The sequence below is a fragment of the Onychomys torridus genome, chromosome 6, assembly GCF_903995425.1.
Source record: "Onychomys torridus chromosome 6, mOncTor1.1, whole genome shotgun sequence".
Taxonomy (NCBI): Eukaryota; Metazoa; Chordata; class Mammalia; order Rodentia; family Cricetidae; genus Onychomys; species Onychomys torridus.
The window spans coordinates 91,763,438-92,012,290 of NC_050448.1; the positions used below are offsets into that span (position 1 = coordinate 91,763,438).

General features: G+C 43.6%; 2 protein-coding genes and 1 non-coding gene across 6 annotated transcripts; all 3 read right to left on the reverse strand.

The window, feature by feature from the left end:
• Positions 1 to 13,708: 13,708 nt before the first annotated feature.
• Positions 13,709 to 17,584, reverse strand: Gpr88 (G protein-coupled receptor 88). The gene is made up of 2 exons (XM_036190487.1): positions 17,134 to 17,584; positions 13,709 to 16,769 (listed from the first exon to the last, which is right to left on the reverse strand). Exon 2 carries the CDS (start codon positions 16,695 to 16,697, stop codon positions 15,543 to 15,545), a length of 1,155 nt encoding a protein of 384 aa, XP_036046380.1. The 5' UTR covers positions 16,698 to 16,769; positions 17,134 to 17,584; the 3' UTR covers positions 13,709 to 15,542.
• Positions 17,585 to 37,138: 19,554 nt separating this feature from the next.
• On the reverse strand, positions 37,139 to 199,605 carry Cdc14a (cell division cycle 14A). Of its 4 annotated transcripts, XM_036191051.1 has the most exons (16): positions 198,928 to 199,605; positions 198,062 to 198,152; positions 179,771 to 179,846; positions 166,865 to 166,957; positions 135,866 to 135,945; positions 118,039 to 118,105; positions 114,307 to 114,369; positions 101,438 to 101,525; positions 94,721 to 94,951; positions 88,290 to 88,428; positions 71,117 to 71,276; positions 60,766 to 60,878; positions 59,502 to 59,549; positions 57,140 to 57,262; positions 56,118 to 56,472; positions 37,139 to 37,999 (listed from the first exon to the last, which is right to left on the reverse strand). In XM_036191051.1, exons 1-16 carry the CDS (start codon positions 198,974 to 198,976, stop codon positions 37,970 to 37,972), a joined length of 1,806 nt encoding a protein of 601 aa, XP_036046944.1. In that variant the 5' UTR covers positions 198,977 to 199,605; the 3' UTR covers positions 37,139 to 37,969. The 4 variants fall into 4 exon arrangements, with proteins under 4 accessions (XP_036046944.1, XP_036046943.1, XP_036046945.1 ...); XM_036191050.1 differs by lacking the exon at positions 37,139 to 37,999 and having other exon boundaries at positions 56,001 to 56,472; XM_036191052.1 differs by lacking the exons at positions 37,139 to 37,999; positions 135,866 to 135,945; positions 166,865 to 166,957; positions 179,771 to 179,846 and having other exon boundaries at positions 56,001 to 56,472; positions 198,928 to 199,500.
• Positions 199,606 to 223,166: 23,561 nt separating this feature from the next.
• On the reverse strand, positions 223,167 to 223,323 carry LOC118586483. Its single transcript, XR_004945364.1, has one exon. It is a non-coding gene; the product is annotated as a U1 spliceosomal RNA (small nuclear RNA).
• Positions 223,324 to 248,853: the final 25,530 nt, after the last annotated feature.

Below are 248,853 nucleotides of genomic sequence, written 5' to 3' on the forward strand. Positions count from 1 at the left end.
AACAACACCGCCCAAATCATCCTAAGCCCATAGCTAAAAGGCAACTTAGTGAATTGTCTGGGCTTGCAGGTCCCCACTTCTGAAGTTCTATTTATTGTTGTCTCTATTCTAAGATCTGACATGAAATAGCACCAGCAGCCTCTTCCTAGAGACATGAACAGCCTCTACTAACATCAGTGGTCTTTACAAAGTCCTTCCTCAGTAAAACTTTCAAATTTCTCTAAACCCTTCATTCCATTTGCCTGTGAATGGAACAACCAGGCTTCATATGCCTTTACTCAAGAACATGAGGACCGGAGGGATCATCAGTGAGCGTGTGCTTCCCTGAGCAGGTGGTACCTGAAGGAAGACAGAGGGGAGGGGGCAGGAGGCAAAAGAGAGAAGGGAAGGGACAGAAAGACATGGAGGGAAAACAAAAATAGACGGCAGTTGGACCAATGGTCAGAGCTTGTCCAAATAATCTAAACGCAGTAGCTGCAGCCACTGGGACTGTAGGAGTCTCTCAAGAGCCCATTCAAGAAATTATTTATGTCTGCAAGTTTGTTCTGCTGTAAGAAATTTATTAGAAAATATATTGGACATTTTTCAACTGACAGACTAATGTCCTACCAGATTATCCTGTCTCCTTCAAACCTATACACTGCCTGACATATTTCTGGATTCTTCTACCTTGTTATCTTTGCTAACAGTTCTGTCAGACTGGCTTCCTGAAATGTTACTCCTAGATGAGATTTAAATTTAGCATTGTAATCCAATCATCAATTTAGCATCAATTAACCTTGAATTAGGGTTGGCATTCTATGTTGATGGCCTCTAGGCTAAGGACTGCAACCCAGCATAAATTATTTGCATTTCCTTGATTTCAGCTCAGCCTGCAATGATTTGCCCACACAGAAATCTGTGAATACAAGTGCATATTCTGATAGCAGCCATGCTTTGGGAGCAGTCCGTAATTTTGAATTGCCTTCCAAAACTGAAATTCAAATTGCTTCCAAAAACAGTTTAATATAATGGCTTTCCGCTGATCCCCTGACATCTGGTGATGCCCATTGTGGAAGGTAATCATTCTAAAGGTTGAGCAGTGTTTACATTTTTGCTCTAGATCTTACATTTTACTGTCTGTAACTACCTGCACCTGAATTTCCAACCAGTTTTTATTTGAGGTCTCTTGGGTCATAATCTTTGATTTCTTGTATCATCAAATTTTTCAGTTTTCCTAACTATTTGGATTTTGACACTCAGGCTTTTCTGGCATTTTAATTTTGTTATCCCTTTTCGATATCTTCATAACAGTCCACACCTCCTGCTATTGTTGAATCCAGTTTTAATGAATTATTTGTTCAACATTTCCCCTACTTGATCTCAGTCTGCAGGAGGCACAGGCTGAGGCAACACTTCACACAGGTGTGTGCTAGGCTCATGTAAATCACCAGAACCGAACTGTGGTAGGTCTGCCGCCTCCTGGCTGTGTGGAAGTGACTAATGTCTAGTGGAGACGGCTAAAATGTGTCCACCTTACAGAAAGTCCCCTAGCGCACTGCACCCACATCCTGACCGCAGGCTCACAGGCAGTATCTTTCTTACAGATGAAGCCTGGACATGCTGCATCAAGATGGGATGTATTTTTAGCTGTAGCAAATTACCATTCCTTTATGCTTTCAGATTTTCAGCTCTGCAGATGAGCTCTTCTGTTCTTGTGGTTTTTCCAGGATAGGGAGGGAGATTGATTTTTCTTAAATGTGGAAAGATAATTTTTAAGACAAGATGCATTTTTCCCTACGTCTCCATTCCAGCTCAGGGCCTCCAACAGCCTTTCCTGGGCTGTGTGTCGCTTCTCCTAATAATAGCAATGGACCGCAGCACTTTTGAAATGACATTGTAGACTCAAACCCCAGTAAGGGAAACTTATCCCAAAGGAAAAAAGACAAAATTTGGCCAAGACATTTGTCAATGACATAATGTTCTATAATAACACAATTGCTTAATAAGCTAACCTTGGGCTAGTGAGATAAAGACACTTGCCACCAAGCCTAATGACCCAAGTTTGGTCCCCAATCCCCACATGGTGAAAGAAGAGAACCAATGTCAGAAGATTATCTTCTGGCCTCCCTGAGCTCCCCTCTCCTCTCATTCTCTCTCTTGGTTCATGTGAGACACATACACAGAGGAAGAGACAGAAATGGACAGAGATGATAATTCTTTCCCCAGAATCCAAGCTCATGTAATTTTATGTGTTTACTGTTTGTCAACATGATCTCCTGGTCCAGCGTAACTTATCCACGATCCTGGGCTAAGGGAAAGAGTGGTTCAGTGACAAGGTAGGCAGCTTCAAGGGTCGACAGTGTCAGGGAAATTGTCATCTGAAATACAGTGGCAACACACATGGCATGCTTTGCAGAGACTCTTGTCACATGGGCACACAGGGAGAGGGACTAAAAAGGTGACAGAGGGCCTGGATGTCCCAGGGACAGACACACTGGGGCTCAGAAGGGAGCATATCTGAATACAATTTAATGGGTTTTTTTTAATTGCTTTGTGACAGAAACACTAAAAACCAAAACCTGGTTCTTGGTTAAAAGTAATATGGAGAAAAAATGGAGTATCACAAAAGAGAGCTAAAATTTCTTACATTTATTCAGAGAAGTTATTAAGCCTTTAAAGGCCAGTCATAAAATTGACCCCCAAAGTATGACGGTACAAGGAAAACATGCTTAGATCCATAACATTTTGCCTGTTGCCTCATTTTTCTGAACGTCTCCATGGCAGTCAAACACCAACATCCAGTTTGAGTTCCTTGTCTGTGGGAGGCAGAGCAGTCACACACTGAAAAAGTCATATCCCAAACCAGAGCACCTCTGAATATGCTCTGCTACATGACAGAAGGAACCTTGGGGCAAGATTAAACATCTTCGTCCATTTTGTGGTGCTATTACACAGTACCTGAAACAGAGTCATCTGTAAAGAAGAGAGGGTTCTTGAAGTTCTGGAGGCTGGGAGGCTCAAGGTTTAGGGGCTTGACTCTAAAGCTTTTTGACCTTGTTTATTTTAGGCCTTTGTTTGTTTACATATTTTGTATTTTGATATAAGGCTTCAAGTAGCCCAGGCTGACCTGGGATTCTTTATGTACTCCAGTAACCCAGGCTGGCCTCAACCTTGTGATCCTTCTGCCTCAGCCTCGAGATTCTGTGCTGGGCCATGGAGAAGATCTTCTTTTTGCTGGTTCTCATGGCCAAAGAGCAAAAAAACACACATGAGTGAGGAAAGGAATCCAATTTCATACCTGGAATTCAGGAACCCACTTTCATAATAACCAACCCACTCACAATCCAGTAAGGCAGAGCCCTGAAGGCCTAGCCACCTCTTAAAGGTCCCACTTCTCAACACTGTCCTATTGGGTTTTAGCTGCCCAATGCATGATCTTTAAAGCTGATTTCACCTTGTGATTTAACTAGGCCAATATGCATTAGCTAATATAACAGAAGCTGGACTCTGTCATGCCATCGTGTGAATGAGTCTGGGCTAGCTCAGCCACTCAAGTGCAAATCCAGCCAAAGCTAGCCAAATTCCAGGAAAATGTGTGCTCCATGGGCTATCAGCTGACTGCAGGCTGATGAGTAGATTCATCTGGGAATAGCAGAGGTATTGCCCAGATAGCCCCATCCAAAAGTTAACCCATAGAACAACGAGCTGGTCAATACTTGTAATTGAAAGTCATGTTTGGGATACTTTGTTAAACAGAAAAACCAATTTACAAATAACAGCTCTGAACTGTTGGCAAACAATTGTTGATGATGGAGGGAACAATGATAAAGATGATAAAATCATGATAATTCACAGTAAAATAAGATCAGTGGCACCGTCTCTATATGCTAATACAGCGCTTCTGTTAGTTAACATTGGTTGCCAACTTGACTTAATCTAGAATCAATGAAAAGACTGCTAGGCACTTCTGTGAGAGATATTCTTGACCAACTTATCTAAATGAGAAGTCCAAGAGTCCAGCAGTTGTTCAGTCCATGAGGCTTGAAGTCTCATCTGTTCTTCAGTATATTCTAGAATCCCAAAGAAGTAGGTTCTAATGTCAGTGAAGGAGTAGACTTGCTAGCAAGGTGGAAGCAAGCAGACATGGAGCCAAAGCTTCCTTCTTCCATATTTGTATATAGGCTTCCATATCTGTAGATATGCCCCAGATTAGAGGCAGGTCTTCCCACCTCAAAAGATTCAGATCAGAAGTGGATATTGCCACTTCAAATTAAGCAAAAATCCCTCACAGGTGGTTCTGGTTAATTCCAGATATAGTCAAGTTGACAACCAAAAGCAGCCATCACAATAGGGTTTGGTTAAGATCTGTTTGAGACTATGTCACATGCTGAGAACAACATTCAGGAAAGGTAATGTTCCAAGAATGCTGTGGATATCGCTCTGTGTAAATAAAGTTCTGATTGGCCAGTGGCCAGGCAGGAAGTATAGGCAGGACAAGAGAAAAGAGAATTCTGGGAAGTAGAAGGCTGGGGAGACACCGCCAGCCGCCACCATGAGAAGCAACGTGTAAAGACACTGGTAAGCCACAAGCCATGTGGCAAAGTATAGACTAACAGAAATGGGTTAATTTAAGATAGAAAAGGTAGATAACAAGCAGCCTGCCACGGCCATACAGTTTGTAAGCAATATAAGTTTCTGTGGGCTTTCTTGGTTGGGTCTGAGAGACTGTGGGACTGGTGGGTGAGAGAGACTTGTCCTGACTGGGCCAGGCAGGAAAACTCTAACTACAAATGGCGCCCAACGTGTTGGCAAGAATTTCCACCTAAAACCTGAGAAAAAAGATTCTAAAACAGAGCTAAAAAGAACTTCCTAGTTGTCTCTCTCAAGTTAGCGGCAGCCTGCGGGTTTGAGCTACTGTGGCAGGTTTCTGGCATGTGCATCTGACCTGCAGTGCGGTGGGAATGAGGAGTCTACAAGCAGCACTTTACTCTGTTGTATGGTGGATTTAGCCTTTGCTAGTTAAAAAAAAAAAAAGATTTCTGGGCTATGCGCTGCTTTAATAGAACTGCTTCTGATAGTTGATGGTACACATGGCTCCAGACACAGAGCTGGTGATAAACTGAACCACCGCCATATTGGGAAGCTGAGGTGGGCGGAGCCAGCAGCCACAGAGGCGTTTCAATCTTACAAAGATGGATATTACACAGAGAATCTGGTTTGTCTTGTCTTTGGAATTTTTAACTACAGAAAAAGATTTGATTGTAAAGGCTCTTGAGTTAAACAAATATGTAAATTTTAAAGGTACTTTGTCTTCAAAATTTGGATATAAGGATATGTTGCTTTGGAAAGGAGTCTCTGCTTTTGTTTCCACAGAAAACCAGAGGCTGTGGATTTGTTCCAGATTAAGATACATCAGGTTTGATCAGCTGAGACCACCTGAAAGGTCTCCAATGACACAATGGCCCAGATGATCTGATATCCAGAATTGTTTCAAGGCAACTGGCTCAGAGGTTCACCCTGATGGACTACTCCATAATCCTAAAATTTTCTTTATGTCCCTATAAGATACAGCACCCCCCTCCAGCAGGAAGTAGTAAGAAAAACTATGCCCACATTCCCAAAATTATCAAGCTGGCTTTGGAGATGGAATTGGCTCACTCCTTCTCTAAACACAGACATATTGTTAAAAGTAAAGGTTAAGAGATTCTTGTGTCCCAAATCAGAAGAGCCCTCTGGTCTGGGGCAGAGAAAAACCAATATTTTTATTTAAATCAGGTTGATTATAAATGCGATCTCTTTCTAAAGAAGAAAAGGGGATAGGACATAGATATAATAGGACAAAAGGGTAGATTAAGGAATTTACTTCTGAAGAGCAACAACTTGTTTAAAATGTTTTACATTGGTTTAGATTTTAGTCTATTGATACAAACTTAGTTAATTTTGTTATATTGTGTGTATATTTCTACTCTTGTTTAAGGTATTATGTTCATATAGCTCATTTTAAATTGAAATAGATAATTAAAAATAGATTAATAATTAGTCATCTATGATAATCATACTCGTAGCCATGTTAGTTAAGTCTTCTAGATATACATAGACATATTTCAGATAGATAGGTAATCTTCAAATACTTCAAAGACCTACAGAATATGGCATTTAAAATACTTTTAAAATTTAGACTTTCTGGACAGTGAGACATGTCTGCTCCTGGCAGCACCGATTTGCTTCAGAGAGGAAGATGGGCATTAAAAACACTTCATATCTTATCTTCACCTTGGCTAAAATAGCCATTTGGGCTAGAAACTGTTCTTGCCTGGACTGCTTGATCGACTGGACATGCAGGACCCATAGAAAGGTGACCACTAAACTTTGCTTGACAAAATGGTCCTTCAGGTTCCTGCTTCGCAGAGGAAACGACCAGACATTCTACAGGACACTGAGAGAAGTGACCAAGAGACTCTAGCCCTGTGGGCTGAAGACAGATGCCCCAACTTTACAAAGGAACATTAGGTGACTGTCCAGGCTGCCAGCTGTCTCTATCTACTCTTGCAAGGCTCCTGAAAAATGCTTGCATCCTTCTCCCAGTTCTCAGGTAATATTATATCCTTCTGAGGTCTTTGATGTGGTTGAAGACTAGATAGTTATAATTTCCTCAGTTATGATACAAGATAAATTAGATATAAAACCTTAGACTCACAAATATAAGATAGATAGGATATCTTCTTTAATATTGTAACTGTAATTCTTGCTAGATAATTGTTTTGTTATATGTAATTGTACTATGTAAAAGTTAAAACCTTCCTTTAAAAAAAAGAAAAGGGGAAGTGCTGTGGATATCGCTCTGTGTAAATAAAGTTCTGATTGGCCAGTGGCCAGGCAGGAAGTATAGGTGGGACAAGAGAGAAGAGAATTCTGGGAAGTAGAAGGCTGGGGAGACACCGCCAGCTGCCACCATGAGAAGCAACGTGTAAAGACACTGGTAAGCCACAAGCCATGTGGCAAAGTATAGACTAACAGAAATGGGTTAATTTAAGATAGAAAAGGTAGATAACAAGCAGCCTGCCACAGCCATACAGTTTATAAACAATATAAGTTTCTGTGTGCTTTCTTGGTTGGGTCTGAGAGACTGTGGGACTGGTGGGTGAGAGAGATTTGTCCTGACTGGGCCAGGCAGGAAAACTCTAACTACACAAGAAAGCTGATCTTAGCTTATTTTTCATCTGAGTGGTTATCCTGAAATCTTTTCCATTCCTCCAACATAAATGTTGTCCTTATTAAAATTAAATGTGTATAGCTAATGCACTGTGTCTCCATTACTTAGCCTGAGAAAGTGTTAAGAGACACTTCTTCCAGCCTATATTCCACATCTAAAAAAAGTTGGGGCATTAGGTGGGACCAAAAAGGAGACTGACCAGAAGAAGTATGAGTTGGGCAAAGTGACAAAAAACGTGTCCTGTCGTGTCCCTGTGCCAAAAGAAGAATGGTGGCTGTCACTGCAGCTAGCTTCTCTTGGGTTGGTGAGGGTAAGATGTAGAGCAGGCACGCTCCTTGTGACTAATCAGCTGAAATATCACAGGTTCTGAACAAGGAAGCGTTTGTCACCTCCTCGCAGAAAAGCTATTATGTAATCACAGAAAGTAATCACAGAAACCAGCCTTTAAAGGCAACTCAGAGTTAACATGGGGAAGCTTCCCACCTGGCATAGACTCCCGTTAGCAATTTAATCTTCCACCTTACCTTGCATCCTTCAGGTGCTGGGAAAGTCATAATCTCCCGAGACAGCCCCAACTATTTTGAGCACTTATAATTTGAGATAAAGTTCTTTTTTCCTCCTATTAAGCTGAAATCTATCTCCCACCCACTGAACCAAATCTTGCTTCCAGCACTTGCTCTGGATTCTGCATTTGACAGGATGTTTATAAGCCCAGGCTTTGGCGTCAACGAGACTTGAGTTCAACAGTCACCAATCTCCTTTGCTAGTGACGTTGAGGACAGTGAGGAAGACCATCAGTCATCAAACAAACCGTAAGACCTGCCTTGTCTTATTTTGTCCTTTTGAGATAGGGCCTTACTATGTACCCTAGGCTGGCCATGAGCTAACAGTATTGCTCCTGCCTATGTCTACTGTGTTTTAGGGTTAAAGAATGTGCTACCTAGCTAATGCCTATCTTTTACTATTGTGGTGAAAGGAAGCATCATCATCACCATCATCATTATCAACAATCTTTCTGATATTTAAACATCATTTTTTCTGTTTACCCATTTTTCTCCAACTGATCATCCCTTTGATCATACTTAATAACATGATCTTTAAAAGTATCCTGGAGATCACACTTATTTACTGCTCTGCCTTGCCCTTAAAGTCATGATACCAAGTGCTTTATATAAGTGATGACCTGTGGTCAGAAAATGGAAGGTATTTCTTCTGCCTGGTAAAGCTGGATAGAAACACAGTGCCATGACTCGTCACGTGACTCTATCCTATGCCTGCCTATCCCTGGCTCCAAAACCGCAAACTGCATACTGAGAGAGAAGAACGTCATTTCCTCACTTGCCTGGCTCACAAGAGAAAAGACTTTTGTTGACACTGCTGACCTCCTTCCCTATTTTCAACCCACTCATGCAAGGCGAAGTGAGTGGCCTACTGCATGGGAAAACAGTTACCCACCCAAGTTTCTCCACGGAGCGGCTCTCTTTTAGCAAGGTCTTCTGTGAAGGGCACGTGGTCTCTGTCCTTTTCTCTCAGTCTGGACCCATGTGTGCTAAGCTTAGACTGGTAAGGAAGGGGTTAGTGAAGCTGTCTTGGCACGCTTATTAAGTCACATCCTCCAGTCTCAGCTTAGATCTCAGTGTATCTGTCTTGGTGGTAGGCATCTTCATCTGCTGAGCCATCATCCCACTGACTTAACTTCAACTTTATCAAAGACAGGGGTGATAGTTTGGTTTACCATTGTATACAGTCTATTCTCCAGGGAGTTATCCTCTGACCTTTAAAGGTCATAACACACATAAAGTTAAATAAAACCTTTTATTGGTGAAATTATTAAGGCCACTCCACGTAGTTAAAAGGGAGGTTTATTTTGTGGGGTAACTTACAAATGAAGGGGTAGGTTGCAGGGTCTGGCAAAGGTATAGCACAGTCCGGCGGTGTTCTCTGGAGAACTCTGCTCTGTCTACCTCCTGCGTCCAGTGTCCCCGAACCAAGAGAGCGACCTCCTCTTCCTCCTCGGTCTTCTGCTCCCTCCTCTGCCCCGCCTTGTGGGCGTGATCATTACTGAAGCCTCAATGGGGGTTGGAACTTCCAGGCCAATGCTGGGATGGCTATCCACTACAACCTTTTGAATGGATGTATATTACAGTGCTAAGACATATAAAACCATGCCATCATTTCATTGAACTGCCTTTCGGCTAAAAGCAGATTGTCTGTTCAGCCTCACTACACAAAAGATGCCGCACACTTTCCTATCTTTGAAAACACAAAACTGGAAACCAGGTCTAAATTATATGAGCAACAGTTTGAAAATTCAAGTAATTTCTCACTAATAAATATAGCAAAACCTCAGCCTGGGTGGTCCCCAGCACTTTCTCCTGGGCTGCCACCCTTTGACCTGCAGCGAAAAGGTAAAGACATCCCATACTCACTTCTCCCAGGTTCTGGCAACAGTGCCTGGTCACTGCTTAGCAATATAAAGCTTTCTCAAACCAAAACCCACAGCTTTCCTACGTAAGACCCGCAGAAATAACTGCACACCAAGAGCAGTTCGGTATTGAATTTAAAGTGGTAATTAGAACCAGAATATCTTAATGCTGATTTAGTCGTGTAGACAGTTTGGAGATGACGGGAGTGTTTCAGGATATTTGATCACACTGTGTGAAGATGTCTCTGCCCTTCCTCATTTGCCTAAGGCGCCTTCTGATTGGTTTAAAGAGCTGAATGGCCAATGGCTAGATAGGAGAGGATAGGCGGGACTTCCAGCCAGGGATAGGAACTCTGGGAAGAATCTGAGGCAGGGGATTCACCAGCAAGACTTGGAGGAAGTTGGGTGCACAATATAGAGGAGAGGTAATGAGTACATGACAGAACACAGATTAATATAAATGGGTTAATTTAAGTTATAAGAGCTAGTTGGGAATAAGCCTAAGCTAAGGCCAAGGTTTCATACTTAATAAAAGGTCTCTGTGTGATTATTTGAGCACTGGCAGTCCAAAGAAAGCTCAGCTGAACAGGAGGAGCAGTCTTCCAAGTTACTTTACACTTATCTCCCACTCCTGTATTTGATTACCCTGGAGAGCCTTTGGCAGGATATGAGTTTGGAACTAGAATTTATTCTTGGGCCTATTTCATTAAGAAAAATAAATAAATACTCAAGAGAACAAGCCAAATCTTTTTTCTTTAAAAACTGTCTTTCTCATGACACATAGGTATGAAGATGCCATGATAATTTCCACGCCTTTGCCTATGAACATAAGTTAATTTAAAAATAAAAATTACTGTTATCAATTACAAACATATATTAAATGCATAATGTACTTCAAGTGACTGGTTGTGAAAAAGTTCCTTTACAAAATAGATAAAAATAGGGCTGGAGAGATGGCTCAGAGGTTAAGAGCACTGACTACTCTTCCAGAGGTCCTGAGTTCAATTCCCAGCAACCACATGGTGGCTCACAACCATCTGTAATGAGATCTGGTGCCCTCTTCTGGCCTGCAGTCATACATGCTGGATACATAAATAAATTTTTAAAAAAAGATAAAAATAAATGAAAGAAAAATAACTTTCCTATCTAGTTTTGAAGATTCTCTCTCTCTCTCTCTCTCTCTCTCTCTCTCTCTCTCTCTCTCTCTCTCTCTCTCTCTTTCTCTCTCTCTCTCTCTCACACACACACACACACACACACACACACACACACACACAATTTGAAGAGCTTACGATAAGAAGGGTATATGTGAGACTGAGGCTGTACATGAATTCTGTGGAGAAGGAGCCCAAGGCTGGGGCAGAGAAGTCCCGATGAGGAGATAGACAGTGAATGAGTCTTCCCAAAGGGAAAAGCTAGAAAACCTAGTAAATCCCTTGATTGGTCTGAGGCTGACGTGGAGCTGGCCTGTGCTAAGAGCTGGTGTGCACGACAGCTGGGCTCTAATATCAGGTCGGAGTCAGAGAGACAGATTAGGGGGTGGTCACACCACGAAGAGGATTCCATGCTTCTTTCTACGTTCTGATTGTTAAATTCATTGTGCTAGCTACAGTCTCATGGTCTGGAGTCCGGGCAACCTTTCAGCCCAGTGTCTGCATTTGATGAACGCTGTGGGATCTCGGGCTTTGGCTCCTTTCCTATCTGTGTTCTTCCTCTTCCTTTTTTCTCTTTCTTTTTCTTTTGATTATTTATTTAGATTCGGCTACACTTTTAAAGGCATGTGTCCTTATGAAAATTCCTAAGGTACACAACTGTGCAGGGGATCCCAAGTACCCATCACCTCCTTCCAAGAGACAGACATATTCAGCTGCAGTCTTCCCCTTACCATCAACTCTGCATCAGGCCTTCTGAAGTATCTGGGAACATCAGTGTGGGGCTTCACTAAGGAGGCCCTAGAGGTGGGACAGGCTGGGCAAGGCTGCCTGGACAGGGCCTGTCAACAAGAGTGTCGACAGCATCATTGCACTCAGAGAAACTGGGACTCCAACCTAGGTCTCTCACTTTAAGGGAAGGGCCCTCCTCTGACTACCCATCCCACAAGGGCATATGCCAGCCTGGAGATGCAGGTTCCTGGAACCCAGGAGTACCCCACCCAGAGACCACTTCTAAGGGCTACTCTGACCCATGTATGTCTACCACTAGATGCCAGAGATGACAAGGCATCTGGCTGAGATAGGAATACCAGCAGAACTCAGGTCTGTGGGCTGAGCAACACACATTTACATGAGGTTCCTGGAGATATTAAAAGGGCAAATACCAGGGAAGAAATTGTCAGACCCAAAGCTCTATCTGAAGTACCACTCTTGTCCCACAAGCCAAAAACATTGAGGACAGGCCTTGAAAGAAAGGGAAATCATGATTTTTCTCAACATTCATGTGTGTGTGTGTGTGTGTGTGTGTGTGTGTGTGTGTGTGTGTGTGTGCAATAGCCATATGTGTATAAGTGTGTGTGTGTGTGTGTGTGTGTGTGTGTGTGTGCAATAGCCATATGTGTATAAGTGTGTGTGTGTGTGTGTGTGTGTGTGTGTGTGTGTGTGTGTTCATTTAGGCCAAACGTTGATGTCAAGTGTCTTCTTCAATTACTCCCTACTTTATTTTTTGAGGCAGATTCTCTCACTGAAATCTTGAACTAACACATCAGCCAAAGTGGCAAGCCAGCAAGGCCCAGGATGCACCTGTCTCTGCCTCCCCAGCACTGGCATCCCAGCCATGCTATGTGATGCTTGGCTTTTTAAGCGGATTTTAGGAATCCGAACTAAGGTCCTCATGTTTGTGCAGCAAACACTACTGACTGAGCTCTCTCCCCAACTCCTCCACGTTCTTCATGCAGAGTCATGCCATGGAGGTCCTTGTCAAGTCAGCCCCTGAGGCCTCTGTAGAGCTAAAGAAGCATCATATGGACCCTCTGGGCTATGCAATAAAGGCAACATGAAAAATGCAAGAGTCAGTTAATATGTCACCAGCAGAAGGACAAGGTTGTCCCCTACTGTGAGTTCAAAGCAGACCAACTTCCTGTTGGCAAGCAGATCTGTTCAGCAACTTCATCAGTGGTTTAAAGAAAGCCTCCTTGCCCTTCACCCTTCCTCTGCTGCATGCCATCCTCCACTGTGGAAATCTTTTTCTGTAATTCTGAGACAAAGAGAAATCTATCTGATTAGGAAAGACATTGGCGAATGTCCCTGCACAAGTGGAATTCTTGTGTATGAACAACCTTCATTTTGGAAGGAAGAAAGTACTGCAAATAAGGTCTGTTCAGTCCTAGAACTTGGCCCTTCAGCTGACTGCAGAAGGAAGGAAGCTGTTATACACGTTAGTAGGCATGCACAGGCAGTGGAAAAAAAGCACAAGAAAGCAAATTAGGGAAGCCTGGATAGCAGTTAGGACGTTTTTTAATTCCTGGGTGGATAATATGTAGTTTCGTTTAAAGAAGGACACAATCTCTATTAATTTAATTTGTCAAAGCAGTAACTCCAACACTCACAGGCAGAGCCTAGGAAGGCATTTTCAGATGCATCAGTGCTGCTTTAAAATTAAAAGTGAATCAGTCCTGTGGAGTTAATTACTAGTAAATTAATCGAAAGTAGGTCTCCCACGTGGCATGGTGCCAGCCAACAGTTCTGTGCTAGCCAGAAACATGGCAAGGTATCAGATCCTTGTTTGCAAATCTCTTTCTATGTGTGGCACGTTTTAGGGACAGAGAGGGAACTTTTTGGCATCACCCACAGTGAGAGAAACAAGGACAATGCTATCTAGAAGGCCTTCAAAAGTTGTCCCACTGCATCCCCAAATGGAAAATCTCCATCTCTCTGTGACCCCTTCCACAATGTTAACAGAAAGGAAACATATCTAGCTCTTTTCCTAGATCAGTGTAAGGATTTCACCTAACTAAATGAAGTAGGAAGCATTTTAGAACAATTAAAGGTCACTTTGTATCACTGGTGTTTGGGAACAGAATATCTTCTGGTACAGTATCATCAAGACAGAGACAGAGAGAAGATACCCAAAGAAAGAAGAAATAGACCCAGGAGAAGCATTATCTAAAGTTTAATTAAATATCTGAATCCAGGAAGCTGGGAACAGATGAAAAGTTCATGACAGAAATGGTTCATGCACAGAGTTTGGTTAACAACATGACTGCTGATGTATTGTTAGTGACAAACATATTTAGTTTATTTTGTTTTACTCCAAAAATGTCCATTACCTGCATCTCTCATAATTATTCAAATGTACAAGTGTTCTTACCGTTCTTGATCCAGGAGCGCAACACAGCCAGCCGCCTTTACTCCTGAATTACAAAGTTCATTGAGGCTGTTTGGTCCCAACTTGATGTGGCCAGCAGACTGCTCTCTGCCCCTTATTACTTTCTTCCCTGTTAAACTTCATGAAATGATTTCACATGGTTTTGCACATGGAAAATGTATCTAAAAACATTTAGGAAGTTAAAGATGAAGATGGCAGGCCTCAACTGGTACATTTGAGAACAGAGTCCCATTTGAAAGGCACCTCTGATGTACAACGGAGTGTACTATCCAGCCTTCAACAGACATGATACTAATATTAAAAGCCGTGGTAATATAGATGAACAACATAAAACAGTGATACTTCCTAGCACGAGGCTTGTTTAACCCCTAAAATTCACAAGTGGCTTTGCAGAGCCAATCTGTATTAACATATCATCTTGATCATTGGTTTCATTTAGGAGCTAACATCCCAAATGGGAGTTTTCTCACAAACCAGGTCAAGACAAGAGCTCTAGGCAGCCACAGGTGTATCTGTGTCTCTTTCCAAATGATGAAAGGCCATTCTTTCTGGTGTCTGGAAGAAGTAAAATGTCCTTGTCTAGTGGGTATTGCTTTGTGTACCACATGCCCAATACGTTCTAGCATCTAGGAGCATGCAATAGCAACTAACATTAGCTATGCAATTATGGTATTAGTGTTTGATTATATCGTGTGCATTGAGATATCTTAAAGAGAAAACAGGATTCATTCTCCTTAGCAACCATTATAGTACAGAATGTTCAAAGCTGCGATCACACTCAGAGGCGAAGAAATTGGTTACAAATGTGGGTAGCAAGAAGTGTGCATGCTTTAGAAAATGTGAAACTGGTACCTAAAATAGATAACCCCCTTTTTTTGTTGTTATTGTTTCCAGAATTCCATTTCTGGTTTCAGACCATCCATTAACAAACTTGAAATTTGTCAATCTAACACCCAATGCTAGCTTTCCACCTTAGAAGTGAGTAAAGAGGAGTGCAGAATAATCAATTTGGTTTGTTTCCTCACTGGCTGAGAGTCCATTCATTTCAAAGTTGACTCAATAATAACCCTTTTAAGAATAAAGGGCTTGAGGTCTCGATGGCAACTCACACCGGTGTACACACCTGTGGTGTCACTCTTCCAGGCCAATATACAAAGACTAAACTATAACAGAAGGAGGTGTGGTTAAAATGCTGTCTACACACACAGTTTCTTCCTCGGTAGTATTCCTTTTGACTCATGCACACTCATACATCCAAGGCGCTTCGTATATACGACGATGGAGGTTGGAAGGGTTGAATGTTACGAAAGCTCTGTTCCAAAAGCAAACTTGAAATAAATTAACTGGTTCTTTTAAAATGCCAGTTTGCAAGTCCTTGCAGTCTGGGTGTCTGGACATAAGGGTGTCTCTAAAACACAGAAACGAAGGGTATAAAGGTCGGGTGGCCTGCACAATTCCTTTGGGACTCCATTTAGGGGAAGACCTTGGTTCAGGTATTGCACTGGGAAGGAAGGCAAAATCTTCACCCTGGGGATGGCTCACAAGGGAGGAGGTGATGCAGTAGATGGCATAGGAAGCCCTCCCTCCCCGGGGCCAGGTGAGTTACCAGTGCTGGCCAGCCGCCCGGGTGCCCAGCTGCGCCTGGGACATGGCTGGCACCGCGGTGGCGGCCGCGGCGGCTGCAGCCGCGTCCCCGACGCCGGGCAGGACCGACCGCACGGACCTGCGGAACTCCTCGTTCCTCCACGTGTAGAGCAGAGGGTTGAGCGCCGACAGGGCGCAGCACAGGAGCCAGCTGGCCGCCTGCACGCCCCAGGGCACCGGCAGCGAGAAGCCGCTGGCCAGGCTCACCCACACCAGCGGCTGCGTGGCCAGCAAGAAGACGCAGCAGAGCAACAGCACCGACAGGCCGCTGAGACGTCGCTGCGCTCGACGCGGCTGCAGCGCGGCGGGCAGGGGCTGGGGCTGCGCGGGGTGCGCGGCGCCTCCGGGGCCCGGCGCGTGTGGGGCGGCGGGGAAGGCGGCGGCGGCGGCGGCACAGCCGGGCAGCTGGTGCAGCAGGTGGAAGTTGAGCACGCTGACCCGCTTGACGCTGACGCGCACGCGGCGCACGATGCCCAGGTAGCAGTGCAGCAGCAGCGCCGTCTGTGCCAGCAGGGCTCCCGCCGCCAGGAGCGCGGGGTAATGGACTTGCGGGGGTTCGGCTCCGGGCTTGGGCGCCCAGGGCGGGAGCAAGAGCACCAGACCCAAGGCGAGCGCCCAGGACAGGGCCAGCATGCCCGCCGTGTGGCGCCGCTGGTACAGCACCTGGTAGGTGGCAGGCGCCCTGGTGATGAGCAGGTAGCGGTTCAGCGCCACGAGGCAGTGAGACAGGAGGGACACGGTGAGCCCGAGGCCCAGCAGCCCGCCCCGGAGCAGGCGGTAGCTGCCCCCGCCACCGTCCCAGTCCCCCGGGGGCTCGGCGGAGCCGGCGGGCAGGAGCCCCAGCACGGCCTCCTGTGGCATCCAGAGGGCGCAGACGCTGAGATCCGCGGCGCAGCCGTTCACGATGAAGGCGTTGCTGGTGGTCTGCAGCTTTCGGAAGGACGACACGAGATAGATGACCATGCCGTTGGCCAGCGTGCCCCCGATGGCCAGCCCCGAATACAGGAGAGATACCGGGATCCGCCGGCCGGCCCACGACTCTTCTTCCTCGCAGAGCAGGAGCAGCGATCCCCCGGTGGTGGAGGAGGTGGACGTGGAGGAGGAGTTGGTCATTCTGGACAACTCTTCACACCTCGCGCCCTAGCGTTGGCTTCTTGGAGCGCGGCCCATCCTGACACTTGCCTGCTGGGAAGGCAAAGACATCCCTTCAGCCCTCTGCCACCGACACAAAGGCTGAAGCGGAATAATGTGTTGGGGGAGGGGGAGAGAGGGAGCTGAAAGAGAAACGGGGGTGGCAGATGACAGGTGCCTGCCTCAGAAATGTCTCCAGTGACAGAGAAGGTGCGCTTTACACTCAGCGAGCAGCAGGCAAGCCCTAAGGTCATACCAACACCAAGAACAATTTCCCCAAACACACACACACACACACACACACACACACACACACACGAGTTAAGAATGTTTGTTGCCAGCCGGAGGCCCTCGTTACCGGGAGAAAGTGGAGATATCCTGGCTAGGAAAAATGCCAAGGAGAGGGAGAAGAAGGTACCTTGATTTGCGGCCAGTCCTTAGCTGATGATAGCAGAGGGAGAGATGCCAGGAAATACCTCCTCAGCAGCAGCATCTGTGGTCCAGAAGTCAACAGGAGAAACTGAGCTGGGATCCGTGCCAGGAGCAAGTGCCTTGTTTCTCCCAAGCAGCATCCACACACATGGTCCCAGGCAGGAGCCAGCAGCTGTGGGGAGTCTCCTCAGCTGGCAGCAGAATTGGAGAAAGGAAAGTGGTCGGCTAGGAGCCCAGGCGGGTGGGCAGGCAGCAGCAGCCTCGAGGATGCCTGACTGGCTGCAAGAGAAACTGAGCTGGAGAGGAGCGCACCCTGTGCTCAGAAGCAAGAGTGCTGGCTGATGTGGCAAACCCACTCGGGAGTGCTCGCTTGCTCTCCTGCTCAGCTATCCATCACCCAGGGAAAAGACAGCCTTTCCATGCTGTCATGAATTATTCAGTAACTGCTAACTTGTAAAAGGGAAAGAAATACCTTGCTCAGAGAAGGTTAGTTAGCAAGTTTCTCTCCTCTCCTCTCCTCTCCTCCCCTCCCCTCCCTTCCCCTCCCCTCCCCTCTTCTTCTTCTTCTTCTTCTTCTTCTTCTTCTTCTTCTTCTTCTTCTTCTTCTTCTTCCTTCTCTCTCTCTCTCTCTCTCTCTCTCTCTCTCTCTCTCTCTCTCTCTCTCTCCTCCCTCTCCCTCTCTCCTTTCCTTTCCTCCCTCCCTCTCTTAATTTTCGCTGATTTTTCTTTCCTTCTTTTTTTCCTTCTCTTTTAAATGTTAGAGTAAAATTTCATCTCAGTCTGATTCATCCTGGAGGCAAGACTTTTTTCTCAGAGATAAATATACTCCAGTATATTTTCAGGGAGAATTACTTTACATTTGAATTGAAATTCACATCCCCCCATTCGGCAAAGTGGGACATGAGTAATTAGCTACAGAAAATATGTGAGCCTTAACTTAAATCATAAATTTCAGTTCTTCTCATTGCTAGACACCTCTCCCAAGTTTGGCTTGTGTTTTGATGAGATGAAAGGGATGTGGTGATACAATGGTCAGATGATACGAAGATGGTGTCCATAGTACATCTAGATAATGGAATGCCACTTAGCAATAAAGAGAAATTGTCTGTCAAAACATAAAACACATAAAGAAATTGAAAAGGCTTATTAGTAAGCAAAATGGGGCTCTGAAAAGTCTGTGTACTGCACAATCCCAATTGTATTACATACTGGAAAAAGTTAAACTCTGGAAACAGATCACCAGCTGTCAGGGGCTAGGGACAGGGAGATGGGAGGGCTAAGTAAGCATACAGGGCAGAGAAACTACTCTGTGTGATACTCCAGTGGCAAAACACTTCATTGTAAAGTTGTCCAAATCTACAAGACACTCAACACCCAGAGAACTCACAAGTAAGTTATGGACTCAGTGAAAATATGTCAGGGTGCTTCATCAGCTGTGACAACTGGACCTGTCTAGTGGAAGATATTGATGACTGGGAAACGGTGTGTGCAAGACAGGAATTGTGTGGGATCTCTCTCTCTCTCTCTCTCTCTCTCTCTCTCTCTCTCTCTCTCTGTCTCTCTCTGTCTCTGTGTGTGTGTGTGTGTGTGTGTGTGTGTGTGTGTGTGTGTGTGTGTGTGTGTGTGTGTGTGTGTGTGTGTGTGTAGGTCACTGGTACATAGACTGGAGGTTGAAGTTGAGTGTCTTCCTTAATCTCTCTCTACCGTATTTTTTAAGACAGGGTCTCTCACTGAACCTACATGGCTTGAGCTAGGCTGACTTGCCACTGAGCGCCAAGAGTCATCTGTTCCTACTTTCCCAGAGGTGGGATTACTGATATGTGCCTCAGTAACCGGCTTTTTATGTGAGTGCTTCTTCGATTCTGAACTCAGTCCTCACACTTGTTAGGCAAGCACTTCACTAACTGAGCCTTGTCCCCAGAACCCACTCTACCTTTTATTCAGTTTTGCTAGAAAGCTTACACTAAAGTTTAAAGACTAGTTTTGAAGAGTGTTGGCGAAAAGGAAGTTCCCTGAACACTCTATAGTGTGGACGGCAAGGATGTCTGAGCTTTTCATGGTATAGGATGTCATAGAGATTTGCATTCGTGTTCAAATATGCTTTGGTGATTTACCTGTGCACATGGGAACTTTTCCCCCCGAAGGGTATCCCAAATGCCCTTTCAACCACTGGCTCACCTATTTCTTTACAAATTTAACTCAATAGAGAATAGGTAATGCATACAATAGAGAAGTGTTACCTGGAGGAGTATCAGATGTCCTGGATTCTCAGTAGGACGTCCATCAGTCACCTTACAGCTTATTCCCACCTTGCCAGGACAGAAGTTTCCATCGGTGATGTCAGAGGCCCACGTCCTCCAAACTTTCTTTGAATCCCTATCCACACGTTTAACCTTTCTCCTTCCTCATTCTGCCACTTGGTACAGACCTCCTGTGTGTAACATGGAGTGCAGCCCTGGGTCTTATGTTAGGAACCTTTCCCAGTCTGTCCTTGAGCACTTCAGAAGGAAAATCAGACCATACCTCCCCTACATGTCCTTTTCAAACCCAATTAAAACCAGTCACGTTAATGACTGTGAAGCATTCTGGTAATGTTAACAAGCATGACCAAATGGGTATGACTGGATCCTGGGTTTCAATAGAAATAACAAAAGCTGAAGGAAAAGAAGCAGGAGCTTGGTCTCGCTGGAACGGAAGTTCAGATGTCCAGCCTATCGATCATATGGAGCGTCTGCCCTCATCTTCCTCGACCTTCATGCTTCTGTGTTAAAGCCTTGAGTCCATGGAACACAGCAGGGCCACAAGACTTCCTCTGTCGGTTTCATTTCAAACCTGCCATCCCAAAGTTGACATGTATCACCTTAGTCACAAAGGAATTCCTTGTTGGAATTCCAGGTTCTGGGCCTCCGTTCTTCCCTGTGACAAGTGGTAAGGACCAATCTGAGGACTCCATGTCATGAAGACATATGTACTTCTGCCAAAGGCATAACTCCTTCCCTTAGCCTAGGCCTGACAGGCCAGATTCTGGTCTGGTTTTTCATTTTGTTTTTGTTTTAGGTCACTGGACTTAAGTAATAGAGGGTAGGAGGGTTTTTTTTTCTTATTTGCAACACAAAATGGCATCGCACATGATGGATACCTTTATAAATACTTTTTGGGCTAATGAATGAGTGCCAACGTGATTTTACTTACCTTTCCTTGGTAAACCATGGGTATGATTTTATTATTACTATTATTATTACTATTATTATTATTATTATTAACACTTTCCTAGTGCCTGCAGAGAGCCTTGAGCCATCTATCTCCCTCTCTGGTGTATTCCCAGCCTCTCTCCTGCCCTGGTCGCACCCCTGTGGACTCACAAGCTGCGTGACTTCACCACAACCTCCCCGTCTCCCTGGACTTCCTTGCCTTCTCGAGGTGGCTCCGCACAGCTCACCTCCCTCTTGTAGAGGAAGAGCTTCTGCTTCCTGCTCTCCCATGGAACGTCCACCCACACTGCCTTCAGTTCTCACCACAGCTTCAGCTAAGGTCAACAGCGGCCTCTAATTAGTGAACTGGAGGAGTCCACCACCCAGAACACTCATCCCCCCAACCCTCCCACCCTAGGCCTCTCTTCATTCTCCTCTTGCTCCTAGGCTGCCTCGGACTGGCTCACAGCACTCAGGTGTCATGGGTCCCTGAATTGGCGGTGCTGGATGTTCCGTTCTTGGTTCTCTTCTCACCCTTTCCTCTCCCTGATTAGCCTGCTCTTCCTCCAGGCTCTCGCTTACCCACAAGCCACCCTGATTCTTCTCTACCAGCCTTCCTTCCACCCAGACCTTCTAGCTAAACTCTGTCTTCATTATGTGTTCTGCCCTATAGCCATCACTTTCAGAAATACCCTCAAGGTTTCTAAGAATCCACCACAAATAGGACCTTAGTTGTAATTTTCTGATACATTGCCTGAGAGTCAGGATCGGTCCAAGCCTACTGAGAGTTTTTATATGGACTGATGATTTTTCTCCTTTAAATGTTGATATAGTGGGTTACACTTACTATATTTTTATATTAAGTAGTTTATATATTCATATTGTTTTTCTTTTTTAGTATCAGGGTGATAATAAAGTCATAACTTAAGATGTGCCTTTTTTTCTTTTTCTGCAAAGTTTTTTACAGATTTTGTAAAGCTTATGTATAAACTGGTTTTTGGTTGGTTGGTTGGTTGGTTGGTTTTTTGTTTTTTCGAGACAAGAGTTTTGGTGCCTGTCCTGAATCCCACTCTGTAGACCATGCTGGCCTTGAACTCATGGAGATCCACCTGTCTCTGCCTCCTGAGTGCTGGGATTAAAGGCATGGGCCACTACTGCCCAGCTAAACTGTTAAACTGATCATTTTCTTTGATTTTTTTTTACTATAATTTTAATCACTCTCAAAGTTAGTCTATTTAAGTATCAACTTTTTCCTAGGAAAATTTTATTATGTACATTTTAAATAAAATAATGTCTACTTCTATTGTCATTTTACCATTATATTGTATACATTTTAAGTGTTAGCTGTGAGTGTGTGTACATTTGCATGTGCATGAGTGTGTGTGTGTGTGTGTGTGTGTGTGTGTGTGTGTGTGTGTGTTCATGTCTGTGGAGGTCAGAGGTTAATATCAGGTGTGTAGGGAAAAGTAACAGCTCAGGACCCCCAAGACCAAGTTCTCAGCACAGAGGAGATATATTTGCCCCAAAAGGACAGAGATCAAGGAGTAAGAGACAAAGACAGGAGATAGAGTAAGAGGGAGAAGGGGAAGGGAATAAGGAAGAGGGAAAGGGGTATTTGTCCTGGGAAGGGGGATGACAAAGGACTGTCTCTGGATAGAGAGGAGGCAGACATGGTACACAGGGAAATTGCAGTGTATAAAGATACAAGGGGAAACCTCTTGTTAGGATGAAGTATTTAATTTTAATTGGGCATGTTAATTAGGTGAGCTGAAGGGGGCTTTTGATTGCTGAACTTCAATGCTTCCATATCTGGACCTTGGTAATCAGTCTTAGGAGAAGGGATTGGCCAAATAAGGAAATGGACCTTGGGGGGCTAGCTTCAGAAATGAAATCTAATGGTTTTTAGCAAGGCAGATGGAATTGGGGAGAAGGGCAAGGCCTGCCAGAGCCATTTATGCTCCACATTACTTTCTGAGACAAGGTCTCTCCGTGAATATGGAGCCCATTTCATTTGGCGAGACTAGGTGGCTAGCGAGCAGTAGGGATCCTCTGTGCCTACCTCCCAGCACTAAGATCGTTGGCATGTGCTGCTGTGCTGACCTTTCACAGGGGTCCTAGAGACTGTACTCCAGTCCTCATGCTTGATTGACAAGTGTAGCAGGGTCCTGAGCTGTTCTTTTTAGAGAAGAGGGTGGGTAGGTGCATAATCAACAACACAGACTCTGGGAGGATGTCAAAACAACAAACTCAGTTTATTCAGGAAGAGGCAAGCCTTATATACCCTCCACCCCATCCAGGGGGAAGGTCTGATGAATATGCATCTGCTGGTGTGACATGGCTGTCTCTCATTGGTCCAGGTCATCTCAGATCATGTCTCAGCTGATGTTGCTGAGGCCCTTAGACAGACCCAGATTGGCTCTCAGAAAGTATGTTATTACTGGTTTGGGCCAGCTGGCCCTCAAGCCTGTTAGGGCTGAGTCATCCCATAGGTAAGCACTTTACCAACTAAGCCATAGCCCCAGCCAACTGCAGGCTTCTTGTGTTGTGAAAGGTAGCATGACAGTGAAGTGCATCTCTACCTATCTGTTCATCTCCTTATTTTCCCAATACATAAATGCACACACACACACACACACACACACACACACACACACACACACACACACAAATATATTGATCCCTGTTGTGTTCCAGGCAGTGAAAGTGTAAAGATAATTAAGATCCATTCCTGGCCCTCAGTCAAATCAGTCTACAGTGGTAGACATACAGATAAGGATAAACTATTGCAAGACAAAGTACTAAAGGTTATAATGAAACCATAAGTAACTGGGCATGGGACCAGCCACAGGAAAAAGAATCTCATTGTGTCTAAGGTCAGGAAATCCTTTGTATAGAAAAGATGAAGAAACTGAACTGAATTCTGAGGGTTGAGCACTTAGAACTCAAGGCTTGGCCACAGTTGCACTGACCCTGCAGTTAAGAGCTCTTCTAACATAAACAAAAACCCCTCTAGTTTTATTTTGTGAAGTGAATTCCTATGTCCCTGTGTCTCCCACAAAACCTCCCTATTTCTTGAGCCAAGAGATTCAGAGTCAGTCAGGAAAAGGTAAGCCTTTCCTTAACAGCCAGACAGAGAATCTCTCATACATAAAAATCATCCCCACTTGGATATTGTTATGGCTTGAATGTGAAATGCCCACCCCATGTCCTGGCCATGTGCTCATATGTCTGATCACATGATCCCTAGCTGATACCAGTATTTGAGGAAGGAGGAAAGAGTTTATTTCATCTTGTAGTGTATAGTCCATCATTGTGGGAAGCCAAGGCAAGAACTGGAAGCAGAAAGCAGAAAGGAATGCTGCTTACTGGCTTGCTTCCCCTGGCTTGCTCACCTACCTTTCTCATGCAGCCCAGGCCTGCCTTCCCAGGGGTGATACTGATCACAGAGAACTGGGCCTTCCCACATCAACCATCAGTCAAGAAGATGGCCATAGGCCGATCTGATGGAGACAGTTCCTCACCTGAGTTTTCCCTTTCCAGGTAACTCTAGTTTCTGTCAGGACTAGACTGGCCAATATAAGGAGGTTTTGGACACTTTGGTACCTGAGGCCTCTCTGAAGCACAGGTCTTGGAGTTTATGGCCTGCCCTCATTCTGGCCTTCTCTGTCTCCTAGTCCCTAAAATGTAATCAAGCATCTGTCACATGCTTCAGCCACTACCAGGTTGTCTACCTGTGTATTCCAAAGCACCCAGAGTGTCCCCACTGTGTTCCTGGGTACTAGGATTCCTTCTTTACATGGTAAGCTAGTTGAGGGTGAAGCTCCCCTTTCCATAGGAGTTCCTGACTAAAGATTCACTGCCTAGGGCCCTAAGGGGGTTGTCTATATAACCACAACTTCAACCTCAATTATCTTCCCAAGAAAGAAACTAGTATTAGGGTCACACAGAACAGTGTTGTTATTATTTTTCTAAAATACTTTAAGGTTTCATGTAACCACCTTCTGTGGCATATGCTGCTAGATTATTTTTAAGCAGAATTTTTGCTGGAAACATTCCCCATACAGAACCAGATGTTGACTTTCTGAAGGACCAGGGTGATTTCCCAATACTGAAGTTCATGGTCCTCCACAATACAAGGAAGCAGTGATGGTCTGGAGTACTTAGGAAAACAAAAGGGTTTATGGCAGCAGTAACAAACTATTCGTTTCCAATTCCTTTTCTTCCCTTCTTTAGCCAAGCCACCTACCAACCCCACTAAGTTCAACACTAAGACTTACTAAAAACGCATTGTCTTTCCTCAGATCTTGCTCTCTCAGATATTATGCCACCAAAAATCATATTGGCCTGGAACCTCTTTAGAAGATAGACTTTTCAATGGAACCAAGTCCTTTGTTGTTTTGGTTGCCTGTTTGGATAGGACTTAGCTGTCATTCATCTGCATATAAACTCTCACCTCCACAAGAAAGCCTGAGGTAAAGCTTTTAGGAGTTGGGAATTTATAGACTCCTGAGCTGGCCTGTTCTACTCTGAACTCTTTCAGATGGGGGCATATGAAAGCATGTCCTAAGGACCCTCCTTTCTCCTGTCCCATTTTGGAGGATTGTAATTGTCAATCAGCAACTTCAGCTTATAGGGTGCCGAAGTGAACCACAAAGCAATGCTTTTCAAATACAGCTCACCACCCCACAACTGATACGCACCAACCAGGCTACCTTTGCAAACTTCAGGAGAAATCTTCAGTTTGCAAAACTTGTGTTGAGGGGGTGCTATAGACATCCCATGAGTACAGGAGCAAGGGTGTGATAGACATCTCATAACCTACAAGACACCTCTCCCACAGTAAGGAATTATCCATCCCAAAATGTCGGCAGAACCAGGGTTAAGCTGTTTACTAGAGGTTAAGAGGTCAAAGCCAAATCCAGAGTCTGTTATTATCCAAGCAACTTTGAACAAGTTGTTTTACCTTTACAAAGGGAAATATAGACATCAGACATCACCTGGACCATACCTGGATGGGCCTGGTAGAGGAGTGGGGCTTAAAATGATTAGATTTATGCATACATTTGGGCAAAGGAGTCAGAATTTATCATCCGTGTATTTGCCATTGTTTGTAAATAGTTATACTATATTTAGATGTTATTGTGACATGGTTATTTTTTGGTTTGGAAATTAATCACGACTCACGACATAATTCTTTTTTTTTTTTTTTTTTTTGAGCTGAGGATCGAACCCAGGGCCTTGTGCTTGCTAGGCAAGCGCTCTACCGCTGAGCTAAATCCCCATTCCGATATAATTCTGTGTCAGGTGACAAGGGGTGGACTTGTGATGGCATTCTTGGTTGTCATCTTGACTACATTTGGAACTAAAACCCCAAATGCAGTTTTGGCTGAAGTCTGACTCACAGTAGGTCCCATGTGTCCCCAAACTCATCCTGTGGTTATTTCCTCAGTCCTAAAATGCATAATTGGGATAGATAGACTGAGAAGTTGGACTGAATGCATTTTTGCATTATTATATGGCCACAACCCTATGGGGCCATGGAATATGGTGCTTTTTAGGAAAATGGTCCCACTAGACTCATAGAGAGAGGCAGTATTTGAAAAGACTAGGACATGTGGCCTTGTTGGAGTTGGTGTGGACTTGGAGGAAATGTGTTACTGGGAGTGTACTTTGAAGTTTCAGATACTCAACCCATGCCCAGTCTCTCTCTCTCTCTCTCTCTCTCTCTCCCCCTGCTGCCTGCTGATCCACATGTAGAACTCTCAGCTACCTCTCCAGCACTGTGCCTACCTATTACTGCCATGCTTCCGGCCATGACAGTTGTGGTCTAAACCTCTGAATCTGTAAACCAGCCCCCAATTAAATGTTTTTAATATGTAAGAGTTGCTGTGGTCATCATGTCTCTTTAAAGCAATAGAAAACTGATTAAGACTGAAGCTAATGTAAGCATTTTAAAAGAATGATGACTGACCCTAAATTTATATACAGAAAATGTGCAGTTTTTCATTTTTCTAGAGAGAAGCTTACAGTTTTTTATTGGCCTCTCAAAAGAATTTACAAATTCAAGAAAAATGTTTAAGTGCCATCGATATTGTTCCCAAATGGCTGTGCTCCTCGGAAACTCAGGTGTTGAAATCCTAGCCCACGAGGTGATGGTGTTAGGAGGAGTGTCTGGGGAGATGTAATAGTACTTTCTCATTGAGACCACTTGCCCACAAATAATGACACAGAGATTTACTATTAATTATGAATAAATTATGTTTGTTCCTAACTAGTTCTAATAACTTCAATTAACCCACATTTTTAATCTACGTTCTTTTACGAGGCTCATTACCTCATCTCCATACTGCCCACCCTGCTTCCTCCGTGTCTGGCTGGTGACTCTGCTCTTCTTCCTCCCAGAGTTTTCTCTCTCTGCCCAGAAGTCCCACCTGTCCTCTCCTGCCTTACTATTGGCCATTCAGCTCTTTATTACACCAATCACAGCAATACATATTCACACTGTGTACAAATATCTCACAACAGGAAGATGATATAACATTAGAGGGCAGCGCCTCACAATTGTTTCAGTGCCCATACAGCAAGGGATCTCAGATAAAGAGAACTTGCATCATTAGGAACCAGGAAGTAGCTCCTCACCAGACACTGACTTTGCTGGGACCTTCTCGTCTTGAGCCGCTCAGCCTCCAGAGCTGTACAGAACAGATTTCTGTCATCTATATACTCCCACCACTATGGTATGTTGTTATAGCAGCCTCAATAGACTCATACCATCTGATTGCATCTTATTAAAAAGGAAGTGGAAACTTAAACACAATGTCCTTTGCCAAAGTCACAGGAAAGAGACTACGGTCAGAAGCTCGTTCTTCTGCAACTCCCTGTTACAATCTTATCAATTCAGGAATCTCTGCATTTGCCTGCTGTGAATTAATTCAGTGAGTTGTGGTTTCCAAATCTCTAGCACCAGGCCCACCTAGATCTGCTCCCAGTCCCCCGGCTAGGAGCCAGAGTCTGCATTCCAACCAGCTCTGGAATAAACAAGAACCAGACAGCTCTTCTCTGCTCAGCTGTTGGGGCACCGCTGAAGCAGAGGATAGTTCAACTGAGCTTGTTAGTTTTGAGTGGGGATTTGTAAGGAAGCCAAAGCATTTCTTTCCTGAACTACATCTTCAGCTTTTCCAGGAAAACCAACTTGAGTTAAAATTGCTTCGGCTGGGTTTTTGTCCAAAAGTGGACTTTGTTCCAGTAAAAGGTTGAATCTCAGTTTTTAAAAATCCACTTGAATTTTTTTATAATCTTATAGAGATAGGGGTTAGTTGGAGAAGGCATTTTCAAGCACTAGGAAATGTTTCAGGTGATTGAAGAGATCAAATTAGTTTGAAAGAAAGAGCTGTTTAATGTGTGTGTGTGCATGGTATATCTATGGTGTGTATGTGTGTGTGTGTGTGTGGTGTGTGCTTGTATGGTGTATGTGTGGTCTATGTGTATGGTGGGTGTAGTGTGTGTGGTGTATGTGTAGTGTGTGTGTGTGTGTGTGTGTGTGTGTGTGTGTGTGTGTGTTGTGTGCTATACGTGTATGATGTGGTCTATGTGTGTGTGGTGTGTGTATAGTGTGTGTGTGGTGTGGTGTATCTTACTGTGTATGGTGTACATGTGTGGTATGTATGTGTGGTGTGTGTACATGCATGTGTGGTGTGTGTGTGTGTGTGTGTGTGCATGCATGTGCATGTATGGTGTGTGTGGTGCGTGCATATATGGTGTGCATGTGTGGTGTGTATGTGTATGGCATGAGTGGTGTGTGTGTGTGCATGTGTGTGTTGTTCTCTGCCATATAATACAGGCAAACAGCTGTCAGATATACAAGCAGGGTGTACCATGGAGTTCACGAGTTACGGTCATTATCTCGTTTCTGCTTCTTACTTCACCCCTCTGGCTGCCACTTAAACCACACTGATCAAACTGAAGTCTTCTGCGCTCTCCGTCTGGTGGATGTAAAGTAACCCCGACTATGTCCCTTCACTCCATCCTATGCAGCCCACCCCTACAGTGCTGGCATTCAGACTCAGCTCTGAGCAGAAGTTGCTCCAAAGATTTACAGATTTGAGGATGGGGCATAAAACACTGCAGTATTTTATGCATTTATTTATCGCTTCTCTGCCACATGTGCTGTTGTCTGCAGCTGCCCGGCAGCACCTGTCCTGCTATATATTGTGTGGACACTCACGTCATCTACTAACAACTCTCTGTATGCATTTATTTTGGGAACTAAAATCTCTGTTGACCGGAAAGTATTTATCAATTGATTTCAAACAAGCCCCACTGTTCTGGGAGTCCACTTCTAGCCCACCAGCCCTACTATTGTACTCCAAGGATGGTTCCTAAGCCCAGGAGTGAATGTGAGCTGCTCTGGCTGAGAGTCAGGCCAGTCCCTTTCCGGGTAACTGAAAGTTGAATGGCAAATATGGCCTCTGTCAGCAGCTGTGTTTCCCTCTGGGGAGCTAATGAAGTGTTGCTGTGAGTATGGACCTTCTGGTTCTAGCCATGCCAGAGGGAAAGCCAGGCACTTACCAGCTGTTGCACGCAATAAGGCTTTTGTTGCCTAAAGCTAGATTTCTCTAATAAATTGGGGGCGGGAGGAAGATGAGGGCTGAAGAGGTGGCTCAGCAGTGAAGAGCATGTACTATACTCTTCCAGAGGAACTGAGTTCAAGTCTCAGAACCAACATCAAATGGCTCACAACCCACCTGTAACTCCCGCTCCAGGGGAATCTGATACCTCTGGCCTCTGTGGGTACTGTGCTCATATATAGAGACAAACTCATACACATAACTAAATACAATAACAATTTTTAAAAAGATGAGTAGATGACTTACCTAAGTAAAACCAAATGCAACTCCTCTAAAAGTAAAACAAAGTCGTAATAAAATGACTCCTAATGACCTTCTGCTATACTCATAGGCACCGGCCTTGCCCAGTCATGATTGGAGAAGCTTCCTGCTGCAGCAGGTGGGAACCAATACAGAGACCCACAGGCAGACATTATGCCGAGAGTGAGAGACCTTTGGATACTCAGCCACAGTGCGATGTCTCCATCAAGCCCCTCCCCTCGGGTCTCAGAGACTGAGGCTGCATGCGCCTGGTCTACCTCGGCGAATACATTATGGCTTCCAGCTTAGTGTTTTTTATGGGCCTCCTGAGTGTGTGAATGAGCGGGTCTCTGATTCTTAGGCCTTCTGTTACTTTGTTTTGCCCAATTCCAATGTGTTGTTGTTTTTCTTAATCTTACATTTTATTATTAAAAATATTTTATTATGTTAAAGGAAAGATTTGTAATGTAATCAGTCTTCACAGGCTCATATGTTTGAATACCAATCCCCCGCCGGCAGCCCTGGTCTGAGAGGTTCTAAAGTTTTTAGGACTTGAGGTCTAACTAGAGGAAACACATCCGAGAAGTACAGGCCATCAGGTCTCTGGCCCAGCACCTCTTCCTGTCCCATCTGTGATGTGAGCAAGCAGCCTTCTCCTTGTTGCCTCCGACCACTCCTGCCCCAGCCCCCATGCCCTCCCTTCATGATGAACCCCACCTGCAAACCATAAACAAAATCAACTCTTCTCTAAGTGGCTTTGTCAGACATTTGAGCACAGTGATGAAAAGGTGAAGCTAGGTGAAAATACAAAAAGAAATGGCTTCAAATGTAAAAACACTTTTTAAAGTCTTGGTTGAAACATTTTATTGAGCCTATAGAGATGGCTCAGCACTGGAGTACTTGTTGCGCTTCCAGAGGACCCAGGCATCATTCCCAGCACCCCCATGGTGACTCACAACCCTCTGTAACTCCAGTTCCAGGGGATCTGAGACCCTCTTCTGGCCTCAGTGGGTACCAGTCACACATGTGATGCATAGACAAATACATGCAGGCAAAAATGTTCATACACATGAAATAAAATAGAAATTAAAATATAAAAAATAAATTTTAAACATTTTTAAAAGTTTTAAGGCGGTGAGCAACTGGGATATCCATGCAAAAAGAAGTTGCAAATGCCACAGACCTTCCACTCTGCCTGCTCTCAGGTGGTCTCCTCTGCACTGGTCCTGTGAGTTGGAGTCCCAAGCAGAACAAGTCCTTGTATAATGACCCTGCCTCTGAGTGAGATGTCATCAGTTCCAGACTCCCCTGTTGGATGGCCATCCTGGCACTGTGGACTTGGCCAAGCAGAGAAGCCTGGGAGTACTTTTTTTTTTTAATGTATACAGTGTTCTACCTGCATGTATGTCTACATGTGAGAAGAGGGCACCAGAGCTCATTACAGATGGTTATGAGCCACCATGTGGTTGCTGGGAATTGAAGTCAGGACCTCTGGAAGAGCTGTCAGTGCTCTTAACCACTGAGCCATCTCTCCAGCCCTGGGAGAGCTTTTAACAATAGAATCACTGTGAGCCAGCCAGCACACACACACTCACTCAGTGCTATAGCTCTGCAACTAACCTACACACTCTTTTAACTTGGATTTTTATTATTTTAAGTATATCCTTTTAAAAAGTTCCATGTGGCCCGTTTTGGCAATCATTAGTTTTGCCTTTAATATTTTTTAATTATACTATTTTAAAGCTACATTAATTTTTTTTGGTTATTTAACAACTAAACGAAATAGATGTGAGCAAAATCTTCAGTACACACACACACACACACACATACACACACACACACACACACACACACACACACCTTTTCTCCCTCTATTTGCATGGACTGAATAACTATTGTTCCACTGAGCCACATCACCAAAGATAATTCTTAAAACCAAAGATTTGAATGAAATTTCCCTACACTATTTTGGCCTGAAATGAGTGGAATATGGAGATACTAGGCAGTAGTTTGTTGGGGGTTTTGTGTGTGTGTGTGTGTGTGTGTGTGTGTGTGTGTGTGTGTGTGTGTATGTGTGAACAACAGAAAGTGAAACCATTACCCCTTCAGATTTATGCATTTAAAAAATATAAACTCAAGTTCTAACACAGTGGTTCTCAACCTGTGGGTAGCTACCCCTCAAGGGTCATAATAACCCTTTCACAGAGATCACCTATCAGATATCCTACACATCAGGTATTTATGTTACAATTCATAACGGCAGCAAAATTGCAGTTGTGAAGTAGCAGTTGTACGGTTGGGGGTCACCACAACATGAGGAACTGTATTATAAGGTCACAGCATTAGGGAGGTCGAGAACCTCTGCTCTAACACATCTGGAGCACTAGAGTCAACAAAGCTGGGTCACAAGTCTTCATTGCCCTAAAGAAGTCTAGGACAGAGGATTGGCATCAACTTCCTGTGGAACTACACACTCATTTCAATATGCTTTAGTTCCTACCGATTTTCTAGGCTATGGTACAGGATGTGCATTCAAGTGTGAAAATAGCCATCCCTACAAAGACCTACTGACAAGGTTGGGCTGGGCTTCTGCATTCTAGCTTTTTACAAGAGCAGCTCGTCTCTGGAGTGGGGGAAGGGTGGGGAGGAGGGGGCGCTGAAAGATTTTAAGAGCCAGAATACTAGGAAGTCTGCTGTGAAAGTCTCTCCTAGCAACAGCTGCATAAGCAGAACACTGGCTACGGCAACATCGACAGATACGTTGATGTGGAAGGTGAAATGTTTGCAGGGTCCCGCCACTAGACTTAGAACTACAAGTAGCTAATGACTGCTTCTCAAAGAAGTAGCCTCTCCCAGGAATGAGCTTCCTTATTAGTTGCCCTGTGCAGAGTAATCAGCCTTGAAACCATATACACACCACCAACAAAAACAGACTCAGCGATTGTATTTATATATATTTGTGCACGTATATACATACATACCCATATATGTAACAATAATATTCAAGGAAAAACAGGCTATCAGCTTGAGAGTGGGGACATACATGAGAGGGGTTCCAGGGAAGGTAGCAGGGAGGAAAGGGAGGAAGCTGATAGAATTCAATTTTAATTAAAATATAAAAATTAAAAAAAAAACTCTCTGCAAGAGTAAAAGTGGTTTTCTGGGCCTGGACTATGCAAGTGACTGGACTTGAGTTCTTGCTCTCCTTCTAAGAGCCTGGAATCTTGCTGCTGCTGGGCAGGGTGAGCAGCATACAGCAGCCACGACATCCTTGGTTCCTTGGTCTCCGATGGGTTTCCTAGTCGGCAGCACTTGGCTCATTACCCGGGGATTGTATTCTAGACTATATTAGATGACTCCTTGAATCTGAGGCCCGAGATATCAGCTCAGGTCTTTTCCTTTTCTCCACTTATTCTGTATTCTTGGGTTTCCTGAATCATAGAAACTGGGGGGTCTTGGGGATCCTCAGTACACAGAGCTTTCCCTGGTCTAAGATCCTGACTTAGCAGTTGACTATTTTCTCCTGCAGACCATGTGGGTGAACTTTTCCTCTTTTGTTTTACCTTAAAATTAGCAATCCTAACAACCTGTCACTTAACCAGGAATCCTTAATTAAGAATGATTTTCCCAGCAGATTTGACTTTAAAATAGATCAAGCTATCCAGAAGTCTCCATTTGTCATCTGAGTTGACTAAGGTTGTGCTCAGCAGTTCCTGTTCTTGTCATGACACAACATTGTCCCTCATCTGGCCTTTGGAAAGAGACTCCCCTGCACCCCAAGAAGGATTCCTGGTGACACAAGGTTCTGAACCCCTGATTCTACCACCAATGTGTCTTCTAACAAGGCATGTCTGTTTCTTCAATGTTACTGTGCGACTCCATTCTGGCCATGGAAGGCACACAGTCTCAATGTGACATGAACTCCTAGCTAAACCAAAATTAGCATGAAAAGCCCAAGATTAGTTGCCCAAGACTGGTATGAAGGAAGAAAGAGGAAGAGAATTACATCTTTCCTTAGGTCAGGAAAGGGTAGGTCTGTCTAACCCAGCTGGCCACATAGACAATGTGCCTGTTACAGCTGCCTCAAAATTCAAGAGGCACAGGTCAACAGGATCATGGCTTCCAGAACTGAGGGAAAACTAGCATAGTTATAGAAAGTTACAGTGTATTAGAGGTCAAGTAGGTGGTAGACAGGTAAAGAGAAGACAAATAGATGATAGATGATAGATAGATAGATAGATAGATAGATAGATAGATAGATAGATAGATGATAGAAAGAAAGAGAGATGGAGGGAGGGAGGGAGGGAGGGAGGGAGGGAGGGAGGGAGGGAGGGAGGGAGGAGATAGTCATTATACTACAATGGTCTCTGGTTTTGATTTTTTTTTTCAATTTTTTATTCTATAATTATGTTGGGGATCTGGATGTTAAAATTGACCATCTAACTTAAGAAAAAAATTCTTAAATTTTTTTTTGAGCACAGTAAATCTCAGTAAGAGTTCTGGGGTGGAGCAAAGGTATGTTTTCAACTTGTTTAGACTAGGAAAGGATGACAGACGTCTTGCCATAGCTCACTCTTAAGTCCTAGTATCAGCTGCTTGGGAATTGGCGTCCAGCCCCAGCGTTCTCTCCTGCAGGGCACCTGCTGAAGGCCCACCCTAGAGCCTTTAGAAGAGTAGGAATACAAAGACAGTGTGCTCGCTGGATAGTCTCCATCCTCCGCAGTTCTGGAGGTTTGGCATACATGCTTCAAGCTGTACTTATTACTAGGTTTTACTTGCTTTGGGGTTTGTAGCCATTTTTACAGTTAATAGGTCTCTCTCCCCATCTAGGTAATTGCTAAAACATGTTTTGGGCAACTTGCTTAAAACTCAAGGAGAAACAGCTAATGGTAAAGTCACCTGCCTTGATATTAGTGACATGTGAGATGCAACAAGGCATGGATGTGAAAATGTCCATTTAAAACAAATTGCCCCTCCAAAAGATATATATTTTGCATTAAATACCATTCTTTCTACTTGCCCAAAGGAAAAAAGTTTAAAATTCTCTGGGAAAGCTATATTTCTCCTTCTTGATCTGATTATCATAATTCAATCCATAGAAGAGGACCCAGGTGGGAATACATTAACATTTCAATTCGGTTCAAAATAACTTAATACATTATTTTCTACTTTCCTTGGTATGTTGTGGTTGCTGCCCTCTATATTCAATCCCTTTATAAATAAAGTAGTGAAATTCTTTCTGTAATTATAATTACTTCTATTTAATCTTCAGGAAAGATACCCAGTAACCAAATTCTTGCTTTACTATGCACTAGGGAGCTGAGTCAGATTCATGAACAAATTGACTCATGGAGAAACATTTCATATAGAGATGGCTGAACATGTGACCAAAGAAAGCATACACAAAAGAACAGCCTTCAATGTATCATGTGCCGGGAGGTGGCAGCGCACACCTTTAGTCCCAGCACTCAGGAGGCAGAGGCAGACAGATCTCTGAGTCTGAGGCCAGCCTGGACTATAGAGTGAGTTCTAGAGCTATAAAGGATAGCCAGGGCTACATAAAGAAACCCTGTCTTGAAAAGAAAAAGGTGTGTGTGTGTGTGTGTGTGTGTGTGTGTGTGTGTGTGTGTGTGTACACATATATATATATATGTTCTTGGTAAATTTATATTCCTGCTGTATTTGAGTTATGGATTAAAAACATAAATAACGGGTCAGCCTTTCCATATGTGTTTTAAGACTGACAAATCATTCTGCATCCAAGGTTAACAATGCCACATAAATGCAATAACCAGTGGGTGAAGGGTTTGTTGAGGTGAACTAAGTCCATTCATTTAAATCTCCTTTTCCACAGTAATTCAAACTACTGTACTGATGATTTTTCTGTTCTTTGAAACAGGTCCATAGATTCATTTAAAAAAAAAAAAATCTGTATGAGACCATCCCCTGATAACCTTTAACCTCAGCTGTTTCATTTCCTGCGTAAGAATGAGCTAACTGTAAATTCCCAACTCTAGACAAGCTGGGGTTGTAGTGCAGTTAAAACAGTTTACCTAGCATAAAATCTGGGGCTTTATCTCCAGCACTGGGAAGAGGACAAAACAAAACAGACATGAAACCCCTTCCCATCCACAGGAAAGGGTTTCCCTGTGCTTTCTGGAAAGGGGCAGGATGGTATTACCATAATAACTCCTCTAATTTAGTTCTGTAAATTTTCCTTTAAGAAAAAATGTTCATTCTTCTTCAAAAGGAACTAACATCCAGTGTGATGGACAAGTATCATCTATAGATGCAAATGACATAGCAGGACCATAGCCTTGGGTCCTTAGTGATATTTTATCCACAGAAAGGAAACTCAGAGCCATAAAGAGAGAGAAGAGAAGCCCAGTATTCTCCGATGTTTGTGAGAGTCGAAGTGCAAAGTTGCTCTGAGCACGTGGCCTTGTGCACAAGGAGCAGCATGAGAAGGTCAATACAAGATCAACTGAAATCAAAACTTCTGAGCCCCAGGAAGCCAAAGCCAGCCAACCACATGGAGTCACCAACAACTCAAAATCCAAATAACAAATGTCCAGAAGTCAATGGCATAAACCTTTTATTTATTAGCAGTGTATTCTTCTACACTTCAAAATAGAACAAAGTATCTTCTGGAAGATAGACTATTCATAACAAAATACATGGCAAACAATTTTTATTATAAGTGGAGAATCTCTCTGCTATATAATCTCTATATTATATACATCCCCTTCTTGGTGTGCCTTATGCATGCACATGTGTATAAATAAGCTTAAGACATACACATGTAGATACATAGGACATACATACACACATAATTGTGGAAAATTTACAGTAGTCAACTTTACAATCATTTAAGTAGCTGCACTCATTAGTGTTCATAGAACAACTAAAAATGATAACACGGTTCTCTTCCACATCTCAAATGTTGCCTCAATTACTTTTCAATGATAATTTGAAAGAAATAGTATTCTTTTTCTATACAATGAACCAACTTTTTAGAATAACTCATAGTAAAATATTTTACTTTTCAACTTTAGAAACGATATACAATTTAATTCCTCTTTATGTTTTTTATTCTAAACACATATAATTCAACTTTCCGTCAGGTGAGTGCAATTATTTGGTACTGCAATTATGGGAAATTATGCTATCACACCTGAGTCAAACATTCATTACAATGCCTTTTCAAAAGTGTAAAACATGAACAAGGTGTCTTGCTGAAGCATATATACTAGTCTGAAGATACCACCTCCTAATAAATACATTATAAATAACTCAACAGTTGGAATGGAGCACTTTGCATGAATCAATTTAACTAGCCTTTGCCCATTCTCAAGCAGCCTGGAAGAGAATGAGTATCTAAGACTCTCTATTTCATATGGACAAGAAGCCAATAGGCTTCTGGAAACAATTACAGAATCACACTTACATGAAAGGGCTGAACGTACCCTTGAGGGCCCTTTCTCTCTGACATCAGTTCTAGACAGACCCGTGTGCACATCTGGGAGAGGTTTTCCATTAGAATATCTCCTTTAGTGTACAGATCTACTTAGCAGCATTTTCTTCGGCTTATTCCTTCATTGCTTTGAAAATGACATCAGACCATGCATGCTTATAAGGCAATGACCACCTCGTACCCAAAGCAGAATGTTCTGAGTTATTAACTCTTTTGAAGTGCTGGTTTGTTTTTTGCTTTTTGTTTTTTTGGTTTTGTTGTTGTTGTTGTTGTTTTGTTTTGTTTTTTGTTTTTTTGTTTTGGTCTTTAACAGCATTATTGTACATTTACTGAGAGTGTTCTTACAAACCGTCGACATGTTTCTTAAAATCCGTATCCTTCTTTTGCATATTTACAAGAAGGTATAAGCAAAATAAATGGTTTAAGGCATTTTTTTAAGCACTCATGAGAGGAGGAAAGAAATAAAAGCATTTGGAATGTTCTGTCCTTTCACAGAGGAAAAAAAAGTCATGCTTTCAGGAGAGACTCACAGCGATTTCTGGTATGAAAGAGATGCTAAAGTTTTTTCTTTTTTCTTTTTTTTTTTTTTTTAAGCCTCCTACTCAAAACTTTCAAGCAGAAAAACAAAGGGAAGGTTTTTTTCCTAAGTAAACCCTCTCAACATCGACACTCTTGGTCGAGATGAATTTGGATGAACTCCAGCTCAGGCAGACTTCAGCAGAGAATGCTCTGATCTACTGGACTCATGGGGGAGCATTAAAAATCACTTTTTAGATATGTGCTCCCTCACTTTCACTTAATAAGGAAGAGTTATTTAACTCTTTGTAGACAAAATCATACTAAAGCTAAACAAATTTAAAATACAAATTTTTGGTAGCAAACAGCAGGAAAGTCTAAATCAAAATATAGTCTAGCTTTTATATAATCTGATATACTTACAAAATTATCAAAATAGTCTTTTATAAAGTTCATGATCATATATAATGTAACACTGTACATGTAAATGCAATAACAAATGCATTACCAAAACACATTAAAAATAACCTTTTAAAATACCAAATTCAACATTAAAACTGTCTTTACAGGTGTGGCCACCTCCATAAACAGCAGTACAGTGCATTTGCAGTAGTCACTAGCCAGCGTTCTGGTCTCAAGTCCCTCAGTGGTGCTGTGTCTAACACTCTTTAAGGTAAGAAGAGAGAGACATCCTCCGGGTGAGCAGCCATTCCCTTCCACACTGCACGTCCTGATGGCTCAGAATGGAACCGCCTTCACTGGTGTGGCAAGGCCTTAGTAATGAACAAATTCAGACTGAAGGGACTGTATAAGGAGAGACAGAAGCTAGGTTAAATTCCATCGCACATAAAGCTGCTAAAACGTCATACAGCCTCCGCCTTCAACACAAGGCAGCTCAGGTCTGTTATATAAAAGACACATGAAATGAGCTAAGAAGGCAAAGAAGAGGGGAGAGAACGCTTTTACTAAGAAAGCAAGACACTGGGTTAGGTAAAGTGACTGTTAGAAAACCTTCTAATTTCAAAAGCCTTAATAATGTTTAATTGTGATTACAATCAAGTAATAATTGAAACTAAAGGTATGGCATCAATTTGATCCGTGAGCCTTAGAGTAGAAATATTGACTCCTACTCCAAAAAGTATTAAATGACATTTATCACTAATTGAGAGCTGTTGGAACAAACTTTGGATTTTTTTGTTTTTTAACTTAATACACATAAGTGGCATGTAAAGGTTTACCAAACAGAATTAGCGACCACTTAAATATAGCCCTTACGAATGCTTGAGTCTAATAAAACCTTATAAATACTTTCCATTATGGGGACAGACAGTGCAACTAGCCTTAGCCTCTGATCTGAGGACCCAAAGGCACGGAGAGCACAAGTGTCCTCTAAGGACGACTTCATAGCAGGTAAGCGCGGGTGACAATACACATCCTCGCACATTGACATGTGAGGGGCGTGTCCCAGTGCCAGGAAGGACACAAACCCCGGAAGGAGGGAGCGAAAGCAGCTGGAAGCTCAGCAAAGCTGGTTTTGAGCAGCACAGTGGTTAGCTACACAGAGGATCCAGACAATGCGAAGCTTCAACAGCCTTTTGTGTGGTTCCCAAATACCCACAATGACAAAGACTACTTGGTTCTCTACAAGACGCTCTCTTTCCTCACAATAATTTTTCAAAGCGACATGAAGCATTTTGTTAACAGGGTGTATTTCATCAATAGATCACACTGATTTCACACTGGTCCAGTTTGGTGATGACAAAGCTATTAGACACACACACACACACACACACACACACACACACACACACACACACACTTTCCAAAGAACTTAGAAAACACAAAACCAGCTATTCAGCTTCAAAGTCCCAGGAAACTTTACTCTGTATCAACAGCCATTTACTAAACATTTCTAACCCAAGTTAGCAGTTACGGTCTTTCTTCACCAAAGGCAAAACCTGCTGTCGTAACACAGGAAATAAAGGTGAAGATATTTACTTAGATAGCAATGTGCACAGTGTAAAACTGACATTGTGTACTACTAGCAAAGGACAGGAGGAAGAGAAGAAGGGGGCGGTTCTCTGGGCTAAAAGAGGCTCAATGGTCAAGAAAAGGGGAAAAGGGAAAAGGGGTTTTCTCAGGTTAACTTCCTTGATTTGGATATGGTTTATAACCAAGCTTCAAAAGAGCGGGGAGGTGATAAGAGTTACATGTGAGTAGAGGGAATGTCCTGTGGGGTGGGCTAATGCTATCAAACCCACGGGCCGGAAGCCCGTGGGACAACAGCTGCTGTATTAGTAATCACTGCCCTAGCTGCTTCCCCGGAGTCTCCTGAAGACTGGAAATGAGTCAGCGGCACAGCCAATGAAGTGTCTCCCAGGCAGCAAGGTCACCACACCTGCACCTTACAGACACTGTGCCTGCTCTGGAATGTTCAACGTGTGCTTTTGCTCCAATTAGAAAAGTTGCAAATGCTCTAACAGAAATTAGAAACTCCTTACACAGCATACAAATTCACAACACAGTTGTGTTTGCAAGCACCTCTTAGAGCCTCGGGGCTTCATCAATCACCAGTCCGTGCAGAATACAGCAAAGAGCAGTCAGGTGACTAAAACTTCCTTCAGACAGGAGTGTGTGCCGTGATCCTCGGTGTGTGTTCGTGGTTTTAATTTCCTAACTCCCTGATCTGGAAAACGGAAGTAGTTTGGAATCCCTTGGGTTTCTGTTGCTCCCACAAGGTGTGTATTTGCTGCCTTACAAAGTCCACAAACCCTGCGATTTGGTCCAGCTTCAAATACAGTCCGCACAGTCCCTCCCGCTTCGTGTTCTCCACCCCCAGCTTGCTCTCTCACAGTGCTGAAATGGCTCTGCAGACCTTTGCAAACCAACTTGGCTAAAGCAGGACCTTTTGTCTTGCCAGTTCATTAGTTTGACAAACAGTTATAGATACATCAGGCAGTGTGGGATGAAAATGCAAAACTAAGGTTCAAGGAACAAATCATACCCCATGGTTTCTTTCTTCATAGGGTACAAGGAAAGTTATAAAATAAAAAAGGATCAGTAAAAATGTGTTTAGCAAATTATTGCAACTTCAATATTTTGTAGGAAATTAACTTCCTTTTATTCTCCATGTAAAAATAAAGCTCTTGAATGAGAAAGACTAAGGGGGAAGAGAAACACCAGCATCTACAAGATCTGCTGACTTCAAGAAATCACAACTAACACTTTCAAGGCCTTTTATCTGGGGGAGGAACAGTGTAGGGTGACAGAAACAATAAATTCCAAAGCACTGTGTGCCTGCGGAATGAGATTAGGTTCATGGGCCTGTGCTCAGCCGGGAAGACCTTGAAGAAAAGCGTCATGTACGCTACATGTGGTATCTCAGCACAGATGATGCATGCCCAAGCCTCCTTAGCTGACAGGCTAACTGGATGCACACCATAAGGACTCATGACTTCAGGCTTCTTGCACAGACACCAACAGGACTCCTAACTGTACAGAATGTCTTCCAACTGTCTATATGTCACAGAAGTAGAACCCAAACTCCAAAAGGCTTCAAACTCTACAGACGAGCAGACAGAAGCAAAACACTGCACGGTGACCTTGTATGATGGGTACAGTCAACACACAGGCACAAAGAAACAAACAACAACAAAAGTGTAGACTACTACCTTCACACTATATCCATAGAATGTATAGCAAACATAATCTGGTTATATCCAGACCCCATTGTGTGTGTGTGTGTGTGTGTGTGTCTGTGTGTCTGTGTGTCTGTGTGTGTGTGTCTGTGTGTATGTATACATATGTATGTAAATAAAATTCAAAATCATTTTGGATGAATGGTGTTCAACCAGTACTAATATAACAAAGATAGCAACCAAGTTACTAGATTTTTAATTTTTATAATAAAAATGTGCTTTATATTTGAAAAACACTATCATTACTACCATTAACTTTATTAAACCAGATGAAATAGAAACTATTTGGAGTTCTTCATAAATGAGATACATTACTTGCAGGTCATCTATTCTGAGAGACTCGCTGATTACTTTTCTGGGTGTCAGACACAGTTTAGACACCTTTTATGTATCTACTCATTACATTCTCCCTACCACCCATTTCACAGAAATTGGGGCACATAGCAGTGAAGTTATTTGCCCCAGATCACTCACTAGTAAACAATGGAGTCGGAAGCCTGGAAGCCCAGCAAACATTTGTCCTGTAACCACTACTTATCCCCTGTAACAGACTCTTTCACCCCATGAGAACCAAGTTACATAAATTACTAAACAGATACTGTATGTGTTACACTAAAGGAGATAGTATAGTTTAAAATTATTTTTCCTCAGAACTGAATAAAAACAAATCATTCTAACAACATTCACATGGCCAGATGTGGTGGCACACACTACCTTTAATCTCAGCATTAGGGAGGCAGAGGCAGGAGAATCTCTGTGAATTAGAGGTCAGCCTGGTCTACGTAATGAGTTCCAGATCAGCCAGGGCTACACAGAGAAACCCTGTGTCAAAGGCAAATCTACACTATTCTGGGTAAATAATGTTTTAATTCTGCTTGGACAGCATTTTGTTTTCCCCACATATTTATGCCAGCATCTCTAAAATAAATAAAGACTATGATGAAAATAATGAAGATGATCATGAGACCTGAAAGGTAAAAATTATTTTATGTTTACAAGTACTCACATAACTGACATATTTAATCTGGAGCTCACTTGGCTCTCAGACTAGATCAAGTCTATTATGAATACACGGCAATTCACTGTTCTAGTATGGATACCATAAAACAATGCAGCAATATCAGACCGGGGAAACAAGGGTGAAATTAATTGCTTGACATTTTCAGCCTCAAATTGTTTTATGTCACAACACGGGCTTCCATCCAGAAGCCCCATTCCCCGAAACGTTTGATGTAGAATAAAGTGTTAGGTAAAGAGATCAAGACTGCTTGTTCTGGTCTGGAAACTCACTGCCAATCTGTTTTGGCAGATGTACGTATTAACTTTAAAGTTTTAGCTCTCCTGGGGGTGTCTCTTTCTTAAGCCGCCCAGCTACTCAGTCATGGCAGAAAATTGTTTCCTAATTATAGATACGCTTACAGTACAGACGGTTAGTAAATACAACCGTAAGCTGGCTGTCAAAAGCAACAAATAAGAAAAGATGACGGAAGATTACATCTTGACAGCAGATGGGTAAGGAGGTGTCTGCTGTTCCAATGATTTCTATAAAAGCTCTCAGGGTTAGCCCCTCAGGGTGTCAGAGCCCTTTCTGGAAACCCTGGGCAGCCTTTTGCTGCACTGAATTTCTATTTCTCTATTTTCCCAAATCTCTTAAGAAAGAAAAATGTGGTCTCTTTGTTATCCCCAGTGTGAATTCCAACTATAGAGGCAAAAATGAAACAAAAAAATAGTTTAACATTTTAGATAATTAAGAAAACTATGTATTTGGTGATAGGGGTTTTATTTACACTCCAGCATCCAAAGCATTGAAGAACAACTGAACACTAGGGAATCCTAATCTGCAGTTCCCCTTATGTTCCTCCCTATGTCCTTCTCATGTCTCTATAATCACTTGAGCCCTTTTTAACGGTTTAAGAATTAACACACAAAACATGCACATCGATACATATTTCCTCAAATGTGGTTTCTCAACACTTCAAAGAGCTCCTCTCCAGCGACGTAATGCAAACTTTCCAGGGATGGTGGATAAAGCACCGCTGGAGAAGGCTTTATGGTCACCATGTCAACACAAAAATCCTAAATGGCCGTGATAAAATCAGCCTTGAAAAGGGTATATACATTTTCCTTGTGTCCTTTATGTATTCCAAAAGCCCCACGATGTAACAAGACAATTCTGGTTAATTAAAACATGATGTGAAATATTCTTTTACCTTCCTACATGGCTTTTAATAGAGCCTTTTTCTGGGGGAATTTAATATAGGCTTTTCAACAATCACAAAGAGTTCATTGTCAGATGACAAGTTGTTGACACCCTGCTTGACTCCGTCAACCATGACACGAGTGTTTTCAGTTCATTCGAACCCCAAAATCACATTGACGCAAGCTCGTTTTAAATTTATTTTCTACTTTAGTAATGCCACATTCCTTCAAAACTCCGACAACTCCCAGGTTACTGTACACTAATGTTAAAACTGAAAACTTGCCTTTCTTTTGACGAGCATGTCACGCACGAGCAAGGCTAACAGGGGTGTGTGGCCTTCTGGGCTCGTGTGCTCTAACATGAGCACAGATACAGCATCATCCAACCTTTAGTTCAATGCTACTGATTAGGCGCTCTCCATACTGTGGAGCTTTGGGAAACAAGGATGCACTAAGCAGCTCAAAAGCCAGCAGAGGAGAGAAAATCATGGATATGTGACTGTGTGAATGACAGGTGTGTGACCTGCTGTATGGGACCTGGGAAGCAAAAAGGCTTTCTGCCTGGATGGGTCATACAGGTGTCATCGAAAGAACCTGTTTCAGCAGGCCAGGGAAACATAAAACCAGTCACAGAAAGGAAAAAAAAAAAAAAAAAAACGAGTGAATGCCATGTGCTCAGCTTCAGGCTCAAGCAGTGCATAGATATAAGGATGCCAAGACACCAAGCGCAGCTGCTGGAAAGGACGCAGAAAACAAGGCACAGGGCAGATGGGGAAGAGTCTGGAGTGGCGAGCCAAGAGATCAAACTTGTTCTTGTAGAGGAGCAGAACCCCTGAACAATGCTAAATGAATACAGCTTCAACTCTGTCTTAGAAATGAATATGGACAATGGCATGTGAGACATTAAAGGCAAGCAATGCCTGTGACAGGGGGAAAGTACAGAGGAGCTCTTTAATAGTCCGGAAAGACCAACTCTCACAGCAGAGGTAAAAATGGAAGGACTGTGAGAAGCAGACACTTCCTGAGGAGGCCTGAGGGACCTAGAGGCAGCTGTGGCAGACTCGAAGACTTCCCAAGTGACGTGCTATCTGTGCAAGGATGCACAGCCCGGGTGAATGCCTTCTGTATATGAGAGGGGGGCTGTAATCAAAATGGGCCTTATATACAGGAAAAGAGTCAAGGCATAGGGAGTGAGAGAGAATTTCGAAATTTTTGAAAGAAAGAAATGACCTACTCAATATGTAAAACTATAAAAACGTATCATAAATAAGCCTACAACAAACAGGTAACCATATCCCAAAGCTAAATATGAGATATCCAAAAGTTAGATGTCATGTTTCCTACCTGATATGCCTGTCTTGCCTCAATTTTACCAATCAATCCTACATCCATGATCTAGGTGTAGGGATGTAGGATGCAGGGAAGCAGCGCCCACAACCATGAGAAAAGTGATTCTTATCCTATACAAGAGAGGAGTGATGTGGACAAAATGATCAAAATAGGATGACTTCAGAAAAGGCCATGACTGCTATAGTCATGTGTGGCCAAGGAAAGCTGCACTGGAGCGTCTGGAAGGCTGAGGGGAGGAGGAAGGTTGAGTAGGTTGGGAATACAGCATGTAGGAAATGGCAGGTAGGTGGAGCCGGAGGTGCCCAAGGAGATGAGGAACTGCCTGACAGCATCGGGAGATTAATGCTCACAAGCAGAGCACAATGTTCTTTAAAAGTTGACTGGACAAATTCCAAAAAGCCCCAAAACGGGAAGCTGCAGACTTAATGTCAAGATGGACCAGCAAGCTCTGCTCCAAACAAACCCCTCCATGGACAAATTAAATATTTGTAAAATATAAAGAAGAAAGCAAAACCTCTACAGGGCGCAAAGCAAGATCAACATCTTTGTGACCTGGAAACAAACCAAGCCTCAGTGGTAAGCCACTGACTACAGAGCTGGAGACAAACAGAGGTGGCCAGCTGTTCCGGTCTCAAGGACACAGGGGCCAAAATCCCTAGGCGTGAAGCCAAGGCTGGCTCAGGCTCTCCCAGCTGTGAAAGAGGGCTGGGAGAACCCAGGGCCACTATCCACAGGCCAGGGCTTATTCAGAGCTACATCCATGCCTGAGAAGAAAGCCTGAGCCTACCTAGATCACCAAGGCAAGAGCCTGGGTCATTCAGACCAGTTTCTAGACTGAAAGACCCCAAGAATGAACAGAACTCACAAGAAAGGAAATGGTCAAGGCAGCAGATATGCTAATCACCCTGATATAATCACTGTACGCCAAAACATCACATTGGATGCCATAAATAGGCATGATTATATAAACTTTAAAAAATGAAATGAAAGTTAAAAAGGGGGGGGGGAGACTCATTAGATGAAGGAGAAGCAAAGGCGACAGGGAAAAAACAACAACAATAACAACAAAAAACCAAGCCAACCAATCAAACAAACAAACAAAACTCCTCCCATCTGAGGCCGGGAAGATGCCTCAATGAGCAATGTGTTTGTCACGCAAACATCAGATCTGAATTCAGATCCTCAGTACCCATACTAAAGCTGAGCACCATGGTACACACCAGGTTACCCAAGGACTGGGGAGACAGAGACAGGATGAGCCCTGGAGCTTACAGAACACTCGGTCTTGTCAATCAGGGAGGGCCTCAGTAAGAGGCCCTATCTCAAAAAATAAGGTGGAGAATGACAAAGACAGCAAACACCAACCTCTGGTGTACACACACACACACACACACACACACACACACACACACAGAGCCTCGAATTCAGTGTGAACCTGCCAACTGCCAACGTTTAAGACAATGTCTCCCAGGTAGAAATGCAAAGCATCAGGGAGAGCTTTGAGCATCTGAGACCCTAAAGGAACAGATCATAGACCAAGAAGCCATGCAACTCAAATGGAGCTCCAAATTCAAACAGGTGTCTGTAACCACCAAGGAATCAGAGATGCTAGGTAAGAAAGATGAGGCCAGCGGAATCATTACATGGTACTCTACAAATAGGCATACACACAAGAGCACATGCGGTAAAGACAACTAGCACCTGGAAAACAAAGGGGGGATTCAATCATAGATTCAGTTAGAGATCAGGATTAAAAATATAAAACAGGTCAGAAATATTGAGGACACCCTGACAGGCTCCAGCATGAATACCCTGAACTCACTTCCCTCCCGTGTTAGGGACTTTCAGCTGGTAGGCAGCTGCACACTGGATGGGGGGTTTTACCTTTTCCCTCCAAAGTTCAGGGAGGAAGTAAAGGGAAGACAGAAAAGTAGCATCTGAAAAATGAAGAGTTGAGAGTCTTCCACAACAGAACACAGAGACCAAACAGTAAAGACTGGCATGAGTCTATGCCTAGAGGTGTTATGGAGACTAACACATTTCGAGGCAAAAGAAAAGTCTTCTTGCAAATACAACCAATCCTACAGAACTCTGAAAGTGTCTTAAATTGGAAAGTGGGTATTTTAAGTCGGGGTTGGCAGTGGGAACTCCGTGAGAGGACTAGAAATGAGAGCTGAGGATGAATGGAGCCAGGAGAGGCCTGCACGGAACTATCATGTAAGGGCATCCTGGGCTACAGAGAAAGCTCAGACCAGCCCAGACAACTTAGTGAGACCGGCTGCCAAAAATATAGAGCAAAAAAGTGCTGAGAATATAACTAACTTGGTTATATAGATGAGGAATTTGCCTAGCATGTGACAGGTTCTAGAACAATCCTCAGTACCACAAGACAGAAAAAGAGAGAGAGAGAGAGAAAGAAGATGAAAATGAGTGAGTAAATTTAAGTTTAATAATAAAGGCAATTCAGATAATATAAACCACCTCAATGCCATACTTTTTGTTAAAATCAACTTTGCCACTTACTTTAAATTTTGTATTTGCAAAGTGCTTTCAAATGAAGAGACAAAAATAGCTGACAGGCTTTACACAGAAAGTCAATGTAAACCCATTGTTTAGCACTGGAGACTTAAATTACAGCGAGGTACATCTGCAAACACTACATAATTAGCTGTATGCAAATCTAAAGGCATCATATTGTTTTCAATAATATGTAAAATGCCCAGGTCTCTTGGGAGAGGACAAAAGAACAGCAGTGTTGAGCAAATGCCAAAGAGATGACTCAGTGCTGGGACGGAGTTCATGTCTTACTATTACTAGTGTCTCGCTCCACTGAAAGAAAATGCATCCAATCCAAAGCAAGGTCAGAACAAAGACGGAGGCTGAAAAAAATAACCACAGCCATTTAAAGACAATGGAAGTTCAGGAATCTAGAATCATCTCCACTATTAAATACACTAACACTCACTTAAACACATGTGAATTTAAAATGTTTAATAAATTTCACCTTTGGTTTGTCATTTATTTTTTTAGTAAACTATTTACAGTGATTCAATGACTAAATATCATATTTAAAGCAAGGATGGGGTCATTCTTTTCAAAACAGAGAATGGGCATCAAGCTGACATCAGGAAAACCCATTATACACCGCTGAAAGGGAGGAGTATTTCACTGGGAGCGGCCACTGAATCCATCAACAAATAGCTCATCATTGTCACCTAATGTTCCAAATTAACAATGACGCATGCTTTAATATATACTTGCCAATCGCTCAGTAGACTTTCATCAAACTGGCTGTATACAAGGCTGGAATTCATTGTTTCTATCTCATCCCAAGCCCGACATTAAGCACCAATTGTCTCTAGAACATATCTACAGTCTGCCTGTGGTAGAACACGAAGACGCAAGGATGCACTGGCTCCTCAGTTTGCTCCTCCAGAGTGCTCAAAGCAAAGGGATGCCCAACCCAGCTCAGTGTAAGAATGAGCCCCTGCCATGGGAACACAGGGCTGCACTCCACTCAAACCTGACTGTGGGATTTAAATGCCAGGATGAGACGGGCATGGTGGCAGAGCCTGCCATGGGGCCACTGCGAGACTAAGGCAGAAAAGTCGACAGTTTGAGGTTAGGCTGGCCTACATAGTAAGTAAGACCTGTGTCAAAATTAGGAGAGGAGGGGGAGGAGGAGGGGGAGGAGGGGGAGGGGGAGGGAGGAGGGGGAGGGGGAGGAGGGGGAGGAGGGGGAAGAGGAGAAGGAGGTGTGAGAAGAGGAAATGAAGGAGGCAGCAAGGGTAGTGTTTAAGGAAAAGTCAGAAGTATGTATTTCCTTTCAATTTTCCTTCCAACTTTAAATCAAGTAGGTTTTTCAACTTTTCATTACTTTGGTGTCTGAGCAACATGTTAAGAAACCATGAAATTCAAGAACCTCATGAAATGTCCATATAAAGGAAGTTTCAAACTAAGATAATTTGATATATATGAATAGTACATAAATACTGGTGCTCATGTATAGAATACCAATATTTTATGTCAATAAAAATAAAGTGTTAGGTAGTCACTGATAGACACACAAGCTAAAAAGGGAAGCCCTTGATTGAGTCTGTTGAGAAGAGGAGCCAGAGAGAGCAGACACCTTCAAGGAAGGAAAATGGGTGAAGAGAGCAGAGGGCATCAAGAAATACCTCCCTGAAGCCAAGAGTGGGTGAGAATACAATGCAGGAAGGATGCAAAAGACCACAGTGTTTGGGGATAACACAGGGTAAATGAAGATGCATGAATCCAACAGAGACTAAGCGACTCCTTACAGAAAGCATCTGCCAATTCTAAAATATGAATTCAAAGCAAAGGAAACCGAATTAAGATCATAAAAGATGCCAACACGACAAAGGGAGTGAGGAAACAGCAGAACCAGGAATTCTGGGAACATTCTAGAAAGAATGAGAGCCATTACTGATGGAACCCACAGCCTTCACCAGGGCAGTATTCCTGAGATACCTGACAATTGAGGTGTGCGTGAACAACAAAGCAGCACCATGCAGACTACAATTTTAGAAAAACCACCAGAAAAAATTTAGTAGGTGACGCCCAAAGCAGCTTCTGGAAGATCTTATTGTAGGAAAGGGCCTCATCAAACATAAGCGCCCAACAGCCGCTGTTTCAGTCTCTTGCTCTAAAAGGCTGTCCCCACAGGTGGCAATAATGTGAAATGCAAAACAGAAAAGAACAGTCTCTTGAAATCTTCCAACTGAACATGTACATTCCTTAAAATAACAACACACACTATTGTACAACACCTCATGTTTGAATATCATAAACATGCCTATGTAAGGACCCTAATTTTTTTCGAGGCAATTGAATTTTCATTTACAAAACTAAATATAGGGGTAGGAGAGATGGCTCGCCCTGTAGAGCACTTTCCATACAAGCCCGATGGCCTGAATTCTATCCCAGGAATACACAGAAAAGAGGAAAGAGAGACCCAAGTTGATAGAGTTCTCCTCTGAGTTCCACGTGCAAATGCTATGGCACACGTGTGCCCCCACACACATACCATACATACACAGGCGCCAAGCACAGCAGAGAGGGCTCCAACAGTTCTCCTTGCTTCTGGTACTCCACCAAGAGCTCCCTTCCACACAGATGCAGAAAGTATCTCCATCAAATCAGATCTTTCCACAGGCATAGTCAAGGACGTTCTGAAAAGAAGTTCAATAGCTCAGGGGGAAAAAAAGTAACAAACGGAACTGCATGAAATTAAAAAGCTTTGTGCTGAAAAAGAAACAGAACCCACAGAGGGGGAGAAAATCTTGGCCAGCTATGCATCTGACAGGGGCTTCATATCCAGAAATACGCAGAAAAAGAAAACCCTAAATCATCTGATCAGAAAAATGGACAAATGAACCACACAGGCATGTCTCAAACACAAGCGACAAAACATGCGTGAAAAGTCTAACACCCTCAGCCATCAAGCAAATGAGCATCAAGTACTAACTACCTTGAGTCCATCTCACGTCGGTCAGAATAGGTGTCATCAAGAAAACAAAAAGCAACAGAATTTGATGAGGCTACCAGGGACACCCTTTCCCACTGATGGTGGGCATGTCAATCTGACACCAACTTAAGTCATCTTGGAAGAGGAACCTTGTGGGGTGTTTTACCCACCAACCCCACAGCTCCCCACAGAGTTTTCTTGAGTGTGAGCAGCAGGAAATATTAGATAGAAGGATTTAGATTATAGAGATAAACAGACAGAAAATAATGGATAGCCTCAAGAGGGCCTGGAACCTTTTCCAATGGGCCCTGACTATCTCTGCCCCAGAGTATTTATAGAGCCGCCAAGGGGGTGGAGCAAAAGACCTCCTCCCCCAGCACAGCCAAGTGCAGACCATTTCAGACACGTGCACTCAGGCCCGTGGTCCTAATCATCCTCTATGCGGACCTGCTGGGTAATGCCATGAGGAACCCAAAAACGGGTTCCCACAGACCCTCCATTGAAAAAATGGCTCCACTGGATTGGCCTGTGGTGCATTGTCTTGATACTGATGTGGGAGGGCACAGCTCATTATGAGGGGTGGCAGCCTAGGGCTGGTTCTATAAGAAAGCATGCTGAGCAAGCCATGAGGAGCAAGCCAGGAAGCAGCACCCTCCATGGCCTCAGCATCAGCTCCTGCTTCCAGGATCCTGCCCTATTATCGGAGTTCCTGGAGTGACTTTCCTCAGTGATGGACTGTGATGTGGAAGTGTAAGCTGAAACAACCCTCCACTCCCCAGGTGGCTTCTGGTCATGTTTATCACAGCAACAGGAAGCAGACTGGAGTCACTCTGGATCTGGTGGAACTCTGACTCACTATAGCACTCCTAAGACTCTAAGTCAGCATGGCAAGGACATGCTCGCACACCCATGTTGACTGCCACATTATTCACAGTAGTTAAGATATGGAACCAAGCTACATGCCCACCAACCAGTGAGTGCATAAAGAAAATGCAATATGTATACACAATGCCGTTTTATTTAAATGTAAAGCATGAAAACATGTCATTTTCAGGAAAATGGATGCAACTGGAGATCATGTTGAGCTAGATCCATAAAGACGAAGGCCACATTTTGCCTCATACATAGAATCTAGGTTTTAGTATGTGCATAGCAACATACATGTATACATAAGTGACATGAAAGTGGAGGAAGGGGCTGCTGGGAAGGAGAAGGAAGGAACAAGAGAAGGTAAAGCAGGAAAAGGATAAGTCATGTTTTCAGTCTTACCCCACATACATGCACACATACACATACACTCATTTGTGCACATACACACATACACACTCACGCATGCACATACACACACACAGACACATACATGTGCACATGTGTGCATGTCCACACACACCATGAAAGCAGAGGAACTACTTGAAAGGAGGAAAGAAAGCAGAGGAGGGAGGAGGGAGGAAGGAGGAGGGAGGAGGGGAGTGGTGAGGGTGTGAAGATGATCAAAACACAACAATAGGCACACACCAAAGGTCACAGCGAAACCCGGTACCTGGTACACTAAAAAGTCAACCATTGACCTGGACATGGTGGCACACACATGCCATGCCATTAACCTCAGCACTCAGGAGTCAGACAGATGAGTTCCAGGCCAGCCTGGCCTACATAAAGAGTTCTAGGCCAGCCTGGTCTACATAAAGAATTCCAGGCCAGCCTGGGATACACAGTGAGACCCTTTCTCAAAAGAAAAAAATTATAATACTATTTTTAAAGCGTAATTGTGCAACTAAAACATCAGCTCTGCCTGTCCTTCTTGCTCTGAAGTCCCCTCTACTCTACTCCCTCCTAGCTTGGCTCAACCCCCAGCCTGGCCTTCAGCCGTGCCGGCCTTGGCCTTCAGCCGTCCTGAGAATGCTCACAGCTCTCCCTAGCAATACCAGCTGACACCCACTGAGCAATGCTGATGAGCTACTGCATGAAACTTCTCAGGGTTTTCCTCAACCAAACACTGTAACTGCTTTGCTACAATGGACATCGTGACCTGAGCTTCAACACTCTGTACATGACCAGTCCTCTTCAGAGCCACAGCCACCTATTTGTATGAAATTTACCCCAAAAATGTGTATATTCCTTGTCTTAAACAGTTCTGAAATATTACTCAAGCCTCACACAAACAAGAGAATTTGATTTGCCTCTGATTGTTATAATTACATTATTTCCCTGAGGCATAGAGAATAGTTTAAAAAGTTGCCAAGTACCTCCATTTTTTAAAAAAAGTGTCCGAAACAGAATTTGAGCCCAGGTAAACTTATTTTTAGAACCTAAGACCTCAACTACAGAAGTAAGGTGTAACTCACTGTTACTTTTCCCCATTGCAGAGCACAGCCGTTCCCCACCTTCCTGCCTTCACCAGGGTCCCTCACAGACTCCTCCTTAACCCCTAAACTCCAATGACTGAAACATTAGCCTTTCCTCAGTTTCCCTGTCTACTGGGGGGAAAAAATGAGATGTTGTTCATATATCTATCATTTACATCTCTATCTTTTTAACCCCTGTAATTGCCCATACACGGCATAAAGCCTTCAAAATACTGTATTTGGGGCATTTAAACTGCCCAAGGTTCAAATTATGGTTCTGTTGTCTGTTTGTAGGACAATCTTGGGCAGAAATTTAATCTCTCTGCCCCTTGAGATTTTTATACATAGAACAGAAGTAATCATTCTTACCGTCCTCATTCATTTAAACATCCATCCATCCTTTCATCCAATCAACATATACCTGCTGCGTGCCTACTATATCACAGGATCCAGGCATGTAACCATGGAAATCAAGGTACCATTTCTGCTCCCACAGTGCTTAGAGCCTCCGGGACAAATCCACAGTCCTGAGAAGTGCTACCACTAAGACCAAAGTAGGATATAGAACAGCTTATAGGGGGAACCATCATGCCGGAACTCAGGCCCGGGGGGTCAGGTGAGGACAGGGTGATGAGTAGCAGTTCAGTGAAAAGTGTCATTAAAAATATAACATAGCAAATCTTCAAGACAGATACCACAAGCAATTTCAACTTAATAAAACACTTCCACCCCACCCACACCCTCGTCACATGCCCCTCATTTCTCAAGCACTTGAAAACCTCTCAGTCAGGAAGAAAATTGCTTTCTACAGTAAGGAGGTTGCCAAACGTGAAACCTTGGGCTTTTGCACTGGACAGTGGAAACAAGACGAAGCCAAGGGGTCAAGATAAAGAAACGAAAACCTGACTCTCTCTCGGCACTCTGTCACAACTGCAAGGCTTCCTCAACATTTATTCCTGTTTTCCATCTTAAAGCCTTTAGTGACAGAACAAGGAAATCATTTTTACATTTTTCTGGGGGCTGAGCTGCAGCAAAAAGTGAGAGAGCAATTGCAGCTTTCAAAAGAGATGCTAATTGTAGCTTTTAAAATATTAGACTCCCTCTAAACACCCATCACCCCCACCCCCCAAGAGTTTCTGGGTCTTTCTTAAAGGTACAGGGAGGATATTACCATACAGACTCCATATTCTATTCTCACCTAAGAAGTTTAAAGTGGGCTGTGTGTGGGGTGGGGTGGGATGTACATGCCACGGTACACGTGTGGAGGTCAAGGGACAACTTCGGGTGCTGTCCTGACCTTCTACCTTGTTTTGGGACAGAGTCTCCGTCATATGTCACTGGGATGTGTAGGCCAGGCTAGCTAACCTGCAAGCTCCTGGATATTCTCCTGCTCCCATCTCTCCACAGGAACACTGTGGACCAGCTGTACATGGGTTCCAGGGATTTGAACTCAGGCCCTCATGTTTGCAAGGGCAAGGGCTTGACTTCCCTTAAAATGCTTCTGCTGAGTGAGCCGGTTCTACTTGCTCTTGGGTCCTGCATTGCTTTATCCTCAGTGGCACTGACTGGCAAAGGCCAGTCTCCCAGAAAAGCTGAGTGCACCACGAAGGAGGGCAGTTTCCGATCCCCTACTTATTTCCACATGAAGTGGGGACCTCCATGTTCATTTGGACTTCCTACCCACCAGTCAAGGGCAGAACTTAACTCCACATTACAGGGGGCCACAGAAGGCTGAAAAGCAATGGCAGAGGAAGGGAGCTCTGCACAGAGGAGCAGCATGAGAGGGAGGAAAGGGTAGACATCCTGGCAATTCTAGTCCTAAGTGCCTTTCTTTACAATGCAGTAACAGAAGAAAAAGCGGGGTAGTGGCAACCCAACTGCCCACATTTTATAATTAATTTCTGGAAACTCATCCCATCCCAGCCAGAAAAAGAGGGATGTGGAGGAGGAAGATGGGAAAAGAAGCAACGTGGAATGAGGCCAAAGTTCACTTATGTAAACATCATGGGGTGCGGGAAGGGTCTATACTGTGTAAAGAATCCTACCCCTTCCCCAGGCTCCGCGATCAGCAGAGGAGAATGAGTACCCACTTAGCAGAGGAGAATGAGTACCCACTTCTCCCTCCTAAGTAGGAATCCCAGAAGATAAGACTTTGTCAATTTACTAATGCTTCTGGCATCACACTTTAAGTGTGGATGGCACAAGCCTTGAGTAGTGTAATCTATGAGCTATTTGTATAATTATTTATATAACACTTTTCCTGGAAACATAAAGATCTGCAGTCAGTTCTGAAAAAGAGGCTGATCCACAAAACAGTGTATGAAAATATTGGCTGAACTCAACTGAGTCTGTGAAGTACAGGATGCATCCACATAGTTGTAAAAGTTTAACTACACTGTCCTTTCACATCTAGCGCTCACCCTGCAACCCCAACCTCCACTCTACCCTGGCCCGTGGATTTCCATATTTATGACACAAATCTCCTCAATGTAAATGAAGGGATTAGAATCAGATCAGATTCAGGTCAAAGAGTGGGCAGATGGCTAATTGGAATCCTGATCTAGAACAGAATCTAAAGTATTGATGAGATGCCCTCTTCTGGCCTCTGCTGGCACTACATGCACATGGTGCATACACATACTTACATACATACAGGCCTGTATACATTAAAATAAATGTAAAGGTTAAAAATTCTAAATAACACACACACACACACACACACACACACACACACACACACACACACACATTACACCACTGCATTCTCCTTTTAGGAAACATCCTCATATAGGCGAAGGAAACTGGGTCCCAACATGGCCTCACCATGGAGGCTGTGTTTTGCTGAGTGGGCCACAAGCACTCAGCTGCCCTTTTCTTCCTCTCTTCATTGACCCTGTAGAAAGCAGGCTTGCCCTAATGATATAGCAGAAAGAACCTTCCCAGGGAACCAGGCTTGCTCCTGCCCAGAGCGCAACCAAGATGCCCACCATCACACCTCCTTCATACGTGGGATATAGTTCTATTGTCCTCTTCCCGTCTCAAAACTAAATTCACATCCTATGGATATCAGTGCCTCTTGACACAATCAAAATTTTAAATTTGTAATACAGACTGGACCAATGTGGCTAGTAAAAAGGAGGCTGGTGACTAAAGATCTTTTTGGGGGAAAAAAAAAAATCATTTGCAGTTCTCGCTTGTCTCCAGAACAGGGGTGGCTAATTTTAAATGTCTTCCTAGAGACTACCTGCTCCTACCTTGGCAGGCCAGCTTCCTAGCCACCTCTCTCTTACAAACAACTTCATTTGCTCCTTCAAGAATAATGGGTCAGCTCCGTGCAGGAGGCCTGGTGCTCAGCCTTGGGAAGACACTGTTCCTGCAGGCCCCACATTTCTTTACCCCAAACCCTGACCTCGGGGAGTGGAGAAGCCATCGTTCCCATCACGCCCTCCCCCGACGCCCAAAGCAAAGCAAATGCTATGGATCGAGTGCCTTGCCTGGAACCAGATATTCAGAATGGTTCAGAAACGTAACCGAACAGTAACAAAGCCTACGGTGTCCACGAGCCATAGAATGAAAGCTCTCTCCCTTTTAAGGAAAAATCCACCTCACCAGGGAGAGGGAGAAAAAGAAGGAGGAAAACCCGGTTGAAACTCGGCATTTACTTGAAGAGGAGCCAGCAGGATGTAGCGCATGGATAGTTGCACAACACTGAGGGAAGGCGTCGGTCAGAAGGCTTCCTTAGCACTATTAAATTTCTTTGGTGGCAGCCTCGGCTGGGAAGGCAAGGCACAAAGGTTGCATTCAGGGTTCTGAGGACCAAGAGGTGGTGTCTGTGAACTTACAGGGATAGAACGGCTCAGGAATCTCGCTGAGGAGGAAGAGAGCCCCCCCTGGAAGGAGGGTCTAAGGACGGTGGTGTGTTCCTCAGGCTTGGCGCTCAGGGGACCTGGGGAGCAGCTGTTCAGGTTGCTCCCAAGACCGCTGCTGCCTCCGCCGTTGCTGCTTCTGGTGTACTGGTTGTTGTTGAGCTCAGGGTAAGTTCTGCCAGGTGGCTGGGAGCTGCCATTCAAGAAGCTGGTGAACGGGCTGGCTATGAACGCTGCCTTGGTGGGCGAGGCGGTCTTTTTGTTCTCGGGGTCATCCGTCACAGCGTTCAAGTTCCCAAGGGAACTGGCTAGCCGGGAGTTTACCGGGAAGCTAGGGGAGAAACACAATGTATACTCACATATGTAAACACAGCACCACGGGAATGCAATGAAGGTGTGATTCTGATCCACACAGATGATGAAATGGCTTCATCGCTCTTTATGACACTATCATTTGTGGCCTTATTCATACTTGCCAAGTTTCTTGGTCAAGAGGTTAATCAAGACCCAAAAAACTGGCTTAAACACTGACTGGTCTCTAAATAGAACATTTAGAATTGTATCTGCCAGAGGCAAAGAGTAAATATAAGGAGAGCCTGGAAGCTGAATTAAGTCCAAGATTTAACCCAGACATATTCTAGCATAGGATGACATCAAGCATCTCTACCCATCTGAGTTGGTTGCCACTGTCTGTACGCACAGGATGAGGAACAAGACTGTTGATCATTAGTAGGGCTGACTATATCTACATCACGTGAAGCAAAGTGGAGATGGACCAGAAGACTGTGATGGTTCACACTTACCCATCCCTTCTGAAGCCTCAGCCCCTGCCAGGAAGGAAGGACCAGAAACCCCAGAAAAATAGCAGACTCTTTGGGGTTTTTCCACTTCTTCCCAGCCCCTCCTCTCATAGACCTGCAGCCATATTCCTTGCCTGCAGAAAGGTCTTACCTTTCTTACCTCAGGCTAGAGCCCTGGAAGAGGTAGAGAAAAATTACCTTCTTGTATTTGCACCCGAAGATGAAGAACCTCTGTTTATCCTTTTGGCTGTCGCTGAAGGGGACAAACACACTTTGGGGGTCTTCACAGTAGACACAGATGGTTGTGGGGAAGAACTTAATCTTGGGAGGAGAAAAAATGGACAGAGCGTCACACCACAGTTGTGTTACCTAAAATATTCCACAATGAACTATAACGAGGTAAGTGAAGAAAGCTCAATGCCCTAAAAGTCCCCCTCCACCCACCTCTTCCTTTCCAGCTGGCAACCGCCCCATATGAGTACGAGGCCACCATGACACTTGTACCTTTCCTCTCATTTCTCAACAGTTCAGACCATAAATCCCCTCTGATGAAATCTAAAACATCTCATTCTGTTACTTCACTATTCAAACCTTGTAACCTCTCTTCCATGTCCACAAAGCCTGCTAACATCCTCGGCTTGGCTTGTGAAAACCTCTAAAATCCAGAGTTTGCTTCTCTGAGTGGGTCCCACAAGATTAAACCCACAGAGTCAAGGGCACAATAACCTCACTTTAGTTGGCTCTCACCTGTCTCTACACAACAGGTGAGGGGCAATACCGTTTATCACCTGTATGTGCAACTGCATCCAATGTCTCTGTCCCTTAAACAAACAGGAAAGTTGACCAGACATGCTCGTCTAGCTGTGGGTGTCCTGACCAGACTGTTCACCCCTTTGTAAAGTCTGTGTAGCCCCTGTCTCCTGCAGGGAATCCTCTTCTCTCCTTGCCTCTCCTCACCTCTGGTCCTCCACTCCCCCCGAACTCACTCTTATCACCTGCCCTTTAATGGTCCGTGTGGTTATTACCTCCCACGGCAGGGCTTTATCAACTTCTCAAGCAGGATCAGCAGCAGCCTGTTTCAACTGGCACCCTCACAGTAAGTCACGGCTCTTCTACTGTCCTTCATCATCTCCTTCTTGCCTATTTCCATCACTCAACAGAAGCTCCTTGAGAGCAAAGACTTGCTTGTCCCTCCTTCCCACTCCCAAGGGCTCAGCAGGTGCTCTATAACCAGGTGCCAGTGGGCACCCAGGGAAAACTGACTCCAGTGAAGAGAGCCAGAGCTCAGTCATGGCTTTCACACCAAATATCTTCTGTCCTAGATAAATCCCGCGATGAAAGTGGACTGTGCTTTCGTCTCTGCCTCACAAAGCCGTGTTCCCACGTTCCTTCACCACCCACCCTCCTGAGAACTGCCTTATGCCATAGTTTCCCCTCAAACAGAAGTGGGAAGTTACACCAGGAAGAGACTCAGGCTTTTGAAGAAGTCTGAGCCGAACAGAACTACCCGCTAAACAATATGGTTAGAATGAAATCCTCAAGGAGAAAATGGCAGCGCCTTTGTCTTGGTTTATCAACGATACTGGCCAACCATTTCTAGTGTTCTCGCCAGCTGCCATGATGGATCCTGGTAATACCAGGGTCTGGGTACAACTCCAGGATTTCAGAGAACTTTTTTCAAGAGAGAAGCACTAATATTCCCTCCTCTTAGGGGTGATAGATAAAGGAAAACTACACAGCAATGAGCAAATGCACACAAAAATAAAGAGAGCTAACAAATGGAAGGGGGCCAGAATCCATCTCTGGGTTGGAAAGAAAGTTACAGAGCACTTCGGAGTTCACTCAAGACCAGAAGGTGCTGGGAGCTCAAAGAATGCAAAGATCGCCACCAGCAGCACAGCCTGAGGGCAGGGCAAGAATTAAAAATGCTTATTTCAGAGCTGGAGAGAAGGCTCAGTGACTAAGAGCACTTGCTGCTCCTGCAGAGGACCCAGGTTTGGGTCTCAGCACCCGCATGGCAGATCACAACTGTCTGTAACTCCAGTTCCAGGGGATCCAATGCCTTCTTCTGGGGGCAGGCACCAAGCACACACACATGGTGCACATACATACATGCAGGCAAAACATTCTTACACATAAAATAAAAATAAACAAATCATTTTAAAATAGAGTTTAAGCCAGGCACATTTTTAATCCTGGCACTTAGGAGGCAGAGGCAGACTGATCTCTGTGAGTTCAAGGCCAGCCTGGTCTATGTAGTGAGTTCCAGCCAGAGCTATAGAGAGAGAACTGACCTCAAAACAAAACAAAACAGAGGGGAGGGGGTTGTTTTAAAATCAGGAAGAAATAGGATTTGAAAAGCTATAAGGTAGGCTAAGGATGTTGCTCAGTGATGGAGTGTGTGCAAGGCCTTAAGTTTTATTCCAACTGCCAAAATAAATAAATGGATAGAAAAAGTTGAGTAGTTATGTTTATTTTCACGGGGTCTGATGCTTGGAAAATATGTCTAAAAAGTCATCTATATTTACAGCAGCTAGAAATGTATATTTATTGTCAGTACCTGAAAGTCTGGGCCACTGCCCTTTGGGGTCCTTTCATATCGTCTGACCTGCAGAAATCAAAGACAGGTATCACCAGATCCCCACAGTTAAACAAAGATGGCATTTGAGTCAGAGACATAAAGATACTAAACCATCAAAGAGAAAACCCATGCCAGGAGATATCAGCATACACTTTACAAATGAATCGTAATGCAAGCAGATAATTCACATTTGTTATTTCACCAGGAAATACTTAAAGCATCTTGCTTTTTCACACAAAGGTGCCATTGTATCTGCTCAGGAGAAAAGTGTTTCCTGATGGTGCTGTGGTGTTATCGTGGAAACTGAAATCTACCCCCTGAGAAAATATCAGAGAACTCAAAAGAAAACTCACATCTAAACATGGCTTCTGAGATCTGAAACAGGATGGATTTGTCCTTATGCATAGATATTTGCTAAATTATACTTTCTTCCAATAAAGTGGTTCTCAATCTTCCTCATGCTGTGACCCTTCAATTACAGTCCCTCATATTGTGGTCACCCCTAACTAGAAAATTATTTCATTGCTACTTCTTAATTACAATTGTGCTACTATTAGGAATCATAATGTAAAATCTGATATGTGACCCCCCCATGAAAGAGTCATTCCACCCCCCCCCCCAGAGGTCACAACCCACAGGTTGAGTTGAGAACTGTTGTTCCAATTTAACCCTTCCTTCTCCTGGAAGATTTCTTTTGTTTTCAACCCAATCACAAGGTTTCAACCGTTCTGTGATTAGAAGCCAACTCCCAGTTCTGATTTTGCTGGCTAATTTCAAACTTCAAATTCAAGATGGCTCATAATTTTTCAGGCACATGGCGGAATCACTTACTTAAGTCTTAAAAAATCAAAGGCGAAGGCAAGTCATGGGATATACCAAAACTTGGTACAAGCTACTCTATTTCACACACTGGCTTCAAAACCTTGGCACACCAGGAAAGAGCTGCCACAGCACCAAAAACATGCCCGTGAATCTCCAAATAGAATTTGGAACAGAGAACCAGAAATAACTGCTCAGCAGTTCGAGGCAGAATTCCAGACACAGAGACGTAAGAACTGTTTTCATAAGCATTTAAATTTTAGCTACTGCCAACAGTGATAAAATAGACAACAGCTGGGCATGGGGGCAAAGGAGCAATACATTAGAAAACAGGTAAACTTGGCCTTTGTAGAATGATATTCTGAAGTGAAGACGAAATGCTTCCCACAAATGGAAGAGCACTGAGAACTGAAAGGTGGGCTACCTAAATGCACAGGATGGCGAGGAGCGGGGCTGCCTCTGGCTTTTTAAGGCACGTAGTTTGTCTCCCTGTGTTACGTTGTTTTTCATTTCCACATCTTCGTCTTCTAAATGACTCTGAAAAACAGACATGTCCCACAGAAAGGTCATTACAAACAGTTTAGCTTTATACTGACTTCCTAACAGAGTGCAGATCATCTGCAGTTCTAAATAACGGCATGGAAATGGTCTTGCTGTAGATGACATCATCTGAGTGTGTGATGAATTCAGCAGTAAGTACACGCTATGGAACACTCAGCATTTAAATATATGGGTCACCTTCCACATCAAAGGAACATGGGCTGGAGATAGGACTGTCTAAAACCTGTCTCTGGCAATGGATCAAAACCAAGACGACTCTCGTGTGGGCACATCAGGCTTTGGAAAACAGCCTGGCATAACCTCGATCTGTAAACACATCATAAATGTTTCCAGATATTACAGGGACCACCACTGCAAAGTCCATAACCTATTTATGAGCATGCATGATGAAATCACTGAGGACATCTACACAGTCTCTGTCTGCATCAGTTAGCCCTCCAGAAGCACTTGAGCCCTCTTGGGACTTAAAGGCCCACAGCATTCAATCAGGAAAGCATGTTTCCTGCTGAAGTTCCGTGGGCTGAAAAGTAGAAATGGCCGGCTAGAGTTTCCCCATGGTAACCCAAGAGGAAGGGCTTCCCAGGGTAACTCAAAAGGAGGGGTGCTATGGAGAGGTAGAAGAGCTATCTCCCATCTACCACAACCAGAAGGCGGAAGAAGAAAGGTCTTTCATTTTAAATTTTTAGAAAGTTATTTTTTTAAATACATTTTGGTATTTAGAAATTCAACAGTGAAACCAGCAGTATGGTCTGCTTAGAGGTTTGGGGGAAAGTGAAACAGGATTTTTTTTTCTAACATTCTATATTTTTAAACACGATTTAAGCCATGTTACATAATACCTGAAAATAAAATTAATTTTAAAAGACACTTGGTTAAATTAAATTAACAGGATATTTAAAATAATAATTACATATGGGCTTGGTTTTTCTTCACTAAGTGGCAAATTTTTTAAATGCCAGATATTTTTGTTTGTTTGTTCTTCTCTAGTTTTGCCTTTTGTTTTTTTGAGACAGAGTCTCACTAGTTCAGGTTCATGATACTCCAATATCATTACACAACGTGACGATCATGATCAGTAGGTTAAAGATTTTTAAATTATGACAGATTTCAAAATCATAAAATAATACTATAACAAACTGTCACACACCTAACTATCTATATTTAACGTATTGTTTTTCCTCCATTCCTTTAGCTTACTAAAGTCTCACTCTTAAAGAAGAAAGCAATACGTATGTAGTCCCAGCTCACACTCCCTGGAGAAGAAAACTGTCTTTTCTTAGAAGGAGGAGGAAGACTTTGCTGCAGTCAGCGAAGCTGGGAGGGTGGAACCCTCTAGGCCCTTTGACACTGGACACTGAGCTGCAGGATGTGGAGTTTGCTCTACAGGGTTTCAATCATGCTTTGGTCCAGTATTTCCTCACCATGTATATACAATATACCATTGTATATTCTGTGCCACAGTATGTTGGAAGTATAGAGTTTGCCTTTTGATTTTTATAAGGGCTTATAGTTAAGAGATGGTCTTGAGTCTCAGAAGAGACTTTGGACTTTCAAACAGTTTTAGAACTAAGAGACTACAGGGACTATGGAAGTTGGTCTAAATATAGTTTGTGTGATGATAAGGCTACAAGCCAATGGGACCAGGAAATGAAAGGGGGTCTGAATGAGAATGGCCCCATAGGTTCATATATTTGAATACTTGGTCCCCAGTGGGTGAAACTGTTTTGGAAGGACAAGGAGGTGTAGCCTTAATGGAGGAGGGGGTGGGTTTTGAAGTTTCAAAAGCCCACATGTTTCTGGATCATCTCTCTCTCTCTCTCTACTTTATGGTTGTTGTCTTAATGATGTAAGCGCTCAGCTACTGCTCCAGAGCTATGCTTGCCTGCTGCCTGCTGCCATGCCCCCCAACAAAATGGTCATAGACACATCCTCTGGAACTGTAAGCCTCAACAAACTCTTCCTTCTATAAGCTGCTTTGGTCTTGGCATTTTATCACAGCATAGAAAATTAACTAAGACAGACAGACAGACAGACAGATAGATAGATAGATAGATAGATAGATAGACACATACATACATACATACATACATACATACATACATACATACATGACAGATTGATAGATAGGATAGATGACAGACAGTAGAGTATATATAGTATATTTATCACAAATAAAATACAGCTAAGCCTGAAAAATCATCTACAGATTTACTATCAAAAGCAAAAAACAAAGAATCTTGGCACGGTTCTCCAGAATTCTTACTCTGCTAGGCACATTCTCCTCTCACCTGTCACCCTGACATTCTTCTGCCTTACAAAAACAGGCTGCATTACACATACAGCTCTGTAAGTTATTTCTTCATTAAAAATGCATATTTATTATGGTGTTCCAGGAGAAACGAAAAAAAGAACCTTGCACTGTCGTTTTATAGCTCAATAAAATTCTGTTGTCTAGACATACCAAATTGCTTCTTTAACAAATACTTTAGGTCAGGCTGTTCTCTGCCTTTTGGCACCATACACAGCTTTAACAAACATCATTCTAGATGCAAATGATTGTCTAACACTGCCTTAGTACTGTGAAAGAAAAGTTCATGAAGTGAAATTACTCAGCTCATTTTAAAGCTATCTTCTAAACATTAATATATTGCCCTCCAAAATATATACTCAAACTTCACCTAGCGAAGCTTGAGATATAAATAGCATCCTAATATGTAAATTTGCATTTCATTTCTAGGGATATAGACATGTTTTGTGTTTAGTAACCATGAGGTTTTCATAAATTTTATTTGTATACATCACATTCAGAATTCTGTATATGTTTAGAACTGGATTTTTGTATGCTGCAAACATTTCCTTCTAGCTGCCCCACGGCTGGAGGATGAATTGGGGAAGGAAAGGACCATGAGTGAGGCAGGCAGTTAAAAGGCTTCTATAATAGTCTGATGAGAGAAGATGGCTTAGACATCAGGACGGGAAGAAGGAGAAGGCAAAGTGAAGGATGGTTTGGATATGCAGGAAAGGTCTAAAGAAACCTAGCAAAGGTTAGACCATGTCATTATTTATGCACAGATTTTAGGGTATTTGAGGGTGTGGTGATATGTTGTGTACCCTAATAAAATTTGCCTGGAGATCAGAACAGAACAAGCCACTAGTTTAAACACAGAGGCCAGGCAGTGGTGGCACACACCTTTAGTCCTAGCACTCGGTAGGCAGAGGATCTGGATCTCTAAATCCAAAGCCACCCTGGACTACATGAGATTGACTCAGTCTAGGGGAGAAACAGAGCCAGGCAGTGGTGGCACACCTTTAATCCCAGTACTGGGAACCACACGCCTTTAACCCCAGGAAGTGATGGCTGGGCAGAGAAAGGTGTATAAGGCGTGAGGAGACAGGAGCTAAAGGCCTTTGGGCAGAAGCCTCCCTTTCAGCTAGAGACTCTTTCGGCTGAGGAAGCTCATTTGGCTCGAGGTCTATCAGCTGAAGCCTTTCCAGGCTGAGGAGTCCTAGAGGTGAGACGTGACAGTGGCTTGTTCCTTTGTCTCTCTGATCTTTCGGCATTTACCCTGATATCTGGCTCTGGGTTTTTATTAAAAGACAGATTTAAGATTCTAGCTACATGAGAGACTAAGAAGTATGGAGGTATAATCACAAAACCATCAGTAAACAAATTAACACATTTTTTGTTTGTTTGTGTTTGGTTTTGTTCTTTTGAGGCAGGGCTTCATGCAGTCTAGAATCACTATCTAGACAAAGCTGGCCTCAAGCTCCTGAGCCCCTTGCTCTCATGTCTTCACCTGCAAAGTGCTGGGCTCATAGGCATGTGCTACTGTGCTTCTCTGTGCTCTCAACTTCTTAATGAAAGTTATATAATGTTACTCAAAACAGGGTTACATTAAGGTGTACAATCTTCAAAACCACAAAACAAATAACAACTGTACAGAAACAGGTTCTTGTCTCCTGAGATACAGATTTAAATATATGGACATGACTATAACTGAGCCCTGTATTTATTAGGAAATCAATTCTATAATATAACTAGGTCTCAGAGGCCTATGGTGAGGGTTGAGAGTCGGGGGTGGAGGGAGGACTAACCAGAGAATTCAACTCCAGACACCGTGAGGCATAAATCAGTCTAGAGCATTGGCAGACAGGAGGTGGTTTGAAGACTTTGCTCATGAGGTGCCATTAGGGTTCTGCATCGGTTACTCCCATGTTAGTGTGATTAAAATACCCAACCGAATCAATTTAAAGGAAGAAAGGCTCATTTGGGCTCAGAGTTGCAGAGAAATTTCAATCTACCACAGTGGAGAAGGTGTGACATGGAGGTGGAAGCACATGACAAATGACAAGTGTAGAGATCCCAACCTTGAGCTTTTCTCACCCTGAGCTGACCCACAGGCTGTTGGAGATCAGTGACAAAGAAGCCTGACCCTGAGGGAGACCCTCACACTTTGGCCCCCTAAAGGCAACGGGCTTTATTTTATTCCACCAGTTCTATGCAGACAAGACAAAACATAACAGTAATAAAATGGTGCCCATAGCTTTTAGTTAGATAATTACTGGCCAACACGTGAAGAAATGGTAGCAGAATATGCCGCAAGGGAAGTTGTTGAATGTACCACTATGAAAAGAAGTTAAGATAAAACATAGCACTTTAGGGAATAAAGATGAGAGATTCTATTTAAAAATTAGCATAGGAGTTTGAAACAGAAGTAAGTAAAAAAATAAGTCAAAGGATTTGAAGACAAATATGAGAAGTGGACTGTCAGCAAATTTAAACAATTTGGGTAGGAAAGGTGGCTGGGTCCCTTAGGCCAATGTTCTTTTCAGTGTGCAGGCGTTGAACCTGTACAGTGTCAAAGTTAGGGGAACACACAGATACCTTCACAAGAAACTCCTGAGATCAGAAGGAAGATTAGGTTTCAGAAGTTGGAGGTGTAGCTCTGTGGCAGAGCTGGAGCACTTGGCTAGAATAGGCAAGGCTCTGGGTCTCATCTCAACACCACCCAATGGACAGAAGGGCAAGAGGAAGAGACAAAGGACAGAAGGCAACTTAGTTTGGGTTGGTTAGAGCTCACCAACTCTGTCCTCACTGCATTGGCCAGGACCTTTGAAAGCTGGACCACTTCCCCATCACCAGCTCCCTGCCCCTTTATTCCAGTCTTCTGTGGACCTCAGCAACACCCTCTAAACTAAAGCCAGAAGAGGCACCCCAAAGTTTCCATCGGGGTGCTACCACTGCCCTCCTGATAGCCTCTGGTGGCTCCTGGAGGCATTCAGATAGGAACAGACACACCTTCTCCATCCTTAAAGGGGAAGCAAGGTACCTGAAAGTAAAGTCTTAGAAATGTGCTTGACTTACAGAATTTTCTAAGAGGTACCCAATTCATGAGCACTTGATGGGCACAAAATGCAGTAGTTCAAAGATGTGACTCTCCAAGATGTAGCACTACTTTCTTGTGTGGTCAATCATGAATTCACATGATCAGACCTGCATCTAATGAACATCTCTAAGTCAAGAGCATCTCCTGGTTGGGAGATGGATGCTGGAAGACAACCCTAGAGCAGCTAAATGAAAGACGGAACTCATCGTGACTCTGAGAGAAGTTTCAGAGGAGGAGCTGGCAAAGATATGGTTCTAAGTCCTGTGTGGAATGTAGTAGAGCCACACTGGGGACTCACAGAGAAACACAGTCTGCAAACCAAGGCACCTACGTTCAAAGGACAACTCACCAGAGACTGTGTGTTACCTCGGGCAGGACCACCTTCCTCTACCTCTTTTCAGTCTTTCTCAAAGGGTCCTTGTTCTGGTGGCTGTGCTGTATGGTTACATGGTTAATCCATGTAAGGTGCTTAAAATGGTTCTTGGCACACAGTGGGTGCTACCTAGGTGGTTGTCACTCCAAACTCCTAGTTTAGCTCAAATATTTGTACTCTAAATAAAGCTCTTCGCATCCCCTTCCTCTGGCTACTTCCTTCTAGAATTCCAATCCACAATGGCTTCTTGTGCCCCTGAAAATCATAGAGAACCCTTACTTTTGGTATTGTTTTGTGTTTCACATGTGATGCCATTGGGCTGTTTGCATCCATATCAGTTCCATATGTCTGTGCTCTTTTATTCTCAGGACTGAAATGCTAAGCTTTCTGTGTTCGTTCAAGTAACAAGTCCTAAGACTGTGCAGCCCAGGAATCAAAATGTGATGGGAATCGGCTGAAAACCTCAGCATGGAAGAAAAGCTCGAAGCTCAGCAGGAGTAGAGGGCGGGCAGAAGCTGCCCCCGCATGGGTGGTGAAGGAAACAAGCTGAAGGCCTGCAACGGCACGCATTGCATGAGCGCCTAAGGGTTCCTAACAATTCTGAGTGTGCTGCAAAATTCACCAAAAAGCCCCAGCCTTTCCGGTTACTGTTATCTTTTACTCTGGCCCTCTCACTCAGCCATTCCAGTGCTTCTTAGTGACCAATCACAAGAAAACTGCTGTAGATCCATAAAACCAAACGTAATGGAGAGTCTCTGCTTTCCATCTTTTGTTTTTATAATGGCAATGTTTTTATAATGCCTTTTCTACTTTATATACAAAGTAAATAAATCCAGAACGACCATGGACGCCTCCTTTACACATCAGGACAGAATGTGAAACACACTAAAATCCTTACAGAGTTCTTATTTTTCCACTTGAAAATCACAAAACAATAAACACATCACCAACTCTGCTGAGTCCATTCACTCCCCGCCCCCTACTTGTGCACTGTTCTGTGGCTGGTCCTAGACAGACACATCTGGAAAAGCGTCCAGAAGTATTCATTGTGTAAGGTATCAACTCTGTATGACATGGCCCAAAAGCCACATGGAAGCCTTTATGGAAGACCATACCACCTGTTATAGTATGGATGTAACATAAAGGCTTTTGTGTCTGAAGACTTGGTCCCCAGCCAATGGTGCAGTTTTGGGAGGATGTGGAGCTCTCAGGAGGTGTGGCCTGGTTAGAAGAAATAGGATGTTGAGAGGGATGGGGGAAGGCAGGAGTTGAGCTTTAGAGCCTTGCCCAGCTTCCAGGCCTAAATTCTCTGTGACATGAAGAAACAGCTGCCATATGCTTTCGCTGCCATGGAAACACCCAACGCCATGCCTTCCCTGCAATGATGGACTCTGTCTCCTCAAACCACAAGCCAAAATAAACCCTTTCTCCCTAAGGTGTTTCTTGCCTGATACTTGGTCCCAGCAATGAAGGAAGTGGCTAATATCCCACTGTACTCTGGCACCTGAGGGAGTTTTGTTTGTTTTATTGTTCTTCATTTCCTTACTCTAACGGTAAGAACAGCAGCACTTCTGAATGGCTAAAATGAAAATAACTACTGATGGACACTACCCAAAATCACATTCTCTGTGTTTCCCCCAAGTTCATACGTTGAGGTTCTAACCCACCGTGATGGTAGTTAGAGGTGGGGTCTTTCAAGACTGGTTAGATCATGAGGCAATCCTCCCTGCATCCCATGAGGACAAGGAGAATGTACCATCTATGACCAGAAGATAGGCCTCCATTACACAGTGACTCTGCCAAGGCCTTGCTTGACCTTGGACCTCCCAGCCTCCAGAACGCCCTGAAATAAATTACTATTGTTTATAAGCCACTCAGTTTCTGGTATTTTGTTGTAGGAGCTTGAATGAACTAAGCTGGGGAAGAGACATCAATATATAGATGTATACTTCAAGCTGAGATATTTTAAATTTCAGTCATACTGCATCCTCAGATCTTCCCATGGTAAAGGATAATTAGTCCTGAATTAAACAAATGGAATGTAAAAATGGAGAATGAAATGATCTGCTAGATCAGTGGTTCTCAACCTGGGGGTTGCAATCCCCTCGGATGGTTAAATGACCCTCTCATAGGGATCTCCTGGGACCATCAGAAAACATATTTACATTACAACTCATAACAGTAGCAATATTACAGTTATGAAATAGCAACAAAAATAATCTTATGGTTGGGGGTCACAGCATCAGAAATGCTGAGAACCACTGGGGTAGATAGTAATTTAAAAGAGACTGTAATTTAGAAAGCATTTGTTGGTGAAAGGCAGCTGTGTTCTTCAGATAGAGAGATAAATGTTACACTCATCTTTTAGAAGTCACAACCTAGAACAAGGAAGAAAAGGTGTTCTTGTTCAGGACAATTAGCTCATTAAAATTTAGTTCAGACCCTTTCATTTGCTGCTTATAGTCCAGACTGCAACAGAGGCAAGAAAAAGTCCACAAAGGTCTGGACATCACGACCTTGGCTAGGATTTACACTTCGTCAGCACAGAGGACTCAAACAATAAACTCAGCCATATCATCTGTGACCGCCTGGGAGACAAGCTTTAAAACCAGCTCCTTCAGTGTGCCCTAGAATGAAGGTCCCCTCCCCTCCCCAAGCTCTGGATGTCTCTCAACCAAGAGAAGTCTTTGGGGGGGGGGGGTGCCAAGCATTGGTTTGAGACAGCTATGCACTCGTTCCAGGAGGGCTGTTTGGGTCTAAGCTTCCTCAGAGCCCTGGTCTGGTTCAATGGGCATCCAGCTGAGGGACTGTAAACTATACTTATCACCTAAATATTTCACCAGACTCTTTTATTTATGCATGTGTCTGTGAGACACTCAACATGTGTGTACATATACATGTCTGTCAATGTCCAAAGTTCCAAAGTTGACATCAGCTATCTTCCTCGATGACCCTCCACTTTACTTGCTGAGGCAGGGTCTCTTACTGAACCAAGTTTGCTGACTCTGCCTAGTGTATCTAGCCAGCTTGCCTCGGGCAGCCCCTGCCCTTGCCTCCCCAATTCTGAGAGTATAGGTGACTACCACACTTGTCCGGATTTTCTGTGGCTTCTGAGGATCTGAACTCCAGTTCTCACACCCACAAGGCAACAGCTTTATTGGCTGAGCCTTCTCCCTACCCATTCCCATTTCTTTTGCCTCTTTAGAAATATAAAAATACAACCCCAATTCTTAGCTTTACTTCAGGCACAATGTTACTCAAAGAGCTACTTTAGTCGGGTCAAGCATGAAGGCTTGTGCCTATAATCCCAGATTCAGGAGGCTGAGGCAGGTGAGTCACCCTGAGCTCCAGGTTAACCTAGGCTACAGACCCTTTCTTGGGAGATCTGGGGGAGAAAGAGCAAGCTAAACTACGCATTGAATACCAGGTTCTGAAAGTGATTCCACTATTCAATAATTCAAGACTCTTGGGCAAATCACATTTTTGGAACTCTCATTTCTTATCCACAGAAAAGAATTAGAACAAATGATACTAGTACAGTTATTTCCAACTCCAAATTCTTTGTAAGTCACTTCCTGCTGCCTCAGAGGTAGTTGGGAACAATAGAAAAAAAAAAAAATCATGAGTTTGGAATCAGACAGACACAGATCGAATCATGCCTTAAAACTGAAGTCAACACATCTCCGGAACACAATTTCCTTACTACAAAACAGATATTACCTAATTCACTGGGTGGAAATGCAGACTAGAGCAGCTGCTAGAGAATGACTGTTTAAAGGAGGTTGTTAGAGGGGAGACCGGATAAAACAAGTTGTCCTAACTCTGCTTTCCCTCTGCACACTTTAGAAATCAAAATGAATCAGAGGCTTTCAAAGTACCACTTGTGCTAGGTACATTTTCTGCAAAAGCAGCATCCAACGTTATCTTCTTGGTTATCTATTTTTGTTTTCAAATGGAATCTATGCTTTTCTGTTGGCTTTCTATAAATATTCCTTACATCAGAATCACTCTCCTTATAACTGTTCTCCTTAAATGATTATTTTATTTCTTCCTTTATAAAGACAACTGGTTTCTTTGTTCTGCTTTGTACTCTAGAGATCAGTGACTCCAAGCTTAGGAACTCAGCCCGCCCTCCCAGGAGCTCAGGGAATAGATAAGGTCTCCGGGCTGGTGATATGGCTTAGCAGACAAAGACACTCGCCACCGAGCCTGATGACAACCTCAACTTGATCCCCAGAACCCACGTGGTAAAGGTGAGAACCAATTCCCAAAAGTTGTCCTCTGAGCACCACATATGTGATGTAGCATGCACAGAAACACACACACACACATAAATATATAAATAAACAAATATTTAAAGAAGAAAGAAAAGATAGATCCATGTGACATGTGTTCAGTGGGGGAAACATGAAGAATACCGGTGTTAAGGAGATAGACTCCTGGGGAAAACTCACCTCTGCAAACCTTTCCGCACTTTGCAATTTAGATAAGTTTCCACCAATAGACATATCATCCAAGCTAGACATAATTTTATTAATACTTCCTTCACTGGAAGGTCTATTTTTCAGTTTGGATCGAAAAATGTCTCCTTGGACCCACAATGATGCTTGTTTTCTGTCAAAATGAGAGAAAATAAAATATTTAAACTATAATCACTGTCTCAATGTTACGATATCTAACAAGAAAGATATTAACAAAATATTTAACAATTAGACTAGAAAGGTGATGAAATCATAGACCATTATGTTTCTAAATAAATTAAATATTTTAAAACTTAGATGAGATTTTTTAAAATATGAACAATAGTTCAGAAATCTAGCCACACCAGTTTACTAAGGAATCAGGCGGTCTCTGTCTTCTATTGTGGTAGAAGTTGCTTTTGGAAACTGCTCCTCAAGTTGTATTTTCTAAGCCTAGGATATATAAACTGATGATGTTAGCACACCACTGAGTCACAGTTGATTTTCTATATCAGCTGTAAAAATACCATTTAAAACAACCTTCTTTCCTTTGTACAAATGTTTAGAAAAGTGTAGCCTGGCCTCTTATATTTTTACATCTTCAAAGCATCCTGCCTTTTGTCTACCCCCAGCCTCTACATCACAACAATATCTATCCTAGTCCTGATCGGATGTTTGACTCTTCTTATGGGCCTCAAATAGTAGTAAAAAAGCAGAATCCTGGACAGAGAAAGAACAGGTCAGAAGATGGATGATTAATTCATCCAGGAACATTCAAGAACTTATTGCAAGGGAGAGTCTGCTTTATCACAAATGTTGACAAGTTCAGATACATGAAGCATAGATAAAAAGGTGGAATTTAGATAAAAGACAGACTCCTTGACCCTCAAGATATTTCTTAAGATGGGGAAAGCAAACAATTGAAATCCAGCATAATGAGGCTCTGGCTTATACAAGACTCAAGGCAAAGGAGCCAAGCCCTATCTACAGGAATCAGACATCCCCTATGAGCCCAGAGGTAAAGTGTCTGTGTGCACATGCACCTGCATACACATATGCACGTACACACACCTCCCCTCCCCCCCCCCCCCCCCATAAAAAGGGAAGTCTACCATTAAGCACATTACAGTGCAGAAGTTGCATATCCCTCCTTTTAAAAACCATGTTGGTGATTGGCCAACCTATACCATCCAGGTTTGCAAAGTATATCAGCTGCCAGAATTGTGCCTAAGGGCACATTTCTCAGAATGCATCTCTGTCCTTAAGTGATGCATAACCCCATCTGGAAAGACAAGCAGGACTCACCCATCCAAGATTATCCTCCCCAAAAGCAAGCATGAGTGGAGGAAATGGCCTTGAAGAGAATGCAGGGCTGTTTAATTTGGCTGTAGCACAGGATGTGGAGAAGCATCCTTGCTCATGATGGGTCTCAGGTGTCACGCTAAGATGTTTAAATGCAATGCTCCAAATACAGAGGTTATGGTAGCATTTTCCAAGATGTAAAAGAACACAGTATGAAATGGGAACAGAGGCAGAAGGACCTTAAAGAAGGCTAAAGTGAAAAGAAACATCCAATTCAAACCTAAGTTACAAGATGAAAACTCAGATACAGCCCCAGGATGAAAATTGCAAAGTGACAACTTCCACTTGCTTAGTTTAAAGACTCAACCTGCCCTGTCTCTGGAAAGACTTGATCTGAACCTGAATATTAAAGATGAATAAGATGTCAGAGCTGAACCGAGTGTTGCTAAGCAATGATGTACGCAATTGCTTCTTGAGCAAAAGGAAGCGGTGTTCCACGCAGATCCCTTTCTTAGACGACGCACACTGCGCTAGCTTTTATAGTGGTGTCTGCCATCCCTTAAAAGCCTCCTCTCAAACAAAAGAAGTCAAACATGTATTGTAAAGTATTTAGCATTGAAAACTCAGTTCTTGTAAAGCTAACACATCTGCTGAAAGCCAACCTTCCAATACTGGAGCACATCTTCCCCAGAGCAAGAAATGACTGGCCCTTCGCTAGTAGATGTGCTTTGGAGCGACAGGAAGAGGTTTATATCTTGATTTGAATGCAGCCTTCTAGAAAGAGGTAGCCAAGGTTGGCGTAATTGATTTTGGCTGCATCCTGGCCCAAATTAGTCAGATTTGGGATAGACCAATGTGGAATATAAGAAAAGAACTAAATAACTTGGCTTCATAGGCGAGCGAGTATGTAATTGGTTTGGATGCCTCTTTGTAAATAGCTACTTTTAGTGCAACTTGGGTCGCGCTGTTCTAAATATTTCTGGGTTTGAGTACAGGACACGCAGAAGTCGCTGAGCAGCTGTTTCTATTTGGGGATAACATGTTCTCCCTCGTTGCCTTAAGGTAAGACAACACTATTAAATTATCCCAGCTCTTCGATGCTATCACTTCTTCTGCCACACTGCTGACCATGGTGGACCAACTTTGACCCCAGTGCCCATAAAAAGCCATGATTTGGTCATTTGATATAGAAACCTAAGCCATTTTATTTTGAGCTTGTATATGTATGTGGTGTGGTGAGTGTGGGTGTGTGTGTGTGTGTGTGTGTGTGTGTGTGTGTGTGTGTGTGTGTTTGTACATGTGTGCATGTGGAGGCCTGAAGATGTCTTCTTCAATCATCTTCTACTTTGTAGACTGAGGCAGAGTCTCTGAGTTGACCCAGAGCTCGAGGACAAGCTAGTCTAGCTAACCAGCCTGCCCCAGTGGGTCCCCTCTCTGCCTCCCAAATACACAGGTTACAGGCAGGCCATTGAGTCTATCTGGCCCTTCTGTGGGTTCTGAGGATCTGAACTCTGGTCCTCATGATTGTGTGGCAAGTGCTGAGCCATCTCCTCGGCTCCCTAACCCATTTTCTAGTTTGGTCTAGCATTGACCAGAGGACCAATCCACTCTGTGGATAGCCTCACGTCACAGAGCGATGACAGACACAGAGGTGATTCCTAACTTAGAGTATGCATTAGTGAAACAGCCTAACTAGATCAAAAAATGCTGGACAAGAAGCAACAAACAAGAGACACAGAGTGAGCCAGAGAAAAGCACTCAGAAAGTCACACGATGATGAAGTCCCAGTGGAAGACTGTAGAATCCTGATGGTAGAGGAGGAAGGCTTGTACTCCTGAAGCATACTAAATTACTAGAAGAGTAAAATGATTTGGGATAGACTTTAAAAGACTCAAGTAGATAAATCTACTTTTAGGGACAGAATTCCCATGATCAGCTGCTAGACCATCTGCATGTTCGACCAAGATGCAAACCTTTTCACAAAATCTACCATGTTCCTCTTTCAACTCCTATTTCTGACCATTTGGGACAAGGACACAGAGCATCATTTGGCTGCATGTGGAACCAGCATGCATTACTGATGGAGATGAGGTATGGAGCAGTTGCTGTGGAAAGCAGCTTGGCATGCCTCAAAAGGCTACACAAAGAATTACACATAGTCCAGTAAAAAACAACTGAGCACAGGTCCTCAAACAGATACTCACACACTGGTACTCAAACCAGCAACACTTACAATATTCCAAAGTTGGGAACAACTCAAATGCTCATTAACAAGTTAATGGGTACACAAAATATATGCATACAGTGGAATAGTATTCAGGCTTAAAATGGAAGGGAGGGGCTGTAAATATAGCCCAGTTATAAAGTGTTTGCCTTTCATCCCCATCAATGCAAAACAAAAAAAAAAAAAAAAAAGACAGCTGAAATGCAGATGCATGCTACAAAGAACATGCTACGATTGTGACATGTGTAATTAACTGCTATGAAGTGAGTGAACTATGAAAACATGCAAAATCAAATAAGCCACATAGTATATGAGGTACCTAGACTATGAAAATTAATACAGCAGGAAGGTAGAATGGAGATCACCGATAACTGGAAGAAGGGGTCAGTGGAGGTTTATCGTTTAATAGATACAAAGTTTTTGTCTCAAATGATTTAAAAAAGATTCCATAAATAGTGGGAATGGCATAAGAATACTGTGAATGTACTTAAAATCAATTAACTATACATCTAAAAGTGGTTAAATTTTTATGGTTAAAAGTAATATTTAATTTAATAACTTATTACAAAAAAAATTAATTATCCAAACTTTTATCTAGTGTAACTGGCATAAGTATTCAAGGTAACTTTCTTATGCCACAGCAGTTGAAACTTCTAGCAATTGGTGTCAACGTTTGAACCAATATTAAGATTTTTTTTTCTTCAGTAATTTTTAATGTCAACTGATGGCCATTAAACAAGTTGAAAAGTTCAAGAGTAAACATTAAAAATAAAATCAGCAGTTTATGTAACTAAAAATGTGACTTTTGACAAATAATGTAAACTAAAACTTAAGCAAAATGCTTACTATTTTGATACACAAACCACAGTATCTTCCACTCTTGAATTATAATTTTTATTTTATTTTATTTTTTATTTATTTGTTTGTTTGTTTGTTTATTTATTTGGTTTTTCGGGACAGGGTTTCTCTGTAGCTTTGGAGCCTGTCCTGGACTAGCTCTGTATACCAGGCTGGCCTCGAACTCACAGAGATCCACCTGCCTCTGCCTCCCGAGTGCTGGGATTGCAGGCGTGTGCCACCACCGCCCGGCATAATTTTTAATGATATTTAAGATTTCAAGTTTTTATATTTTAGGAAAGGCCAAATATTGAATGTTTAAATTTGCTATTAAAACGTTTAAGCTGCGCTCCTTGACCTACTACTAAATGTACCTTTAAAAAGGTCATAAAAAGAAATGACAGCAAACCCAGTAATTACCCGGGTGGCTGATGATAAACTTGAATTTCTGACCCTCCTGCCTCCATCTCCCCACTGCTGGGATTACAGGCCACATGTGCCACCACAGCCAACATACATAGTTCAATTGGGGTTCAAACCCAGGGCCTCATGCATGTTAGCAAGCACTCCAACGTAACTTTAATCCTCACCCCAAGCCATGGTTTTTGTGGTGGAATATAGTGCACATGGGTGGTGGACATGTGTATGTTCGTGTGTGTATGTGGAAGCCAGACAATCTCAGGTATTTTTTCCATCTCAATATACCTTACTTTTTGAGACAGAATTCATTATGGAGCTTGGAGCTAACAACTGTCTAGAGTATCAGGTTGGCAAGCCTTGGTGATCCTCCATCCTCGCCTCTCCGGCTCTGAAATTAAAGGGGCAAGCCAGAATACCTAGCTTTTTAAGTGGGTGTTGGGGAACAGACTTGGGTGCCCATGTATTGCTGCCTAGGTGACTAGCCTCCAGACAGGGCTTGAAAGGAATCCATGGTGTCGGCATAAACTATGTATGACTTTTTTATCTGAGTGGGTTAGGGAAAAAGACACTCACACACTCTCCTGATGGTTTCCTTCAGATCCTTTCTTTGTTCTTTTACATTCTCTGTCTTCATTTTCCTGGTTATTTACTTCTCTCATTCTTGCTATTTTCCTTCTAACTCTATCTTTATTCTTGATGTTTCCCTTCTAGTTCCTTCTAATTCTCTCATACTTGATGTTTTCCTTCTAACTCTCATTCTTGATATTTTCCTTCTAATCCATTTTAACTCTATCTTTATTCTTTCCCTTACAGCTCATATACCCCAGCAAAATCTTTCAGGCAATATAAAAATTACAATGTGGTTACATTCTGTTTTTCAAGTGAATGATTACAATGAATACAAAACAAACAGTAACAAAACAGCATGTTTTCCACGTCCCTTACATGATCAAACGTTTTATGTATTATAGGCAAAAAACAAATTATCCCAAGAACTCACATATACTCATATCCAAGCAATTTGTTATAGATTAACTGTGGAGGCAAGCAAGGTATTCTTCTCAGTCAGGTCTTTTACTGGCAGGCTGCATTTTGCAGTTACAAAGAAAGAGCCAATTACTTTATTAATTATCTTGAAAGATAACCTTATAAGGAATTTTAAAAGAATCACAAATTTAAACTTTTATATATGAAAAGGAATCAATCAGTCTACTTTAAATCTTTAGGGTACATACTCAATCATCATTAGATTTTTATGTCAGGAGATTGAGGGCAGAAATGGCTATAAGGAACTAATCATCACCTTTGGTCATCAATTCTAGCAAGAAAAGTATGTCAACTAATAATAATTGGGCTGCTTTGTTCTTGTCCCTGACCTTAAAGAGTTCCTCACTCAACTATGGGCCTTTCTAAAACTTTAGATTGTCTTCTTGGGTTTTTCACCTCAAAGCTATTTGACAAAAATATCTTAGTCTAACTTTAAGTTATTTTCAAAGCTGTGTTTCAGCTATTATGCACTCTGAAACCTGTAGACACATCTCCCAACATTAAAGTTAAAAGAATTTAAGCTAACTGGGCTAACTGGGACTCAACTGTTTTTCTTAATCATTAACCTAAGCCACAGTCTATACAGCTCCTCAATGGAAACTCATTATGTCCTAGCTGTGTGATACTTCCTTATATTTATTTTTTATTCATCAAAACTCTGTATAAACTAACTATTATTATCAATTAGACAGTACATCTTAGGACAAATCATCTTCATAATAACCTACAGGTAAAAATACCCAGGAAAACGGGATGTTTCCATGAGATAAACACACTACATTATAGGCAGTGGGGAACTCCCCACACCCATTCACACCATGCCAGATACCAGAGGAAGCTGGCAGGGGCAAACATGTAAAGGCACAGCAGAAGCAATAAACACTCTGGGGTCTGTGGTCTCGGGGCCTTGCCTAACCAAGACTGATCCATCAGGGAGTTTTCTCCTGGTGGGCTGACACCTTGAACTTCCATTGCCACCTGCTGCTCCTCTGACATGGCCACTGGCACTCATGTTAATGTGTCAAGCACTTAATCAACTGACCTCTCTCCCTGGCCCCAGTTTCCCATTTCCTACATAGTTTATCTTATTTTCAGTAACTTTGTAAAACAAAAAGTAGTGGTTAAACTATTAGTTTCTCATCTGACTCAACCCAATTGTGAAATTAAGTCACCAAGTTCTCTAAGCACCAGTGAAATGTGCAATGTGGTATAACTCGGCAACTTGTGGTCTGTGTTGGTTTGACTGAGAACGGCCCCATAGGCTCATTTATTTGCATGTCTGGTCATCAGGAAGTGGCACTATTGGAAAAGATTAGGAGATATGGCCCTGTTGGAGGAAGTGTGTCACTGGAGGTGGGCTTTAAGGTTTTCAAAATCCCAAGCCAGGCCCGGTGGCACTCTCTTCCTGTTGCCTGCAGATCCTGATGTAGAACTCTCAGCTACCTCTCCGGCACCATGTCTGCCTGCATGTGTCCATGTGTCCCACCATGATGATAAAGGGTAAGCAAGTGCCAGTTAAGTGCTTTCTCTTCTAAGATTTGCCTTGGTCATGGTATTTCTTCACAGCAATAAAATACTGACTAAAACATGGTAGAACAGAGTAAAAATGAGCTGAAGTCCCTTGTCAACTGAATATGGGGTGAGGACCAGCATCATGACACACAGGTGAATCATGTTAGAAATGCAGACTTTCAAGGTCCACCTCAGATCTGCTCAATCAGGACGAGTGTTTAACAAATGACTCTTAGGCACTCTGATGTCAGAGGGGCACTGAAGAGCAGGCTTGCAACTAACTGAAGATGTAGAAAAATAGCTAACTGATGACAGCTAACAATTAATAGCTATGCTAGCAGAGCAGGATGATGAACTTGTGAATCCATGGATTGAAAAGGATTGGAGTGGGGTAGGAGTGGGCTGGAAAGATGGCTCAGCAGTTAAGAGCACTGGCTGCTATTGGAGAGGACTCAGGTTCGGTTCCCAGCACCTACATCAGGTGGCTCACAACTACCTGCAACTCCAGTTCCAGGGGATCCAATGTCCTCTTCTGGTCTCCACAGGCACCTGCACTCACCTGGTGCACATATAGAAAAGCAGGCACACACATATACACAAAATAAACCTTTAAAAAACAAAGCTGAAAAGGTTTCAAACACAAAATTGCTACTTTGGAAAGATAATTCAAAACACAGCTCCCTGCGGTGTCTAGGTTTCCAGCCCCGTGCAGGTTCTCTGGGGGGAGTCTGAGTAGAGTGGGACATGGGCAAGAAATGGAGTCTAACAAACAGCCTGACTCCACATGTCTACAAGTTGTAGGCTCTTTGAGGAGCAGCGTTCAGGCAGACAAATGACAAGAGTGATATCTGTGTGTCATCCTAAAGATCTAGAGGGCATTTAATAGAAGAAACATGTCGTGATAATATTTATAGCTTAAGAATGGTATTTTTGGTTTTAGGTTTAGGAAAAACGCTTGATGTGTATTTTGAACAAACGTGGCTTTATTTATATCCTAGGGAAATCTTTAAATAGAGAACTATCAGACCATAACAAAGGAGAAGCTTGGAACTGCTGAGGTGTCTCAACTGAGCAACAATTTGCAGAAGTGCCGCCCTCGGACACCTCTCTCCCCACCAGTGACATACGAAGAGTGTGGATCTAGAACACATCCATCCACCTGGACATACACTTTTTTCTAATTTTCAGGGAAATTAGGGTATGACTAACCAGCTTTCCTATAGACACAGATTTAGAACTGATACAGCTCAAAAGGCCCTGATTGGCTTTTCAGTTCTGAAAGGGAAAAATGCAGTCCCTCATGCCTACTCCATCATTTGTGACAGACGGAGAAACTGAGCGGTTGTCTCCCATTTCTCTCCTAACGGCCCTCTTAATTATTCACGCTTTTGCGTCATCTCTGACTTCATACTCCCCATCCTTCACAGAATCGGTCTTCAGAGCCTATTTTTTCCCCCTTCAAATGTTCCTGGTACGTGTCTCTAACTCTTGAGCCTGTCTCCCTGACAGATTGCTGCAGTCTCCTTTTTAGCCTCTCTAATGCCGACCCCCATCTATCTGATTCATCGTGTGCAGGCGGCAGCTTGGTCCTCCTTGAGCAACGCTGGCACCACACGACTCCCCCATGTCAAATGCTCCAAATTAAAAAACAGGACAACAACAAGAAGTTCAGATGGGTCTCACCTGTCGCTGGAACCTGTGCATCTTTCTGTCAGAATCTCCTGACTATGCAAAGACGCACAAGCTTCTGCAGAGGGCCCCACACACAGCGGTTCAAAGGAACACAGAAGTTCACTTCCTTATTACTCTGCAGTTTGGACATCTAATCATAGTTTCAGAGAGCTAATGCCAAAATGTACGCAGGACTAGTTCCTTTTGGAAGCTCTGAGGAGAGAATCTGTTTCCTCATCTTTATCAGCTTCCAGTGACTGCCAAATTCCTTAACATGTTCCCTCCCTCCACCTTCATAGTGCGTAGATGTAGCCTCTGCATTATCGCCTTCTCTAAGCGAGTCCCTGATTCTTTTCAGAGACCTTAAGCTCCAAACAGGTGCACAGGGTAGTTCAGGATACTCTCACCAAAACCAAGATCCTTAATCAGTTCTGCAGAGTGCCTATTTCCTTATAGTTATACCACAGGAACAAGGAATTGTAATGTGCCCTGTCCTGTTGGGGACATCATGCAGCCTAGCATAGCAGACATCATGCCAAACACTATAGCCACACCGATTTTCTCAAAAGATAAGCCGCAGCACCACTTGAAGGAAGGTGAAGTACACATACTTTCCCTCATTCTTCCCACTAAACAAAATGTTTAGATCCCATATATGAAAAAAACCAATGAAGACTCAGGAAACAGATGAAGGTAAACTGCATAGGAACCATGAGACTCAAGAGACACCATAGCAATGAGGTCGCAGGGGTTTCTTTTTGCCATATAAATCCTGCATTTGCTTCTAAAGACGGGAACGATCCACAAATGATGATGGAATAGGGTTTTTCCCATCAATAAAACCTTGCTTTCTATAATCAAAGGACCAGAAAAGGGGACCCTAGGAAAACTGGAAAACTTTCCACAGTCCAGCCAAACACGGCAGTTCAAGAAGGAAAAACAAAAGCGGCCCTATTCTAGGCCACCAGCAAAGGCTGAGAGGAGATCTTAGAATCCCACCCTACCACATCAGCCTGGGCTACAAAGAAAGACTTTACTTCAAGAAAGTGAGAAACAGGGAGAAAAAAAAAACACTATTTAAAAACTAATGAAACCAAAAAAGCCAGTTGAGGAGGTATAAAAATAAACTTCTAACCAGCCTGACAGAAACAGAAGGGCACAAATGATAGCAGACCTGAGTCACAGATCCTGAGCTGCCCTGGGTCTACATCTTCAGATCAGGGATGCTGAGCTGATAAGCCATATACAAATATTGCCAAGTCTGAAAAACTTGGAAATCTAAAACATGAGAGACATTTAGGAAGAATTGAAATCATGAGTGCCATCTTTAGGCAGATATAGGTGGTACACGCCTGTAATCCCTGCACTCTGGGAGGATGGAAAGTTCAAGGACAGCCTGGGTAACAAAGCAAAACACTATCTCAAAAAGAGAGAATTAATATGGACTGTATATAATCTCTTCCTGTAATAGAAGAGCAAAAGCAAGACCCGGGGCTCCTTATGAACGAAGCTGGTATTAACCTCACACAAAAAAATAGAGCGCGCGCGCGCACACACACACACACACACACACACACACACACACACACACACACACACAGAGTGTATCATTACCACTTACAAATTCAGACATAAAAGTCCCCAGTATCAAAATGACAAGTGGGATTTACAGATATGCACAAAGGATTGCATACCATGACCACATGGGGCTTATTCTAGGAATTCCATATCCATATCCAAAACACAATCTCTGAAACCCACCACGCCAACAAGATAGAGAAGAAAACTGTAAGCCAGGTTAGTGTTGCACAGGTGATGCCCACTCTCAGGAGCTTGGGACACGTGAATCATAGATTTGAGTCCAGCCCAGGCTACACAGTGAATTCTAGAATGACTTGAGTGACAACTGTGGAGTCTTGTCTAAAAAAGGAGGGAGGAGAAGAGAAAAAAGAGGATGAAGAAGATAAGGATGAAGGGGGGAAGGGGAGCCTTGGTCATAGCAATGAGCAGAAAAAGCCTTGAAAAAATTGAAAATCAAGATTGATAGGAACTCAGAAAAACAGAAATATATGGAATATCCACAAATTAGTGAAGAATGTCTTCAGGAAACCTCCAACAATTCGCATCAACTTAATGATGAGTGCCTGGGTCCACATCCCCACTCCCCAAGGAGTGAGGATCCAGAGCTAGACAAGGGGGTCTGCTTTAATCCCACTCATCAAAACGCTGGAAGTTTTAGTCTATGCAGCAAGAGAAGAAACAGAAGGGTACAGACTAGAAAGCAAATCAAACTGTCCTGTTGGTGGACTGTACCACTATATACACAGAAGTCCCCTGCCCCATCACTAACATCCACATCCACATGCACATGGCATGGAGGCACCCCTCCTAATTTTTAGGATACAAAATACACATTTTTAAAAAATCAACTGTTTTCCTACTTACTCACAATGAGCATGGTGATATGGAAATAAAAATGTCATTTATAATCATCAAAACAAAACTTAAGCATAACGCAAACAAGACATGAATTCTGAACACAGCTGTGGTGGTATTGTGTTCCCCAAAATATTGTGCACCCTAGTAAATTTATCTGGGGTCAGAGAACAGAACAGCCACTAGATACTAGAAAATGGTGGCACTCACGCCTTTAATCCTAGCATTTCAGAGACAGAAATTCCTCTGTATCTCTGTTAGTTCAAGGCCACATTAGAAACAGCCAGGGAGTGATAGCAAAAACAGAAAGATATCTCTAAGGCATGAAGACTAGAAACTAGAAGCTTTTGGCTGGTTAAGCTTTCAGGCTTTGGAGCAGCAGTTCAGCTGAGATTCATTCTGGATGAGGACACAGAGTCTTCCAGTCTGAGGAAACAGGATCAGCTGAGGAAGTGGCAAGGTGAGGTAGCTGTGGCTTCTTCTGGTTCTCTGACCTTCCAGTATTCACCCCAATAACTGGCCTCAGGTTTGATTTTATTAATAAGACCTCTTAAGACTCCTGCTACACACAGCACACCACTGACGAAGCCAAAACAGACTGAAGTACACAGAGAGATACTTTTATGGCTCCGAAGTCTCATCGTTAGTCAAGATTCAACATTTAACATTCCAGTACCAAAATCCCAGCGAGACTGTTTGCAGATGCAGGTAAGAGTATTTTCAAACGCATGAGGAAAGAAGTCACATAAGTGATACTTAGCACAAAGAATTGAAAGTGTATGTTTACATCTTCACACAAAACAAAACAAAGGGAAATCCTGCCATGTGCAGCCAAGCAGAAGAACCTGGAGGACATTGTGTTAAGTGAAATAAGCCAAGAACAGAAAGGCAAATGCTGCAGTCTCTCACTGTACGAAGACTCTAAAAAGTCAAACTCACAAAAGCGGAGCGTGAAATGATGGCCACCAGAGCCTGGGTGTGGACGGGCTGGGAGATGTTGACCGAAGGATGCAGAATTTTAGTTAGGAGGCCTATGCTCAACAGGGCTGTGGTTCAGAAGGATGTCTAAAGTTAACAGCAAATGTACCGTCCACATGAAAATTCCTGAAGGAGTGGATTTTTAAGTGTTTGTGCCATATCAAATGGCAGTGTGTGAGGTGACATGTCTGTTAATTAGCTTCATTAGCCACTCAATAATGTGTACACACTTCGGACCACTGTGTATACCATTCAGGTATATGATGTTTACTTGTCAGATTAGAACTTAAACCAGAAGGAAGAAAATAAAATCAGAAAAAGGTTTCTGTGTGATTTGCCCATTCTAATGCAGGTCCCGAGCACTGTCTACTTAAAGCTGCCTTCTCCTCCACCCCCCCCCACCCCCCCCCCATTCTTCTTTCTGGGTTTATTCTTCTGCACAGCATCCCTCAGAGCAGCTGTATAATTGACACATTTGTCTGTTCGCACGTTTCTCCTCAACCCCGAAGTACGAGCTCCATGGGTCAGAAAGCAAGCCGTCACTTTTACTGCGAGTTCCCAGTTACCTGTGTGGTGGCTTTCAATAAACGTTGGCAAGAGGAACAAAGGAAAGAAAGAAGGGAAAGGAAGGTCCTGCCGTGTCTGAGATGATCTCAGAGGTAGACGAGAGCGATTTGGACAGGAAAATGAGAGATGACTGAGGAAAATCCAAAACCTAAAGACAAGTATAACAGCAACTGTCAAAAAGGCTAACTGTGGTGCTGAACGTTCCCCAAAGATCGATGTGGTTGGTCCCTAGCCCATGGGACAGCCGGGAAAGGAAGTACCCTTAAGAGGATGGGCACACAGGGAAGTGAAATCCTGGGGGAGGGGTGCTTTCCAGCCATAACCAGGGGCGGCCAGCTGCTTTGTCGTCCCCCCCCCCCCCCCCCCCCCCCCCCCGTCCCCCTCCCCCCCGTGCTCTCCCTGCTAGGATGCACTCACTACCCTGCAGCGTGTGTCACCCGAGGCAACAGGACCAAGCAATCATGGGTGACACCTCGGTGGCCATGAGTTAAAATAAATCTATCTTCTTGAGAGACTAATTCTTACCAGGTGTCTGTTATAACAGAGAAGTGAGGCAGAAAATAATTATCTCAAAGTCCTCTAATTAAGAACTTAGGGTGCATGTTCAAAGAAAAAGGAGACAAACTCACTTCTAAGTTGTTTACATTTAACAGAGAAAGCCTTTTGTCAGCTCTTAACAGCAACAAAGGAAAAGAAAAATTGCTGTTAACACAAAACCGCGTAGGAGAAACTTCCATGCGATGTTTAAAGTGGCGAGGAAAAAAAAGGCATTTGAAATAAAGTTTCTAAGCCTGATAACAGAAAGTATAAGGAGGAAAAGTAAGTAAACACGTTTATCCAGTACAGCCCTGCAGACTCCCATGCCCTCATCTTTACACAAAAGTGGGAGCCCCATATTGCCTCTCATTCTGCTCCCTACTCCATGCAAGCCCTGCTCCAGTGCAGACTTCTGCTCGTCCCTCAGCCGCCAGACCTGCAGAAACTGCTGGTTAATTCTCCTAAGGCCCAAGGCACACATACTCAACCGCTCTGTCACGGGTATACATCCAACAGACAGTGCAAGCAAAAGACACAAGCTAGCCAACACCGGGGACAAGCCAAACGCTCATCAAGAGAACAAAACATCACGTAGTCAAACATTCTAATGCTACAGAGCCATGCAAGTGAACAGGTGTTGTCTATCAACAGCACCAAAGAATGTGGGATTTACAAAGCTAGGTACACATACTGCTTGGTCGTGCTCAGACAGGGCTCAACAGCCCGCACAATCATCCACGGTGTGATGATTCAAAACAACAGTCACTTTGGCAGAAGAACTGGGGTTGAACAGTGAAGAACACAAGACCAGGAGTGGGGTGCCGCTGTTTTCTACTTCCTAGGTATGGAAAGGTTATACAGGGGGATTGCTTTGTTAACTCACTCCAATACCCACGTCCAGCTTCTTACAGTCCATGGTCGCTAGCTGTCACTCTATATTTTTTTTTTAATTTCACTTTGTTTTTTTGAGATAGTATCTCCCTCTATTTCCCAGGCTGGCCTATAACTCTAGGTCGCCCAGCAGGCCTTGAACTAGTGATCTTCCTGCCTCAGAACTCTGAGTTCTGGGGTTGCCATGCACCACGGTAGCACCTCGTTTATTTAGCCTTCACACTGAAACAGTGGCCTGCGTGGAACACATTAGGACGTGAACAGGACTTGCTCCTTCATGTCCTGGGAGCTCAACACTCATTAGTGAAGCTCTCCTTGACCTCCCCACACAGAGAGAGCTCCTCCTACCTATGACCCTCTCCACCTGTTCCTATCACGTCTTCACGGCACGTACCATCAAACGTCATCGCACATCCACCCATTGCATACCTCTCCCAGTGGAAAGGCAAGTACCATAAGAGCCTTGGCTGAGATGCACACAGCTATACCCTGGAAGCAAGAAGACTGCCTGGAATAAGCCTGCACACAATGCACCGCTGCTGGATGAGTGTGTGTCCCAGGTGCACCAAATGACATCTCCCAGGGGCTATGCCAATCACAGGCTAGGAAAAAGCCAAACAGAAAGGAAGGGCCAAGGAAGAGAGAACAAGAGAGTAAAAAGTTAAGTCTGATACTTGGCAGACTAGCCCTGGACCACAATACTGAAGGAGACTATCTAAGAAAGGCCTAGGAGAACCCATGAGCCACACAGGCATTATTCCACACAAGTCTAAAATGCCTCCCAACACATAAAAAGTAGAAAAGAAATCTGCTTTCTGAAGGTTCTGGTCCAAGCACTACAGCACTTAGCTATGGAAGTAGGTCATTCCCGCACTTCGGTTTGCATAGGCAGATACTTGGAAAACTGTAGTGTGACTCACATGGAAGGGTGGTACCAAAGTCTTACAGATGAAAAAGGCGATGCTTCAAGCCAGAGCACAGGTGCCTCGGGACCCTAATTTCTTCTGGTACCATTAGGAGAGAAGGCAGAGAAAAATGGGGTGGAGAGAGCATTGGGAGGTGGACACTAGCAGAAAGGGGGAGGAGGATGGATGGACCCTAACATCCTGAGGCAGGGGGGGATTGGGGAGGGGACAGGACCTGAAACAGTGGCGTCCTGGGTCCTGTAAGCTGTGCCTAGCAGAGAGCCTAGAGCAAATAACAGGTCTTTTGAAGGAGCAATCTTCCAATGGATCACTTTGAGACTAAGAAAATGCCTTAAGAAACTGGTTTTAGGAATATTTGGGTTTTGAGTTTTGAACCCAGAGGCCACTAATTCAACATTACCAAGCAATTCGTATAACAGGCATAAATCCCAAGCTGCAGATGCAGAAAACGCACAACAGAAAACTAGAGGAAGCCTGTGGCTGAGAGTCTAATTAAGAATAAAATCCTAACAACAGATTAATTACGTTTGTTCCCACGGGGGGAAACCCTAGACACTTCCGTCTTTTTAACAACCCTACTTATGCATAACTTTCTTTTAAAACTCATTACACTCCCGTCTCTCGCTCTCAAGAAGAGGTTTTCCTGCTCATTTCCTGATGCTCATTTTCTTAGCAGTTATTCCCTGTAGGATTAGTAAACCAATAATCCCTCGGGCTCAGAACGTCTTCATCAATTCAGATGTTAAAAGCTTACTCGGAACATCTTTCTTATTTAGGACGCCTCATCCAAACGAAGCCAATTTAAGTCAGAATGGACCACTCTGTGGGAAAGAATGCTAGTCAGCAGAGCCGTTCGACAGGGAAGCAAAGGATGAAAGTGTCTGCATTAAGATATGAGTGACTGACAGTACGTTAGAATTGGACTGAAGGTAACTAGTACCTTCAACTCCTCACCCTAGGAGGCTGGAAGTGTTGCTCGATGGTCAGTGTGCGCTTGCATTCAAAAGCTCTGGGTTCAATCCCCAACACCACGTCACACCTTGTCATCACAGCACCCAGAAGGTAGAAGCAGAGGCATCAAAGTCATCCTCGGCTACATACTGAGGTCAAGGCCAAACAGAGCTATTTGAGACGCTACCTCAAAACCAACAAAAAAAAAAAAAAAAAAAAAAAAAAAACCTCTCCTCCTTCTGTGGGTAAATTGACATAAGTGCTTAATATTTTAAGGGGAAAACAGCTGCTTCATAAAGAGCATTCTTACAAATTGTATCTTTCTACCCAGTGGCCTAGGGTTGGATGGCAAGGCATAAGTCTAAGTGAATGTACAAGGGATCTTCCGACAATTGAGCATGAAGCTGGCAGCGACCTGGGCCAGAATGGAAATCTAGTGACTCTTCCCTTTCCATTCCACTGCAGCTTCATTAGCAGCTTGGCTGTCTCACTAAACCAAGTGGCTGACCCCAGTGGTGAGGGTTTTTGTTTTTTGTAAGTCACTCTGCTTTTAGACACGCAAACAAAGGAAAGGAACGAACATCGAACAGTGCCAAGTGGGATGACAGGAGAAAATTGCACTGTAGCCACATCACAGAAAGTGACAGAAAAGGGGTAGGCAGGGATGGTGGTGTTCTTCTCTGTCACTTGATCTAAGAGATAGAAAGTACAAGATCAGAGCACCTGAGCTGTCAAGGAACAATAGTCTACCAAAGGCGCCACCTTCTCTAACAATGCAGTTATTTTATAATTGGGCCACAGCCAGGGAACAAGAGGTAGGAAGGATCAGGGACGAGACCGAAAGGCGGTCATAGGAAAGGGTACTCACTCTTCCAGGAAGTGCTGCTGGGGTCCGATGATGGAGCCTGGTCGGCAAATTCTGATCCAAGCAATGATTTCAGCATGTGTGAACCTGTAGTGTTTCATGACATAACAGGCTATCAATGTCCCTGTTCTTCCCAGACCGGCTGTAAGGAAGGGAAACAGAAGAAATGTGAAGTGTAGCAACTGTACCCCAAAGAACAGGGGAATGACCCTGTCCACAGACTGGATTCCGAGCACAATGACAGAGCAGTGGCTGATGAGCATTCCATTTCTCTCATGTAAAAACACACATTTTTTTTCCACCAGGCGGTGCTAGCACACCCCTTTAATCCCAGCACTGGGGAGGCAGAGGCAGGCGGATCTCTGTGAGTTCAAGGTCAGCCTGGTCTACAGAGTGAGTTCCAGGACAACCAGGGCTACACAGAGAAACCCTACCTTGAAAAATGAATGTGTGTGCATGAGTGCGTGCATTTTGTGTGTGTGTGTGTGTGTGTGTGTGTGTGTGTGTGTGTGTGTGTGTGTACCTTTTTCAGGCTGGAGATGTAGTTTAATGGCAAAGTATCTACCAAGCATGCACAACACCCCTGGTTCAATTCCCCATACCGAAGAAAAGGGAGAAAACAATACAAAACAAAACCACCTTCATTTTTCTTTATACAATGGAAAGTGCAAAATGAAGCTGCCCTACATTTTAGGGTAAGAAAATGACATGATAGAAACGAGTGGATCTGGCTGGGACGGAAAGGGAGAGGTGGGAAGAAGGAAAACTGGAAAGAGGCAGGGATGCAAAGATGGCAGAGAGGGGCTGGGATACAGCCATAAGGAACAAGGCATGGATGAGAAAGGCATGTTGGTTGGGTCACAGTGAATTTTCAAATGAATACAATTTCTAACTTTGAAGTTCATCCCTGAAAACATTTCATTAGAAAAGGAAATCGGAAAACACAGTGTGGCAGCACACGCTTGTAATCCCTGAATGGAGGAGGCAGAAGCAGGAAGATGGGGAGGGTTAAGGCCAACCTGGGATAAACAGTGAGAGGCGGTCAGAAAAGAAAGAGGCAGGAAGAAGCGGGGAGAAAGGAGGAGAAAGAGGGGTCCGGAATCTAGTTAACAGCTTTGTGTATGAAGAGTCTAGGGTTGTAATGTAGTTAGTGGTGGAGAGTTTGTTTCACATGAACGAGGTCCTAGGATCAATCCCCGGGGGCTGTGATAAATAAACAAAACTACTGATTTAAAAGGAAACAGAATATTGCATTTGCAAGGGCCCCTCTGTCAGCTTGGTCAAAAAACGAAGAGAACCTAATCTCTCAGTATTATGAAATGCACAGTATTTAATCAACATTAAACAGCCATAACAGCCCAATGGTGTAATATACACTGTTGCTTATCAAATTTTAAACCCAATGTAATCCAAGAAGTGTTAAAATGAATGTCTTTAAATCAGTTTTCTGCAGTTATCTTAATTAAGTTACATTTACTCATCTGTGGTGTGTGTGTGCATGTAGAGATCAGACAGCGGTTTTCAAGAGTCTGCTGTCTCCACCACCGGGTGGATCCCAGGAACCAAACTGGGGTGGACAGGCCGACCACGAGCACCTCTACCAGCTGAGCCATCCGGCCTTTCCTTATATTATTGCTTGCCAGAAGCATCTAGAGATATTTTATTTCTAATCACCCACCATGAAATTGCAGTGCTCTGGGTATCTATACCCTGCTTGTAAATCTGTACTTTATGCAGGAAAACAATACAAAGGATTTTACCCAACACCCACAGTTTACCCCCTGGATAGCAATACTGCCCAGACCGCACATCAAACACAAAAATGAAGAGACAAAGGACAGTCACGCCCGTGCCCTTAGCTGCCCGCTGCTGCCTTCCCGTTCCCCTTTCCGTTTTAAAAAGCATGCGTACACTGTTCTTAGATGAGGTGTGTGTATATGCCCTATTTACCTCAAGCACCCTTTTGTTCCAGATCAAACATCAACATCAATAAGAGGGTAAAATTAACCATAGTCCCACTGGACTCTCGATTTAGTGTGGAGAAACTGTTAGACCCGTTCTCTTGGAGAGCTGGCAAGCCTAGTCTAACTAACTGTGGAGGCAATGCAGCTGAGATGGTAGAGCAGGCACCAGAGGCAGCGGGTCTCCAGGGTTTCCAGTTCGGGTCCCTGTCTAGAGAGCAGGTGGGCTTCTTCGTGGAGACCCCCCTCACTGCTCCTCGTGCTGGGAGCTGCCTAGTACCCCAGGCAGGTGCCTAATCCTCCTCACACCCGAAAAGTGGTGCTGCAAATTTTCAAATTTCTCAGAAACTGAAGTTGCTTCCCCCCTTTAAAAAGGAGTCTATAATTTTAGGGCTATAAAAAGAACCTACTTAGCACTCAATAGTTGGGAGCTCTTACCACGGTGAACAGAATAGGAGTACTTCACCAAGTTTCTATTAAAACTTTAACAAAAATGTTAAAGCATCCTTAATTAAAGGGCTCCCTGGCACAACCTGACAAGGGTGCAAGGTGCTATTATTTATACCAAGTGCTATAGACTGGCAGTCCTTTTTCTGATTCCCAATGGGGCATCAATATGCGCACAACAGAAGAACAGCATTGTTGTATTTTGGATTAATATTCATGCTGGAAAATGTCTCGAATTCACAGCCGTTCCTTTAATGAACCTCGGTGTGGACTTCAGACACTGACTTGGGAGTTCCCTATCTTTTCAACAGGGCTGTGTCTAATGCCTCTGTGTAACACTGTCTGTTGACACATGACATTTCCATTCTCTCCAGTCCCCCATGAGAGTTCATTTAGCAAAGGATAGGAGTCTCACTTCCACCTCCTTTTGGTTCGATTAAAACACTGAGTGCTGCTTGAATTCCCAGAAAATTAAGCTGACTTAATCAGGGCAGATGTCAAAGTAATTAGCAAGCCTAGGTAGCTAAGTACGCCATTAAAAATAAAACATCTGCAATTAAACCAAAGGTGTGAGCCTTATAAAAGAATCCTACTTGTGTGAACAAGTCAGGAGAAAGGGAGAAGCCACCTCATATTAAAGGAACACCACGTGTGAATGTGACCTTCCTCTGTAAGAACTCACTTTAACACTTTATAAAAGTGATGTTGGAAATATGGGGGAAAAACACCTCTGTGATAGGAAACACATGTGTGTACATTTCTTAAGAGGTAAACATTCACAGGTAAGTGGTATACAGAGAAAGCCTGTAACGAGACTATTTAACTGCAGTTTTCTTTTCCCAGTATTTCTTAGACGTGACATATTATCAAGAGAGGCACTACATTTAAATGCAAGCTTTGTCTAGAAGACACTCTTTCCTTGGAATCCTCCACCACCTCTGGCTCTTAAAATCTTTCCACCTCCTCTTCCACTTAGATCCCTGAGCCTTGGTGTGTGTGTGTTGGGGTGTGTAGGGGGATTAGGACCGAGTGCTCCAAAGCATCTCACCCACTGCACATTATGCACTTGGGGAATCTCTATTAATCCCCATCTACTCCAAGAACAATAATGACGCACATGTGAGCTCCCAGAGGCTGGGCCAGCACTCACACAGAGGCTGGGCCAGCACTCACAAGCTCCTCACAGGTTCAAGCCAGAAAGGGTCCCAGAGCTGAGAGGTGGAAATGAACATGGGGGTCCCACCCCTAACCAAGAAGCTATTTGCAATTAATACCCCCCCACCCCGACAAAAGGAAAATCAGTGTCCCCCAGTGGATTCTCACTGTATATATTATCCATACCTCAGGGTAGATCCCATACCCAGAAGTAGTTGGTCATGGTTATGGGGTTAGGGAGCTTTGGTTTCATTGTATTTTGAGCATTGTTTTGTCTTATTAGATCTTTATTTGTTTTGATTTTCATTTTTTTACTTTCTTGTTGTTTTGAGAGAGAAATAGAACAGGAAAGTAGGTGGGTAGAGAGGTGGGAAGGATAGGGAAGGAGTCGGGGAGGGGAAAACATGATAAAAATATTGTATGAAAAGATTTTAAATTTTAAAAAAATGAAAGCTTTGTCTTTTTCTCCCTTGAATTTGTTGATCCAAAATATGGCTTATAAACACACAGATAAACACATGCCCTTGTAATAGTAAAACTAACTGCCTAGGGAAAAGGCCAAATTAAAATCTTATAGGAAAAAATGCTGATTTTTTTTTTTTATAGAAAAATGAACTTTGAAAGAGATGATAGGGGTATCTCCTACTAAACCTTCACAGCCACGATCCACAAGCCCTCAGGTGCTGCTGACACAAGAAGTCCAAGTCTGGCCTTGGCCTTGGCCTTGGCCTTGGCCTGTATCTGAGCAAGCTTTAACAATATGAGAACACTATGTTAACAGATATAGGGTGAAGCGCACACACACACACACACACACACACACACACACACACACACACACAGACCCTCCCTCCCTCCCTCCCTCCCTCCTGCTGGCATCAGGCTTCAGCCTCTTCCCTCCCCCAGCACGAAATTCCTGAGGAAAATTCGATTTCTTGGGGTCCTTTATCTCAACAGCCTGATAGCCAATGGCAGCTGGCACAAGATTCTATTTAGAGCATCTTCCTTCTTGCCAGGAGGGTTACAATAAAACAAACTTGGGGTGCCTGTGAAACACATTCAGAGCAAGGCAGCTCCCTGTCTGGGGAAGAGAGTCCAGAAGCAAGCGCGTGAGCACCTAACACTCCAAAGGGCTCTCCTGCAAGCCAGGGTCTGTCCCTCGTGAAGGAGGGGGAGGGAAGGGCTGCATCCTAGGTGGGTGCAGCCCCACTTCTGGAGCCATCCCTAAATCGGGGGCCACGTGTGTGCGGTTCGCTTCCCTCTCTTCCAGGCTGCTGGGGGAATGCAGCTTCGCATCGCTGCCAGGGCTCACATGTTCAGCAAAGTTCCTCCACCTACTCAGATCTTAAACATAGAAACAAGGGCCTACAAAATGGTATTTTAATTTCTGTCAGAACCAAAGCCACGCTGTCTGAATAAGGCAGTTACAGCATGAAAAGAGCTGGTACCATCCCCAACACCTACTGGCCGATTTGCATAAAATGCAACCCAAAAAAAAAAAAAAAAAAAAAAAAAAAAAAAAAAAAAAAAAACCTTGTGGACACAAAGCCATGTGAGCAGCGCCACCTAGTGGCAATGTGAAGAGCTGCGGGTGGCGAACTTGAGGCTCCGTTCCCAGGAGTGATTTGTTCTGCTGAAATCTTGAGACCACCAACCTGGAAAACCCACAGCGGCCTCTGAGCTGCTTTCGACGTTTACGTAACTCTCAAGTTGAACTGGGAATCCTGCATTTTGATTTGTTAAAACTGAGACCTACACTTGCTGTTCTCTGAACAACCCCTGCCTCAAAACGCCCATTCCAGAGGTCAGGTATTCACTTGCAAAGCTGTCTTCCAGATAATTCTGAGATATCCCCACATCAAGTAATGGGTGGGAAGACTCTCCATTTCACAAAGCGTAAGACTCAAGGCCGGGCAGTGGTGGCGCACACCTTTAATCCCAGCTCTCGGGAGGCAGAGGCAGGCGGATGTTTGTGAGATCGAGGCCAGCCTGAACTACAGAGTGAGTTCCAGAAAAGGTTCCAAACCTACACAGAGAAACCCTGTCTCGAAAAAACAAAAAACAAAAAAAAAAAAAAAAAGACTCAGGAGAGGGGCGGGGTGAGGGTAGAAGAGCGGGGAGAGACCATCAGAAGAAAGCCATGGAGAGGGGCTGGGACAACAGCAAAGTGCCTGCCAAGCAAGCACCGGGTCCTGGTATTAGAGCCCCAGCATCCACGGTAAAGTCAGGCACTGTAATGGCCACCTATAATCCTCAAGTGGGGAGGGTGGAGACAGGAGAATCCCTGCTGCTCACTGGCCAGTCCGTGTAGCCAAAAAGGCAGGCTCCTAGTTCAGTGAGAGACCCTGTCTCAAAAAGGAAAAAACTAAGTTGGGAGGTGACTGAGGAAGACACACCTGTGGTCAAACTCTGGCCAACACACACACACACACACACACACACACACACACACACACACACTCCAACATGTCAGATAGTGGGAGAGTATGGAGAAAAGATAATTCTGAAGGGAAAGGGGACGAGGGAACCCGCAACGTTTACCTCTCGACACAGTTCCCTGTGGAAAGATGGTCTTTCCAGCCTATGGACAACTCTGTTAGCCCGCCCCCGCTTATGATGCTCAGTCAATGAGCCTGGGCTTAGAAAAGTTAAAAGTACAAGCTCTGACTTGCTAAGAAAGCCAAACCACACCAGGGCGATTAATCCCTCCTTTGGGAAGGGATGATGGAAAAAAATAGGCTCATGTCCCAACTGTCTAATACAAAAGAGAAACATCCCACTGTTTTCCATCACCGGCAGGTCTCGCTCATCATCAGTGGGGTTCGGGCTCACCCTTCCCAAGCACAGCTGGCCCCTGAACCTGGAGCACACCTTTGCAGTGGACCGCGATGGCCCCTTCTGTGTTCTCACAGATGTTCAGGAACCTTCGCACGATGTTGTCGCTGGGGGTGCTGCCGTCTATGAAGAACAGGTCGTAGTGCTCAAAGCCGGCGTCTGTGAAGCGCTTCGCCTCGTAAATCTTTTTGTTCAATCTCACGATTGCAGTCACGTTATTCTTTTTGAAATAGGGAAAGTAGGCTTCGGGGGCGTGGAGAGGGTAACCTGTAGGCAAACAGGGTCAGTCAGCAGAAAGCGGCAGTCCATCTCACATACACAGGAGAGTATTCGCATCTCACTGTGCTTAGGAGGAAAGAGTGTTTCAGCAGAGCGTGCAAAGCCACAGAAGGGCCGTCAAAGCAGCGGCTGGCCTAACTATAAACACCAGAGACAGGAACAAGGCAAACAAAAACCCTTCCCTGGGTACTGGAAAGAGTTCACTGACTGTGGAGAATAGCAATCCATTAAAGAGCTCATCAAGGTTGAAAATACGAATCCTGGGAGCCCAGTCTTAGAGCCCCCCAACAAAGGCAGTTCTGAAGCATTCGAATGTGCAGCGCAGGGCTGGACTGACTTGGGGCAACAGTCCTCCTTGAACCCTATTCTTTACCTAACAAATGCACTTCATCTACCGCTGAAGCTTTTGTGAAGGTACAGTTTCCATCTTCAGCATAACTCCCTGAGAAACAGGGTTATGATTAATTATCATTTGCAATTGTCCCAGCCGCAGCATATACGATTTCTCAGAATTACCCCCTTGAGGTAACAACCGGGAACTGGGGAGATGGTGGCCAAAGGATTCCATTAGGCAAGAGAACTGTGACCAAGCACCCCAGTGTACCACATGTTGACTGTAGTTAAAAACTGTGTGTCGGACTGGATCCATGTGTTAAACTTGACACTGACTCCACAGTGTATACATCATTTTAATCAATCATATGTGTAGCATAAATATATACATGTACGATTGAAAATATTAGCATTTCAAAGGAAGAGAGTACCTTTTAGTAGACACTTCCTTTTTAGTGTGGGAGACAATCTCCAGATTGCCCTGGCATGTCCCCCACTAAGCGAGCATTCTTGGGAGCTTCAGAGGCAACAGGGTCACTGATCTACTCTTGGCGAATAATCCAAAGTGACCACTGGGAATTTGGGCCACTGTAAGCCTTGTAGCTCCAGGAGCTAAAAAGACTAATTTCCTAACACACCAATTACCACCTATCAATCACTCGGGATTCACCCATTCAGGGTTCACCAATTCCTGGCAGATTCTTGGCAGACTAGGCAAGTGAAATGACCTCACTTAGGAGTTCACTGCCATGATGAGCTTCAGAGAGTGAGCCAGACGTTTCCACACTGGGCTCCTGGCTCTGTGTCCTGCTCGTCCCATCCTGTCAATGTAATTTCTCTCAGCTCCAAGCCAGCCCTTCAATGCCATACGCCGTAATTCTAAGACTGTGTCCGAGTCGACCTGCAGACTACTTTTCTAGCATCCTTCCTGTATGCTCTCAAAGTAGGAGAGATGCCAGGAGGACTGAAGAAAGGCTGTCTTCTCACTACCTTCCCCACAACCCTCTGCCTTAGGGGGACTCACTACCTTTCAACAACCCGCTACATTCTTCGTTCTCCACTGTGACAAACTGTCGTACTAAATTCCCTGTGTATGGCTGACATCGAGAAATCTGACAACCAATGCTGCTGCAAATGTATGGACAGTGGAGCCCTTATTCACTGTGGGTGGGGTACAAACTAGTACAGCCGTTATGGAAATCTGCATGGAGATTATTCAAAAATTAAAACTAGATCGGCCATATGTCCCAGTGTACCACTCATGAACATATATCCCAAGGACCCCAATCCTACTTACCACAGAGATATGTACACATCCATATTTATAGCTGCCGTATTCACAATAGAAAGGATTTGGAACCAGCCTAGGTGCCCATTAACAGATGAGTGAATAATGAAAATGTGGTACCAATTTGCAATGGGATTTTACTCAGCTATAAAGAAAATGAAATTTGTAGGAAAAAATAAAGAGGGGTGGATCTAGAAAGTATAATATTAAGCAAGGTGACCCACTTTCAGAAAGACAAAAACCTCATGCTCTCTTTCATCCGTGCATCCTAGTTTGTAATATATATATATATATATATATATATATATATATATATATATATATATATATAGAGAGAGAGAGAGAGAGAGAGAGAGAGAGAAATGAGTGTAGACACAAATAAAGCTAGAAAAGAAAGAAGACCATGAGAAGGTGAAAAGGTGCTAAGGATAAGGAGCAGAGGAAAGAAGGTCAGCGGGGTTCACGGACATGAAAGTGAGAACAGAGACTAGGGGGATGTAATGAGAGAGGGCTGGGGTATCAGGATAGTAGCTCAGATGATGGAGGGCTGGGGTATCAGGACAGTAGGTGAGATGATGGAGGGCTGGGGTATCAGGACAGTAGGTGAGATGATGGAGGGCTGGGGTATCAGGACAGTAGGTGAGATGATGGAGGGCTGGGGTATCAGGACAGTAGGTGAGAGATGATGGAGGGCTGGGGTATCAGGGGTAGGTGAGATGATGGAGGGCTGGGGTATCAGGACAGTAGGTGAGAGATGATGGAGGGCTGGGGTATCAGGACAGTAGGTGAGATGATGGAGGGCTGGGGTATCAGGACAGTAGGTGAGATGATGGAGGGCTGGGGTATCAGGGGTAGGTGAGATGATGGAGGGCTGGGGTATCAGGACAGTAGGTGAGATGATGGAGGGCTGGGGTATCAGGACAGTAGCTGACGTGATGGAGGTCTGGGGTATCAGGGGTAGGTGAGATGATGGAGGGCTGGGGTATCAGGGGTAGGTGAGATGATGGAGGGCTGGGGTATCAGGACAGTAGCTCAGATGATGGAGGGCTGGGGTATCAGGACAGTAGGTGAGATGATGGAGGGCTGGGGTATCAGGACAGTAGGTGAGATGATGGAGGGCTGGGGTATCAGGGGTAGGTGAGATGATGGAGGGCTGGGGTATCAGGACAGTAGCTGAGATGATGGAGGGCTGGGGTATCAGGACAGTAGCTGAGATGATGGAGGGCTGGGGTATCAGGACAGTAGCTGAGATGATGGAGGGCTGGGGTATCAGGGGTAGGTGAGATGATGGAGGGCTGGGGTATCAGGGGTAGGTGAGATGATGGAGGGCTGGGGTATCAGGACAGTAGGTGAGATGATGGAGGGCTGGGGTATCAGGGGTAGGTGAGATGATGGAGGGCTGGGGTATCAGGACAGTAGGTGAGATGATGGAGGGCTGGGGTATCAGAGGTAGGTGAGATGATGGAGGGCTGGGGTATCAGAGGTAGGTGAGATGATGGAGGGCTGGGGTATCAGGACAGTAGCTGATGTGATGGAGGGCTGGGGTATCAGGACAGTAGGTGAGATGATGGAGGGCTGGGGTATCAGGGGTAGGTGAGATGATGGAGGGCTGGGGTATCAGGACAGTAGCTGACATGATAGAGGGCTGGAGTATCAGGGGTAGGTGAGATGATGGAGGGCTGGGGTATCAGGACAGCAGGTGAGAGATGATGGGTAGGAAACTCTATTCAAACACACTTCTTTCAGAAATACTATAATAATATCTAATGTCATGAATGCTAATTTTTAAACATTTTAAATGAGTAAATAAAAACCCTGGGCATGGTTCCCATGGCTCCCGTTCTCTGCAGATACACTCTGTCTTCTGGCTACAGCCCATTTTCTAGTTCTCTGCCTTCTCTTCCCATTTGTGAGCTACCGCACATAGACCAATAGATGTCATCTTAGTTCATCTGTCAGAATTGGTTCTACGGCCTACAAGGAGGGGCACTCGCTGGTGAGTTTGGCCATGGTCTACAGAAGACAGAGGCAGAACCAGAAGGCGGGATCTACTAATCCCTGCCTGGCTACATTGGCACAAACAGGTTACAGGAAGCTTACTTCTCACCACCTGTGTGGACATGGCAATTCATAAACAGAGGGAGGAAACACATGCTTTTCTATGTACAGAAATCAGGTTTGTTTTCCTGTGAGTTTCCTTGGTAACATAATTTCCCAACAACAGACTCAGGACGGAGGGGAAGTGACTGTGAGGGCCATAAGGAAGTAAAAGCTTTTGTACCATATGAGGAATGGCTCCCAAGTCCATAGGAAGCCCTGCTTGGCTGTGGCAACAATTGGGAGTCTCTGCATGGGTTCCTGGCATCCCTTATGATGGCCCCTGCCTAGTTTGATGCCTATCTCCTCCTCCTAACACCAAGGTGTGAGAATTTCTGCTTGTACTTGAATGCCCATAAGGAGTAGATGGAGGGTTGAGCTAATATACCTAAATTATAATAGAAGTGATGGGTATCTTCTGAGAAAGCACCTGGGGCATATTTGTAACCATATGGTATCGGGACATTGAGATAATATGACAGTAACAATACCTAATTTTATTGATCTCTTGCTGTGCCCCCAGGCACCATACAAAGTGCCCCATGTGGATTATCTCATTAAACCCCACAGGTACAGAATAACTCATGCCTGGATAGCTGACTGGTCCATGCACACATAGCTAGGCAGCATTTAAATCCAGCATAGGTGCCAGAGCTGATTTCAGGTAAGGTTTGTTAGGATTCCAAGAAAGAGAATAGGATGTTTTTAAAAAACAAAAACAAAAAAAAAAACTCTTAAAAATGACTGTGAGTTAATTAAAGCCAAGAAATAATTCACATATCCTATGACTTCTCAACAAGTGGGTGTCCATGTTATCATCATGTTCGGACACTTGTTATGTTAGCAATGTGGTTTCCTGGGAATCTACCAGTCTACCAAAGGCTGCTGGGTGGCTCACCCAACCCTTACTCCGCCTCACCACTAGACGGCGACGTGGCATCAGTGAGGCACAGGACCCAGAGGAGCTAAGAGCAGGCTAACTAAACACATGTTTAATTTCAAAGCTAAAAGAGACTTCACCTCATCTCTCCCCAGCACTTCGCTTTCAAGTTGGAAAGGTGAAGAAAAGCTGAGTTAAATGACCAGTCCATGTATGAGAATGTGTTGGTTAGCTCATCAGTGAAAAAACACAACTGTGTAGCTGCTAACCGACCTGACACCTTCAGGCCCTTCATCCGGTGTCTCTAATCCTCTCTAGATGCCTCAGATGTGCATCAGTTCCTCTCGCTGGGCTGTACAAAGGAGAAGTTAGGAAGCTCACTGCAGGTTCCACAACCAGTAAGGGGCAGGAGCCAGGCTTCAACCTGCCCACGAGACTTCCAATTTCTGGGATTCTCTGCCTCCAGCCCTCATGAGTGTGTGGTTTCTCTCTCTCTCTCTGTCTCTCTCTCTCTGTCTCTGTGTGTGTGTGTGTGTGTGTGTGTGTGTGTGTGTGTGTGTGTGTAGATTACCCATTAAAAGAATTGTTTTGAAATTGAAAATCCAAAATATGTGGTTCATTCTATAGTTACAATTCATTAATCAATTCAAATTTTATATAAAAAATTTTTAAAGAGAAGGCCTGCTCTTTCCCCACTGCGAAAACAACATGAATCAAGGTGGCTCAGCAGATGCCACCATTGCTCTCTGCTCACACAGACATGCCCTTAAGAGTCCCACAATGCCTTCTGCCTGGATCCCATGATTATAAGGCTTCCTTTTGCTTCCTCCTACCAACAGCGACTTGATCAATTGTGTTTAAAATCACAGCTTTTCCTCAGCTATCCACCATAGCTAGATCGCAAGGCCCTATTGCTGATGACCCAACATACTTTGGATGAGGGACAGAGACATTAAGCTGGAACTCCCCTGGACACTTCCTCCCTGCTGGCTAGCTTTCACAGCATCAACAGCTGCAGGCTACTGAGGAAGAAAAATTACCAGCGTCTTACCCAGCTGTGGCCCCTGCAGGCTCCAGTCCCAACCTGTCAGGCAAGATGAGTCCACCCACGTGTGCCCAATAGTGCCTGACTCCCTCTATGTGGGCAGCCAACAGCCTTCTGTTGGAATTTCAGGTCTGTTCCACGGGAGAGAATTCATGCATGGTACCGGAAACCAGGTCAAAAGCCTGTGACTGGAGAGGTCATTGCCCCCCCCCGGGGGGGGGGAAGTCTGCTGACATTTTGGTAACTGGACACCTGGCCAAACTGCCTTCCTTCTAAACCCATTAACTAGTACTGCTCTCAACATGGTCAGAGAAGCTGTGGGCAGAGACAATACAAGAATCATACATTGGTTAGAATGCTGAGAGTCAGCTAAGCGGCCAGCCCTAGATGGGACCTCTCTCTCTCTCTCTCTCTCTCTCTCTCTCTCTCTCTCGCACGCCCGCACATAAACACACACACATGCACACACACGCGCACACACATACATGCACACATGCTCACATATCATATAACTAAAAATAAAATAAATCTGCTTTAAAAAAAATAAAATAAGGGTTGGGGATTTAGCTCAGTGGGTTCAGTCCTCAGCTCTAAATAGATAGATAGATAGATAGATAGATAGATAGATAGATAGATAGATAGATAAAAACAGGGTTATCGCTCCACATACTAGAAGTTTAGCATTTTATATACCACTTAATTTTGAAAATTATGAATAAATATCCCTTAAAGAATATTGGCAAAGGAAAAGAACTGTACATGGAAATAGAGGAAGTAATGAATCTGAACTAAAATAATAATGTTTAGGTGGTAAAGGAGAAAACAACCTACCATTTTCAATTTTGCTTTTTGGATGCGGTCCACTAAACGCTAAAAATTTCCCTGGAACAATCCAGTTGAAGTCCCCATTTTCAACTCGCTGGCAGAATTTTGTGGAAAAAGAAAAGAAAAAGTTTATGTTTTTTATGCAATTTAGGAAGTCTTTACAAATAAAAGCACTTATCATGCTATCGGTACTAGATCAATGGGACTCACACAAAGAAAAACCAATAGAAGCTTCAAGATTTGCCTGATTTACAAAACGCTATTTGTAAATCCACTCCATTTAAGAAAAGTGTCTACTCAAATGATGAAAAATTTAGATTGTCTGAAAGAGTTATTTGGCTTAAAACAAACTAGTCTGCTGGTCTGCTATGAAGTAAGATGAAAATATTGTTTATTCTAGAAAAAAATAGGCTGAGGTAAAGAAAAATGGAAAACACAAGCACTTTCATGATCATGGTAATCAGGCTTTAGATAATGGAAAAAAATGGTTCACAATAAACACATTCCCTTTTTTTCCTGGTTGTCTTTGGTTGTTGTTGAGGGGACTGCTGATGCCTACTTTCCGTGCTGATTCAAAGACTGTCAAGAAGAGGGAATAAGGCACAGTGTACCTTAGAGCCGTGGTTCTCAACCTTCCTAATGCTTAGACCCCACGGTGTGGTGACAGTTCCTCACGGTGTGGTGACCCCCCCAACAATAAAACGATTTTCATTGCTATTTCATAACTGCAATTTTGCAACTGTTATGAACTGCATTGTAAATATCTGTGTTTTCCAATGATCTTAAGTGACCCCTGTGAAAGGGTCGTTTGACACCCCCACCCCCGAAAAGGTCACAACCTATTGAGAACCACTTGAGGTACACCATAAACCTTTCAGCCAAAGTCTCCCGCAAGGGGTACCAAACCCAAACAAAGGCTGGCAATAAGACCACTGTTTCTAGCTCTGTCTAACTGGTCACCCTGGGAAGCTGACTTTCTGGGTCTAACCTTCCAACTAGATTTTCCAGTGAAATCATTTCTTTGAAATGTTGGCTATCTTTTGATGAGTTTTTAAATCCTATGAAACCAAACGAAATGTCTCTGCAGGCTGACTGATAATTGTTAGCCTTTGGTCCGCATACTCAAAGTGATCATTAGAAAAGGCTGAAAGACCAAGAAAATGGGTCACTTTGCCTGGTTCCAGTACCTCCTCCTTTCCTTGTGCTATTAACCCATCAGGACTGGAACAGGGATTGGGTTACACCCAAGGCTTTGCAGGTAACTGGGAGACTTCTGTGTAATGTAATACAAATATTCACACAGCCACACACCCAACTCCAACCCAGACCCAAGTCTCCAACTTCATCAGGGAAGCAACATGATTCCATGTAAAGAACTCTTCCTTTGGCATTTGGTGAGGGCCAACATGGTAGGCATCTGAGCCAAAGAGCTTGTACTCTTCAGTAAGTACAAAATGAACCCGTAGTAAATGCATGAGAACATCAAGGAGATGAAAGCCACTACTTCATTTGTGTTATCCATTACGACTTCCATGAAAACCAAAACTAGGCTGGCCAATTTCTATTCTAAAATACAATTTCTACTACTAAAATCTTTCCAATCATAAAAGACATAAAAGAAACTTCACATAGCATCTTTTTAAACATATCCACTGTAGTAACCTAATCGTAATAAACATACTCTCTTCATAGGACCCTAAAATCTTATAGACTTATAAGCACATGTGTAGCTATCTCTTTATAACAATTGGAATAAAGAATCAAATGTATAACTTTCCACTAAGAAATTAAACAAAACAGTCTAAATGAATGAGCCAAAATGCCCCTTGAGTAACGGGTAAGCTTGATACACTGTACAAATTTAAGAATAAGCACAAGCTTCAATTATCAAAAGACAAAAGAATTCCTTATGAACAGTAGTAGACAGTGGCTCTCTGTGTTCACTATTTCTATATTCTTGGCCACTAAGGAGGTCAGATGAATCTATTGTATTACACCTGTTCATTTTGATTATAGACATCTGTTTGGTTAAATAGTAACCCTTTTATAATCAGTCATCTGCTAGAGCAGTGAGCTAAAGTCCCTGTAGTGTATCAGCAAGATAAATTTACTCACAGTATCAACAGAATTGTGTTTGTGAACCCTCCTACCTAAAATGATAAACATTAGGTAATATCGGGCTCTATTCAGCAGCCTAGGAAAGGTTTGTAGAAAAAAACAAGATTTAGGTCTTAGATTTAAATTTGTAAGAAAGTTACAGCTTTTAAGTGACCTACTACAATATAAGATTGCTTTGGTAGTGTTCCAGAACTGTGGTCCACGCCCCTTTCACAGTCATTTCTAGAAATGCTAATGTGTCAATGACAGAATAGTTAAAACGACACACACTTCTTTTCCTAATTCAACTTCAAAGAATCTAGATCAGACAGAAACTTCAGGTACTTTCCAGCCCTACAACATGTTTCTACTAATCCAGGCCAGGCAATGGCATTGACTAGGGTGGGAAGCTGATGTAACGCTCACTGCCCACCAGACACGAGTTAGAAAAGCTGCAGATGACCTCCTACACCGCAAGAAAAACCCCGGGCAAACACGGCAGTTCTAGAATGGATGAGTTTCGATGCTCTAACACCGTACTACAGGACTCTGCAGTCCACAAAAGACTACGATTTCTCTTGAACAGCTAAGTTGCTGTTCTTAAAATGGAATTTGACTTGAAAGCACGAATTTCTACACTTGCAAGAAATGTATTTGTGTCTCTGGTGAACTACTCACAAATATTCTTTCCAGCCGAAATGTCTGGACTTTTACCATGACCATAGGTCCACAGTACAAACAGAAGTCCTGTAGGCTGATGATGAGATTCCCATTATCAGCTGTCCAGCCTAGCGTTATGTTTTCTACCATTCCGTCATGCATGTTTTCCTAGCAAACCTATGTTAAGAACTGCAACTTGGTGCTACACACAAAACACTAAAAAGGCATTATCAGTGCTTTTATTTGGGAATGACAAGTATCAATGATGATAACAGCAAATATGATGAGCTACACCCCCACTCTGCAAAGCAGGACAGCGAGTAGCTCATTTAATCCCCACAATAACCCCCGAAGAAAGCGCTGCTACCTACCATCTCCGCCCAGCCACTAAGGAACAGCTGCACTGAACTTGCTGTACACCACCCCAGAGGCACATCAGACAGAGGGTGGCAGACAGAGTGCTTTAGAAACTAAGATGACAGCTGCGATAGCTGTTTTAAAAGTCATCTTAAAGACGATTTTGCATTTCCTTCACCTCTGAAACAATGAGTTCACACCAGTCGTGCAGCTTTATGACGTAAATAGGAATGGTACCATGAAGCTGGACCTTCCATGAGCTGAAAGCATAGGCAGTATTTGACTGTGGGTTAAAGTGAAGTGTCCACGTCCTTTGGCCCTAGATGAGCATCAAACTCCAGATTACTGGTTAAGGTCTGCTTCTGAATGAGAGCGTGCTGAAAGAATGGGGTGTGTCCAGTGTGGGCTGCAGTCAAGAGAGACAGACAGTACAGAAGGCAGGCAGGCCATGGGCAAGGAGACAGATGGGAGAGAGATAGATTGTTCTACTAATCCAGGCCAGTGAGCACCCCTGCAGACTCAAACACAGGATGCAGAACTCTGCTATGCTTGCTGATGTCATTTTAACACTCCAAGATGAGGCCTGGAAACAGCAGGACACACGTTGTCATTGACAAAACACAGAAAGTGTGTTCAACTGGAAATCACGAGGTCCTATACTAGTAGGATCCCAGGGTGGGCAAAGAGAATAAAAAGATTTAAAAGGTTGAAAAAGATGACCAGAGATGGCAAGAGGAGAAACATAAGAGCCACCACTTTATAAAGTGAGGAAGGAAATGTTTTCACAATTAGAGTTTAGCCACAGAGCGGCCCAAGAAAGAAGACCAAACCTGGCCTGTTCAGTCTGGGACACTCCGATGCAGGCAGGAACATCAGGCCATAATAGTTATAGAGACCACACCTCAAATAGTTTGGAAGTTAAAAAAAAAGAACGAACATACCTACAATCCCAGCACTGGAAAGCTGAAGCAGGAGGATTGCCAGGAGTTCCAGGCCACCTGGGCTACAGTGAGACCCAGTCTCAGAAAAGCAAAAACCAAAACACAAGAAGACATGGAGAAAGTAAGTAGGGAAAGGAGAGAACAGAAATTAAAGAAATCAAACAATAATTAAGAGGAAGGAAAAACAAACAAACATGAGGTATTATTGTTTATGAGAGGGAAACCTAAGAGTTTCACAGACTTAGCCCATGTGATCTGTAACTAGCAATGAGTGTGATTAATTAGCACACGTGGAAGCCCTGGGTCCCTCCCCAGTAGCAGCTGTAGTGGCGGGGAAGGAATTTGACATCCTTAAACTTGTGGCCTTCAAGTGGTGGGATAAATACAACAGGATGGCTCCAGAAGCATGCTTCAGATAGTTCTCCTGGCCAGATCCCCATGGGAGGCGCACCTCGATAATTGCTCCAGATGGTTGAGGCCGTGCCCACACACCTGCCCTCTGAGGCCTGCTTGACCCCAGTCCGGGGGCAGGAGCACACAGTCCTGCTCACAGTCTATGAACAAGAGAATATCACAGACCAAGCAGCATTCCAGTTTGTTCTACAGAGCCACTCCCAAGCACAGCCTTGCCCCATCACACACTGACTCCTGCTGTCGACCTGAGATGGAAGACCTAACCATCTTCACTGGTTCTCACGGAATGTGCTGAAGCGAAAACTCAGGAGTCAGCATCCACTGGTTAGTATGACAGTTTCCTAGTGTAATGAAGGTCACGGTCAGCCCTGACAGACCCGAGTCATATAATAAACTACGCTGGCATTACAGACAAACCCATCTTGGGTCTATGTTGCAAATAAGTGGGTTTTGTTTGTTTGTTTGTTTGTTTGTTTTTTAAGTTATAAAGTCTTGCCACATAGATGGGTTGGTGACCAAAGAAAAGAGCATCATTTGAAAGAGTAGTCTAAAGCTGAAATAGCTCAGTTGGGAGAGACTGAAAAAGTAGTCTAACCATAGTGAATATGTTCCCTGGAAGGTTACTACAAAATCAGAATGGGTGGGTTCCTAATGAAACACCTCAGTCTAGGGAGTTTGCTGTGAGATTGTGTCTCCTAGCAATACCAGAAGCTAAACCCATGAAGTCTCACCATGACTGCCTAAACATGGGCTGTACAAGTATTATACCAATGAACACACCCAACTGGACAGAGAAAAGCCCCGAGGCTTCAACTCTACTATAGGCAACTGATGAAATCTTGGAATAGGAGAGATGGACTTCCCCGGGGAAAAGCACACCAATTGTTTGTCTGAAGCAAAATGGTCAGCCCTGAAAACATACATACAGGTAGCATCATATGGACTGAGCAGGTTATATTTAGGGACATGTGTATATACATATAGACAGATGCACACAATAACAAATAAGGACAAAAAAGAGCGTGAATGTGGAGGAGAGTGGAAAGGGTTATACGGAAGGGTTTGGAGGGAGGAAAGGGAGAAATGTTGTAATTAAATTATAATCTCAAAAATGAAATTAAAAAAACTTCCACTGAAACTAGATCACACGAGGTGCAGAGATACACTGCGCTCGGCTCACGATGCTCTCTGGCTCAGCTGTCTGACTGGTATTTCATTTCCTAAACGCCAATTGACTGCCTGTGGTTAAGGCAAATGAGACACAGTTTCTGCCCACAAGCACACAGAGTACGCAGAAGACACAAATGTGTGGACAGTTTCTAACACCTAAAAGATGAGCTACACGGGCTGGGAGTGACTTCACAGTGAGCCCCATAAACAGGGTGAGCCTCCCATCTCAACCCTCTCCACCTCCGCCAAGTGCCAGGATTCCAGACTGCACAGCGCTCAGCCCGTTTCCTGCGTAGGTTCTGGGAATCTAAAATCTGGCCTCCATGCTTGCTTGGCAAACATTTTCCGACTGAGCCATCTCCCTGCTCCTGGTGTTATTTTTTGAAAAGCAAAGTTTCCTTGTCAGAGTGACTAGAATGGAGCTGTCTGGGCAGGGGCTGGGACAAGCAAAGGCCCCAGTGGCCAACAGGTGTGATCTGTGTGCACTGGGTATTGAGCAAATAGGGTCATGTTCTCTTCCATGGTGAGCCCAGGAAGAAGCAGCAGCAGCAGCTCTGTCGTGAGGCAGACAACAGCCAGGTGTGGCTCTCACTTGCCAAGGTCAAGATGTGGCCAGACGGTCAGCAGGTAAGAGAACAAGGTCAAGTCACCAATAGCTTGACGATCTGAGAACAGTGCCCTCCTACTCACAGCCCTACTTCACAATGAAGCATTCTTTCAAAGGGGGGCGGTTTTCATTGGGGTGTGGGGAGATAACGACAGACATACAATAACAGTTCCAAGAAAGCAATCTAAGTAGTTGCTAAGGTCTGAAGTTGATCTTGAACTTTAAATTCTATCTAGTCACCTACTTAGGACCACTCTTGGAAATTACATGGGCCAAAAGCTAAGTGAGGTAATAAATGTGAACCACAACGATGAGCTCCTCCCCCACCCCCCAAAAAATGTCACCACTGAAGCTCCTTTCTCTGAATTTCCTCTTCAGCCATCCCACCCCCCGACTAAGAACAAATTACTGCTAGTGGATATCCTCCCTCTGTGTTTCCCTATGAGGTCACCTGCTCACGGAGCATTTATCAGAAATAGAATGCCTTCTGGAAAGCAGAGGGAACTACTGAATTGAGGATCTAGTTTCAAATCTTCCCTCGTGGATAGAAATTAAACACAGCTCCATAAATGGCCAATGGAGTTTAGGTCTGTTTGGTAAGAACAATTTCCTCCCAAAATAATACAGGAAAAGCTAAGTGTTGATACCCGGTGTGTATACAATTTACTAAAACCAAGGTCCTCAAAGCAGCAGGATGTACTGCACAGACTTCACCACTAGAGGGCACACTGTCCGTGTATACACAGGTACACAAGTGTCACAATGTGACTTGAACACTGGGGCTCCTTCATCTATGCATTTCGCCCTGGGACAAAAGGTCTACGTAATTTTTCTGAACTGATCCATGGCTAGATTTCAAAGGAGTGGTTGCTGTCTTAGTTCTCGGGTTCTTTGAGAATACCTTACGAGCCCTGTTGGAAAGTACCGATGTTTTGACACTGACTCGTACAGGGAGCTCGCTGATCATCACGTTGTGACTTCGGTCTGGCTGGCTGGTGAACTGTTTCTGGATATTCCTAGTATTGCTGAAGAATTCTGCCCATTTGAGCAATGTGAGTATGAGCAACAGAACAGACAGGTTGACACGGAACCTGGACAGACCATATTTGAAGACATTTTACAAGACCATGTCTGGTGCTATTTCTCAGTCCTGAAGGGAATCTGTGGGTCACATGGAAACAGCCAAATTCCTGAGGCATCTTTCTCCAGACCTCCTAAATTGGGCAATCTTGGAAGGACTCTCACATGAACAGTTAGATCAGATGAAGCAAGAAGATAAACCCTGCCTAGCTTCCCTTAGACTTCAAGCCACACTGAGGACCATGACATACATGGCCAAGCCTGTCATTCTTGTGAACTCTTCATTCTAGACACTCATAGCTACTGTATCTTAAAAAGTGAACAGACCAAATTCAGGTATAACATAGTGTAAACTGCACACTAGACTTTGAAGGCATAGTGTTTAAAAAAATATAAAATACTTCATTAATAATCTCTGTATTAACTCTATGTTAAAATATGTGGGATATACTGAATTAATTGAAATATATTACTTAAAATACTTTCACCATTTCTTTTTAGCATTTCTAAATGTGGCTACTGGAACATTTAAAATATTTCTATCACAGGTGGCATGCTTTAGATTCCTGAGTGAAAGTACACAAACTTTGAGGAACGGGCATGGATTCATCGTTAGACCTGAAACAAGTACTTATGCTCTGCTGACCCACCATCTGTATTCATAAGTAGTGTTCTGATCATAAAAACCTCCTTTCAAGGGCTAAGGAGATAACTCAGCAGTTAGGGCATCTGCCATGCAAGTGTGAGGACCAGCATTGGATTCCCAGACACCCACATAAATGTCTGGTGGGCATGGCAGCTTACCTGTCATCCTAGCCTCCAAAGGCAGAGATGGAATTCATAGAACAGGCTGGCTAATAAGAGCAGACATATTGATGAATTCTGAATGTGACTGAGACCAACTCTTCCTTAATGAATAAGGTAGAAGAATGATAGATGATTTATCAACCTTGGACCTCCATATGCACACACATGTATATCCACCCTACATACACAAACACATATATCCACATACATGCAATACCATGCATATGCATACAAGCATACCACACACAAACATAAAAATGGGGGAAGAACTCTTTAATATCACAGAGCTGTGGGCTCATTGACTTTAGGTTTTTTGGTGGTTGGTGATTAATTGGTTTTATTTGAGACAGGGTGCTATGGATATTGATCTGTATAAATAAAATGCTGATTGGCCAGTAGCCAAGCAGGAAGTATAGGCAGGACAAGGAGAGAGGAGAATTCTGGGAAGTGGAAGGTGAAGGCGGAGAGACACTGCCAGCCACTGCCATGACAAGGAAGATGTAAGGTAATGGTAAGCCAGGAGCCACGTGACTAACAGAAATGGGTTAATTTAAGATAGAAGAAGTAGGGGGCTGGAGAGATAGCTCAGAGGTTAAGAGCACTGACTGCTCTTCCAGAGGTCCTGAGTTCAATTCCCAGCACCCACATGGTGGCTCACAGCCATCTGTAATGAGATCTGACGCTCTCTTCTGTGTGCATAATAAATAAATAAATCTTTAAAAAAAAAAAAAAAAAAAGGATAGAAGAAGTAGATAACAAGCAGCCTGCCACGGCCATACAGTTTGTAAACAATGTAAGTTTCTGTGTGTTTACTTGGTTGGGTCTGAGCCACTGTGGGCCTGGTGGGTGAGAGAGATTTGTCCTGACTATGGGCCAGGCAGGAAAACTCTAACTACAACAGGGTCTCAGTAACCCAGGCTAGTCTCGAATCCATGACAATCCTCCTGCCTCAGTTTCCCAAGTGCCTGGCCTTCTCAAGCCATATTACATATTAAATGTAGTCTAGCAAGCAAGTGTCTATGACTAAGAGCAATCAAATGACAGCTCATGCTGGCAAGGGTGTCGAGCAAGAATACTCCTCCACTGCTCATTTTTTGTGCAGCCATTATGGAAATCAATATGGCAGCTCCTGAGGAGGATGGGAGTTGATCTACCTCAAGAGCCAGCTACACTACTTTTGAACATGTACCCAAGAACACTTCATCCTACTACAATTACATCTGGTCAAGCATGTTCATTGCTGCTCCATTCATAACAGCCAGCAATTGGAAACAATCTAGATGTCCTTCAACAACTGGATAAAGAAAATGTGGTATATTTACACAATAGAGTGTTATTCAGCTGTTAAAAAATGAAATCATAAAATTCACAGATAAACCAGAAAAAAAAATCATCCTGAGTGAGGCAACCCAGACTCAGAAAGGCAAATATGTTATACATTTATTTATATGTGGATTTAGCAATTAAGTCAATAATAGCCATGCTATAACCCATAGAACCACAAAGATTAGGTATAGAGGGCTAGGCAGTGATGGCACAAGCCTTTAATCCCAGCACTTGGGAGAGAGAGGCAGGTGGCTCTCTGTGAGTTCAAGGCCAGCCTGGTCTACAACAAAGTGAGTTCCAGAACAGCCAGAGCTGTTAATCAAAGAAACCATCTTGGGGCTGGGAAGGTGGGGAGAGATCAGGTCTAGAGTAAGGGACTGGATGACAGATAGATCTCCCTGGGAAAGAGAAATGGAATAGTTATGGGTGGGCGGTGTGGGGACTGGAACAGAAGGATCAAGTAGGGAGGGAGTCATAAGGGGGACAAGCAAGGGAATATGGGAAGATACAGCTACATCTAAGGGCCGTGTGAGGGGTAGCGTGGAAACATAATACAGAAGATGCTTCCTAAAACATATCCACATATGAAGACAGTCTAAATGGAGTCACCAAACAATGGAGGAGAGAGAGCTCCAACTGGACATCTCTTGTCACCAACTGAAGCTTCTAAACCAGGACTGGGTTACATCTGATTGAGTTGTTGGCCAAAGTGGGTCCCATGGGATGCTCAAACAACCCACACTGTTGCCAAGATAAACTGACAGCAAGGCCCCAGTGCTGAAGACAACAGCTACACAACTCACTGAGCTTGGAGAAGTCTAGTCAGTGCCTACCCAGAGCTTCGACCCCATGCTAGCATCTTTGGTACAGGAAGATACTCTGCATGCTATCCGGGAGACATGGAAACACCATCCCAACCAGAAACCTTTTGATCTGCAATGGTGACCTGCCTGCAAGATGTGCTAATGCAACTGTGGCACACATCTGTGGGAGCAACCAACCACTGTCTGATTTCATTTAAGATCCACTTCACAAGATAGAACCCATACCTGGCACTGCTTGGGTGATTAAGAACCTGAGACTAGCCAGGCGGTGGTGGTGCCACACGCCTTTAATCCCAGCACTTGGGAGGCAGAGCCAGGCGGATTTCTGTGAGTTCAAGGCCAGCCTAGGCTACCAAGTGAGTTCCAGGAAAGGTACAAAGCTACACAGAGAAACACTGTCTCGAAAAACCAAAAAAAATAAAATAAAAAATAAATTATAGAAGGAACTCCAAAAAGAGAAGTATAGGTCAATTCACTTTTAAAATGACTACATAAGTGAAATATATGCTTGAAACAGTCTTGTCCATTATAAATGCACTGCCCAAAGCCGGGCGTTGGTCGCGCACGCCTTTAATCCCAGCACTTGGGAGGTAGCCAGGCAGATCTCTGTGAGTTCGAGGCCAGCCTGTGCTACCAAGTGAGCTCCAAGAAAGGCGCAAAGCTACATAGAGACACCCTGTCTCAAAAAAAAAAAAAAAAAAAAAAAAAAAAAAAAAAAATTGCACTGCCCTTTATTTCTAGTTTTCTGGGGTTTCTTTCCTTCCTTCCTTCCTTCCTTCCTTTCTCCCTCCCTCCCTTCCTTCCTTCTTTTCTGTTTTTCTTTCTTTCTAAAGTGAAAAGATTCTTCTGCCAGTACCAAAAACACCACACACACACACACACACACACACACACACACACACACACACATTTGAATAAAAGTCTCAAATTTTAACAAATTATACTAAACTTTGATAGACATAGATGTTTCTGAACTTAAGGATTTCTATACAAGAACATAGAATACGTTTTCCCATTAAGCCATGTCCCATCTACAGGGAATTTGCAGCCCAGTAAGGAAGTTAAGGTTGTGTGTAAACGGCCTTGATGTAAGAGAAACAGGCAGAAGTTGTGAAAGGTGGGACTAAGGGGACAGGATTCCAGAAGAGAGCTCTGGTCTCCACAGACTCTGCACACACATGACATGAAGAGGAGGAGGTTAGAAAGACGGAGAACTGCACAGCCAGGGCGGAGACATTCGAGAAACGGCAAACAGGCAGCTCGGAGGGACTGGAACAGGACTGAGTCCACCAAGGAAAGGCAGTGAGGCTCCAGAGGCAGCCAGGGCTTGGCAGAGCTGAGAGTGGGACATTCATGTCACTTCAGGGCCAAGAACAAGACAAGGTGGAGCGCTGTTTTAAGATCATCCCGCTGGGCTTGTGGAAGAAGCCTGAGAAGGGACCAGTGCTCAGGTAGAGGGCAGCTTTAACAGTCCAGGGGGAAGAGTTCTGACCCAGGGCAAAGGAATTGCAGGAGAGGGTGAGATGAGTTGGAATGCATCCTCTGGGACCAGCCATGGGAACGCAACCCTCACAAGACTGCGATGGGGTGGAAGGGGGCGGGGGGGGGGGGGGGGGGGGGATTCTAGTCTTGAGCCTGAGTGAACAGCAGGATGATGCCCTTCCATTAGCACAGATGAATGGATCAAAAGACCAAGTTTGAAAGAAAGATGAACAGTTTATCTTCAAACACAGGGCACATTCTACACACAAGCAAGATATTCAAACAGACATGCTCTGGACACCAGCCCAAACTAGGAAGTCTACTTCACATGCTAGGAAGAGAAATGTAATAGATGGTTCTGGAAAAACCCAACTGATGAGCTACGCTCAGGCCATGTTGGTCTTCCTCACATCCCACAGGCTCCTCAGCTCACAGAAAACGTTAACTGATTCTGGACCTCTCCTCACCCTACTCATCCTTGGCACCACTGTATGGCACCCCCAGAATAGGCAAGCATCCCTAAACACTACGCATCACTGAGCAGGCAGAGTTCACGATGGTGCCCTGGGGGAAAGAACAGAGTTCACGATAGTGCCATGGGGGAAAGAGCAGCCAAGTGTTAGAACTGAGTGCATGCAATGGTATTTCAAAATCAAATGCATAACACTGTAAGTATTACAAAAACCTAATTTTGCCTTAAATGAGACCTTACTTTTAATGTAAAGGTAATTTAGAATTTCACTACCAAACTACATTTCAAAATTACCTATCTAAAGGAACAAAGAGATTGTCAATAGAGTTTGACAAGAGAATGAATATATAGGTAGGTAGATAGGCAGGTAGGTAGAGTATAGATAGGTAGATAGGCAGGTAGGTAAATGGATGATAGATTAGATAGATAGATAGATAGATAGATAGATAGATAGATAGATAGATAGAGATGAGTGCTTCTCTAAATTAAAATTTGATGACTCCATAATAACCAAAGCTGACCACTATTTTTTTAAAAAATGATAAATGGTTTTTATTTAAAAGGTAATAGTGTTAGATTTTTTAAAATATTTAACCAACATGAAATTATATTCCACAAAAAAAACTAAGTGTACAAACCTCATAATGTTCATATTCATCCACATCAAATGTCTCGAAGTCAAAAAATCCATGCTGTAATCCCTAAAAGTAGAAGCGAATTAGTTTTCTGCACACAACACTAGTGAAATTCTACTCATCATCTCTGGGATGTCTAAGCACAAAATGGTCCCACTAACCTCAATGCAAGAGCCTCAGACTTAAGCTTTTTACCATACCTCCAGGGTCCCTTAGGACACCAAAACTAAACACTCTAGGAAACATGAAAATGTGCCTCCAAAAGGTGCTTCTTTTCCAATTTATGTCAGTCCTGTATGCAAAACTAATACCATATATCAAATGGAACATACTAGAAAAGCTATAGCCAAATCTATAGACTTAGGACAGAATATATGACAGTAATCAACTTCTCATCCAAGAGCGAAATCAGTTCTTCTTAGAAACACTTACCTTCCCTCTATCAGAAAGTAATATTTATGGAAAAAGGCACTTTTACTTAAAGCCCTAAATTCCTAAAGCTCTACTTTGGAGGTATTTGTTTTCTAGTGATAGTTTGGGCTAATGTATGCATATACCATCTGTTCTTATAATTTAAAAGAAAGAATGGACCTTTTTTTAAAAAAGAAATATTTCATACTTTTTTTAAGCAGTGACAAAACTCTTTTAAATTAGCTAGCTTGTTTATAACTAAAATTTTCAGGAACATAGAAGTCTTTTGTTTTATATAAACCAGGAAACTATAGAGATAACAGCCGAATATAAAGCCACGGGTACATTTAAAAGTTACATGATCAAGTCGTTAAAAATAGACAAAGAAGCCAGTAAGCCAAGTGGCAGTACATGGAGACGAGTATGCATTGCAAAATGTGGAACTCGGACCTTCTAAACCAGAAACACCGAGAGTGCTTATAAAATAGGCTCCTGGGTCCCTTCTCTGGGACCAGGGCACAAGTTCAGCTTCTTCAAGTTATTTATTTATTTAGACAGTCTCACATAGCCTAGGCTGGCCTTGAACTGACAGAGGATGACGTTAAAATACTGATCATCCTGCCTCCCACTTCTGAATGCTGGGACCACAGGTATGCAGCACCAGAACCAATACATGTGGTGCTGGGGATTGAACTCCCCTAGACAGGCATGCTACCAGATGAGCTGCATCCCCAGGCTCAGGACACACACCCTATTAATTCCAAAGAAAGTCCAACCATCCACTTCCCCTTTATCTTGAAACTATGTGGTTGTCCCTGCTTGTTCATACCACAAGTTGTTAAGATAGTGGCAATACATCAGTCTGAAAGATACCCTCCCTTAAAAGGCAGTTTTTGACATGCTTTCCTGATGGTTCTTTGTTTGTTTGTTTATTTGTTTGTTTTTCGAGACAGGGTTTCTCTGCATCGTTTTGGTGCCTGTCCTAGAACTCACTCTGTAGACCAGGCTGGCTTTGAACTCATAAAGATCCGCCTGGCTCTGCCTCCTGAGTGCTGGGATTAAAGGCGTGTGCCACCACCGCCCGGCTCCTGATGTTTTTATATATACTAAATTCTGGCAACAATAACCAGCTGAATAATTCCTACAAAATAAATGGGACACATTCTATAAATTATTATTACTTCAACTTTCAAAAAGCTAGTTAGGCAAAAGAAAAAAATTAGGCAGGAAATGCATTTAATCCTCTGTGAATTCAAGACCAGCCTGGTATACATAGCAAGTTCCAGGCCAGCCAAGACTACAACGAGAGGCAGACTCTATCTCAAAAATAATATTTATTAATTAATCAAGTTAAAATAAATAACTAACTAGTTCATCCATACACACTATTAATTCCTGAGAAAACTCAACAATATACTGTTTTGCCTTTGTCTTTAAACTATGTGTTTCCCTGAATGTTTACACAACACATGGACAAGGTGTTATGGTAATGGCAATATAGCATAGTCTGAAAAACACCCTTAAAAGGCAAAAACATGACCATGGTCCGTATACATCCTCCAAGGAGATGCACTCAGTACCATAAAAATAGCCTTGCATGTGTCACCTTAAGCAAGGGGGGGTCTACAAGGGCACATGTGTCTCTCTTTCTATCAGAGCCTTTTAGAACACCATCTGTACTTGGGAACACCCCAACATGAGAAAAAGGCTATGTTTAGAAAGCCTTTATTAATGAATAAAGCCACACCTTTCCTGCAGGGCAGGAAGGATGTCATAAATTTCTATATTGAGATGCCAGATCCCATAATAGGGAGCAGAGATGTCCAGAGGGAGCTGTGTGAATTCCATAAGCACCACAAAAGGAATGGCCCCTATCGGATGGAAGGAGAGGCAAAATAATAATAGCCAGGACCAGAAACACACTCTTCCCTCAGGCGTGTTTCCCAAATGTGTTAATAATGGCTTGTATGCTGGGTAACCTGTCCATAAAGCGCTAGACTACTGTTTATGGATGAACATTTGGGCTAGACTGTTGGTAAGAGTGGGGTGAATGCTTCCAGGCTTGTTGCTGTTTTATTTTAACTACTTTAAAGTTTTTGAGAGTTTAAAATCATTTAAGGGGCTGGAGAAATGGCTTGGCAGTTAAGAGTATTTGTTGCTCTTGCAGAGGACCCAGGATGGGTTTCCAGCATGCACATGGCAGCTCACAATCCTCTGTAGCTCTAGTTGCAGGGGTTGCAACACCCTCTTCTGACCTCTCCAGGCACTGCATGCATGTGATGCAAATAACCTATGTGCAGGCGAAACACTTGGACACGTAAACAAAATTCTTTCAAATAAAATCACTTAAGAATGAAATAGTAAAGTATAAACAGACACATTGAATAGATTTATACTGATTCTCTCAAAATAGGGCAAAGTCCATTTTATGTTACATCAGAAAACAAAAACTTGAGCTAGACTACTGCTTCCGAATTCATAACTGAACAGGTCACAGAAAGCCACATTTCTGATGGCAAATGTCGGCTGTCTGTTCACCACGTAGCTGTGTCCTCTGAGCCCTCTACAGAATTCACGGTACAGCCTGTACAGCTTCTCAGGCTGCAAATTAACCCTGTGCCAAACATTGCTTAACTTTTCCATTAGATCCCTAAATAATTAAATAACTGTGCTTAATTAACTAACTTTACAGTGCATCAGTCACCCGGAGGTATTGTTCAAACACAGGCCACAGGGTCCCACCCCCAGACTTTATGATTCAGTTCGGTCTGGCGCACAGCCAACCTCTGACAGCAATGGCTTAGATAACCTCACACCCCTCCCACTAAGAGCTAGCTTGAAAATAAGACAAATGGGTGATGGAGCCAGAGCAGCAGCAGCCAGAGAGTAAATTTGTCTCAGGGTACAAATGGCTTAAATGAGGAAGGGTAGTCTCTCTCTTCCCCCCTCCCCCACTGCCCTCCACTTTCCTGTCCCTGTCAACACACAAGTGGGTGCTCCACTTCCACATATTTTCAATCTGAGGTTGGCTGGATTTATGAATAAAGAACCAAAGCAGGGTGGGAGAGGGGGGAGGGGCAAAGAGGTTAACGGGCTATAAAAATGACAAAAGTACATTATATACATGCATGAATTTTTCAAAGAAGAAAAATAAATAGATCTTTTAATTTAAAAAAAGGCACTGAAATTGAGGGCTGATTGTAGTTACAAATCAATTATTCAGGAAGTGAAAGGCCTTCTGCTTACTGACTCTAGATCCTTCCAACAGGCAAGGGTGTTGACAATTATTCCTTCCCAGCTTTGGCAAAAGAGGGATAGCATTACCTTTCTGATTCCTTGTAAACAGTCAAGGATGGTGAGGTTGTAAGTGCAATTTCCAAAGGATGCGTCCCTACAAACACAAATAAATGGCATTAGACACTTGCATCCAGATTCTCAAATAATAAATACTAAGTCAGGTGAGAGTGCGGGCTGGACTTGGCAGCAGATCAAGAGCCCTAGCCTTCATTCATATTTCCATCCTGTGTGACATGAGTATAGGCTTGAATGAGTTCCTTGACCTACCAGAAGCTTGGTATCCCTGTAAAGGAAATGAAGATAACCACAGTAGTTGTCACTCACAGGATTGGCTATCAGATGTCATAAAAATCACGTGAGGTCCTCTGTCTAGTGCCTGGCACAGTGGAAGCACTTCAATATTATGGCCACTATTATTATCCTTTGGGGGGGTAGTGGAAGGGTGACACAGTCTTGTTATATACTCCAAGCTGACCAGGAATGACTGCGTAGATCAGGCTGGCCCCAAACTTGTAGCAATCCTCCTGTTTCTGTTTCCTGAGAACCGAGATCATAGAGTGTGTGTGTATCAGGACACCTGGTTCACGACTACTCTTAATAATGATGAATTGGGGTGTTTCATCAAGTGAAGCACGCATGACTATATAAGCATTCTGGCAGGGGAACAACCTCCTGTCAGAAACCAGTGAATCCAAGCCTAAAAAGGTACAAAGCTCTGGGCCCACATATGCGGTCCAACAGAACCTACTAGTTATTTAAATACATCTATGCCATCCCTCCACCGCAAAGAAGAAAGAAAATGATCTTCCTAACACTTCACTCAGTTTACCAGAAATCAGTAAGAGTTCTGAATGCACTATAAAGAGCTCTCAAAAAGACTGGGAAACCACCGGGCGGCGGTGGCACATGCCTTTAATCCCAACACTTGGGAGGCAGAGGCAGGTGGATCTCCGTGAGTTCGAAGCCAACCTGGTCTACAGAGCGAGCTCCAGGACAGTCAGGGCTATATAGATAAACCCTGCCTCAAAAAACAAAACAAAACACTAGGAACCAAGCCAAAAATTATTTATTTAATATTTATTATGGTATGTGTGTGTGTGTGTGTGTATACACATGCTAGCGTGTGCATGCATGTGCACACCTGAGAAGGTCAGAGGCACCCGCTAATGTTGACATTATATGCAGTTGTGAGCTACCTGAGGCATGTGCTGGGAATTGAATTTGAGTATTCTACAAGAACAATGTATGTTCCTAGCCACTGAGCCATCTGTTCAGACCAAAACAATGTTTCAAATTAAAAATAATACTTAAACCTATTGTACTGAAAATTGAGGGCTCCAGGCTGTTTGTAGAGCAGCTTAACGGGTCTGTTTCAGGCAACCTAAAACTAAAGTATCAAGTTCAGGTCAGCTAAGCAAGAACTGGTCCTGGAACTTCCAAGGTGTCCACAGCAAGAAACTTGACCCTGAGTTTCTCAGTCTCTCAGCTGGGCCCCACTGCTGGCCCAAGAAAAGGGCCGTCAGGAACTGCACCTGGCACAGATGTCCCCAACAAGGTTGGCTCAAGGGCAGCATCCCGGGAGGGTGCCAGGAGAACCCTGCCTTTCACACCTAATTAATATAAAGCCAAGTGTTATATCACCAACTATCCAAGGGAGCTTGGTCCTGTGGCATCCCAGCTGTGAGTTAAAAAGCAAAGCTTCACCAGGAAGCTTCAGTATCTAATAACCTAACATAAAAACAGTGACTTACCACTGCTTAACAGAAATGTCTCTTAAGCCCTCACACTTCTGTGTTAGCCCGTGTGAATAGGAAGGCCTAGCCAGACTTCAACAGGGGCTTTATTGATTCTGTTCATGTTGTTTTTAAATGCCATCTAAACTCACAGGTCCAAACAAAACAGTTCCCTTTCCAACTACCTTGAAAAGGTCTGAGATCTGAGATGGCCTACTACTTTAGAGGAATGTAGATTCCTCTGCACACACCCGTCTCTTTAGAATAAGAGGGTTTATCCTAAAGATAGCATCTTAGCAACCCCTTGACCAGTGATCCGATAATGTCTACAAACTCAATTCTTCCATTGTAGTACTGTTAGGTACATAAGATAAATACATAGGATTACCAGGAAGGGGACTCAGTTAAATTTAAACAAAGCTAACCAAAATATAAAAAACATAATTTGTGATACCTTGATGAGTGCTTTTTAATGGGTGAGGGGGTGTGGCAGTGTGAGTGTGCTTGCCTGGCACCAATAAGCTCCCTGGCCACCCCCACCATGCTCAGATTTGTGTAAGTATAGATAATATTTTAAGATAGAGCAGTAATGTGACAATGACATGTCTGTCTGTGATCTTTATTGTGACATAGAGTAGACCACTGGTTCTGCTCTAACTTCCAACATTTGCAATTGAATCTAATCTCAGAAACTAGGAGAGTGAAAATAAAAATACAATGTTGTTCTCAACCAGATTCACTGACTCTGAATTCATTGGTAAATCTAGGTTGAAAGCTGCTGCTTTGCGTGTTTCAAGTTTTAAAATATCAAATAAGACTAAGGGCTGGGGAGACAGCTCAGGTGAGAAAGTGCTTGCCTTGTGAATTTGAGGACCTGGACTGGACTCCTGAATCCATTTTTTTTTTTTTTTAAAGCCTGGTGTGGTATGGTGGTGCACTTTTATCCCAGCACTAGGGAGACAGAAATGGGGACCAGGAGAGCTGGAGTCCCCGAGACTTGCTGACCAGCTAGCCCCACCTCCCTTGCATGTTCCAGGCCAGTGAGAGTCTCTGTCTCAAAAAGGTGAATAGTCCCTAGGGAAAGACACCCCATGATTGTCCTCAGGCCTCCACACACATGCTCACACACAAGTAGTAACTCACATACGCTCACATGCACACAGAAAGAAAGAGAGACTTGGAGGTCCTTATACCTTATACTAAGTCCTTATACCTTATACCCCTAGACACACTTGAATGAGGACATAAACATGAGGTACTGGAGGAGATGCCTGGCCCAGGCTGCCTGAACGTCTGCAAGAGAGTGTTGAGGTTCTCATGACTTCTCTTGTACTTTCACGGCCCCACTACTACAGATGACTGACAAGCAAGTTCTGGTGACTTGGTGAGAGGAAAGTTACCATGCCATGGCACAGGGTTGGTACACAATGCTATCAGTGCAGGCTAAAAAAACAAAAACAAAAAAACAACCAGAAGTTTGCAAAGTGAAAGAGAAAAAGGAAAGCAAATATCAAGTCTATCCTCCAGCCCGGGACAGATGACAAGCCTTGAGAGCATTAGTGCACAAAGTCTCCTGACTGCTCGCGAACAAAACAGGATCCCAAGTCCTGTCCCCAGACTGTTCAAGAGAGGAGAGCTGATGAGGGGCACCTGGCTCAGACACAGTTGCAGGAAAGTAAACAGGGAAGTGATGGCCAAAGCAAACACACACACACACGCACACACACACACACACGCACGCACGCACGCACGCACGCACACAGACACACATAGACACACAAATACACACACACACACACAGACACACATACACACATAGACACACACAAGCACACACAAACACACACACATACACACAAACACACGCAATGCACACAAACACACACAGACACACACGCGCACACACACACAGACACACAAATACACACACACACACGCACACAGACACACATACACACATAGACACACACAAGCACACACAAACACACACACATACACACAAACACACACAGACACACACACACACACACAGACACACACACACACACACAAACATGCACAGACATAAACATACACACATAGACACACACACACACACACACACAAGCACACAGACACACACACACACACACACACACACACACACACACGCACTCACAAATGCCAGTGAAGGTAGAACACACACATCTATCATGTCCCATCAACTCTCTTTAAAGGCTTCCTTTCTCCAAAATGAAGCAAGACAGGGGGTGGTGGGGTGGAGGTGGTCTTTAAACTAGAAATCAGATAGATAAATACAAAATAGAAAACCAAGAAAAATGAATACTACGCAACTGAGGGGAATCTCAGAGGGCTAGAGAAGTGGCCGCACTGGGCCCTTCTAGAGGTGAGATTGAAGGGACTGATGCAAAGGAGATTTGAACGTTCACTGAGGAAGTCGAAAGGTTTGACCGCACAGGAGCAATGTTACTTCCCACTAAAGAAACCAACCCGCCTGCGAATATTCATCAACCCTGGGAACAGTGGGACAGTAAGAGCTCTGTAGCCAGAACAGGAGCCTAAGGAGACCTGCAGACTGCAGTTGGGAAAGCCCGTGCCAAGAATGACTTTTAGCTGTGTTCTAAAAGAAAAGGACTCGGGTAGTTTGGGAAGCACCCGGGCTCTGCTCAAAAGTCCCTTCCTGCTCTCAAGTCCATTATTCAAGGCTTTGGATTCTCTCTTTTCTTTCCATATCGCCCTCCTTGCCAACAAAATTGAAATATTTTCAGGCCTCTGTCATCTTTTAAAAAGAGCCAGGCATCCAAAACTTGCTTGATTCCATATGGTGGTCCTTCAGCTACCTCTTGATCTCTTAAAAATAAGATCACTAAAGACCGTCTTTATCTTTCCAGTGGTTTTTAGTGTGAGTATAATACAATCCCATTGCCATTCAGTCCAGAACGTTCTTACCACACCCAAAAGAAACTATTTGTCTGCACTCCTCCTCTCCCAGGCCCTTGGCAACCACTCACCTGCCTTGTGTCTCTGGATTTACTTGCTTCCTCAAAATCCATGGAACATTCTGCGAACATCATCTCACCAAGAAGTCACCCTCTCCTTTAAATACTCTTTTTTCAGGATCCCCAAGCATTCATTTTACTGCTCTATCATTACTCCCCATACCCCCTTGCAAAGTTATCCTTGAAAGGGAGACCTCAGCAATGCCAATCCAGGCCCCAATTCCTGTCACTGCAGACCCTCTACCAGACTTTAGACGTGCATCAGTATCACCTGAGTGGCTCCTCAAAAACAGACAGACAGGCCACATGGAGTTTCTGAATCAGGAGGTCTGAGACGGGGCCTGCGGCCCTGCATTTCTAAAGCTCTCAGCTGGTGCTGATACTGTAGGTTGGAGGGGACACCAGTCCTACTCAGAATCATCTACAGAAATAACTTCTAAGCAGTGGCCCTCAATCCATCTCTCTAGTACATCAAGGAACTCCTAAACAGTACAGCAGACAGGTGCGGTGGCATGTGCCTGTAATCCCAGTACCTGGGAGCTGAGGCTGAAGGAAGGTTTGAGGCCAACCTAGACTAAACAGCAAGATCTTGTCTCAAAACAACAACAACAACAAAAAAAAAAAAAAAAAAAAAAAAGCAACAATCACAACAGCCTCGCCTAAAAAAAATTTTTTTTTGTAAATAACATAACCATCTTTCCATTTAAGTGCCTCAAATTCACTATATAAGAAAAAAAATCCTCCGGGCTGGGGATGTAGCACTGTTGGTAGAATTCTTGTCTAAAATGCACGAGCCCTGGATTGGATTCCAAGCACTTACTAAAGTTGTTCTTGGCAGGGAACACCTGAAATTCAAGGTCATCCTTAGCTACAGAAGGAGCACAGTGAGTTCAAGGATAGCTTCAGCTTGGAGAGAGAGAGAGACAGACAGACAGACAGACAGACACAGACACAAAGACAGAGACAGAGAGAGACAGACACTGAGAGAAAGAGACAGAGAGACAGAGAGATCTTGAATTTTTATCCTACACCAAAATCACTAGCAACAATTATCTAGCTTTCTGGCATCCTAGGTTAAAAAAAAAATACACCTCCCACCATCCCTCATCCCTCATTTCCACTTGCACCCTGTTTTTCCCTCTTAGGGTCTCCAGAAGGCTTTCTACTCCCAGTCCCAGTGACGTGACCATTTCTAGCCATTCTTACTAGCTTTCTTCACTGAAGCTGGGGTGTTTCTTAAAAGCACATCTCCCTCCCGACTGTCTAACTGTCCTCAGGGTAAAGTTGAACTCCTCAACAGGACCGTAGCCCCTTGATGGATGGCCTCACCTGCATCTCAGCTTCCTTCCTCCTAGTCCCTCACAATGTGCCCAGCCACAGCCGCCTTCCCTGGGCAGTTCAAATCTGGCCACACGTGGCTCTCCCCAGAACCTCTCTCTGCCTTTGCTGCTGTCTGTGCCTCCTCTCCCTCTACTTAGGGTGTCTATGGATACCTTCTAACCTCAGCACAAAGATCATGGCTCTCAGGGGGGTCTCCAACCCTACCTTGAGCTAGTTCTGGACTTCCATCCCTTGCACTTGGATGTAATTACGATCTAAAATTGTATCCTGATATGCTCATTTTGACTTCTGACTCTCGGCTTCTGTATCTATAATAGTTTTGGATCTATACTTTTTTTTTCTTTTTCTTTTTTTTTTTTTTTTGTTTTTTTGTTTTGTTTTGTTTTTTTGGTTTTTTGGTTTTTTCGAGACAGCATTTCTCCGTGAAGTTTTGTTGCCTGCCCTGGATCTCACTCTGTAGACCAGGCTGGCCTCAAACTCACAGAGATCCACCTGGCTCGGCCTCCTGAGTGCTGGAATTAAAGGCGTGCGCCACTGTCACCCAACCTGGATCTATACATTTACTGTTCATCAATGTCACCTTAGCAGCTGGTACAAAATAGATAATAAATAAATGTCTCTAATTACATGCTTAAATTAAACAAAGGAGCTTGGGAGCTCATCAAGAAAATGATCTATAATCTTTTAGGGTTCCTTTTGTTAACTCAAGTAGCCTAAAGCCTCATTTCTCAGTAGCAAGAACAATTTTCTCTGCGTTAATTTCAAATCCTTCCTGCCTGTTTATGGTCATTGTCTTCTGTCTTCTCTAACAATGATTATTGATTGGCACAATTAAAAGCATCGATGTTCCAGGTAGTTTTCTCTCCTTCCTACCATCTACTAAAACAGATGTGCTTTAGAGAAACAAAGAGAAGTTTGAGGCGCTTCGAGGTAAGAATATGTAAAAGTACTTCAACTCTTGCAGTAACAGGCCTCGGCCTTTTGCTTAACTCTGGGTTTGATTCATCATTCATTTGTTCATGTGTTCATTTATTCGTATTCACATTCATTGAACTAAATATTTATTGAGGGAAATAAGAGGATGTATTGCATTTTCCTACTTACCTCACAAAAGGAGGGGGAAACACACACACCCCTGGCTACCTAGAAAAACTCCATCCCTAAGCCGTATCTGTCATGATAATCTGACCACATCTTTACTCTGCTGACCTGGTGAGCACAAAGCTGCTCTTTATTCAGGAGGTAAAATAAAACCTTAAGACCCAAAATTTCTAACTACCGGGTCACCTGTCCACTGCTGAAGACAGTCATGTGTCTCTAGCCTTCAATAAAGAAGACTAGTGTCACCGCCAACCTTGGACGAGGCACATCCAAACACAAAGTTAGCTCTGCCTCCCTCTGAGCATCATCTACACTTCACCCATCCTGGTATTCTTTCTACAAGTGACTTCTGGCTTAATAGTCACTTGAGCTGCTACTGGGTGATTATCAAAGTCCACACTGATCTTGGGAGCACCAATACAGATTTGTTAAACAAAACAAAACAGACAAAATGAACCAGATGAATGACATCTGAATACAACCAACAGCTGAGACTGTTTTAACCTCCAGTTTTCTTTTTAGTATTTAGTTTGCAGGAAAGCAGGAAAAAAAAATACACTAAAGGAAACTAGCCTCACTATCCACAATTAGGTAAGTAAATGAAAGGGCCTGATTCTCTCCGGTCCCAGACATGTCTTATATAGGTGCCCAAGAGTTACTGTAAAACAGTCAGAAATCTTGAAAGCCTAGATCAGTTGTAAATAACTGCACTCACACAAGCATGGGCAAACACTCTATAAAGCTAGTTGGCCAACACACCACCTCTTGTAACCTAAGAATTTAAGAAACCACTCAGAGTGAAGCAACCGTGTAAGGTCAATGAGATGAGACACTGAGTCCTAAGAAACACATGGCTGGGGATATCGTTGTTCCAAGTGAAGAATGGAGACAAGGCACACAGTGTGGGGACTCCACTAAAGGATAAAAGGGACCAATGGCAAACAGACTAACAAATACTAACAGATGCCTCTCAACTACATGTGCTTTGAGCCCATGAGTCTCTGCAAAGGCTCTGTATAATAAGTAGTTAGGTAGGAACTGTGGAAATATTTGGGAAGCAGTAGGTTGGAAATGATCTCAAAGGTCCTCTAAGAACTTCTCTAAGCACTTCTCAGTCACAAAACTGTGAGCTTCCTAAAAACAGAAAGCATGTCCTTTGTCTATATGCCCAGAGAATAGTGCAGAGTTACACACACAGCTATGTTAAACATGTTGTTTAGCAAATGAATGAATAAATCATGAGTGCACTAGAAGTTCACTCAAAAATTTTTGAACCCCTCTAGTTGCTGGAAACCACTGATCTTTCAAAGCTACATATACATTATTTCTCAAAACAGCATAATATACCCTATATCATTTCTATCCGATAGAAATGCAGTGACAATCACAAAATAGAAGCAAATATATTACTATATTTTTAACTATGTTAAAAATAACCAAATTAATTTTAATAATAATTTTGTTTAATCAAATATGTTATGCACCTATTCAATAGTTATATTTCCCCTTCTTTCAAAAAAAATTTTTTAATAGGGTGTGTTCACATGTGAGTGTATCTCTTGCACGGGCGTGCACATGTGCCACATGGAAGTTGGAAGACAACTTTCAAGAGCTGGTTCTCTCCTTTCACCACGTGGGTCTCCAGGGATCTAACAAGTCACCAGGTTTAGCAGCAAGTGCCTTCACACACTGAGCCACCTCACAGGCTCACTCTTTAAATCCAACTGCAATCCATCTCAATTTGGACTTGACAGGTTTCAAGTGTTCAGTAGCACATCCTGGATGGTACCGCCCTAGACTTGAGAACCAGACACTGTCAGGTCTATAGTGTATGACCCTATATTATCTAATCCCCAAGAACGAGACACCATTGCATCTACCTCACATGATGCTACACTACCATGTTATCTCTGAGAACTTCCAACCTCTGATCGAGTTGATTGCATCTGAAGGAGAGCGGCAGGGCAAAGCAGAGTGGGCTGCTTGTATTTTTCAGACCAACAAGACAGAAATAAATTTGTGGAGACAATGAAGCTGCCCCCGAAAGAGCAAAGCCAAATGGCCTTATGGGGGCGGGGTCCAAAGCTGTGTATGACCTTTACCGAAGTAAAAGGTGAAATAGGGTCTTCTCCTACTTTTCAGACTTAACATCTGACTTCAGACAAATCACTTGACTCAGGACACAAAAATGGATGAGAACTTGGTTCTAAATCATGGCTGAAAAGGTCACAGAAAATCAGCAAGACAGAACCTGAACAGAGCTAACCATAGCACCAGGAAGACAGATACGGAGCTTTGCTCTGCGTCTCTGATCAACTTTTGACCGATACCCACGTAACAATACAATTTTTCCATGCATGTGTGCGTGTGTGTGTGTGTGTGTGTGTGTGTGTGTGTGTGTGTGTGTCTGTGTCTGTGTCTGTGTCTGTGTCTGTGTCTGTGTCTGTGTATGTATGTATATGTACAGTGTTAGTGTGTATGTATACATGTGTGTACATGTTTGGTGGCCCGATATCAATATTGGGTGTCTTTCATTATTGCTCTCTAACTTATTTTATTGTTAATTTTTATTTTTTATGTGTAGGAATATTTTGCCTGCATGTGTGCACACCACATGCATGCCCAGTGCCCTCAGAAGTCAGAAGAGGGTTTTGGGGTCCCCCAGAACTGGAGTTATGGATGGCTGTGAGCACGAGGAAGCCGGGAATTGAACCAGGGTCCTAGGCAAGTGCAGCCAGTGCTGTTAACTGCTGAGCCATCGTTCCAGCTCCCCACAACTAATTTTTTAGTGATTTGTTTGTTTTATTTTATGAGTGTTTTGCTTGCAAGTATGTCTGTGCATGTGTGTGCCTGGTGCCCTCAGAGGTCAGAAGAGAGCATTGCATATCGTGGAACTGGAATTGTGGATGGATGTGAACCACCATGTGGGTGGGTGTAGGAATCAAACCCAGGCCCTGTGCAAGAACTACAAATGCCCTTAACCATTGAGCCTACTCTCCAGCCCCACAACTTATTCTCTGAGGCAGCATCTCTCTCTAAACCTAGATTTGCCAATACTGACTGGCAGCAAGCTCTGGAATCCACCCATCTCCACCCTCCATTCCTGCACCTCCACTACTTGGGCTATAAACACACACATGGGTTCTGGAGATCATAACTCTGGTCCTCATCCTTGCACAATAAATTCTTTACCCACTGAGCCATCTCACCAGCCCACAACTTTTCCTTAATAAAAATAATGGGGCTGGAGAGATGGCTCAGAGGTTAAGAGCACTGGCTGCTCTTCCAAGGGTTCTGAGTTCAATTCCCAGCAACCACAGGGTGGCTCACAACCATCTATAGTGAGATCTGGTGCCCTCTTCTGGCCTGCAGGCACACATGCAAGCAGAACATTGTATACATAATAAATAAATAAATCGTTAAAAAAATAAATAAAAATAATGGGAAACCGTCATAGAGGTAAGTGGTTGCAGTCCCCTCCTCTCCCACCTTATCAGCTGAGGCTGCTAGGCACAGAGAGAACACAAAAGTTTGGCACTGACCCCACTACAGAAGCTTGGGGGCCAGGAATCTGGAGCCACAAAAGTAGGAACAATACAAAAAAATAGTCTGAACCAAATTTCACAACATAAATCACTGCCATATGATCCTTTCATATGATTTAAGACAGAGATGGAACTCACCTCCCTGTGCATTTAAGGAGTCACAAAGCCCCTAAAGGTTGTCTCTGGCCTCAGATTCTGTAGGTTAACTGCCATGTTATGAAGAAGAAAAACCTGGTAAGAATCTACTTTTCACGGCTTCCCAAGCTCCAGAAAACACTGCATAGCCATTCAGAACAGACTAAGCAGGCTGGATGGCAGAAGTCAGATGTTCTCAAACCTCACTGGATTCTTCTCCAATGCCAAGCACCAAATCAGCAGTTTACAAAGGCTCCATGAAGTCCTTGGACAGACCCCAAAGACCACCAAGAAGCAGTAGAGAATCAAAAGAACATTTCAGCCAAGTGTAACAGCACAAGCTTTTAATCTCAGCACTGGAGGCAGAGGCGAGAGGATCTCTGTGAGTTCAAGGCCAGCCTGGTCTACAGAGCTAGTTCCAGAACAGCCAGAGCTAAATTATCTCAAAAACAAGCAATAAGCAAACAAACAACAAAAAACATCACAAAACACATTTTTGTTTCCACATTTTGGAAACTCAAGAGAAAAATATATATGTGGTAAGGAGCTGTTACCCTGTCAAGTAAAAAGTTAATTACTAAACAAACCTTGACAAAAATCATAATGCCATAGTAGAGCTAGCAGGTATCTGGTATGTTTAATGTGAACAGATATGTTTTATAATCACATCCAACATCTACCAACCTATGTTTACTTTGCTTTAGAGGAAGGCATCCTTGTGCCAAGTTCTAAGTGGCTGCTGACCCTTTTGAGCCTTTGTTAAAAGAACTGCAGGTTCTGGCATGCCCGGAAGATCTACAATAATTGCTTTGGAGATTTCCCATTAAGGTGCAGCCTCATAGCTCAGCAACCAAGTCATCACTAAGGGTCATCCGCAAACACAACAAATACCTCCCTTAACACAAACACTAGGAGTCCTTTTGCAAAGTTAAGTGTCATTAAAGGATTGTCAATGGGAGGTTTGTGAGTCCTGGTAAGGAAGACTGGTCTCAGGCTGCTCTGGGAGAAAGCTTGGATATTCCTGTTCATATTGTACTAAAATGTCACTATTTGAAAAGCCACTTTTATTTCCCAGACTCTCAGGAAGCAGCACAAAAACAGTTCTACAGACCATAGCAAATTATTCTGATCCCAAGAGATCATTTTGTCCCACTGAGATGTGGATCGGGAAAGCTGCCTTAGAATGTTCCAGAAGAGTAGTTCTGCCTCGTGTTAATCAGGAGGGAAACTGTACTTTGGAAAATGGTGGGTTAAACAGATTGTTTCATTATTCAACATCAACCAAATCTTTCATATAGGAATATGCTTTACAAATTCCCAAGAGAGAAAGGGTGAAACTTCAATCATTTCACTTGGGCATCATTCCACGTATCATCGGAGAGCGTTTCTCTTTAAGTGGCCACAAGTTCACACATTAGGGCCACACAGAAAGCATTCAAAAGCCAATACCCAGGTCTCAACTGGGGTCAATTGCATCAGAACTTCCGGTAGTGGGACCCGGGTGTCGATAACTTCTTAAAGCTTCTGAAGTTCAAACAAGCTGGAGTAATCGTGACTGGGAAACACTGACCCACAGCTAAAGACTCAAGCCTCTTCTGCAAGCTTGGAGGTGGGGGCTTAGGGCAGGAGAGGGGAGAGGGGGCCAGAAGAGGGTAATGGGGAGGGGGAGCCATGGCATACAAATTGTATTTCTGGACCTACTCAGAAAAGAACTCTCAAAGGCAAAACATACCAACAGCTAGAGGCAGGCTGTTGGACTCCCTACCTCCACCTCACCTAGCCATCTTTTCCATGTCAGGCTTCTTGGACATGTCTTTAAAACTAAGTCTCTGGGGGCTGGAGAGATGACTCAGTGGTTAAGAGCACTGATTGCTCTTCCAGAGAACCTGGGTTCACTTCCCAGCACCCACATGACAGTTCACGACAGTCTATAACTCCAGTTCCACCCTCACACTGACATACATGCAAGCAAAACACTCATGTACATAAAATAAAGATAAATAAATTAAAAAAAAAAAAAAAAAAAAAACTAAGTCCCTGGGCCAGGCAGTGAGGCAGAGGCAGGCTAATCTCTGAATTCAAGGCCAGCCTGGTCTGCAAAGTGAGTTCCAGGACAGCCAGGACTAAACAGAGAAACCCTATCTTGAAAAACCTAGATAGATAGATAGATAGATAGATAGATAGATAGATAGATGGATGGATGGATGTATAAATGGATGAATAAATAAATAAACAAGCTAAGTCCTTGGGTCTTACTTTCTGAGTGATTTTATTCTCCTTAATTTTTCTTTCCTTCTTTCTTTCTTTTGGTTGGTTGGTTGGTTGGTTGGTTGGTTTGATTTTCAAGACAGGGTTTTTCTGTGTAGCCCTGGCTCTCCTGGAACTCAAACAGACTTTGGCACATTTAGGAATCATTACCAACAAACAAAAATAAAAAATAAAATAAAAAGCCTTATGAAGCTGTTTTTTTTTTAAAGACCCAAGGAAGCCGCTCAGCTGGTCAAGTGCTTGCCTTATAGACATGAAGACCTGCATCTGAGCATCAGGACCCACATAAGAAAATGCCAGATACAATGCTCTGTGCATCTGAGCATCAGGACCCACATAAAAAACCGCCAGATACAATGCTCTATGCATGCTTGGGGTTTTTGTGTTTGTTCTTTGGCTGCTAGTGGTGGTGGTGTTTTAGAATGGTCTGGGTGAGATTTTAAAGATTTTTTTCTATTCGTGATCTTTCTTTTGTTATTGAAAAGAAAAATCTTCAGGATTGGGGATTTAGCTCAGTGGTAGAGCACTTGCCTAGCAAGTGCAAGGCCCTGGGTTCAGTCCTCAGCTCTGGAAAAAGAAAAAAAAAAGAAAAGAAAGAAAAGAAAAATCTTCATACACTATATTCTAATTATGGCTTCTCCTCTCCAATGCCTCCCAGATATGCTTATAATTACAGTACTGGGGAGACAGAGAGAGGTGGATTCCTGGGGCTCATCAGCCAGCACATTTAGCCTGCTTGATATGTTTCTTCGGGCCAGTGAGAAACCCTGTCTCAAAGAAATGGTGGACAGCACCTGATGAATGACACCTCCACTTGTGTGCACCTGCACACGTATGAATACAAACACACACACACACAGAGCACACATGCATGCATGCGTGTATGCGCGCGCACACATAAATCTCAAAGAAGAGGACGCAATTTAGTCAATATTTCATGTTTTATAAACTTAGAGCTTTCACAATTGCTATTTTATGAAGTCTCTAAAAGTGCAGATATGAAAAACCACTAACATTGGCTAACCACAAAAACAATTCACTAAGGGTGAGGGTGGGGGGATCTTGTGAGTCTTTAGACAAGAAGCAAATCATGTGACTTTATCAAATGCTTGACCGAGAGCGTAGACTCAGCTTGGGGCATTCTGAAAAGGAGAAGGCGCAACTAGACTCATCCAGGCTTGCCAAGTCAAACTCTGCTGGCTCTGCCCCCAGAACTGAAGGTCCCTTGTTCCCGCAAAGGCCAGCTGCCAAGCCGGCCCCGAGGACACACAGACTCAAAGAACTAAAATATCCTTTCCTCTAGTTTTCGGCCACACTCGCTCTTGATAAACACATTGGCCAGTCTCAGAACAAGTGAAAGAACGATTTTCAATACAAATACCTTACCATTCAGGAGAGTACCCTAAGAATGACTTCTGAACAGTAAAGCCACCGGTGACACTTCTGAAGAGGCACAGTGCACCAGAGATGACCAACAAACAACAAAGTCAAATATACTTGAGTCGGGCAAGAAGTGGTATAGACGCACAGGTCGTTCTTCTGAATCTGTCTCATTTTCAGTGACTTTGTGTGAGTTCCCGTGTCTGTGTGTTCCTGTGTGAGCGCACTGTGTGTGTGTGTGTGTGTGTGTGTGTGTGTGTGTGTGTGTGTGTATGAAGGAGCATGCTGAACCCGTTTCCAGGGGCTGTCCATCTTGTTAAGTTGAAACAGGGTTTCTCAATGAGTTAGGGCTCACCGAGTAGGCTGAGTTGGCTAGGGACTCACCCGCCTCTGCTTCCCTAGTGCTGGAACTGTGAATCTATGCCACCAGAGCTGGCTTTTTCATGCGGGTCCTGGGGACCAAACTCCATTCCTCATGCTTATACTGCAGACACTTTAACAATTGAGCTATCTGCCCCAGCCCTGTAGGGAAATGTCAATTGGGTTTGCAGAATGCTATAATTATAAAGTTGAACTATAACTTCAAATAGAAAGAGAAGCAGATCAATTATTTTATCTTAATGATGTACTGATACCAAATACTACAAACCTCATATGATTTAGTACTCTACCAAACATAGCATAATTTTTGAAAACCTGTGACATTTGAATTTAAAAGTACCTAAAAATCAACTCCTGGGCTCCTGGGCTCCAGGGCTCCTGGGCTCCTGGGCTCCTGGGCTCCTGGGCTCCTGGGCCCCAGTTTTCCCTCGTCAAATCTTTGTCCTCAGTCCGCCCACACGAACTCTAATAGGACATTAGCATTATTTCCTGTATCTTTTCATTTATATAAGCTATATTGAGTTGCTCCAAAGCTGGTAACCAGTCCTCACTGTCTTTAGATCCCTAAGACTCCCACAGTGATTGGCATGGGAAAAAGCAATACATTACTGTATTGTTTTCTCTTGGGACACAAATAGGAAAACATGTCCATTCTCAAGAGAAGTCATCCCCGCAAACAAGTAAGTATAAGACATTTGAGTGCATGGTGTGTGTACCACTGTGATACATAAAATATACTAGAGAACTACAGGCAAGAGGCCTGTCAACCTTCTGGGGGGAATAAAGGGCTTCATAGTAAATGCTCAAGTAAACATTGGCTTAATGAATGAATTTTGAGGAAGAGCATTATTTAAATTCACAGAAGCCATAAAACTCTTTTATTAGGAATAGTGAGAATATACAATATGATGGTTTGAATGAGAAATAGCCTCTATAGGCTTGGGCATTTGAAATCCTTAGCCCCTGGCTGGTGGCGCTGTTAGGACAGCTTTAGGTGGTGTAGTTAGCTGGAGGAAGTATGCCACTGGGGATGAGCTCTGATGTTTAAAAGCCACGGGCCATGCCCATTTGGCAGTCTCTGCCTGTGCTTGAGGTATAAGAAGTGAGCCCTCTGCTCTTCTAGCTGCCTGCTGTCTGCTGCCTGCTGCCTGCCATCACGGACTGCTATCCCTCTCGGACCAGAAGGCCAAATCAGCCCTTCCTTCTCTAGATCACCTTCATCATGATGTTTTATCACAGCAGTAGAAAATCACTAACGTATATGGGAACTCAGACATTTCAGAGAAGAGCACAGGCAAATACGACAACCATACCTTCCACAAGCTATCAAAATAGTCTTTCTTAGAAAAATACAAGCAAAAGAAAGTACATTTAGATGGATAACTGGGGATCCTGGGAGGGGAGGAGGTGGAAAGCTGGCTCAACATTTTATAGCGCATAGTGCTCTAGAGAGGACCCAAGTTCAATCAATTTCCAACTTCCATATCAAATGGTTCACAACCATCTATATCTCCAGCCCCCAGGGAATCCAATGCCCCGGCTGCCACTAGCACTGGCACTGACATGCACATACCCACACACACTGTGCACATACCCACACACACTGTGCACATACCCACACACACTGTGCACATACTCATACACACACTGTGCACATCCCCACACACTGTGCACATACCCACACACACACTGTGCACATACCCACACACACTGTGCACATACTCACATACACTATGCACATACACACACTATACACATACCCACACATGTAATTTTTAAAAATAAATCTTTAAATGGATAACTGCTAACAGCAGTAATATAATGTAACAATTGAAAACCGTCTAGACAATGAAGATAAAAGTATAACATAAAATAAAAGGAGAAAAAGGCCTTGTGAGTGATATAACCCAGATGATAATGAAGCCGAGGCCACAGTGAGTACCAGAACTGGTGTTAAGAGGTCTGTGATAACATTCCCTGGCCTCAGGGAGTCTCTACCTAGAAACAACTCACATCCTAGCATTTGCGGGGAAACGGCTTCTATAGGCCAACTCCAGAAAAGCAATAGTTCTTTCATCTGAACACCTCACTTTCTGAACACATAACTTTCTGAGTTATCAGAAAAACACATCTTAGGTTACAGACAAGGTCAAAATTCTAGAAAGACACGAGGGTCTAAACCAAGGAACAAGTGCCTCTGCACTCCTAAATATTCCTCTTCATATTTCAGTAGATGACTATAATTTCTTGATGTCTGACAATACTGCAATAAAACTCTCTAGAGTATTTTTAGTTTCTTAAAACTAACCTGAGATAATGTGAACAAAAAAGCCACAATGAAAAGGATTCGAACTGACCTACAGATCGGACTGGAAGAGAGCGGTTAAAGGCACTCCTGTACATTACACAGCAATGAGGCAGACTGAGGACGCTTTCCACCTCCCAACACACACTAACACAATATTCTTTTCCAATGCTGAAATGAGGTCAAACTTCCCTGACAATGAGCATAATAAAGAAAGGCTCTTAGATCTGACCCAAGTGAAGCCTGTGGTCCCTGGAGGCACTCTGTGGGCCTAGCATCTATCAATAGCCCTACCAGGCGGTCAGAGCTCAGCCAGTGCTCATGAGGTGAAAGAATGGATAAACCTGTGATGTAATTACTGAAATCCAATTAGCTCATCAATCAGGATCTCTGCACTTTAAGTACATTGTCAAAGTACAGAAAAGATTTAAGGGTAGGGGGAGATGTCTAAAAAGAAAAAGCCATGGTTTTTTTTTTTTTCTTCCTAGTTGAAGGGAAGAGCCTAAAAATAAAAAATAAGAACTATCTTCAGAATTTAGAGGGGGGCAAAAAAAGTTCTCATTTCATGTCGGACAGCATCATGGTCATAGCCGTAGGACAGTTACAAAGCCCGTACCCCTACTCTGGCCGAGCCAAATGCAGCCCAGGTCCCCACAGCAGTTGTACCTGAATGGAAGGAAAGGGGGGTTTGAGCCAGACAGGAGCGCTCTGTAGGCTTCTTCTGGTGTCTTCTTTAAGTAGATAACCTATGACAGACAAACAATGAATAACATTTAGAACTCTACACAAAACTAACTACTCAACAAATTTGCATTTTGCTTCCTTCACTGGGAGTCATAAGCCATGGGGAACTGCTGCTCTTTTAGGTGTCTCAGGTTTTTATTTTGGTTCTTTTGCTCTTTGGTTTTAGGTTGTTTTTGAGATGGAGGTTTCCATCTGTAGCTCTGTGGCTGGTCCTCACTAGGCAGACCAAGCTGGCCTCAAACTCACAGTGGACCTCCCGGCTCTGTATTCTCAGTGCTAAGATTCCAGGTATATACCTCCATGCCTGGCCTGTTGCTCTTTGGACAGCCAACCAAGTTGCCAACATTCCCACTCAGTTTGAAGCTGAGCAGCCACCTTGGGTTACAAATGGATGGGTGTTAGACGGACAATGGTGGCGCACACCTTTAATCCCAGCACTCGGGAGGCAGAGGCAGGCGGATCTCTGTGAGTTCGAGGCCAGCCTGGCCTCCAAAGCGAGTTCCAGGAAAGGTGCAAAGCTACACAGAGAAACCCTGTCTCGAAAACCAAAAACAAAACAAAAAAAAGCAAAAACAAAAAACGGATGGGTGTTTAGAGAAGGAGGCAGGTCCTTGAAGAAGCCAGACAAGGTTCACAAATCCCACTGAACAGACACAGTGTGGGGTAACTATTGTACCTCTATCATTGGTCTCCTTACCAAAGACCAACAGTGGCTTCTTTTCCCTTCACAGACAGCCAGGGAGTAACTCAGTGCCTGATATGACACTCCTAACTCACAGTGAGCGCTTTTCCCGTGGATGTCAAGTGACATCTCTGTCCCAAGAGAAAAGCCGGTGTGGCTCTCTACAGGCTTGGTGAAATCTTCATGAAACTTATGAAAGTGAATGCTGGGAAACGCATTGGTTCCTGATGCCAGGGACATATTGATAAACTAGCAATACGTAAACCAGCAAGAAGGAATCTTTAAAACCATATACAATTTCTGTTTGGTAACATATTGCCTAAACAGCCTATCAGATTCTGTGTTGAGTACGGGTACCACTCTTTATAGAATTTACATTATTGTGGCATAAAGACGATAATTAATAGTCAGGGGAGTCTCTGAGAATGTTCTGGTGACTTTGGGATAGGGAGAAGCATGAGAAGGGCAGGGCGAGGGACTTGGGGTGGGACAAAGCTCATGGATAGAGTAGACAGACAGCAAGCAGCAGGGAGCTGTCAGGAGGGCAAAGATGTTGGCATAGGACAGAGCTTGGGTTCTGTGTGGATGGGCAGCGGGAGCAGGGAGGGGGGCAAGGTGGAAGGTCGGAACAAGACAAGGACTGAACACTGCAGGGTGTGTTAGGCTTTATTCGGAGCACACTGAAGACGTGATTTCTGGAGAAAGGGCATTATTCCTTCTCACCTGTAGTTTCAATCTAACTTAATTCCTAAAAGCCTCTCTACCTAGAACCAATGGCATTATGTCCTTCCTCTGTCCCAACATCAAGATCCTGTGCGTTCAGTTACAAGGCAGACAAGCAATCCCAGTTTTTCAAAGCAGGGTTTTCCTTTCTCCCCTCCACGCACCAGAAATACATAGCATGCCTTCACTTGCTAATGATTTCAAAACTAGTAGCCCTTGTGAATTCTCTAAAGAAAAGTAATGTAATAGACAAAGGGAAAAAACAAAACAAAACAGGATATCTAGTAGCTGGGAAGGTGGCTCAGTCATTAAACTGTTCGCTTTGCAAGCATGAGGACCTGAGTTCAATCCCTAGAACCCATCAGAATAAACAAATAAATATACACATAAGCCAGGTATGCTGTGTGTTACAATCCCAGTCCTGAGGAGGCAGAGATAGGCCGGTCCCTGGGACTTACTAGCCAGCCAGCCTGTCTTAACCAGCTCCAGCACCATCTTGTCTCCAGAGAGAACAGCAGCAGAGGTATGACACCTGAGGTTGTCATCTGGCCTCCCCATTCATGTACACGCACACACAAATGCATGTGCATCCCCCACACAAGCACACCTAACCTCAAGAGCAAATTCCCATATTCCATTGGCAAAGAGGAGGTGGGCAAGGCACACACCCGCCAAAGTGAACTGAGTCTGAAGTACAAACACCACCCAGATAAATTATTGCCTTCAAAAAGACGGCTGAGGACAGGAGACGGCTGAGAATCGTGAGTCTAGTTGCCGCTCAAATCACTTGAAAAATCCATTTAAACGACTCCTAGCTTCAAGGGTTCTTGGCAGTAACTAGTGCTACAATGTAACTGTACTGGACCCTGCTGGGTGGGTTATGTAATAGAGCCGGTGATAAAGCAGTGTTTTCTCCAGCTCAAGCAGGCCACCGGAGTTTGAAAGTTGCCTATGGCCGCCACCAGAGAAAGCTGCCGGGAGAAGGCGGCTGTATTTAGATTAGATAATTAAAGCTTACACAGCTACCATTGAAAAGTAAAAATACATTTCCTCCTAAAGAGCAATTACACTAATTCCCTTTAATCTTGAGCTGTAGGTGCTGCAGGAAGCAGTCACCCCAACCCACATGAAAACCCTCTGCAGCCAGGCTGCTCCACAGGGCTTCCCTCCGCATCCCACCTGCAGGACTTAGCACACGTGAGCCATGTTCTCACACTGTAAGATGAGAACCTTTGTTTTTATTTTTATCCCAGCACTAAATTATTAATAGGTGCAAAGTGAAACCCAGCAGAGCCCATCTAAATTCCAGGAAGATTCCTGGGGCGTCTGTTATGGGTTGACCTTTTACAGTCTGGAGGAAAGTGCTTAGGGAGAGTCGGGAAATATTCTCCTCAGACAAGAGATCATTGTTCAATGATGCATGCATGCATGGTCGCTCACTAAAATACAAAATCCCATATTTTTTTATTTTTTTTATTTTTATTTATTTATTTATTTATTTATTTTTGCCAAGAGGAAGCATGCATGTTATATGTATTCCTAGGTCACATCTTCTAGGATGAGACGGGGTGTAGAGAGGGAGAGAAAGACAGGGGTACAGAGACAGAGAAACAAAGAGTCTGACTGAAGCCTGCAGGGGAACTAACATTTATGGGCCTTGTAGTCATTGAATCCAAAGCCCAAAAATGTACGGATTGTTCCAAACCCCACTGCTGCTCTGTAGGAGGATTAGCATTTGAACACAGACCCCACTCCAAACATCTTGAAGAAAGGACTTCCTTTGCCCAGTTCCTAAAACAACTGTTCATGGTTTTTAAAATCAGGAGGGTTCAAACTGTTAACAACAGAGGTTTGTGGGGACGACTCAAGGTGATATAGAATTGGAGAAAAGAGAACATTCTATTCTATTACTATTTTTGTACAGGTGTGAACAAATTTGTTTTTTACATGGGAAGTAACTAAATTAGTTATGAAATGTTTAATATATTCTTTCTCTAAAAGTAGTTCATTTGATTAAGAGCCCCAAAGTTGTGCTAGAAAAGCCTAATATTTCTAAAAATGTTTTCTGGAACTAATTTCAGAGGACCTACTAGATATTTTGATTTATCTTTTTGGCTTCTAAAAGGGAATATATACGTGTGTGGGGGGGTGTGTGTTAGTGTGTGTGTGTATGTGTGTGTGTATGTGTGAGTGTGTGAGTGTGTGTATGTGTGTGTGAGTGTGTGTGTGTGTATGTGTGTATGTGTGTGAGTGCATGTGTGTATGTGTATGTGTGAGTGTATGCATGTGTGTATGTGTGTATGTGTGTATGTGTGTGTATGTGTATGTATGTGTGTGTATGTGTGTGTGAGTGTATGTGTGTGTATGTGTGTATGTATGTGTGTGTATGTGTGTGTGTGAGTGTATGTGTGTATGTGTGTATGTATGTGTGTATGTATGTGTGTATGTATGTGTGTGTGTATGTGTGTGTATGTGTGTGTGTATGTGTGTGTGTGTATGTGTGTGTGTGTGTGTGTGTGTACTTTCTACCCCTCTCTCTAGCTATTAACATACATAATCCAATGGAAAGAATTTTCCCAAATTTTCATTGATACCATTTGACAAAATCATTAACATAGACAGTATTTCATTTCACTCCAATTTAGTGAGTGACACATACATTACTTAGATAAAAGTGTTCTATCATTGCCAGGAAGTCCTACAAACCTCTTCAATTTAAAAAAAAAAAATGGTTACTTATTTTTAACCAAACACAAGACTGTTAATTAAAGTGATTTTTTTTTTCAATTCAATTAACTTCGATGCCAGACACCAAAGATTTTTCCATTTGTTACATACGTGATTTCTGAGAGGCAGGATCATAGCACATACTATCAAGAGATAAAGGGGTTTTATTTTAAAACCAAAAGAAAAATTACAGTACTCCAAACTAAAATAATCTGTAATGTTTATCGATAAGCCAGTGACGCCTAAACTTCAATTATCATGGACTAACTCTACTGCCCCATACATCACCACGTACTACCAAGTCTCTCCATATAGACACTCTGTTACCATACATCAACATAATTAACATGTTTTCTACTATTACAAATGGAAAATCTGCCACTGAATCAACACACAAGTGAATATTACAATACATAACTTAAACTGGGAAGCATCTGTAGGTATATCACACAGTGACAATGTGTCAAATAACAAATCTTTCCTAACTTCCCAGAGTACCAGACTACCACCAGACATTATTCAAAATGTTCTCAGAACTGACTTGCAATGCTTCTAAATTATATTTTAAGCTAGAGCCTAATGTCACTGGATCCATAAAGCCTATAAAAAATAATATATGTGGTTTTCAGAAGCATCTCGGGATTTGTAACTCTGACAATTTACTCTCTCAATTTATAATTCTTGTAATCTGACAATTTATTCTCCCCAATATACAATCTTAAAAACCATAACTGCCTTCACATTAAAAGTCTAAACCAGACCATATATTTGGCAACGACCTTTCCATGGAGACACCTCCTCAAGCCTTATTGTGTTTCTAGCTTTCTTTTGGGGGTGTTAGTATTTTTTTAAATAAGAAAAAAAGAATTTATTGCTAACATATTTACTTATATCCTAAATATACCTTTAAAAGAAATCTGAGGCACCGATGAAATGGCTCCCTGAGTAAAGGCACCTGCTGCTAAGCCTGACCACCGAGGCTGAAAGTTTAAAGGAAGTCTCTTTTAGGAGAGGGGTGGTGTCCACGCTCCAGATGACCTTAGTTCTCAACTCCTTTCAACTTGTAACATCACTTTCCTAGAGCTCTCTTCTGGAAGAAATTTGACTCAGACATGGTCGGAATGTCAATGTCCAGCCATCGAGGCAGTGTCGGAGTGTCAGAGCCTACCAGGAAAGACCACTCTCTCCCTCACCTCATTTCCCTCTTTAGAACAACTAAACTATTGAGCAAAATAACAGAAAATCAGCTGCTGAAATTGAAGGATACTCTCTGAGAAAACCAATAAAGCCTCAAGGTAATTTTTATTTTCTAAATCACAAATATGATGAACATGAACACAGGTTTCTTTACTTAGTTTTTTCAAATTAAATTGTGTTGAGTGCACACACATGCATGCTCACCAGTGTTTCGTGTGGAGGTCAGAGGATAACCATGTGGGTCCCAGGGATCTAACTCAGGTCACTTTGCTTAATTTTTGTTTTTAAACACAGTCTCATGTAGCCCAAGGCTAGCCTTAAACTTTTTAAACACTCAACCATCTCTCTAGCCTCCCTTCTTCAAACTTTTACTCTAGTTTGTTCCTAGGATTATCTGATTTTGTCTGTCTCCCTGGCTAGGCTGTAAATGCTAACGAAGGTGATTTTTATGTCTCTTGGATCTGCAGGGATCAACAGAGCACAGGGCACATAGCAAGTGCTCTAAAAGGAGCCAGCTGCAGCGCAAACAAACAAACAATGGAAAGAGGGAACTCTGGGTAAAGAGACACAACACTCACAGACATTGACCACCAGACTAGAGAGTGTGGTAACAAAGTTGAGTGGTTAGGAGCCAACCCGCCTGGGTTCAGACATAGGCTCTTCTGGCTGTGAATGGCACCACATCAACTGTCTATACTTTTGTTTCGGGAAGTGTGTAGAGGGGACATTGTTGGACCATGGACTTCCCTCAGGCGGAAGATCATAGTGTCATGGAGACATTGCTACTTTGCATGCTGTTTGTTGGAAAGATGAAATGGTGAATTATACATGTAGCATATTCCAGCGTAGCGGGAGCCTACAGAAGAGATCAATTTAGTTCCACGATAGTTTCTCCTTTCCACCACTCTTACGGTTTGGATATGAAACATCCCTCCTAGACTCATGACTGGATCCCTAGCCACTGGTGTTATGTTGACAGAGGCTGAGGACTCTAGAAGGTGGGGCCTCATTGAAGGAAGTAGGTCATGACGGGTATGACTGTTCATTCTATACCTGGTCCCCAATCCCTTCATTCTCTGCTCCTGGTCCACCACGAGATGACCAGCCTCCTCCTCCGCCTTCCCATCACTGTGATTCTTTGCCTCACCTTGAATCAACAGGACCTACATGTCTGCATTAAAATCTCCAAAACCATGAGACAGAATCAACCCCTCCTTAGTTTGTTTCCATCGGCTATTTGGTCACAACAGCAAGAAAACTGGTGCAACCATCTGTTCCGTGTGCATCTGGATCTGGAGAGTTCACAGAATGAAACCCAAAAGGCTGCCCAGGCATCAAGACATGAGGTGGTAAATGCCCCTTGTGAGTGCTAAAATCACGACAATGAGACCATCAGTCAGTGAAACTCTCTCGTTTGGAAGTCAGACATTGCTCCCTCTCCCCATCCTGCCTTTTCTGTCTCCAAGTCTCACAGTGTCTTAGCATGAACAACCTTACAAATAAATGCCACTAACCCCTGCTTTCTCAAATCCACTCTCAAAATATCGCAGGTTCACTGAGGTGGCCCATGTGCCCCTCCAGCCAAGTCCATGTAAAAGAGAGAGAGTTGCTGTTACTGATCATGGTCATGGCTTTTGTATTCGTACTTTTGTGAACAAAAGAACAAGATGACAGAGACTGGAGGGAAAGCAGTTCCAGTTACCTGAAAAGAACACACAACACATATCCACGAAAAGCCCTCCTGTAAAACCAGAGCATGCACCAAGAAACTCTGCAAAGAGCTGACATCATGAAACTTTTAAAGCTTTGTCCTTGACACCTAAGACTTGGCTCTCAGACATCTTGAATGTCAAGGTTCTTAACTTGTAAACTGCTTTTTTTCCTGGAGGCTGATTTAAAATGTAATTGTCATAGACAAAAACGTTTAAATTTTTACATTTTGTGATGTTTTCTTCTTATTCATGTCCTCCCATTCTATTCAGTGACTAGGGAAAAAAATCTGCATTCAACTTTATAATTTAAAAAATAGGAAAAAGCCACACATTTCTAAGATGCACAAACAATTCTACTTTTGTTCTAACTTACAGAAATAGAAATAGCGTAGAACAATCGCCGACATTGAGTAGGCAAGCCTGGTGTTTCGAAGGAGAAATGCAACTGTGTTCTCAACACCTGGGTCTTGTTCTACTTTACATCTACCACATTCGTTCAGTATTCTAATTAAAACACAAAAATAAGACTGTATCACGTCTCCTGCACACTCTGGCTGAACCCCAGTGTAAAAGAAAACAAGCTATTCTTCCTGGCCTTCGAGTACAATAGGAATCCCAGACCATGAAGTCAGCGACGGAGAACACAATACTTCTACCAAACCAAGAGGCAAGGTACACTGGAGGGGACGGGGAGAGCCGGGCATTGCACTTCCACCCATCACTTACTTCTACCCTAAAAATACTTCATCTGGCAGCTTCTGGGGAACAGGGTCTAGAAATGACTGTGATTTGTCTGTTTGTTTGAGCCTGTGTTTGCTCTGAAATGCCCTCATATGACATCTCTACATTTTCATTTGGAGTTTGGGCTAAGTAGACAGATGACAGGCAGCAGACATGATTGTATATCTCAAAATTCATTTGGATGAGAACTGCTACTTCCACCCTCTCATGGACACAATCAGAGTGGAGCCAGTGAGGGCTCTTTGATGGGCAGTCTGGGAGAATCGCAGACATTAGCCACACGTGTCTCCCCATTTAATTTGATGGAAAGCAGAATTTTCATCATCAGCCTCCATAGATGTCTTTCCAGAACCAACCGATGATACAGCTGGGACCACTGCACATCTCTTACTGGCACTGTTTCAAAGGCACTGTGGCCTTCTGGTGCCTGGGGCAAGACCATGTGCCAACGCAGACACCACCAACAACTGAATCATAAGGACACAGACAAGCCTTTGCCAAGCAAACCAAAGCAAACCACGCCCAGATGCTTAAAAGAACCCAACAGAGAGGAAAGGGAGAAAATGTGTGACCCCTAGAATACCTAAGTCCCTCATGTCACAGGAGCAACCACAGGTTACATGTTACAGCACACAGGTAAATATAAGCCCAAGTATGACCCATCATCCACTGTCAGAAGGCAACCTCTGGCTAAAACCCAAAAGCAGACTCCAAAGGCAAGGAATCAGAACATGTTTACGATCAAGATGCTGGTGACAGACAGACACAAGTCATGACTTAACATTTAAGTCTTCCAAACACCTCTCATGTGGTATGACAATTCTTTCATTTACAAATGAACTACCCTCCAGAGTTTACTATAAAGGCAAATACCTCAAATTCTGCAAATATTTTTCCCAAGATCAAAATTCAAAGTTGGAGCCAGTGATGGCTGCAAACCTGACAACCTGAGCTCAGCCCACAGAAGCCTTGTAAAAATGAAAGAACAGATTCCACAAAGTTGTCCTGCGACCCACCGTGTTCGCCAGAGTACATGTGTACCTGCATCACACATGCACATCAAACACTCACACACAAAACAATAATAAATAAAAGTAAAGTTTTCAAAATAAGAAAACCTCAAGGAAACTAACAAACAGGTTTTCAGTGACTCACACTGGAACCTGAATAACTTCAAATGTTTTTAATACTACTTTACGTATTTATGTCAATTTTACTTCAAAACGTATACTCCTCAACATTTGGCATTCTAATTAGCAGTGATTTAAATTTTCGGACAATGAGAGGCAGGATAAAGGTAGGAGATTTTCTTGCAACAGCTAACGGGAAATACCAGAAAGAAAACACTTTCTAAACACACACAGAGGAAGACTGCTAAGCGGAGACAGAACCCAGTCACGGTTGGCTGTTTCCCATCAAACAGTGGCCTTATCTCTCAGCAGGGGGAAAGGTAGACCAAGCTATTCAATGTCTATTTAGGAGCCCGACCATGTATTGAGGAACTTTAAGCAACATTGCTCTTTAAATTAAAATTTTAGCTGAATGTAGTACAGCAGGCCTGTAATCCCAGCACTCAGAGGCTGAGGCAGGGGGATCACAAGTTTGAACCCAGCCTAGATTACATCATAAGACCTTAACTTAAAAAAATAAATAATAAATAATTTTAGTGAATTTTCAAATGTGTCTATCCTGTTCTTCTCTGGGTTTTAAGTAGTTTTCAGGGGAGATGTTAACTCCGACTTTTTAAGGCAGAGCCTCACTGCATGTAAACAAAACCTCAGGTCTCCAATCTCCTAGTAACTTGTAAGCTCCTGTTCTTTGCATTTACTCAGGAATAGAAAACTAACAATGAGCACAAACAAGGAACTGGTTGTTCTCTTCCAGTATTTACAAAAGAGTCGTTGCTTAGAGAACACAGGAGAAACAAGAGCCTGGCCCACTAGACGGTGTTTGCAGACCAGATCCTGTGGTCATTTGTCGGGGCGTTAGCCTAAACTTTGTAAACACATGCCACATGACAGGACTGTCCTCCAGGAAGATAAAAAAGAATTGATCTCTCTTAAGCATGCAAAGATTTTGTTTTTAAGAAACCAAGTTCCCACATGCCACAGTTTACTAATTTCCACAAACAGAACAGAGACAAGTAAAAGCAACCACAGACCTACCACACACTGACTTTATACAAGGTCCATCTTCCTTCCCTGTAGCTGCTGGGAATTCCCATCCCTATCTCCACACACCCTGCCACCCCAACCCCATTCTGGCTCCCTTTAATGGGTAAACCTCTTTTCTTCAAGAAAACAGCACACACACACACACACACACACACACACACACACACACACACACACACCCCTCTGGCCAGCTGTTTCTCACTCACATCAGCAGCAAGGCTAGCAGTTCAGGTTTACCAGTAAAGGGATAGAGACAGGAAAAGTATCAAGGCAGAGAATTCCCCATAATTCCAACACGATAATTCATACTTGGTTCAACAAAAAGTTACTGATACAGGAACCACAGATAGTGCCAAGATCAAGGCCAACATGCTTCTGACCACACAGACCATCCCATGCATATTTCTGATCTTTCAACCCAACAGGATCTCCCGGTTTTCAGTACACTAACAAGCAACAACAAATACCTTGATACTTCAAGATGTAGCTATCTGGACCTGTCAGCTTGAGATTAAAATTCACTAAATATGAGGTCTGACTACAATTACTTATGGGTACCCTGACATATAGCTATGACTGAGGACCATTATAACAACTGTTCTAGTGTTAAATACCTTGGCTATGCCGCAGACCTACAAATCAGCATGCATCTATCAGCCTTAATAGAACAGCAGATCAATAAAATTTCAAGAGAGTCTCAACAGGCTTTCCTAAGGCCCTTTAAGCTCAAGGATCACACGCACCTCTGTGTTCATGTGGTGACTTGTAGACACTGAGTTATATGTCAGAACATGAAAGTGAGAACAGGAAAGGCAAGCATGTAAACCGTTAAACTGTTGTGCTGGAACTGTGTAAATTTCAATCACGAAGGTAAGTCATTGAGTAACAGGTGAGTTAAAAGTTTGTTAGGCCATTTTAACTCCCTGACAGCATCTGGTGTCATGGAGAGTGAAATCCAAACTCATCCTTACATAGCAGCTGGACAGAGCTCATCCCCTGTGCTGAGCTGCAAATCTCACTGCAGCTACCCAGGCGTGGCCTTACCTCCTCTCCCACCTGACCCCTTCCCATCCTGAAGCCTTTGGGATATGCTATTAGCTCCCCCCAAAATACTCTTCCTATGTATCTTAACTGTCAGCTGCTCAGAAGGGTTTCCCTGATTCCACTATGAAATAAGCCACCATCCGCCAGCACACAACACTGCACTTTACATCCTTGTTTCTTCCAGCAAAATATAAACTCAGAGAGGCAGGGATTTAAACCCTGTTGTTCATTGCTACCACCCGAGAGCCCAGGTGAATGGCTGCCACAGTGCTCCTAAATACTTGTTCAATGAAAGAATGAAGAAATGAACCAGACTGGAAGGGAGAAAAAGATTTCCCACTGAAATAAATAAATGGCACACTCCCACTTAATCTACCTGGAGATTCATTACTAACTTTTGGCTTTTGGGCTTTGTTTGTTGTTGTTGTTGTTGTTTACTTGTTTGCTTGTTTGTTTGTTTGTTCGATACAGGGTCTTACTACTGCAACCTACTATATACAAAAGGCTAGTTTGGAACTTACAGAGATCTGCCAGCCTCTGCCTCTTGAGTGCTGGGATTAAAAGTCCACAGTCTCATTTATTAAGGTCTAAGCTTGAGAAAGTATAAGATTCTGCTCCAAACTGGGTGTGATGGCACACGCCTTTAATCCCAGCAGAGCCAGGCCAGCCCAGTCTACAGAGCAAGCTCCAGGACGGACACCAAAACTACACAGAAAAACCCTGTCTCGGGAAAAAAAAAAAAAGAAAAAAATTCCACTCCAAGCAACAAAAAAGTTCCAGTGATCAAAACATTGCTATTCTATGCATTAGCCAAGTAAGAAAGGGGGGATAGCCTGGCCTTTAATCCCAGCACTCAGGAGGCAGAGCCAGGTGGATCTCTGTGAGTTTGAGGCCAGCCTGGGCTACAGAACGAGATCCAGGAAAGGTGAAAGCTACACAGAGAAACCCTGTCTTGAAAAACCAAAAAAAAGAGAAAGAAAGAAAGAGAGAGAGAGAGAGAGAGAGAGAGAGAGAGAGAGAGAGAGAGAAAGAAAGAAAGAAAGAAAGAAAGAAAGAAAGAAAGAAAGAAAGAAAGAAAGAAAGAAAAGGGGGATAATAAGAAAGAAAAGCAACAGGAGAGAAGAAGTCTGACGAGAAGAAGAAAGAGATGGAAGTCGGGGAGAAAACACAACTGGAGAGAGAGGTCTACTGAAACCGCAAGGGATGCTGGAAAGAGGTGGCCGGCTGTTTCATGGCACAGTATTCACTTGGACTCTGAGCGCCCAAATAAGCTGACCTGCTAAAGCAAGGGCACCGGGTACTGGACCACCCACGGGGGATCCCATCCCTCCTGGCTCCACCTTCTCTGAGAAGTTCTGGTAAAGTGAGGGCAGGGACTGGGAAGGGTGGAGGTTTAGGGAAGGAGGAAGCCTCTCTACGCTGTGACTACCTCTCTAAGATCCCAGGGCCACTGGAGCAACTCTGCAGAGGAAATGAGTCTCCGGGCTGCTGGAGTGGATGTCAGAGGACATCTTAAAGCTTATGAATTTAGGAGGTCTTGGCCAAACAATAGTCCTTAAATCTCAAAAGAAGTTAATTGTAACAGATTGGGGGGGGGGGGGTGTTTTGAGACAAGATATCATTATTCAGCCCTGACTGGCCTGGAACTCAATATGTAGTAGACCAGGCTAGCCTCGAACTCATAATGATTGGTCTGCCTCTTCCTGAGTAATGGGATTTGTGAGCCACCACCCAACTGTGAAATAGAAGATCTTAATCAACAGCTTCCTCTTCTCTGAATTCAGAAGTACAATATGTCAGATACAAAATCTACATTTGTTAATCTCTGTGCTAATCATAGCAGCAGGCCAAAGCCAGGATATCCTTTAAAAATTTTTTTTTTAATTTTTCCAAATACATACACTTATTTGGAGATAAGAAAACAAAACTATTTTAGAACTTTTAAAATGCTAAGTCCCATTTTTGTCATAATTTCCCTTATAATTCACTGAAGTGTCTCTAAGAAAAAAACTAAATTTAAAAATTGGCTCTTAAAGAAGATAATAATTGACTGTCAAAACCACAACTCACTTGCAAGGACTGAGAATTTTTTCCGAAACCTCAGACATTCCTGAAAGGAAAAATATTAATTCTTTTCTTTTTTTTATTTTTATTTTTTGAGACAGGGTTTCTCTGTGTAGCTTTGTGCCTTTCTTAGAACTCACTCTGTAGACCAGGCTGGTCTCGAACTCACAGAGATCCGCCTGCCTCTGCCTCCCGAATGCTGGGATTAAAGGCATGCACCACTACCAGCCGGCAAATATTATTTCTTTACCACATTCAAACTAATGGGATTTAGGACTTCCCTCATTCTAATGCAGACGATAATCCATAATGTTAACACATTCTCCAATGCTTCGTGCATCATGGACCCATCACTGCCCCATTTTAACAAAGCAGTTATCGACTCATATGGAAAACCAGTGGGTAGCGGTGAGAGGAACCCAGGGCCAGGTTTGGGATTAAAGCAGAGCGGCCTCCACTTACCCCCAGGGGACATGTCTGTCAGTCAAGAAGGGAAGCTTGAAACCATGAAGACCCGAATGCTGCATATATTTTGGGGGTTTTGTACTAGTTTTTTTTTTCTTTATTTCTTATTATTATGGCATTTGTGTATAGTGTGTGTAGGTATGCATGTGTAGCTCAGAAAGTGACTATGTGGAGTCAGTTCAGTTCTCTCTTTCTACATTTATGTAGGTTCCAGGGATCCAACTTAGATGGTATGTACTTAACCTGCCGAGCCATCCTGATGCCTTTCGTGTGTGTGTGTGTGTGTGTGTGTGTGTGTGTGTGTGTGTGTGTGTGTGTGTGTGTGTGTGTGTATCATGTATTTTCATCATATATATATATATATATATATATATATATATATATATATATATATGTATATATATATATATATATATATATATATATATATATGATGTTTAACTTGTGAACTAGGCCCAATAAAAGATTAACAACAAAAACTAATAACAGAAAAAAAAATTGTAACAGCCTGCTATAATAGAAGCTATGTGAATATATTCTCTCAAAATCTTCTTATACCCTTTTCACCCTGTAAGATTCAGTGCCTATGTGATCAGATAAAGTTAGGCAGATAATACACATGTAATAACATGGTAAGGATCACTGCAATATAAACAATGAGATTGGAAGACAGTAGATTAGATACCAAGACAGATAGTGGGTGTGGTAGTTTGAATGTAATTGGCCCCCATAAACTCACAGGGAGTGGCACTATTAGGAGGTGTGGTTTTGTTGGAGTTGGGTATGGCCTTGTTGGAGAAAGTGTGTGCTAAGAGTTATTTGAACTATCAGGGTCTGGCTCAAGAAGTTTCAGAGAAGAATTTTAGTATACTGCCTAGAGATCGTTCTTGTGATATTTTGGTAAAGAATGTGGCTGCTTTTTGCCCTTATCTGAAAAGCCTACCTGAGGCAAAAGTGAAGAGTTCTGGATTAATTCCTTTGGCAGAGGAAATCTCAAAACAGCCTAGTAGAGACTCAGTTGTGTGGTTATTAGTATTAACTCTAATAAAGATATATACTGAAAAGAAGGAAGCTGAACAAATAAAAATACAAAATGTACAGATTGAGAAAGGGGGACAAGGAGGTAGAATAAAAATAAATCCTGTGTTCAAGGAGCCAAACAGATTAAGAAATGGAATAAAGGGAGTGGTGATCTTAGGGCAAAATCCCATACAGCTAAATTTCCAACTTGTGAAAAAGAACTCTGAGGCTGGGCAGTGGTGGTGCACGCCTTTAATCCCCACATACCAGAGGCAGAGGCAGGCAGATCTCTCTGAGTTTGAGGCCAGCCTAGTCTAGAGATCCAGTTTCAGGACAGCCGAGCTTAGGCAGTGAAGGACAGAAAGCTGGTGAAGATGTAATCCAACAAGATGTTCCAGCCCCAGAAAGCAACAGACCTTGGCAGCTTCTGCCTCATGGTTCTGGCTTTAGAGTTAAGGATAGAAGAAATGTATTATGGAATTTGCCTCCATGACTACAGAAAGACGCTGAGGTCAGGCATGTATCACGGGTGTCCTGAACGAAGGCCTAGAGAAGCTATTTCATGAAGCTGTGAAATCTAGATTGTCTTGGAGAACCCAAGATGTTAGAGAAGCCAAAGTTGTGGGACACCTGCTGAGGAAAGCTGCTAACAGGGAGAGGAAGCAGCCCAAGAGAGAGAAGTGTGTCGCAGTCAACAAAGCTGAAAGGAGCTGGAGATCTGAAGAATGTTTTGACATCAGACATGAAGATGCAGAGTTTGAATTTGCCCAGTTGGTTTTCAGTCTTGATTTGGTCCAGTATTTCCTTACTTCATTTTAGGATGGTAATGTATGTCCTGTGCCATTATATGTTGGAAGTATGTGATCTGTCTTTTTTATTTTGATTTTATAGGGGATTACAGTTAAGATATTGCATGAATCTCAGAAGAGACTTTGAACTTTGGACTTTAAAACATTGTTGAGACTATAATAGACTATGGGAACTTTTGAAACTAAACTAAATGCATTTTGCATTATGATACTATTACAAGTTTATGAGGGCCAGAAAGTGGAATGTGGTAGTTTGACTATAATTGGCCCCCATAATCTCATAGGAAGTGGTACTATTAAGGGGTGTAACTTTGTTTGAGTGGGTATGGCCTTGTTAGAGTAAGTGTGTCATTGTGGAGTTTGGATTTGAGGTTTTCTATGTTCAGGATACCACCTAGTATCTCAATTGACTTCCTGTTGCCTGCAAGATGTAGAACTCCCAGCTACTTCCACAGGACCATGTCTGTGTGCATGCCACCATGCTCCCAATCATGACAACAATGGACTGGACCTCTGAAATTGTAAGCAAGCCATCCCAATTAAATGTTTTCTTTATAAGAGTTGCTGTGGCTGGGCAGTGGTGGTGCACACCTTTAGTCCCAGCACTCACAGAGGCAGGCAGATCTATGTGAGTTCGAGGCCAGCCTGGTCTACAGAGAAAGATCCAGGATAGGCACCAAAGCTACACAAAGAAACCCAGTCTCAAAAAACCAAAAAAAAAAAAAAAAAGAGTTGATGTGGTCATGGTATCTCTTCACAGGAATTGAAACCCAAACTAAGACAGTGGGTAACTATCAGACAGGTAGGATATACAGTGTGGATCTACTGGACACAGGGACAATTCACAGCCTCCATGGAATAGAACCAGGAAGTAAAAAAAATGGTACACAACTTATGAATTATTTTTGGAATTTTCCCATTTAATACATAAGGGCTACAGTTGGCTGGGAACTCAGAAAATGGTATCAGAGATAATGAGGAATCGACTGTCACATGGGGTATTGTAATGATGGAGAAACTGAACTGGAATTCCATCTGCACCATTTTTACATGCTCAACACGTGATCACTTGTATCTGGGACTCTGAATCCCCTGCAGGGAGGTTCCTAGCTCATTCATTCCCTTACTCACTAAAACCACAGAGACAGATACTAAGTTGGGCACAGGGGACATGGATATGAGCGAGCATCTTCTTTTCTCTAGAAACCCTCTCTAGGGGAGAGACTACGGAGAAGTGACAACTGTGGAAAGCTCGTCCTAGTCATTAGAGGCAATGGGAGAAAAGCCATACTCCAGCTTTGTTTCTAGTGGGATGGGAGGAATGACACTGTGAGCATCAGGGACGGGAGGGGGGGGGCGAGGGAGTCACATGGGTCAGGGAGGAGAAACACCAGGAAGAGGCTGTCTACAAAAAGTTATGTATTACTTTGATAAAATAAGAAGTCCCCCCAAACAAGCCCACTGAATGACTCACGCCGACAGCTGAGACGGCTGAACAGAACGGTAGATCTGACTCAGCCTTCGGGATGTTCAGTCCCATAGGAAGGCTTGTCCCTCTGCTCATTAGTTTGAACGGGTCAACCACGAATGCCACCCCACTAAACAGCTTTATGGGATCAAGGAGCCACTTTAACTGTTTCCTACAGGCAAAGGTGAAGGAAACACCCAGCAAAGCTACTTACGTCAGTTAACCATGACTTTGTGACCGAACTAAATCTCCAGCTTTAGGTCACTATCTATAAAAATAATAACCTGGATCTACAGAATGGAAGGTCAAAAGCCCTTCAAGCCTCTGTCATGGAAGACTTGAGAAAGACAGGACCAGGCCAGAAAGGTTGAGGCAGGAGAGCAAGAAGGAAAAACCTAATAAAGACACAGGAGGCGGAGCAGGAGGATTAGTAGAGACTGAGGCTACCCAGGGCTACAGAGCAAGACTTGGGAGATGGGGTGTGGTGGGGGCATGTAGGAGAAGGGGGAAAGAGGGAGAGGGAGAGAGCCAGGGGAAGAGGAAGTGAGAAGTGAAAGGAGAAGAGATCAAGCAGGAACCTGGGGACCTAGTGGCTCACGTGGGCACAGTCCCAGTGGCTCACATGGTCACGGTCTATGTTTACTAAAGTAGCAACCACAGCTCAAACTCTAAGTATCTTGGTGATGTCTACAGAGCAAGCCGAACAGGAGCTGCTGTTCAGGAAGTTGCAGGTGGAGAGGGTTTTTAATGACTTGATTCACTTTCCACAATGGAAAAAGGATATAATTTAATATGTAATATATAAATGTATATAAACATAATTGGGCTTTTCGCCAAGATGGCGCCAGAAGCGAAGAGGAAGCTCCGGCCCCTCCCAAAGCCGAAGCCAAAGCGAAGAAGGCCTTGAAAGCCGAGAAGGCATAGCTGATAGGCGTCCAAAGCCACAAAAGGAAGAAGATCCAAACATCACCCACGTTCCGGCGGCCCAAGACCCTGCGGCTCCGGAGGCAGCCCAAATACCCCCGAAAGAGCGTGCCCAGGCGAAACAAGCTTGACCACTATGCCATCATCAAGTTCCCCTGACCACTGAGTCAGCCAGGAAGAAGACAGAAAACAACACACTGTGTTCATTGTGGATGTCAAGGCCAACAAGCACCGGGTCACACAGGCTGGGAAGAAACTCTCTGGCATTGATGTAGCCAAAGTCTCATAAGGCCTGATGGAGAGCAGAAGGCGTATGTTCGGTTGGCTCCTGGTTGGCTCCTGACTATGATGCTCTGAATGTTGCCAACAAAATTGGGACCATCTAAACTGAGTCCAGCTGGCTCATTCTAAATATACTTTTTCACCATTAAAAATTTTTTTAAATAAATAAATAAATATAATTGAATGCCTTATATCAAATGGAATTTCTCTCCTTTTGGGTTTTTTGGGTTTTTTTGTTGTTGTTGTTGTTGTTGTTCGTTTGGTTGGTTGGTTGGTTGGTTGGTTGGTTGGTTGGTTTGGGTTTAGGGTTTTGGAGGAGTTTGTTCTTTTGTTTGAGACAAGGTGTCACTACGTGGCCCAGGCTAGCCTGGCACTCACAATCATCCAGCCTCAGCCTCCAAATCCTGGAATTACATGTGTGTACCACCACATTCAGCTTGCGCAGGGGGGCAGGGGGAGCTTGAACTAAAATTCACACATTAAAATTATGCAATCCGACAGACTCCACCAGCTCCAATTGGACCAAGAGAGCCTTCATCCTGTAACTGATGGAGGCAGATGCAGAGATTCACAACCAAGCACCAGAACAGAGGGAAGAGGGATTCTATGAGCAAGGGGGGGTCAAGATCATGATGGAGAAATCTACAGAGACAACTGAACCAAACTCAAAGGAACTCAGGAACTTTAGACCGACAGCTGTGGAACCTACATGGAACCAGACTAGGCCCTCTGCTTACGGAGACAGTTGTGTAGCTGGGTCTGTCTGAGGGACCCCTGGCAGTGTGATCAGGATCTATCCCTGGTGCATGAACAGGCTTTCTGGAGCCCATTACCTATGGTGAGATGCCTTACTCAGCCTTGATGCAACAGGGAGGGGCTTGGTCCTGCCTCAACTGAATGTATCAGGGTTAGCTGTTCCCCCCATGGGAGAAGTTACCCTGTTGGAGAAGAAAATTGGGCAGAGGGGAGGTGAGGGAAGGGGAGCAGGAGAAGGGATGAGAGGGGGAATCTGTGGTTGGTATATGAAATGAATAAAAAAAAAATATGCAATCCAAAATCCATTATAAACCTTAAAAAAAAAAAAGGTTTGAAAACATCTTAATACAGACTTAGCAGGCTCAGGCTGCCTATGCAGGGCCCCACGTTGACACCCAAGCATGGGCTTTTCTCATTCAAGGTTACTCCCAGCAGCCCATTTGGCTGCCAGGAAAAAAGGAGGAAAAGCTTTGAGAGAAGTTTGAAGGTAACACAATGATTTGAATGATAACATGATAAGGAGAAGCCACATTGTTTGAGCATTTAAAGTAAACAGCTTTTCTTGTGCCTCAAGTTCCAGCTGACTAAAATCCATCATTTAGCAATGGGAAGTTCAAAATACTGGCGGTTTTCCTTCAACTTGACTATGATAGTTGAGTACTAATCATAAGAAGCCAAACAATTACCTACACATTCAGTACCAAAATCCAGGCCCTAAAAGACATGAACAAACATTCCCAGTCCCGATTTTGTTTTGTTTGAGACAGTCTTATGTAGCCCAGGCTGGCCTTGACTTCTCTGTACAGTAGAGAATGACTTTGAAGTCCAGATCCTTCTGTTCCTATCTCCCCATATGCTGAGATTACAGGCATCTGCCGCTAAGCCCAAGTGATGCTAGGGCTTGAACCTAAGGATTCATGCATGCTCGGCAAGCATCCTGCCAACTGAGCTACATCCCCATGCTGATTTTGTTTTGTTTTAAATAAAACAGAACAAAAGAAAACAGCATGCCTCACACACTGTAATGTAAAAGCCTCCCCATGGGCTGGAGATGGGACTTATCTGGTAGAGTGCTTGCCTAGCATGCACAAGGCCCTGGGTTCAGTCTCCAGCATCATGTGTAACCTTGTGTGATGGTATACACACTTGGAATCTCAAGCACTTGGGAGGTAGAAGCAGTTACATCAGAAATCCAAGTCCATCCTCAGCTACAACTTGAGGCTGAGCCTGAGCTGTGTAAGATCCTTGTCTCAAAAAAGGAAGCAGGGGAGAAGAAAGGAACTACCCTACGATGTCATGAACTTGTGGGTTCAATTCTATATGTGAATAGCGTGTGTACATGTGGGGTAAGAAAGAGAGGGGACAAATTCTATCCTGAGATACTAGCCTCATCCACTTCCTTCTCCCATCCCCCCATCACCCCCCTCCCGCTCAGACCTCCCCTAAATCATCTACAAACATCACCAGAGCAGATCTGAAAAGAGCTATGGTTGCACCTGGCTGGAACTCAGAGGTGAGTGGGTGTTCACCCAGGAAGACAGATAGCACTCAGCCGTCACCTGGAAGAGGCACACGGCTGTGTACTTGAAACCCTACAACGCCACTTTTGATCAAGAGGAGTGACGCTGCTCCCTGCATGCCCTCTTCAATCCTTTAGCTGCTAGGATTCAAAGAGGAGCTTCTGTTATCTCTGACTGAACAAAGCTCCAGCCCAGAGTCTTGGTTCTGGCCTTTCTCTTCAAGAAATGAAATTAACCTTGGACAAGCCACTGGATCTGTCCCACTGAGTGTCTAGTAGGCTTGAAGCAGGGCTCTTCTGATGAGTGTCCTATGGAGACACTCCAGCAGCCCTGCAAAACTGGATCTAGTCTTGTAACCTAATGTGTTTATTTTAAAGCTAAGAGAAAACAGCAAAACCCTCCCATAGACTTTTAAATTTTACCCCAGTAGGATCATTAAATAACATCGCTTTGCATAAAACTTGGAAGTTTTACTTCCTACTTCATATAGCCCAGTAAATTTGTCCTGTTGGAGAGGAAGCCTGTGGGCCTGCATGAGCACATGTCTGACTGTGAGTTTGCTCCAGCTGGAGAGCTATACAAATGGGAACAGCAAACAGCAAGCCGGGCGGTGGTGGAGCATGCCTATAATCCCAGCACTCGGGAGGCAGAGGCAGGTGGATCTCTGTGAGTTCGAGGCCAGCCTGGTCTACAAAGCAAGTTCCAGGACAGGCTCCAAAGCTACAGAGAAACCCTGTCTCGAAAAACAAAAAACAAAAAAAAACAAAAAAAAAAAAGGGGGGAACAGCAAATGTCAGGAATGTTCAAGGACACATGCTCAGGACATGGTCTCACAGAAGGCATGGTAAATACATCAAAAGCCACAGTCTTTCTATAGGAAATGTCATAAGGATTTAAGGGGCTTTTTAATTCTTATTTCCATAATGAGTGCATGTAATAAAGATACGATGTAGTTATATATGCATAAACACACATAGGGGAGGGGGTTCTCATTCTATATCTCAGACTGGCCTTGAACCTGTGGCAATCATCCTGGGATAACAAGTATGTGAACATTTGTTGCCCTCCTGGTTCTCTCTCTCTCTCTCTCTCTCTCTCTCTCTCTCTCTCTCTCTCTCTCTCTTCTTTATACAGTGTTGTTATGTACATAATAGGGGGGGGGGTCACATGGAGTTCAGAGGGCAATTTTGTGAAGTCAGCTCCCTCCTTCTGTGTTTAAGTGGGCTCTAGAATCAAATTCAGGATGCCAGATTTGCTCAGTGAGCACCTTTACCTGCTGAGCCATCTCAGTGGTAGGGACCGAACCAGACTTTGAACAGGCTAGGCAAGTGCTCTGGCCCTGAGCTCAGTCTGTGACATGCAGATGTGTTTGGTAGCTAACTTGAGCCCAGAGGAGGCTTGTTTCCAGCATACCAGCAGGAGTAGATAAAAACAAAATTCTGAAAATATTTATGCAGCAAATTGACAGAGATGCCTTCTGCAAACCCAAAGGAAACAGCTACTTCTCCTAGCTCACAGCTAGGAGGAGAGCTGACTATGGGATGGTGGTAAGCTGTGCTCCCCGTGGGCAAAAGGCAAGCAGAACACCAGTCTTGGAGAGACTGAAGAATGACATACAATTTTTAGGGAGCCTGAGCTGTTTCAAAGTCACCAAAAACACAGGCTTACAAGAACAAAAACCTGGCCCATTTACAGGCAATATCACAAAAGAGTACTTTCCCATCAACCCACTAAAGGAAGGAACTGCAAACAGGAAACCAGCCAGCACCAGCCATGTCCCGCCCCTCCCTTCCTCTCCCCAGGATGCTATGGTTAGATTTACAAGGAAGCCGCAGGGAAGGATGACAGGCCACTCATCTCTCACATCTGCTGAGTTACTGCTATAATAAGTGCTTAATATAAACGCCCTTATTATTTTGAACCAACACTGTCCTTGATAACTTTTTGCCTATCTTTTAAATAACATGTTGAATCTACAGATTGAATGATAAGTTAAATCAGTTCCGAAGCTATAATTCACAGATGAATTCTAAGTTCATAAAGAAAGGAAGTAACATGACTGACCAGAACAGCAAAACCAAACATGTAGTTAGCCACAGACATCAATGTCCAGTCGTGTAAACACATGTACACCTTCTTTAACCACTTTTAATTAATTCTGTTCTAACTGACCATGGAATGCCCAGCCCCACCATGTACATCTACATCACAAGCCTTAACACCCAAGGCTCAGGGGACATTGTGGAAGAGGAGGCAGAAAGGACCAGGATACCCGCTATGAGATAGGAGGCAGATATGGAGTTCAAAGCCAGCTCGGGATACACGGTGAGTTCTGGACCAGATTGAGCTATGTAGCACCCGATCTCAAAAAAACAAAAGAAACACCACCACTAAGAATAATGAAGTGGGCCGGGCGGTGGTGGCGCACACCTTTAGTCCCAGCACTCGAGAGGCAGTGGCAGGAGGATCTCTGAGTTCAAGGCCAGCCTGGACTACCAAGTGAGTTCCAGGAAAAAACGCGCAAAGCTACACAGAGAAACTCTGTCTCGGAAAAAAAAAAAAAAAAAAAAAAAAAAAGTTGGGGATTTAGCTCAGTGGTAGAATGCTTGCCTAGCAAGCACAAGGCCCTGGGTTCGATCCTCAGCTCAAAAAATAATAATAATAATAATAATAATAATAATAATAATAATAAATTAATTAATTAATTAAGTGATAGTGTTAGCAATTACCTTTCCAACACTGTAAGGTTCATACCCAATAGATAAGCGTGTAGGGACAGAAAGACAGCTCAGCTGATAAAGTCACTTGCTACAAAGCCTGACTCCTGAGTTCAACCCTTGGAAGCCTGGAAGCCACTGGGTAGGAGAGGAGAGAGCAAATTCCTACCTGTTGTTCTCTGACCTCTACACTCCCGGGCTGCTGTGACACACACATCTACACACACACACACACACACACAATTACAGCACACATAAAATTTAAAATTCCACACAATGCCAACTGTACAAACCAGTTTAAGTACAACAATCTGCTCCTCAAGCCTTAAGCACTATGCTTGAAAAAGAAAGGGAAGAAAATCCTATGAATCCTCCTTCCAGCAATCTAAAGATTAAAAAAAATCTACCTTTAAAAAAGAACACTTGGGCTGGGCGGTGCTAACGCACGCCTGTAATCCCAGCACTCGGGAGGTAGAGGCAGGCAGATCTCTGTGAGTTCAAGGCTGGCCTGGTCTCACAAAGAGAGTTCTAGGACAGCCTCCAAAAGCTACAGAGAAACCAAAAAACAAAAAAAAAAAAAACAAAACAAAACACTTGAAACAATGCCTCAGCACCGAGCTAAGAACAAGTACAACAAAACGTATAGTTCAGAAACATATTTACATGCTATAAAAAATGTAGACAATATTAAGTGGTAAACTGTCCTGTGCCCTGTGGTGGAGGCTGCTGAGCAGCGGAATACCCACAGGCTCAGTAAAGGGGCTCAGACTCCACCACAGCCACACGAAAGGAAACAAGTTAAAGCTACATTGAAGCTGGTTTGTTTTTTTTTTTAATTAAGGAAAAGAAAAGAGGAAGCTTCTTCCCACAGCTTCTTGTTAAATTATTCTCTTTTTAAATTCCCCACCCTCTCCTCCGTGTTTTCCCCTTCTGTGACAACTTCCTTACCAACTTGGCCTGCTGGGATCGGCCATCCCAGTTCCTCCACACACACTCCATGTTTAGCCCCAAGTCCTCACTGTAACAGCAGAAGGTAGAAGTCTTTACCTTCAACTCTGAACTCTGCACCTGTCACGTGGTATCTATCTGCTCCAAGGCATTTATTGACTGCATTCCCATTTCTCCAAGCTTCATATCTACTGCATATTTTCACAATTAATTTACTGATCATGTGTTCTCCCTTTTTGTGTGTGGTTTTGTTTTGTTTTGTTTTTCAAGACAGGCTTTCGATGTGTAATAGCTCTGGCTGTCCTGGAATTTGCTTTGCTGACCAGGCTGGCCTCAAACTCACAGAAGATCCCCCTGCCTCTGGCTCTTGGGATTAAAGGTCATATTTTAAGGTGAGGTTTTTTTTATATCTATTTATTTACTTATTTATATTCTTTACAACCCAACATGGTGCCATGAGGTTCATAGGAGCTAAATAAATATTTACTGAAGTAATCAAGACCTGACTACACATCTCACAAGAGACAAATTCATTCGGTTTAAACAGATTCTTTTTTCAAACATGAAAATCCCATCCTGGAGGAGGAATGGAAAAAGCTCATATTCACATCTGAAGAATCATAACAAGCAATAATCGGATTAACAACCACCTGATTGCTACTGAGCCAAGGAAGGACTTGTGCATGCAATGGATTGGCAGGGAAGACAGGGTCACAAAGGGAAGAGGTGTGGGGGGGGGGAGGCAGGGAGAGAGGAGAGATGGCTGTCAGATGTTGAGATCTGTGGTCAAGGGTCTAAGCACAAAACAAGCAACAGCAGGAGGCAACTGACACAGAAAACTTGGGAAGGCCACACATCCCTCGCCCCAGAACTTCCAAGGATTTCTAACTGCTTAGAACACTGTCGCAACATCACCTTTATAGGCAAGGCCTCGTTCAGTCTCTATGCCTCCATTAAACAACGTGTTATTATCCCTGTTCCTAAAGATGAGAGAACAGGAGTTTGAATAAGTAAAAGCTTGCTTATGATATATAGCTGTGTGGGTTCAAAGCCGAGTGGGTTCACAACTACTCATGACCCACAGCTGCTAAGTGGGTTCACATCTGGCTGTTGCTTTCCAGCCAGATGGGGAATGGCACCTTCCAATTAGAAGGTGACATACTAGCACAATAAAGCCATATTAACAGCCTTATGTGTAATCTACAAAATAAAAGACAGACATGCATGGTTGAAAGTCCACAAACCTCAGCCTGGTCATCCCCAGGGCAGACATAACGTCTGGCTCAGGCTACACCCTGGTAATCTACAATGTAGATCTCCAGCAAGGAAAAGATGTCAAGGTAAGCTCAGGAGGCTACAATGTGGTTTCATCTCTGTTTAAGCATCCTCAGCATCTCTGAAAATAATTTGTTTCCTCTTGCTTCAGGCTGGCTGGCCTTGAACTCGCTATGTAGCCCAGGCTAACTCAAGTTCACCATTCCTCCTGTTTCAACCTCCCAAATCTTGGGTGTATAGGTATTCACCACTATAACTAACTAAAAATTCTTAATTCTTTAACTCTAAACTTAATTTTTTAAACTAAAAAAAAACCCACATCTATTATAATTTCTCATATATATATATATATATATATATATATATATATATATATACATACATACATACATACATACACACACACACACATACACACACACACACCCTATTTCTTCAGACATCATGGCCTGGACCAAATTCTCTTTGGCCTAACTGTTACAGGCCTGTGAACTAAATACAATAACACAGAATAAGAACTTGATCTTGAACTTCATGGCAAGAGCCTCAATAATTTATTTTTCTTAAGATTTACACTTTTTTATTTTATGTATATGAGTATTTTGACTGCATGTGTGTCTGTGCATCACATTCATGCACAGAGACCAGAAGTGGGTACAAGATGCCCCTAGAACTGGAATTACAGACAGTTGTTAGCAGCCAGGAGGGGGCTGGGACTCGAACCCGGGTCCTCCGGAAGAGCAGTCAATGGTCTTAACCACTGAGCCATCTCTCCAGCCCCTCGCAAATATAATTTTTGAAAGCTATTTTCTTCCAGTCACATCCCCAGTGCAGACATAATGTCTGGCTCAGGCTACACCCTGGTAATCAACAATGTAGATCTCCAGCAAGGAAAAGATGTCAAGGTAAGCTCAGGAGGCTACGTTAGAAAGTCAAGAGACCTCACCAGTATGTATCACTATGACCTTCAGGGACCACATCTATCCAGCAGCCTGGCCTTACTGTGGGTCCCCAATGAACATGAGGTCTCTCTGTAGTTTATCTTTTTTTTTTTTTTTTTTTTTTTTATAACAGTTCTAGAAGAAAGGGCTTTAACTAGACTCTCCATGCTTACAGATAAGGAAACAACCACAGAAGCTTCTAAGCCATCCTAGAAATCACCTACCAGAGAAACTATAAACAAAGCTCAGCCTCAGGAAGGTAACCAATACCATGGAACTAGCTGCTTAAAAATGGTTCCAAGAGCTGGGCCATACCTGTGCCAGTGGAATGCATGCTAGCATACTTGACATCCTGGGTTCGATCCCTAGTCCTGCAGAGACTGGGTGGGCATGGTGGTCTGTGACTATAGAATCAAAAGTTCAGAGTCACCCTGACTACACAGCCCCAAGATATATCTAAGACCCTGGTTTTGGTTTTTGTTGTTGTTGATGATTTTGTCTCTAATAATAAGTTGTACGAATTGTGCATTTTACCATCAAAACAGTTAGAAAAACGAAAGTTTGTTTTTAAAAAGACAAGTCATTCTTATTTATTATGCCAGCTATCCCTTGATTCTGTATCAGTTGCCTTCCTCACACATGACCTCAGATATTCTGGGAAAGGGAAAAACACCATTTATACCTTACATCCAACTTGCCCCTTTATAGCGGGTGTATTCACTCAGTGTTTATTTATAGGCATCTACCTTGCAGCCAGTGTGGCCCTGAACTGGATGTGTGGTGCTCAGACACAGCTAGGAAACAGCTGCTGCTCATGACACCTGACCTTTCCACACTGGACATTCTAGTGTCTTCCTTGTGGTCACCTCCCATCCTAGACCTACCCATGATTCAGCACAGCAGGAAGCTTCTAGGACTCTGCCTCAGCCTTGTGGCAGCTTCCAACTCAACTAGCAAATGCCTGGACCTAACCCCTCTTTAAATATTTTATCATCCTCCAGACAGGGCAATGAACAAAACAGATAAGGTCCCTACCCTTTGGTCTGGGAAAGAGATAATAAGGAGGCAAACGCATGAGCACATGAGTAACTTCAAAGACTGGGTGCTACCAGGAAAATAAAAATAGCAAAGAACTAGGAGGTGAACAAGGGTTAGGGAGCAGGGCAGAGTTTGAGAAAAAGCTCCAAGACAGCCACTTTGGGGGGAAAAAAACAAGTATGCAAAGGTTGGAAGTAATAATGTTCTAGATAAAAGGCTGGGCATGGTGGCGCATGCCTTTAATCCCAGCACTCTGTGAGTTCGAGGCCAGCCTGGGCTACAGCGTGACTTTCAAGGTAGGCACCCAAAGCTACACAGAGAAATCCTGTCTCGAAAAACCAAAAAAAAAAAAAAGAATGTTCTAGATAAAGAAAGCAGAAACATGAAGGCTTCAGGTAAGAGAAGGTGTGTGGGGGGCTGGAGAGATGGCTCAGAGGTTAAGAGCACTGACTGTTCTTCCAGAGGTCATGAGTTCAATTCCCAGCAACCACAAGGTGGCTCACAACCATCTGTAATGAGATCTGACGCCCTCTTCTGTGTACATAATAGATAAATATATCTTTAAGAGAAGGTATGTGGTGTTCAGTTAGAAGGCCAGCCTGACAGGAAGACAAGGGGCATGGGGGTCATGATGCCACACAGATGCCAAGCAAAAAGGAATAGATGCCAAGTATAGTCAGCCACCAGATTTAAACCAGGATCATGGTGTGATCTCACCTGCATTTTTTTAAAGACCACCCTGACAATTGCATGGAAAGTCAGTTCAAAGGGAAACAAGAATACAAAAAGGAAAGCAGGAAGAGATGCTGGAAGCTAAGGGAGTAATTAAGGAAACAGTCTTGGCCTGGGAAACAGCATTGAATGGAAAGATGCACTCTGGTTCAATACGCATTTCAAGAGTTGGGGCAGTCACACTTCCGATTAAGTGTGTAATGTGGGGTGTGGGACTTAGGAAGAGAAGTGACAACTAACTTTTGGTTTGGCTCATCAACAGTAAGAGTTAACTTTTCTGAAACGGGTGGTTAGTGGGGAAATAAGTCAGCTTGGGATAGATAGGGGAAGGGTATGTTTTGTCACAATAAATCTGTGAAAATTTAGATATATAATGTGGTGCTACCCAACAGACAGTTGGATGTTTGACCTTCATAATAATTCTGCACAATAAGCAGGGAAGCCCTGGTACTATCCAAACCTTATCAATGAGAAAATGAGAGCTCAGAGAAGACGTGTCTCAAGGCGTGACTCAATGTCGCCTCAACGATGGCTGATGGCGCATTTAAAGAGACTCGACCTCACTCTTAGGGTTAGGACCATCTCTCTGATAAAGCACATATACCTGTTTTGTCTCATGGGTTACATGGCTATTCCCAAGTTAGAGGCCTGTTCATCCCCAGAGAAGATTCCCTCATAAGAATGAGGCCTCCCCTCTTAGCAACACTAATAAAATTAACTGATACGTGTAACTCCTATTCCTATCTTATAAGAATGGTGTCAACAATTAAGTGCATACAGATACATGAAGCACAAGCATAAATCTCTAAGAAACAACCACAATTCTGAAGGTCATTTTATTTAACAGGGTTTGGTTTTGTTTTTTATCTTTCTAAGGAGCACATTTACAAAACCAGAAAGGTCAGCTGGGAAATGGCCAAGACAAGAAAAAGCACTTTACACTCAAGACTGTGACTAGGTGTAAGACAAGCTCACGCTGTGCTCAGCACTTCTCCCACCAGGCCAGACCTGCTCTTTCTCTTAGGGCTGCTTTAATGTGACAGAAACGTCTACATTTGTTCATCTCAGGCTACTTTCTCACGAGCTCGATGCATGTGTAATAGCTAGGCTTCATTTCAAAATTCCAGCGGTAGCTAGTGTAAGCCCACTCTAAACAAAGCTGGGTGACAGGTGGGAAGGTAAGAGGAAGGAAGTGGGGGGGGGGCTGGAGGGAGAGAAATAGGCAAATGGATGGCCTGACAGAGGTCTTTTACGACAAAGGACCTAAGAATCACATGCTCACCAAACATCACAGCCCCACAGGAAAGACATGCTTGGTTCGTGGCTTGAGTTGAGAGATCAGTATGGCCTTTCCATATTCAATCATGTTGTCAATCAAAGGGGTGTCAATCATTAGTGTAAGGTTAAAAAAAAAAAATAGCGTGCCTGCCTAACTCAGCAACTAGCATTTCACCAACCCTCCCCACCAAGAGCTGGCTTTTCATGCATGCTCTTAAGATAAAAAAAACAATAGCCTGACTGGCACCACAAATCATTCTTGTATCCTATGGAGACTTGGAAGGAAATTTAGGAGTCACATAGTAGCCAACCCACTCATTTTACAGACAAGGAGAATAAATAAAGCTGAGAGAGAGAAGGTGACCTGATCCCTTCAGCACAGAGCCCCTTCAGGATGAAAAACGTCTTTTTATTGAGTCTTGGCCTCTGCTCCTCATATTCTCCCATGCTGTCTATAGAACAAGAAGAAAGGGGGCCATCAGGGATGACCCCCGGTTTTACAAAAGAAGTGAAAAGAACTAGGGACTCAAGTCCCAGAAGCAAGTCCCAGGCTTACATGTGACTGTCAGCTTGTCCCCTTCCCTGCTGGCAGTGCCACTGGGCCCCTCCCCCTGGAAACTTGGGCTTGCTGTGACAGCGCATGGTGCCTTCCCTCAAGGTCTGCAAATGAGGCCTGGAAAGGGCACACAGTAGCAAGCTTCGGGCTTCAGAGACATGCTGGCCTTTCCTGGGGATGAGGGGAAATGCCAGCATCCTCCCTTGCCTGTGAAACAGCATATCATCAGTGGGCACCACATACAGCCCTGGGGAGCTGGTCCAGGGTAAAGGTGCATTGTAGCCCTAGTGACTTCTGTCTTCTTTTGGACCAGTCCCAACATATCCAGAAATGTCCAGAAACTGTGACACGCTCATATAGGATTCACACAGAAACTTTCGTGCTTTCAAAGAATAAAACTTCTACTCAAACTTCACTTTTATAAAGATCGTATTGAGTAATTAGGGAGGCTGTAATATTTGCATGGTTTATATTCCATTTTTCTATTGCAAATGTTTGTACAGATGAATGCATGGATTGATTAAAAAAAATTAACAAGAATCCTCTCCTTTGCTGTCTAGAACATGCTCTAACTCCCCCATCCCTACAAAAAGAACAGCATAGCAGGTTTTTAATTTTCCACAATATTATATTTCACTCATATACATACCTTTTCCTCTTGGGTATATCCTCGCTAGGGATAGATGTTCTTTGCACTAAAATGCTGATAACAGTAGAATCCGAACTACACTCATGATTCCAAGAGTCTCTCACTAACTATCCAAAAATAAACCTATATCTAGACGAGATGGCTGATGCATGAAATCCTCACACCACAGAGGCTAAGGCAAGAAGACTATCTCCAATTTAAGACCAGACTGGACTACTTAATAAGTCCCAGGCCAGCCATAGAGAGGACCCTGACTCAGAGCAATCAAAAACAAAATAATTAATAATAATAACAATAATAATAATAACAACAACAGAGTAAGCACTCCATTGATGTCCACTTTCCATTCCTAATCAGAACCCTTCCTGTCCCACGGGAATGAGGCCTGAGATTTAACAGCAGTGTTAGCTGGAGATTCAACTGAAGCATCGTTGCTCCGCCCATGTGATCACGGAAAGCATCGCAAATAAAGTACTCACAGCATAAGCACCTATCAAGAACGCTGCGTTCGCTCGTTTCCGCTGGTCGAAACAGGTGTAGTGCACTATTTTCTTTCTTGATAAACTGTATGACTAGAAGGAAAGGACAAAGGGCATTAGCACAGGACAGACAGACACAGGTCACCGTCTTCTCTCAGCCACCTTTCAACTCCTGCCTCCACGGTGCGTGGACATGAGTGTGTGGAGCTGAGGAGGCCCTTCTAGCTCACTTTCCTGGGGTCCTCCTGAATGTGAGAATTTAACAAACATGGGCTTCTCTGAGAAAGGGGAGCAGAGCAGTTAGAAATGACTAAATTGTTGATTCTCCGTTCGTGGGAACCGTGCCTGGTCATTTATTCCTGATCTTACACATACGACTTAGGCACTCTTTTTATTCCCAGCACGACACTCTGAGATGTTGATGGACCTTTCATATTTGACAGTTTAAGCTATGTCAACCACCCTATTGTCTTCTCCAAAACTTTCCTTTTTAGAGACCAAAATTAAAATTTTCTTTCTAATATATACTCTTAATTAGCTAACAGTAAATGATGAATGGAAAAAAGAGGAACCATCAAAAGGATATCAATGAACATCATAAATCAACAGCCATATATTAAATTCATGAGCTCGATCATCAAGCAACTGCTGTATGCCAGGCAATCTGCAACATGCTCAAGTATCTAAGTAAATCCCAAATAAAGCCAAATGGTTTGCTGAACACATGCTAAACATGAAAAGTAACCATTACATCTGCTAAATTTAATCAAATTATTAGTCACCATTCAAATCTAGAGAATACGGATGTGGCTCAATTAAATGTACACAATTTCCTTGGGCTGCAAGACTGTTATGGTATAGTGACAAATGACAATTTAAATGTAGGCACATAAGACTACATTTTCAGGGACCATTCCTGTAGTTCAGTAAGTACAGGCACATAAATGCCTTTGAATACCATCTGTAAATTCACATAGAAAACATAAGTAGATTTTTATACCCTGCACACTGTGAACATCAGCAACCAAAAATCCATTACCATGTTATTTTCTACAAGGAAAAGAAAGCAAAATCAAAGAACCAAGGTGCATCATTTTAACTTACTCATGAAGCCTGGTAGCTACACATGTCCCAGCTACAGGCCAAGACATGCATCCCCTGCTTCGGTCATGGATAACTACAAATCAGATTTTCTGAAAATAGTTATTTCCTTGTGAACTGAACTTTTGAAAGTTAATGCCTGACTCAATCTGTTATTATCAATGCTCTTTCTTAGTATGAAACAAAGAGAGAAAAGTGGTTGTATTTAATTCAATTCCATCAGGTGTATATACTGAAGTATTCTAAGGACTTCAGTGCTAACTGGGTGGTGGTGGTGCAAGCCTTTAATCCCAGCACTCAGGAGGCAGAGACAAGGAGACTCTGTGAGTTCCAGGCTGCACAGAGAAACCCTGTCTTGGAAGAATGAAAAACAAAAAGATTATTATCAATGCTGTTCATACATGGCTTTCTCAATTTTGAATTACTGAGTTTCTGGCATTTCTTATTTAATTTTACTATTTGTTAATTAATATGTTGTGCCACTTATTGTTCTTCAATAAGCTAAGGGTTTTGTTTGTCTGTCTGTCTTGTTTGGGACAAGGTCTCACTATGTGTAGCCCTGGCTGGCCTAGAACTTGCTATATAGAGCAAGCTGGCCTTGAATTCACAGAGATCCACCTGCCTCTGTCTCTTGATTATTGTCCTCTCCATCAATAAGTTATGATTGAGGAGATCTTTAACACCTCTGTGGCCTCTGAGTCTCCATCTCTAAAGACTGCCTTACACCAGTGAGGTTTTGCACGTGGGTCAGACTGAGCAGAGGACTCAGCAGCGCCCAGCTTCCTGCTCTTGCATGGCATGTGTCCCTAAACCACTGTGAGGAGGGAGGAACAATCAACAGCCTATGCTGAAGCCCGGATTCCCTTTATTGATGCACTTCTCCAAGAAGCATTTCGGCGTCACACCAACACTATGGTTTCGCAGTGTGGATTAAATCCACTCATCAAGAGTGACAGTTCATACTGCTCTTCTCTCATTATGAATGTTCATCTCTGGGTGGAGTTGGAGGCGTTTGGGTTTATTTGTCTGCTTTTTACCTTCTTTCTTTTAGATAGAGTCTCATGTAAGCTAGACTGGCCTTGAACTCTTGTTCTCCTACCTCTACTTCCCAATGTTGGGATCACAGGGGTGCATATCAACCCAGTTGCATGGTTCTGCTGGTTTATTTTGGGTTTGGGGTAAGACTTTTTTTAAATTTCTATGTTTCCTTGTTCTCACTCTCTTTCTCTCTCTCTCTCTCAATCTAAACTATATAGGCTACGAAGTCCACCTTGAGATGGAACCATGAAGCTAAAGGATAGAATTCTGAGGAAGACGTTCTTGTCACAGTGTCTATAAATGTTTTTAAGGTGAAGATAACATGGGTTAAATTTTCTAAAAAACTTACAGCTTCTTAAATTTTACGAGCTTTCAAAAATTACAACAGATAGTATTCTTCACAAAATCTATCTAGATGCTAACTAGTCTTTTATTTATCTGTAGGGTCGGGGGCGGAAGACAACTTTGCAGTGTGCTCTTGCCTTCCATCATACTAAGGCTGGGTCTCTTTTATTGTGTCTGCTGATGTGCTGTGGATGTGCTAGCTGGCCCACAATTTTCCTGGCAGTCCTCCTGACTCCACTTCCCATCTCACAATAGGGAAGCGGGAGACAGACACACAAGCCATCACATCCAACTCCTTCCACGGGTTCCAGGAATGACCTCGGGTCATCGAGCTTCTGAGGCTAGTATTTCTTCATGTGAGCCATCTCCTCCTAGAAACTTTAACTATTTCAAAATATTTCCCATGGAAAATGGCCAAGGGAAGCAAACTTTGGTTTGTTGAAGCTAACAGCTGATTTATAGAGGAATTTTTGGAGCATTTATACTGCTCAGATGTTTTTGGACTTAATTTTCAGAATTTAGGTCTTCAAAGCTCTATGGCTGAGAAATGCTTCCCATGTACTGAAGCGTGGTCACTGGCCCTCACTGTCCCCCAGGTCAGACCACAGTGAAGTCCAGCCACTGTCCCCCAGGTCAGACCACAGTGAAGTCCAGCCACTGTCCCCCAGGTCAGACCACAGTGAAGTCCAGCCACTGTCCCCCAGGTCAGACCACAGTGAAGTCCAGCCACTGTCCCTCAGGTCAGACCACAGTGAAGTCCAGCCACTGTCCCCCAGGTCAGACCACAGTGAAGTCCATCCACTGTCCCCCAGGTCAGACCACAGTGAAGTCCAGCCACTGTCCCCCAGGTCAGACCACAGGGAGTGGAATTCTTGCCCACCAAGTCAAAACCAATCAAGGTGGATGACAGCAGATGAGAATCTGGTCAACAGTAGCCCTGTCTAATGTTCCCCTCACCTCAGCCAGGCTCCCTCCTATAGACACCCTGTCCCATAGCGGCACCAATGATAATGTTCACAGGAAGACATCCTAACACTACAGTGAAAAGCACTGGAGATAATAAAACATTTTGTCAGTTATCTGGCTAATATTTTGTGCAATTGGACTGATACGAAAGAAACCTTTAATGTTTTTCCTTTCAAATATGAAAAAAACCACCCTTTCAACAAAACACACCCGACCTGTTATGCAATCCCAGCCCTCTAGAAGAGAAACCACCATCCAGTGGGGACACACCTACATAACTCTCTTTCATGAATACCATGGTTCGTATTGAGCCAGGCGGTGGTGGCACACGCCTTTAATCCCAGCACTTGGGAGGCAGAGGCAGGTGGATCCCTGTGAGTTTGAGGCCAGCCTGGATTAGAGTGAGTTCCAGGAAAGGCACAAAGCTACACAGAGAAACCCTGTCTTTAAAAAAAAAAAAAAAAAAAAAAACAACGATGGTTCATATTGACAGGATCAAGGATGCTCTGGGAGACAAACCTCCAGACACAGCTGCCAGGAAGCTTCACCCTGCATGTGAGTGCGCAGCACCAGTCACGGGCTGGGGGCCCAGAGTGAATTCACCAGAGGAAAGGAAGCTGGGCGACAGCATTCATCTCTCTGCTTTTTGAACAACGCTTCACACTCTTGCCACCTTGACCTCCCCACCATGATGGACCGTGCCCTCAGGGGGCAAGGCAGAACAAACCTTCCTTCCTTAAGTGGCTTCCGTTCAGGATTTTGTCTCAGCAACAGGGAAAGTAGATAACAAGATAGAAAAACTTTGTCTTTTGGGGAGAGGCCGAATTTAGGCACCACAGGAGTCTACTTTATAAATGAACCACCACCATTTTCTGAGATTCTGCCTTAAGCCCAGGGGAGAGCCTCTCGTGTCTGTGGCAGGACACCGGCCTCCTCTTCACTCTGGTCCATCTCCCCTGCAGTCTCCCAGGTAGACCTGGCTCTCTAAAGAGAACATTTGCAAAGTCACGAGCATACATTCCAGGAAGCTAGCCCCATTCTTACTGATTCTTTATTCCTTCATCTGAGATGCTCGGAGATCACAAAAACACAGTCCAGAGGCAAAGCAGATGTAAACACTGGTCAAACCAAGTCAGTCTTAAACAACAAAAGGAAGATGTCTCTGAAGCAGTACTAAGGCAAAAGGCCTCTGGCCATCTCACTGACAAAGCACACTGGATAGATAGCCACTAGCCATCTGTATGTTTTAGATTTTCATCTTGAAACTGACACGTATAGCCTTCTGGACCTTCTCAAGAGAAGCAGACAACCGGCCTAGCAGCAGCAGCAGCAACAGCAGCAGTAGCAGCAGCAACAACAGCTAATGTCTTGGGCCATTTGCTACATCCCATCATTTCCCAAGGCAACAGGAGTGATGCCAGAGGGGCCCGGTTCAGCAGCACTCAGGGTGCTTCTCAAAGCAGAGGTCCCAAGCAAGGCTGAAATATACTCAAGCATGGTGCATTTTATCAGAACATAAGCCAGGATCCAGGAAAGGCCTGCAGCAAGCACTTACGCAACCACGCGTGGGAGGCAGGAGGAATCCAGAACTCTCTTGCTGAGGCTGATAATTGGTGTAAACCTCAATTATGAGGCCATAACAAGTTCTGTGGCTCAGAATTTATTAAATAAGTCTTGGGCTGAAAAGGTCAGCATTATGAAAATTCTTCAGAAATAAAAAAAAATAAAATAAAATAAAATGAACTTAAACCTAAACTCCATTATATTTTATTATTATATTATTGTATTCCATTGCATGCTTGCAGAAGACAAAAGGCCCTGGAGAACTTAGAAGGCATTGGCTATTGGCCCAACTCAGAGTTCCTGACTCAGTGGAACAAAGCCTGGGAAATCCATTAGTCTACATTTATTGGTAAATTCTGGAAGAATATTACACACAAATATGATGCCCCCTCCCCATCCCACTCCCCTTGAAAATGCTGTGATTCCAAAAGCATGCAGTGAATCAATTTGCCTACTGAAAAACATAAAAGTCCCTTGTGAAAGAATTCCAAATCACGCTATCTTACCTTTTAAAAGCACATTACAGCAAAACATTTCCACAGACTCCTAAGAAACCTTTGCCACAATGAACGAATACTATCCATTACAGGCGATGACACCTCATAGATGAGGTCCTCCAGGGGTCTCACAACTAAGCCACTTTCAGCAGTTACTCCAGAGGCTTAAAATTCAGATAACGAAGGGTCCTAGAACTCAGAGTGGGCCAGGTCACAAACAACAAAAGTACTTCCTATCAAAGCACATGGAGCTCAACCCTGCTGTTGCCATGCCAGAACTGGATACAGCATTGTCAGATCCTTCAACGTACGAGAGGAGGCCCAAAATTCTGTGTACATTTTCATACGTTGCTGACTACAGATTTAAGTTTCTTCCTTCCTTTCTTTCTCTTTCTTTCTTCCTTCCTTCTTTCCTTCCTTCCTTTTTTTCTTTAAATAGATTCACTATGTACCCATGGAACATGCTCTGTAGACCAGGCTGGCCTTGAACTCACAGAGATCTGCACTGCCTCTGCCTCCCGAGTGTTGGGATGCATGCCATTGCACCTTGCTCAAATTTGCTATTTTTCTTCAGAGAGCTTACCCAGCACTGGGCATGTCTGCAGACAGAATGCCAGCCACTGCGCTGTGCCCGGCTGCCAGGCTAAGGAAGTCCTACCATGCCCATCAGCATGACTTCCAGCCCCTGCCCCATCCAGGAAGACTTTATGAGGGGAACCCTGTCTCCAGCAGCACGTGTGATCTCAAGTGAATGAGCATCTGACGCAAACCATCAGCTAAGGCTTCTTGTAAACAAGGGGACCACTCCTCAGGGAGGTATTCTCAGGACACGTGCTCTACAATAACTGCTTCATTTAACAAGCTAAAGAAATAGTCCACAGAAGAGCGTCTGTCGATTTACATTGCCAAACCTCGAGAGATTCCGAAATACTCAACAGAAGAGCATCTGTCGATTTACATTGCCAAACCTCGAGAGCTTCCCAGACCTGCTTTGCTTACCTGAGAATCAAAGTTTTATGAGATTCACATAAATCATGATAAGTACATGTATCAGCAAATATATTTAATGGTATTTGTCAAGCAGGCAAAGTGACACGGTGACAGACTGATACAAAGGTCAAGGGGATGATGCCACATACACGTCTTCTGTCTTTGAATGAAAAGCTATGTGAAGGGCTGCATTCAGGTATAGGAGTAACTTAACTCCACAAGACAAACAAGCCATGGAAACTCAGAGGGAGAAGACAAGGAAGCCATGCTAACACAGAGAATCGCACAGATTACCTTCAGCGACATACACAAACCATGCACTTGTTCAGTTTACGTCAGGACACCACAAACCACTGCAGCATCCAACCACAAACTGTGATGCAGGTTGGTGGAAAACTGACAGAAACAGAGCAAATGGGTCACATAAAGCACGTCGATTCTTAAGCGGACTTTCGATAAAGTTGCTTGAAATGCTAGCCGTCAAATAGTTGAGCCATTTGGTTAGGATAGTATATCTAATTAAGCTATGTGAATCGATCCAGGGAAAGGAAGATACAGCCAGATTAATATACTCCTTAATAAGAAATACAGCCCATGCACATCTCTAAGCAGGCACGTGTTGCCGGTGATGGTGGTCAGATTAAGGAGAGCAAAGCACAGGGCTATGGCCAAGGCATCATTCTCTTACTGATGACTAGGTTAGCCCAGCAATGGCCATGGCGATCAGCACCTCGACAGCCATCGGGGGTCACTACCAAAGCAATAAAGTGAACAGGTCTTCCAGGGAGCCGCCAGGACTCTGTGTTTACCTCCAGCTTTCTCAGGAAAGGGACATTCTTGAACATTTTCTTTGGCTGCACAAGATAAAATATGGTCCATGTTTTGCTTGGAACTATGATAAAAACAGGTTGAATTTTTTATTTTAAAAGAAAACAATTGTTTCTTAATAGTCTATTTTTGTTTCAAACCCAGTAGATTGGATTAAAAGATGGCACATTTGATCAAAAAAAGAAAAAAACTCAAAATTATTTCTCAGGAGGCATGGGCAGGAGGATAAGGAGTTCACGTTCATCGTCATCCTCAGCTGTACAGTACACTCAGGCCAGCCTACATCACATGAGACCCTGTCCCCAAAGGGTATGGGGGTATATATGCATGCACATGTGTGTTTAATCATTTGGATCATATAGTTGAAGGCACTTGAGAATTCCCTTAGGGTCTTCCAGCTTGAGGGTTTCTGAATGCATACAAAACATCCATGCCTTGCTTTACAAGCTCCAAATGCGCTTGTTCCCATGAGTTACCATCTCACTACCTCTTAAAACTACATGGACTGTCTCCAGAATGTAGCTCTCTTTTCTTCTCCCCCAAGCCCATCAAGCTGAAACACAAGAGAACTGCATGTGGAGATCTCAACATGCTTTTGTGGTTATAGAAAGAGGGTATCTATCATGACATCAAAAGAGTTCTTGTGTACAAGCACCTGAGAGCATGGCAGCTGCCTGGCTTCCAGGATAGAATTACTGCCCTGATTCATTCAGCAACAAGGGCATTCTCAGAACCCACTCCCTGCCAGCCCCTCGGTGTTTCAACACAATCCCTTCTTCCAGGATGCCTGCTCTTCCTGCCCTTTTATCCTGGAGAGGTAATGGGCGAGCTTTGTACAGGTCTCAGAATATTCTTTGAGTCCTTTTACATGGTCTAAGATTACTGTAATTGTTTTGTTGATTCATAGTGGCAGCTGTGGGTTTGTTGTTTTGTTTTGTTTTTTAAGTTGCTGCCCTAGAAAACGTCTCCTCTCTTCTAGTTTTTTAACCCAAGCTGAGAGTTTGTGTTTCTCTGAAGAAAAATAAAATCAATGATTAATAAAATACCAACTATGTTAAGAAAGGTTTGTGCCATCATATTGCTTCTATTAAATTTCCAGGCTTCTCAGTTAGCTTTGATTTTTTTTAACTGATTAAATTAGGAGAAAGTAGTGTTTAGTTTTTAATTACTGCCAATTTTGTCTCCTTCTAATACAGCCTTGAAGCATTTACATTGTAGTTCAGTGTTCTTGGCATGGTCTAAACCAAAGATCCCTCTGAGAATTCATAAGGAGCTGTAAGTCTTCCCAGAAGAAAACTATAAGTACATACCAAAGTGCACATGTAATCTCATGGTTTACAGAGCCCTTGCAATACCAGGTGGACAATTCCTGCCCTCCTGTCAATCACTGATGGCACTTTCCACTGGACAGTACAGCCTTCCAATTGTTCCCACGTCTGTGAGTCCTCTTTGCGGCTTCTTCACGGTGAGAATTGATCAGAAATAGCAACCTTGGACCTATGGTTGCTGCATAACTTGTTAGTAACAATTTGTTACACAGTGTACAACAGGCAATGCTTTTGTTGATGGTGGGGACAATGCCTTTTGTTTGGGACACTTTAAATAAATATTTCACGGATAATTTCCCATTCTGACCAACATAATTACAGCTGAAGTCACTGCCAATCAAATGTGCATGGACACATTTTTTTAAAAATCCTAAATTTGGAAGAAATCATTATCTTGAAGCACTGAGTTGAAAAAACATCTATGGCATTTAAGAAAGGAGAAACAAGCTAGTTGTGGCAGCACACACCTTAAATCCCAGCACTCAGAGAGGCAAAGGCAGGAGGATCTCTATGAATTCAAGGTCAGCCTTGTCTACAGAGTGAGTTCCAGGACAACCAGGGCAACACAGAGAAAACCTGTCTTGAAAAACCAAAAAGAAAAGGAGAAACTTGGGAATTGGAATAGAACTCATGGCAAAAATTATCTATTTTTTGCCATGAAATTAGGAATGAAAAAATAAATAAAATCATAACTTGAAGGAATAAAAATCTCCAGACTATCAAATAACATGTGCCTAAATCACAGTGTTCTAAAAAAATTAATAAAATTTTAAATGTTAAAAAAATAAAGAAATTAAGAAATCACATAAGAGAAGAATTCTAACAGGAAGTTACTAATTAAAATAATGCTATAAAGGAGGACAGTAAGATGGCTCAGCAGGTAAAGGTACTTGCCACCAAGCCTGACAACCTGAGTTCAATCCCCACAATGTACATAACGAACTCCTGTAAGGTGTCCTCTGACCACACACACACATTATTGCAAACATCTCTCCTCTCTCTCTCTCTCTCTCTCTCTCTCTCTCTCTCTCTCTCTCACACACACACACACACACACACACACACACACCACACACATACACACACACACACACACACACACACACACACACACACACACACCAAGGATTTAAGCCAGAGGGATGTGGCCTTCAGTCAGACAGGCCATGGTGAGGAATCGAACGCATGAGTGGAGTAAAGTGCAAGGCTCAGGATAACAAGAATACTTCCATTCCCAGTAAATCAGTACATGAAATCACCCATGGGAAGATGTCAAGGGCAGAGCTGGAAAGCTAAGGCTTTTGAAAGGTATAGGTAGTGAGGTATCCTGGCCCTGATCAAGATGAGGAAGCATGGATAGCGAAGGAGACTCATCAGCCAGGTACCAATGCTCTGGGAGGATGGGGAGATGGCCAGTGTAAAGATGCTGCTGGCAGAGTGAGAGAGAATGTTAATGTGAGGCATGTGTAACAGGAAGAGTATATTCCAAATAGGAGAGCATGGGGTCTAAGCTCCTGGAAATGTTGACATAGCCAGGGGTGGCAGGCACAGCCACTGGACAGCAAAGAAGGTCCAAAGGCACCTGGGAGAGTGAGCAAGGAAGGATTCTAAACCCAAGGCCCAGATTACCCCCGCCCCAGGCCAAGCTCGACTCTACCTGTGACACAGGTCACACATCTCTCTTAGGTTCCCATCTCTCACTGTGATCAAGCTGTGTCTCAACAGCTGTTGCTTAGATTCCTAAAAGTGTGCTGACCAGCTTCCCCGTAGACAGCACTAAGTGTGAAGCAGGTATTCAAAACTTCCCAGAAGAACTATTACATTTCCTACCTGAACTTACAGTTGTGACATTAGGAACGTGATTTGGCATAGCAGCTTAATTTTGAAATTTGCAAAGCTCTCTCACATAAACCTTCTGAGACCATCCTAACTACTATTCCCGTGAAGCTCTGACATTTTTTTTTAAGCTATTATTTGGAGACCAGCCCTCAAACTCACAGAGATCCACCTGCCTCTGCCTCCTGAGTGCTGGGATTAAAGGCATGCACCAACCACCATGACTGGCTAGAATTCTTATGTTATAAATAAGAAACAGATTCTACAATTCTGGCCTTGGATTGTTAATGTAAATCTTTTTCTCCTGGTAGAGAGATTCTATTTGGTATGGTTCACTTAATTAACATTTGAGTTTTGAAAAGTCAATCCTTCAGAAAGCTACAGATTAGCCATTAATTAAAGCTTAAAAAAATGTTATTCCAGGCATATAGCTGATTCCTGATCATTGGAATGAACCAAGGGGACTGTCAGAACTTTATTAAACTTTCATAATGATGTAAGGAAGTTTTGGAAATGAAAGAAAATTTAAACAAGTCTCTATACACACTCACTGTTAGATATAGAATATGGTAGGAAAAAAAATTCAATCCAGTTACTATTCTACAATCACTATAAGTAGACTCTTGGGCTAGATGTATGACTTCATCTTCCTAATAATGATTTATTTCTCTTTGGTACCTCCAGACAGTATTTAGGTCCCATGGTCACTTGTGCATGGTTCATGCCAGCTACATGATAGCATAATTAGGAAATAGGAGCTTGGGAGACAGCGTAGTGGGAAAGATCATTTTCTATACTAGTGTGAGGACCTGAGTTTGGATCCATAGTACTCATGTAAAAGTAGGGGATGGGGAGGCCACACAGACTGGCAACTCCCGACCTAGAGGTGGATCCCAGAAACTTGGCCTACCCAGCCTAGCCAAATGGTAAGCTCCAGGTTCAGTGAGAGACTCTGTCTCAAGGTAATGAGGTGGACAGCGATAGAGCAGGACACTCAATGTCTTTCTCTAGCCTTCTCCCCACACACATATGCATGCAGAAATAGGAAGGGGAGAAGAAGAGGGAGAGGGAGAGGGAGAGGGAGAGGGAGAGGGAGAGAGAGAGAGAGGGAGAGGGAGAGAGAGAGAGAAAGCAAACTAGGAAACCCCAAGATCCTCCCGAGGAAAACAGGAGGTTCAGGCATTGACTAATGATCCTTCCAGCCATTGAAAGTTCATTTTAAAGGTTATTATTTATCTCCCTATGATCATAAAAATATCTACTTTTCTAAACTACAAGCAGTAGCTTCTTGATTTTTGTTTACTTAAATGAATATACAATACATTTTTAAGTCAGATAATATTGCATGATTTAATTCCTAAGTGAGTTGGGTGTGATAAGTTTTTTGTTATATTTGTTATATTGTTTTCAGTTATATTAACTGAAGTGTCATTGTAGGACCACATTGTACAACACCAACATTGATGTCAATGGCAAAAAAATCTGGAAATGTATAAAGCATACAATATATTCTACAGGAAATGCTCTGCCAGACTACATTTATATCTAAGTTCAACCAAAAACCCAAAGGCAATCCCTGAGCAGGTGTGTGTATAAGACACTGTACTGTAGAACAGAAACACTTTATCCAACATAAAGAACAAAACACTAAGCATTATAAGTCTGTGATTATCGTAGGAACATATATCGTGGTGTACTGTTTCCCAAACTGAAACATTCAAGAGGTCCATTTAGAAATTGGAAGAAAAATATAAATGTTGGTTTCCATGTAGTAAACTTAATACTGTAAATGTCAATTTTTTTCTATACTCAATTTAAAAGGAAAAAGTCTACATGCCAAAATCCATAAATACATACAGAAAATGAGAAGGATCCCATGTAAAACAAACACTGCAGACTAATCCTGAATGCCTGCCCACATTCTGTCATAGCAGGTAATTCTATCACTGCTGATTCATGGGTCTCACTTGGTTATTAACTATACAGAGGTGATGTTCAACAATATGCAAAATTTTCCATCTTGACCCAACAAAACCTGGTTATGTGCCTGATGAGACCCTTCATCACCCCATAATAGCATCTACAAGCAGACCTAAAGGTTGTGGAAAATTTATCCTATGAGGGAATCTGACAGAAACTCATTAATGACCTAAAAGGCTGTGCCCCTTGCTTAGATCACGATTGCAATGACTTCATTCAGCTCATGTTGCAGTTCTCCTGAAGAAAGAAAGAGGTTAACATGCCCTTTGTGGTATAATCAGGAGGATCGATTTCAACTTCCAGGTGAACTCTCACAAATTTCTAAAGATCTAAATCACCTGATTAAATCGTGTGTGTGCAAAACAATCCCACTGGGCAGGTTTCCTGGTTTTACCATTTTAATTCCAAAACATAAACAGGTCTAGAATACTCACTTTTAGTTTCTTGTTTAGTTTACAGCAGTATCTGTACACCATTGCCAAGTTCAGAGGTCCAAAATCTGCATAGAAACTGAGATATATACATATATATAAAATAGCATTTAGTACAAACACAGTTTTCAGTAATATAGATGCTCACTTTTAATTTCATCTAATTTGTAATCACATTTCAATTATCTTCAGGAATAGGTACATTCCCTAAGTAGTCTGGTCCGTGCCAATCCAGGTACCTCATAGTTCCACCCTACTCGTACCCTGCAGTTCTAACCAATCTCTTAACAGAGAACTAGTTGGGCTATTTTAAGTCCTTCTAACTCCTTCCTGTGCCACTTAGACGAAAGGGTTGAAAAGCAGCCGAGGAAAGAGGAATGTGAATGAACTCGTGTGGAACCCACTCTTCCCCGCTTTTACTTCTTCCCTGACTCCATCGTAAAGCTCATGAATCCCTCTAATTCCATGTCTTCCACTCAAACACCCTCAACTCTCATGTATCTAAATGCATGCAGTGGCCCTTTTTCCCTGTCCACTCTTCTTAAAAGTCTTGTATTATAAGACATATTGGCTCCCCTTCCCTCCCCTATACCTCCAAAATACAGTCATCAACCTAAACATAAATCTCTCTTACCCATTATCATGAGTCTAATTGGTGACCTGTAGCATGAATCTTAGAAGGTCTTATTAATAAAATCAAACCCGAGGCCAGTTATTGGGGTGAATGCTGGAAGATCAGAGAGACAGAACAAGCCACAGCTTCCTCACCTCGCCAGTTCCTCAGCTGGTCTTGTTTCCTCAGACTGCAAGCTTCTGAGTCCTTATCCGAATGGGTCTCGGCTGAACTGTTGCTCCAAAGCCTAAAAGCTTAACCAGCCAAATGCTTCTAGTTTCTGGTCTTCACGCCTTATATAATCTTTCTCTTTCTGCCTCCACTCCCTGGGATTAAAGGCGTGTGTCACCATGCCTAGCTGTTTCCAATGTGGCCTTGAACTCACAGAGATCTGCCTGGTTCTTCCTCCTGAGTGCTGGGATTAAAGGCGTGTGCTACCTCTGCCTATCCTCATGTTTAATATTGTGGCCGTCCTGTTCTCTGACCCCAGATAAGTTTATTTCGGGGAACACACAATATTTTGGGGAACACAATACTACCACAGTGACCTAATGGAAAAGAGTGCTCTTGTCCACCTCTGACCCAGTACTGGTCTTCACCTTTGGCTTCCTACTAGACCCACCGTCTACAGGGCTTGCAATACCTCAAACTCAGCATGCCTACAATCACCTTTCCTTCAAAATAGCCCTGAGCTTTTCTGACTCACAGGAGCATGAAACCCCTCAAACACAGCACAGCAAAAACATTATTATATCAAATGAGCCACCACTCTCTCATATACCCCTTCCCTTTCTGTCCGCAATGACACATCAGAAGCCCAGTTCGCCTTCAGCTTAGTCATGTTCTGTTGGAATGCTCAGTCTCCTTCCCAATGATGGTGCATTTCATCATACAACTCAATCTCTCTTCTTTCATTTCCTCCTATTACTCAAAATTGCTGAGTGGCTCCTCACTACTGAAGGATGACTCCACCACCCAGGAGCCAAAGCTTAATACGCCATGCTCCTAGCTTCCAGGCTGATCCCGTCTCCTAACAGGTCCCTCTCAGGATCTTCACTCCACATGACACATCCACCTCTTACCTCCAAACACTTCACCATCCCTAATGCCACCCTCCACTCACAACAGTCCTCTACGGAGAATACCTCCCCTCTGCTCACTCTCCTCAGTTTCCTCAAGATGGCCTTCAAACGCAACCTCCACAAAGCCTTTGCAGTCACATGAGGGAGCACTACCTAAGCTTTGCTCAAAGTCCTCAAAACTTAACATTTCAATGACTCTCTTAGCAAAATACACATGACGTCACATATTATGGAGAATTTTACATGAAGAGTCTGTCTAAACAACTGCAACATGAGCTTCCCCATCAAGGAACCTATTTATACTTTACATATTTAGAAGAATGTCCTAGATGCAATACAACTAAAAATGAGTCACCGTGCAGAAATGCTCATTAGTACTCTAAATTCAACTCAGTCTAGAGCACAAACATATTAAATACCACCAAGTTTGCAGAAACCCATCTTTGAAATACACTCTTACTGAGAAAGACATTTAAGTCTTTTCTGCCACCCAAATTACATAGGTCACTCCAACTACAAGTCTGCCAATACCTACTGGCCTTAGGTAAGTAAAAAATACTGACTTTGTATGTGTTATCCATGTTTAAAAACTTAGCAATGTTTTGGAACCTATAGAACTAAAATTGGCTGCCTTTACAACAGGGTTCATGAAAAAAATAATAACACAAAATGATCCAGCAAAAGTAACTTAATGATTTGAAGTAAAAGTTCCTTATTTATTTCCCAAGTTCTCAATGTGGTGTTAATTTAGTTCTAAAGTTCCCAGTGGGTGCTAGGCTATAAATATAAACAAGAATCCACTGAAAAACACTAAAATGAGGGCTGGAGGTGTATCTCGAGGGCACAGCAAACACTTAGCATGCACATGGTTCCACCCCCAGCACCAGTGGGGGAATGAGAATGCATATACATAGGTACCTAACTGCATTGTTTAGGGCAACAGTATCTTTACAGCAGCGATTTTTCTTGTTCTTGAGTTCATTGGAAGCAGCACTTTTTAACAAACATACCTTGCAGTTTTATTTTTGGTTTTGGTTGGTTTTTGTTTTTCTGGAGCATACATATTGACCCTTGTATAATTTAAAATTAGATGTGGAATTTTGGTCATTATCTCAGCTTTTGAAATCCATGCTGAACAAGCTTCAGAAAAGAACGCATTGGGGCTAGAGAGGTAATGGTTAAGTGGTTAAGGGTACTGGCTGCTCTTTCAGAAGACCAGGGTTCAATTCCCAGCACCCACATGGTGGCTCACAACCATCTGTAAGTTTAGTCACAGGAAATCCACTGCCCTTTTCTGGCCTCTATAGGCTTTGTATACACAGTGCACAGACATATGCAGACAAAACACCCACACACGTAAACAAGAAAATGAAAACAAGCAAAAAAAAAAATAAATTTAAAAAAGCACAAAGAATCTAAGTCATGTAATTCTAGCTACATTCTATCCGCTACACATCAACTTCACCCTCATGCTCAAAGCTACACAATGAAGTCCACTTCTATAAATTCACTTTTAGAAGCAGAATGGTTAATGAACTGAACTATTTTACCAAATTCCAGAAAGGTAATTGGGTATCTCCCAATAACACAAAACCAAGTAAACTGAATGGAGACCTCATCTTTCCAGCATGGTAAACAGATGTAGGCTACTTTAAATGACAAATTTAAATTTCAGTTTTCACATCTGAAAACTGAAGACATTTCCCATTAAAATATACTCAAAAGCTACATGTGGCGAAAGGCTACAGAACTGGACTGTGCAAAGCAATAAGGGGGAATAACAATCAAAATAAAAATATAAGATAGGAACAAAAATGACCACCATGCATTAAGGAATTGCTAGCACAAAAAAAAAAAATAGAAACAGATAAAATGCTTTCAGTGAGGTACCATCCCAAAAAATAAGGGAGGGAAGCAACTTGGAAAGGCATCCCTTTATTAGCTCATGAAACACACACACACACACACACACACACACACACACACACACACACACACTTCTTTAATTTTTTTTTTTTTTTTAAGAAAAAAATTTGGGGGTTGAGGATTTAGCAAGCGCAAGGCCCTGGGTTCAATCCTCGGCTCCAAAAAAAAAAAAAAAAAAGAAAAAGAAAAAGAAAAAAATTTGAAGGTGGAGTAGACTCTTGGACTTGTCCAAACACTCACCAGTGCCTTCTCTGTTCTGTCAAATCCCAGCAAAACATCTCAACTCAACAGCAAGCAAAGACTCCTCCTCCTACTTTGTCTCGGTGGAGGGGGCAATATTCCAGCCTCATTCGGGGAGATGGATATAGTAGTTTATCGTATCAGAGAACCTTCCTCTCCAAATGAATGAATAAAGAAACCAATCTCCCCGCCAATACATTCATTTCCTCTAACAAAGTTGGCAAATTATAGGTCAATAACTAAAATGAAATCTCAAGAAGCTTAAGAAATGAACATCGGGCAACAGGTTTTTTTATTCAATATGTGTAAAGAGCTAAAAATCAAACGACTTTGTTTTGACAGCAAAGAAATTCAGAGAACTGATTGAAGCTGTGAAGTCCTCAGATGGGGGCGGCCAGGGATGGAGAGGAAGGCTGTGTCCCTATCAAAGGACCAAGGAAGGAGAAGCCCAGGAGCAGAGAAGACATTTTCCAGGGTCACCAGCTGCCCAGTGTGACAGGAAATAGAAGCTGAGCCCAGAGGCCACTGGTCAGGACAGCATGGCCTGCTCTTCTTGCAAGATTTACAAAACCTATAGCTTATCATTCTCGTTGGATGTTCTAGCGAGCTGTCGTTTACGTGAGTCTGTTCCTCGGGAGATCATCGTTGGGAGCACCACTCTGTTGATCCTACACATTAGAAGCTTCATGAGAAACTGTTCGACCCCTCAGCACAAAGAAATGCCATCCTGTGAGCACTGCCTATTTCTGCCACAAAATTATGGACACCCATTCTAAGCAAGATGCTACAAGTTAACGTATTAATTAAAGAGTACTTACGAAATCAAAAAGACTGCTTTTAAAAAATAGAATGAAAAAATACTGTAAGCGCACAAGGCATACCAATTCTTTGCTTTTCAGTGTGTGTGTGTGTGTGTGTGTGTGTGTGTGTGTGTGTGTGTGTGTACATGTTCTTGTGTGAGGCTGCATGTGTACCACGGATGAATGTGGAGATCAGAGGCTAACCTTTGGGTGCTGATCCTCACCTCTCCTGTTTGCAACAGTCTCTTCATGGTTGTGTGAACCAGACTACCTGGCCCAAGTCTGCAGAGCACCCTGTCTCTGCCTACCACTTCCCCATAGGGGCATGCTGGTATTACAGACACTTTGGGCACATCTGTGAGTGCTAGCAATGAAAACTTGGGGTATCAGACAAGCCTTTAACCCACTGGGTCATCTCCACAACCCACCTTTAACTTTTTAAGAGCACTGTTGATACTGCCTGTTCATTCGCTCACTCCATTATTTACTGAAAGCCCACTGCCCGCCAGTCCCTACCCACGAGTAATTCATTACCTACTGAGAAAAGCCAGTATTACAGCAAATATATATAATGCTAAACTAGCATTGTCCTTCCAACACACAGATTATACAGCTGTCCATGTGTCTACAAGTTTGTTGAGATTAACCAGGACTGTCTCTGGTCTACCATCTAGCGTTCACCTTACTGATGGTTCCTTCCAACCCCAAGGTGTTTCTGATCATGACGAAAACTCACAATGATCACATTTGCAGAAGCTCCTACTCACTTGGCGAATACTAACCTAGTCAGAGTGTCTGCTCATGCCCTTAGAGCACAACCTGACACAGTCACAGGTGCCAGAGGCTGAGCGCTGAGCAAGCTCCCTGTGCACAGGACAGGACAGCCTGAAAAAGAGCTAAAGGCCACTTGGTACCATGGGATTCCAGGACCGGTTTGATCACGGGGCATGGCTAGGCTGGTGCCTTGGTCTCATCATCAACGCTCACTCCAGTCCCTTGACAGAGCCTTTCAGGAAAGCCCAGGTGCCTCACATTAAGAAGGTGAAGAACCTTCACTTAGCTCTTTCTTTAGCCCTAGGCGCATGGTAGGCTTGTGGAAGCCCTCAGCTGTTGCTTCTGCAAAAGAAGTGATGTGTGACCACTCTGCCTTAAAGCCAAGAGGCAAGGCCAGAGAGTGTCATGGAACCTTCTAGCATACAGCTCTGTAATTTCATGTGCTTTCACTCTGGAGCAAGTCAATGAAGGGTAAGCCCCTTCAAGACTCCAATTAAAGAAAGCACAAGGTGGCTTCTTCAGGAATGCTCTGCTATGAATAAGTCACTCCCCCAGAAACATTCTCAAACCATGTAAGTTAACCCTATCATCCACCCGCAGCTACTGGAAGCAGGAGGACTAAGCAGACAGTACTCTCCAGAGCTTTGGCAGAAACAGAGCAATGACTGGTCCACGGACCATAAAAGGCTAACTTTCGCCTTTCTAAGAGCAGCTCAGGTTCTGAAAAGGGAAAGGTACTCTAATATCAGCAGCAGTGATCACGTTACCTCTCTAAGCCCTGGGAATTAAAACCAACACCCTCCCTCAACCTTGCCTCCAGGGACCCAGGTTTTCTCTCTTTGGAGACTTATTTTACAACCTTTCCTCACCTTAATATCACTGAGCTCCAACCAGAAGGAATGTTTTGAGTTCCTGCTTCAGACCTTCAGCGTATGTATGCATGTAACAACCCACTCCTGATTAACATCTACTCATGCCTTAGGACCCTGTCCAGTCATCCTTCCTCAAAGAATTCTTTTCTCCCCACCTCTTCGGCTCTGTTGTGTGCCTTCACAGAACTGAAGAAGGTCTTTGGGGGCTGAGGATGCAGCTCATTTGGTAGAGTGCTTGCCTGGCATGCACAAAGCCCTGGGTTCCATCCCCGGAATTGCATAATATGGAGCATCGCGGTAAATAACAGGTCATGTTCAGCTGCACAGTAAAGTCAAGGCTAGCCTGGGATACACCAAACCCTGTCAAAAGAGAAAAATGCTATAGGTGTCTCCTCCTTCCACGTGCTCACAATGGTCTAATTCTTTAATATTTAACAGGTACATTGTCTAAACCCCACTGCAGGACAAGCTCCACAAAACAGGCTGAGCTAAAAGTCAGTTCCTAGGCATCCCTAGTACTAATCCAGGGATGATGAGAGAAAGGAAAGAGGAAGGAAGGAAGGAAGGAAGGAAGGAAGGAAGGAAGGAAGGAAGGAAGGTTGGTACATGGTTAGTTCATTTGAAAAACAAGGAAGAAAAGAAAAGAAAAACACTCTTCATTCTAAACAACTGTGGTAGGCTAAGGATGACCAGAGAGGTGATCCATCATACTTTATTATTATATGGATACAAAATGAGGCTAAGGAGCTGGAGAGATGGCTCAGTGGTTAAGAGCACTGACTGAGATTCCAGAGACCTGTATTCAGCTCCCAGCACCCACGTTGGGTGACCCACAACTGACTGTAACTCCAGTTCCAAGAGACCTGGTGCTCTTTTCTGGCCCCCAAGGGTGCCTGCACTCACGTGGCACACACATAGACACTCACATGCATAAAAATAAATCTTTTTTTCTTTTTCTTTCTTTCTTTTTTTTTTTTTTTTTAGTTAAATAGACAAAACTGACCCTGAAAGACAGATGTATGCAGAGACTGTCAGTGGTGAGATCAAGCAACCCTCTTGGACGAGGAAAGTTGGGGCACCTCACAAGCTTCTACCATCATCTTCATTACTGATTTTTATTCGATCTGATAGTTTTTTTTTTTTCCAGCTTAAATCACCCAGAGCAGTTACTTTGGGTTTCCCAGAACTGCCAGCATATGTCCTGTAAACACTGTGGAACCAAGTCCAAGGTCAGCATTGGGGAAAGAGTGGGCAAATGAAGAAGACCCTGCTTTCCAGAGCCACCTCACACAGCTCCCTAAAAAGATCATTCAGCCTGTCTTTAACCTCACAGTTAGCAAGTAAAACGCCTTGTAATATTTTCAGTTCTATTCTGCTGCTCAGACTAATGTAGATCCTATATGATGAATGCCTTATCCTTTGAAGGTGGAGAAATGTATACACTAAGAAATCAGTTTCAGGAACTATGGAGGTGGCTCAGGCAGTTTAGTGCCTGCTGTGGAAGCATCAGGGCATGAGTTTGGCTCCCCAACATCTGTGTAGAAGCCAAGTATGGAGTATGGACACATGCACTTGTAACCCCAGTACTGAGGAGGCAGACCAGTAAAAAACCCTGGAGTTTGCTAGCTAGGCAGGCTTCCAAATAGTGAGAGACCCTGTCTCAAAAACTAAAACTGGGAGCAACTGAGGAAGATACCATCATGTTCAGCTAGGCCTACCACACAAACACACACACACACACACACACACACACACACACACTCGAACAAGTACACATTTAAACACACTTATATGCACACAAATAAATAAATATTAGAAGGAAATCAGTTATCCTTGGATTCCCAACTCAGGAATCTCACCAATCTGCAATCCAAGTTAGCCCAAATCCCAAGAAAGCCAAAAAAAAAACAAAGTGGGATTGTTTCTGTTTGAAGCTCAATGTGAACCCATGCTTGCCCTTTAGCAGTGTTTATAAGAGGCTGCTCGGGCTCACACAAAGTCTAGTCTTGTTTCAAACTCAACGTTCAGAAAACAAGATATCTGGCGTCTACTCTCACTGCGTGTTTAGACTCATCAGCAGATCAAGGAGCGAGCGGTCATCAGAGGCAGGAGCAGGTAATGGTACAGCACTCAGCTCCAGGCCAGCTGTGATGACGCACACATGCCATCCCAGTGTCCGCAGGAGGATCATCACAAGCTCAGGGAAGCGTGGGCTATGGAGCAAGATCCTGTCTACAGGAGACTAGAGAAGGAAGGCAGAAAAGAAAAGAGAGAAGGAGGGAACAGAGTAAGGGTGGAAGGGAGGGAAGAGGGAAAGAAAATCTCCATTTATAGACGTTATCAATAAAAAATTAACCAAATAACACCAACAGAAAACAAAATGTCAGCTAACAGGAGCGATTTGATATGCCAGAAAAATGCAGGTGTGTGTGTTTCTGTCTGCCTTTCCTGTCTACCTGTCTGTCTGCCTATCTGTCCATGTGCTCGTGCATGCCACATGTGTCTAAAGATAAGAGGACAACTCGTGAGCATTCTCTCCATGTGAGTCCTGGAGGCAGAACTTAGCTAACCCTGCTTGGCAGGAAGAATCTTTACCCTCTGAGTTATCTCCACCCGCCCAGGCCCTTTAATCTTTAGAGAGCCTTAAACCTGAAGCAATGAACTGTTTAGTCAATGTATTCATAATTATGGAGTCTGAATACTATAGAAAATCGGCCCATTCATTAAGACAGAAACATAGGTTCATTTTAGAAAAGTCTAAGGCTACGTGGTATTTCAGATAAGGTTTTTGTAAGCTTAAGATGTAATTTGGTGATAGAGTACTTGCCTAGCTTGGGTGAAGCCATGAGTTGGTCTCCAGCTTTTCCAAAATACACATATGGAACTTTCCAGTTCTTTGTATCAGGTACCTTAGTGAACCATCAACTTCTCAGATGAAAGTAGATAAATGTTCTACTTCCATAGATTGATGGAGACCAATTTGAAATAAATAAAGCACCTTTTCTAAATCTCAGAAGAAAATTATATCTTATAACAAAAGAAAGCCAAACTAGCAAATCCTTCCAATCGTCAGCAAGTTATGAATATGTTGAAAACCAAAACACTAACTTGATTAATAACAGAAAGGCTTCACTTTAAAGCTGTAGTTCAGGGGCTGAGGAGATAGTTCATCAGGTGAAGGTGCTTTCCACAGAAAGCTTGACAACCAGAGTTCAATCCCTGGGACCCATGTAAAAGTGGGAAGAAGAGCTGACTGGACAAGGCTGTCCTCTGATCTTTGTGTTTGCGCCATGGTATGTGTACACACACACACACACACACACACACACACACAGTAATAAAAAAAATTAAAACTACAGTTCAATACTAACATTTGTTTGTTTGTTTGTTTGTTTGTTTGCGACAAGCTCTCACTCTGTAGCCCAGGCTGGCCTCAAACACACAGGAATCCTCCAGTCTCAGACTCATTAGGATTACAAGCATTTCTTATGAAGGACTTCATCATCAACCACAAATAGTTGTGTTCGTTTATCAGAAGTCATTTATCTAGGTTGTCAAGGATTAAACACGTTTCAACAAGAACAAGAGAACTTGAATGGCCCCACCCAATATACAATTCTTTGGTAGTCCTGGAAGTACTAGGTTAATTTAAAAAAAAAAAAAAAAAAAAAAAAAAAAAAAAAAAAAAAAAAAAAAAAACTTTTTTCATTACATTGAAATTAGAGCCTAAAAAAAACTAAACAATAAACTCCATAATTAAGTGTAGAAGGTCCAACTCAAACCATAATTCCAGAGACTTTGAGATCAGCTGTCCCACACAACTCCCAAGACTTTAAACCAATAACTGGCAAGTGTCCGGGTCAGGGGTCGCCTATTTTCTGCTTGAAGACCACAGAAGGCAAAGAGTCCATCCCAAAGAACGCTTTTCACTTCCAGTTTGACACTAACAACACAAAAGAGAACCACAGCCACCAGCAGGCCGCTCCTCCTTCCAACTTCAACACAGAAACCTACTTAACCTGTCATTTTCTCTCAGTCGTCCAAGCTAAAGAAGCTTGTGTCTCAAACATTCCTCCTCTCAAAGTATGGGACCACTTGTCCTCCAAGCTCTAGTCAGTTCCTTTCCATTCATCCGTAAGCCCCATGGGCTGAGACACAGCATCCCACAGTCCAGCCCACCCTCACAGGAGACTGCTTTCCATTCAACTGTCCCTTCCAAACAGACTCTTCCTCTTCCTAAACATACCTTTTATGACTCTGCCTGAAACATACCTCCCTCCCTTCTTCTTCTCTCTCTCCTCTCTCCCTCTCTCTTCTCTCTCTCTCTCTCTCTCCCTCCCTCCCTCCCTCCCTCCCTCCCTGCGCTCTTCACTCACTCATTCATTCAACTTGAATTTCTGGGGCACCATTCTTATGCCAAGCACTGTGTTAGGTCTAGAGATGTGACAGTGGGCCAAGAACTGGTAGTACTGGTCCTCAGACATCGTAAAATGCCCTGTGCTCATTACACATCAAACATCACTCTATGAAGAAGTCTTTCAATAACCAGGGCAGTAACGAGTTCTTATTTTCTTCACGCCTAACACAGAAGACTGCAGTTTCATGCACTGACCACCATTCTCTTTCCACTTCCCCTTTTACCTGTGCTTATCCGATGTATTAGCACAGTGCCCTGCAACTAATTCCCACTCCAGCTACATGTTCTTTTCTTGCACAGCAAATTTCAGCCACTTACAAATTTCAAGTTGTGCTGCTTTACACCCCATTTAAAAAAAAAAAAAAAAAATGTGTTCCGTCCTTTTGTTTTCCTTAAGCCCAAAATTGTTTTGAGCTGTGGCTAAGTAAGTCATTTACTGTGGGCTTGGGAACGTGTTTATGAACTTACAAATGAGAACATCTGATGTCTTAGGAGTCTACTTCAAACAAAATAATGAAACTGCCCTGGGGTGACCTGGCCCAGAGCACCATCTCCAACAGCCCACTTGGATCACTCTCTCATGCTGCCTGATAGAAGCAACCCCTGTAAGAAGACTCCTTAGCACTTCAGTCCAAGTGTGTGTTTCCACCAAGGTTATCTCAAGCAAGCTGAGAAAACAACTGAGTAACAATTTATCACTATGGAGATTAAGGTCCACCCTTACACTGCCAAAGACTAAGAGGTCAAAACAGAGAGTTTTTAAACAAATATTAAAGTAAAGTTTGGTGGTGGTGGGTCACATAATTAAGACTAGACTGAGGAGTTGAGCAGAGAGGCTTAAATCTGTCATCTCTACACCTAAGAGGCTCAGCCAAGAGCATTATCAAGAATGTAAGACTAGCCTCGGCTACATAGTGAGCTGAAGGCCAGCCTGAGCTACAAAGTGAGACACTGTCTCAGAAAACCAAAAGGAAAAACGTGGAACTAGCTGTGAGGGCTAAGAGTGTGGCCTAATGTTAGAGCTCAGTGTTAGAGCACTTGTCTAGCCTGCATGAGATCCTGGGTTTGATTCACCAGCACTGGAGGAGGAAGAGGAAGAGGTAAAGAGGAAGGGGAAGAAGTGACTGTAAACGTTTATCACTAAGTGCACTGCCTCATAATGCATGCTAAGAGTAACAATTGTGTGCACAGGTGTATACATACTCAAGTAAACACCTACAACTTAGGTGTTTAGGACAGAAGACGTAAAACGCAAGTCAGCCAAGCAGGATGTGCCTACCAGTGCAATAGTGGCATGAAGATTATGGGGAGACCAACTGCATTTGGATTAGTTTTGAGGCCTGCTCCACAGAAAGGCATACAGGCCTGGTACTGTAAATCAGGGCTGTGGAGGTCACAGACCCTAGAGCGAAACCTACTACTGCTGCTTTGCTAACCAAGATGTTGTCAGACTGCTTTCTAAATGCTAATGCTTATCCCCATAGATTGTGCCCCTTCAGCCTAGGCAGAGAAGCTCCTCTCTGCAGTGGTCAGTAGTTAGTGCAGAGACTAAGAATAAGTGCCTATGGAGTACTCAGCCTGCCCTAACTGGACCATGATATCAATCCCTAACCCAAAGCTCTGGGAACATCATGGAAGAAGGGTGGGAAGAACTGGATGTAAGAGCTGGAGGATGGGGAGGAGTGAAATGCTGTCTTTGGAACACGGCACAGGTGTTGCATTCATGATGTCACGGCAGTCATGATGAGCTGCACAAGGTCAAGTCAACAAGATCAGTCTTCCAACAGGCAGCAATAACTGCGCTTAGTGGGAGAGAGAGAGACAGAGAGAGAGAGAGAGGAGATACAAAAGTGAGGTCTGTTGGGAGTAACTGAAGAGAATGAGGGGAGTTGGGGTTCCTGGGAAGGGTGGAAGAGGGGAGCTAAGAGGACAGATGATCAAGATGCATTGTTTACATGTATGAAATTGTCAAGCACTAGATCAAAGCTATTCTATTTTGAAGCAAGAAGGTCTGAACCATACTGAGAGTGTTTTGGTTGGTTGGTTGGTTGGTTGGTTGGTTGATTGGTGTTTTGAGACAGTGTCTCATGCACCCCAGGCTGACCTGAAAATTCCTGACCCTCCTCCTGTCTCCACTATCTAGTGCTGAGATTACAGGCCTGTGTCACCATGGAACTGAACTCAGTACATAACACCAGGAATTGAACTCAGTACCCCACACATCCCAGGCAAGCACTCTATAAGCTGAGCTACATCCCCAGCCCTTGTGTTTTTTTTTAAGGCAGGATCTCACTATGTAGGACAATCTGGCCTTGAGCGCAAGGATCCACCTGTCTTAGCTTCCCAAGTAGTGACCTCCACATCCAACTAAGACTGTTCATTCTTTAATCTTCTAATCCTGTGCTGGGGATGGAACCCAGGGCCTTCTACATGCCAAGAAAATACTCTCCCAGCCAAGGCTGCTCACTCTTAACAAGTGAAAACCCATGGTGGCATTTCTTGGAGTCACCAAGAAAATCCATCCAGTCTTGGCATCTTTATTTAATACTCTGTCGTGAAATTTTAGTACCTTTCTTCCAAAAAAAACCAACCCAAGAACAGGAAAAAATGGAAAAGTATATGATTGAAAGCAGAAATACTACACATTTTCCTTCTCAGTAAATTGACTTTCCACAGTTAGCATCCAACCCTTCACCCAAGATCATCATTAGGAATACACAAGGGTTCTGACAATTAACACATTTGATTTGCTAACTTTTGAGCCAAAAACCATGACTCACGTTACTAAAAGTTAGCCTCTATTGGGATGACAGGGTCCATCTCCAACACCAAAGAAATAGCTGTTCTAGGAGTATGCTTTAGGTAGTAGTTCAATGTAATGCAGAAAAGCCTTTGAAGGGTTCTAGTTCTGGTTTGAACCACTAGTATTTTTAGCCTATACTCTTGTTTTAACTCTGGCCTAGAAAAACACACAGAACCCAAGGACAAAGCATGATTTCTTACCATCCATGTTTTATTACTATGTCTCAGACCTTCATGGAGCAAGATAGATAGCCTGTTAAGAACCAAGTAGAATCCAAGCATGGTGGTGCGAGCCTTTAATCCCAGTACTCAAGAGACAGACACGGAAGCAGGCAGATTTCTGTGAGTTCTAGGCCAATCTGCCCACACACATACCAAGTTGCAGGCCAGCTAGGAATCCATAGTAAGATCAGAGAGAGAGAGACAGAAACAGGAAAAGTAAGTTCAAATTTTCAGTCTCATTGTCTGGCCTTCTGAAGCCATTTCGTTACATTTTTTTCCACGGTCGTTATTTGAGAAGGTCGTTATTTCAATCATGGAGTTCCAACTTTCTTTAATAACTCCACAAACTTCTACACAAAACTCAGCTGTATCCAGACTAAACATACGCTCATATTTAAAGAGCCCAGTTAATAGTTTCTGGGGTGATAATTCAGACAGGCGACATTTCATTGGGACACTCAGCAAGTAAGTATAGCTACCAGGCTATATGAGGCCCTGTGTGATGGTGTATATAAACACACTTCCTTCTTTGAAGACATGCACATTAGGGTATCTGCCCTCAGGACATGCGCCACAGAGAGAATCCAGGTTACTACACTGGGCCCCATGGACTCTGCAGGCCATATCATCCTACCTCTCCAAGCAGTGAAGTCCAAGAGACGCACCCCTCTCCTTCCTTCAGTCTTTTGCCTCTTGACTGGCTAATTATTTATAGCTTCCTCCTCTACCTGCCTCATCCTCAAAAACCTTGACCTCTTCCTCCTCAGAAACATCTCCATTCTTCAAACTTCATGGTCTCCTTGGGAAACTCCCAACTTTCAGTATTTCAAAGGTGTACACTCAGCCTCGCACCTTTAATCCCAGCACTCAGGAGGCAGAGGCAGAGGCCAGCCTAGAACACTAAGGCGAGTCTGAGTTAGTAACTTACAAAATGAGTTCCAGGACAGGCAGAGCCATTACACAGAGAAACCCTGTCTTGGAAAAGGAAATAATGGATTAAGGTATGCCCTCTTCAAATGACTATTCCTTACATTTCGCAAATTCATTCTGACCAAGACAGAACACCTGACCTTACCACCAGAGCCAATGTCTGCTCCAGTTCCCTGTTCAGTTCAGGATGCCCTCAGGCCCACTGTGAAGGGACTGTCCTGGGAAGTTCTCCATTCCTTTTTCTCTGCATCCTCATCCACACCCACACGCAGAAGAGGTCTGCCTTTCCACCATCATCAACACCATCTCAGTTCAAGCACTGATTCTTTCCTCCTGAACAACCTGAAGTTTCTCTGTGTGGTTTCTTAGTCCCTCTCCAATGAGCCTTAAATGATGCTACTACATTATTTTTTGGGTGGAGGGTATATATCCTCTGGAACTAGATGGTCTGTTTCAAACTCCAGCTCTATCACTTATTTCATTGACACTGGACATAGTACCCAACCTCACTGTCCCTTTAGGCATCACTGTATCAAAGGATGGCAGTAACGCTTGCTTCCTGGAATTTCGGGGAAATGTAAATTTTATAGTCACAGAACACCTAGAAAAGCATCTGGCCCAGAGGGCAATGCTCTGTAAATGTCTACCATTGTTTGCAACCAGCATGCATCCAGCCATGCCATCTCTGTCCCGGAGCCCCTCTAAGAGTCTCAAGGCAGGCCAGGGTGAGTGCAGGTTTCTCACTCTGGCATTCAGACTGTCCCCAACTAACCTCTCGGTGTCATATTCCACACCTCCCCCATGTGACCTGTCTATACACCAGGCAAAGGGAAGGACTTACTATGCCCTGAGCATGCTTCCTGAGTCTCCCTCCTGTTCCTCACTTTTCTTGCCTCTCACACCCATATCCAAAAGAAAAACCCATCCATCCTTCAGGCCAGTCTTAACACTGCCAAAGAGCCTTTTATGAACATGTCCTCTGGACATGTCTCCACCCTTCCGCAAGTTCTTCCTAGTTCAGAGGTGAGGTTTCTCCCTAAGGCGGCTTCGTTCCCTTTCACTGCGGTCCTCTTAGTCATCCACCTCACAGGTTTGGAGCGCCTTGAAACCGTGAGAGAAACATCTATGTTCAACACGTCACTCTCTGGACCATCAAGGACAGTGTGATATGCTGGGATCTCAAAAAGATGGATGTGTGCAGGTAATCAGGACCATAGTCACTACTGTGGCATGGTATGGCACACCAAACAAGGGGAAGTACATGCCATGTTCAAGTTGAGTATCATTTCTTGTCTCACTCTATAGCCCAAGCTGGCTTGGAAGTCACTATATAACTTGGACTCACCTCCAACTCCAAGCAATCCTCCTGCCTCAGTCCCTCAAGTGAACACCTAGAAAAGCATCTGGCCAAGAGGGCAATGCTCTGTAAATGTCTGCCATTGTTTGCAACCAGCATGCATCCAGCCATGCCATCTCTGTCCCAGAGCCCCTCTAAGAGTCTCAAGGCAGGCCAGGGTGAGCCACCACACCCAGCTCTCCCCTCCCCCCTCCTTGAGAAAGGATTTCACTATGTAGCTCTAACTGGTCTGGAACTCTGTAGACCAGACTGCCCTCAAACTCACAGAGATCCACCTGCCTCTACCTTAGCTCCCCATGTGCTAGAATTAAAGGGGTGTGCCACCATGCTCAGCTTCTTGTAGCTTCTTCAAGTTCACATCCAAACTCACAAAGTGAACCAGATGGCCTCATTAAGCAAGTCTGTCCCTGGAAGACACCAGGAACACGGTAGGAAAAAATATAGATAGATAGATAGATAGATAGATAGATAGATAGATAGATAGATAGATGGCATATAATTTGTCTCCTAAAGTACAAACACTAAAATCACCGAAAACTTTTATTAGAATTTTTAAAATGCCATCATGTGGGTTCAGGATTTAGCTCAGTGGTAGAGTGCTTGCCTAGCAAGTGCAAGGCCCTGGGTTTGGTCCTCAGCTCTGGGGGGAAAAAAAACCATCGTGCACTGTGTTTAGTTGACTAACTGTAATCTTTTTCTAAGTCTAGTAATCCCAGGGGAAGTGACTCAGATCTCCATAACTTAAGCTTGTTCAAGCGCACATTAATAAACCCTCGCACTTTAGTCAAGGCAGAAGTGACCCTAACAGCATACACACACAGTCCCTGCCGCCCTCAGGCCCTCCACTGACAAAGAGAAAGCCATGACAGTGCCCAACAATAGAGTGTCCACTCAATAAACACTGGTGGTGGTGACATCATCCAGGTGCCCAGGGTCAGGAAACAGGCTGCTGACAACTCTGTTCTGTTTAGGAGCTGGGCTGTAATCTGACACCAGGGATTCAGACTCTTTGCCAGGGCAGCTCTAGGCATTGGTGAAGAGCAGCAGCAAAAGGCTCTTTCCTTCCCACTCTCCCTTCTGCCTTCAAGACGCTGCCGGCACCACTGAGAGAAATGTCCTGAAGATAGCAGCAGTTCCAAGACCCCCAGGGTGAAGTAACAATGATGGGTGACTTTCTGTCAGATAAGACAGGTTTTTGACAGTCCAGAATATTCCCTCTTCAAGGCCCAGGGGCACCCCTAAATCCTGAAGCAGAATTGCCAATATTCTTCTAACAGGACCAGTCCTAGAGAGCTCTGTGTGGTTCATTGAACTACTACGCTCCTTTGACTGCTCACTTGATTATGATGGCAACAAAGTCAAATTAAATGTCTAAATCAGAGTCTATGAGGCTGGTCTGAAATACCAGCTCTTTTAGTAAAAGAATATAAGTCGATCCTGCCTTTCTACTCCTTGCTGACTACTGCTTCCATCCAATGGAAATGCATCTCTCCAATTAATGTTTTACTGTGCTTACAATATTCAAATAGCCTTTTCCTTTACATCTATGGGTGGTCACAGAACTCAGTTCCTGGTTCTGATTTTTCACTCTCAGGTCTTAGTCCAGAGGAGCAAAATGAGAGAGAGAGAGAGAGAGAGAGAGAGAGAGAGATTTATAGAGGCAGTCCTCTACTACTCAAAAGTTAAAAAAAAAAAAATACCATCAAGTTCGGGACAACTAACTAAAATAACTCAATCACACTGGAAATCTTCTTCAGAGATGCAACTTGGATACAGCTCCATTCAGTCCTGGGTTCCACTTTCTGAAAACAGGCTGCTCAAACAAAAACATCCTTCCATACAACAGAAGCCTTGTGAACTGAGATGCTTACGCACCTGTAGTACACACACTGCCCTGTACCCTGTGGGTGCTCCATAAATACCTAGTGACTGATTCACAAGGCAATTACAGGTCTGTTGATGACAGAGTGTATGACTGCCTGATCCCACTCTAGGGAGTGTGAGGAATCCACAATTACTGTGGGAGTAGAAAGAATTAACATCCATGAAAGTCTAAAGGACTGCAATGTTGACAGGTCCAAACTATGTCAATTTTGTCTGCACACCTCCCCAACCCTATGGGCCTTTAAAAAAAAAAAAAAAAAGCTAGTAATGCCTCCTGAACCCTTGGGAGAAAGTGAATAAACCTGCTGATCAAAGAACCAGCAAGCTAAACAGTTCAGAGTGGAAAAAAAAAAAAAAAAAAAGAGGGAAACTTACTTTTCATAGACCAGCTCCTCGTCGATGGAGAAATAGTGGGTATTTATTGTGCTTTTTGGTCTATTCCTTAAAGTAGCAAAATATAATCGATCTGAAAGACAAGTTTAAAAGACAAAAATACATGAGAAGCAGCGAAGTGAGGCTGAGAGTGCCGATCATACATGAAGGATCAATAATTGCTAGACATCATTTAAAGACCCTTTAACACGTGGGATTCTTGTAGAAACACGACCTTCCAGGAAGCAACACAACCCCAAAAGCATAACTTGCCCAGAAGCTAGCCCGGGACCCAGTAGGGGGCAGAACATCATCTCTGTTCCCTCACCCCCTGGTTGCGTGCGGGCGGGTGCAGACAGGAGCTGTGGGTACCCGCAAAACTGGAGACACAAGTTTGGTTCGAAAACCTCCAGACCTCAACTGCAGAGGAACGGGGAGAGGCGAGCTTCTTTCCCTGCATGTTAGCAGACTTCAAGAGGAAGGAAGCAAGGACAAGGGGGTGTGGTGGTGGTGGTGGGGTGTCCTGAAAGCACAGGCAAGCCACCGAGGGGTAGAGGATTAGCAGATAGATGATTAAACCGAGCAGGATCCTCCAAGAAAGGTTTGGAGGAGGAGCCCCGGCAGAGAAGCCCGCACTGTCCGGGTACGAGGAAGCTGCAGAGGGAACGAGGAGGCGAGAAAGAAGCCGGAAGCAGGGGGTCCTCCGGGAACTGAGTGGCGAGAAGGGGCCCGAGCGCCAAGCAGCAGTGGCTGCGGGACACAGGGCCGAGGAGAAACCCAGGGCATAGTCTGGGACAAAGGGGAGAACCGTGAGGAGTTGGGGGGAGTGGCGTGGAAGAGCCAGACGATGCCGGGCGACTGCTCCTCACCTTTCATGAACTCACAAGCCCCGATTAGTTCCCCTGTCTCCGCTGCCATCTTAAGCGAGATCCGCACTGGGGAGGGCTGGGTCGCGGCCAGCTGAGGTCACCCGCCCCCGGGGGGCTTCCCCTACTGCCTAGGAGCCGGGAAGCTCGCGGTCCGGATCACCGAGCCCGCCGGAGGGAGGAGGCGGGCGCCCAAGGCGGAGGCGGCTGCAGGGTCAGCGCGCGGGGCGCCCCGGGGACATTCCGTGGGGAACTGAGCCCGCTGGGCGCGGGACGCACACGCCCCAGGCTGTAGCCGCTGCTGCGATCCGGACTCTGTGGCGGCGGCGGCGGTGGCTGCTGCTGCTGCTGCTGCTGCTGCTGCTGCTCCAGCTGCAGCTCCTGCCGCTCGAGCTGCTGCCGCTGTACCGTCTCCGCCAAGCCTGGGCAACGCACACCAGCTCGCACAGCCGGGCAAAGTCTTCCCCCGGCTCCCAAAGTGATCATGGAGGACGAGACGTTTGGCCCGGATCGCGCCCGTGGCCACTTGTGCGGCAGCGGGCAGGACTCCGGTGGTGCCCGCGGGGCTGGCAGCAGCTGCTCTGACTCCTCCTTCGCCACCTCCTTTCAGCAGCAACTCTTCCTCCCTCTCCTCCTCCTCCTCCTCTTCTTAGGTCCGCCCCCAGACCTGCCTCCCCGCCCTCCCTCGTCCCCCTCCACTTTCACGGCTTCGCGGCCATCCCTTAAAGGGACAGCTCGGCTCCTTTCTCCGCGCTGGCCTCGGGCCCCAGTTACCAGGCGCCCCGCGGGTCACTAGGAGCCGGTTGCTAAGGCTTTGTTGCCTTTCACCAATTGCTACACAGGAAACTTGGCCCTCGGCCCCGGTGGGGGTGGGGAATGTCAGGCGGGGCCAGAAAGTTATGAATGAAAAAGATGGGTAGAGAGAAGTGGACGCCCCCGAGGAAGCTGCTGCAGCCTGGCAGGCAGGGATGCTCCGACTCCACTACCCCTTCTGCATTTGTTAAGCCTTCTTCTTCTTCCACATCAGATTTCTCTTGTCCCTCTTCAAGATCTTTTTCTTCCGTTCCGCTCACTCAGTTTCTTCTAAACTTTTGTGAGTGCGCGCGCGTACACATACACACTGATAAACCTCAGACCTTCTCCATGTCGGGTCATACTGCCACTGTCTTTCCATCAAGCCCTCTTCCCACCTCCGACGGGATCCGCGTGTCTTAGTAAGCAAATGTCAAGAAAAGCGCTACATCCTAGCTCAGGAATACGTGGACTGATGTTCTCCACGCACTAGACGCTGCTCTCACTTGGGCTTTGTTCTCAAGGGAAAAAACATTCCCATCCTGTTCTCCAAGTCCTGTCATTTTGGCCACAGGTGTGAGCACAAAATCATCACAGAAGCCTAAGGCTCTCGTCTCGGACTGTAGGCTGTCCTGGGCTTAGTCGAGAAGAGGGAACGGACCGCTTGTCCTCAAGAGAAATAAACAGAAGATAATTTCTTTAGTTCCCAGCTGGAGTGCTACAAGGGGTACAAAGGTTCCTCTCCAGGAGGCCCCGGACTTGTTCAGCAACGTCCGGGATCCAGTTTGAACAACTTCAGTGCTGTGCGCCTTGGGGAGGTAATTAGTGGTCAGTCCTTCCCTTACGAAAATGGCGCTACTGAGCGACTCACAGCAGAGCATGCGCTCTGACTGGTTTCTTCCCGGACGGGGATCTGTGCGAGCCTTTGCATCTCTGTTGCTTGTTGACCTCTAGGGAGAGAGGGGGCGCTCGAAGAGCCAACTGAAGTGACTTAGCCTGTTTTGCTGGCTTTCCAGAAAGCTGAACAAGCACCAAACTGTAAGTGGATACTAATTTGATATGCAGAAAAACTATTCACAGCAGCATCTCAGTAATTCTAGCCAAACACATCGTTGGTGTGACAGATAAAAACACACCCTATCCTTACATCCAAAAGTTAATCCCCAAGCCTCATACACGGAAAGGAATCACTAAAAACAAGGCCCAACAGCTTCATTTTCACATGTGGGGAATAGAGAGAGTAGAAGAAAAAAAAATTTTTTAAACTGTCAAAAGTCCTCAAAAGTTGTAATGAGACTTGAACCTTTTGAAGTGTGTTACATATTCTAAGAGCCACAAGGCTTAGTGTTAAGAACAAAGACCTCTCAAACTCATCTTTATTCTCCCAAATCTTGGGGTTGCTATGTTGAACAATTCAAATTATTTTACTAAAAAAATGTAGTTGATATTTTTGTACAAAAGATATGGAAAATCAAAGTATGTGGATCTCGATAGGCTTTACCCCTTTGTCTAGAAAGCTAAGTAAGCCCAACTCTACACTGATTTCTAAAGCTGCTGGTTTAAAATTCTTGTAGAGAATTTTTCATCTGAATATTATATTTTTAAAAGTGCAGTAAAAATAAAAGTTGGAGCCAGATATGGTGGCTAATATTAATTTATAATGGCCATAGCCATTTACTGCTCCAGCCATGCAGGGTTGGAACTCAGGTCCTCAGGTTTGATGGCAAACATCTTTAACCTACCAAACCATCTCGCAGGCCCTTGCTTCTCCTCTCCGGCCCCGCTCCATGTAACAGAGTCCTGACTGTCCTGGAATTAGCTCTGTAGACCAAGCTGACCTGGAATTCACAGAGATCTGCCTGCTTCTGCCTCCCAAGTATTGGGAGTAAAGGCCTGCACCACCCCTGGCCCAACCCGGCTGTTCTTTTGGTTTACTGAGATAAGTTTCATATAGTCCCTGAAACTCCATATGTAGTAGACAAGGGTGACGATGAGCTCCTGGTCCTCCTTCCAGGAATACAGGCCTACATCACAACATCTAACCATCACGTCATTGTTAATTTCATAAGTAATCCTGAGATTTTTTTCAGAGGGGTCAGATCTAATTGGATATCCTCCTGCTGTTTTCTAAAATAATTTTACATTGCCTTTCATATCATTCTCCTTAGAGATTTTGACCACAAGGAATGAATTGTGACCTAACAAAGGCCTTTAAAATAAGTGAAAATAGGGGCTGAAGAGATGCCTCAGCAGTCAAGAGTGCTTCCTGGTCTTCCAGAAGCCCCAAATTCAATTCCAGTCACCCATGTCAGAGGGTCACAAATGCCTGTCACTCTAGCCCCAGGGCATCCAACACTCTTCTGGACAAAACAGCACCCATACTCATGTGGTATATAGTCACACAGGCATGCAAACCTGTACATAAGAATAAATCTTTTTTTTTTTTTTTTTTAAGAAACAATGGCCCCTGGGGTTGTGGCTTATGTCTATAGTCCCAGCATATGAAAATCTAACACAAGAGTACTTCATGAGATGGAGGTCAGCCTGGATTACAATGTGAGATAAGACCCTGTCTCAAATGAAAAAGTTATTTTTCCTTAGCATATTTACTATATGTCGTGATAAAAATTCTTTAATACTATGCTGTGGGTAATATATAGCTTTAAAGGAAAATAAATTTTAGTAAAATAGGACCTCTCTAAATCATACCATGAAAAAAATCTGCAAGAAAAATATACACCAGTGTGCACACAGCACACACACACACACACACACACACCAAGATTCTGATGAGATCACAAACCCCATTATTGTCTCAGTTATCAGGGGTCAAAGTCCCTACTGTCATAGTTTCACAATCAAGGCATGCTTTTACCACCCACGGAGGAGGAGGCCGCACCAGGAAAGTTCTTCCCTGTCACCCAACTTAACACAAATGGAAGGATCAGCTTTCACTTCAAGCAACAGGAAAGAAGAACGTATTGCACATGAAGAAAATAGTAGGAGATTTACAATGTTACTTCATGTAGAAAAGGAAGGTGATGTGTGCGTGGATTTGGCAGGGACAAACAGGAAGAGGAGAGTGGGAACAAAATGTTGACATTCAACCCTGCATCACTAGCTAGAGTACTGTTTAGGCTACCCTGAATTCCATGCAGTGTGCATGAAGAGCTAGAATTGCACTGCTGGGTGCAACTTCAAATTATGCCAACCACCTGCTGTCCAAGTGTTCCCCTCAAGGCTATCCCAAAAATTCCTAGTCACTCTTACACACACACACACACACACACACACACACACACACACACACACACGCAACAGCTCTTCAAAAATGCAAAGCAGCTCTTTGGCTGCTCTCAGAACGCCACAGATTAAATTCCTCATATTCCTCAACCTTCCCTTCCATTACAAGCACCAAGCCTCCTCCCTCCCTTTCTAAGCCAGTCTCTTTACCAACTTGCCCAATTTCTCTGAACTGTGTCCCAGAACGGCATGCAGGCCAGTTCCGAGCACCTGTGACCAGTGATAATGCACGGAGGTGGGAAGAAGAAATGTTTTTAAAAAGTGATGGAGGACACTGGTGGGAACAAAACCAAGAAAGCCATTAGAAACCAAGTTCTATCATTTAGCTGTAAAGTAAAAAGGGAAACACCCTTTTACTCAGGAGGTCAAGGAAGAATGAACTCAGGATAATCAAGGGCTTGTTGGCTGTGAAATTTACATATTCTGTTTTTTAATTACTAATCGTTAGAATATTTCATTACACATACTTGTCTGGTCAGTAGTCATATTATCTAAGAACGGAAAAGTAAAGATAAATGCTGCTTACAAATTACTTTTAGATTGTGTGTGAAACGAGACCTCAGAAATTTAAATTTGATATAATTTAAATTGATTAGTTAGATAATCCCCTGTATGATATGATAACCTGTTAGAAAATGCCATACATATATTTCTAATCCTGCTCAAGATATTATACTTATACCGTTCATTTAACAATGTAATGGAATTTACTAATCCTTGAATGTTATTATTACCAACTTTTAAGATATAAAGAAATGAAAGTAGTTATAAATTACAATCAAAATGATAGTCGTAGCAGGTATGTTTTCAAGATTGAGCAGATATATTTTACATAGACAGGTCATCTTCAAACCCTTCAGAGATATATAGAATGTGGCATTTAAAAATGTTTTTATAAATTAGAATTTTTTTTTCTTTTTTTATGACTATGAGACATGACGGCTCCTGGCAGTACCAATCTACTTCAGAGAAAATACGGGCATTGAAGAAACTGCATATGGAGTTAACTTTCATTGTGGCAAAAGTTAGCCACTGGACAACAAAGTATCCTTGAATCAACTGCTGACAAACAGGACAAAATGGACAGATAAGACATGAAACAAAGGACTACCAATTCTTGCCAAAACAAGTGTGGTTGTGGCTTTAACAAAAGGCATCTTCTGAGGCCAGGACAATATGGCACCATCCCTGAAGTGGCCTTTGCAATCCAGAAAAGGTACCGTGCCCTTTTCTTCAAAGGCAGCTGAACAGGCAGTGGACCAATGGCTTCTGATGTGCAGTGGAACAGTAGCTGAAACAGTTATTCTTGAAAGAGTAACTAAGCTGATGGAGTCTAACCTCTCAATGGTAGACAGGCATTTAATAAAAGAGTTGAAGCCACCCACAGGCTGAGAAGAAAGGGATGCAGAGAAGAACGAGATGCCGAGATGAAGCCACACACACAAGCCAAGAAGAATGGACAGCTGAATTTAAAAAAAAAATCAACAATTTCCAGAATTTAAAATCCTGAATCTTGACAGGACACTAGTGGAATTCAGGTGTTTCTGGTACATGGACTGCTCTCACCAAATGTGGGGTTGAACTGTTGGCCTTGTGTAAATTCTACTTCACAAATGAGTCTGTCAGATACGCTAAGCCCATAGGCTAAAGATGATGCCCCAACAGTGCGGAGAAACCTCAGGTGACTGTCCAGGCAGCCGGGTGTTTCTGTCAGCTCACATTTTTTTGGAAGCCGCTTGCATTACTTCCTGTTTTTATTTTTTTAGGTAATGTTATTTCCTTCTTGGGTCTCTGAGGGAGTTGAAGATTAGTTATAGTTATAGTTATAGTTAAAGATTAGATAGTTATAGTTTTCCTTGAGAAGAATTTTAGGAAAGAAACCCACTAAAGAGGTTTAAGTGTATAAATTTGAAAGACATTATTAGATAGTTCTGTTAGTAATATAAGTTAGGATAGAAAATGAATCAGATACATTTTGGACTTAACAAAATAGTATGGATAATGGAATATTTTCTTGGAGTTGGTCAAATGCAAATGGACTAGACATTGTTTAGGTATTTATTGCTTGTATATATTGTATATAGTTTTTGTACTTATATATAGTTTTTCTTATATGAGTTATAATCTTTTTCCTTTTTTATTTTTATTAGAATAGAAAGGGGAAATATGGTAATATTTTATTTGTGCTGAAATGTGATTTTATTTGCATGTTAATAAATAAAAGTGCCTGGGGGTCAGAGCTAATAGCAAACCATTTAGCAGAAGTCTGGCAGTGGTAGCACACGCCCTTAATCCCGATCACATGACTGGCAGATCTCTGTGTTCAAGAATACAGTCAGCATGTAAACACACAACTTTAATCTCAATACCAACCATAGAGACCTGGAGGTCTGTATAGACAGGCAGTGATGAGGAGGTCATGTGGTTGGGTTTACAACCAATGAGAAGGCAGAACAGAAAACCTATAAAAAGACAGACACACAGGAAGTAGCTCTCTTTCTGAGGGGAAGGACAACAGTGACAACAAGGGTAAGAAGACAGTCTTGGTCTTAGCTATTGGCTGCTGCTCTGACCTCTTGGGCTTTTAACTCTGCATTTGGCTCTGTGTTTCTTATTTAATAAAACCATTCAGAATTACATCTACAATAACCAACTGAAAGCAGCTTTTAGCAAAACACATAAGCAACACTGAGAACATCACTCAAATGAGCCCTTGTCTAGCATTCTGAGGGCCTCAAGTTCAACCCCTACTACCTCAAAAGATAACTAAATAAATAAAAATAAAATACATATATAAAAATGTTGTTATAAGAGAACTGATATGTGAAAATGTATAAGTAATATGGCTCATAAACTACCTGCCCACAGCTGGAGAGTGGTTAAGAGCAATACTGCTTTTCCAGAGGACCTGAGTTTGGTTTCTAATACCCATGTCAGAGGGTTCGCAGCCTTTATCTTTAACCCCAGGTCCAGAGTATCTGACACCGTCTTCTGGCTCTGAGGGTACATTCTCATCCTTGACTAACACAAACCAGTGAAAAATGGCAACAGTAAAAGGAAGTCAAGTGCTCAGGACAGTACAGTTACTAGTGTTCTGATTATTGGCTGGTTCACATTCCCAAGGAAGCCAACAACAATGCATTTTTCTAGTTTCATAGGATGTGCAAATAGACACAATTAAAAATTAAATCTTAAAAAAAAAAAAAATACCTGCCCACAAAGAACTCAAGATCTTCTTGTGGCTCAGCCATGTTCTCTATCACAATAATGCCTGTTTAAGAATTCCAAAGTGGAATCAAAGAACCGTAAGGAATGTGGAAGATTGGTTAGTTCCATTTTCTTTCTTTTTTTTTTTTTTTTTTTTTTTTTTTTTTTTTTTTTTGGTTTTTTGAGACAGGGTTTCTCTGTGCAGCTTTGCGTCTTTCCTGGAACTCACTTGGTAGTTCAGGCTGACCTCGAACTCACAGAGATCCGCCTGCCTCTACCTCCTGAGTGCTGGGATTAAAGGTGTGCACCACCATTGCCCGGCTGGTTTCATTTTCAAATACAATGTATGAAGTCCAAAAGATTTAGCAGAAACCAGATCTGGGAAGAGGGATGGAGGATAATGGAGGAATGCTAAGGGCTTCTGTCATAGATTTCATTTGTAATGTATTATGTAGTGTGGCTCCTCTTGAGTCATGCCGACCTCTTCAAATCACCTACAGAATGGGAACCAGGGTAATGGTCAGGACAACACACTTGATGAACATTGCTTTACACACACACATACACACACACACACACGTGCACGCACACCACACATGAATAATAAATAAGCATTCTTTTAAAAAGGAAAAGCTAGATTAATGAACATTAGTCTTAACGGTGGTTATTTTCATCTTTGACTAATGCAACCAATAAAAATGGTGCCATTTCAAAAAGTACGAGGAAGCTTCCTGGTCAGGTGAATACATTTACTAGTGTTTCTGATTCACATTCTCAAGTCAGCCAGTGGCAATGCATTTTTTAGAATCTATCTACCTATAATTACTTATCACTCACACTTTCATTACAGAAGAAATGTAAAAGTGAAGCCAGATGTAGTGAGTCATGCCTATAAAGCCCAGCACCAATCTAAGACACTCAGATTTGGTGGAGTTCAAAACTAACCTAGGCTACATAGTGAATTCCATGCCACCCTGGGCTACTCTAAACAAATAATTAACAAATGAATAAAGAAATATTGTAAAGCAATATTTCTCTTAAATATGCAATATAATATTACCGAAATAATCTCTCACCCAACACTGACCACTCTACTACCATCACCATGCTGGGGAACATCACTAGGGAGCTGTATGCTATAATTTGAATTTCACTCCTACATGAATATTTAACACATCTCTACTGTACTTAACATATTTTTGCCTGGAAAATAATAATAATCAAGGAAAGAAAATATAGGCCCAGTTGCAGGTGTCTGTAAACCCAGTGCTTGGAGGGGCAGAGTCAAGAAGTCCAAGGTCATCTTCTGCTACATAGTGAATTCGAGGCCAGTTTGGACTACCTGAGACCCAGGTCCCATGCTACCTGCCTATGAAATCAGTATGGCTATTACTGCAATTTTCAAGAAGAGGAAATGGACTCAAGTGGCTGCTCAACAAACACTTGGAAAATTAATTTTTTTAAATGAGTAATTTAAATGTAGGAATCATCAAGGTGTGTAAAATAGAGGGAAAATGCTGAGTTTCTAATAGAAACTGAATTTCAGGCATGACTTGATGTCCAGTGTGTGCATTGTTTCGTACACAATATTCTCTGCTACTAAACAGGGCATTATAATAATTTCCAATTGATAGTAATAACTGAACTGAATAAGATGTCACACTGTATTGCTATAACAAACAGTAGCTAACACTGTTAAAACAGAAACCTAGAAATAGAAACTTACTTTTAAAATCTAATTTCCTATGACTACATCTATTTGGGTGTAGATACTGCTATTTTGTTTACTCCAAACTAAGACCACACGTGAAATGCACACACTTACAGAGATGTTCTGTGTATCATCTGGAGATGTTAAAGCCACAGGGTCCTGAGGTTACAGTGTCTTTCCTTTCTTACTGTCTTGACCATCTGACCTTTCTCTAGGGTATGGTCCAGACTAAGGAACCCATTCAGGCATCCTCAGTGCTTTCCTAAATGTCTCTGATCTGGCTCACTTTGTTTCATTCTGTTCCAGAAGCCTGGGACATAAATGTTGTCTCCCTCCGTTTCCATGGTGATCCTTCATGCTCATCGTAATGTAACGCTGTATTTTCTGGCACCTTAATCCTATGTAGAAATTCCAAGAGAAATGATATTTCTAATTAACTAACAGGAGACTTTTAATTTCTATTTCTTCAACAAAAACTATTTGTTTTTTTTATTATTATTATTATTAACTGGACAGATTTCTAGTAGCTGCTTTGTCATTGACAACACCTATAATTGTATCAATTCTCATGGATGGAAACAACCTTATATCTTTAGTATAACCAAGCTTTCCCATGCAAGCTTAGTCTTCATATTATATGTAAACAATTACTCATTGTTGTTAATAATGGTGTTTTAAATAACATCATGTACATACAAGCAAAATATTTTCTGCTTATTCTAAAACATATTACACATATTTCAGGTCAACTTTTTCTGTTTTATTTAGGACAACATCAATGTACTTTCGTATCTTTGCAATCAATCAGCAAATATTTACTATATTCTATTGTACAGCACTGTGCTAGGTGCTAGGAATGCGCTAGAGAAGAAACCTGAGCTCCTGTTCTTAAAGAATTTAAATTCTGGGAAAGACTATGGATGGGCACTCAGACTCCATATTTGGAGATGGATGAGGTAGAGTAAGGACGGAGCTGTTGAAAGCTTTGGTGAGACCAAGCAATACGGAAGAGTGAGTGAAGGGTTCCCACAGGAATGGTCATAAGAGATGGAGAAGCAAAATAGGAGTTAGGCAGGTATATGTCACAAGGTTGCTGGGTGAACAAGTTAGTGTGGGGGCTGCGAAGGAAGAGCAAGGAGAGAGTCCTGAGGTGAGTGAATAAATAAATAATAGGCACTTGGGCTGGGGAGCAATCAAAAGACAGACTGGTTCTGCTCAGACTCCCTGGGCGCCAACACAATAAAAAGTAAAGAGAGAGGAAAGAGGACTCTGCTAAGTTGGGCTCAAATTCAGACTCGCTGCTGGAGAATGGCTTAGTGGTTGAGAGGGCACGCTGCTCAGGCAGAGGACTCGAGCTCAGTTTCCAGCATCTACTTTGGGAGGTTCAAGACTGCCTTTAACTCCAGCTCCAGAGGGACCCAATGCTGTGGCCTCCAATAGCTCTTGCTGCCCATACCTACACACACACACACACACACACACACACACACACACACACACACTTAAAAATAAATCTAAACAAACAAAAAACTCTTTTAGACTTGGGGCTGGAGAAAGGACTCAATGGTCAAGAACACGCACCTCTCCTGCAGAGGACGCAAGTATGACTCCCAGCACCCACTTCGGTTGGCTCACAACCACATGTAACTCCAACTCTAGGGACCCAACTCTTTCTTCAGGCCTCCACAGGCACCTGCACACACATGCTCATGCCCACACACACACACAATTTTTTTAAAACTTCAGACCTTACCCAGAGAGCAACAAGCACCACTGTGAACTGTATTGGGTGAGAAATTGTCACGGGTAGGAATCTAAAACCCGCCACCGGTCTGCACAGTGAGCGTACTAATAAAACGGATACCAGGTCAATGAAGAATCCTCAGCGAAGCAGTTATAACAGGAATATGGACCAGGGGGCATTGAAAAGAATCATTTGAGGGCTGGGGATTTAGCTCAGTGGTAGAGCACTTGCCTAGCAAGCACAAGGCCCTGGGTTCGATCCTCAGCTAAAAAAAAAAAAAAAAGAAAGAAAGAAAAGAATTATTTGGGTTTTCCTTGTCTCTAGCCGTCCAGACAAGAGAAACTGACCAGTTTTCACAGAATGGAAGTAAATGCATAACAAGAAAAGTTCCCTTAGCTTCCATTTTCTTTTGTTTCTTTCTCTTTTTGTTTGTTTGTTTGTTTGTTTTTTAGAAAGGGTTTCTCTGTATATCACTGACTCACTGGCTGGAAATCCCTCTGTAGACCAGGCTGGGCTTGAACTCAGAGATCTGTCTGCCTCTGCCTCCCCAGTGCTGGGATTAAAGGTGTGCACTACCATGCCCGGCATCTGAACTTTCATTTTCATAAACAGAGAAATGTAGATATGATAGAATGTATTTCTTCTAAACATTGACTCCTTTAGTAAAAAGGAAATACTTAAAAACAGAATATACAAGAATTACTTTTTAATTAAAATATTTCACTAACAATAGTATGGGATGTGTGAGAAACTGATTTCTAAAAACTGACCAGAATGGCCAGAGATTCTGTCTCTGAATAAATAACTCTTAAAATAAAAAAGCTTCCAGAAGCTGAAGAGATGGCTCAGTCATTAAGAATGTATAGTGCTCTTGTAGAGGACCAGAGCCCAATTCCCAGCTCCTACATTCAGCAGCCTACAACTGTAACTCCAATGCCTCTGGCCTCTGTGGATGCTGGCACTCATGTGCACATCCCCACACTACACATAATTAAAAATAATAAAAAAATAAGTCCTGTTTTGTTTTGTTGTTTTTCGAGACAGGGTTTCTCTGTGTAGTTTTGGTGCCTGTCCTGGATCTCACTCTGTAGACCAGGCTGGCCTCGAACTCACAGAGATCCGCCTGGCTCTGCCTTTGGAGTGCTGGAATTAAAGGTGTATGCCACCGCCCCCTGGCAAAATAAGTCTTTTTTTTTTTTTTTTACACAATGTAGAAATAATGGGTTAGCATAGGAAGCATGCTTACTCAACTTCCTAGGCTCAGGCTTTGGTGTGGGGGAAGCTCTGTACTGAATGTGCTCTGGATTCCACGCTCACACCCCCATCTACTCATGAGAGGAGAAAGGCATTCAGCAGTTGCAGACATAGCTCCTATGTCTTTGTTTAATGAAGCCTTCCTTGGTAGTCTTGACAGTGTGCCTACTCAGGTTGTCCCAGAGGATTTGCTTCACCCTTCCCTCGTGCATGCTTCTCAATGTGATTTTAGCTCTAGAAGCATCTTCTTTTTTTTTTTTTGTCTTGATGTACTTTGAACCCAAAACCTTATCCGTGCAGAAAGCACTCTTCCACTGTTCTGCCTCTGCAGTCCTCTGGAAGCCTCATTGTAGTAAATATTACCAACTGCCTACTGTAGTGCCACACCCACAGAGTAGAGTAGGACAAAACTCCAGAGCCAGCCCTCTCCTAACACTTGAACTGCTGCAGACCACTGCTTATCCTGCTTCTCCACGCTTCCCTCTCCAGAATTCTCCAGCTCTGTCCATTCTTTACTCAGCCAGTTGCTCAAGGCAATTCTAAGCTAAGATGCCTCTACAGCCAGTTACTTGATGTGACTTTCCTGCTCTGTCTTCAGAATGCATCCTGAATCCTTCAATGTCTGTCTCCAGGGCAACATCACATCTTCCCCTACATCTCAGCAGAGCAACAACTGTACTTTACAAGCTTAGCCTTGTGTTTGTATCTTTAGGACCCAAAGACTGGTCCAGTAGGAATCTTTCTCTGTTGTATCCTTCCAATGGAGGCCAAGTGGATTCTAACTGGAGTCAGCTTTTCCCTTTGGGATGCTATGAAGTTCGCCAGGTGTCCACCTGCCTTGTCCCACTCGCTCTTCCCCCAACTCTGGGTGTCAGTGTCTTATGAGTCATGCTGGGTTGCTTGGCCAGGACATAGCTTCCTGTGGTTGGGCCAGGGAAGTGCTGGGGAGACAGGAACCAGACTGCAAATGACCTAATGTGTCTCTCAAAAGGAGTCAGTCCTTGATGCTTCCAGCAATGGTAGTCAGAGAATGCTTCAAGACTGGAAACCATATAACTAGATGGCAATTGACGGTGTGGTATCCATAAAACAGTAAAGACTCTAAGTAACAAATAAGAATCCTGGGAAAGGCATGAATAGAAACAACTCGGTATTGTAGCATAAAGTCTAAATTTATAGTAATCTGCACACATTTCCCCTCCTCCTCTCCCTCTTCTCTCCTTGCCTCTCTGTCCCTGTGTCTCTCTGTCATCTACTAACTCTGTCTCTGTCTTTATCTCTCTGTCTCTCTCTCTTTCTGTGTTTGTGTGTGTGTGTGTGTGTGTGAATATAGGCACACGGGTACACATATGCCAAAGCATGTATGTGGAGGTCAACAGATAACCTCAGATATCAGGCTCACTTCCCACCTTGTTGGAGACAGGGTCTTTGTTATTTTTCTGTTGCATATCCAGACTAGGTGGCCCTCAAGCTTCCGGAGAGCCTGTCTCTACTGCCCATCTCCCTTTAGGAGTGCTGGACTTCTGGTCAGGCACCACCTTGTCCATTTTTTATGTGGGTTCTGGGTTTGGGTCCTTATACTTACATGTAAGTGCCGGACCACAGCCTTCTTCCTCCTTTTTTGACAGCGACCTCTTTGGTGAGTGATGAAATAACCCTAGGTTGCAGAAGAAAGTCTACTGAGAGCTCTGGATTCCCAGTAAAAACTAGAATAGACCCTTGCCTCTTCCTACTCACTATGGACAACCTACTAACGAAAAGAGTCGGAAAAAGACCTCACTGATGACAAGGCCAAATAAAGGCTTGTAGCAGGAATCTTAAAAGGTCTTTTTAATTAACTCAAACCTGAGGCCAGGTATTGGGGTGAATGCTTGGAAGATCAGAGAGACAGAACAAGCCACAGCTTCCGCACCTCGCCAGTTCCTCAGCTGGTCTTGTTTCCTCAGACTGCAAGCTTCTGCGTCCTCATTCAAATCGATCTCAGCTGAACTGTGCTGCTCCAAAGCCTAAAAGCTTAACCAGCCAAATGCTTAACTAGCTCTGGTGTCTGGTTTTCACGCCTTATATATCTTTCCGTTCTCTGCCGTCACTCCCTGGAATTAAAGTCTCTCTTTTGGGATTAAAGGCGTGTGTCACCATGCCTAGCTGTTTCCAATGTGGCCTTGAACTCACAGAGATCCACCTGGCTCTGCCTCCCGAGTGCTGGGATTAAAGGCGTGTGCTACCACTACCTATCCTCATGTTTAGTATTGTGGCCATCCTGTTCTCTGACCCCAGATAAGTTTATTTCGGGGAACACACAATATTTCAGGGAACACAATACCACCACAAAGGCTTATGTTCCAACTTTGGGGGCACTGATATTTCCATTGTGAGAAGTCATGTTATACGCATGTTCGCTATTTTTCTCCTTCCTGTGACAACCTGACAGAAGCAATGTGAGGAAGGAGCTGGAGGGCTCTGGAGAAAGTCTAGGTATGGAGACGGACAAGCCCAGCTAGGAGGGAAGGGCTCAGTCAACTCGGTAACTCAGTGAGAGAATCCAAAGCATCATACCTGAAAAACGAGGGCCAAGTGTGTGATCACACTTGATCACACTGTGTCTGTAGTCAGGAACAAGGTTGCCCTCTGACCCCCACGTGTCTCATGGCCTATATTGGCGCGCGCGCGCGCGCGCACACACACACACACACACACACACACACACACACACACACACACGGCGAACAGGCAGACAGACAGAATGTAACTTAAGAGGCTAGAGACACGACTCAGCAGTTACTAGCATTGGTTTTTCTTGCAAAGGACCAAGCTCCAGTGCCCAGCTCTGGCATGCACATATGGTGGCTCACACCACCTGTGACTCCGCTTCCAGGAGCTCTGACACCCTCTTTTGGCCTCTGTGGGCATTGCACAAATGTGGGACACATACATGCAGGCAAACAAATACACATAGACTAAAAGTAAATCTTTTCATTTGATTTTTAAAATATTAAATATTATCATCTAAGAAATAAACGTGTTTTAAATGATGGCTAAAAGATGATATACTAAAATGATAGTTTTAGAATAGTTGGACTATAGATGGCTTGTTTATTATGTGCTATGTTAACATCTGTTGCTTTTTGATATAAACTTTCCAGGGCTGTGGTTATAGCTCCATGGTAGAGCACTTGTCCAGCATACACACATCCTTGGATTAAACCCCAGCACTGGAAATAAAAATTTAGAACTAACAATGTCTCTGATTTTGTTTTTACTGTTACCTTATGAGACAGGGTCTCGTTCTATAGCCTAAGCTAGTGAGGAACTAACAATGTCTCTGATTTTGTTTTTACTGTTACCTTATGAGACAGGGTCTCGTTCTATAGCCTAAGCTAGTGAGGAACTCGATATGTAGCTGAGGCTAGCTTTGAATTTTATCAATTCTCCAGCCTCAGCTTTCTGAATACAGGGATTACAGGTGAGTTCCAACACAGCTAATGTCTTCGTTTTAGAAAAACTTCAACATCACCCTATTTACCTCTGGAACTACTCTGAGACTTGATTTAAAATAAAATGCATATGAATAAACTTTATGAACATTTCATTTATGAACTTAATTGCAGATTCAATATGTAATTGTAAAAATAAAATCTTACATTTCATCCAGAGAGCAGTCCATCTTCATTAAGCCAGAGAAATCGCTGTTTGGGACGGTTGGTTAATATCTTACCTTTTTACATTTTCTTTAGTTTCTCCTAAGTTTTTAAATAAATCTTTAAATTAAGATCTACTGTATGTTTTACTATGTACATTTGTGTGGGGGTGTGTACACATGAGTGCAGGTGCTCATCGAGACCAGCAGCACCAGGTCCCTTGGAGCTGGATTATAGATGTTGTAAGATGTCGGACACAGATGCTGGGGATGGGGCTTGACCCTCTCTCTGCAAGAGCAACACAAGGTCTTCACTACAACGCATCTCTCCCACTCCTAGTTTTAAAACTCAAAATTAGGACATCAGTGGATATACCAAAAACATCACAGTAGGACCCAGAACGAAGGGCCATCCCCTTGCAGGCCTCCATCTCAGGATAACTTCTGACTAGAGGGTAGCGCAAGCAGAGGCTGAGTCTCAGATGTGGCAAACACCACTCTGTTTCCAGGCACCACAAACCTCACTTGGTTACTTGGCCAAACTCATCAGCACCTCCTCTTTCCATTACATTGAATTCGCCCCATCCCCTTATAGACTCCCTTTTCCGTTCACAAACAGACATTTGTAGTGGGTGTGGTGGCATGTACCTGAAATCCCAGCTCCCTGGAAGCAGAGCAGGGAGGGCTGTGAACTGAAATCAGCCTGGGCTACATAGTGAAAGCATGCCTTAAAAATAAAGCAGAGAGCCGGACAGTGGTGGCACATGCTTTTAATCTCAGCACTCGGGAGGTAGAAGCAGGCCGGTCTCTGTGAGTTCAAGGCCAGCCGGGGCTACAGAGTGAGTTCCAGGAAAAGCGAAAAGGTACACAGAGAAACCCTGTCTCAAAAAACCAAGAAATAAAAATAAAAAAATAAAGCAGAGAGATGAGAGAGAGAGAGAGAGAGAGAGAGAGAGAGAGAGAGAGAGAGAGAGAGAAGCACTTCACCAGCTTATCAGTGTCCAGATGTATGACTCTGTATGGTGAATGTGAATTATGCACAACTACATCACCCTTAGCTGATGTCAGTAGGGACAAACTAAAGACATCTATAAGATGACTGACAGAATATGCAGAACAGATGTAGACAAGTTGAGGGGGAAATAATGAATCAAGGATAACTCCCAGAATTGTGAGCCTTTACTCCCTGAATGGTGATGCCATTTTCTAAAACAGAGCCATGGGGTGTTCATGTAAGAATGGGGCCTCCAGTCATGGTTCATGTTATGTAGAATTTGAAGCATTTACTGGACAGTGAGGTGACAACACATATGAAGCGCTTGGGTACATAGAGCTGATATTCAGGAGAGGTGACTAATGGGTTTGAGATTCTCCAGAGGCAAAGTCTACATTGCAGAAAATAGGGAGGTGGGAACACCGTCTCTGGAGATTGTCTACAGTTGAATGCTGGTCCCTTCACCCAGTAGTGGGAACTCAGGCAAGGTGATGACGTCTCATCTGTGTCTTCCTGCTCCATAAGGTGGAAACAACAAGAACACCCACCTTCCCACATCACAAAGAGGAAACCATTTTTGCTAGAACACAGCAAGTGTAGTACACATTGAGTATATGTCTTTCAAATAATTCTCTTCAAGAAAGAATATATATATATAATTTTTTCAAAAAGCAGAATTTGTTGTGGAGAATGGCTAAGTGGAAGAGACACCTGAACAAACCATCTCATCTCACTTGTTTGGTTGGCTTCTTGGTTTTCTCTTAGTTTGTTTCGGCTTTTTTAAACGGGGTCTCGTGTAGCCCAGGCTGGCCTCTAATTTGCTGTGTGTGTATATCTGGCTTTCAACTCCTGGTCTCCCTGTCCTTACAGTCACTCATTCTTTCTCCACCAATTTAAAGGCCACATTCATATTTAAATACTAGATCCCCAATGGCTTCATTGCAAATGACAATTTGGATGCACGGGCCACATGGAAATGGCTCCTAAGTTGCTTTTGGAGAACTTGGAGGCCGTCTATCTTAAACCAGGTGAAACTACTGTCCCATCCCCTGAGCCCCAGTCTGTTGGGTAACCTTTTGACTTTCTGTGAGCAAACCCTGCACGCTCAGTTAATACGAACACAGTCATTTTCAGCACATGGTCCGTGGAGAGCATACAGTTTGACTATGCATATGCACTCTGCCAATAATTTTGCTTCTGCTTACTAACAGTTGCCTTTCCCAACACCTCAGGAATCTGTTTCTTTACTTCTCTCTTTGATTTGTATTCGTTATTATTAGTGTGTGTGTGCACGCTCTATGTCCATCAGGCAATCGTGTCATGGTGCACATGTGTGCAGGTCAGAGGGCGGCACTGAGTTAGTTCTCCTCCTACCTTTACATGGGCTCCAGAGATTGGTCTTGGGTCTCCAGGCCTGTGCAATGAGTACCTTTGCCCACTGAACCATGTCCTAAACCATAACCCTAAGGAGACAGATTCGAGGCTTTTCCTGGTCTCCACGTAATAAATAAATAAAAATAAGTTTTCTTTTACAAAGCTTGTCGTATCAGTGATTGGTGCACAGTACTGGTTTGGTGTTTGGCAGCCATGTCAACATTTTAAGATGTGGTAAAGAAAGGACAGAGGAGAAATTTCCACCAGCTTTTCTTCTCCGGAAACATGGATACAAGGACACTGAAATGCCGATGAGGAAAGAACTGATGTTCTACTCCCAGAGTAAGAGCCTCCACAATTTAACGGGCAACTGCCAGGTTATTTTAAATTAAAAACACTTTCGAGTTTAATAGTTATAGAGAGAAGAGAAATGACGTGTTTAGCCATACTGTGTTCTTTCTATACGTATATGGAAGTTTATTTTAATAGCAAGTGAACATACTACACGGAGAAAAAACTGGTCTCTCAAAGAGAGTTAAAAACCCACTTTTGACTCAAAAAATATCTGTCTCCTTCAAAGATTCCTGGTTGAATAATTAATATTCATAAAGTATCCTAAAAGGAAAATTACCCAAGATCCCTGAGCATTACTGTTTAATAATTTCCTCAGATTTTATATAATTAGACATCACAGATGCAAAATTAATATGCCTGGCATGAAATTAACCTTTTTCTCTCATCCCTTAGTTCAGTGCTCATAGCGCACTAATGACTAAAAATTAAAGAAATAAGCATGTTTTTAAGAGAATTTATGTTCTGGGAGTTCCCTGCTATTTTTACCCCTAGCACTTCTAACACAAATGTGTAAGGGTTTCTCCACACCAAGCACTTCTCTGCCAACATGGACTGGGTGTCCTGTCATTCAGCTGAATTCTGACAGCTGGAATCGTCAATGCTGCAAGTCAAAGCCTGCCTACCCCAAGACTATCTCACTTTAGATACCAGTTGCGAGAGCTGGGTTGTCATCCACACTTCTTACTGAGCAGCTAGCTAATCTTCAACGGTCCTTGCAGTTTCCTTCTCCTGTCCAGAGGTTCGCCGGAATAGTTCATAGCATTCAGGAGAACGTTTCTTACCATCACCAGTTTATTATAAAGGACACGTCAGGAACAGCCCACTGAGGACAGGCATAGGAAAGATGTGGAAGAACAACAGAGATTCCATGCTCTCGCTGGGCGCACTGCCCTCCCAGAACCTCCAAGTGTTCAGCAATTTGGAAGATCTCTGACGCCCACATTTGTTTTATTAAGAGGTCCTGTTTTCTAGGAATAATTGATAAATCACTAGACACTGATGATTCCGTTAAATCTCCAGCCTCTTCCCTTTCTCCTCCTCAGATGGGTAGAGCCAAATGCATGGAGAGCTTGGTCTCTCTCTCTCTCTCTTAAGACAGGGTTTCTCTGTGTAGTTTTGGTGCTTGTCCTAGATCTTGATCTGTAGACCAGACTGGCCTCGAACTCACAGAGATCTACCTGGCTCTGCCTCCCGAGTGCTGGGATTAAAGGCATGTGCCACCACCAGCTTTAGCAACCATCATGAATTTATCTAGGGTCACACCAGCAACATAAACTCAGATGTAGATTACAGAAGATGGTCCTCTCATCCTTATCAGTGAGGAAATTTTAAGAGTTTTGGACATTCCATGTCAGGAACTAGGAACAAAGACCAAATATGTCCATGTTTTATTGCTACGGATAGGACAAGAAGCCTAGGATTGTTGGCAGTTTGTGACCTTGCAGTTTTCTAATGCACTGAGTGAACTTCCCCCCACGCCCCCTCCACACACAAAAGCATTAGTTAAAAGGAGACTTTCAAGCACACATTTTGCGAACTCTAAACTGTAAGTTAGCACTTATTATAAAAAGATATGAGCAGGAACAGCCAGCTGGGGAGAAGAATCAGGAAGGTGTGGAGAAACAAGGAGCACCCACACCCCAGCTCATGTGGCCCTCCCAGCACACGGGGCCATAGAGCATCACTGAATTTTACATGATATTTAAATATGAAGTATTTTAATTTAGGTTCCCCTGAAACAAAGATTCAAGTACAAGTCATTTATTTGGGAATTACAGGAAACACCGTCTGGAGGGCGGGGACAGTGAGGTCAGGGAGGAAGAAGAGATGATGGATGTTGTCTGCTAGCCTCACAACCACCATGAACAACTGGAACTTATCTCCAGTGGACAGACTACAAAATGGTGAAAAACCACTACCCTAAGCTCCACCCACCTCCTCTTCCCCCACTCAGGAGGAGATTTACCTACCGGCTCCCATCTCCCATTGGTTGAGAGCTGCTCCCTGACATAGTATCCTGGCACTTCTCTTTGTTGCTCATGTGTAAGATTCAAGGAAGAAAAATAACCCCAGGCATAGAGAGATACAGATATTGGCAAGCTGGAGGGATGGTGCATTGTACCAAAGATAACACAGAGGGATGAGAATAAAGCTGAATTTATTGAATGCCTCATCTTGCATACACGAGACCCTGATTCAAATCCCAGCACCAGAAACAATAAATAAAAAATTATAAGCATCTCTGGATTAGTCAAATAAAATGCTGTTTTCTCTGGATTGGGGAGACAGCTCAGCTGGTAAAGTGTTGCCGCTCAAGCCACAACCGTCTCTAAGTTCAGTTTCCAGCACCCGTGTAAATAGACAGGTATGGTGGCACACTTGTAATCCCAGTGCTAGGGAAGCCAAGGAGGAGGGTCACTGGGGCTTGTTGGCCGGCCAGCCACACCTAATCCTCAAGCCCAGGTCCTAGTGAGAGGTCCTCTATCAAAAACACACAAACAAAACAAGGGAGACAGCAGGGACACCCAGCTTGTCCACTGCCTCCACATGCATCCAGATACACAAACACTAGCCTACCTGTGTGTGCGCGCGCATGTGCGCACACGCGTGCATTCTCATGCACACGCACACTTAGGTTCTCTGCTGCCTTTCCTAGCAAAATTCCTCAAAATCTTTCTAGCTTCCATCTCCGAATGTTCTCAGCTCATTCTCGCTTGAGCATGCTGCCCTCAGATCTCTGTCACGTCCCACCAAAGCTATCATCCTAGTGACAGTCACCAGGGGCCCTGCTAATCTCCCTAATTCCCGCTCTTCGTTCTACTTTCCATACTAGCAACACTGAACCCTGTTTCTTCTCTCCCTTTCTGTCTGGTGGACTCCTGCTTTGCTCGACTCTGCCCTTATTTCCTCAGCTTTCTTAAACCGGAGTCCTCGGTGCTCAGGGCCCACATGCTTCTGCCTCAGCCAGTCCTTTTATGACCTCAGCTAGTCCTGTGGCTTTTGACTATGATCTATATGCAGTCTTGCAGAGGTTATTCTCCAGGCCCCAAACTTCTGATGCTAAAAATAAGAAGCTTAATCCCTGTACAAGCATCGCCTCATTTGATTGACATTTGCCCTGGAAAAGGGCCTGAGGCCTTAGATCTCGGATTTATCCCCCCTCCTCCCCACCCTCCTTTACATCACACGGCACACTGAGTCTGCTGCATACACTGCCAGCTGTAGCTTAAGTATATATTCAGAGCTGGGAATGGTAGCTCACACCGATAATCCCAGCCCGAGGGAGGCAGAGGCAGGAGAGTTCAAGGTCAACCTTAGCTACTCGGTAAATGTCTTAGTTACTTTCCTATTGCTGTGATAAAATAGCATTACCAAGGCAACTGGGAGAAGGAAGGGTTTATTTGGGGCTTACGGTTTCAGGGGGGAGAGTCCATGTGGCTGAGAGCTCACATCTTGAGATACAACCTTGAGACAGACAGACAGACAGACAGACAGACAGACACACACACACACACACACACACACACACACACACACACACACAGAACACATCATGTAGTTGGGAAGGAAAAGTGGTGTGTGGGTGATAGGGGAGGAACTGAAGAGGAAAGAATCGGGGCGACCGAAAAATTATATGGACTGATGAAGTTCTCAATAAAATTAACAACAGATAACAATTTGTTACTTTCACAACTGCTATAAAACTCAGGTGAGGAAAATTAGAGGCAACCTGATAACTCCAGCAGCCTCCCCTCCCCCCACTTCTCTTTCTGTTGCCTCCCTGCTTCGAAATCCTCCAGGGAAACCCTGGGTGTGAGGACGGTTAGCACTCAGGAGAGCCTTGACCAGGTGGCCTTCGGTGTTAGCCCCTGCATTCAAGCCCTTGTGTTCTTAGCAGTACGGTACAACTGCCCTGCATTGCTTCATGGAAACTAAGCATGTCTCCTCTGTCAAATGGGAACAAAGGAAAGAGCTGTCAGGCCCAGGACTGGGGGAGCATTCCAGGTCCAGGCTGCAGTCAGCAGATCCAGATGCTGTTCTCACTCAGAAGGGTTCTAAATACTTGTAGTGTTAGGAAGGGTTTATAAGGCGTGTGAAGGGAGATTGTAGAATGCGGTTGATTAACAACAGGGCCTCTGCAAACCTTCCTGGAGGTTCTAAAATATAGAACTATAGTACTGACCTAAACGTACAGCAGACCTTGAACTCTTAAAAAGCATTTAACTTTTCCATAACTTCTCAAGGATGGAAGAAACACACACACACACACACACACACACACACACACACACACACAATTGGGCAGTCACCTACTGTGCAGTGAATTCAGAGAAGTCAGAAATGAAATGGTTTCTAAGAGACATACTATATTTTATGGGAGAAAAGTAATGCACTAGTCTCCATGACAAACAGGTCAAAGGGCTGCTTACTCACAAAAACATCTGCGCCTCACAAAAACATCTGTACCTCATGAAAATATCTGCACCTGTCAAACTCCCTTTTTCAAGCAAGGGCAACATCTTCGACATTTAACCCACTAGACATTGTTAGCGGCCATGCACATAAAGGGGTTTCACCTCACTGACTACCAAACAGATACAAACTCTAGTTATCATTTCTAAGAATGCCTCCGGGTGTGTTAAAGACACCCACATGCACACATACCTCAAAATCCTAAAAATGAGACAGGCAAATCAATGGGTTATTTCAACACAAGCTATTTTTAAAATTCCCGGGGAGCCGAGCAAAACAGCCTCCTTCACACTGACCTGCGATTTGTGGGGCCCATACTTCCTCTTCTTCATAAGGATATCCTCCTGGGCTGTACGGACCCCACATATTCTGAGTTACCTGTTCATTCTTCTGGGTGGCACAAGCCTGTTGTACTCAGGTGAGAAGACAGAGGAATTCTGCCCTATCACATGGGCAGAGGTGGTATTCGATTACCTTCTATCAGCTAGATTATGGGGTTAAGGAACTTGATCAACTTACAGTCTGGGAGTGTTCAGACACTGTAATGCAAGCAAAGGGGTGGATGGTGGCACACTAGTGCTCTGCATTCCGGAGACACCCAAACTTGACAAAGAAGGCAGTCTGATCCTACTTTTTTTTCCTAAAACATAACTGCCCAGGGGCTGTTGGTAAAGCAGAAGTGGAGAGGGAGGGGAGAAGAGAGAGGGGAGAGAGAGAGAGAACGTGAGGAGGGAGAGAGAGAGAGAGAGAGAGAGAGAGAGAGAGAGAGAGAGAGAGAGAGGCTGAAGCAATGATGTCTTTGGTGGCGAAGGCAGACAGGCTCTGCCGGAACTTGTCACTTTGTATCTGCTATTTTTAGTACTACCGGTTACTCCGTGTCAACACAGCCATCTCTAGATTGGAGATGACTAACAGTTGGGGTTGATTTGGTTTAATTAGATTGGATTAATAGGGCCACTGCACAGTTGTGTGGGAGGACCATTAGTTAATCATCTCAACTAGATGTTGCTGTTTTCAAGTGTAAAACCCTCTTTCCCCAAATTGGGATTGCATTTATGTGCTTGTGTGCCAACCTCCTTCCCCTCAGAGCCCCACCAGAAGCCTGTAGCCCACACACGCTCACGAAAGCAAGTACTAATTAGCTGAAGGGGGAGTTCCCCATCTGAGCTAAAGGTGTCGCTTGTGGTGGTGAAGATGCACAATCCCTGGGCTCCACAGAAAGCCCTGCTCTGCCGCTGGCAATGAAACCTTGGGCAAAGCTTTTCTTCTCTTTTTAGTTACCTGTCTAGTGCTAGGTAAGCATTGAACCCAGAGCTTCATGCATGCTAGGCGAGTGTTATTGCCCGCCCCCCCAGCACTTGTGTGGATTCTTCACTTTGTTATTAAAATTTAATCTCAACAGGGGAAAAAGTGAAAGCAGCCCCTCACTGCCACAAATTATGCAGTGGAGTTTGTGCAACGCACAGGGGTCAGCACATCTGGAGTGCACTGGATGAACCTCATCCTGGAAAAAAACCACCTTCCTTATCATGATATCTCCCCTGCCAGGTGAGTATTTGCATGTGTTTCTCTATGCCACCAAACTTATCTCACCTCTAAGATCAAGCGGATAGTGATGTCTACCCTTTGAGGGTTTCAGAGCTAAATAATATAATCAGTTAAAAAGAATTACCACAGCGCCTGCCACAGCCTGAGCAACAAATGCCAGACACTGTTATTGGAAATAGCAATGGGTGTTAGGCTAAAGGAAACTTTGTAGATAGGCTCTACTGGACACATTAAGATTGGTATACACAATAGCCAGGGGTTTTAAACCACAGTTCTGTTCACAATTTCTTCAGAGATGGAACCCAGGACCCTTGCACATGTTAGGTGAGCATCCTCCCTCTGAGCTACCCCTAGTCCTCTCTGTTGATAATTTGGTCTCAATAATCCTTCATTATGGGGGACTATCCTGTGTACTGTGAGATGGTTAGTGTCATTATGGGGGGAGGGACTGTCCTGTGTATGTGGAATGGCTGGTGACATTTGGGTGGCTGTCCACGTACTGTGGGATGGTTAGTGGCATCCCTGACTTCTAGCCACTGTATCTCCTCTTCACAACTGAAACAAACCTCTACAGATGTTGTAGAGGGTCTCAGAGTGGCAAGATCACCCCATTTTGAGAATCTCTATAGAAAACAATTAGTGACTGCTTTGAAAAACACATCATCTCTGTCACATCAGTCTTCCCATTTGCCCACTTAGCTATTTCCTCTGTATAGCTAAATAAATGATAAATTACACAGAGAAAAAAAACTCTTAAAATTGCTTCTTCCTTTATTATTAATATAATACTGTGAAGAAAAACAGGATCATACTTACTCCATGTTCTCAGTGGCAGGCACATAAGGGAAAATGGATAGATGGGTACACGTTGGAGCATTTTTCAGATGGATGGACATCCAGATGGATGAATGGTGTCATATTAGATTCAGCTGTCAACTTGACACAGACCTAAAGTCATCTGGGAAGTAGGACGCTCAACTGAAGAGCTGAGCAGATCATGTTGGCCTGTGTCTGTGAGGTACTTTCTTAACTACTGATTGATGTAGGAAGCTCCAGCCTTCTGGAGATGCTGACTCTAGGCAGGTGGGCCAGTATAAGAAAGAGAGCTGAGCAAACCAGAGGGAGCAAGCTAGCAAGCAGCATTCCTCCATGGTCTCTACTTTCAATGGTTCCCGCCTTGAGTTCCTCCCTTGGCTTACCTCAGTGATGGAAGTGTAATGTAAAATAAACCCTTTCCTCCTCAAGTTGCTTTTTAGTCGTGGTGCTTATCAAAGCAACCAGAAGATAACTAGGACAGATGGATACATGTTTGAGCATTTCCAGGTGTATATGTGTGTGTGTATGTATGTGTGTGTGTGTGTGTCTGTGTATGTGTGTCTGTGTGTGTGTGTGTCTGTGTGTGTGTGTCTCTCTGTGTGTGTCTGTGTGTGTGTACGTGTATACACTTTGAGTATTTTCATTTTGTTAAACCATTGTGATCACCATGTGGGTTTACTCTTCGACTCCAGTCTGCTCAGGAAGGAGCTAAGTCTGGTTGCACACCCACTCACAGACACAAAGAAGCGTGGTAAGGCCCAGCACCCTGGACCTTGGAGAGGAGAGCAAGGCAGGGGCCCCCATCCACAGACCTTCAGGGTAGGAGCCAGAGGCTAAACACAGATTGTCTCTAGGAATCTGGGCCAAGGTTCTAGTTGGGGTCAGAACAAGAGGGGAGCAGGGACTGGGAACAGGAAGTGATCCAATAAACTCCCCCAGGCAGGTAGAAGGGCATTTGAGTATTGCAGTCAACATGTGATAAGATCAAGATGGGATGAGACATTGTCTGAATTAACCCCACCAATTTAGCATCTATTACAGTTTCATCAATATTGTCCAGGATGGAGATAAATGGGGTAAATAAAACTTTTCCTTAGACACTACTATTATTTTCTTAGTGACCCATTCATTGAAAGTATTTAATTATGTAAAGAGCAACATCAACACACAACGAAGTAACACGTGATTTATGCCGTTCAGCAAACAATCATCAAGTGAACATCACTTCAGCTATTTCCATATGAATCAAAGAATGACGCAACTGGACTAGGTGATTGCACTATGTTTCCAAAGCACACAAGTGAGGACTCTTAAATCCCTAGTTATTTGCCACAGCGACAGCAATTGGTAAACAAACACAGGTCTCCTGAGCCATGCCGTGTACACTCACCGTTTCCTTCATACCTAAAGCACAGCTTACCCATTCATTATTTTATTCAATTGAGACTTATTTCCTTTTAGCTTTATGCCTATTATTATGAAGAGTTTTGTGGGAACCATAATGATGCTGAAATGTATAGCTTCGTATGAGAAAGTTTCTTCTGGGGGCTATGTATTGGGCAAAGCTATACATATCACCCCTAAGAAGCTGAGTGTTTGGAAAGGGTAGGAGGGGTGAGGAGAGATCGATGTATACATATCACCGTCTCCCTTTTCACTTTCACCCGGAATCCTAGACCAGTCTTGAAACTTAATTCTAGGGGTGCACTTGAGTTCAACTTCTCTGCCTGGCCATGACTCTCGACTCTGGTTCTTATTTCTCTGGGCCTGATTTATAGGTTACTATTTTAAAGTCTGTGTTTATTATTATAAGTGACCTCACATACTTTGGAAAACGAGGCAAGATCTGAATAAAAATTAAATAAAACAAAGATAAAAATTTTTATATAACCCTGTTAAAAAGGGGGCGGCGGGGGTGAGGGGTGAGGGGCAAGAACAGTCTTAGGCAGATAATATATGGGAAAGAAGCATTAGGAAGCTCACAGTATTATGCATTTATCTAGTTACTTATTTGCTTATTTTAGTTTTGAGGGCTTTTTGATTTTGAGAATTCATGATAAAAAAAAAAAGCAAAACAAAACAACAACAACAAAAAACACAGCATTCAATTGGAGAAGTAACCCAGTAGTAGCGCACTTTGGAAGTATGCCCAAGATTCTCCGTTTGGTCACAGCCCTAAAAAAGCAAGCAAACATTCTTTGGAAGGTTAACATGTAAGGGTTTATCACTTCGCAGCTCCCTGGGTACCTGCTCACCTGTGCAGGATTGTGTATGAGAAGATGCTGTAAGAAAAGACACAGAAAGGGCAGGTAGGGTAGAGTGAGGGTTAGCCTCACTTGGCAATTTATAAACATGGCTCTAAAATTATCTGCCTAAGGCTGTTTGTGTCCCCCCATTTTTTACAGGGTTATATAAAAATTTTTATCTTGATTTAATTTTTATTCAGATCTTGCCTCCTTTTCCAGCCTATGTTTTGTCATTTCTTTAACAAAGATGGAGACCATCCACTTCCCCCTCCTGAAGGGATAACTCCAGCAATGAAATTTTACTCTGCAAGAGAAGTCTTTGGCCAGAGTGCAGCCAACCTTCAATTCATCCTAGCATTATAGAATACAAACATTTTGTTATTCAGTCTAATTCAGCATCAGATTCCAAAATGTAGGTGGAGTCATTGATAAAATCATATTGTCACTAAAAATAATATTCCTGGGGTTGGAGAGATGACTCATGGAGGGTGTGGGACTAGAGACATGACTCAGTGGTTAATGAGGCATACTGCTCTTCCAAAGGACCAGAGTTCTGTTCCCAGCACCCACATTGGCAGCTCATGACCACCTGTTACTCCAGCTCCAGGGCATGCAACAGCCTCTTCTGGCCTCTGTAGGCCTCTGCATTCACATGCACATACCTATACAGAGACACATGTAGTGGATAGCCATCCCAGCATTGGCCGGGAAGTTCCAACCCCCATTGGGGCTTCAGTAATGGTCGCGCCCACAAGGCGGGGCGGAGAAGGAAACGGAAGACAGAGGATCGGAAGGGGAGGCGCGTTTGGTTCCGGGACGTGGGACGCTGGAGGGAGACGGGGCAGAGTTCTCCAGAGAACACCGCCGGACTGCACTATACCTTTGCCAGACCCTGCAACCTACCCCTTCATTGTAAGTTACCCCACAAAATAAACCTCCCTTTTAACTACGTGGAGTGGCCTAAATAATTTCACCAATAGACACAGAGATACATGATTAATTTAAAATTTTTCACTCTTTTTTTGGAGCTGAGGATCGAAGCCAGGGCCTTATGCTTGCTAGGCAAGTGCTCTTCTACTGAGCTAAATCCGCAACCCCTTTAAATTGACTCTTTGAGAAAATATTATCCCTGATTTAATCTGAATAGTCATGTGTGAGCTGAATTCCTCCTGCTATTCATCCTGTGAAAACTGTGGAATCTGTTCTAGGGACAAGTACAGAGGGTCAGTTTCCAAATATGCCCTTGCCCAAATATGCCTATTTGAAAAGAATGTGTAGTCTCTAGTTTGTTTGAAATCAGTTCAATAAACATGGTTTGAGTTTCTACTCTCTTCAAGGTCATTTGTAGAGTGACTTAGGTGGTTCTCAAAAGCTCTTTGAACCTGAGAAAGCGATAAAGTTGGGGGTGGCAGCTAAACTCACCATTTTGGCTGATGTCTATCTTAGAGTAACTGGGGTGGAGGGGGACACCAGACTCAGCCCTGGAAAGAACAGGAGAAGGTAAGGTTAAATAGAATTCGCCATGCAATAAAAGTACTGAAAGGTGAAGTGGAGAGGGCGGGATTAGCTTCTGGATTCTGCCTAGCCACAGCCCTGGTTTTCCAGCTTCTCCTTTCCTGGAAGTAGCTAGTCAACCTTAAAATTAATTAATACTAAAATCATCGTTGTGGGGCTCTGCTAATTGTCTAGTAGGGCCCTTCCCGGGTTACACCTGCATTTAAATGAATTCTCTCTGTAGACTGTGCCAACCAATGCTGGAACTCTCTTCCAGCCACTTCAGTGATGCCGTTCCTTGTATCTCTGCTTTTTTTTTTTTTTTTTTTTTTTTTAAGAGTTGTTTTTTTTTGTTTAGGGGAGGGGAGAGGGTGCATGTGAGTGCAGGTGCCTATAAAGGTCAGAAGAGGGTGCTGAATCTTTGGGAGGAGTTGTGAGCCATCATGGGGGCTGGAAACCCAATTTGGGATTTCTACCAGAGCGGTATGGTCCCTAAGCCACTGAGCCACATCCCCAGTCCTTTTCCCCCCACAAATTCAAGAGTCGGAAATATTCCTCTTCTCTCCCAAGCTCATCCTCCAACTGCATCCTCTTTCCATGCTTCTGCTTGGCTGACGTAAGACTTTGACCTTGACATTGCCTATGGTTGACTCTCCCAAATCTCCAGTTTCACCATTTGTAGCAGCTTCACCTCAGCTTGTAAATCAATGAACCCAGCTGTCCCCTACTCTAAACATTTCTGTCAGGGAGCATCTCTGAGGACAATGAGATTATCCAATACCCCCCCCCCCCCCCCCAAAGTGTACCCTTCTGAAAAGAGACTACCGTCAATGTCTCCTGACCAGGGGTAGCCATGTTAGGCTGACTCCCCAGTGACTTCAAGGTTTATTCTCTTCACAGGAAAGAAAAGACAATTTTCAACCTCTGGCAGGACACACTGACAGTTTACTTCTAGTGTTTCAGTCATTTCACTCTACTGTGATATTAGCAAAAGGAAATAGAAAAAAACTAGAACATTAGAAACAAATTTGGTAGTACTCAATACATTGGTGCTAATGCGTCAGCAAAGCTCATGGAAGTTGGAGCTAGAGAGATGGCTCAGAGGTTAAGAGAGCTTGCTGTTGGCTGGAGGGAGAGCTCAGCCGTTAAAGGCTAGGCTCACAACCAAAAATACAAGGAGCTTGCTGTTTATACAGAGGACCTGAGTTCCATTCTCAGTGCTCACGGCAGGCAGATCACAACCATGGCTAGCTCAAGAAGATCTAAAGCCCTCCCCTTGACTCCACAGCATCTGCACTCACATCGCACATACCCACAGACAGACATACAAGCACAGTTTATCAAAATAAAATAAATCCTCAAAAAGAAGTTCATGGAAGGAGGGTAGACAGCAGCTGAGCAGGCCTTCGCTTCACAGTTTTGACTTCTGCTCGCTAAGTCCCTTTTGCTCAGTACTTCTGCACACTCATGGCCAGCTTCTCTCAACTGCATCTGAAATTGCAGAGTTACCCACACACAAAAAGCAAAAAGTCTCTAGGTATGCCTAGGTCAAATACACTTATTTGCTAAAAAACAGCAACAACAACAGCAAAAACAAAACAAAACAAAACAAAAAAAAAACCCCACCATATTAATGCACAGGCCTTGCCCCAAGAGCAGCAGAGAAATGCAGAGGTGAATCTAGTCACTCAACCTTTGGCAGTGTAGTCCAGTGCTCAGGGTGTGGGCTAGCGCCAACCTTTTGGATTTGAAGTACGATTCACTGGGAATGAGCTAGCCTTGCCATTTCTACAGCTGACTATCGTGAGGATTACATAAATAAACAAATGTGTCAAACACTAAGAACAGTGCCTGGTATGACGTTTTGATATTGTTAATAGCTCCGTTTTTATTAGATTTATAGATAACTTCCTCTTCTCCTTTTTTTTTTTTTTTTTTTTAAAGTCTCATTCTAGACTGGCCTCCAGCCTCCAGATTCCTACATGGTGAACAATGACCTCAAACTTCAATCCCCCTACCTCCATCTCCTGAGTGCTGGGATCACAGGCATGAGCCACCATGCCTGTTGTACATAGTCCTGGGGACCAAACCTGGATGAGTATTTCGCTTCCATGCCTGTCTGTACGCTACGATTATGAAGTACACAGGGAAGCCAGAAGAGGGCATCCGATCCCCTAGAAATGTTCAGTTGTAGGGGCTGGGAATCAAACCTGAGTTCTCTGGAAGAACGGCCAGCAGTAACTCTTAACAAGTCAGCCACTTTTTTTTTTTTTTTTTTTTTTTTGTTGTTTTGTTTTGTTTTCGAGACAGGGTTTCTTTGTAACTTTGGAGCCTGTCCTAGACTAGCTCTATAGACCAGGCTGGCCTCAAACTCACAGAGATCCACCTGCCTCTGCCTCCCGAGTGCTGGGATTACAGGCGAGTGCCACCACCGCCCGGCGACACTCAGCCACCTCTACAGGCCCCTAGGTATACATTTTCTAGAAAGCAAAGGAATAGGAGGAAGAAGTGAGGAGAGAGAAAAAGAGGGAAGCGGGGGAGGTGGAGGATAAGAAGAAAAGAGAGAGAAAACAAATTACCCTTAACTCACAGCTGAGCTCCACTTCGATTCTTTATTCCCAGCGCCATCTGTCTTGTCCCCAAGACCAAAGAACGGATTAAGACTTGAAAGTTCAGGACTGCGGCACGTGTACCTGCTACAAGGCACAGATCACAGAAAATGAGCGCTTCACATCGGAGCTACTCAACAGATAATTGTTGAGTGGATGAATGAAAATAATTGGCTCTGCTCAGAGATAACATATAATTCTGGGAGACAGTATGTAATTAAGGACTGAAATCTACAGTACATTAGAAATTCAGAGAAGACTAGAGTGGGGGGGCTGGGGAGCTCAGAAAGGGTACTCGGAGGGAGGCTAACGTGGACTGTATTAATCAATGTGAGGGACTTGAAAAGACAGGATGGGAGGGGGAATGGAAAGGGCTAAAGCAAAGGGATAATGGGAACCAAATCTCGGAGACAGGAAGGAGAACAGCATTTCCTACAGCACATAAGAAACAGAGAAAGTATGCCAGCTTTAGTGAGGTTTAATAATAAGGCTCTCCAAGCCAGCTATGGCCAGGCATAGTGGCATATGCTTTTAATCTCAGCACTCTGGAGGCAGAGGCAGGTGGAACTCTGTGAGCCTGGTCTACATAGTGAGTTCCAAGACAGCCAGGGCTATGTAGAGAGATCCTGTCTCAACACACACACACACACACACACACACACACACACACACACACACACACACACACACAGCCCAGATACAGTGCAGACCTCTGACTCAGTAGTCCCTGGGCTCATCCAAAGCTGTGTACAAGATTAGTCTGAATCTCGTGCTTGGATAAATAAAGAAACAGAGGCAATATCAAGGGGCCATGCTGGAGCTGGAGAGATGGCTCAGTAGATAAAGACACTTGCTGCCAAGCTTGGCTGCCTAAGCTCCATCCCTGAGATCCACATGGTGGAGGAGAGAACAGATTTCTGCAAGTTCTCTGACCTCCACCTACATCCCATGGCACACATACACACACACAAAAAAAATACTAAAATCAAATCAATGTAAAAAGGTTTTAAAGACTATGCTGTCCACACAACCACCAATGCCCAGGCTACTAGAGTGACTGAGAAAAGGAGACTAGGCTAAGGGACAGGGTGAAGCTCAGTTGTATTTAGCCGACTCAGACAAAGCCAGCTGGATGCATTTGGGACTCTCACACCTGTCTTAGTTAGGGTTACTGCTGCTGTGTTGAAACACCATGACCAAAGCAACTTGGAGAGGAAAGGATTTATTTCACTCACCGTTCATTATCAGAAGTACTGTACTCAAGCAGAGCCAGAACCTAGAGGCAGGAGCTGATGCAGAGGCCATGAAGGGGTGTTGCTTCCTGGCTTGCTCAACCTGCTTTCCTACAGAACTCAGGACCACCAGCCCAGGGATGGCACCACCCACAATGGAGTGGGCCCTCCCCTATCTATTAAGAAAATGCCTTACTGCCAGATCTTACCAAAGCATTTTCTCAATTGAGGTTCCCTCCTCTGTGATGACTCTAGATTGTGTCAAGTTGACATAAAACTAGGCAGGACACACACCATTTCCTTATCTTCTAACAAACAAGCAGATAACAAGCAGGGCAGGAGTGTAGCTATGTAGTCAGTACTTATCATGCATCTACAAGTGTCTAGCACTTCAATAAATAAGCCAACAAATTATGCACTTGGCCGACTTCTCTTTACTTAATTCCTTTTTTTGTTGTTGTTGCATTTCCTGTTTAATTTTTCTTTACTGAAAAAGCCATTTTTTGCCTCAAACCTAGCACTTATAGATCTGAGTAAGCCCAGCGCACCAATGAAGACACTAAGGAGTCTCTCAGGCTTATGGTATCCAGGGGAAGGGCTGGGAAGAGTCACTGTCCACTGGAGAACAATACAGCTTTCATTTCTGCCATCCTGCTTTCTGATCTGGAGACAGTAAATCTTCCCGAGCCTAGAAGTCACACTGGTCTTGCTCAGGGAATTCTACTTCTGTCCTAGAAAGTAAAGTTAACTAGTAATGCTTTGAAGCATCCTTCCTGAAGGATATCAATATACAGGGAAAACTGGACAACTGGATGGGCATGGTCGTGCATGCCTTTAATCGAAGTATTTGGGAGGGTTGAAGTTCAGGTGAGGTTGAGGTCAGCCTGGTCTGTGTCGTGAGTTCCAGGGCTATGTTGTGAGACTCTGTATAGTAGTAGTAGTAGTAATAATGATTAATAAAAAGTTTAAAAACCTAAACAACTATTTTGACTATAATCTGGGCCTTTTTTTTTTTTTTTACTATAATCCTTTTTAAAGAACATTTCCTTACACATCTTCAATTTTACATTATTTATTGCCTTAATTAGGGTGACTATTGCTGCAGTAAACACCATGACCAAACACCTTGGGAAAGAAACAGTGTCTTTCTCTGTCTTTCCTCGAATACTTCCAGTAGACACGGTAACACTCCATTGCTGAAAGAAGTCAGCACAGGAACTCAAAGCAGCAACCTGGAGGCAGGAACTGAAGCAGAGGCCATGGAGGGGTGCTGCTCACTGGCTTGCTCCTCATGGCTTGCTCACTTTGCTTTTTATATATCTCAGGACCATTTGCCCATGGGTGGCACCACCCAGAGTGGGCTGTGCCCCCAGACATCAAGAAAATGCCCCGCACACATAAAGACGTTTTCTCCATTGACATTCCTTCCTCCTAGATGACCTCGGCTTGTATCAAGTTGACAAAAAACTAACCAGCATATTTATCTTGTTTTGTTTTTATGCAAGGGTGGGAACTGAACCCAGCGCCTCATATAGGCCATGCAAATAAGAGTACTTGAGCTATTTTCTGAGCCTTCTGCTTTTATACATTAAGAAAAAAAAATTGTTATCTTGTCTTCATAGGAAAGAGAATTTAAAGAAGCTGACACTTTAGGCTTTGAGACTCTTAGAGTGTCTTGTGCCAGGGACTGAGCCCAGTTCCTCTCTTATGATAAGCACAGGCGTTACCACTGAGCTAAACTTCCAGCCCCTTACGCTATTGTTAAATAGTGCTGTCAAGGGCTGGTGATGGAGCTCAGGAGTGGCAAGCCTAACTGGGATGCACAGGGCCCTGGTCTTACAGCCAGTGATGAGGATGAGAAAAACAGCAAAACAAACCTTCCTGAAACTGGCCACGTGGAATCTGAGGCCAGCATAGGCCACATAGTGAGACCCTGTCTGAAAAATAAATACATGGAGAGAAATGGCCCAGATCCTTAACCATTGGGGAAATGAAAGCTAAAAACTACACACTATATCATAAATTAAATCTGCATTGGGATTTGATCTAGCTCTGTACCACTCCTAAGTATGTACCTAAAGGAATCCATCCAAGCATACAATAGAGATGCCTGTACAATTTATACATTTACTATGTCAGCATTTACAACCAAGTTATTGAATCAGACTATGTTCCCAGCCAGGGGTAGGTGGATAAAGAAAACGTGGTACCATCGAGTAACTCAGTGGACCATGGTACTTGCCACCAATCCTGACAACCCAAGTCCAATCCCTAGGATCCACATGATGCAATCCCCTCGAAGTTTCCTCTGATGTCCATATGTGCACCATGGCACATGTGCACCCACACATATACACATACACAGTATAATTTTTTAAATTTAAAAGCATACACAAAGAGAAAATGTTGTGTGCCTATTTGACAGGTGATTATCCAGCCACAAAGAAGAAGGAAATAATGCCCTAGGCTGGAACATTGATGGGACTGGAGAGCATTGTATTAAGCTCAGCAAGGCAGACTCTGGATGATTATACTTTCTGTAGTGTGGGATCCAGATATGTATTTATATTCTTATATTTATAGTTTGGATGTAAAATACCCCCCCCCCAGGCTCCTATTTCATTCACAGCAAAAGGGAACGATTTCACGAAGGGAGGGGTGAGAAGAAGGAGGAGAAGGACCATGGGAGTAAAGAGGAGCCAAGCACATGCCATCTAAAACCCCATCATTCTGTACACTTACCTTTAAAAAGTAATTTTCAAAAAGGAACTTAAGACAGGCCTGGTGGCACCTGAAGTTGGTAATCTCAGCACTTGGGAGGTATTGCAGGAAGATCGAGAGTTCAAGTCCATCCTTGAGAGACACAGCAACCTGGGCTGCAGAGGGAAGCCTTGTTCCAGAAAAACAAACAAAACCCCCAAACACGAAGTTGAAAGTAAGAGACTACAACCAGCCTCTGTGTGCTTTTCAGAACGGATGTCATCCCGTGAAATCAGAGGACCAAGCTGACAAGCATAAGCCACAACAGAAATTGCATTCAGGACTGGCAAGGATGCAGCCACTCCATAGACGGCCTGGTGGGTCCTTGTGAAACCAGACTCTTGCCGTATGCAGCAACTGTGGACCTTGACATCCACCCAAAAGAGCTGAAAACTTCTAGTTACACAAAGTGTGTGTGTGTGTGTGTGTGTGTATACACACACACACACACACACACACACACACACACACATGCTCACACTTGGAATAGCTATAGGACCATCATAGGAAATCTTGCAATCCTTTATTAAACACACACACACACACACACACACACACACACACACACACACAGCTTAAGAACCCCCTATAGAATACTTTCATTACTCCTCTCTCAGTCCTGTGCCGCTGACGTCATACAGATGGTTGCTATCTCCATCCCAACTCCGAACCATGCTGCTGTTTGTTTAGACAGTCCATTGCCCTTTAAAGATTCTTAAGGATGACAGTAATGCATCCATTTGCTAGTGGCACTGCCGTTTCTGATAGCACCCCTTACAGGTGCCGATTCCTTTTGTGTTATTTTCCTTCTACCTAAGGGACTTTGTTTAACGTGATTTTTGTAGTACAGACTTATTAAGGTTAGTTATTCTGGCTTTTTCCTTTTTTTTTTTTTTTTTTTTGAGCTGAGGATCGAACCCAGGGCCTTGCGCTTACTAGGCAAGCGCTCTACCACTGAGTTAAATCCCCAACCCAGTTATTCTGGCTTTTACAGGTCTGAAAAAGTATTCTGTCTTCACCTTAAAACGTTTTTATTTATAATTATTTTTGAAGTTTCAGTGCTTTGAATATTTTCCCAAACACTTCCTGCTGCTGTTGCTCTTGAGAGGAATCTGCTGTCATTGTGTCCTTGGGGTATTTGCATCTTCCTGATGACTTTGGAGTTTCTCTTTTTGTGTTTGGGGTTCGCTGAGCTTCTTAGACACGTGGGTTCAGAGTTGCCATCACACTTAGAAGGACATTGCCATTACTGGCTGTTTCCTTTCTTCGGGCACTCTGGCTACACGGATGGAGTCACTTGCCCCACAGTTTCCGCTTTCCGATTTCCCTTCAAACCGGAATGTCGCTTCTGTGTGTTCCTCTTTGGAATGAGTGCTCTATGGCTGTGCCTTCGGGTTCCCGAACCTATTTTTCTACGCTCTTTAATTGCCTCTGTGTCTTAGTCTCATCTCAGATATCCCAGGGTAGTTTTGTCTGTCCTTGTTCTGCTGCTTGGTCTTGTTTTGTTAGTTTTTACCTTTTTCTTTTGTGGCTTTTCTGAAAAATGGTCTCAGGCTGACCTTGAACTCACTGTGAAGCCAAAACTAACCTGCAACTCCTGATCCACCTCGAGTGCTGAGAGTCCAGGCTTGCACCACTGGATGTAGCTTGTTCAAGTATCATAGATTTCATTCCTAAATCCTACTTAGTTATTTCTCTGGGTCCCTTGTCTCTAACCAACTTGTTTTTTCTTTCCCTTTAGCTTTTGAACACATGGGATACAGTTACAATTCTATTAACAGTATCTGCTAATTCCTACATTATTATTATTAGTTCTGAGCGAGTTCCTATTGAGTTGTTTGTTTGTTTGTTTGTTGCTTTCTAATCCTGGCTCACATTTTCCTGCGTCATTTCCTGGTGATGTCTGCCTTTTCATTTGCTTGCACACTAAACATGTTCTCTACCATCAAGTTTGACTTTGGTCATTTTTTTTTAATCAAACACTGTTAGGATCTTTATCTTTTTGGTGACTGGATTTTTTTCTTTTTAATTCCTTGAACTGGTTCTAGGCCATAATTATGTTACTAAAAAATAATGTTGTCCTTTTAAAAAGTGTCTCTGCTTTGGCATGGTGGACAAGTACTACCCAGGTAGGAGGCATGATTACCCTGAATACTCTGCACATAATACACTCATCTGTGAATTACGATATTTTCTAACTTGGCAAGGGTTAGGCATAGTGGCACGCAGGCTCACCTTCCAGCCCCGTGTGAGCGCGATTCCTCTAATCCTCTCAAAAGATTCTTTCCCAGCCTAAGGGAGTGAGGTTCAGTGCTCCACAGAGTGGGAGAGGGGAAACGTCTGCAGGCTTCCCTGTGGACTTCGTGTCTGTGATGCTTCCTCTCGTCTCTCTAGTACTGCCAACTCTAGGCAGGCAAGTCCCTTCAACGTCCCATCAATGTCCTCAGCTTGACAAGCTACATATAAACATAGGATAAGTAGAGAGTTAGGGGCTAGGAGGGAGGGATCTCCCTAGGAAGGGGAAATAGAATAGACAGTTACTGATGGATGGGGATACATGTGCTGGAATGGGAGAAACCAACAGAGAGGAGGAGGGGAGAAGGAGGCAAGGGAGGGAATATGGGGAAGGGCAGGTAAAACTAAGGACCTCTGAGGAACAATAAGGAAACATAATACAGTAGAAGCTTCCTAAGTACATCCATATATGAAGGGGGTCTAAACAAAATTCCCTACTAACAGTGGAGAGAGAGACCCAGCTGGCTATCTCTTGTCACCAAATGAAGCTTCCAGTATGGGCTACATCTAACCAAGCTCTTGGCCAAAGGGGTCCCATGGGAACCACCAAATATGCCAGGCTATTGCCAAGGCTACTGGTGGCTGTCCCTATCACTGAAGACAGCACCTACACAATACATTGAACATGGAGAAGTCGAGCTGCTGCCTACCAGAGCCTCCACTTCTACAGACAAATGTGCATGGTACTGGAAGGCACTCTGCAAGCTACCAAAGGGAAAAAAGTCAACACCAACCCAGCTACAAGTTCTTTCATCTACAACGGTGACCCGCCTGCAAGACATTCTGGTGTGATAGTGGCACAAAGCTTGGTGAGTAACGAACCAATATCTGATTTGATTTAAGGCCCATTCCAGGAGATGAAACCCATACCCAACTCTGCTTGGGTGGCCAAGAACCTGAGACTAGATAGGCCAGGGACCTGGGGGCAAACCAAACACTACTGTTCTGCCAAAGGAAAGTGGCAATAAAATGACTCCTAAGGACATTCTGTCATCCTCATAGACCCATGCCTTACTCAGCCATCAGCAGAGAAGCTTCCTCCTGCAGGAGATGGAACACACAGAGAGACCCACAGCCAGAAATACTCAGAAAGTGAGAGACCTGAGACCACTAAGCCTAAAAAGGGATGTCCCCATCAATCCCTCCCCTCAGAGCTCTGTGGCAAAGACAGAATGCAAGACCCAGAGAGGATGGAAGACACCAAGGAATCAAAAAGCCTTCTAGATAGAACAGGGCTGGTAGTGTGAATATGAACTCACAGAGACAGGGCAGCATGCACAAGGCCTACACAGGTCTGCACCAGTTGGAGTCCTAGAGCTGAAAGGAGAAATGGACCCATGTCCCATCCTTAACCTGAAAGCAGTCTACAATTGATAGTCACTTGCAAATGAAAATTTAGTTTTTTTCCGAGGGAGTTTAACTGTGGGAAAAACAAACAAACAAACAAACAAACAACAACAACAACAAAAACACTCACAAGGGTAGGCCCTATGCACACGAGTAGATGACCAAAAGAAATTGAACTCAGTGGCATTTTTGAAGGTTCTTTGTCTCATAATGTTGTCAGGACATTTTTTTTTTTTTAATGGTACAGGTCCTTTGCATATATATTATGACTTGCTGTCTTGTGGGGGCGTTTTATTATTTTTTCATTTATTTGACATACCAATCACAGTTTTCCTTCCCTCCTCTCTTCCTATTCCCTCTCCCCACTTCCTGTCTATCCCCCCTCCCCAGCCTTCCATTCAGTCCTCCATTCAGAAAGGGGCAGGCCTCCCATGGGGGTCAACACAGCCGGTCATATTACATTGAGACAGGACCAAGCTCCTCCCCTTGCATCAAGGCTGGGCAAGGCATCCCTGCACAGGGAATGGGTTCCAAACAGCCAGCTAAGCACCAGGGACAGGTCCTGATCCCACTGCTAGGGGCCCCACAAACAGACCAAGCTACACAACTGTCATCCACATGCAGAGAGCCTCGTCGGTCCCATGCAGGATCCCTAGCTGTCAGCCCAGAGTCAGTGAGTGTAGAGACCCACAGAGGTTTCCTAGTGAGAACTTACTCAGAGTCCCAGAATCTGAGTTCACTTTACCAGCAGGGCTGCATAAGGGGATGATTTGACCACAGGCCTGGTTACCAGGTGTTTGGAAGGGTCTGCACTTGGCTGTGTGCTTTGAGCTAGCAAGGTCTTTTGCCCCGGCCCTTGGCATTGTTATAAAAAGCCCTTTAGGGGCTGGAGAGAAGGCTCAGAGGTTAAGAGCACTGACTGCTCTTCCAGAGGTCCTGAGTTCAATTCCCAGCAGCCACATGGTGGCTCACAGCCACCATCTGTATCAAGATCTGGTGTCCTCTTCTGTATACATAATAAATAAACAAATCTTAAAAAAAATAAATAAAAATAAAAAGCCCTTTTGAAGAGGCAGAAGGGGCCATTGGGTTTTGATTCAGGTCCTCCAGAAGCTATCCTGTGTTTCTGTCTTTCTCCTCTTCGCTATCTTTCTATCTAAAAGTTTCTTATCCCTCTCTCCTCCTCACTAAGAACCCTTTTAAAAGGTGGGAGCTGGCCTCCCACACGTGAGCTCCCATTAGCTCAAGTCAGCTGTCTCTGTGGGTTTCCCCATCATGATCTTGACCCCCCCTTGCTCATACAATCCCTCCTCCCTCTCATCAATTGGACTCCCCCAGCTCAGCCCCCTGCTTGGCTGTGGATCTCTGCATCTGCTTCCATCAGTTACTGGATAAAGGTTCTCTGTTGACAACTAAGGTAGTCATCAATCTGATTACATGAGAAGGCTAGTTCAGGCATCCTCTACACTATTGCTAGGAGTTTTAGCTAGGGTCATCCTGGGAGTTTCCCTGACCAGGTTTCTCCCTAACCCCAAAATGGCCCCTCTATCAAGATATCTTTCATTGCTCTCCAGCTCCGTCCCACCCCCAACTCAACCAACCCGATTCCTCATGTTCCCATCCCCGTTTGTGGTTTTATGGAATTCCTGTGTGTGCAAAAGTATGTCTTGGCCTCTGTACAAATTTCTTGTGCTTTTTCTTTGGCTCTTCCTTTTTCTTTTTTTCTTTCTTTTTTTTTCTTTTCTTTTTTTTTTTTTTTTTTTTTTTGTTTGTTTGTTTGTTTGTTTGTTGTTGTTTTTTTGTTTTTTGAGACAGGGTTTCTCTGTGTAACAGTCCTGATTGTCCTGGTACTTGCTTTGTAGATCAGGCTGGCCTTGAACTCATATAGATATGTCTACCTCTGCCTCCTGAGTGCTGGGATTAAAGGTATGCATTACCACTGCCCTGAGCCTGTTTGTTTCTAAGGAGAGAAAGAAAGGGTATGAAATGGATGGGAGAAGAGATGGGGGGAAATTGGGAGAAGTAGGGGGAGGGGGAACTGTAATCAGAATACATCGTACGAAAAAAATCTATTTCAATTAACATATATAGTATGTCATATATATGTTAATATTCCCCCACCTTGGGCAGTCTCCACAGGATCCACCTGGGTTTCTTCTCACTGTGCTATGGCTGAGAATATTATCCTGCCTGTGAAGGAAAATCTGTTTTCCATATCTCAAGGGACACTGTCTCTCATTGCTTGATAGCTAATATCTTGACACTTACTATGCTATATTTCTATATTTGGCTCACCATTTAAGCTGTCACAGGAAGGGAGTAGCTCCAATCTCTCTCTCTCTCTCTCTCTCTCTCTCTCTCTCTCTCTCTCTCTCTCTCTTTCGTGTGTGTGTATGTGTGTGTGTGTGTGTGTGTGTGTGTGTGTGTGTATGTGTATGCGTGCACACACACACACTCCCCCTCACATTTGTGTATGAATGATGGCACACAAATGCCATGGTGCTCTTGTGAAGGCCAGAGGCTACCTTTACCTTCCACCTTGTTAGAACAGGCCTCTGTTGTTGGATAATGCTCCTGTCTCCTTCTCCCATCTGCTGTAGGAACACTGGGGTGACAGATGCACACTGCTGCACCTCTTACATGTGCCCTGGGGATTTGAACTCAAGTTTCTTGCACAGCAAATATTTTATCCACGAGGGCATCTCTCGGCCCTCTAACACCTCTTACTCCATTTTTGGTTGGAAGCTGAAGCATGACCCTTTGTTTTTGTTGCAGTGTTATGTAAATATATACAGAAAAGTCATCATAGACCATGTGTGCATAGACTCTAGTTTGCTTTACTATTGCCCGGATAAACACCTTGACCAAAAGCAATCGGAAGAGCGAGGGTTCCCTTCATCCTATGGGTTATAGACCATTATCAAGGGAAGCAAAGGCCAGAGTGTGAAGCTGAAACCACAAAGGAACGCTGTTTGCTGGCTTACTCCTTTGCTCACATTAAGCTGCCTTTCTCACACAGCCCAGGCCCACCTCCCTAGGGATGGTACCACCCACCGTGGCCTGGGCCCTCCCACATCAATCAACTGTCAAGAAAATGCCTCACAGACATGCTCACGGCTGATGTGACAGAGGCAGCCTCAGCTGAGGTTCCCTCTTGGCAGGTAAGTCGGGTTGACGAGACTAACCATTGCAGCCCATACATCGTTTTTATTTTTACTGATTATAATTTATGTGTGTGCACGGTGTGTTCAGGTACGTGTGCCACAATGTGACTGTGGAGGTCGGAGGACAACTTTGAAGAGTTGCTTCTGCCATTCCACCTTTATGTGGGTCCTAGGTGTGGGAGCCCAGCCCCCACATGCATTTACCCCAGGGACTCTTGAGGAATGAGGGATGAGAGACTTAGGTAGAAATAAAGAGGGGAGAGAAACAGGGAAACATAGGATAGCCTCGGGTGGGCCTGGATCCTTATCCACCGGCCCAGAGCTTTATTCCAAAGGTCTGTTTATAACAATGCCAAGAGGTGGAGCAAAAGACCTTCCCCTTGCTAGCTGCAGTCAAGTGCAGACCCTTACAAACACCTGGTACCCAGGCCCATGGTCCAATCATCCTCTTAGGCAGTCCTGCTGGGTACAGCCACTGGGACACCTAGTGGGGCTCCAACACCTAGGGATGGAACTCAGGTGGCCAGGCTTCAGTCACAAGGTCCACTGAGCCATCTCTGTGGCCCACATATAACTCTTCAACAACTAAGAAGGCATTTTTAAATTTCATAAATTAATTCTAAAACATCCAGAAAATAAACACAAGTTGAAAGTAATTGCTTTGATTTCAGGTGACAGACATGATGACAGAAGTGCGGTTGCTCTGTCCAGGCCGGTGTCTGTGCGTCAGGGTTTTCACTGCGTGTCCCGTCATGATTCACTTCCCCCCTCGTTTGTCTGTGTGAATCACTGGAGAACGTTCATTCATCTGCACAATGTACCATGATGTCATTCAGCCTCCGCTCAGTACAAAGCCCTCCCTTACGCGATGAGCCTAGCCCTGTTTTCTCTGGAGCCTGCGCAATTATGTGTGTAGCTGAGTGTGAGATTGTGACAGGGCTTGGCTGTTCAAAAGGGCCTGTTCGTCATCCTGAATACACTTAGGTTTTGTTTTTAAATAACCAAAGACTTAGAAAAGTGAACTTAAAAACTAAACCCCAGGAAAACCACGCTGTTTGATATCAACTCTTTCAAAACAGGGCAATGAGACGGTTCTGAAGTTGGTTGCTGTGTTGAGAACCATAGATGCATTTGGATCAAGAGAACTGCTAAAAAAGAGGTATCCTGTTTGTTCAAAAGCTCTGATGAGGAAGGGGTAGAGCATGAGGACGTGACTAATAAATAATACCTGCAAGAGAAAAGAGGGGAAATGCTAAGAAAATGATCAAAGCAACTGCGCAGAGCAGAAAACCATGATGATACAGAGATAAGCAGGACTCTCCCCAAGAGGGACGATACAACAAATTGCACCGTGGGGCCTGGAGGAAAGGAGAGAACAGGATGAAGAGAAAGAGGGGGGGAGGGCAAGGGGAAGGAAGGGATAGAGAAGAGGTAAAATATCCAGGATCTTGTGACTAACAAAGGTATGACAAAGGAAAAGACATACTAGGCAAATGAGGAAAACCAACCGAAGCTTTGTCAACAGCGAGAATGTGTATGTGGATTAGGAATGGGACAAGACAGAGGCCTCTGATGGGAAGGTGCGTCTGGACCAGCCTGTCTGAAAGAGAGCCACCTGGGGTCCTTGTTCCAGCATTCAGCAAAAGGCACCATGAGGTGCTACCTGTATGAGGTAGACTGCGGCCATTCAGGGTCTCTGTGTCTATGGCATTCTGTATCTGCTTCCGGTTTTCTCTGCTTCATCTGTGATCGCTCCTCAGCCTCTGCCTTTCCAGACACGTCATCGGACTGACTTGAGAGTTCTTCCGTCTTTGTGCTTCATTCTTGGCCTCTTTAGTGCCTGTCTGTCTGTCTGTCTATCTGTGTGTGTGTGTGTGTGTGTGTGTGTGTTTACCTGTACACATGTGGAAGCCAGAGATCAATCTAAGATCCTACTTCATTCACTCACCATCCTGGTTTTTGAGACAGGATCCTCTCTGAACAGAAACCCTCCATTCCCACTCCCAGGATCTGACTGTCTCCTCTCTCCACCCAGGCCTGGGGTTACTGGCACGGCCGTCACACTTGGCATTTGTTGACTGGTGGATCCTCATGCTTGCTGAGCAAACTCTTTCCTCCCAGAGCCCCCTCCCCAGCCTTTGTGGGGGGTTGTTGTTGGTGCCGTTTTGGGTCTTTTTTTTTTTTTTTTTGTTACCCTATCTTATCTCTTCTCTTCTGTGGACAGTCCTCTCAAGAATAGAGAACTCCCTAGTGTGCAGCAGGGGAAAGGATCATTCAGCCAAAACTATAATTCCCAGAGTGAGGTCCTTACGGAGCCAGGAGAACTCAATAGAATGCTAGGAAGACGATCTTGGTTAGCCCATTGAACCTCTAAGCTTTCTTGGCAAGCATGTATGACTTGCAGTTTTAATAACTGTAAAATCAATCAAATAATCTGAAGCCTACTTAAGAAACAATCTCAAGTGTTTGCTTCTCAGAGCTATGGAAGAAAGGTCAGTTGTCTACATCAACCTGAACAATAAAGCTTAAAGTCGGGGTGGGAGATTGCCAGCAAAGTAAGAGAAAGAACAGACAGGTTAGAATCTGGGCTCCTAGGCTTTGATAGAAACTCTCTTTATAGTCTCTGTCAATGACAGAGGCTGGGGAAACCTGAGATGCTCCAGGAGGGAGATGAGACGCCATGTCCTATTTCAGCTCAAAGCCTCTTCAGGAAGGTCACGTCATTCACTGTTGACACACCCTCCTTTGAAGCCATGAACAGTCAATGTGACACAACGCCAGTTGCTCATCACTGGACACTTACCACGGCAGTAAGTTGGCTGAGTGCAATCAGGACAATTCCTGCCTTATTGAGTTTGTGCAAGAACTGACCTCTAAAATGATTAAGTATTTCAAATCAAATTATATTTCTTATAGCAGCTAAAAATAATATTATTCCAGGGCCAGAGAGATGACTAGCGGATAAAGGTATGTATGTCTAAGCCTGATGATTCGAGTTCAAGACCCGAGTCTGACGTGGCTGAAGTTGATTTTTATATTATTCCAGTGAAATAGCCCAGGTTCGGTTACTAACCTTAAATAGGAAACTGAAAAGCAGTGAGGCTGGTATTGAGTCAGATCAGTCTCTGCCGGCTCTCGAGGCAGCTGTGATATGGAAGAGCAATCTGATAGCAGCATGCATTGTGCTGTGGGTCTCTCTCACGCCGATAGACAACTGCTCCGCAGACCCAGGCCAGTAACATGAGCACAGAGACGTGCTACTTCTTGAATCAATGCTCAGCAAATGGGAAAAAAAAAAAAAAAAAAAAAAAAAAAAAAAGATTTGGGGTTGTCTTTCTACTTGTGTTTCTGAAATCTGATTCTGTCAACAACACCTGTTTCTTCCGCAACTTAACTTAGATTCTCCCTCAGTCCTTCCTGCTTCGGAATCACCTGTAGATCTGGGCTACTGTCCCTTAAAGGTGTGACCTTTAGGAGACCTCTTAGACCTGAGTCACACGGGAGTCCTGTGGAAATATAAGCAGATTGGGACCAGTGAAATGGGTAAAGGTGCTTGCCACCAAGCCTGACAACCGGAGTTGGATCTGTGGGACTGACATAGTAGAAGAGAACCAACTCCCAAAAGGTGTGCTCTGACTTACACACACACACACACACACACACACACACACACACACACACACGCTCGCTAAAGTGCTATAGTAGAAACTACAGATCCCTGGGTCACACCCAGATCTACCCATTCACAATGTTGTCCTGGGAGCAGAGTGGACTGGACTTTTCTATCTATAAAGATGTGAATTGCACTGAAGCTTGAGACTCACTGAGACGACAGAAAAACCGCATGGGGGGAAGGGAAGAACGGAAGCAGTCTCAGCCTGAGAGATTGGAACGTAATGGCACCGCAGCCACAGCTAAATCATCAGCGCCTCTAATACTCTTTTCCCGGTCAGGAAAACTGCCCTGTGAGCACTGCGGCTTGAAACCTATCTTCAAGCTGGGTTTGGCGATACGCACCGATAATCCCAGTACTGGAGGAGGGGAAGCAGGAGGATGGAGCTCAAGAAGTCTCAGCTACTCTGCACGTTCAAGGCCAGGCTCAGCTACATGAGCCCCTGTCCCAAGAACAAAATAATGCAAATGAAAACCATCTTCATTTTATTTTCTTCACAGCTTATTTTGATATCTTTCCCTGGACACCTAGTAACTTGAAAAACAGGGGAAAAACTAACCATATAATTATCCTAATTAGACAACTGTTTTGATATATCACCATCATGCTTTGGTTTTGTGTGTGTTGGCTTTGTTTGTTGAGGCAGGATCTCACAGTCTAGGCTGGCCCTTAATTTACTCTTCTGAAGTTTAAGAATTACAGAATTAGAAGTATTTTTAGATGTAACCATGCCTAACTTTACACACACACACACACAGAGAGAGAGAGAGAGAGAGAGAGAGAGAGAGAGAGAGAGAGAGAGAGAGAGAGAGAGACTACATGTGTTCAGGCTACATAGCAAGACACAATCTCAAGAAAAAAAATGTGTTTTCCTAACTTAGAAATTAAGCCTTGGTCAGAAGAATGCTGTCCCAAATGCCACTGGAACGGTCATAGCTATGTGGATTGAAACATCGTAGTCGGAGAAGACAAGCCCATGTCCTGAGCACTCTTTCCAGAGTTGAAGCTGTCTCCTCCATGTCACCAGCCTGCCTGGAGGAGGTGGTTTTCTGGTCTCTCCCAGGCCGAGGTGCTGCCTCACTTGGCACCAGGACAGCCAGACCAGTCTTGGAAAGAGAAGTTCATGCTGCTGAGCCCATGCGTAACCTGCATCCCCTTCCTCGTGGTCACTGAGAAAGCACGGAGGTAACTGCAGAAGAGGCTGACATCGCCCAGAGCAGGTCATTTGGTCCACTGGATACTGGAAGGCTCCTTGAGGTGCACACCTTTTGCTGAGTATTCACGTGGGTATGTAAAATGGGAACCAGAATGCTCACCCTCTGCTCTTCAGTATGTTTCATTCATCACTCGTCCCTGTCCTCCTTGTCATCACACTACCAGTCATTTTTCTACGTCCCCAGCCCTTCAGTCAAATGGCCAGTTACAGTCTACCCATCAGAATACTTGGATTTCAGTCTCTCTAACAGCCGAGCAGACAAGTAAATGGACTGTCATTCTGAGCAGCACCCGCAGCTGATTGGGGGTGTGGTACTGAAGACACCTGTGTCTATCACTACTGACGCACTGTGCCCTCACCTGTAAGTGACATCACCTTTCACGAACTATACATGATCACAGCTTCTGCGTTACTTAATCTCATCTGTACCATTTCTACTTGATGCCTCACTGCTGATGCCTCTTTGGACAACCTTTACATAGAGGTGGTTCAGAGAACACCCAGTTTATGATGGGCAGTTCAGTTCATATACTACCAAATGTCCCTTGATCTGAAGTTCAGTCTCTGCCATGGCCTGGTAGTAAACCGAGCTCTGTTTCTGCAAAGATAATTAACCAGTTCGCAGCCCCCAGTCTGTGCCCTGCCATGCCAACTGCTGTAGCAGCCTCGGAATGACTTATGCTTCCTGCTACCTAAGTGCTGAAGAGACTCCATCCCCTCAGGGATGTGTTGGATTGGTGGCTTGATTCTAATTAATAGAAAAATGCAAGAATTATGGGATAGCACTTCTGACTAGCTTCCATTTAGGGGCTGGCTTTCTCTCTACTCATCCCTTGGATCACTCACACTGGAGGAAGCGAGCTGTCAGGTTGTGAAGTCATGGCATGACCAGGTGGCATGGCAAGGCACATATCAAACAAAGCCTGACAAGGATGAGTAAGGTGAGCTGTGATTCTTCCCCCTCATGCACATCTGGAGATGGCTGCAGCTATGCCAAAGGCCTGACTGTGATCTTATAACCTCAGATCAGAAATAACCAGTTAAATTGCTCTTGGATTCTTGAACAACATAAATTGTAAAGTAATACATGTTTGTTGTCTCAAGCTGCTAAATTTAGTGGGTGGGATTTGTTATGCAACAGCAAATGGTTTAGAGTGTTTGTGGACTTATGGGTGTCCGACATATTATTGCTTCTGAGGAGAAACCCATTTTTCAGCCACACAGTTGTACCATGTCTATAGTTTGTTGGTCTTGCCATGTGTAGTAGCACCTTTCAGAGAGGACAGGGCTATAGAACAGCTTACTAAGGGTTCACAATTGTAGTGCTAGTTGAGGACAAGACTCTGAAAAGCTAGACTTTGTCCTTTAGCATGTGTGCTATTCTTGGATTCAGCAGAGAACATGGGGTACTCTTTCTTCCACAGACAGAATGTACTGCACGGACAAAGGAGCAAAATGGGGAAGGGCTCCTCCATGGTTGCGGGTGATTTCCAACCCAAAACTCGCGTTTCTCATGCTGCTACTCTAATCACGGTAGTTTACTGGAATTCTTCCTCTGGCGGTCACAACAATGGCTTCACTGAATCAGAAGATGGAATTTCCACAGGCCACACTGAGCCTTTTGTATTATTAAACCGGCCAACAAAGAAGGGCTCATCATTTTTGCTGGTAAATTGCTCCAAGTTCCTAAGGGTAAATGGAGCAGCTGCCTTGACATTGGAGGAAGAGAAGGCAATGTCCACAGCCCAGGACGCTCTCTGAGGTGCCTTCGAGTCCTATCAAAGCACTAAGCATTAAGGCAAACTATGGCAATCAATATAAAAATGACTGCTAATATTTAGAATCTTGGGAGTGAAGAACTGAGTTAGTTCCACTAAGAATGACTAGTTGAGACTCCATTGACTGTGTAACAGACCTAACAACTCAGGACTGTAGCAACTACATAAATTGTCTTCCTAGCTCATGTGTATACTGATGCTTGCTTTTCTCCTCTCCTTCACTACTGTTCACCTGTTTTATGTAAGGATTGTTACTCCTCCCGACCAGTTAGTTTCTAGTCAGGAAGAACCTGGAGGCATCTAAAACAATACAAGCTATTATCAGTCCTCCTGACCACCTACCATAACTAAATCCTTTCTGCTGAAGACACCACGCACTTTGGTAAATCTCAGAGAACTCAATCTTGAACTGAGCAGGAAACTTCCTGCTGTTCAAAGTGCTGAGAATAAGTGACTGTGAATGCTCAGAGGTAGACAGGACATCTACATCCACTCCCCCCCCCCACCTGACCCCAGGCTTTGGGAACAGTAAGGACAGAAAGACGAGAAGAGCCGGAGGATGGGCAGGAGGATGCAAAGGGCTGTCCCCTGGACAGGGCAGAGCTGATGTACACAGGAACCCACAGCAGCTTCATTACCTGCACAAGATCAAGCTAGTTAAAAATTCCAGCAGGGAGTGAGGAGGAGCTCCTGAGACTCACCCCTAGCTGGAGAGCTGTTGTAAGTTGGTGGGTGCTGGGGGAGAGCCACTTTCCTTTGGGAGTGTGGCCACTGGTAGGTTACTCATGCCCCAGTGGATGACCACACATCCATGTACATATGGCAGTACTAGTTACAGCCAACGGGTTAAAAGAATAAATTCAAAGGAGGACATGAAGTTAGGAAGGATATGTGATGAGAGAATCCTG

Excerpts from the sequence above, each read along its gene's own strand:
- Gpr88 (XM_036190487.1), bottom strand. The coding sequence starts at position 16,697 with ATGACCAACTCCTCCTCCACGTCCACCTCCTCCACCACCGGGGGATCG.
- Cdc14a (XM_036191050.1), bottom strand. The coding sequence starts at position 198,976 with ATGGCAGCGGAGACAGGGGAACTAATCGGGGCTTGTGAGTTCATGAAA. Across the intron at positions 179,847-198,061 it reads GAGGAGCTGGTCTATGAAAA|TTTCTATGCAGATTTTGGAC; the intron begins GTAAGTTTCCCT and ends TATATATCTCAG. Across the intron at positions 88,429-94,720 it reads CATCGCGGTCCACTGCAAAG|CCGGTCTGGGAAGAACAGGG; the intron begins GTGTGCTCCAGG and ends CCTTCCTTACAG.